Raw genomic sequence first — 288358 nt, 5'->3', positions numbered from 1 at the left:
TGTAGCTGCCCATCATCAGGTTGAAGTTCCATTCTATTCAAAGTTTGTTGAGAATTTTTAGCAGTACGTGTTCAATTTTGTCAAACGCTTTTTTGACATCCATTGCAATGATAATGCAATTTTCCTTTTTTAAATTTGTTAATATGGTAAAGTAAATTGATTGGTTTTAAAACTTTAGACCAACCTTGAATTCTTCAGATAAATCCTGCTTGGTCATGATGTATTATCCATTTAATGTATTGTTGGATTTGATTTGGTAAACTTTTGTTCAGAATTTTTGCATTTATATTTATGAGGCATATTTGTCTGTAATTTTCTTTTCTTATAGAACGTTATATTCTGGTTTTGGTATCAGGATAATGTTGGCCTCATAGAATGCCTTGGAAAGCATTCCTTTTGCTTTAATTTTCTAGGAGTGTTTTTTTGTAGGGTTACTTTTATTCAATCCTTAAATGTTTGATGAAATTCACCAGTGAGGCCATCTGGTCCTAGAGTTTTCTGTGTGGGAGAGTTTTTAACTAAAAATTCAGTTTCTTTAATAGATATAGAGCTATTCAGTTTATCTATTTCTCCAGGAGTCAGCTTTAGTAGTTTATGTCTTTTAATAAATGGGTCCATTTCATCTAAGTTGCCAAATGTATTGTCATAAAGTTGTTTATGATATTATCTTATCCTTTTAATATCTGTAGAATCTGTAGTGATGTCACCTCTCAATTTCTGATATTAGTAATTTGTGTCTTATCTCTTTTTTCCCTGATCAGTGTGGCTAAATGTTTATCAATCTCACTTATAAGATTGGTTGTAATGACTCCTTATTGTTTTTATTTTCTATTCCATTGATTTCTGCTCTGGTCTTTATTATTTCCTTTATTCCACTTACTTTGAGTTTAACCTGCTTCCTTTTTCTCTTTCCTTAAGATAGAAGCTGAGATCATTGATTTGAGATGTTTCTTCTTTTCTAGTATAGGCATTTAGTCCTATAAAATTTCCCCTAAGTACTACTTTAGCAGCACATCCACCAAATTTTTATACGTTGCCTTTTCATTTTTATTCAATTCAAAATTCGTTCTAATTTCCTTTATTTCCTGTTTCATGTGTGGATTATTTAGAACTATATTATTTAATTTCCAAGTAATTGGGAATTTTCCAGAGATCTTTCTGCTATGGATTTTTAATTTAACTCCATTGTGGTCCGAGAACATACTTGATATGGCTTGAATCCTTTTAATTCTATTGGAACTTGTTTTATAGCCCCAAATGTTGTCTATCTTGGTAAATGTTCTATGTAGATTTTAAAAGAATGTGTATTCTTCTCTGATTGGGTGAGATATTCTATAAATGTCAAATAGATCGATTTTGTTTATAGTGTTTTTCAGATCTTCTATATCTTTAATGATTTTTTTGTATACTTGTTCTATCAATTATTGAGAGAAGGGCATTGAAATCTCCAATTTTAATTATGTATCTGTCTATTAATCCTTATGTTGTGTCAGTTTTTGCCTCGTGTAATGTGAAGCTCTCTTATTACGTTTATAAACTCATATTCTTGGGGAATTGACCCCTTTATCATTATGAATGACCTTCTTTATTCCTGATAACATTCTTTATTCTGAAATCTACTTTGATATTAATATTCCTGCTCCAGATTTCTTTTGATTAGTGTTGGCATCATGTTTTTCATCCTTTTATTTTTAATCTACTTTTGTCATTATATTTGAAATGCATTTCTTGCAGGGAGTATACAGTCAGGTTTTGTTTTTTTAATCCTATCTGATGATCTCTGTCTTTTTAATTTAATATGGTGTTTAGACTATTTATACTTAATATGATTATTGGTATTATTAGATTTAAGTCTACTATCGTGCTATTTGCCTTTTATTTGTCCCATATATTATGTGTGTACTCTTTCCTCTATTTTTAAATCTTCTTTGGGATTAATTGAATATTTCCTAGGTTCTGTGTCACCTCCTTTGTTGATTTTTTAGCTATTACTCTTTGTTTTGTTATTTTAGTGGTCGATTTAGGATTTACAGTATACATCATTAACTTACCACAATCTGCCTTTAAGTAATATTAGGTAATAGTATACCATTTCATATGTAATATAAGAATGTCTTTACAGTATACTTCCATTTGTCCCCTCCTGTCTTTTGTACTATTATATAATTTACTTATGTTGTAAACCCTACACTCAGTTGTTATTATTTTTGTTTAAATAGGCAATTATCCTTTTTTTTTTTTTTTTTTTTGCGGTACGCGGGCCTCTCACTGTTGTGGCCTCTCCCATTGCAGAGCACAGACTTCGGATGCACAGGCTCAGCGGCCATGGCTCATGGGCCCAGCCGCTCCGCAGCATGTGGGATCCTCCCAGACCAGGGCACAAATCCGTGTCCCCTGCATTGGCAGGTGGACTCTCAACCACTGCGCCACGAGGAAAGCCCGCAATTATCTTTTAAAAAATATAAATAATAAGAAAAATCTTATATATTTACCCAAGTAGTTACCATTTCCAGTGCTCTCCTTTCCTTTGTATAAATCTAAATTTCCATCTGGTGTACTTTTCTTCTGTCTGAATGACTTCCATTAAAATTTCTTATAGTGCAGGTCTCCTGCTGATGAATTCTTTCAGCTTCAGTTTGCCTGAAAAAGTCTTTATTTCACCTTCATTTTTGAAAGATATTTTCACTGAGTATAGACTCGTATGAGATCTCATATGAGATCAACGAGTTTTTTTGTTTGTTTTTTGATCCAGTACTTTGAAGATGTTGATCCACCATCTTCTTATTTGTATTGTTTCTGACAAGAAATCTGCTTTGATCTGTATCTTTGTTTCTCTGTACATAATATATCTTTTTCCTCTGGTTGTTTTTAAGCTTTTTATAATTACCACTACTTTTGAGCAATTTGATTTTAACATGCCTTGGTATAGTTCCTTCATGTTTCTTGTGCTTGGGGTTCATTGAAATTCTTGAATCTATATGTTTATAATATTCATCAAATATGGGAAAATTTTATCCATTATGTCTTCAAATGTATTTTCTGCCCCTTACTGTTCTTCAGGGACTCCAATTACACATATATTAAGCCTTCCAAATTGTCCCACAGCTCAGTAATGCTTTGTTCTTTTTTATGTACTCTTTTCTTTGTTTCATTTGGATGGTTTCTGTTACTGTGTCTTCAAATTCACTAATCTCTTATCCTACAATGTCCAATCTTCCATTATTCCCATCTAGTGTATTTTTCGTCTCAGATATTATTGTTTTCATCTCTAGAAGCAATTAATTTGGGTCTTAGTATATCTCACATGTTTCTACTTAACTTTTGAACATAATGGAATACTGTTATAATGACTGCTTTAGTGTTCTACTAATTCTAACACCTGTTTCAATTCTGGATTGGTTCCAATTGATTTATTTCCTCATTATGGGTCATATTTTCCTGCTTTTTTGTGTGCTTGATAATTTTCTATTGGATGCCAAACACTGTGCATTTTACCTTATTAGGTGCCAGATATTTTTGTATTCCTATAAATATTCTTGAACTTTCTTATGGGATACAGTTCAGTTGAAAATAATTTGAACTGTTCAGGTTTGCTTTTATGAATTGTTAGGCAGGACTGGAGCAGTTATCAGCCTAGGGCTAACTATCCCCCAATACTGAAATACGAACCACTTGTATGCTCTACCCAAGGCCCTGTAAATCTGAGATTTTTCAGACTGGCAGGTGGGAGCAGGCATAATCCCCATAGTTGCATAAGTGCCAGGCACTGTTTTCTTGTAATTGCTCTGGATGTTCCTTTTCTAGGCCTCAGGTAGTTCCCTCATATGCATGCACCAATCAATACTCTACTGAATACTTTCAATACAGCAGATTTCTGGAGCGCTTTCTATGTTCAGCTCTCTAGCACTCTGTCCTGTGAAATTAAGTTTCCTTGGACTTCCTGGATTCCCCACTCTGTTTTCTCAACTCAGGGAAAACACTGAGTTCCTTGCCTGGGTTTTCCCTCCCTGTTCTACAGCCTGCAATCTCTCTCTAGGCAACAAATTGGGGCACTGTAGCACTCACCTCATTTGCTTCCCATCCCTGTCTTTCATTCCCTGATGTCCAGCATCTTGCAAAGTACTGGTTTTTAAAAAAAATATTTTGTCTATTGATTGTTCCAAGAAGGAGGGTAAATTCATTCCCTGTTACCCCACCTTGACCAGAAGCAGAAGTCTACCACCCTTTTTAAAACTCCTAGGGCTGGGGCTTCCCTGGTGGCACAGTGATTAAGAATCCGCCTGCCAATGCAGGGGACACAGGTTTGAGCCCTGGTCCGGGAAGACCCCACATACCGTGGAGCTACAAAGCCACAACTACTGAGCCTGTGCTCTAGAGCCTGTGAGCCACGATTACTGAAGCCCGCGTGCATAGAGCCTGTGCTCCGCAACAAGAGAAGCCACTGCAATGAGAAGCCCGCGCACCGCAACAAAGACCCAATGCCTCCATAAATAAATAAATAAATACAATTTAAAAAACAAATCCTAGGCCTTATCTTTATATAAACTTGAAATATAAACCTTTTAAAAAAATTTTACTAGGGTATATAATTGATTTACAATATTATGTTAGTTTCAGGTGTACAGCAAAGTGAATCTGTTATACAAATACATATATCCACTCTTTTTAGATTATTTTCCCATATAGGCCATTACAGAATACTGAGTAGAGTTCCCTGTGCTATAGAGTAGGTCCTTATGAAATTTAAACCTTTATTTATTTTTAAAATACCCTTTTTATCCTTGATAAAATATCTTTTAAATACCTCCAAAGGAGCCCACATGAATGGGGGAAAATAGCATCTTGGGAACATTCAGGAAGGGGAAGGGAAGAGGTTTAATTCTACGTGAGTGTTTGTCATCAGGACAAAGTATCAGGTCTGTATATGTTCTTGGTTGCCCCCAGGTTGAGAACAGGAGTGGTGCCTTGCTTGGGTGGGAAGATCACTTCTCTCCCTGGCATATGGCCTGCTGACTCCCTCACTTCAAAATGAATATACAAACAACCTGCCCACCTGCTGCCCCTTCAATGCCAACTCCATATACACATATGGTTGCCAAATAAAATACAGGATGCCTGGTTAAATTTGAATTTTAGATAAAAAAACAAATAATATTTTCATATAACTGTGTATAAGTGTATATATATATTTATATTTATTTTTTCATTATTTATCTAAAATCCAAGTTTAACTTGAGTCTTTTTTAAATGTGTTAATGCTAACAACCTTATGCACACAGCAATATGATCTCCAGCTCTCTGGGACTGATCAGAAAAGGCTCTCATCTCATTTCTGTCACTGAACAGCTGTGTATTAATGGATAAGACAAGTGACTTGGGGTGATTCACATACTATGCCTAACTCAGCACCTGTCCTCCAGTAGCTGCTCCATGAATAGGATTGAGTAGAAAAGTCAGATGCAGATGCTACTTCACAGATTACAGATCACACACTTATACCCGATCACCTCTGAGCCTCCTAACATCCTCTATAGTGTGGTTGATGAGGATGTTATGTCCGCTTTACAGATGAGGAAAGTGAAGCTCAAAAAGGCAACTACAGCTTGGCAGAATATGTAAGTGCTCTTTGAGTGACCCAGAGAAGGAGAGGGTTTGGCTTCTCACCTCAGCTCTTCCCCTGGTAACCTCTCCAGGCCCACTCTCCACACGTGGCCAGGCCAGTGATCTGGGCCCAGGAAATGTACTCTCTAAAGGTCTAGAGCTTAAGTGGCAAAACCATGATGAGAACATTAGTCCCCCATAATCCCGGCAAGCTCTTTGCTTAGAGGGGAGCCCCATGTTCCTGGAGTCTCCAAGGAAGCTCAGGCTGGCTACTTAAGGGGTAATGGACACGTTTGTCACCATCCTCAGAATATGTCACTCCCGATTAATGTGGCCCACACGGTATGGAAAGAACTCAAAGAAGCGTGAAACCATGGCTCTGGCCCTACTTCAACTGCTGACTCACACAGGGATCCTCTTCCTTCTCTGCCTCAGTCACTGCCTTAGTTTCTCCACCTCTAAAATGGGGATCATATTTTTAAAAGTCAGGAAATGACTTTGAAAACATCAAAAGTGCTGTGGAAATGGCTGCCAAAGTCTGAACAGCAGTATGGTTCCAATATCAGAACCCTCATGTTTGCCCTTTTGTAGCAGTAGCTGCTTATCCATCTGTTTGCTCAGACCCTGACTGGGGTGGTGAGTGGGCAAGGGGAAGATGTGGAGAGGCAGGAGGGAAGGGAATAAGACTTCCCTTCTTTTTCTTAAGATCTTTAAGAAGCTCTTCAAAGGGCAGAGAAGACAGTTATTCCCAGCTCTTCCCAGTACTTGTGAGATGCTGAGCTTGGGGACTTCTTGCTGCCTGGGCCTACAGAGGAGTGAGCTACCAATTTGGGCTTGCTGCCTACAGCCTTGAGAGACTTAGAAGTTGGATAAAGGGGGCCAGGGGCAGACTCAGGAAGGGCTAGTCACATATGTCTACTGTCATAAACACTGCAGCTGTATTACTGACTCATTTTGCATCACATGGAGCTAAAAACTAGTGCTTATTAGCAATCTCTCAGCAGGAACAGAAGACATGTTTGTTTCTTATGCTACTGTGTCTGGAAAGTGGGGGGAAAGACAGGAAACTACAAGCATTTTTTGATGCTGAGTAAATGGGTGAGCAGAAGGCTAATAGCCAGACTAACATCAGTAAGATAATGGAGTAAGAAGCTCTGTACCCTCCTTCCCCTCACAAACACACCAATTCAGCAACAATTCATGGGCAAATTCCCTTTGTGAGAAACCAATTTAAATACTCTTGCAGTCCAGGTGAACACAATACAAGACTCACCAAGAAAGGCATATGCTGAGAACTATAAAACATTAATAAAGGAAACTGAAGATGATTCAAAGAAATGGAAAGATATCCCATGCTTTTGGATTGGAAGAAGTAATATTGTTAAAATGGCCATACTACCCGAAGCAATCTATAGCTTTAATGCAATCCCTATCAAATTACCCATGACATTTTTCACAAAACTGGAACAAAAAATCCTAAAATGTATATGGAACAAAAAAAGACCCAAAATTGCCAAAACCATCCTAAGGAAAAAGAACAAAGCTGGAGGCGTAACCCTCCCAGACTTCAGGCAATACTGCAAAGCTACAGCAATCAAAACAGCATGGTGTTGGCACAAAAACAGACACATAGATCAATGGAACAGAATAGAGAGCCCAGAAATAAACCCACACACCTATGAACAATTCATCTTTGACAAAGGAGGCAAGAATATACAATGGAGAAAAGACAGTGTCTTCAGCAAGTGGTGTTGGGAAAGCTGGACAGCCACATGTAAATCAATGAACTTAGAACACTCCCTCACACCATACACAAAAATAAACTCAAGATGGCTTAAAGACTTAAATATAATACATGACACTATAAAACTCCTAGAAGAGAACATACACAAAACATTCTCTGACATAAATTGTACCAATGTTTTCTTAGGTCAGTCTCCCAAGACAATAGAAATAAAAGCAAAAATAAACAAATAGAACCTAATCAAACTTATAAGCTTGCACAACAAAGGAAACCCTAAACAAAATGAAAAGACAACCTACAGACTGGGAAACTAACACAACATTGTAAATCAACTACATTTCAATTAAAAAAAAAAGACTCATCAAGGCCAGTAGGGAGATTTGGGACACCCTGCTTGAAATCAGATCCTAGGGTGGTGCTTCCCCTTTCATAAAAGCATTTATAAATACTACAACCAACCCCCTGACAGGGGCTATGGTTTACATCAAGCTGCAAACCTAGTGATGTAGGATGAACCAAACACAAGCTGGCAGCCAGGACCTGGCTCAAGCTGCCTGTAAATTTAGTGGCATTCCCCAAATCACAGAAGAATGGAGGCCTTGAGCCACCAGCTTACGACCTGCTTCTTGACTGGGGGCTCTAGGGTGCTAAGTGGAGACATTAGCAAGACTGCTCAACAGGAAGGGATATGGGCAGAGAAAAGATGAAAATGTACTACTACATGAGATGAGCCAAAATTTCAAAACACATCACGAACACTAATACTAGGAATGTCAGCTTAAAAAATCAGCACTCAGGAGATGAATTTAATTCTGATAAAATGAAAATAATACTGCAATCTGAAAATGACTTAATAAAAGATATGTTTAGCATCCTCAAAGAAATAACATCTATTAAAAAAAAACTAAGAAATCCTGTACCAAACTAGGCATAAATGAAACAAGAACAAGTAGACATGAAAAAGAACCATTTAGACACTATGGATATTTCTGCTTATATTTGCTCCTCCCTGCATTATCAGGTCTCTAGGATGCTAGGTCTAGCTCACCTAATCCAACAACCCTATATGTCACATTCTTACTAGCATTTATCTTTTTCTTGCCTAGATCCACTTCTGCTCTGCAGACTCCTTAATTTGTGGCTAGAGATGGATTAAGGAGCAGGTAAGCAAGCAGCTAATCTATGAGTTTGCCAAACATCACTGGGTACATTGGATATAGGATGTCAATTGATTCACACACAACCAGACCCCCAGTGTCTTGTCCATTAGCCTGCCCTTCCTTCTCTATGCATTCTCCCTCAACCTCCCTGTCCTGTGTGCACTCCTCAAAATCCCATTCTCTACCACATGAGCACCTCCCACTTCCAGCATCCATGTGTATTCCCTACTAACTAATAAGAGTTCTACGGTTCCCATGGTACAGTGACTAATTTCACAAATTCCCTTTTGTATACTCATTCACACTCTTTATAAAGACCAGTATTTCTCAATATGTGGTCCCTGGACCAACAGCATCTCCATCACCTAGGAACTTGTTAGAAATGCAAATTCTTGGGCCCCACCCTAGACTTACTGAATCAGAATCTCTGGGGTTGGCACCCAGCAGTTTGTGTTTTAACAAGCCCTAGGATGATTCTGATGCATGCTCACATTTGAGAACTGCCCGCATAGACATTTGTGTAATATGTTCTTACAACGCACCAGGTGCTGCATTCAGTGTTGGGCATACTCTCTCTTGGTGTTATAGCTGGTTTTCTAAAAGGCTCCATGGGACCACATAAGAGATTCAGGGGCTCCCAGACTGGTGAAAAAATAATCAGTACAGCATGGACTAAGCAAAGAAGAAGAAAGAGCAACATATATGTGGTTGACAGGGCTGAAGCAAAGGATACAAGAGAGGAAAGAGAAGGACTATTAATGGCACTTGTCCAGAGCTGGGTAACAGATGTAATGATTGTAGCCTAAGATCAATAAACAGGGTCACACAGGGGCTGGGAATCTTCTCAGATAAATCCATCAGTCCCTGAAGCCTGGTGCTGGAGAGACAATAGAAGAGACAGAAAGTGTGTGATGCATTTGCTGACGCCAAGTGAAGTTGAATTGTATCAGGACTCAATCCATGCTAAGTAATTTATCTTGATAAACACTAGTTCAGCAGTGGGCCAATGCAGAAGGCATTTGCTGAGCTCCTGCTATAGGGAAGCAGAAATGAAACAGCCACAATCCCTTCCCACCAATAGCTCATGGTCACTTGGGGGCAGACACAGAACCAGTGCCTGTGGTACAATCCAGACCCACTCCAAGAGAGAGTCGTGGGGGCCCCAGGGGAAGGCTTTTATGGGAAGATGAGGTTTGAAGGATGGCTGAGAATGGCCAGGCAGAGAGGATGCAAGAGTTTGCCAACCAGAGAGGACAGCTTGTGTGATGATATGGAGGGTGAAAGGGAAGAGCAAGAGGTTTGGGATGGCTGATGTGTGAGAGTAGGTGTCAGTGAATAGCAACAGAAAAGGCAGAAGAGATAGATGGGGTTGGAATGGGTTGTGGCACTGGGTTTCATCCTATAGGTGATGGGGAGTCACTAAATATTAAAGAGCAGAGGGGTGACATGGCAGACTTGATGTGTTAGAGAGATCATGTTGAGGGCTGTGGAGACAATGGCCCTGAAATTGGAGGCAGTGAGGCCGTGAAGCCCATGAGGAGGCTGTGTGAATAGTCCTGGAGAAAGCTGATATGGGCCTGAGCAGGGTCATTGGCCCCAGCATAGAATGAAGAGAACGGATTGGAGAGCTCCTGTCAGGACCAGGTTCTGTGCAGGGCTCTGGGGCACATAAGATGAACCAAATACAGCCTCTTCCCTCAAGAGCTTAGCATGTGGAAGGAAACCTAAGACAAGGACGTAATGCAAGGGAAATTGACTTCCTTCTCCTTGTATCATGTATGAGTTTCCTGTGGCTGCTGTAACAAATTACCACCAACTTAGTGGCTTAGAACAACACAAATGTATTATCTTACAGTTCTGAAGGGTAGAAGACTGACATGGATTGTCAGGGCTGTGTTCCTTATGGAAGCTCTAGGGGAGAATCCAGTTATTTGCCTTTTCCAGCTTCTAGAGGCTGCCCACATTCTTGGGTCATGGCCCCACATCAATGCTACCTCTGCTTCTTTCATCACATCTCTTTCTCTGACTCTGACTCTCCGGCATCCCTCTTATAAGGACCCCTGGGTGATTTAGGGCCAATCCAGAAAATCCAGGATGACCTCCCCATCTCAAGATCCTTAAGTCAATCACATTTGCAAAGTCCCTTTTGCCATGCCAGGTAACATATTCACAGGTTCTGAGGATTAGGACGTGGACATCATTGGGGAGCCATTACTTAACCAACCACATATGAGAAGGGTTCTTATGTTTTCATGAAAAACTAATGATGAAGACAATAGCACACTCCTTTTGGGTGCTTACCATCTGCCATATATTTTCACATTTAAGTCTTGCAGGGACGCTAAGAGGGCATGTTCCATCCCTATCTTTTCAGTTGCCACATGGCAGGCCTTGAGGGAGCACCTATTCTTGGGGCTATACCTTCCGCCTCCATATCTGTTCCTAAACAGCCAACCACTTTTGTTACAAAGCTCTATGTTAATGTTTCATCTTCTACATTTCTTTTTTTGAAAATAGCTTTATTGTTTTTTTTTCAGAAAAAAAGATACATGCTATTTAAAACCAGCAAACAATACTGAAAGTACAAAGAAGATGAAAATCACACCCAAATCTCATTTTCCAAGGATAACTATTCTTAACATTTGGTGTACATACTCCAGACAGCTGTCTATGAATCATAAATATTGTTCTATAAAGCACTTTATCTCCACTCTACACCATGAGTATCTTCCTATATCAATACTTGTAGATTCCTCAAAATGGGCTTGCTGGGTCAAAGGCTGTGCGCATTATACATGCTGATATGCATTGCCAAACAGCCCTCAAAAATATACTAATTTACACTACCAAAAGTGCAAGAAAATCACCAGTTTAGTCAAGCTTTTAAACCTTTGGCAATTTGATAAGTGAAAAATAAGTTTTTTTTCTTGGCATTGCTTTGATTATTGGTGATAGTATCTTTCCACATATTTATTGGCCATCTGTACTTATTCTCTTGGGGAATGATCTCTTCAGGGCCTACTGCCTATTTTTCTATTGGGATGTTTGTTCTCTTCCTTATGGATTTGTAAGAGCTCATTGTACAGAGGGTTATAAAGCCTGTGTCATATCTGTTAGAAATATTTTTCTCACATTGAGATATAACATATGTATTTAATGTATGTAATATTCTATATAATATATAGCATTGAGGTATAATATATACTTAAGATATAATATGCTTTATATGTAATATATTACATATTGTATATAATATTTATATTTTATATAATACATACCATTTATAATAAATATTATAAACTACAAATATTATAAATATTGTAGATATTATATATTATATATTGTTTATGGCATTTTTCCATCTAAAAGTTTTTCATTTATATGCAGTCAGATTGATAACCTTTTTCTGTATGACTTCAAGTTTTTATGTCCTGTTTGGAAAAACCTTCCCAAACCCCAAATTATAACTTATATAATGAGAAAAACTCCATGTGTTTATTCTTCTTGTACTTTTATGGTTTCATATTTAACATTTAAATCTTTGACATAGCTGGCATTTATTTTAGTGTAGGGAGTGAGGTAGAGATCTGACTCTATTGTTTTCTAAGTAGCCATTTTGAAATAGCCATCACCACGTATGGAATAATTCAACCTCTCAACACTGATTTGAAATATCAACTTCATCATATACTAAATTTGCATATATACTTGGGTATACTGGGGGGCTTTGTGCTTTAACCAGTTGATCTGTTGGGGTTTTTTTTTCCCTGTGCAAGAACTTTACAATATGCTCCTCTATCCAGTAGGGAGAGTTTGCCCTCATTGCTTTTCTTTCTGAATATTCTTGCCATGTGCTTATTCTTCTAGATGATCTTTTGAATAGTTTTATCCAGTTCCAAGAATCCTTTTAGAAGCTTTGAGATTTTCTTGAATTTATAGGTCAATTTACAGACAACTGATGTATTTTTAATATTGAATCTTCATATCTAAGAACAAGGCATGTTTCTCCATTTACCAGGTCTCCCATTATGCCCCCTAATAGACCTCTGTATTTCTTGTGGTTGGTTACTGTAACAAATTATCACAAACTGGGTGCCTTACAACAACAGAAATGTACTCTATCATAGTTCTGGAAGCCAGAAGTCCAAAATTTCTATCACTAGGCCGAAATTAAAGTGTCATCAGGACTGCACTCTCTCCAGGGGAGAATCTGCTCTTTGCCTCTCCTGGTACCTAAGCTTCCAGCATTCCTTGGCTTGTGGCCGTATCACTCCAATCTCTGCTTCCATGGTCACACTGCCTTCTCCTCTGCGTGTCTGTGACAAGTCTCCTGCCACTCTCTTAAAAGGATACATGCAGATTGTATAGGATAATCTCCCCATCTCAAGATCCTTAACTTAATCATACCTGCAAAGATACTTGTTCCATATAAGGTCACATCTACAGGTTCCACACTGAGAGCCATTATTCAGCCTGCAACAGTAGTTTTGGGCACCACTTAAGACTTGCAACTGTGTATTCCCATGGCTGTAACTCTCCTTTAAATACCCCATAATCTCACTTTTATTAGAGTATGGAGGGGCTGCTTGGACTACAGACAGGTGAAAGTAAAGAGTCCTGGAGGGGTACTGTGGAGCAGAGGAAAGTTAAAACCACACCAGGACTCACCATAAAGGTCTGACCCTTTGATTCCTGAATTCATAAACCCAGAAGTTTCATCCTGTGCTGTAATTTTGAGGGCCAGTTTCTTAATTGCCTATGAAAGTGATATGTTAACTGATATGCCTTGAACATAAATTCATGTTTACATATGAAGAGTGAATAGGGAATTGTGGAAACAGATTCCCCAACCTGTGCCCTTGCCCTAAGATAACCTCAGAAAACAATGTTAACTGCCAGCTTGGGTGGCAGCAGGCAGAACCGCCAGGTGGCTGAGCTTGGAGTCAAGAAAGCTGAGTTTTGGGTGTGACCAATCATTTACCTCTCTGGGCCTCAGTTTCTTTGTCTTTGAAATGGGACTAGGGATATCATTGTTGCCTACCTCACAGGGCAGAGGCCACGTGTGCATGCTCTTTATCCACCTGTAGAGGTGAACACTGATGGCCAGCCAAGCATGTACTCCTGGGCAGCAAGTGGTGCCATGGCCTGAAGCCTGGGCTGTCCCTATAGGAGGAATCAGGCCCCTGGGAGCCATCATGTACCACCCCTGCCTCTCAACCGCCCATACCTGGGACCTGGAGGCTAAGAGATTTGCTGCTTACATTGAGCTTTGTAAATGAATAAAGCAGGTAATTTAATATTGCTGTGACAGCTATGGGAGAGATTTTGCACATGTTTGCTTTGTAGCCTGAGATTTCCTTGGTGCCAACTTTAGGACTACATACAATTTCTATCTTCTTTCCCACATTTACCTCCCCAGAGAGGTGATGGTGGTAGATGGAAATTAAGAGAAGCCTAAATTCCTTGGGAAGATTAGTGAGTTTGGTTTGGGGGGAATAAATCTGAGACCTGAATGAACATTTTGTCACTGCAGTGTCTAGGGGAGAGTAGAAAGAGAGAAATTACATACTCAGTATTATCTTCCATCCCAGGGAAGAGAAATCCAGTCTGAGTGCTGAGGCCTCTTGTCTATTGGCTCTCCTACTCCAAGGCATACCTGTGGTTCCCTCCTCTGCCCAATCAAAAGCAGATCTAAAAGCCGTTCCTCATCTGGATAGGTCATCCAGGACCTCCATCCCATCTTTCTCCAACTGGCTCCTGGCTCCATCTTTCCTCCCTCCCATGCTGGCCATTGCACTCACGGCCCAGCCACCACTATGGCTTCAGCATCTTTGGAGTACATCAGTGAGGATCATCGGATCGAGTGCCTGGAGCTGATACTCACAGGCATCAGAACCCACGGGCCATGGAGCATGCAGTATGTCGAGGACCCAGTCTATATTATCCCCAAGCTAAGTTTTCAGAGGTCCCTAAGACTACCCAATAAACCACCCCAGGCCCTTGACTGAGGTACATTCCCAGTTCCCCACCCTACGTTCACCTGCTGCCATCTGCCATCAATAGGTATACCGATCTGCCTTCGGCTCACTGCCCCCATGGGTTCTCTGTCTGTGCACAGAGCAGGAAGATACCCCCTTCCCATTTGGGTGAAGCTTGGGGCTGGCCAGCCTACTCCGTGACATGTGATGACTTCTGTTACCCACCCAGTGTAGAACTGTACCTTTCCTGTCTTATTCAGGTCCACGGGACCAGAGCAAGCCTCTCCAGGGCAAAGTGAATCAGGTAGAATGTCCTCAAGGGCTCAGGACAGTGAATACTCAGTGGTCGTTGCTCCCTAAAATCCAAGAAGCCGGAGCTAGTCCGACCTTGTCATTCTTCAGGTGGGGAACCCAAGGCCCAGGGAGGTCTCCAGTCGTCAGCAGGGTTGAATCCATATCTCCTGATTCCATGCACCCTCCACCCCACCGGCCTTCCTCAGCTTCCCACTCTCAAAATCACTTCGACAAGAACTCAGGTTTCGGGACTTCCCTGGTGGTCCAGTGGTTAAGAATCCTCCTTCCAACGCAGGGAACTTGGGTTCTATCCCTGGTCAGGGAACTAAGATCCCACATGCCTCTGGGCCAAAAAAAACAAAACATAAAACAGAAGCAATATTGTAACAAATTCAATAAATACCTTAAAAATGGTCCACATCATAAAATGAACTCAAGGGGCTTCCCTGGTGGTGCAGTGGTTGAGAGTCCGCCTGCTGATGCAGGGGACACGGGTTCGTGCCCCGGTCCAGGAGGATCCCACATGCCGCGGAGCGGCTGGGCCCGTGAGCCATGGCCGCTGAGCCTGTGTGTCCGGATCCTGTACTCCGCAACGGGAGGGGCCACAACAGTGAGAGGCCCGCGTACCGCAAAAAAAAAAAAAAAAAAAGAACTCAGATTTCAAGTAACAGCCCGGTTAGTGGCGTGAACATGGCAGTGAAGGGGGGCTGACGGGGGGCATCTCTAGCTTGACAGGCGTCAGCCCATAACTGTGAGGCTCAGAGCCAATGGCAGCAGAGACAGATTTACCCCAGGGAGCCCTGCACCGTTGGCATGGACTCCAGTAGGATACCATGTTTCTTTCCTTTGAGAAGAGAAGGGGTGTTGCAGGAGTGGCCATGGGGAGCCACCAGGCATGTTTAAGAGCACCTCTCAAGTTTGAGCCCCTGGGGTCTTTCCAGAACTGGGGGACTGGAGTGTCTTCTGGGGCTGGAGCTAAAATATGGCTCTAGCAGGAAAGCTTAGTGTAAACTTATTTGCTCTTCTAAAGCCCAAGCAGCCTGTGCACAGAGAGCAGCCGAGCCAAGATGAAGGCCCCTGGGGCGCTAGGCAGACTGTGCTGCCATAATCTTGCCCTGTGCTGGGATCAGGTGCCCATCACTCCAACAGTTCTGAGGAAGGACCCAGCCAGAGTGGTGGCCACTGAACTGCACACAGGGTGTGAGAGCCTAGAGGATGGTGTCAGCACTTTCCCATTTCCATCAATGTCGTTGTCATCACTGCAAACCAAAGCCCCCCATGACTGCCTGCCATTGAGTGCCTCCTATGTGCTGAGAATGTTATAAGCATTCACTCCTACACTGATTCTCACAACTACCCTGCAAGATGGGGATTATATTAGTTCCACTTTATACATGAGGAAAGCAATGCTCAGAGAGGTGAAGTTACTCATCAGAGTCTCATGGCTGGTGAGCAAAAATGATACCTGGCTCTCCTTCTTGAGCTATTGCCCGTCACATCTAGAGACAGAGTGTACGGAAATGGAATCAATGCTCCCTCCCAGGGGTTGATGTGAACTCCCGCTTATTGAGTATCTACTATGTTCCAGGAACTTTAAGTTCCTTTTCCCACTGAATGCTCACAACAGCCCCATGAAGATGATACTATTATTATCTCCATTTTAGGGGTCAGGAAAACGAGTCTTCTAGAAATTACCCAACTTGACCAAGGTATCACAGCTAAAAAGCAGAGCTGGGATTTGAAACAGTAAGCTAGTGGCTCTCAGACTACTTGGTCTCAGACCCTTTTATACTCTTAGAACTTATTGAGAGTAAATCCGCAGAGACAGAAAGCAGATTAGTGGTTGCCAGGGGCCAGTGGGAGGGTGAAAAGGCAAGTGAGTGCTTAATGAGTATGGAGTTTCCTTTCGGGGAGAAGAAAATGTTCTGGAACTAGATAGAGGTGATAGTTACACAACACTGTGAATGTACAAAACGCCAGTGAATTGTACGCTTTAAAATAATTAATTTTATGTCACATGAATTTCACCTTAATTTCTTTAAAAAGCAGGGTACAATGAGGTAAATCAGCAACAACAACAAAATTTGTTGAGGACTCCAAAGAGCTTTTTTGTTTATGTGGGTTTTATCTCTTCATGTTAACCAGATTAGAAATAAGATTGTTAAAATATTTATTTATTAATATGAAATTAAAATAATAAACTGATTTCATGTAAATATAAATAATGGAATGAAAATAAGCGTATTTTTCAAAACAAAAAGTTGTGTTGAAAAGAGTTGCATTATTTTACATTTTTTCGAATTTCTCCAATATCTAGCTTGAGAAAAGACAGCCAGAGTCTCACATATACTTCTCTATTCAGTTACGCTGCATTGTTACGGTTGAAGTATATGAAGGAAATCTGGCCTCATGTAGACATGCAACTAGAAAAAGGACGACTAGGGACTTCCCTGGTGGTCCAGTGGTTAAGACTGTGCGCTTCCATTGCACGGGGCACAGGATCCATCCCTGGTCAGGGAACTAAGATCCCGCAGGCTGTGTGGGGTGGCCAAGAAAAAAAAAAGAAAAGAAAAAAGAGGACTATTTCAATCGACTTTTCATGTAATTATGGACATTCTTCTTTGATACGAGACAAAAATTCAGCCATTGGTTGTTTCTTACAGGTTAAGTGCAGTGCGGAGTATGAAACCATATTAATGAATCTTCCATCCTTGACCCCAGTGAACCCCCTTCTTTTATCCTTTGAATGTATCTTTTACTGGTCGTGGTTTGGGAGCATCGTGCACTGGTCCCTGGGAAAATGTTAGTGCCCTGCCTTATGCAGACCTTCCTGGTGTTGACACATTTCATTCTATATCAGAACATCACATGTGTTACTACCACCATCCATCCCATTGGGCAAAGTCTTTATCTATTGGGAAGCTGTCCTGTTCACAGTGCTGGTTTTTCAAAATTCTTAATGTTGCTTGAAATCTTAAATTTTATCATTGGCAAAAATACTGTCAGTTGTTTTCCTTGAATTGATGGGCTCACTTTGTTCATTTACAAGAAAATGTCTGCCAGATCTCCAAATCAGAATAACATTAGTTAGTCATTATTTCAAGTAAATATGATGTTCTGTGAAAAATCAGCCAGCTCAACTCACAACTCAGAACCATCACATGAGTGTTCTGCCTTGACTCGAACTTGTACTTGGGTTGCTAGCAGAAGGGCTCTAAGCATATTTCTCATTTGTCACACAGAATTTTTAAAATATGGGTACTCAAGGGTCAATATTTAATAAAGTTAATTATTACTGCTTCGCTAACAACATTCTAAGGAGAGGACAGCTTTTTGTTTTTTAACTGCAAGCTCATTATGATGAAGAATCCAATGATGGCTAGGACGATCTGATGCCAGCGCTGTGATTCGTACTCAGGCCCCTGCTGTTTCACCCACCACTGCTTTTGCACCATCGGCTCCAATGTCAAGCTGGTGGGAAAGTCAAAGAACATTTTAGCGTTGCTGTGAAAATCGGTTTGACGTCATGGATCTCCTAAGAGAGTGTTAGGGACCTCCAGGATTCCTCAGATCTCACCCTGAGAACAGCTGTAAGAGGCTCTGCGTACATCTTCTTGTGCCACCTCCCTTAATCAGGACTTTTGATGGCTTCCGGTTGTCTGCAGAATCAGGCCTGACCTCAGCCCAGGCTGATGGCCCAGGACACGGGGTTCCAGCCAAGTGGGTCACTCACCATTTTCCAAGGATGTCCTTCCATGCCCTTGCCCATGCTCTCTCCTCATCGACAGTGCCCTCCTCGTCAGCTCAGACCACTGAGACACTCTTTATTCTCCGAGGTCCAGATCAACTACTGCCTCTTCTAGGAAGACTTCCCAGGTTTGTAAGTGGAAACCACCCTGTTTTCCTCTGAGCTTCCTGAGCCCACTCTTGGAACATCTTCTTTAGCACTTAGCAGGCTGGGTGTTCTATTAGAAGGAGGTGTTTCCTTGCCTGTGAGCTCCCCAAAGGTAGGCACCGAGTCTTTCCTCTCCATTTCCCTGCAGTGCAACCTTGTTCATCCCCGGGGTTGGGGGGCGTTTGTTGAATTGCACTGGATCGCGAGGCCAGCGCCCGCAACGTCAAACTGGAAAATGCCAGGTGGCTGCAGCTTCACCTGCTCTGAGCTCAAGGAGCATCTTCTGACTTTTGTGAGTCTCCAAGAAACGTCTCCATTGGTATCGATATTTGTCCGTGCTTCTTACAAATGATCTTATTTCAGGGATAAGGAAAGGGGATAACACTTGTGAACCACTCGGACCCCAGGAATCTCAGCTCGTAGGGCTGGAAGCATTCTCGAGAGGGAGGAAACCCCCTGGCACCAGGCTCCACTGAAAGTGCTATGTCTCTTGCCGTCCATTTTTCAGATGACACAGTCCACGCCCCTGCAGGAAGGTTGGGTGCTGTGCCACAGGGAAGACCTGAGGCCCTGATGCTTCCGTAGATCACCCAGCCCTCTGCACCCACGTGCCCAGTCCAACCTGAGCTGGAAGACTTTATCTCATTTAAGGACTCATTTTGGAAACTTGCAGAATCATAGCTGATGCCTGCGGAGATGCACTTGTTTCAAAGGCCGATTTAATTTTGGTGCCTTTGGCCTCAATAGCTGTTTCCTGATTTCCAGGAATTGTTCTCAATTTAGTGGTTGCCAGCTCACAGCTCTGTGCACAGGCCTCGGCCCACCTGCTGTGCTCTAACTTTACTCAGTGATCACGTTAGCTGGCAGGGGCGTGGAGCGGGGAGACAGAGGGACCTGCACAGGCTGGAGCAGGGCTCAGGTGGAGGAGGGGACGTGGGCAGTGGAGACCGGGGAACTCTGCACCAGGGCCCAGAGAACACAGGGCAAGGCATGGAGATGGGCGAGAAGACTCAACACTCAGCATGAGTTGGTGCCACAATGGAGGGGCCAGATAAGCAATCAGGGCCCTGGGCTGTATCAACAAAGGCAAAGTATTCAGAGCAAGGGAGGTGAGTGTGCTGCTCCCTTCTGCAGTTTAGTGTGTAAGGCATGGGCTCTGGAACCAGGTTGTCTGATTAGACTTTTGACTCTACCACTTACTGTCTCTGTGACTTTGGGCAAATGACTTAACCCCTCTGAGATGCAGATGGTCTTTTTCATCTTTTCAAAGGGTGAAACTACTTAAAAGTGCTCTTAGGAGGATTCAATGAGATACTGGATGTCAAATGTTTGGCAGCGTCTGCTGTACATGGCTTGCCTCGACTCTGCTCTGCCCACACACCAACCAGATATTCTGGCTAGTTCTGGGACTCACACTCAGAAGGACCCTGACAAACTGGAGCATATCTGGAGGAGGGAAGGCTGGGGGCAGGGAGAAGAATGACCATTTGCCCATTGGGAGAGAGGGCATCTCCTGATGTGGCCGGTAGCTTCCTTGAGGACTGGGATGTGGGTGGTGGAAGTGACTGAGATGCAGCTTCCGGTGCAACAGAGGGAATGACTTCTCCAGGTTCCTTCTGACGGAGGCATACCAGGGGGATGAGGCGGCCACAGGTCAGACGAGTTACAGGACAGGGGGGCAGGGAGTGGCAGTCAGGCCAGGCCTCTGGGCTGTCTGAAGCTCAGCTTTGTCCTGTCCCCACCCCGGGCTGCCACTCCAAAGGCTTTCTGCTCTGGCTTGGCTCTCAGTGAGGGGAACGGCCCTTCCTAGGGACCCCCAAGCCCCAGGCCAACCAAAGGCATCCCTGTTGGAATTGCAAAGGGGACTTTCTACTTAATTGCTTTGGAAGGTGAGGTAAGCATATGAAACCTGTGAATAGACAATAATTTGATTAATAAAAACAAACCTGCCCAGCACTGGAGCCCGCAGACAAAGGCACATGGGGTTTGGAACTCTCGGCCTCTGCCTGAGCTGCTCCATTCCCTGCTGCTGGACCAGGGCCTTGGGGTCATTTGTGTTTGAGGAGAGGAATTCACCAGGGTTAGGATTAGTAATTTACCTTCGTCTCCACTCTCCCTGGCTGATACTGGTTGAATGTTTGCGTCCCCCCCACAAATTCATATGTTGAAGCCCTCCCCCCCTCCCCCCCATGTGATGGTATTTGGAGGTGGGGCCTTTGGGAAGTGATTAGGGTTAGAAGAGGTCATGAGGGTGGGGTCCCCATGATGGGATTAGTGTCCTTATAAGAAGAGACACCAGAGCTGCCTCTCTCTCCGTGCACACGCACCAAGGAAAAACCATGTGAGGACACAGCAGGGAGGTAGCTGTTACAAGCCAGGAAGCAGCCATCACCTGGAACCAGATCTGTTGACACCTTGATCTTGGACTTCTAGCCTCCAGAACTGTGAGAAATAAATGTCTATTGTTTAAGCCAGCAGGGCAAGCCCAGTGGACCAAGGCACTGGCCCAGTGGCTGCTGCGAGACAGCCAACTGAATCTGAAAACGAGGCATTGCAATCACTGGGTAGCCATTCAGGGTCCCCAGGAGCAGAAAGCAAGCTGGCCTGGGCTGGGGGTGGGGGTGGGATTGACAAGGTTGTACTCTATGGTCTTGGGTTCTCAGAGTGGCCCTTCTCCTATCTGGGCCTCAGTTTCCTCCTTTTCAAATGGGATGATGATCCTTCTCCAGGGTGGTTGGAGTTCAAGCATGTGCACACATTCTATAAGCCCGAATACTCTGGACAGGGCAGGGCTCTTGGCCTGGAGGGAGGGGTGCTGAGGAGGAGGAGACAGAAGGAGGATGATTGCCCTCCTGAGCCTTTGGGAACAAAGTGATTCTCTCCTGAGAGGGGAAATTCCAGCAGTCCAGGGAATTTTGATTTGGGTGAAGATTCCCTGGATCCCAGGGCACCTCCCAAGAAGCCATTGACAGCAGTGGCATGTCCCAGCAAGACAAAGTATAGCTCAGGTGCCACACCAGCTCATTGGTGATGGCTGGCAGCAGCCCATGTTCACACCTCCAGCTTTGCACCTCAGCGTCCTGGCTTCTGCTTTGCTTTGCCAAAGTGCCAGCCCAAGGCATAGTGATACCAGAGAGGTGCTATCCAGGGACCCTTGCCTGACCCCACTGATGTCCTCTGCTTGAGACCAGCTACCCAGCGTGTAGCAGGGAGTACCCAGCAGGTGAGACCAGGCCTTGGCTGAGAGAGCCACACCCACTGCCATGGTGTCCATGGGCCACTGATGTCCTGGGTGTCCCTTGTAGCGGGGAAGAAAGCCAGGGAGGGCCAGACCACAGGCAGCAGGTGGCAAGCCAGAGCTGCCAAAGAGCCAGGGACTCCTGGGACGCCTCTGTACCAGCTGGGCTCTGAAAATGACAGCTCTGATCCCTGTTGGCCCAGACACACTGGTGCCTGGGATTCCATTTGAGAGCCTACCCATAACAAAACCACTGGCACTTGGTGGTGTACCCCTGTGGTCAGGGAATGCAAAAACCACAAGGGCTTCCCTTGACCTTCAGAGTGAGCTCTTACCACCTCTTCTCATATACTTTTGGAATTCTGATTATATTATTTACAGTTCTTCATCTGCTCTTTATTCCTGAGCCTTCAGAGGCTCCTGCAGAGGCAGAGGTGGCAGAAAGGTGCATGCGGGGAGGTTATTCTTTGTGTTAGACGAATAACATCCTGCATAGGGTCACCTTGAGTGAGGCCCAGGTAAGAATCACATTTTGACTACGTTCACCAGTTCCTTACGTGTTGTCTAGACACATTCTGGGAAGGGTCTTCGTTTACTCGAGGGTGGAGGGAGAAGGAGGCCAAAGCCACCTTTCTGATCTCTCAGGTCAGCTGCCTCTGGCCTTTGGGGGGCTCAAGACTGACATATGCGGGTCCCCAGGAGAGCTGACAGGTTATCTAGAACATGAGCAGCATCGAGCTCCCGGACCACAAGGATCCCCAGGGACAGGAAGTCATCTTGTAAAGCTGCTGGGCGTCTGGGCTCCTAGCCTTCGAGTGGGCCCATCAGGTGGTGGAGTGCGACCTTAGACCAGGGACACCTTTTCCAGCCCACTCACCAAAGAGCAGGGCCCGAGTGTGAGGACAGGGAGGAGGACTCCAGCTGCCACTTGCCCCAGGAGACAGGGCTGCATTTTCCTGCCTCATATGTGATCTCTCTGGCCTCCAGCCTCTAAATATCTTTGTCACATAACGAGACCCTGGGGTTCAAAGGGAGCTCTGAAAGGAGCTTTTGTCCGTCAGTTTTAGACTTTTATGAGTCACAAGCAGTAATGAGCTTCCCTCCACCAGCCCAGACGCACATCAAACGAGGCAAGGCTCCAGGGGAGATGGTTCACCCCGAAAGCGTGGTGAGTACAGCCCGCAGGTGTCCAGCAGGCAGGGGCGGCCAGACTTTGGGGGTCAAAGTCCAAAGTTAAGGCAGGAGTGAGGCGCGGATGCAGGCGAGCTCTCCGCAGCTCCCTCACTCCACAGAAGTTGGGGAAGCCCTATTTGGACAGCTTGACAAGTTGACCTACTGTATACGATTCCCTTCGGCACAAAGCAATCTGCTGCTGTAAAACATTTACAAGCAACTACTTTCATCCGGCTCTGCTGTTGAGCAATGGGAACACTGAGGCCCAGGGAGGGGAAGGACCTTGCCCAGGGTCGGAACACAGCCCTCCTCACCAGAGGCCAGTGGCCTCTGCAGACCATGCCTGTGAGGCCTGCACCAGCTGGGTGCGGAAGAGGCTTGAGTCCATGGGGGGTGGGGGAGGGATTGGGTGCAGGCTGGGAACGTGGTCCACAGGTGTGGGGTCCCCAAGGGTGTTCACATTCCCCATGCATGGCACTGGCTGCCACATGCCAGTCCAGCCGACTCACTTCTCTCTCTTGTCCACCGTATTCAGGAAGAAGAGGCAGAAACGGACCCAGAGAGGGGCAGAGGGAGATTGATTTTAAGGAAGCAGCTTGTGCTATTCTGGGGACTGGCCAGTCTAAACTCCGCAGGGCAGGACAGCGGGCTGCAGTCTTGACTCTGACAGCTGGAAATTCAAGTGGGGCTTGTAGGCTACAGTCTGGGGGCGGAATTCCTCCTTAGGGGAACCTCAGTCTTTGCTGTTAAAACCTTCAACTGATTGGGTGAGGCCCACCCACGTTATGGAGGATAATCTGCTTTCCTCAGAGTCTACTGATTATAAACGTTAATCACATCTAAAAAATACTTTCACAGCCACATCTAGACTGGTGTTTGACCAAACAATTGGGCAACCGTGGCCTGACCAAATTGACAACATAGAATTCACCATCATGTCCACCATCCCCTCTGCACCAGCTCAGGTTGGCTTTGGCCCAGCAGATTGTGAGCCACGGCCGGGAGTGGGGAGAGGGTGGCAGTGCCGGGAGGGCTGGGGAGCAGAAGGTCAGCTGATGGGCACCAGGAGGCTCAGCAAGAGGACGGGCCCCCTGGGGTGGCAAGAAGAAGTAGGTGCCCTGTGTTCAGGGGACAGGGCCCGCTGGCAGTGGATCTAGCCAGTTCTCAGCAGCGTGACATGGGGGAGGAGTCCTGAAGCCTGGGACCGGGGGAGGCGGGGAAGAGGCATTGCAGATCCTGACAGCAGATGACTTGTTCCCCACTTAGTTTAGAGGGATTCGCTGGAGGACGTCCAGGAGGCATAGAGACAAGGGCCTGGAGCCGCCGAAGGCCCTGGGTGTAGCTCATAAATCAGAGACCCAGAAAAGTAAAAGGTGCCGCTGGGTGGTAGCCTGTCGGGGAGGGGAGGGGAGGGGAGATGGCCTTAACCAGGGCCTGGGCAGCCTAAGACCCTGTGGCGGCTGCTTCCCCACCTCCCGCAGCTGCCCTTGGCCTAAGAGGCTGGCCTCCGTCCAGGGCTCAGCCTCCCATGAGCCGTGCTAGGTGTCGGCAAATTCTCCGTTGGAGTCTGGGCCTGGCTCGAGGCTTGGCCTAACTCTGCCCCCCTGGGGACACCCATCTTTGCATCTCTCCTCCCCGACCCAGCCCATAGTGGTCACACCCTTGGATTCCAGCTCCCAGCCCAACCTTGCATGAAAAGGACAGAGCAGGCCAAGGCCAGGCACGAGGAGCCCAGATTTGTGCAAACGCACCCTCTCCCCCGCCTGCTGGCAGCCCGGTCAGCCCCGCCCCCCCATCTGCCCCCTTCTAGCTGTCCCCTGGTTTTCTGCCCCAAGCAATGACACTCTCTTTGGTGTCCCCTGCCCCTCTGCGTGTCCTCTCAGCATGAGCTGAGAATGGTTCTCCGCAAGCTGCTGCTCTGGCCACCTCATGCCTGTGCCTGGGAATGTGCGTTCTCTCCAGCCTTTCTCTGGGCTCCTCTAGGTGGAGTTCTCTTCCCCGGGGCCTGGCCGCAGGCCGGCAGGTCTAGTGGGGTTTCTCCGCCGCGAAGGACGGGAGGAGGGCTACAGGGTCTCCTTGGAAGAGGCCCGGCACCCAGGATCTCTGTGCAGCTTCCCATTTAAGGTCATGGAAATCCTAAGGCAGGTGCCAATCATATCCCCATTTCACGGAGGAGAAGACTGAGCCTTAGAGAGGGTGAGCGGCTTGCCGGAGGTGGTGAGAGGGTAGAGATGGGCTGTTCCCTGCCCTGAACAGAAAGCCAGCAGAGGGGGAAGCAGCCTCCCGGAAACCCCAGCTCAGGCCTCAAGCCACTGAGACCATCCCCGATGGGGAGGCAGTGTCTTTGGGTGCAGACTGCTGACTGGGGGCAACGCAAAGAAGAGAGACCCCAGACCATCCCCAGTGCCGCAGCCTCGAAGTCCCAGAGCTCGGCTCCTGGTAGCCCATGCTCCTGGGCCCATGGCTCCCCAGGGACAACAGGGTCTAGGGTCGGCTCCTTAGCTGCTCCAGTACTTGAGGTCCTCCAGGATATGGCCGTGACCACCTCCCCCCACCTCATATTCTAGAACCTTCCTTTTCCCTCCACAGTGCAACTTCTACCAGGCTTTTCACACTTCCCTGTACCTCCTGCCCCTACCCTCCCCAAAGCAGGGCCATAAGTCGCCACCTTCTCCCCAGTAACTTTCCCAGGGTATTGCTCAAAGCCCAGCAGTGCCGCCATCCAGGCCTCCCCCATGTACCTGTCTGGAGGGGTTTTGCCACGTCCCCCTGCCTGCCGGACACCCTGGGTTTGCGCTTCGGGATTCCAGCCCTTGTCACAGAGCGTGTGTGGCTTAGAAGGGAAGTGTCGCAGGTGGCGGAGTGTATCAGGCAGCAACGAAGTAGGCCTGGGTCATTGTGTCCCCCACTGCTGCCTACCCCGGGGGCCTGGAATAAGTGCTCAAGGAAAAGAAAGTGAGCTGGCCCTTCCTTCAAGGAACTTCTTAGAATATGTGATGAAAAGATATTCTAGAATACTAGAACCAAAAGACTGGGACAGTGGACAGGGCCCCCAAAGCGGCTCTAGTGGAGCCTCCAAGCCAGGTTGGGCATCCTGGGCACGGGGGCTGCTGATAAGAATGCAGATTTCCCAGGCCCTGTGCCAGAATCCCTGTGTGGGTGGGAGAGGGGGACAGCCAGCTGCATTTTTAAAGGGCTCTTCAGGTGCTTCTGACGAATTCTACAGACTGGGGAGGCCAGGGCCAGCTCACACAGCGAGTCATCTTAGACTGGGCCCGGAACTGTGGCTCATGCCTCGCACGGCGGGCCTCTCTCCCCTGTGTCATCAGGCCCCGCCGCTGCCAAGGCTGAGGAGCTGCATCCGTGACATCTTCAGAGTTGCCCATCATCAGCTGTGGTCTGTTATGACTCATGCCCTCAGGCAGGATGGCCTTTGCCTGCCAGTGACTCACAGATGCAGCTCCTCAGTCTGTGAGTGGGATGTACTGTCTGTGCCCCTGGGGTGGGAGTGCCCGTCTGTTGGCAAGAAGCCTGAACATCCTTCAGTCCTTTAGTCCAGTCTTCTGTGCGCTGCTTCAGACCCAAATGTACTGCTTGTCCAGCACTCAGCTGGGAGCTAGAGCTGTGGTGGTGAACACACAGTGGTGAACAGGAAAGTGCAAGGAGCCAGAAGCCCATCACCTGGCTAAGTTGCGATGAGGGAGGGGCTGTGCGCAGGGTCCACGGAAGTCACAGTGCAGCCTTGGGGGCCCCAGTAGTACGATGCCTCCTATGGACGGATGTGCTGTCCTCTCCCAAGGCTCTTTCCCACTTGTCGTCTCTTTCCCAATTCTTTTTTTTTTTTTTTAACATCTTTATTGGAGTATAATTGCTTTACGGTGGTGTGTTAGTTTCTGCTTTATAACAAAGTGAATCAGCTATACATATGCATATGTTCCCATATCCCCTCCCTCTTGCGTCTCCCTTCCACCCTCCCTACCCCACCCCTCTAGGTGGTCACAAAACACCGAGCTGATCTCCCTGTGCTACTCCGCTGCTTCCCACTAGCTATCTATTTTACATTTGGTAGTGTATATATGCCCATGCCTCTTTTCCAATTCTGATCGCAAAAGTAACCAGTATGGTGAATTTTGTCGCATTTTCCACACCAAAGGGCCAAGGTTTGGAAATAAGAAGTGCCTTAGGAATGCTCACAGAGTAATCTCCTGGCTCAGTCAGGGTTCTCCAGAGAAACAGACCAATAGAAGATGAGATAGATGGCTGGCTGGCTGGATGGATGGATAGATAGATAGATAGATGATAGAGTCATCAATACATAGATGATAGATAGATAATGACAAATAGATAGATGATGGATGGATAGATAGATAGGTGGATAGATAGTACATGGATGGATAGATACATAGATAGATTGATTGATTTTTAAGGAACGGACTCCCTCAACTGTGGGCCCTGGCAAGTCCAAAATCTATACGCAGGCCAGCAAACTATAAACTCTGGCAGGGGTTTATAATGCAGTCTGGAGGCAGATTTTCTTCTTCTCTGGGAAACCTCAATCTTTGCTCTTAAGGCCTTCAACTGATTGGATGAGACCCACCCACATTATCAAGTCTTAGTAGTCTTCTTTATTTAGAGTCAACTGACTGTAGATGTTAATCACAACTACAAAATACCTTCACAGCAACATTCAGATGAGTGTTTGATTGAAAAACTGGGGACTATAGCCCATGCCACACTGGCCAAGGTCAGGCCTTGGTAGCTTATTTGGCCACTTGAATCCTCTATAATTACCCTCTTGCCCCCCTGACCAGGAAGGCCTAAGTCAGGTTCTCAGCTAGGAAGGACCTTGAACACCCAGAGCTCAGTATCTGGCTCTTTAGCTGGGTCAGAGTGAAAAACAGGGGGAAAGCACAGCCCCTTCAAGGGTCCATAGTCAGAGGAAGCCACTTTGAGGCAGGCTACCAGCACAAGCCCCTTAAAACCCCCTTGGTGTCCTGGAGCTGAGGAGCTGGCTGGATACCCTGGAAGCATCTAGAACTGTTCAAACTGCAACTTGTAACCCATATGTGGTCGTCATAAAATCAAGTTAGCAAGTCTCAACCAGCATATATTTGGAAACATGAAACAGAATAAAAAGAAGATAATACAAAACATCCAAGTACACTGCCTTTCTTGTAACAGAAATAACATAGATTGGGTGGCTTAAACAACAAAGTCTCAGGTCTCGAAGCTAAGAAATCCAAGATCAAGGCACCAACAGATTTGGTGTCTGGCGAGGTTCACAGATATCCTCCTGGTTGATAGATGGCCATGTTCTAGCTGTGTCCTCAAGTGGCAGAAATGTTGAGGGAGCTCTGTGGAGTCTCATTATAAGGGCATCACTCTTATTCACGAGGGCTCCACCCCCATGACCTAATCACCTCTCAAAGGCCTCACTCCTAACACCATCACATTGGGGATTAAATTTCAACATATGGGCTTCCCTGGTGGCACAGTGGTTGAGAGACCTCCTGCCGATGCAGGGGACATGGGTTCGTGACCTGGTCCGGGAAGATCCCACATGCCGTGGAGCGGCTGGGTCCGTGAGCCATGGCCGCTGAGCCTGCGTGTCCGGAGCCTGTGCTCCACAACGGGAGAGGCCACAACAGTGAGAGGCCCGCGTACTGCGAAAAAAAAAAAAAAAAAAATTTCAACATATGAACTTGAGGGGAGACACAAACATTTAGTCTATAGAATTCTGTCCCTGGACCCTCAAAATTCATGTCCCTCTCGCACACAAAATACAATCCACCCAATAGCCCCAAAAGTCTTAACTCTTTCTGGCATTAACTCTAAAGTCTTAGTTCTTAGTCCAAAGTCTCATCTAAATATCATCTAAGTCTAAATCAGATGTGGGTGAGACTCAAGGTACAATTCATCTGGAGGCAAAATTCCCCAGCTGTGAACTGTGAAACCAAACAAGTTATAGGCTTCCAAAATCCAGCAGTGGGGCAGGCACGGGATAGACATTCCTATTCCAAAAGGGAGAAATAGGAAAGAAGAAAGGGTTAAATAGGTCCTAAGTAAGTCCAAAACCTAACAGGGCAAACAACATTAAACCTTAAGGCTCAAGAATAATCCTCTTTGGCACCATGCTTTGCCTTTCAGACCCACTGGGATGGCCAGGGCACCTCCACAGCTCAGCGGGATGGCCTGCAGTAGTGCTTTTGCAGGCCTTGCCCCATGACAGCTCTTTGCTGGTGCCCTGAAGCTCTCGTGGGCTGGAATCCCAAGCTCATGGCTCTGCTTGGCCACCCTGTCCTTTGGAACCTAGGTGGAAGCAGCCATGCCCCCCAGGCCAGTACATTCTGAGCCTATGGTTAGAGTAGCAGCCCTGATGATCTCTCCATCACCTCTGGGGTCCTTCTTTCCTTGGTTTGAATAATAGTCCATATTCACGGCTGAATAGCTCTATGGTCCCATCCTGTAGGGTCTAAGAAGTTAATATTTTCCCTTCATTTTGTCCCATTTTCTCTGTTTCCTTTAGTACCAGCTGGCAGTGTTTCAGCTGGCATAATCCCATCTCTATTCCTAGCTTTTGTGGAGAAGGTCGATTACATCTGGAGTTTACATCCACACTAATTTCCTTATGAAAGAGTCATCTGGCCACGCCCTTAGTATTCTCATTTTTTTGCAATATGAAGAGGCTGAGAATTTTCCAAATCTTCTTCTGCTCCCTTTTTGCTTAACAATTCCATCTTTAAGTCATTTCTCTCTTCTCACATTTTACTATAAGCAGTCAGGAAGAGTCAAGCCATACCTTCAACACTGCTTAGAAATTGCTTCAACCAGTTTTATCACTTGCAAGTTCTTCCTTCTACAAAACACTGGGACGTGAACACAATTCAGTCAGCTTCTTTGCCATTTAATATCAGCGATCTCCTTTCCTCTAGTCTCTAATGACATGCTCCTCATTTCCACCTGAGACCTCATCAGAATGGCCTTTACCGTCCATATTTCTGCCAGCATTCTGTTCATGCATACCAGGTATTCTCTAAGAAGACTGAGGCTCTCTGTTTGTAGATATTTGTTATAGCTGCACCCCAACTTCACAGTACCAATTTCTTAGTCTATTCAGGGTGCTGTAATACAATACCACAGACTGGGTGGCTTAAACAGCAAACATTTATTTCTCACAGTTCTGGAGGCTGGGAAGTGCAAGATCAGGGCACCAACAGATTCAGTGTCTGGTGACGGCCGTCTTCTTGGTCCACAGATGGCCATCTTTTCACTGTGACCTCACATCATGGCAGAAGGGACAAAGAGCTCTGTGGGGGTCTCTTTTATAAGGGCACTAATCTCATTCATAAGGGTACCACCCTCATGACCTAATCCCCTCCCAAAGTCCAAATACCATCACACTGAGGATTAGGTTTTAACACACGAATTTTAGAAGGATACAGACATTCAGTGCATAGGAGTATCTTATGTAGTAATGGTTAGGTATTCGTTCATAAAGCTTTTGTTACAGTGTATGTGTATTTGTATTGAGTCTTGATACAAAATATATGTCTTACTATAAATATGTCTGAAAGTCACCATTGTATCCAAACAAGCCATTGGGCAGATGAAGAGACTGGGGTCTAAATTAGGGATGGGACATGTTTAAGGTGTTGTAATGAGGAAAAACAGAGAAGGATGGGAATTCAAGTGGTCTCCTGACCTGAGCCCATGTGCTCCATGCAGGCTGCCGGGCAGTGGCAATAGCCACCCGGGGCTCCAGGACTTGACACTACCAGGGAAGCTCAGGATCCGCAAACAATCCTAAGCACATCTTGGAGAAGCAAACAGAAAAGGCTTTCTAAAGTGCATTCAAATAAACAGCACAGCACTGGTGATCATTTTACAATGTATACATGTATCAAAACATCAAGTTGTGCACCTTAAGTATATACAATTTTTATTTGTCAATTAAACCTCAATAAAGCTGAAGAAAAAAACATCACAAAAGAAAAAAGTGCGTTCACCTTTGGGTTGCAGCTGCATATGCAAAGTGATTTTACTCCTTAGAGGATGCTGGCTTTTTGTATGTTTCTGCCTGCTCACCATCCACTCCCCTGGTTTCTAACTTTTCTTTCTTTTGAGATATCTCTGCACCAGTCAGGGTTCAGTTAGAAAAGCAGAGTGGTCAAGGTGATGTAGAATGAGAGGGTTACCATGGGGATGGGACCCGCTGGCCGTGGGAGCCGGTGGGAGGGCCTGCGCATCAGGTATTGAGCCTGAAGTCGCCCAGACCAACAGTCAGGAGGGAAAATGGGCCGCAGGCAAGAGCAAGAACAAACCGGCACCCCATCTGTCTCTGACCACCTCCAACCTCGATACAGTGGGCGACCTGCAAGGGAAGCTGCCCCCCTCACCAAGAGCTGCACACACACGTGACCCGGCTGAAGGAGGAGATCTGGCATGAGCTAAGGCAGCGGGGCATGGGGGGGCCAGGGCTGCCCCATGATGACAAGAGAAATCAGCGTGTGAGGGACACTGCCCTAGCTGCCACGGCACTGGCTTCTTGCTTTGCTTCTGTCTTCCAAAGTCATCCTATTCTCACGTGGCTCCCACTAACCCAAAATTGAACAGGGAAGGGAATTCCAGGCACTGAAGCTCCAGTTTCACTCCAAAGCCACAGTTTTTAGCCATTTTTAGCTCTCTGAATAAATATAGTGCCTAAGAGAAGAAACAGCAGGGGCTGGAAATCTAGATAACCCCGACATCCTGAGACTGGTTGAGTGTCCTTCTGTACAGGGCCTGATGGGAGGGGGGCATGTCATCTGCAGGTTCAGGGCCTCACCTGCCTGTTCAGGATCCCCAGAACACTAACAAGCCCAGTTCTTGCCCCTGCCTGTTCACTTAGGCTCCTGCCTCACCCCTGGTTATGAATTGAGTGTTTGTGTCCCCCCAAAATCATACTAGCTCCCAACGTGATGGTATTTGGAGGTAAGGCCTTCGGGAGGTAATTGGGTTTAGATGAGGTCATGAGAGTGGAGCACCTGTGATGGGATTAGTGCCCTTATAAGAAGAGTAAGGGACCAGAGCTTTCTCTCTACCATTGAGGACACAGCAAGATGGCAGCTGTCTGTCAACCAAGAAGGGGTTCTCCCCAGGAACTGAATCTGCCAAAGAAATGTTTATTGTTTAAGCCACCCAGTCTGTGATATTTTGTTATAGCACCCCCATTGACTAATACACCCCTCAAGCATTTCTGGCAATCCCCAAAGAAACTCTCGTTAGTGTTCACAATCATGTCTGTCCACTTCTTACTTTCTTCCTTTCCAGAATCCGTTCCCATTTGCCGACATCTGCTGCCCAGGAAGCCCCTTACAGAAACCACAATGCTAGTTGGCCAAAGGCCTTGCCAAGAGTCTGGCCCTGATACTGCCCCAACTGCCCAAGCCTCCTCATGACACATCAGAGGGAGGTTCTAGTGGGGAAAGGAAAAACAGCCTTGACTCTCTATCTTGGGCATATTTTGTGCTCTGAGCTCTGAGAAGCAAGACACTTTGGCCCCAGAGGCTGCAGGTCTCTCAACAGACCTGTAACTCAGGCTGCTTTGGATGAAGTGGTTGCTCTGGGATTCCCAGTCCAAGCCACCTAACTCCTATACCTTCTTCCACCACCTGCGACTCAGGCCTCCAGGATGCCTCCAAGCATGTCTGGAAAGCTCTGTGGGCTGTTTGTAAGTCCCCAGGCTGAGTCCCTCAGCAATTAACTGGGAGTTTGAGTGTTAACCTACCCACTTATCCCCCTTTCCTGGTCTCAACCCCCACTAGATAAAATGTCTCTGTGCTCCATCCTCGAAAGGAAAGTGGTCCTGATTCCCTCCCAGCATCTTCTCAGTTAAGATAGAAGCTCAGTGCAGGCTCTCAAGAGGACCACACCCCTCCTAACACTGTTCATTCTTTACCAGATTAGGGAACATAGACGTTCCAGCTAGGTCTTTATGTCCCAACCATGGGCCTGGCTGTCCTTATAACCTTCCGAAAACTTCCATTTAGAAGAAGAAAAATCTGCCAGGATAATGCAAACTTTGTTGAGTGGTGAACACAATTTGGCCCAATTTGAGCATCCCATGTATAGCAAGATGAGGGTCGTTCAGCTTACTTTGGGGCCCTGGTATCAGGGCCTCACGAGAGATCATCGATAGGAGAGTGGAGCAGTTCACAAAACAGCAGCCCTTCTTGGAATAGCGTTTCCTTAGAGTTTAGGGAAATGAGGATGCCTCTTTCCATCACAAGTAAATGTTACCGAGACACATACTTATCAATGCAGCCCATCTCTTGTGCCCTCTGCATCCCATTGCACATTGCCATTGGCCGTCATGGTCATCCCTTTTAAACTTGACCTCAGTTCAGAAGGGAGAAGGGACCTGGTTTCAGGCCCCCACTAGAAACTTCAGCAAGATCCCTTCCTTCATTGCCAAATGCTCTCTTGGGCCCCTTCTGGCCCAGCAGGCTGAGGACTGAGAACACTAATGGTGGTCATTGTAACAGTAGCCCAAGTTGCTTACGTATATGGGTGTGGCCAGGGGCCACGTGGGTAAGCCGTAGATGGTGCCAGGGTAGGCTGCGGCCCCGGCCTGCAGCCACAGCGTGTCCTCTCCTGGAGGACTCAGTGGTGGAAGCAGTGGCACTACCACATACATATAAACTTCTCCAGGGCTGCTCTGTCCACACAACTCTAGCCAGCGACACCCACATTGTACTCTAGGCCTAGCTGTGGGCAGCAATTACCCTGAGACCAACCAGGGCCAAGCTGTACTCCCAGCAGGGTCCCCAGAGGTACTGTCTGAGGCTTGGGGGCTACATAGCCACCACAAGCTGCAAATGGCAGCCCCTAAAACACAACACTTGGGGTCAGATGACAAAATGGCTCCGGAACCAACAGTCCCGGTTTTCGTGCCCTGCTTGCTTTGCCCTCTAAAGCGGATTAAGGGCAACGCTTCTTGAGAGAGTCCCTCTAATTCCAGCAACCAGACCTCCCCTGAGTGCCTGCGCTGAGGTGGGCCTTATGCTAGGGTTTTTTCCCCAGTTTTATTGGAGCATAATTGACAAATAAAATTGTAATATGTTTAAAGTATACAATTTGATGTTTTGATATACATGTGCATTGTGAAAGGATTCTCTCAATGGAGTTAATTAACACAGCCATCACCTGACATATTTACTTTTTTTCTATGAGAACACAATTTCTACTCCCCTAGCAATTTTCAATTCTACCATACAGTGTTATCAACTATAGTCACCATGTTATACATTAGATCCTCAGACCGCATTCATCTTATAACTGAAAGTTTGTACCCTTTTACCAACCTCTTCCTATTTCTCCTACCCCTCAGCTCCTGGCAACCATCTTTCTCTCTGTTTCAATGAGTCTGACTTTTTTTTTTTTCAGATTCCACATGTAAGTGAGATCTGGCTTCTTTCACTTAGCATAATGCCCCCCAAGTCTGTCCGAGTTGTCTCAAATGGCAGGATTTCCTTCCTTTTTAAGGCTTTATAATGTGTGTGTGTGTGTATCACATTTTCTTCATCCCTTCATCCATCAGCTGAAACTTAGGTTGTTTCCATGTTGACTATTGTGAATAATGCTGCAATGAACATGGGAGTACAGATATCTCTTCAAGATCCTGATTACATTTATTTTGGATATCTGTATACCCAGAAGTGAGATTGCTGGATCATACGGTAGTTCTATTTTTAATTTCTTGAGGAAACTCCATACTGTTTTCCACAGTGACTGCACCAATTTACATTCCCACCAACAGTGTAGGGGGGCTCCCTTTTCTCCACACCCTCGCCAGCACTTGTTATCTCTTGTCTTTTTGATGATAGCCATATCCTAACAGGTGTGAGATGATGTCTCATTGTGGTTTTGGTTTGCATTTCCCTGATGATTACTGATGTTGAGCATCTATTCATGTGCCCCTTGGCCATCTGTATATCTTCTTCAGAAAAATGAATATTCAGAGCCTTTGTCCATTTTTTAATCGGGTGGGGTTTTTTTTGATGTTGACTTGTATGAGTTCCTTTTATATTTGTATATTAACCCCTTGTTGGATATGCTATTTGCAAATATTCTTTCCCATTCCATAGGTTGCCTTTTCATTTTGTTAATGGTTTTCTCAGCTGTGCAGAAGCTTTTTAGCTTTATGCCATTCCACTTCTTAATTTTTGCTTTTGTTGCCTTTGCTTTTGGCGTTAAATCCAAAAACTCCTTACCAAGACCGATGTCAAGGCGCTTATCCCCTACGTTTTCTTCCAGAATTTTTATGGTTTCAGGTCTTACGTTCAAGTCTTTAATCCATTTTGAGTTGGTTTTTGTGAATGGTGTAAGGTGGGGTCAGTCTCATTGTTTTTCATGTGGATATCCAGTTTTCCCAACACCATTTATTGAAGAGACTATCCTTTTCCTTAATGGGAATACTTTTAACGGTTCAAAATGATCCTTAAGGAGTCCTCACATAGATGGCTGTAATTGAACTTTTTTATTGTGTAATATAGCACACAAAGAAAAGTGCTTAACACATAAGCGTACAGCTTAACAAATTGTTGTCAACTCTTGTGTAACCATCACCCGGATCAAAACATATAACTTTGCCAGCTCCCCGGAAGCCCCACATGCCCTTCCACTCACAATCACAACCCCCAGTCATATCCCTGACTTCTGTGGTGAGTACATCTTTATACATTATCCTCTAAGGGTGCATTGTAGAACCCCATGGATTACTTTTGCCTATTTTGAAGTTTATAGAAATGGAATAATGCCATACATAATTTTTAACTCAAATTGTTAAACTTTTTGTTTTGAAATCATTATAAATTTACAGTAAGTTGCAAAAACAGTACATGGAGGTCCTCTGCACCCTTCACCTAGTTTCTCCCAGTGGTACCGTCCTGCAACACTAGAGCACAGTATCACACAGGACATTGACACTGGTACAGTCCACTGACCTTATTCAGGGTTCAGCACTCATTTGTGTGTATATATATGTGTATACTTTTCTGCCCCATCCACATTCTTTTTTATCTGACCTCTTTCACGTAACATTGTACTCTTGAGTTTCCTCAATATTTATTTTCATAGCCTACTTTTCCTATGAATGCACCACACTCTATTTACGAATTCTACTGCAGTGGACTGTTGGGTGGCTCCAGGGTTTGGATACTGCGAGCATTGTCGTCGTGTCTCCTGATGCACATGTGTACTCATTTCCCTTGTGTATATAACTAGGAATGGAATCACTGGGGCATTGCCTGTGGCTATCTTCAATTTTGCTAGATAATACAAACTTTTCCAAAGTGCCTGTCCCATTGTACACTCCCCCCAGCGATGCACGCATGTTCCAGGGCTCCACATCCTCACTGACACTTGTTAATTTTAGCCGTTCAGGTGGGTAAGCAGTGGGTCTCATTGTGGGTTTCATTTGCATTTCCCTTGTTACTAGGAAATCAAGCAGCATTTCACACATGTATTGGCCATTTGGATTTCCTGATTTGTAAATGACTCAAGTCGTTTGCCAGTTTTTCTATTGGGTCATCTGCCTTTTTGTTAATAACCTGTAGGACTTGTAAAAAAAAAATTCTGGCTACAAGCCCTGTGTCAGTTTTATATGTTCCAGATACTTTTTCCCAATTTGAGGTTTGTTTCTTCACTCTGTTCATTGGTCTGTTTATCCAGCCTTATACCAAAACCACAGCAGGCAGATGTCTCGCAACAATTACTGACCCAGGCTGTGCTCATTAGGGATTAGAAGGCTAAAAGTTAGGTATAGCCAGATTAGTAAGGATCTTGAAAATCAGCTGGAAAGGCTTGGACCTGACCCACGGAGCAAAGGAGTTCCCCAGCATGTCAGGGAGCATAAGAGCATAAGAGAGAGATTATGAATAAGCGTCTTAGGAAGATAACTCTGGGAGTCGAGTCTCAGTACGAGAGCACAGAGCCTAGAAAAGAATGTGGAGGTTATTGGAGGGGCTGAAGGTTGAGATCACAGGGGCCCGGATGAAGGAGGTGTCAGTGGAAAGAGAAAGGAAGGGATGCATCCAAGAGACATTTAGAAGAGAAAGCTGAAAGAATGGCACTTTGTTATGAGTCAGTGGAAGAGGGAGCTGGAGACTGAAAAATGATGCCAAGCTTTCCAGCCCAGAAACTGAGGGATGCTTCTGGTTAGATGAAAGAGGCTCATAAAGTAGTCGGGGGAGTGCGTTTTCCACCACTCAATCCTGAAAGTTCGATTCATGTTCCAGAGAATCAGGCAGAGGAGTCCTGCCTGTACACAGATTCGTTCAGCCGGGCTGTTGAGAGGTCACCCATGGCTTTGGACTTTGGGGAGTTGAAGCAGGACTTTGAGCCCTATTCAGTCCCCCTTGCGCCTTGTTGATTGGATCTGCTTTGCAGTCTAAACCCAGTTGAATCATAAGAACATCTTCATGCACACTATTTGATCATTCTGATGGCAAAAGTCACCCAGACTAAAACCATAGCAGCAGCAAAAATAGAGACCAAAACTCAAGGGAAAACTCACTTAAAAAAAAACAACAGGTAGCTCTAGGCTATTTCATGGGAGACTATGAAACATGTGTAAAAGGTACATTGAATCCTTGTCAGTCCTTGTACATGTGCTCTTTGCTGTTGGCCTTGTATGTTTAAATGCATGTAGCAACATCCCTCTCAATCTCCTTCCCCTGCCGAAGCTTTCGGGTCTAATATTATTACTGAAAAGCCAAAAGTATATTTACAGAGACTGAATGTGTCTAAAGAGAAGATAAGTCAAATCTCTTGAGAAAATAAAGTCCCAGAGCAGCTTATGTGGTGAAAAGACGAAAAGAGTGTCTGCAACTCCATAACGCCATCAGTTGGGTTTTTAAAAGGAAGCCATTCACATTTTAGGTCATAAAATCATTCCCTTAATCCTTTAAACATCAAATAAAATTAAGATTTAAGATAAATTCACTTGATTAGAAATTATATGAAAATCTTCAGCAAATAATTAAAAGGGATTTGGTAACATAATAACAGCTAATTCTAGCACATATTTAATAAAGAATGGATTATGGGAGGAGTTGGTGTTTACAGCTTTCTTTGGCTATCAGAAAAGAGCAAAGCCTCTCCTTTGTAGTACTACTAATGTTTGCAGATGAAATCAGAGGTGCTGGGAAAGCATGCCCTGGGCGCGAGGGCCCGAGTCAGGAAGGCTAGGCCCCTGGAGGTGCCTTCCCCTGAAAGACAGCCAGATGAGGCTGAAACGTGCTGTGAGAGCCAGTGCTGACTCTTCTCCTGGGTCTCTGAAAACTTATGCTCAAGCCACTCAACACTCTTCAAACGTAGAAGACTTGTTTCAGAAAAGCCAAAACGCACAAGTCACTCACTCCCTCATCCATCTACTCAGTCAGTCATTCATTTACTCACTTCACAAGCATTTCTCTTTTTTTTTAAATTAATTTATTTATTTTATTTATGTATTTTTGGCTGTGTTGTGTCTTCGTTGCTGTACGCAGGCTTCCTCTAGTTGCAGTGAGCGGGGGCTGCTCTTCGTTGCGGTGCGCAGGCTTTTCAGTGCGGTGGCTTCTCTTGTTGTGGAGCACGAGCTCTAGGCGCACAGGCTCAGTAGTTGGGGCTCGCGGGCTCTACAGCTCAGGCTCAGTAGTTGTGGCGCACGGGCTTAGTTACTCCATGTGGGATCTTCCTGGACCAGGGCTCGACCCCGTGTCCCCTGCATTGGCAGGCAGAATCTTAACCACTGCGCCACCAGGGAAGTCCCTACAAGCATTTCTTGAGTGTTTGCTGTATGCCTGGTGCTGAGGGGCCTGCAGAACAGGCCAGGCCTCGGCCCCTACTCTCAAGGAGCTCACCTTCTAGTGGGCGACAGAAGTACAGACAAAGTCACCACAGCAAAGGAAAACAAGGGCAACATGGAGACAAGAGGATCCAGGCAGTGCAGAAGAAGTTCTACTGCTAAATTCTGCATCGTTTACTTGTCTTATTTTTTGTCTCTCTTCCCCACTAGAAGGTCAGCTCCGTGAGGGCAGAAGTTTTTATGTGTCTTGTTCACTCCTGGATTCCCCGGTGCCTAGAACAGTGCCTGGTACTCGGTGGGTGCCCATTAAAATATCGGTTGAATAAATGAGTGAATCATGGGAGAAGGAGGGAGCAACTTGATGGAGCTCTCTTTGGAAAAGCTTCACAGAGGAGAGGATCCTGGAGACGGGCTTTGCCAAAATAGAAGGCTCCTGGAGAACAGCCAGGATTTAATTGTATCTTGGTTGGAGGGAACAGCTGGAGTACGAGCCTGGGGGTGGGAAGTTGCCTGGTGTGTTCAAGGAACAGAGTTGTCCAGCGGAGACGAATATAGGACACCAGGTGAGAAGGATGACAGATAAGCTTGGGACCAGACCTCCGAGAGCACTGAAAGCCAGGTGGAAGTGCTCTGTGTTCTCCTGCAAGTGCTGGGGACTCTAGAGAAAGAAATAGGACCTGCATTTACTGAAATGGCTGACAGCCTGGCTTGCACCCTAAAAGAAAACAGAAGAGCTCCAATTCCCTCTACCCAGGACCTAGTGGGCACCCCCTGGGTCTGCAAGAAAAGACTAACACTGTGGAAGGAATTAGCAGCAGAAGGTGTAGCAGGGAGGGCCCTGGCAGGGAGAGAGGTAAGGGGTAGGGCTCAAGCTGGGCCTCCCGTCCTGGCTGTCAGTCCCGTGACGGGGACAGGCCAGCTGATCCCAAGGGCCCCTGCAGCCCTGACATTCTGGCACTCTAATTATAGAAGTGAAAGCTTCATTTCAGTTAGCTGGGGAAATCCTTGGGTTCCATGTCACCTCCCAGGGCTGGTAGTACAGCTGGCACTGAGGCAGTTAAAAAGGAACGGAATGGAAATCCGGAGAGCCTGCATCAGCCTAATGGTCGCTCAGCAGACTTTTTGCTTCTAGATGTCAGCAGCTCTTTCAGGAATGCAAAACAGCAGTCTCTGCACAGGCCAGGGTCTGGGGGTTGGTTTCTGATCTTTTCTTTTTGCTTCGTGAAGAGGATGGCTCCTCTAGGCCAAGAAGAAATCAAAGACCAGGTTCCTTCCAAACTTTGCTTCCAAAAAGAGGCAGTAAGAGAGGTAGAGCTGTAGTCTAAAGGACCACAGGGACATTCTTGCCATAAACAAGTCTCAGTTTTCACAAAAGTCCATCCCACAGGCAGCTGGGAGGGAAGCCCCCATTCCAAAATGCTCAGCTGGGCTGCCCTGCTTAGGTCTGTGCAAGTGGGGCCCATGGGAGGCCAGCAGCGTTGGGCGTCATTCCTGACACAGAAGCTGGGCCTCCGCAAGGAAACCAGCTTAGGGAAAAGAGCTATGACCCATCAAACAACTGCTTACTACACAATCACCAGAACCAGTCATGAAAAACAAAATAAACACACACCTCAAATAAGCTCTAATTGGTTATTTCTCTGGTTTGACTGAATTCCACTGTCTGGAAAGTGTGAGTGTAGCATGATCTGAGCTGGACCCCAACCCCACGAAGCCCAGCAAAGCCACTCAATGTATTTAAGGTTGAAAAGCAAAGGTTTCCTATCAGTGCAGAGGGATAGGATGTGAGTGGGTCGGGAGGCCAAGACCCAAGAGGGGTTTGGCCTTGGCACCTGGCTCCGGTGGTATCGTTGCTAGATGGGGAGCAGCAGTGGGGCCTGGGGTGAAAGATGAAAGGTCCAGCTGGAGCCCAGTAAGATCCAGGAGCCCACGGGTCATCCTGGAGGAGGGGCAGGGAAGGAGGTGGGAATCCAGATGGAGATTGGGGAACTCCCTTCAGGCGTCTCCTCAGTGGACTGGAGCCCGGGGGGAGCGCGCTGAACTTCAAGTTTGGACACAGTCGGTTAGAGGAGCTTAAGGAATCTGCAGGGGGACAAGTCCAGCAATCTTTTGGATACACAACCCCGTCACGGAGGGGAGAGGGAGGGCAGGGGAGCCCGACGGAGTGACGGTCCCCTCGTCCACCCTCACCTTCTCCCTTGTCACCATGGCCAACAGGTTCTCACAGCGGGGTTTCTGGTTCAATCCAACCTCTCTGGATCCCTGGACCCCCGTGCCTGGTCCTTCGGGTCCCTCGCTGCCCGGGTGGGGCTTCTCTGGGGGCCTCAGCTGCCGGCCCCGGGGGGCCCAGGGCTCCTGCCCGGCTGGCCTCTCTCCGCTCTCACGCCTCCATACTCATGCTTGTCCTGGGGGTGTCTCACGCCCCCAAGCCTGTCCTCTGCCCTGTGGCTGCCACTCCTGCTGGCCCTCTGTGGATGGCCAGGTGGGAGCCCGTGGGGAGGAGAGGCCGCCTCTGCAGGCTGTGTCACTGTGTCTTGCTCCGCCTTGCGGGGACAGGAACCCAGCCGTCTCTGTGCCGTGGGGCAGGCACCCCTGGGAAAGCCCATTAGCCAGCACCAGGACCAAAGTGGGGCCAGGGCGCTGCTTCTGAGACGCATCCTGTCCCTTTAGGGACTGTGTGCTCGGCAGATGCCACCTGCAGCAGGTGACCAGAGTTGCCCAGACCCGGCTGACAGAGTCTCTGAGGAGAAAAACCCCACCGGGCCCCAGTGTTAGACCAGCTACTGCTGGGGATAAGGCTGCCTACCGAAGCTTCCGGAGCCCACGGGCACCTGGGGAGGCCCTGCCAAGGCCCTGGCCCGGGACACGTGGTGGCCCTGACTTGCATGTGACCTTGGTCACAGCCCTGGCCACTGTGGGCCCGGTCTTCCCACCTGTCAGCAGCTTTCGGGGGCGGGGTGGCTGGCCAACCGGAAGGGCCCTGCCTGTCCATCCCATAGGCCCCTGGGGACTGAGACCAACCCGCTCAGGGCTCCAGGTGTGCCAGGGCCTGTCCCCTGGGCCACCCTGGGTCGGCTCTGGCTGCCTGCTGCCCCGGGACAGGAGGCCATGCCAGCCTTGCGCCCCTCTGTGTCCCCCTGCCCCAGTCCCATCACAGCTCTAGGGACAGGGTGCTCCCTCCCACCGTGGTGGTGATCAAGAGTACTACCCCCAGTTTCTCCCCCCACCAGGTGACACCAGTCTGGGTGTCAGACTGGTGTCAGAGAGCCCAGGGAGACCAAGGCCCTTCCAGACCACGCCACGTGGGCTCCTGGGGCTGAGGGTTGGTCCTCGGGCAGACGGCGTCCTTGGCTTGGGTGGTGGCTGCTTGCTTTCTGCCTCTTGTTCATTTTATAAAATATTTCTATTTTAACCCTCCAGGGACAGCTGTGGTTCTCTGGATAAAAAAAAAAAAAGTTGGTGTGTGTCCAGCCCTGAAAGTAAGAAATACTCAGTAGTCACAGACCTCACCAAGACTGCCAGGGGTCAGAGGCTGTGAGGTTGCAGCCCTGAGATGCCCTGGGAGTAGCTGCCAGGGATGCGGACATCAGCATCACCACGCCCACACCCCTCCGCGTGCAGGGTCCAGGGTCCGCGTTCTCAGATGTGAATTGGGGCTGTAGGTGGTAAGGGTCAATACAAGCAAAGGACAGAAAAAGCCTGCAGAAAATGTGGCAGACAATTGAGCAAGGGTTTCACACCTGGGAAAAGGGAGACTCCTCTCCCGCCGCTACCCTGCAGCTGCGGAAGTTGCTGGATACCCCACAAGGAGCGCAGTGGCCAGGTTGGGGCCAGAGCTGGGGCCCAGGGTTCCTTCCCACTATTCAGGAAGGTGGCATTCGAGGTTTGCAAGCCCCCTCCCCCTTTGCCCAGGCCCTGTAAGCATCCGACGGGAACCCTGCACCCCGCCTCTGAGCAGGTGCAGACCGCCCCGGCCCAGCTGCGTCTGCGCAGCTGCCAAGCCAAGGCCGGCTGGGTCTCTGGGCCTTAGAGGCCCCTGTGGTGCAGGCATGGGAAGGGGGATTGAAAGGGCCTCTCTTTGAGGGAGGACCATTGCAGCTCAGATCCACCCTGATTCTGCCACTACCTGGCAGAGGGGCTGACAGGTGGGAGTGAGCCTCCCGAGGGGCAGGCTGCGGACGGGTGGTAGGCTCGGGGCTGTCATCAAATGTCTGAACAAGCGAACGGAGAAACTTCCTCATATAATATTAAAGCTGTTTCCACTGTGAGCTGTTTGCATCTCAGGTGCCCTTGTATGTAGTCTGCTATAATGGCGAGGTGTGGAGACGCTTATCAATAAGCATTTTAGCAATCTGCCTCGCCTCCTTGTGGTTTTTGGAGCAAGGGTTGCCATCTGGGCCACTTCCTAATGGGAGACAGTTTCAGGACAGGTGTAGACACCTCACAACTTCGCCAGAGAAAAGTCCCCCAGATCTGGAGCTCCTCCCAGGAGATCTCTTTGCCTTGCTAATGGGACCCAGCAATAGCAAATTTCAATTCCTGACAGAGTTGGGGGCCGGGGAGTCAGTTTCTGTGGAGTCCACACAGAGGTGGCAGAGCCTCCGAAAAGCCGCCCCAGCCCTGGGTTACCCTGGCCCGTCAGGCCCTGGCGCTTGTCTGAGAGCGCTCAGTTTAGCTCAATTAACATCTCAAACGCACAGTTTAGGGCTAAATCTATATACAACATAATCTAAAAGCAAACATTTGCCTTTGATAACTCTAATTTATGCACACAATTTGTTTACTGTTCGCGTCTAAATTATTATTTTTTCGAATTGCTTCGCGGCAGAAAATCAAAGCCTGCTGAATTTTGGGTTTTTTTTTTAATCACACTCGACAACTTATTTTCTTGTGTGTGTGTGTGTGTGTGTGTGTGTGTTTACATAAAACATCTAATTAATCCATGCAATCTGGAAACTTTATGTTGAAACCTTTCATGCTCAGAAAACAAACTGAATGAAAGTGTAGCTAATTTGTATAGAAGCTTCTTTTTTCTCGTCTCCTCAGATACATCAGCAAACACGTGGTGAGAACAGGAAGACTGCTGCGAGACAAGAAAATGAATGAAACTCCAATCCACAATGTATTCAAGGAGCTTTACTGCTCTAGGAAAAGGTTCATATTCCAAGAAAGAAGTTCAGGAAGGGCACGTTTCCTCCTGCAGCCTTAATTTCAGAAAACGTTTCTCTGAGAGGCCCCTTCGGCCCAGCATGGTTGGGTGAGAGCCCTGCAGCCAGGCGGCCCCAGTCCCAGGTCCCAGGCGCCGCAGAACAAGTGCCTCCTGCCCCAAGCATCCCTTCTCCTTGCTGGAGCCTCCTGCCAACCTTTCTCCTTAGCATCCCTGCCTTGACAGACCAGACCACTGAGCCAAGACAGGGCTTGTCTGTGCCCCTCGGTTGGCCCCGTGAAGAAGCCAGGAGACAATCTGAGAGGTGCCTGACTCCAGATCCTTGGCTTTTGGCTTCTGTGGCCCAAGGAAAACCCCTCAGACCTCAGTCTTTTGTTTTTTTTAAGGCTTGAGTTTAAAACTCCTTGAGGTGCCTCAGAGGGCGCATCTTCGTCTTTACAGACACATCTCAATTTGGCAAACTTTGCCGCCCTTGCCTCCCTCCTGAGCCCCAGCTCTGTCATTTCCCACTCCCAGCCTTGGCCCGGGACCCAAATCCCAAGAGACAAAGAGGCTATTTAGGTGCAAATATCCCTAATGAATAAAGAAAGGAGACTCATTGGTCTAAGCCACTTCTCCTCCGCCAGCACAGCAGCCCAGGGGCCTGCAAGGGATGCATGTGCTCAAAAGCCTGTCTTTGGAATCCCTCCTGGAACCCGTATCTGTAAGGAAGAACTGACAAGTAAATTACAAATTATTACCCTGGGCAGACCGCAAAGACGCCTCCAGACAGGATATGGGGAAAGGTCCGGGGAACAGGCTTATTTGACTAGACTCTTCTCAACAGACAGATTATAAATCAGCCTTGTCACCAGGGGACTGAGGGTGAGAAAGTGGCGGAATGGGACTGGAGGCTCCTTGGACATTTCCTGACTGCCTGTTCTCTGCTGGCGGGTGTCCGCAGAAGGGCCGCTTGCAAAGCCCTGTCACCACCATGGCTACCACTGCCGGCCCCATGCTCCACCTTTAGCTAAGAGTGGCTGGTCAGGGTCCAGGTTGATGAGAAGCTGCACTGGACTTGAAGTCTTGGTACTTTTCCAGTCTGGCTTAGAAGAAGGCTGTGGTGGAAAGGAAGAATCCCAGGGCTGGGCTTCAATTGCTCATCTGCCGTTCTCACCGCTTCTCCAGTATCAAAACGTTTTGCAGAGTCCACATGACAGCAGCTAGCAATACTTTTATCATCTATCAAGGAACAGAAAAGGACAGTCTTACAGATATGGAAGACACATCTGTCTGTAGACAGCGCTTGGTGTACACATGGGTCTGTGAACTCCCAGCGATCACGCCTCCACTCATTCACTCAGCCAACGATGACCGAGGACTCAGGCACGGTCTTTGAGAAAGTTAGTATCACTGGCCTGAAATCAAGGTGTCAGCAGGGTCTCGCTCCCGCTTAAGGCTCTAGGGGAGGAGACTCCCTTGCCTCCTCCAGCTTCTGGGGGCTCTAGGTGTTTCTTGGTTCTTGGCCGTGTCACTCCAATCTCTGCTTCTGTCTTCATGTGGCCTTCTCTGCATTTCTCCTCTTCTTAGGACACTTGTCGTTGGATTTAGGGCCCACCCAGATGAATCAGGATGATCTGATCTTGAAATCCTTAAGTTGATGACATCCGCAAAGACCCTGGTTCCTAATAAGGCCACATTCGCAAGTTCCAGAGGGACACATCTTTGGGGGTCACCATGCAACACCCTACAGTATGAACATTGGGAATATCGGGAGGCACGCATGGTCTTTAAGACCTTTTCCAGTGCTAAGTCTCCCCAGAGCTTGCTGCCACTGCTGTGGCGTTCGACCAGGCCCTCCTGCTTCTGGACTGGTGTGTAGCCGGCAATCTGTATGTCACCGGAATTCTAGTGTGTTAGATTCTGGAACCTGCATTTCCTCTGAGTTGGTTATTTTTCTCTCCCAGCCAGAAAACTTCTCTGGGGGAAAAAAAAAAAAAAAGGAGAAGAGAGAGAAGGAAAAGAAAAACGTCCCATGCAAAGGGAATATATATATATATATATATATATATTCTTCCATTTGGCCATTAGAGTTGTTTTCTCCAAGGCCAGCTTGGCTCCAGCCTTGCTCAAAAGCCTTTGATGGCTCCCTGGTGCCTGTGAGATGCTATCTGAGCTGCTCAGTCTGGCCCTCAATGTTCCCCACGTGGACCCCAGCCTACGTCTGCAGCCAGTCTCTCCCCACTACCTCCCATCCTCACACACATCCCTAACCCAGCCTGGCCCCTTTTCCCCCAGAATCTCCTGCCCTCTTCTGCTCCCAGGACGTATCCTACTTCTTCGCCTAGGATACTTTTCCACACCTGCCCACCTTCTTTCCATCTTGCCAGGCTCAGTTCCAACCCCACCACTTCCTAGAAGTCTTCCTGGCCTCGAAGAGCTGACAATGACTCTCTCTCTCTCTCTCTCTCTCTCTCTCTCTCTCTCTCTCTCTCTGCTCTAGTCCATTCCCGAGGGTCCATATCAAGATTATGATCCGCCTTGTGGCTCACTCACCTAACCAGGAATCTCTTTCTTCCTCTAGGGGATGGAGTTGAACTTGCCCTTGGGTCCCTGACACCTCGCACATGGTAGGCTATGCAATGGATTCTTGTTGAATGGAATTGAAGGTGATGTATGCATCTTATTGCTTCCTCCAGTGCTTAGCTGGCAAGGAAATTAACCAATTCCAAGAGGGGGAAAAAAGGTAGGAAAACCAGCTGAGAGAGAGACAGGATCCAGAGACATCCAGGATAGCAGATGGCGTCCACAGAGCCTGAGTCCTGCCCGGGCCTCTCCTGTCACCCCCAGTCCAGAGTCCCTCAGGCGCCCCCATTGCCTACTCTTTGAAGGCCTGCAGGTGTCTTGGCCCAGGGACTTGAGGTTCATTCTGCTGACACCTCAGGTGAATGCGGAGGTTGCTGAGATTGCCTCAGCCTTTGGCAGTGTCCCCAAAGTCCTCTTCCTGTGCCCTCTGCTTAGAGCCAAGGTCAAACCTCTTCCTTCTAGCTCTTCTGGCTTTGGGGAAAGTAAGGCCCCCAGGCCCATGGCTAGATGTCCTACCCAAACCCCAACTGAACAGCACCCCTGGAGTCTGTGCCTAGAACTTCCCTTCTCAGGATGCACTGCCCCTTGGGCAGCCATCATGAGCTGCTCCCGCACACACCCGCCAGCTCAGGGACCTGCCATTTGTGTCCACAGCTTCCTCTCTGTGCCTCAGGCTCTGCACACCTGCTCCCTTGGGGACATCAGCTCAAGGACTCCATGCTGCCATCACTATGGTGTGGGGGGAAGATGGACCATGAGCTCTGATGTCAGCCCTGGGTTTGCATCCCAGATCTGCACTTTCCTAGTCTGTGACCTGCTCTGAGCCTCAGTTCCCAGGAATTCATTCATTCACCTACCCAGTAAAACAACAACAACAAACTGTCGTGGTCCTAACGTGGGTTGGAAAAGAATTTCCAGACACAAGGCAGAATGTAAAGAAGATAGAAATTATTAGAGGAAAGGGTCGCTGCCAGAACCGTGGGCTGACTTCCTAGTAGTCTAGGGGAGTCAGGCCCGAACATGTGCTATTGATCAGTTTTTATAGCCAGGAAACAAAGGAATGGTCCGAGGTGAAAATTTCATTTACTGATTGGTCGAGGCACATATACCTTCCTTCTATAGGGTGGGAGTGGGGCAGGGCAGATGCCTTTCCTCAACTGGAACAGGTCCCGTTGCCCAGGTGGGCTCAGGAATTTTGTAACCGTCACAACATGGCAGGGAGGGCGATTGAGAGTCTGGTAGGGGGTGTAACACTGAAACTTTTTCAGGCAGGGTTGTCCTTTGTCCTTGAAGCACCACTGTTTCCACCACAAAACCCACTTTGTGGAGCACGTACTGGGTGCCAGGCCTACTATGTGCTAACCATTGGGGTACAGTGGTGAAAAGGACAGATCCCTGCCCTCAAGGAGCTCACCATCCTGATCTCGTGAGGCACTAGCCACGTGAATAATCATAATAGAAGGAGACCAAGGTTATAATGTTGGGGTCCCATTCTGTGACTACTGAGCTCCTAGCAATGTCCCCCTCTGAAGCATTATATTATAAAACACAGCAAAGGGCTAGGGGCTAGAGAATTCTGGACTTGTGATTAAAATCCATTTTTCTTGCAAGAATTTCAATCAGAGAGTTTTTTTTTTTGCTTTTGAGAGAGATGTTTTTTACATTGCTGTGGGTGTATCTGGCTATCGCACGCTAAGGTAATCAGCTGCTCCAAATGGACGGAACAGACGTGAACACCACGGAGCCCTTTCTGAACAGCACAGAAAGGCAAAGTCAGGCTTCTCAAACACCCAAGAACGGTGCATCCTCAGTTTTAAGATGGTGTGAGTGATAAGATGCAAATAATTGAATAACAGTTTTGCAGGAAAAAGCAACACTGCATTGAGTTGCCCATGGATAATGACAGCATGGCAACATTGATATGTGAGAAAGCAGAAAGTTCGAGCTTCCGGAAACTCGCTCAGCAGCCTACTCCCAGCCGCCCGAGGCCCGCTTCACCCATCTGTCACAGGTGACACTTCCTCCCCCCTCCCCCTCCCCCTCCCCCCATAGCCCTAGCTTCCAACTCTGATCCTGTCATTACCAAAAGCCAGCTGCAGATTCTAGTGATTCTTTTCTGTCCCACAGGAGTCCTGGCAGGAGGAGTCCTAGGCCTGGACCGCAGTGGTACCTGACACGTGGCGGCGGGAAAGTGATAGTAAGAGAGAAATATTTAGGCAGTGGATAGATGGGATTGGCTGTTGAGAGGCTGTGGAGAGAAAAGGGGCTGGGGGAGTCAGGGGAGGGCCCAGGTTTCTGGCCAATGACTGAGACGTGGGCCCCAGGAGAGAAAAACAGGTGTCAGGTGGACCCCAGGGCTGGATCCACCAGAGGGTCCCGCTTTCCGATTTCTCGTGAGGCCATCTCTGTACTGCTTGGGGAGGGACCAGGGAGACTGACTCAGGGTCGCTTTCCCAGGTCAGAAATGCATCCTTCCTCTCCTGAACGCACGGTTCAAGGTCCGTAGCGGGCAGTTCACGCAGGCTGCAGGCTGGGCCATCAGCAGCCTTGCAAACGGCCCCCCAACCTCGCCCTTCACGTGGGCAGGTCTGCAGTCCCACTGCTGCGGTGCCCACCTTGGTCCCCCCCTCCCTGTGCACTGGGGCCAAGGGTAGTGCCTGCTTTGTAAGGTTGCGGTAGCGATAAAATGGGATCATGCTCTGAGCCGCGCCTGCCGGGGCCCTGATAGATGCTACACATGTGTTAGCTTCGCTGCTGCTGGTGGGCTGTCTCCCTCCTCCTTCTCGCTCATTCCTCTCCCTGATACTGTTGCTATGATCCGTCTGCTGCTTTCCTGTGGCTGCTCTGACAAAATCACCACAAACTTGGTGGCTTTAAACAACAGAAATGTATTCATTTATAGAGAAATTTATGTATAGATGTACGTGTTTCTTCTCTCATAGTTCTGGAGGCCAGAGTCCGGAATCAAGTTGCCAGCAGGGTCACGCCACCTCTGAAACCTCCAGCAGCTGCCTCTCCCAGCTTCTGGGGACCCAGGTGTTCCTTGGCTTGTGGTTGCATCACACTCCTCTCTGCCTCTGTATTCACACGGCCTCCTTCCCTGTGTGTCTCGAAACTTCCTCTGCCTCTGTCGTATAAGAACCCTTGTTACTGGATGTAGTGCCCACTCAGATAATCCAGAATATCCCATCTCGAGATTCTTAACTTCATGCATCTGCAAAGACCCTTTTTCAAATAAAGTCGCATTCATAGGTTCCCAGTGGACCCATCTTTTGGTGAGGGAGCACTGTTTAACACACTACAGGCTGAACATTAAGATTTCTCATCATGGGCTTCCCTGGTGGTGTAGTGGTTGAGAGTCCGCCTGCCGATGCAGGGGACACAGGTTCATGCCCCAGTCCGGGAAGATCCCACATGCCGTGGAGCGGCTGGGCCCATGAGCCACGGCCGCTGAGCCTGCGCATCTGGAGCCTGTGCTCCGCAACGGGAGAGGCCACAGCAGTGGGAGGCCCACGTACAGCAAAAACAACAACAACAACAACAAAAAACTGCGCATCTGGAGCCTGTGCTCCGCAACGGGAGAGGCCACAGCAGTGGGAGGCCCACGTACAGCAAAAAAAACAACAACAACAACAAAAAACATTTCTCATCATTCCCAAGATCACAGGCCACACCACTCGCATTTTCCCTGGGCTGGGCCCCTGGAGGACGCTCACAGAGCTAAGTGCCCACAGCCACGGGAGGCAAGGCCGCAGTTTGTATCAGCTCTCCAGAGCTCAAGGAGAAAGGGGCCCTGGAGATCAGATCACCCAAGCCGTCACTAGCCTGGCAGAGGAAAGGGAGGCCCCCAGAGGACGCTCTGTGCTTGCTGCTGGGACAGTGTTAAGTAAAGCCCGAGGTATGGCCCAGACTTTGCTCAGGGATGCAAATGGGCTCTCCCATTGCCCCAAGGACTGCAGACACACCCCAGCTGGGTTCCAGCCTTAACTACCACGTCTGTCACTTTAGGCCACTTCAAAGAGGTAAAATGGCAGCAGTGAGCCTGATGTGAAGCCAACACAGCGAAGGCAGTGGAAGCTTTTAGCAACCTGCAAAGGGCCCTGCAGGAGGCCTTGATGGAGATACCGGCTGCCCTACCACTGCGTGGCCTGGGGGCTGGTGGGGCTGATCTGAGTGCCACGTTAGATGGGAAGCACTGAGGCCTCCACGCTGGGAAAAGCAAGGACTAGCGAGGAAAAGAGGGTGGGGAGGGCGGAGGTGGAGGGGCTGCTGAGGCAGAACTCAGTCCCCTTGCACATTTCTAAGAACGCAGTGATGGAACAGAACCAGAGAAAGACCATGTCTTTCACCAAAGTGGGGAGGGGACAACCCAGTGACCAATTTCGGTGATTAGCTGCAAGAAGAGGGCCCTTTATTCCAGGCGTGTGTATGCCTTTTAATTTCCTCTTGTGGGCTCCTGAGGGGGCCCGGTAACCGAGCAATTGGTATTCCTGGCCAGCCTCGGCAGATGCGGGCACTCACTCCGAGAAGGCTCCAGGTGTCGCGGGGTGCCACCTGCGCTGCCGGCTTCCCGATTAACTGCGTCGTACAACCTCCCAGGGGCGGGCGGGCAGCAGCGGGGCCGTGTCGCACCGGGGCCCAGGCTGGTCTCCTCTGGTCGGTGAGAGGCGGTAGCGGCCATGGCACCTTCCCTGCTTTGTGCAAAACATAATAAAACCTTACTGTTGGTGACGAGGGGACTTGGCTCCCTCAGGCAATTGAAGGCACAGAAGTTACAAAGCAGCCAACTGGGGCGGGGGTTGGGGGGGATGATTTGTATCACAACAAGACCCTTGGCTTCATAAGAGGAGTTCTCCTGCAGCTGCTATCGATGGTGCCCCAGGGGCGTTAAGGATTCAATTTAGAAAACAGTGACTCGCCCCCAACTCTTGCACAGCAGACTCCGCCTTGTAAAACCAGCACTTCTGGACTGACTTTGGACCAGCCTCCCAGCCCCGAGATGTGTGGTGTTGCCAAAGACCCCAGCTGTCCTTGTACTAGCTCACACACGGAGCCCTGGCAATTTCTCAGAAACAGAAGATGTGGCTCCTTCCCAGGCTGGCACCTGGCTTTGGAGGTGAATGCAGTGGCCAAGTGCCGGGGCCCAGGAAGGGAGGGACGTTGCGGGGAGTGGTGTGTGCAAGACCCGAGTTTCCGTCCTGCTGGGCCCCCAGCAAGCTGCCAGGGCCTGTTCCCTCTTTGGGCCTTAGTGTCCACGTGCAGAGAACAAGGGAGTCTTGACACACTTCCGGTTTCACCATTCCAGGAGCTCCACACGTGGGCTGGCGGAGTGACCCTGGAGATGCCCCTGACCTACCTATGAAGTGGGATAGGGACATTGCCCTGAATCATGCCCAGAATGATGGCGACGGTAAAAAGGAAATATGTTTGTGAAAGTACTTTAGAAATCGTGCCTTTTACAGAGCGGCGGTGGCCCACGTCCCTGTAAAAAGAGCATCTTAAAAGTCACCTCTTTCTCATCTGAGGGCTCAGGTGGTCTGAAACCTGTTCAGTGGGCGCGTGTGCTCCAGGTGGGGAGTTATTCCAGGGATCGGCTTCCAATGAACGCTTGATGCAAGTAAACTCTTTTCCCTACATTGTGACATTTCAAGAAAAGTAGGTTCCCAAAAGGCAAAGTTGGCGCTTCACAAAATTTAACTGGCCCGAAGCTTGGAATACAGTAGGAGCTTATGTAAATGACTAGGAAGTGCCCATTAGATATAGGGTTTTGAAATTAAAACTAATTTTTCGAACTTGCCCAAGGTCCATGAAGGGAGAGGGGTGCGGGCTGGGAGCAGTCCCTGCGTAACTTGGTGGTGGAAGCCGAGATCTTTGCCCCCATCCCACCTCCCACCCCAGCCATTGCTCAAATTGAGAAGAAGTTTGTAGACTTCGTAAGGATCCAAAGTGGTTTCTAAACGTTCTGAAATCCAAGCTCCAAGCAGAGAATTGTTCTAAGAGCTAAGAAGTTTGAGGGACTTAAAATGAACCAGGAAAAAAGGCAGCAGGGGTAGGAGAGAGAAAGAGAGAGAGAGAGGGAGGGAGGGAGGGAGAGAGAGAGAGGCTGAGAGGAAGGGAGATGGGAGGGGAGAGAAGAGAACGAATGCCAGCGTTTCCTGGTGCGTTTAATTTTCACATCACAAAGCACCCGGAGGCAGGCAACCATTATACCACCTACTGGGGCCACAGGGAGGGACCTCTGGGTGGGGAGGATGTGGAACTCATTCCTTCCTGTCCCAGCCAGATCTGCCTGCTGCTGTTTGGATGCAAAGGACAATGGAAGAGCCCGTGAAAGTTGCCAAGGTTCTCCTCTCTCCAACGGAGATGAGCTCTGACCCACCCTCCCCTCCCCGGACAGTACTCACCTCAGTGCCAGGAGCCTGGAGTCACACAGAGGCTGTCTCGGGTCCACAGGGGCACAGAGGAGTCAGGGAAGGAGGCAGTGACAGAATCTAGACATCACCGGTCCAGGCTCAGTCAGCAGGATCCTCATCTGGTCAGCGATGGACTGACTGTCCTAGCCTCTCCAGCCAAGGACAGGCCGCAGCCTCCATGCGCCTAGTCAACGAGCCTCAAGTAAGGGACTTCGAGCCGGTGGCTTCCAGCAGCTTCCTGCTACTAAAGCATCTTCTTTTCCTGAAGTCTTCCCATCCTCCAGCCCTCACCCATGCAGGCCCTGGGGAGGCTTCTGCCTCTGTCTAGGCGACAAGAAGACTGGTTTCTGTCCCAGTTTTGCCACTAGTCAATTCTATTAGTTTCCTATGGCTGCTGTAACAAATCACCACCAAGTTAGTGGCTTAAAACAACTCTCTTATAGTTAAATCTCTCAATTTTCTCGCTTATACTTTTGGAAGGCAGAAGCCCAAAGTCACTTTCACGTGGCTAAAGTCAAGGTGTCAGCAGAGCTGGTTGCTTTTGGAAGCTCTGAGGGGAGAATCTCTTTCCTGGCACTTTCCAGCTTCCACTGGACGCCTGCATTCCTTGGCTTGTGACCCCTTCCTCCATCTTCAAAGGGCATCCCTCCAGTCTCTGCTTCTGGCATGACCTTGCCTGGTCCTCTTTTGTCTGTGTCAGGTCTCCCTCTGCCTCTCTCTTATACTGACACTTGTGATTGCATTTAGGGCCCATCCAGAAAATCCAGGCTAATCTCTCCTTCTTGAGATCCCTAATTTAATCACATCTGTGAGGTCCCTTTGCACAGGTTCTAGGCACTAGGGCATGAACATCTTTGGGGCCAGGATTCAGTCTCCCACACCAGGTATCCTTCTTTGGACGACTAAGTCGCCTCACTTCTCTGAAACTTAATTTCCTGATTTGTACAGAAGATATGAGGCTCCTCCTCTTCACCACTTGGGCTTAATGGGAGTTTCCAGGGAGACAATAGATGTCGTGGCATTTTGTAAACTGTCGAGTGAAAACCAGCATAAGTGCTTAGGCTAGTTCTTGTTTCCTTTCCTAAAAAGCTGAGGTCCCCTCAGTTTAGTCACCCACAGCCCAGGCACTCTGCCTTCATAACCCTCTCCAGGCATGTCTTGATAAATGTTCTTGAAGTTGAACTTGTTCCTAAGCCGGCTTTGATCCCAGGCACTGGCAAGTGATCATTTCAATTGGCCAAAATTTCCCTTCCCACCCTGCTTCATGCCAGTTCCAATGAGATCCACGGGTGCAGAAATAGGATCCTGAGTGTGCAGCCCTAAGCACACTGCTTGGCACACAGGAAGGGGTACATGGTCATTGTTCTCCAAGTAGCAGCTAAGGCAGTCTGTGCCTGTCAGCTTTTTGCTGCCCCAGGAACCGTCCTTTACTGCTTCCTCTGCAGGATACCATGAGGTCATGGCCAGCAGCTGCAGCAGCAGAAGCGCGCACCCCACGGCACTGGAGCCATCCCCGTCCTCTGCCAGTGGCTATCCACAGTCACTGTGGGGCATCAGGTCCTGTGGTCAGGCTCAGCTGGCCAGCCTGCCTGAGGACAGGTCACAGTTTGTCCAGCAGCTGATAGGAGGTCGGCAAGGGACAGCAAAGGCTCCGAATGTAGAGACGGGCAAAACCTCCTGGGTGCATGGCCACAGCTGGCTCCTGGGCGGGGCAGAGAGCATGGAGAGTACCAGCAACCTTTCAAAGGGGAACAGTTGTCTCTCTACCCTAAACCCAGGAAAGTCACATCTGATACCACCTTGAGAGGGAGTAGGGAGTGGGGTTTCAGATAAGTCAGTGAGAAACTGAGACCAGAAAGACCCTTTCTGAACATGGCCCTCCCTTCCCCCCACATCGTGCCGGTGTGGAGACGGGATTCACGGGGACTGGTGGTTGGTCGGGTAGGAAACTGCTGGGGGTACCTTGGCCATTATTCCCAGAGACAGCCTCTTCCCAAGGGCTCTGACAACTTCAGAGCACGTCACCTTTTCCCGGGGCATTCTCCAGACATTTCCACTTGCTGGGATGCCCTACAGCCCCGAAAAGGTACGGGGCACTGACACTCTTTCCATTTTACAGACTGAGGGAAGGAGCCAGGGGAAATTAACTCTCCCAGATCATACACACGTGGACCTGGCAGCAGACTGCCTGCTGCCCAAACCCAAGTCTTTGTGTTATACTCCAGCGCTTATCAGTGCATTCTGAGAGCAAGTCCACAGCGTACTCATTTCCACTCGAAAGCAGGCCCACTGCACACAGTGTGCCAAATGACCCTGATGTATGAATTAGCAGTGGTGGTTCTCTTACAGGAAATTAAATATACTTTTGCACACTTGTTTGCTTGTTTCTCTTGGTTTTTGGTTGGTTTGGTGGTGTGGACTGTATAAGGCAACGTGGCACCAGTTACTGACCCCAGGTTGATCGGTGGACACAGTCATCTCTGTGGCCAGACCCCAATGCAGGTAAGGATTCTGGAAACAAAAGGACTCACTTCTCTCAGGATTTCGGGGTGGAGATGTTGCCCCCTCCTGATAAAAGCTGTAGCATCAATGCGTAGACACCTTCTGGAGAACGGGACACCTGGTACTGGATTTGATCTGGAGCATGTAGGGGGCATGCTTCACACAGCGTGGTCCAGGGGCCCTCGAGGGTCCTGGAAACCCTTTCTGGGGCGCACAAGATCAAAACCTTTTTCACAATAATATCAAGATGTGTTTGCCTTTTCTGCTCTCCTCTCGCAGCTTGCACAGTGAATTTTTCTAGAGACAACACGACACGTGATATCACAACAGATTGAACTCAGAAGCATATACCAGAATCCAGCTGTCTTCTATTAAGCCTGATGTTAAAGAGATTTGCAAAACTGTAAAACAATGTCACTCTTCTTTTTTTTTTTTTTTTTATGGTACGCAGGCCTCTCACTGTTGTGGCCTCTCCCGTGGTAGAACACAGGCTCCAGATGCGCAGGCTCAGTGGCCAGGGCTCACGGGCCCAGCCGCTCCGCGGCATGTGGCATCTTCCCGGACCGGGGCACGAACCCGTGTCCCCTGCATCGGCAGGTGGACTCTCAACCACTGCGCCACCAGGGAAGCCCTAGTGTTATTTTTAAATGAATTAATAAATAAATGGCTTAAAGTTTTCTTAGTTTAAATTCCTAAAAATGTAAATATCAGTAGATAGGGAATGCCTATAGAACCAAAAACTCTTTTGGGGTCTTTGATAACTTGTTTGGTCCCATCCAACTGGGGGACCCTCCCATTGGACATTTGGGAACACTGTGTGGGGCAGGAAATAGCCCAACGTCATCCAGTGATTTATTGGCAGAAACAGGGCTTCAACCCGGGTCTTCTGAGTGTCGAAGCCTTGATTTCCAGAGTATTTTTGTTAAAAGCTTCAGTGACTGGGCTCTGGGGCAAAGACCAAAATGAACCCACAGTGTCATACTTCGCCCAGCTACCAAATCCTGGCACCTCCAATGAGTCTCAGCTCTTTACCCACCAGGGGATTTTACCCACCTACCGCCTTGAAGAATTATGGTAAAGGAGAGAAACTCATCCGGACCAGGCAACAAGCCAGTGGCCCAGTAGAACCAGTATCTGGGCTTCCAAACCCCCTGTCAGTTGCTGTTGTACTGGGGACCCTGGCCAGGAGAAAAGCCCGCCCTGGGCCAATCAAAAGTATTAAAACTGGCCAGGGCTTGCCAACTCTTGAAAAGGCTGAGTGCCCCTCCATCAGCCCTCTCCCCAACTCTGTCCACAGGAGATTCCCATCCCATCTTACCTCACTGCTCTGACACCCTCCTGCATCCTAGGAGTGGGAGTTTTTCAAAGGTCTGCAGCTACACAGATTACCTCATGGCGCTGAGAGTGTCTGAAATCTGTAGACACCAGGCAGTTCCCTTAAATGCCTTTGTTCTTTCATCAATTTCCACACCACCACCAGGTACCTGTGTGTACAAATTGTTCATAAGTGCTGTCTCCGGCTCTGTGGGCCCTTCCATCAAACCCCATTTGATTTTAATAGCACCGGTGCCCTTGTGTTATTCCAGACATCAGACTGTCTGAGCTGCAGAGTTGACATGCACTTTTGAATTGTTACCGAAAGATGAGAGGGGAGGGATTGTGACTTGGGTACCACTGACGTTTCGTGTTAGTAATGAGACCCCAGCCGCGTACTCATTTAACACTGTGGCTTTTAAACAAGCTTGACACTGCAGCATCCTTGCTGGCTCTCTTCCAGCCCATTTGCAAGTTGAGAAAGGAGCTGTTGAATCTTGCTTTGCAATAGACTTCTGTGGCCTCCCGGCCTGGAGTTTTCAATTTCCCAGTCTTGGCGGTGGGTCAGGTAGAGCTCAGCATTGCTGGGAGGGTTGCACAGAAGGGAAAAGGGAGAGCTCGCTCTGGAGGAGGAGAAACCCAACACCTCTACGCCCCCTGACATGTATCATTAACTATTAACCGAGAATCATTCTTCTTGTGGATTTGTCACAATTGCCTTCTACAACTGGCTTCTTCAGTGCTGTGCTAATTATCCATATGTGCTCAGAGGCAATTTGTGAATGCCAGCCATTTATTTCCAATCTACATAATCACGGAGGGCTGTTGATAACATGGAAATGCTTCAGAGTCAATGCATCAGCATTTGCCTCCAGATCACTTTATGCTCTGATTTGACAAGTCCATTCCTATCATAAATAAAGTTAACCTTTTGCAGCCCTGGACCCGGCAGGGAAACTGGCTGCATCTCTGCAAGGGTCATTTATCTCACATGATAGCTCAAGTTAGGTGCTCTCTTGTGCTTAGAGGTTTCTTTTTCTTATATCTAAAAAACAAAATAGATACAGCTTCCAAAGCTGACCGAAGAAGAAACAGAAATTTTTAGTAGTCCAATATCTATCAAAGAAATTGAATATTAGTTAAAAATCATCCCACAAAGAACCCCCAGGCCCAGATTGATTCATTTGTGAATCCTTCCAAACATTTAAGCAAGAAATAACATTGACCTTACATAAGTTCTTGCAGAGAGTAGAGAAAGTGGGAACACTTCTCTTTGTGACGAGCCCACTATAGCCTTGATTCCCAAACCTAACAAGGACATTGCATGAAAGGAACATTATAGGCCAGTTTCTCTCATGAACGTAGGTTCACAAATCCTTAGCAAAATGTAACCAATCAAATCTTATATATATATATATACACATATAATACTTATTGATACATTTATTTATATAGGCATCATATATAAATATACACATATAGACATATCCCTGTTCAAATTCCATTCATATATATGCCCATTAATATATATATATATATATATATATATATATATATATATATATATATATATATATATATATATATATATATATATATATTTGTGTGTGTGTTTAGAAAGAGATGGAAAAGAAGCTCTTCATATTTCCTCTGGTGGTTTCACGAATCACCTCCTTGTACTTCAATTCTTGACCCAGTATCTGCTTTAGGGGGAAACACAACCTAATTCAACAACTAACTGAGGTTAATTCCAGGCATGCAAGGGTGGTTTAATATTAGAAAATCAATTAATGTGATTAATCATATCAACAGAGAAAAAGGAGAAAATTATACAGTTATTTAAATAGTTGCAGAAAAGCATCTGACAACATTCAACAGCCACCCATGATACAACAAACAAACAAGAATCCCTTAGCACACTAGGAATAGAAGGTAAGTTTCTGCTCCAATAAAGGAAAGCTACAAAAAACTATAGCAGCCATCATAATCAACACTAAAATATTAGAATCTTTCCCCATAGAATGGGAATGAGAACAAGTTGCCCACTATCACCACTTCTGTTCCACATTGTCCCAGAGGTCCAACCTAGTTCAATAGAAAGTAAATAAATCCTTTATTCAAAAACCACATGATTGGGTACATAATAAATCCAAAAGAATCTACAAACTATAAGGATTCATAAAGTAGCAAGATACAAAGTCGATATATAAGAACCAGTTATATTTTTATATATCAGCAACAAATAAATAGAAAATAAAGTTAGAAAATATACAATTTATGGTATCAGAAAACATGAAATAACTAGAAATAAATGAAAGATGTAAGGCCCGACTGGAAGGGGCCATAAATATACCCATCTTCCTCATACTAATCCATAGATTCACCACAATCCCAATAAAAATCCAAGCAGGCTTTAAAAATGTTTTTTTACACTGGTAGATAGCTAGGTATCACGAATGCTATAATAAATAAGACAATGTGATATTGGTGCAAGGACAGTAAAAGTCAATTTGACAGTGTAACAGCGTATAAAGTCCAGAAACAAAGCCACACATATATCATTACCTGATTTATGAAAAACATTACCTCATCAATAAATTACTATGGAACTTCCCTGGTGGCGTGGTGGTTAGGATTCTGCCTGCCAATGTAGGGGACACAGGCTCGATTCCTGGTCTGGGAAGATCCCACATGCCACGGAGCAACTAAGCCCGTGAGCCACAACTACTGAGCCTGCGCTCTAGAGCCCTCGAGCCACAAGTACTGAAGCCCATGCGCCTAGAGCCTGTGCTCCACAACAAGAGAAGCCACCACAATGAGAAGCCCGTGCACTGCCACGAAGAGTAGCCCCCACTCGCCGCAACTAGAGAAAGCCCGCGAGCAGCAATGAAGACCCAACACAGCCAAAAAAAAAATAAATAAATGAATAAAATAAATTTAAATAAATAAATAAATTACTATGGGTCAATTGAATATAATATGGAAAAAGATACACTGAGACTCCCACCTCATGTCATAGGTCAAGTTTAAAATGTTGAATATATATATAAAATATATATATTATAGGGGAACATAGGAGAACATCTTCATGATTTTAGAGTAGGCAAAGATAGCTTAGATGAGACACTAAATGCACTAACCATATTAAAAATATAATTAGACTACATTAAAATAAACAACTTTTGTTTATCAAAAAATAGTAAGGCTAACACAACATTGTAAAGCAACTATACTCCAATAAAACTTAAATAAATAAACAAACAGGAAGAGTGTAAAAAGGCCAACCTCAGAGAGTGGAGAAGATATTTGCAATATATAATCTATTCAGATCCGTTGTCACATTTTCTATTGATGTATCTGTCTTTTTCCTATTGATTTGTAGGAATTCTTTATATGTTGTATATTCTGGATGGTTCTTTGAGATTTATGTCCAGAATATAAATCCAAAGAACTATCTTGAATATATGAAGAATTCTTACCAATCAACAAGAAAAAGACAATAGAAAACTTGACAGAGGACCTGAATAAACATTTCATCAAAGAGGCTATCCAAATGGCCAAAGGATGTGCAACCTCAGGTGTCATCAGAAAAATGCACATGACAACTCCCATGCGGTACCACTACTGTAGTGGACTCTGTCGTGTGTTTCCCAGATTCCCCCTTCAGGACTGAAGCACCCATCTCCCCCCTTGCTGAGAGTGCTAGCTGACAGCCCACAGCTGAGTTCCCTCTCCTGGTGATCACCCTTAGCTAGAAAGAACCACCTAGCCTGAAGTCACCTCCTCTCCCCGGGGGAAGCCTGCATCCAATGACTGGTTGAAAGGAGGTGCAAAAGCTCAGTCCCCAGCCTTAATTTGGAACAATTCTGAAGGGTCATTCCAGCTCCAGAGTTCTCCACGGGATTGCCTGAGGTCTTTGGTGTGACTGCATCTCAACCCAACCTCTCCCCTGCCTAATCCTGTTTCCTCCACTCCCTCAAAGATATTGTTCCTGAGAGCACACCTCAATATACTTCCTGCACAGTAACATGTATCTTAGAGTCTGCTTCCCAAGGAAGTGAACGTGGGACAACTACACACCCACCAGAATGGCTAAAATGGAAAAGACAGATAATGTGGTGTGTTGATGAGACTGTGGACCAACCAAAACTCTCGTAGACGGATGTAGGCCAATCAAATTGCTCATATACTGCTGGTGGGAGGGTAAATTGTGCAGCCACCTTGGAGAATGGCAATCTGGCAGTATCTACTACAGCAAAACATACACGCATGACCCAACTATTCCACTACTAAGTATTCTAACCGACAGAAATGCACGTATATGTTCACCAGTAGACATGAACATAAATGGTCATAACGGCATTGTTCATACTATCCCAACTGGAAACAACCCAAATATTCACCAAGTGTAGAGTGGGTAAATAAATTGTGGCATATTCACATACAAATCTTACAAACATAATGTTGAGTAAAAGAGAAAAACTGGACACGAAAAGAGCAAGTTCTGTATGATTCCATTTAAGTAAAGTACATAAATAAGCAAACACTGGTAGAACTCAGGACTCTGATTACCACTGGCTGGGAGATTAGTGACCATCAGGGTAATATGGTGGTTTGGGACCCCTAATGTTCTGTTTCTTGACTTGGGTTCTGATTACACAAGTGCGTTCACATTGTGAAATGTATCTAGTTGTACACACATGACCTGGGTGCTTTTCTGTATATACTACTTCAATAAAAGTCTTGAAAAACTGAAAGGACACATGTACACACACATACATCCAGAAACTAGCGAACGTTCAGGCTCCCTGCTCTATGTACCCTGACTCCTGAGGCTTGGACTGGGATTTGGTAGAGGGGCGGCCTCACCGGTTGAGGGTTGGGAGAGACACTGGAACCAAATCAGATTTCATACTCACCTGCCTTGGCCTATTGATGGGCAATATGGGGACGGGCATGGTTATGTCATTACTATGTGGGTGGCAGCTTGGGAGGGGTGACAATTCTCCCTGATGAGTCAATGGAGATGCTGTACAAGCAGGGCACTTGGTGCTGATGAAAATAAAAAGCCTTCTTCCCTGTCTGTTGCAAAGGTTCAGCAGGTACGCTCTTTGATAAATGGTCACAGTAATGAAATTTACACTCTTTAATCACAAGGGCTATAACTTAATTAAAACCACATCGAGGATTGATTTGGGTTGGAGAGCTCTCCTGGTTTCTGGGCTTTATTAAATTTTGTGTTTCTTTGCTCAGCTTCATCTGATAGGCTCAAGTGTGGAAGTTGGTGGCCGAGGAGCTGTCACTGTCCTGATGGGATGAACCTAGTTTGGGGCTCCGGGCAGACCAGGGTGAAGGGAGATGGGGGCCACGGTACCCAGAAAAGGGGGCCCAGGCCTGCAGCCTCTCACTGACTTTGCCTGCAGCGTTTTCCAGGTAGCCTATAAGAAGTCAGAGTCTTCATGATTCTGAGTCGGAGGCAGGGATCTCTTTGAGCCCACTGACTGGGGTCCCTCAGGAGAGATCTGATGTTGGGGAAGCCGATTTAATGCTCAAAGCCAACTTGTGCGATTGGAACTGTAGCTGTTCCCATTTTCTACACGTGGAAACCTCAGAAGAAAGAGGGGTGATGACTTGCCCAGATGGCTGTGGAACATAAGTGCCCGGGCAGGTACCATCCATACAGCCCTTCCAAACAAACACACCTCCTCCACACACACACACACACGAACTGCCTTCACATCTACACCTGTGCAGATAGAGCTAGATACAGATACACATCCACACACCCATTTGCACTCTCAATGTACACTTACATACACACAAACACACACACACCCCTCTGCAGATACACCCAGGTATAGACACACATCTGCACACTCAACTGTACTCCCAACACACATGGGTGCACACAAACATATTGATACACATATACCTACACACAAATATGCATACACACGCCTATGACAAACATATTGTGCAGATACACCTGGATTTGGAGACACACCTGTACACTGAACTACACTCCCAACACACATGCACACATACATGAACAGAAAAGCATACACTTAGTCAAAAATACATACACATACCTGTACCTATAGACCTAGATACAGGCACACACCCACGCACCCAAACATATGCCCTACAGCCACACATGCAGATGCACCCAGTCACAGGCATACATCTACACACCCATCCACACTCACACCCCCCACACACAGAGGGACACAAACATCAACACTTGTGCAGATAGACTCAGATACATGAATATACATACACATCTGCATCCAACACATACATGATGTGTGCTCCATACCCACATCCAGGAAGACATACTTGATATAGACACACATTCATATACCCGTACACATCCACATCACACACACATCCAAACCTGGACACATAGATACGTCTCCTCCACACATCCACACCAGTGCAGGTACACCCAGATAGAGGGTCATACACATGCATAGCCATACACGTCCACACGCCCCACACTCATATACATGTACCTACACACACACACACACACACACACACACTCACTCACACCTGTGCAGACACGCCCTGATACAGACACATACCCATCGAACCGAAGCCATCTGCACCCCCAAACACACACTCATGTGTAGCTACACACACCTAAACGCATACACACACATACATACGCACCTGTGCGCATACACTGTTTATATAGATACACACTCAGAGACATCCACAATATACACACCCACCCACACACATCCATATATGTACATATGCACATGCCTATACACACATGAATATGCACACACATTTCTACACACATACACACCCATGGGTATACACTATGCATACATTTACATCCACACCCAGACATGAACACACACATACATAAACAAAGACACATATACATGCACATACACCCATACATGTCAATGCACTCAAAGATAAACATATACACACACCTACACATGTACATGAACACACAACAAATATACGTGCATGTGGAGGGTGTATGTACATATCCAAGCGTTGAATACACATAGTCACACTCACACACCCGGACACACACGGAGAGTGAACACTACATACTCGTGAGCATGTACACACTCACACCCATTGGCTCCCACAGGCCGTCTGTTAATGCCAGGCACAGGAAGCACTTTCTGGAATCCGGGGCTGAAGGACAGCGCTGAGAAGCCAGGTCTGAGTAGCGTGATCCATGCTCCCCACCCTGACCTCAGCCCTGGAGACCCTGGTGCTGGCCTGGCGGGGCCTCCCCGAGAAAGTAGCAGCGTCAGAGGCCCCTTGGCTACCCAGGCCCCTGCCACACCAGCACACCTCTGCTACCCCGGAAGAACCCAGGCCACCGTTGCAGGGGACCCTGGGGGCTCTCCTAGATCAACGACAGCAAGTGGCAGGAGACTAGAAAACGACGCCGTACGGGATGACAGGGCTGTAGTCAGATAGTGCCCTGCGGCCTTGCCAGGGAGCTGGGCCTTCGTGCTCGGTGCCACCCATGTTAGAAGTAGCGGCGGATGCAGAGGATCCCTCTGGTGCCCCATAGAGAACGGCGAGGGGCGTGCAGTCTGGCAGCAGTGCGGCCAGCGTGGAAGCCAGCAGAGCCATCCAGGCAGGGACGGGGGAGCTGAGGCCGGAGTGGGCGGCCGCGGGCGGTGAGCTGGCTGGAAGAGAGTCTGGCCACACTTGGTCGTGGGTTGCGTAGGGGCGTGGGGGAGAGGGAGGGAGGGAGGGAGGATGACATCCAGATTCCCGGGGCCTTACGGCTGTCGAGGGGGGCAGGGCCCCGGCCAGGCAGGCTCCGCTGGCATGCGGGAGGGCTGGGGCTGGGGCTTTGTCTGGGGGCCGTGAGGAGCCATCGAAGGGTTGGCAGCTGAGGGGGGACTTGGTTGCATTCATGAGCATCAGAAGGTTACCAGGAGGGACCACATGAATGAAACAGAAAGGCAGGCAGGGCCCTCAGGAACAATGCGCGCCAGCTTCAGGGCGGTATCGCGGTGTCAGACCAGAGCCAGCAGAGCGGGTCCCTACCAGCACCTCAAGGTGGCTCACCAGGAGGGCACAGGCGAGATGGTCCTGCAAGGCTCCACCTGGAGGCCAGAAGCCCGAAATCAAAGTGTCTGTAGGGCCCACTCTAAACACCTCCTCTTAACTTGTTACCTCTGTAAAGACCTTATGTCTAAATGAGGTCACATTCCCAGGCTCTGGAGATTAGGACTTCAGCATCTTTGCGGGGGACAAACCATAACACTCATCTAGGCTCAGATGTGAACAGGAGCAAATGGGGCCCCTCCTGGGTCGGGGCAGCAGGAGAGGAAGGGAAGCTAGCTGCCGGATCCGGACTGGGCCTGGGAAAGAGAGGAGCCCGGGTTCAGGGAGCACCGTGCTGCCTGGGACAGACCTCAACCCAAGGCCTGGGGCCCCAGTGCACGGCAGGCCTCCCACGGGAGAGAGTGAGCGGGGAGCAGAGGCAGCAGGCGGCCTGGGTGGAAGTCCGCAGGGGCTGGCTTCCTGGGGAGGGGGACCCAGCAGCAGGGAGGGCTGAATGAGTGGCGGCAGGGGTGTTGTGAGAGGCAGGAGAGAGGAAGCCTTTCGGACTCCCAGCTCTGGGGCCTGGGTGATGCACTGACACCCCCTCCCTGGGTCTTTCCACAAGGGGATTGGGGCACTTGTGCTAGGAATGGGCATTTCTAGGCCAGTGGGCTAAGTGCTGAAGCAGAGGGAGGCCGAAGTTGTAAGGGAACAGAGGAGAAGCGCCTGGCACGGCTAGCCTGTGGGAGTGTGCGCATTGGTCTGTGTGTCCCTGTACGTGTGCGTGTGAAAGGGGCATCTCTGGGCGCCTGCGTCTGCACGTGCATCACCACGTACAGAACCGCGCATGCCTGCGAGCGTGTCTGTGCGCGCATGCGTGCAGAGGGTGGTGGTAGGGGCGCAGGTGGTCAGGGAAAGTCTACCGTGTAGCCGCTACCCGATCTGCAGCTAAGCTTGGCTTTAAACCCTCAGAAAATATCAGGTAGCCTCCTGTGCTGCCCCTCAGCCACCTTAATCCCTCTGCACCTGTCCCAGGCCCCTGCTCTCATCCCCCAGATGCATCTGCCCTGCAGGGTCCCCTGACTGCCCGTGGGCGCGGTTTCTAAGCCTTCATAGGCCACATTTCAGTTGGGCACATGCTAGAAGCTTATTTGTTGTTTTCTCACAATCCAGAAAGAGTCTGGCTGTTCAACTGTACATTCTCATTGGGAAAAGAGGTTATCTGGGTCCAGCACGCCTGGGGTCCAGGTGAGAAATGGCCAGTGATGGAGGACTGCCAGAGCGGGCTGCAGGGCACCCCCAGTCCTCTAGCAGTGGGGGGCTGGCTGTCTCAGTGAAGTGAAGAAGATCCAGACCTGGGTGCAGACAGACAGCAGGAGTCTGTGAGACAGGCCTCTCTCCTCTGCTCACCCGGTCCCTGGAATAGGAGGGACGATGGGCTCCACCCCTCAGTAAAAGTCCTGTGTTAGTGGTGAGGGCACGAGTGTCACAGGGGCTAAGAGGGGGCAGCCTGGGGGTAAATCCTTTCTCAGGGGCCTCCCTCCAGTCCTGGGACCTGGCTGTGCCTCTTTCCCCATCCACAGATGGGGATGTAAGAGCTGAGCCATCAAAGCCCCACGGTTGTTGGGAGGGCCAGACGCCACAGAGGCTGGAGAGCACTTTTGGAGCCAACCGCTGAGCTCTGTGCAGCTGTGAGGGGTTTGTATCATTTGTAAAGGAAACAGCCAGGTTGTAAAAGTAAGCATGAAGCCCAGAGAAGCAAATATTCCTACGTCTACAGCACCGCTTATATATGCCCAGGCACGGGGCCCCTTATGCCGATTCCGTCTTTCAAGCAAATGAATGCCCAGGTACCATCTGCCTGCCTTAACCTCCTAAAGAGTGGGCTCCATTGTCAATTCCCATCTCCAAAGTCTTTACACTTCAGGGCTTCCCTGGTGGTGCAGTGGTTGAGAGTCCGCCTGCCGATGCAGGGGACACGGGTTCGTGCCCTGGTCCGGGAAGGTCCCACATGCCGCCGAGTGGGTGGGCCCGTGAGCCATGGCCGCTGAGCCTGCACGTTCGGAGCCTGTGCTCCGCAACGGGAGAGGCCACAACAGTGAGAGGCCCGCGTACCGCAAAAAAATAAAAATAAAAAATAAAATTGATCTACAAAGTCTTTACACTTCAGTGACATCTCCCTTTGTCCAGTGACACCGGAAAGCCCATTGAGGCGCTTGCTTTTTTGTCCATGTTGCATTTGGTGCAATCATTTACCAGTTTGCTAACAAACTTGTGACCCCCGCTGCACCACTGCAAATGATCACATCGCTATCTCCGCTTGAAACAGATTATCCTCCTTCAAACTGTGTATATGCTTCATTGAAATGCTTCACTTGGTTCTGGATTCTGCCTGTGTATGTTTAAGTATGTATTTGTATATATATATATATATATATACGGATACATATATACAATATACAATATATATATTGAAAGAGAGAGTGAGAGAGTTGAGGAGATTGCTGGTAGAAACGATCATGACCCATTAGCAAGTAGAGCTCCCTTGGGCTGGAGTGTCTTGGGAGTGTCTTTTAAGTGCCCATGCTTTTCCCCCCACTCTTCTCATTCCTCCTCCTATCTTGCCATCAAAAGTGTTAAGACAGAGCTATCTGCTCACAGAGAATCAGGGTGTGTCTCTACAGGTGAGATTGATGGGGAAGAAGCAAACATCATATTTAATATGTCACAATTAAAACTGAGACCGTTTAAAAATATTAATCAATTCATTAACAAATTTTTTAAAAATCTATTTGTTAATTCGTTGAGTGCCCACACATTTGGTCAAACATTATTCTGAGTGTTTCTGTGAGGGTACTTTTGGATGAGATTAACATTTAAATTGACAGACTGAGTAAAGCAGATTGCTCTCTCCAATGTGGGTGGGCCTCACCCACTCAGTTGAAGGCCTGAAGAGAACAAAAGGCTGACCCTTTCCCAAGTAAGAGAATTCCTCCTGCCTGATGTCTTCCCACTGGGACAGAGGCTTTTTCCTGCCTTCAAACTTGAACTGAAACATTGGTAACCACTACTAACAATCTAGAGAGATATAACCACCAATTGACAAGGATGGAGGAGAGAGAAAGGAATAGCAAAAACAATTCGTCTAAAAGAAGGCAAGAAAGACAGAGAGGACTTGTGAGACTTCTATATATATTTTAGATATGAATTCCTTATCAGACAAAGGATTTGCAAATATTTTCTCCCAGTTTGTGACTTGTCTTTGCTTCTCTTAGCAGTGTCTTCTGAAAAACAGAACTTTTCATTTTGAGCCTGCTGGCCTTCAGACTAGAACCACACCATCATTTGTCCTATTTCTCAAGCCTTCAGACTCAGACTGGAACTACACCTGGGTCTCCAGCTTGCCTACTCCCCCTGTGGACTTTGGGACTTGTTGGCCTCCATAATCGGAAGATCATGTGAGCCAATTCCTTATAATAAGTCTCTCTGTCTCTGTCTCTCTGTCTCTGTCCTCTCTCTCTGTCTCTCTCTCTCTCTCTCTCTCTCTCTCTCTCTCCCTCTCTCTCTCTCTCTCTCTATATATATATCCTATTGGTTCTGTTTCTCTGGAGAACCCTGACTAATACATGATTGCATGTCAACACAACATTTGTCTTATGAAAAATAACTGTATTCTTCTAAGCAAAAAATGTAATGAGGAGAGTGGTATTGTTTTACATTTTTGCAAATCTCTTTAATGTCTGGCTGTTGTGTATTGGTTTGATATGATTTCAAATCCACTTGTTTATGACCTAAGTGAAGTTTTTTATTGAAGTATAGCTGATTTACAATATTATGTTCATTTCAGGTGTACAGCATAGTGATTCAGCATTTTTGCAGATTATACTTCATTATGGGTTATTACAAGGTAATAGGTATAATTTCCTGTGCTATACAGTACATTCTTGTTGCTTATCTGGTTTATATAAGGTAGTTTGTATCTGTTAATCCCATATCCCTAATTTTCCCTCTCCTTTCCCTCTCCCCTTTGGTAACAAGTTTGTTTTCTATGTCTGTGAGTCTGTTTCTGTTTTGCACATATATCCATGTGCATTATTTTTTAGATTCCACATATAAGTGATATTATGCAGTATTTGTCTTTCTCTGTCTGACTTATTTCACTTCGTATAATACTCTCCAAGTTCATCCATGTTGCTGCAAATGGCAAAATTTCATTTTTTGTTTTATGGTTAATATTCTATTATATATATGTGCCCCATCTTAATCCAATCATCTGTTGATGGGAACTTGAGTTGCTTCCGTGTCTTGGCTATTGTATGGCCAACCAGGCACATGAAGAAAATGCTCAACATCGCTAATTATTAGAGAAATGCAAATCAAAACTACAATGAGATATTACCTCACACCTGTCAGAATGGCCATCATCAAAAAATCTACAAATAACCAGTGTTAGTGGATATGGAGAAAAGGGAACCCTGGTACACTGTTGGTTGGAGTGTAAGTTGGTGCAGCCACTATGGAAAAGCATATGGAGGGTCCTCAAAAAACTAAACATAGAACTACACTGTGATCCAGCAATTTGACTCCTGAGTATATACCCGAAAAACACAAAAACTCTAATTTGAAAAGATACATGCACCCCAATGTTCACAGCAGCACTGTTTACAATAGTCAAGACATGGAAGCAAGCTAAGTGAAGTTGTTTTAATTCACTTGTTTATAACAAAGACCCCCCCAAAAAAGTTGTTTTTAGAAGTAGAGTTGTTTTGATATCAGAAGGAAGTAAGCCGTGTCAGGATGTCATCATGTCATCTGTTGCTGTTGATAAGCACTCAGGAGCTCAGCTGCTGAGGGGCCCCGCTGGGGGCTCATCCCTAAGAACAGATGAACTGGCAACTATGGCTGGGGGCATGTAGACTCTAAATACAAGAGTTTGTGAGGACAAGCCAGAATTTCAGTCTGGGCAATGCTACCCTTTGGTAATCTACCTCTCCGAAGACCTTGGGACATTAGCTCCTGCCCTGGTAAAGGCAACTACTTTCCTGAAGTGGTTACAAACCAAGCAGCGCCCCTGGAAAGAGATCAGCCCACTGGGCAACACCACAACGTTGTTCCCTAGCAACATGCTCTAGCAACGAGCAACTTTTATTTTTGTGCTGGCTGCTGGATGTCAGCTCTGTTGGCAAAGCCACTCCTCCCAAGAAACCAATACTCATAGAAAAGGTACACCTCAACTGGCTTTTTTTTTTTCATCTTTATTTTTTATTTTATTTTTTTTGCTTTATAACAAATTTAATCAGTTATACATATACATATGTTCCCATATCCCCTCCCTTTTGCGTCTCCCTCCTCAACTGGCTTTTGACATTCTTCCTTTCACCTCCCCTTGCCTGGAACAATGGTGTGATTAATCTATCATTGGATTGGAGTATGTTATTTCTTTTTTGGCTTATTAGGAGACATTATCCTGCATGTTACTGGCTTTTGAGATTGCAGTTCTCGCAGTGCATCTGTGTTGGCAAAGACAGTCTCAGTCCCTGGGCATAATTTGCTGTCCCCAAAACGAAACACTGGCTTGATAGTAGAAAGCTGTATTCTCCTATCTGCTCCTGAATTCAATCTGTTGTGATCTCACTCATCACGTAGCCTCTGGAAAACTCCACTGTACAGGTGTGAGAGTAGAGTGGAAAAGGCAACTAACATCTTAGTATCATTATGAGAATAGTTTCAATCTTTCAGACCCACTGAAATGTACTTGGAGACCCAGGGGTCCCCAGACCACATTTGGAAAACCATTGCCCTAGAGATTATAACACTCATCCTTGACTTATGAAAGTTTAATGTTCATTTGTACCTTTACTCTCTTCGCAGACAATGCAAGGACCTTAAAATGCTTTAATTCTACTTGCCCTCTTCCATTTCCTATGCTGGACTGCTTGTGTTCATTTACATTTGCCCATAAATTTACCCTTTTACCCACCTTTTCTAGTTGTTCTCATTGAGAAGAATGATCCAAATTACCTAGTCCACCATTATCAGAAATAGAAACCAAATAAAACTTTTGTTATATCATGCCTTCCACCTGGAATGATGTTTGCTCCATTGACTCTGTAGCAAAGTCAGAGCCTTAATTCTTAATTCTTAATTTTGTTTAATTTCAATGAATTTAGATCCAGTAGCTACTGGATTGAGCAGCACAGTTTTAGATACTAAAGAGTGAAAATGAACAAAACTGGCAAAGACACCTGTGGTCCTGGGGCTTATATTCTAGTGGAGGAAGACTACCACGAAGAAGTCCTAGTCTGAGGCTGCGCCCCCAGACATCTGCCTGAACAGCAGCAGCTCAGGAAATGCAGCTTGACTTGAAGGTGTTAAATGGGTGCAGACTCCCAGAGGAACTTTGATAGGGAGGATCTGAATTATCCACCCAGGAGTATTGGGTAGAGCAGTGGGAAGAGCACAGGCTTTTGAAGTTAATGGTCTGCGTTAGAATCCAGCCAATGGCCACTTACTAGCTCTGTGACTTTGGGCAAGTGGCTCAACCTTGGTGAGCTTCAGAAATTCCATTTGGGAAGAGGTGTTAACGATGCCCACCTCTCAGAGTGGGTGTGAGAACTGAATGCAGTGCTGGGCACTCCAAAGTGGTTCGAATGTCCATAGACCTTCCCCTCCCCCAAGCCCGTTCTGTTACTTGTGGCCCCTAGACTGACCAGGCCACTGATCCCCCAAGGCCTTAAACCTGCAGGTCATTAACACCCCCAGGGAAACTCACATTCCCCCAGGGAAACCCACATTAACTGCTTCAAAGGCGCAGGGACAAGTCAGAGAGGAGATGGGGCCACTTCGGGACAAAGGGTGCAAATGACAATCAGAGGAATGTGAGGACTCTACTGGTGGTGCAGTGGTTAAGAATCCACCTGCTACTGCAGGGGACACGGGGTTTGATTCCTGGTCCAGGAAGATCCCACATGCCGCGGAGCAACTAAGCCGGTGCACCACAACTACTGAGCCTGCGCTCTAGAGCCCACGAGCCACAACTACAGAGCCCGTGCCCGTGCGCCACAACTACTGAAGCCCACGCGCCTAGAGCCCATGCTCAGCAACGAAGAGTAGCCCCCGCTCACCGCAACTAGAGAGAAAGCCCACGCGCGGCAACGAAGACCCAAAGAAAAGATAAGTAAATAAATAATTTTAAAAAAAAGAATGTGTCTTTTTTCTGGCCTGAACTCTTGCCCTGGGCATTGGTGCCCTGACCCAGTCTCCCGACGCAATGTGGAGACCCCAGAGCAAGCCAGGAGGCAGCCAGGGAAGAGGCTAGCTCCTCCCTGCATTGTCGATGTGGAGGGCACGCGGGACGGCCAGACCTTGGGATGGACACTCCTTTCCTCATATCTACAAAGTAGGATTTCCAGGGAAAGAAAAGTGTCAGCCTTTCTTGTGGGTGCAGCTTTGGGCCCAGGAACTTGCCTGTGATCTGGGGGTGCAGCTCCAGGTTAGTCCCACAGGCTGGGGCAGCTGCCCCTGCTCCTGCCTGAGGCCTTCCTTGGACTGGGGACTTGCTATCCCAAAGGATTCCCTGTGATAGTCAGGCCAGGCCCAGGGTAAGGCAGTGAGCCAGGCCTTCCCCAGCTGCTGGAGGCAGAGCAGCTGCTAAGCATGCTGGGAAGGGGATCAGCCAGGCGCTGGTAGAAATACCCAGCAAACAAAACAGCAGAGCTGGCTTCAAAATCTGTCAGTCCCAAGAACGAGAAGAATAGCTTGCATTTTGTGTGGGCCTGTGACTGTGACCTCCTCCTACCTCTGGGTCCCCCTCCTCCCTGTGAAACTCAGAACATCTGGATCACCCGCCCACCCCGGCCCCCAGGGCCCCCACCCCCTGCCACTGCCTCGATGGCCCTGCGTTGGTGCCTGCTAGCTTGCCACCCAGGTGCAGACAAGGCTTGGGTGCTGGCTGTGTTTTCCATCTCTGGAAAACATCTGGAGCCCACATCTGGTGCCCAGCCCCAAATCTGCCAAGAGCAAGTGCTCAGTGGCTGCCTTCAAGGGCATCTGGTGTGTTCTGCCTCTCTACACGGGAGTAGGTACCACTTCCCTCCAATTCCCCGGGGCAGTCAGAGCCCTGGGAGGACCCAGCAAGTGCCAAACAAATAGGCAAAGAGCTTGGCAATGCCTAGGGAAGGGGTGTGCAGTGAGATGGGTGGAGACGTTTGAGGGGGCCTAGCACCCACTCCTTCTTACTGCTCATCATCAGAGCTAGCTTTCTAGTTGCTTCCTCAGTTAAGAAGCAAAGTAACCCCAAGCCTCTCCTCTCCTGGTGAATAATGAGGTTATGTGACCCCCTGGACTGCATTTTATTCATGAAGTCCAGGGCGATGTCCAGTTTGGAGCCAAGCATCACAGGGTCACATACTGGGCAAAACAGGGAAGATGAAATCGTTGGGGAACAGAAAGCTGGGGTGTAAGTCCGGCTCCTCCTCCTCGACTATGACCTTGAGCAAAAGCTGCTCTGAACTTCAGATATTCCTAGTCCTAACTTTGTCCATGACCCTGCTCCGTTGGAGATGAGGGAGTTTTGGGATGAGTTCTTGAGTTCTTGAAGAACAGAAACTAGATCCTGCTTCCCACTATGCCATGGAGAGGGCCTAGTAGCTCTGGGTCCCCTCTGCCAGCTCATCTGAGGGCTGCTGTGACTTGAATGTCCACATCTACAGACAAACTAGCCCACTCACCACACCCGAAGCCACTGTCACCCACCGGCTCTGTAGTGAAGCCCAGGCAGCTTTGGGTGTCTGAGGTACCGGCCCTCTGGCAAGGGCAGGTCCAGATGACTGCCGTGCCCAGGACAAGGATGCTTCCGGCTGGCAGAACTTCCTCTGGGCGGAGTCTCTCCCCCACCCCAGGGGTGCCCAGTGCACAGGGCTTTCAAGAGGAGCAGAACTGGCACCCCAAAATATGCCTCCTTGGCATAAGGATTCTCTTGAGCAGGTTATTTTTAAGAAACTGTGGACCTAGGAGAAACTCTGAAAATGAAGTAGAGGTTACCCCTTTGTAAGACACATTTACATTTATAAGAGAAATGTCCATTTGTAAGGGCATCTCCCTCTCCATACTGGGAAGAGAAGGAAGACTCTCAAACCCTAAAAACTCTTATCAGTGGATTTAAGACTGAAATCTGCTTAACAATCATACCCTTGTTTACTGAACTTTGCCTGATGACCTCCCATAACTGGCTCCCTCCCACCCCCACCCCCGACATCTTCTTTTGTCTTTAGCTGGAGATGATATTTAGGGTGGCAGCTTGAGCCCTTTCTGGGAGTTACTCAGTTTTCCTGGGTCTCTCCCATGTATACAGGAGGAACAGAAGATATTAAACTTCTTTTTGTTTTTCTTTTGTTACGGGGGCGTCTCAGCCAAGAACCTAGAAGGGTAGAGGGAAAATTATTTCCTCTCCCATGGCGGGCACGAGAAGCACTGGGACCTCTGGTGTGAGGACCAAGGCCTTCCCCAAGAGGCCCATCTCCTCTCCTCTCTCATCTCCGGCTTCCATGGTGCTTCCCCTGCGCTCAGAGCAAAACCTTGACGAAAATCAAATTCTCCTGTCTGGTGTTGGGGCAACCTGGCTTTCCGGCCACTCATTTTATTTGTATTGCAAATGTTTCTTTTATGGGACCTGATATGTGGAGTTGGGATTGATGAGGGTGCAAGCTGACATTTGATGTATAGACAGGGAACAGAACACACTGGATAAATAACTAACTGAAGCCACAGGGAACCGCTGGCTTAGGGTCCTGGGCTAGCTGTAGGGGGACAGCGGTCAGAGTGGGTTGCTTGTAGCCCAACGTCTCTAAGCAATGGTTTTGTTTGTTTGTTTGTTTGTTTTTAATGAAGTATAGTTGATTTACAATGTTATGTTAGTTTCAGGTATACAGCAAAGTGATTATGTATATATTCCTTTTCAGATTCTTTTCCATTATAGGTTATCACAAGATATTGAATGCAGTTCCCTGTGCTATGCAGTAAGTCCTTGTTGATTATTTTATATACAGTAGTGTGTATCTGTTAATCCCAAACTCCTAATTTATCTCCCTCCCCCCACCTTCCCCTTTGGTAACCATAAATTTGTCTTCTGTGTCTGTGAGCCTGTTTTTGTTTTGTAAATAAGTTCATTTGTATCATGTTTTAGATTCCACATATAAGTGATATCATTTGGTATTTGTCTTTCTCTGTCTGACTTACTTCACTTAGTTTGATCATCTCTAGGTTCATCCATGTTGCTGCAAATGGCCTTATTTCATTCTTTTTTATGACTGAGTGATACTCCATTGTATATATACACCACATCTTCTTTATCCATTCATCTGTCGATGGACCTTAAGGGGCTGTTTTTTAAAAAGTGTCTAACGTATTGCACTTTCACGAGGCTTCTTCCTTCTGACTGTGGGATGATGAGTGTGTTTGTGCAGGAATTCAGCAAGCTGGGGGCCACTTCCACTGCCTTGTGTCTCATTACAGAAGGTCTACAGCGTGGACCAATGGGAATTTCTCCAAGCAGGGCAGTGCACTTCTTTGCTACCCTTGACTTTAATCAGTAAAGGGAAAACTATTGTAAAACAATGAAAGTTAATTTACTGATGTGCATTGATTTCATGATCAGAATCTCCTGCTTCTGCAAGTAAGGGTTAACTCTACAGGTCAGATGGGTTGGTCTGCAGTTCAGTGGTGCCTGGTGATAATCCAGAGTGTGCTTCACCCATCTCTGATCTGCACACATCGCCTTTGCTGTCTCTACAATTTGGACACGCAGCTGACCGGCCCAGAAACCACAAGGCCGAAACTCATCTCATCAGTTCAGGAGATGAGCTGACGAGATGCCAAATACTTTTCACTTTTCGAAGGTCAGTGAAATGACTTATACAGAACACAATTGTTGGGGACTTCCCTGGTGGCACAGTGGATAAGACTCCACACTCTCAGTGCAGGGAGCCCAGGTTTGATTCCTGGTCAGGGAACTAGATCCCACATGCATGCCACAACTAAGAGTTTGCATGCCACAACTAAGGAGTCCACCTGCCACAACTAAGACCTGGTGCAACCAAATAAATAAATATTAAAAAACACACACACACAATTGTTGCTTCTTTTGCTTGTCCCCAAGTTGCTTCACATAGCAAGTTAGTGCTCTTTATTGGCCTGGGATAAATGGCAACCACAGGTATCTTGCAGATCCCCTCTCATTGTGGGCTGGGTGCAGAGGCAAAGTAGGGTGGTGGCTCATGGACCTTCCCGACTGTTAACCGCAAATTGGACCTCGACCAAACCTTCCCTTGGGGTGTCCACGCAAAGTAAGGAGGCATAGGGCTGCTCTTTGCTGTGGGATTCCCAGGAAGGTAGAGGCAGAGACAGGGTGGAACCAAAACCAGCCCAAATTGGAGCAGGCAGCGGACTGCCAGTGCCCAGTACACATGCCCAGATGCCAGGGCCAACCAGGAGAAACCAAAGATGGGCTTTCAACACAATGAGGAAAGCCAAGAGGTGCAGCCTTGCGACCTCAGGTGCCAGGGGCATAGGGAGCATTGGAAGAAGGAGAGAAATGGCTGCTTCAGAAGGGATCTAAGGTGAAGAAGTAAAGTGTAGTCAAGAACTAGAGTGCTTTATTCTGTCTGAGGGATCCATGCTCTCCTTTGGATGTTTGACTCCAAGGCCCCCCAAGATTTCTCATGTTACTTTGGTGGAAGTTGTGGAGCCAATTTGTGTGGGGACCTCATGGCTGGGAGCCAGAGTGATGCCACTTCTAGAGCCACCCATATTTCTGGGCATCCAAATGGTGTGTTCTGTTGGGGAGACAGGTTTGGGGGATGAGGGGCCACATGCATGTGAGTAGTGCTAGAATTTTCTGAAGGAAATAAGAATGCCTTTCACATTATGAGTGTGTGTGGTTCTGAAATCCATTTTCCCCACTTTCAATATAAACTTCGACAGAAAGATTTGTTTATGCTTCCACAAGACTCAGTCTCAGTGAATTCCACCTGTCAAAGTGACTTTTTCAGCACAATAGAGTTTGCTGTAGGGGGACTGTCATATGTAAATTGCTGGAAAAGCCAGTTAATAAAACAACATGATCATTGCTGTCTTTAAGGTGGCATTTGACCTTGTGGGCAGAGGGTTTCCTGTGAGGGCTGGAGACTGGATTCTCCCTACACCTTCTGCTGCCAGCCCCTCACTAGCCCTTGCCTCTCCAGTGCTCCAGCCTCCTTGCTGGTCTCCGTGGGTCCAGACTGGCACTCAGCGAGCAAGCTTCCTTGAGCCCACATCTGCCTGTGATGCTTCCCTGCCTGTAGCCCTTCCATTGCGTCCCACTGTTTGGGAGAAAGGCCAAACCTGCCACAAAGGCTCCTCCATGCCCCAGTCTGGCCACACCTCGCTGCTTCCTCAAGTTAATGGCAACGGAGGAGGGTCTTATAGGTGCCTTGGTCACACCCACTCTCAGAGCTGGCCCACTGAGCATCACCTGTCACCATGCACCCCACAGGGGCATCGGGACCAGGACCATTCCTTCATCCCCGCCCCCCCAGGTAGGCCTGAGGCCAGGAGCAAAGCTGCATGGTCCCTCTCAGCTTTTCAGGATAGCCCCTCTATTTGCCACTGCAATTTTGTTTAGAAGCATGTGATGGTCCCGAAGCAATTGGTATAGAGAAAAGAACTGTGGTGTAGAAGTCAGAAGTCCTGGGTTCTAAACCCCTCTCAGCAAGTAACTCCCGGGGAGTCAGGGTAGGGGGTGACACTGGTCAGGTTAATTCCCTTCCCTGTGCCTCTGTTTCATCATCTGTGAAATCGGAATACAGTAACAGTACTTAACCTACAGGGGTAGTTGACCTCTCCTCTTCCCGGACCGATTGGGCGAATAAGCACTGAGACTCAGGGCTTCTCTTTCTCACTCACTTTATACTCAATTTTTAATTCAGTTTCTGCCTGTGCACATAGTCAGACCTTCTTGTTTCACTGCAAATCCTTTTAATTCATCACACTCTGCACTGGACCCTACAGCATCACGGGCAGGAGAACTGGCTCTCTCTCATGACCCAGCAACCTCTGGGCCACTAAGGAAGGTGCTTTCTTCAGGAGGTAACTGATGGCCTGCTCCATGGGCGGGTGGCTGGGGGGTGTGAGGTCTCCTGGGACAATGCAGGCACATGTGTGAATACGGCTTGCTCCCTTCCTTTTCCAAGTCCTCTGGCACCACTGACAGGGAATTGTCTAGAAGACACTGAACTGAACTGGTGAGACGGACCCAGCCTGCTTGGTGGAACCTTCCCAAACCAGGCTCACGGTCAATTGCTGCTGGGACCGTGGACTCTGGGCCATTCCCGTTCCTGTCTTGCATCCTGCCTCCTTGCTGCCCACTTCCTCTGCCCTCCTCAGGGGCCCCCCACTACCTTCTAGTATCTCCCTTGGTCCAGTGGTGGGAAGCCAGGTCAGGTGGAAACTGAAGCATTGGAAAGAGGAACCCAGGGAACCCAGGGAAGCCTTCACTGGTGGAATATATATGATGACACACACACACACACGTGCATATACATGCACACACATGCTCACACACACAACCAGCCTTGTCTTTGCATCTCTGGTCCCCGCGGGCTGGCAGCGGCCGCCCTCCCCGCCTCCAGTCCACCATCCCCCGCTGCAGCCCTGCAATCTGCAGGCAAGACTGCTGTGGTGGTCTCCTCCGCCTCTTGGCATGTCCACTGCACAAGACCCTGACCTTGGGCTTGACTCCTCCCTGCTTTCCCTTTGATAGTTTGTGTTGTTCTCCTTCTGCCATCAAGTGGGGCCCCACTGGGCAAGATCAGGGGCGGCTTGGATGGGCTGACATCATCCCACAGCCTCACTGGCCACTTGACCCTGTCAGTTCATCATTTAGGGCCCCCTTGGAGCCTGGGCCCTGGTGGTTGCTACAGGAAAGCCTCAGGCCGCACCCCCAGCCTTGTCGCCTGTTGTCCAGGCAAATGGCTGGACATGGCGGCTGCTTCCCCCTCACTGCTGGCCACCCAGGGAAGCCAAAAAGAGGAAAACAATTCAGCCATTCCGAAACCATTGTGTCACTCTTGGAAACGTAGTCAACATGCCCATTTGAACCCTCCACTCTTGGGCTTTTCCTTTTCGTAGCTTGGAAAAACATTTCCGTTTCCAAGCCAAACATTTCTCCCCCAGCCCTCTTTGCAAAGCATATGTGGCGTTCGGTTTTGGGGTTTTGTTTTGATTACTTTGTTCTAGTTTGTTTTCCAATCTCACAGCAACATCCTCCACTTTTCTGCAGCTTTGGGGGCAATGTCACCGGGGTCCTGAGTGCCATGAGGAGGACTGAGTTTGAGTCCTGGCTCTGCCACATGGTGTACACTCTTCGGCAAGCCAATGACCAGACAGTGGCCACCCGCAAGTCGCCTGGAGGCCTGGGCCGCACAGTCCAGGTGCAAGGGGGCTGCAGAATGTAAGGCACACCCAGGCTTTGGTGGTTGTAATTGCCCATCATAACGCTCACTGTGTGTGGGGTCTGGCCTGCTGGGATCCATCATGATAAGGATCCTCGTGCAGACAGGTCACGTTTTGGGTTGGGGGGCAACTCATCCTGGGCTACTGCCCAGGCACCCTGACTTGGCTCTGAGGAACGTCCTGTCATCCCAAACTTGAGGCCGTTTTTTCAGGGTGCAGTGAGACAGTGAGTCTGCCGTACCAGTGGGTGCTTAACTGGTTCCCATCCACATACCGTGATCCTCATAGGGTTTTCAGAGGGATCTGGGACGCCCACCCTGAAGCCCCAGGCCAACCCAGCAGCCATCTGAGAAGACTGGCTTTGCCCAGAGCGGCTCTGACTCTAGAGGCTGAGCCCCTATCATGAGTTTTGTTTTATTCTCAGGCTCCTGTGCTAGTTTCCCCTAATCCTCAGCCCCAAATGCTCAGAGCCAGCAGGGCCCTGGCCAGGAGTGCTAGTGTCAGGCTCGTCACCCACAGAGGGGCGGTACCCATTCCTTGCTGGCCTCGGCCTTCAGTCCGGCTTGCCGTGTACCTCGATGGATACACAGCTCTCGTTTTTCCTTATTTCTTTTTTGAAAAAAGTGGCAAGTGGTTTCAGATGTCTTTTAAAAGAGAATACCGCAGGAGAATTGGGTTTTACTATATTATGTATTTGAGAGGCATTTTGACATTTATTCCAGAAGAATCCTTTGGATGTTTAGTACCCATCGTCTGGCTATCATAGCAAGGTGGCTGTATTGGTTTTGCCGGGGCTGTTGTAACAAAGTCCCACAAGCTGGGAGGCTTAGAACAACAGAAATGTATCGTCTTACAGTTCTGGAGGCCAGAAGTCCAGGATCAAGGTGTCAGCAGGGTTGGTTCCTTCTATGGGCTGTGAGGATAGGACCAATTTCAGGCCTCTCTCCATGGCATGTAGACGGCCGCCTTCTCCCTGTGTCTTCACGTGGTTGTTCCTCTGTGTGTGTCCCAAACTCCTCTTCTCATAAGGACCCCAGTCGTGTTGGATTAGGCCCACCCTAATGACCTTACTTTGGATTTCCTCTGTAAAGACAGTATCTCCAAGTAAGGTCACATTCTGAGGTACTGAGGGTTAGGACTCCAACAAATCTGTTTGGGGGAAGAGGGGACACAACTGAGCCCCTAACGGTGGCACTCAGAGCCTGGGCACCCTTTGCATGGGTCGAGTCTTCCTGTGGGCTCAGAAGCAAGAGGCTCACTCCATCCCCGGAGCTACTGTGCTGCCGATTTGAGCGCTCACTCCAGAAAAGAGAAGGACATTACTGCCCTCTAGGTCCAAGGAGGTAGCCCTGAGGAAAGCGCAGAAGTTCAACAAGGGGCTGATGCCTCAGACGGCACGGGCCTCTGTCTCTCCTCACGTACCCAGGAGCAGCTCTGAGCGAGGACACGGGGCAGGAACTCAGTCTGTGGGCAGCGCAAGAGGGGGCCTGGGACCAGGAGAAAGATGGGGGATAGTGGTTCAAACGTGGGAATTGTGGAAAATCAAAACTGGGGACTCCACTGTTTTTCATGGCACTGACTTCCCCAAGGTGAGACCACAAAGCGAGTTTCCATGTGATCCCTTCAGATCGAAATGCTTTGCACACATGGGAAGGAAAGCTCTGAACAGTTTGCGGGGCTTCTGTGCTCTGCGGCCATGGTGGATGGATTTGGCTTGAGTGAGAAATAGTCGGGCTGAGAGAGCTGCTAGTGCAGTGTCTGCCTATTGGCAGGGCTGCTCCCCCTGTTAGCACATGTGGTCTCCAGCCTGCTTGAGGAGAAGTAGTTGGCCAGAGCCTCCGAATGGTCCAGAGAAACGAGGAAACACATGCTCTCCACGACGGGCCCCAGCACAGTTAGCCCTACTTCCTTGGAGAAAATGGCCTCTTTCTGGGACTTGAGCTCTTCTGAGTTAAGTTTATAGTGTTGCTAGATCCTTCTGCCCATATGATAGGACCCAAACCCCAGAGGTAGCAACAGTGAAATGGGTTTTTTATTTACTGCAAACAAATTTGGAAATAAATTGAAAATGCTTTTTCCGAACCACTCCACAGTGGTCGAGGTGACAGTGCTTTGTTTTTTCCCTTCACCAATAACAGTGCTGAGGTCTCCTCGCTGGTGAGGATTTGATCTAAATTCAGAAGAGAACCAGCCTCGGTAACAGCTTAGCTCTCATGTTCCTGTGTCTCGTGTTTTTGGTGCTTCTCCTACTGGGAGGGAGGCGCGTGAGGAAGCGCTCCTTGTCCTCTCAGGGATGGGGCTGAATTTGCTCTGTCCCGCTCACTCCTGACCAGTTCTGGCCATTCGTCATGGCACGGGGTGTGCAAGGCCCCTCCATCACGTGTCCAAGCCAGACCAGTGAGTGTAGCCTCAAGGTGGCAAAGGGATGGCTCTGGAAGGCGGATCAACGGCACATCTTGGGCGCCACCCCAGCTGCATTGTGTCTTCACATCTGGCTGAGATGGGGTGGCCCGACAATACCTTCTGACCACAAACACTCCAGGGGCGGAGCCAGGTCACAGCAGGGTCTGTGGCGGCCAAAGGCCCAAGTCCCTGACTGATGTGAATTCTGGCTTCAAAATCTTATCCTTAGGCAGGGAGCTCTGGCTAAAGGCAAGTGTGGGCAAGAAGCCGCAGTGCCCGAGGTAGATAGGGATGTCCCAGGTACAGACTGCAGCATGAGAATGAGAGAGGTGTGCTCATTCTACCAGTATGTAGTACCATTTGCTAGCTAACCTTGACACTGACCAAAGCCTGGGCTTGGGGCACAGCCAGGTGGGATCTTCTTGTTCTCCTCAGTGTACCACTGTGGGTTCTCAACTCAGGGGCTGGTGTGGTGCCTCATTGTCAAAGCAGCTGCTTCTGTTTTCCAGCAGGCTCCATCACAGCCTGGCCATTTTCCTACCAAGCAACCAAATCACCCTGTCCAGAGCCGTTCCCTACCACGGGGCCTATTGGAATGAACTCTGGGTAGACATCCACCCAGCTGGAGCCCACACTCTGTTTAAAGGGACTAAGCTAATTTGTTGGGGCTTTGCTGTGATTGGACATGTGTGTTTTGCATGAGATTTGATTTAAATTTAAATCTCATTTGTAATGCCTCACGGGTAAGGCTTTCCCAACTAAGGAGAAAAACAAGGCAGTTCTTACCCCTTGGGAGGAATGGAATTGCTGCTTTGAGTGCCGCAGACCTGGGTAGGTTGTTGGTTTGTTTGTTGAAGGTGGCTGTCTCTGGATGGTTCATGTGTCTTGTTTTAATCTATTTTACTTAGCAGATTGGGGAGAGGTTACTTTTTGAGTTTTACAATTTTTTTTAAAGAACAAATTACTTTGGCCATCAGTCTGCGCCCTGCTTCCACCTGGTTGCCATGACAGCAGCTGGGATTCTTGAAGGGCCATTCAGGTCCAGGGGGATCCAGAGACCAAGGGACCCCAAAGAATCCTCCCGGCTCTGATGTTTCTGAACTGTATGAACCAAAGGTCAGTTAGTGGAGAAAATGTTTGCAAATCATATATTTGATAGGGTCTTATATCTAGAATATATAAAGAACTCAACAATGAAAAGGCAAATGACCCAATTAGAAACGGGCAAAAGACCTAAATAGACGTCTCTCCAAAGATGATACGCATGTGGCCAATGAGCACGTGAAAATATGTTCCACACCATTAGTCATGAGGAAAAAGCAAGTGCAAATCAAAATCACAACGAGAGGATACTTCACACCCACTAGGAAGGCTATAATTTTTTCAAAAGGAAAATAAGTGGTATGAGGATGTGGAGAAATGGAACCTTCACACACACCGTTGGTGGGAATGTAAAATGCTGCAGCCACTTTGGAAAACAGTTTGGCAGCTCCTCAAAAAGTTAAACACAGAGCTCCCATCTGACCTGGCAATTCCACTCCTAGGTGCATACCCCAAATAATTGAAAACCCGCGGAACCAAGGGGGGCCGACTATATCTGCGAATTTCTTCTTAGGGTGACAGAGATATTCTGAAATTAGATAGTGGTGATGATTGCACAACCTTGAGAATACACTAAACACTGTACAATTTCAAAGGGTGAATTTTATGGTATGTGAATTATTTCACAAATTTTTTAAATGCAATAAACAAAGTAAAAACTAAATCAGTTAGGGGTCTTCACTGCCTATCAAAGAAATGCGTGTTTGGTATTAACTTCAGTGAGATCTGGAATCGGTACCTTTTGGCATCTGTTCTTTTCCAGCTTCTAAAACTGCCTAACTTCATTGTTAAGAATATATGTTCTGGAGCTGAACAGTCTGTGGTTGGAATTTCAGCATCCCACTTTATGGCTGTGTGACTTGGGCATGTCAGTTAACCTCTCTGAGCCACCATATCCTCTTGTGTAAAATCAGGGTAATCCTAGCACCCACCTCCCCAGTATTGTTGTGAGGATTAAATACATATAAAAAACCTTCACACAGTGCCTGCTGTATGATTAATATTTAATAAATGGTCACTTCCACATGACCGGGTTCTGGGGAGGGTACCACAGTGGGCAGTAAACCGGAGCCCTTGATTTGGGGGGGTTCCGATCCTTTCTCTGTCACTTACTAGCTATGACCTTGGGCAATCACCTCCCTTCACTGATCCTCAGTTTCTTCATTTGTAAAAATAGGTCAACTCATCCTGCTTTCCCACCTATAATCAGCCTGCTTCTGGGACCTTTTTAATGAGGAAAAAGTGTCTGTCTAGACTGTCTAGTCCGGGATTTCTGTTTCAGAGATCTTGGTTCAACATGTCTCAAAACGGCACCTCCTGGGCCAGCATCTGCCCTCTGTTCTAGCTCACCTCTGGTCCACTGGAGCCTAGCATGGCCCACGTGCCCAAGGAAGGGCTCTCTACCCAAGCAAGGCTGCCATCCTGGGGTGTAGACCAGGGTCCCGGTCCTGACTCTGCCATGGACCCTGTGGGGTGGGGCATGGTCCCGACTCTCCTTTCTGGCCAGACAGGAGCCCGGGCTGGCCGCTGTCTCGGGCCCTTGCGGCTCCCCACCCCTGGCCTTGTTGCTTGTTTTGATCCCCAGTCCGTGCTGACGAGCCCACTTATGCAGCTCTCATCCGAGCGCTCACCATTTCACCCGGCTCCCCAAGTGCTGAAACCTCTGCACCGCCATCAAAGAGTGTTTTTTGGCCTGGCTCAAAATGCTTTCAGAAAACCGTGGTCCCTGGCAGAAGCGAGTGTGAATGGGGGGGTTGACCTAAATGTGACTGGATTTGCGAGTCCCTCCTTGTTGCCTACAAACCAATCCAAGTGGGTCTCTTGCTTTAAAATTGTTTATTGTGATAAAATTACATAACATCACATTTAGCATTTTAACCATTGTCCAGACATCACCACCATCTTTCTCCAGAATTCTTTTCATCTTGCGCAACAAAACTCTGTCCCCCTGAAACATTAACTCCCCTTTCCCCCTCCCTCAGCCCCTGGCAACCACACTTCTACTTTCTGTATCTATGAATTTGACTACTTTAGGGACCTCATAGAAGTGGAATTATACAGTATTTGTGTTTTTGTGACTGACTTCTGTCACTTAACAGAATGTCTTCAAGGTTCATGCATGTTGTAGCAGGTGTCAGAATTTCCTTCCTTTTTTAAGGCTGAATAATATTCTGCTATAGGCATGGAGCACATTTGGTTTATCCATTCGTCCATCAATGGACATTTGGGTTGTTTCCCAAGTGGGGCTCTTTTATATAAGGAGTCCAATGGTGCGAGGAGAGAGGGCAAGGGAAAGGGCAGGAAATAGGGTGTCAGCCTATCCCAGGCCTCATCTCTCTTCTATGCCTCTTGGTCACCTGGCAAAGGTTGGCCCTGGCTGAGGAGGAAAGAAGGCAAAGGAGCCCCTGTGAGAGAAAGATGCTGTGCTAAGAGGCGAGGGGCCCTGTCCCATCTCTCCTCAGCCAGACAGCAGTGACTGACATGAGCATCCTTCTAGGATCCTTACTGAAAGAGGGCTGCTGTGATCTTCCCTGTTCTGGAAGCAATTCCACCAACACCCACCCTTCAACCCTTGATCTAGAAGCTTCCAGGGGAGTGGCCTGCCTGCCAATCAGAGAGCAACTTTGTAGGACAGGAAGACTTGCATCTGTCCACAAAGGTCTTTAATGCTTAGCATCTGCCAGGCTGATGCTGAGGCTAAAAAGATAAGAACAATGGTCCCCGGGTTGGTGCATGTTAAATACGTCACAGCCACGACAAAATTTGCAACGGACTTTGAGAGCCCATTGGCCAAATCTGAAATTTCTGCTTATATCCAGTATCTTGACTGTACACATATTTGTGGAGTCACAGAACGTCCCCTCCTTTCTTGTATCCCTGTCCATCTCCAGCATAAGACCCTGACCCCCACGTCCACGTTGACAATTGATGGGTTTTCTGAAGCCTTGTCTGATGATTCCTGAACTAAAGGAGTATGTCCTCAGCGGTCTGTCCACGGTCCTATGGCCCACGTCCCCATATTCAAGACAGATGGGGAAGTGATGGCCCAAATGTCCCAGAGTTACAGCCCATGTTTCACAAAGCACGATCATTCCCCCTTGGGTATCTCAGTTGGTCTGGGAAGCCTTTCCATCATGGACTGTGAGTGGCACGAGCATTCTGCCTGATGCACCCAAATCCAGACACAAACTGCTAATCTTCTGATGAAACTGACCACGTGGAGAGCTCTCTCAGCTCTCAGAGTCCCCACCTGGAGTTCTTCAAGTTAATCACGTTTGAAAAAGAGGGTTCAAGACACAAACTTGACCAATTGAGGCTGGGCTGGGCCTCTGGGTATAAAAAGCAAAATGCTGCTCTTTTTCAGAGAAAATGTTTGATGGATGTGCCCATACACTTCTCCCATGACTAGCAGGTCAGAGAGCAGGGAGCCAGGTCTCCGGCTGTGTTCCATAAGGAGTGGGCCCTGGGATTCAGTAACATTTCCTGAGATCCTCCTGCAGGCCCAGTGCTGTGATGGAACTGTGGGGGGCAAGGTCACCATGACGAGTTGGGTGAAGATTGGGCAACAGACCGGGGCTGAGCAAGTGAGGCAGGCCCCGGGGGCTGTAACAGGCCAGGGACTCTGAAGATGGCCCCAGCCGGCCCAAAGGTGGGACCAGGACGCCTGGAGATTTGATTCCAGCTTTCCTTTGAGGTCAGCCACTTTTATTTTTCCTGGCCCAGGGCCAGCCCAGGGACAACAATGGGTGTCATGACTGTGCCCTCACCTTTTCCCTCCCCACCTCTTGCCTAGGGCCCATTCTATAGGCGCCTGAGAGGCAAGTCTACAAAGTGGCTTTTTCAGCTGGCCACCCTCCGGGGAGGCTGATGGGGTGAGGCAACAGGAAATACAATTTCTATGGCTGCACAGAGTCTTTTAAGACATTTTAAAAACTATTGAGAAGTGCTGTGTGGGGGCTAGTGGTTCAATGGGCCAGGCAGATAAGGGGACACCTAAAAGGAGTAAAAAACACCCTGTTGGAGCTTCCCTGGTGGCACAGTGGTTGAGAATCTGCCTGCTAATGCAGGGGACACGGGTTCGAGCCCTGGGCTGGGAGGATCCCACATGCCGCGGAGCAACTAGGCCCGTGAGCCACAACTACTGAGCCTGCGCGTCTGGAGCCTATGCTCTGCAACAAGAGAGGCCACAATAGTGAGAGGCCCGCACACTGGGATGAAGAGTGGCCCCCGCTTGCCACAACTAGAGAAAGCCCTCGCACAGAAACGAAGACCCAACACAACAAAAATAAATAAATTAATTAATTAATAAACTCCTACCCCCAACATCTTAAAAAAAAACAAAAAACACCCTGTTAGGTTAAAATGTAAATACAAACTTTTGCATGAATAAAGCACTCAATTAAATGAATAATTTACTTTAGCTGTGCCTTTTGTTTTGATCCTAAGTGGGAAGACGGTTGCAACTCTTAACAAATGGCACCCGGTGACTTCCTCAGAGGCCAGGACGTGCCCAAGTGGTGAACTCAGCCCCCACCCGAGCTTACTGCATTCCCAATTAACACTTTTCAAAATGAAATTTAGGCTGCTTTTTTCCCCTTCTTCCTAATGAGGTTTCTTCCTTCCCCGCTGCCTTGCTACAAAGCTTGATGCTGTCTGAGTGTGTTCATATGGTGCTAGAGTGTGTTATCTGACCTTGATTGGTGTTTGGGGAGCCGGTTAAATAGATTACATGGGGGTTACCTTGGCAACTGTCTTCGCTGATTTAGCAATGCAGTTCATTCTTGGACACGGGACTCTCGGCAACTCTGTGATCCCACCGGGGCGCGTTAATCATTAACACCAAGTTGGACATCGGCTCTGCCAGGCAGCAGCCAGGAGGAGGCTGGGGAAGGGCTGGACAGTCTTTTTAGCTACGACTGAGGTGGTCACCTCTGGGGGCCCTAAATATGGTGCCACCGGGAAGAGGGTGGCCAGGAACCATCCTGGGATCTGTCTGTCCCTTTGCCCACGGTCCTCAAGGGGGTTGACAAAGATCACATAGTTTGGTTCATTGGGCTACAGATGGGTTTGTCGTGGAGATGCTGCCCACACCCACTTCCACCCTAAGCTGGCAGGGCAGCCATGCTGGTGGTGACCGGTGGCCAGTTTGCCCCTCCGTCATCCCCACAGTACAGCAGGAAAGCAGAGACTGAGGCTCTGTGGTGTGGAAGTTCTGGTCCCGCTCTGCCACTTCATTCATGGTGTGACTTTGGGCAAGTGTTCTCACCTCTCTCCTAGCACTAGTGTGGGCACAGAAAGTGCCTGGCAGCCAACCAATGCTAGTGATGATTATTACCTGGCTCCGTGGCTAGCAGAGCACGTGCCTGTCATTGTATGTTGAGATCATTTTAATTACTTACACTGAAGCCAAAACTCACTCTGGACCAAAATAATTCTTGTCTATTCGATGGGTGTGGCTGAGGCTCTGAGTGGCTAACGAGTCCGGGTGGCACAACGGGTAAGTGACAGAGCTAGGAGCAGAACTCAGGATAGGCTGATCCCCATCTTGGGCTCTGGAGTGGTGTGTGCCCGGGAGCAGACAGTTGGCAGGGTCAGAGGGTACTACCCACTGCTCCCCTGTCGTGGATCAGAGAAGTGGCCCCTCCCTGATCTGGTGGTTTGAGGCCCGGGGCAGAGAGCAACCAGAGAAGTAGCCCACCAGTCTCATAGCCTACCTAAGCTGATAAATGTCAGATGACAAGGGACCATGCCACACAGCCAGCTTTCTGGCTCCAGGGGACCACTGCTGTCTACTCAGCAGCAACAGGAAAACAAGAGGATTCTGCCAAAAATCTAGGAAACCCACACACCCATGAAGCACTTCAGGGTTTGCAAAGCATGTTCATGTCCACCTTTATCCTTGACTGATGCAACAACCCAGGCAGGGAGTGGAGCAGGGAATCATCTTTCCATTTCATTCCTGAGGAGGCTGAGGGCAAGAGAAGTTACTTCCTAGACTGTGGACTTTCCGTACGTGCACTCATGTTTCATTTTGAAGAGCTGATGCCTCAGTATTAGTGGAGCTGAAAATGGGCCTCAAGAAGGACAAAGTGCCAGACAAATGGCTCCCAAGTCTTGGAGTTTGTGACTGCCAAAGCTGGGATCACCCTTGGAGCCCCCATCTAAGCCCCGGGTTCTCTTCCTTGTTTACCTGCCCCCCAGTCCATGTGGAATGGGGAAAGAGCATGGGTTTTATTTTCATTCATTTATTTATTTATTTGGCCACGCCTCTCAGCTTGCGGGATCTTAGTTCCCTGACCAGTGACTGAACCCAGGCCCTAGCAGTGAGAATGCCGAGTCCTAGCCACCGGACCGCCAGGGAATTCCCAAGAGTGTGGGCTTTAGAGTCAACCAAAGTTGAATTTAAACCCTGACTTCACTGGGCACTCACTTTATTGTTTCCTCCCTGGGAATCAGTTTCCTGGGCTAACAGCTATTTTCATGGGTTGCTATAACGGCTGGAGATAATATATGCAAATTATTTTATCATGTAGGTAATGGAATACTCTGGAACTTTTTTTAAGCAAAAGTATTCAATAGCATGAGATCTGTGTTTTGAGAGCACGTGAACTTCTACGAAGAGGATAGAATGGGGGGAGGGCGGAGTTTAGAATAATCCAGGCAAAAATGATGATGGATTGGACCAGGAGAGTATCAGTGGAGATGGAGGGAACTGGGTGTATTCTGGACATTTTTAGGTTAGAGAATGGAAAAGACCAGATGAAGGAGGGATAGAACTCAACAATGACTTCGCTTTCTGACTTGAGCCACTGGGGGTTGGTAGCGTGATGGTATCACTTGCTGAGATGGGCAGCGCTGGGGAAGAGGCAGGTTTGAGGAAAGGGAGAGGCGATGATGCGTTCCGTTTGGGGCAAGTTGGCTTGAAGAATCTGTAGCACGTTTAGGGAAGACGTCTAGGGGACCACTGGTTCTACAGCCTCTGAGGCTCAGAGCTGGAGATAAAGATGTGGGGACTGTCAGTGAGCAGAGAAATGTAAATTAAAATCATGGAACTGGATGAACATGCTCAGGGAGATGAGAGCAGCTGGGAGCCCCAGAAGAGTTGCAGGCCAGGGAGTAACACGACTGTATGTGCAATTTAGAAAGGTCATGTCATGAGATGTGGAGGATGAATTGGAGGGAGACAGACCAGAGGCAGGGGACCACTCCAGAGTTTATTGCCAGTAGAACTGGTCCCAGAGCCAGAACTCCTGCCTCCCGGTCTGATTCAGGTGCCACTTTATAATTTGGCCACAGGCAGTGGTGTGCTGGAAATGGTTTGTACTGGTTCTCAAAGATGATCAATCCATTTTCTGAAAATTTGGAGCCAGCTGACAGATGACATCACGTTGGTAGTTTGAATCAGCCATGATGGGAGTATTTACACCACGGACATTAAATGTTATGAGCAACCACAAGCCCCAGGTCACTGCAGACACATCTTCCAGGACCTAAGGCTCTGCCCACCACCGGGGGCTGTGACTTATGGTTTGGTAGCTGCATGTGAAGAACGTCCACTTTGGAATTAGACGTTAAAGGGATTTCAGGGTCAGCACTCAGGCCTGAGCCTTAAAGAAGTGTTTATAGCACCTGCCCCAGGGATACCCAACTGATTATGTTGATTTACTGCTGAGATCAATAACCCAAAGAGAATTTCCACTTCCCCCACTTGCCACACCAAGTCTTAAATTATGAGCTAGGGCAAAGGGGGACTCTGGGACATGGGGTCTCATTTCACCTCCACTGTATTATTTTGGATATGGAAGATATCTGTCTTGGCCTTTTAACCTGGATTAGATCATCATGGAAAAGGAGAAACTCTTCAACACACATCCCAAGGAGGAAGATTCAGGGATGTGAGAATTCCAAGCAGTGAAAGACACCATTTAAGGAGAGCAGGGGGAATTCCCTGGCGGTCCAGTGGTTAGGATTCCACGCTTCCACTGCAGGGGGTGCGGGGTCGATCCCTGGTCGGGGAACTAAGATCCCACATGTCTCGTGGAGGGGCAGGAGGAAAAAAAAAAGAGAGAGAGAGAGAGCAGAGCTCCACAAAAAAAAGGTAGATTATTTGCCATACATCATCTTATTTTGTATGTGAAAGCAAAATGAATTGGGAGGTTTGCAGCCTCTTGGAGTGAAAGGAGTTACAGAGAAGACAGTTTCTGCTGTTCACCCTTAAATAAATAGCTGCTGTTCTTGCTTGTTAAAATGTAAAATTTCCAGATCTAAATGTCAGAGAATTCTAGGAAAAATTGCAAAACCATTACTTCATAAACATGTAATTGTGCTATTACTGCTAAATGTGATGACATTCTATAAATATCACAGTTCAGCCCTCATAGTCTATAAATAGACCCAGTTAATCACCGGAAATACATTTTATTTTTTGAATTATAATGGAGTCAATAACAGTCTCCATTTTCCAATGGCAGAGTCCACTCCTAGTCTTGGCAGTATCTTTCTCTCTGCTCAGGCTCCTCCGTGAGATATAAATATTCTCCAGTGAGTATTAGGACAAGGACGATGGGGGGAAGGGAATCAGTTCCACGGGCCAGAGCCTCAACCTAGAATGCTGGGAAGTGTTTAGACTACGCCACTGAGGCCTGTCGCCCAACACTGGGATAGACGGGTGTTGGCGCGGCTGACCGCCCTGCTCAGGGTGCCATTGTTAGGGGTGCGTGGACAGCTGATTAGATAAGCATGGGATGCTGCAGACTCAGAAGTGGATGGAAGGGCCATCTGGAATGCCTTCTATTCAGCACCAAGCCAGGCCATTGAAACTGAGGGTCCTCAGTGTGTTGCTGATGCTTTCCCAGAATCCCCTGCTATAAACACCTCACTAGGCCACAGACTTGGCTATTTTGTAGCTTCAGCCATGTCCCCACTTACACAGTGAAGAACGGTGCATGGCTCACTGGAGAAAAGCATGATTCTCTCCTTCTCCCCTTGCAATACACACATCAGTCCCATCGTGTGGTTAGATCGAGAAGTTGGATTGGGAATTCCCTGGTGGTCCAGTGGTTAAGACTCCATGCTTTCACTGCCATGGCCCAGGTTCGATCCCTGGTCGGGGAACTAAGATCCCACAAGTCGTGCGGTGCACCCCTGCCCCAAGAAAAGAAGTTGGGCATCTTTGGGGGGTCTCAGGGATTCTGTGACCAAAGAGAGTTATCAGCTACTTGTTTTCTGAGCCTCAGTTTCCCCATTTGTAACGCTGGAGGGCAGGAGGGCCATGGTAAGACAGCAGTAACTGAGACAGGAGAGTTTCGTTCCAATTCTGACATCACCTTGGGCCATGACCTTGGGCAAGTGTTCTCCTTTCTCTTGGGCTCAGTTTCCCCAACGAGGCTGGAGAAAGGAAGAGGGAGACTCTCAGCCCTTTGACTAATGCTTCTGGCCTCTTGGGTGGCTCAGTCAGTCAGCCACCTTTGCTAAGGGAGTCCCTGGAATCTATTACATTCTGAACACACAGATGAGTTATGATTATTGTTCTAGAAAGACTTTCCTTTGTATATCCCTACCCTTGACTCTATAAAGGATTGGGGGTAGGGCAGGCATTGTGCTATATTAATAAAATAGGAATATTGAGAAAAAGTAAAGAATTAGAGGGAAAGGGAGAAGCAAACCTGATCATTCCAAGAAGTAACATAATTTGGGGACTAAACATAAGATTTAGCCAGGAGCTTACTGGCAGCCAGAGTAAAAAAGAGAGAAAACATGGAGAATTCCAGAATTTTCATTACCCGAAAAAAAAAGAAAGCATATTTTTCCCTTCAAAGGGACATCTTTTTCCCCAATAGCCCCAAACTCAGAAATAAAAGCTTTTTTTTTTTTTTTTTTTTTGCGGTACACGGGCCTCTCACTGCTGTGGCCTCTCCCGTTGCAGAGCTCAGGCTCCGGACGCGCAGGCTCAGCAGCCATGGCTCATGGGCCCAGCCGCTCTGTGGCATGTGGGATCTTCCCGGACCAGGGCACGAACCCGTGTCCCCTGCATTGGCAGGCGGACTCTCAACCATTGTGCCACCAGGGAAACCCAGAAAAGCATTTTTTTTGTTGTTGTTGTTGTGGGTAGGAGTTTATTAATTAATTTATTTATTTTTGCTGTGTTGGGTCTTCGTTTCTGTGCGAGGGCTTTCTCTAGTTGTGGCAAGTGGGGGCCACTCTTCATCGCAGTGTGCGGGCCTCTCACCATCACGGCCTCTCTTGTTGCGGAGCAGAGGCTCCAGACGCGCAGGCTCAGTAGCTGTGGTGCACGGGCCTAGTTGCTCCGCAGCATGTGGGATCCTCCCAGCCCAGGGCTCGAACCCGTGTCCCCTGCATTAGCAGGCAGATTCTCAACCACTGCGCCACCAGGGAAGCCCCAGAAAAGCATTTTTTAAAGACCCAGGATTTAGGGTAAAGATACTGAGTGGAACACTAGTCAAGAGTTTCATAACAAATACAGAAGACGTTCACCAGGCTGCTTTGGAGACCAATTTTTTGCCCAGCCTAGGGCTCCATATTCAAGCAGACCTTCATGGGTGCAGTCGCAGCGGGGGTGGAGTTTGTGGGGTCCCCTGCCTTTTTGGCTCAGGGTCAAAGGTGTTGACATATAATTGTCTTTTCATGGTGCGCCCCAAGTAAGGTAATTAGTTCCCCTTGACAAATATATCTCCTTCACTTTGGGTTGGTAATTGGAAGCAATTTGTTTCAATGACTGGAGTTAGTCTGCATTCAGAGGCCTCAGCCTTCAGCTAGGTCCTATGGGTTGAGACGGGTAGGAGACACGGGGTCAGGTCGCAAGGGACTGTACTCAAGTAGAGAGAGAGAGGACTTCTTCCACAGAGCTGCCACATGGTGTCCCAGAGGCACCAGCCCTCTTGGAAGAAGGTCCTGCTCTCACTACCCAACGCTGACCAAAGTCAGAGGGGAAAGGAAAGGCTGGTGGAGGCGTCAACAGCGCTCAGCACTCCACCCAGTATGTTGGTGAGTAAGGACTAGGCAGAGGCTCCCATCTCAGTGTGGACACAGCTTCACTCGTGCCTTCAGGACTGGCGCCATCCCACAGGCCATGAGAGTCGGCCTCTTCCACGGGATACTCACAGGGGCCGGGGAGTCCAGGCTCCAGGGGTCTGAATTTCATGTGTCTCAATGAGGTCCTGAGCCCATTGGGTCGGGAAGTGGTGGGAATGGCAGGCTCTTGGTGACACGGGCCTGTAATGGGTTTTTTGCCTGTGTCACTCAACCTGTGTCCACACAGAAACATGGTCCCTGAGATCTCTTCCACAAAGCTATTCTGAGTCCTTACTGCATTTCTGTGCCAGGCAGAGAGGGGCCCGGCTAGAAATGAAGCCAGTTGTCACCGTGAGTCCACAGCCTAATGGGGGGAACAGATCATTCCAACAGGGTGCTGGGCAACAGAGAAGAATCCTAAAGAAAGAGTGCGAACCAGAAGACAAGGGGAGCTTGGTAGCCCATGAGGGCCAAGTTGGTGCAGCGCCTTTCAGGCCATTCTAAGGGACTTGGAATTTACCTTGAGGACAATGGGAACCCAAGGAAAGGTTTGGAGCAGAGAAGGGCTAGGTGGAGTTCAAAGCAGAGGTCAAGGACCCGACCAAAGTCACATGGCTAGTCAGGACAGGGGAAGGGATGGAGGGGCCAGGGCTCACCTCCAGGTCCTTACACCCCAGCCAGGTCTCTGGACCACTTTGCCCTGACACTAGCTGCCTGTGCCAGTGAACCTAGAAAAGCTGGGAAGGAATTATTTAGAAGATATTTAGGACATACATAGTTCTTAAAGGCAAGGAGCAAGGCACACATATTACTGACAACGGCCTCCCCACCCCGCCGGTCCCCCGCCTCGCACCTCGCTCATGGACGGTGATGCTACGGCGTGGTTCTGTTTACTCTCATCCAACCTGATGCACTTTTCAGTTAGAAAATATTAGTGTCCATGGAGGCCCAGCTGGCTCTTTGCTCTCTTTGCTTGGAAATTAGAGATATCAGCTAGCAGACTGAAAAGCCCAGATCAGATCTACTAAAATCTCTTCCCTTCCAGATTTCATTATTGCTCCTCAGGAAATTTCTGCTGTTCTTTTAGAATGATGGATTTTCTTCCTTTTCGACTCTGGGAGAAGGTGGTTCTTCTTACAGAGGCACCTGGTGGGCTCTGTGCTGGGGGACGCTGAGGGGTGCTGGCAGGACTCACCTTGCCCTCCAGGACTGGGGCACCGCAGGTCACATCTCTGAGGGACCGCGGTCCCTCCCACCCTCCACCGCCCTCCCAGTTTGCTCTGCTTCCCAGCAAGGCTGTCTCCTCCCATCCTCCCTACCTGTGCCTACCCCTACCAAGCCCTCCAGGCATGGCACAGGATCTCAGTGCCTTTCCCCTGGGAGATCTGGGAGACAATCTGGACCTCTCCTGGGATCCTCACCCACGGTGCCTGAAGCGGAAAGGATGAACGGGATGCAGGGGGCTGTCGATGCCTTTGAGCAAACGCACTTCATGATGCCCCAGCACACACTGGAGTGTCCCCGCCTCGGCTGATTTCTGGGGATGGCGGTGGAACAAGGCCTCAGCGGCCACAGCTGCTTCTCCCATCAGCCACTCCCCTACCAAGTGCCTCCGCTGAGGTATGGAGTTCGTAGTGGAGGCATGTCAATGCCTTCCAGTTTGCGACCCTCTCTGAGAACCACACACAGAGGGCATAGTGATTGACTCAATGGTGAGGAGCACCCTAATGCTGAGGAACAGAAAGGAGCTGCAGGTGAGTTTCCCTCAAGGACCACAGGCAGGAATCACCTGGGAGACCAGCAAGTATAGCACCAAACAGTTCAGGGGGCAGTGGGGAGGCTGGGCACCCAGAGGTGGTAAGTTCACCAAGGAAACTCTCTTCCAAGGAGGGTTGGAGGAGAGAACAGCAGAAGCTGGGAATCTTGTGGGCCAGCGAAGCGAGGTGCCTAATGGAGAGCGCGTCAGAGATGGGCAGGAAGTCCCATTGGGCGAGCACATAAGCTACGAGTCAGGGGCTCAGCTGCACCCAGTCCAGCTCCTTTCTTCATGCTGAGCAGTTTGGCTTCCTCATCTGTGGAGTGGGCCTCGAAACCCTGCCTGTCAGGCTGCAGAGAGGATTCAAATTCTGGAGAAATATGCCGTCCGTGGGGATGCATGCTGCCACTTTGAAGGGCTATTAGCCAACCAGTCACTCAACGAGTCTATTTTGAGCCCCTGCTACACACACTAGGCTGGGCTTTGGGGAGATTGGACACACCCAACCTCACTGCCCTTCATTCTCTCTGCAAAAGAAGATATATCCCTTGGCCAGAGAGGGAGAAGATTCTAAGCAGAGGTGAGAGCAGCTCATTCACTCTTTCTGAACTGAAAAAAAGCCTTTGTGTGGCACAGGGACTTTTGGGTCTTTGGAGGCTCTTTCTTCCTCTCCCTTGGAGTGACAGCATGTGATGGATTGGAGCCGAGGTGGTGCTGAGGCTGAGCCTGCTCATGGGTGGGCTCTGAGTCGAGTAACCCAGATGTCCAGCCCACCAGCTGGCTTTGCAGTCCCTTTCACCATTCCTCCCTTGGGAACCGTACCTTTCCCCATGTTTGGACCTGCTCTTTCATTAATCTGAAATTATCCGATCTGGTCAGAGGTTTAATATTATGTATTCAGGAACTACATCCTTCAGCTTAAACAAAATTGTACTTTTCTGAAGCCACAGGCAAGAGGAGAGACATGCGGCTGCACACTGGACCATCTTGACCTTGCATCTGACCAGGACACATTGTTCTCTGCCTATATGGGAATCCCACCTATCTCTTAAGGCCTAATGTAGTGCCAACTCCTCTGGAAAGCCTTCCTTGATGGCATGACATGTAAACGATTGATATGGTGCTTGAGCGAGAGTGGATGCTCAAGAAATATTTGTGCCCATTCCCCTTGCTGAATGCTGCTTTTTCCCCAGGAATTATTCATCTCACCTTCCTCTCTGTTCCCACTGCAGTTTGCTTGTTCTTAGATCTAAGAAACCTTTCATCACTGAAGTTTATGACGGGGCTCAGGACTCAGATAGCTCCAGGGTAACTTCTAGCTGTGTGACCTCAGGCAAGTCATTTCAACCCTGAGACTCAGTTTTCTCATCTGTCAAATAAGAGTGCCAATACCTGCTTCACAGCCTTGTTGGATGGATAGAACCAGATGACAGACAGAAATCTTTTAGAAGACAGAGTGCCTGGTCTATAGTAAGCATTTAATATGGGTTTGTGGTTCTTCTGGTTTTTCTTATTACTTTAATAAAATATAGGGACTTCTAGGTCTGGTCAGGATAGAATAGCCCCATTCCTCCCAGGTTCTCTCTGCTCGGGCTGCTATAACAGAATACCATAGATTGGGTGGCTTAAAGGACACAAATTTATTTCTCATAGTTCTGGAGGCTGGGAAGTCCGAGATCAGGGTGCCAGCACTGTTGGGTTCTGGTAAGAGCCCTCTTCCTAGTTTGCAAATGGCTGTCTTCTGTCTTCTGTCTTCTCACGTGGTGAAGAGAGAGAGGATCTCTCTCGTGTCTCTTCTTATAAGGGCACTGATCCCATTCATGAAGGTTCCAACCTCATGACATAATTACATCCCAAAGGCCCTGCCTCCAAATAACATCACATTGGGGATTAGGATTTCAACATATGAATCTGGGGGGTGGAGCACACAAACATTCAGCCTGTAGCAAGATTCAATAATCTGAATGACAGTGTATTTCTCTTCAGAAACCATAGAGGTGAGAAGGAGGTGGCATAACATTTTTCAAATGCTAAAAGAAAAGAACTGTCCACCTAGAATTCCATACTCTGAGAAAATAACCTTAAGGAATAAAGGTGAAATGAACAAATTCTCACATAAAAGAAAACTAAGAGACTATATCACCAGCACACTTACCCTATTAAAAAATGGCTAAAGGAAGTTCTCAAAACAGGAAGTAAATGATAAAATAAGAAAGCCTGGAACATCAGGAATGAAGAACAACAGAAAGAATAACAATACAGGTAATAATAATAATCTATTCCCCTCTTAAGTTTTCAAAATCATGTTAGATGATTGAATCAAAAGTTATGACACTGTCTGATGGGATTCTAAACACATGTAGAGAAAATATCTAAGACAATTATGCTATAAAGTGAGGGAAGGCAAAGGGACATAAACAGAGGTAGGGTTTCTACATTTTACTTAAGACAGGTAAAGTGTTGGCACCCTTTGTTGACAACCACTAAGAAAACTATATAAATAGATACTCTCAAAAACACTATAGAAAAATCAGAATAGAATTCTAAAAAGACAGATATTGACAGAGTGGATTGAAACTCATGACCCAACTATATGATGTCTATAAGAAACTCATTTCAATATAACAATATAGGCAGGTTGAAAACAAAAGGATGGAGAAACAATCTCGTACAAACATTTATCAAAGGAAAGCAGGACTATGTTAATATCAGATAAAGTAGACTTCAGAGCAAAGAAAATTACCAAAGACAGAGAGGAAGATTATATAATAATAAAAGGGTCAATCCACCAGGAAGACATTTCGATCCTAAATGTGTACACACCAAACAACAGCACTGCAAAATATGTGAAGTAAAAACTGATAAAACTGAGAAGAGAAATAGATACATCCACAATTATAGTTGGAGATGTCAACAGCCCTCTCTCAGTAATTGATAGAACAACTAGACAGAACATCAGCAAGGATGTAGAAGAACTCAACAGCACCATCACCCAACAAGATCTAATTGATGGTTATAGAACACTTCACCCAACAACAGCAGAATTCTTTTCTAGTGCCTACAGAATATTCACCAAGATAGACCATATTCTGGGCTATAAAACAAATCTAAACAAATTTAAAAGAATTGAAAATATGCATAATATATATCAAAGTAGAAATCAAAATACAACATATCAAAATTTGTGACACACAGCTAAGTCAGTGCACAGAAGGAAATTTATAGCACTAAATGCATATATTAGAGAAAAGGGAGAGTCTCAAATAAATAGTCTAAGTTGCTACTTGAAGAACCTAAAAAGGAAGAGCAAAATAAACCCAAATAACAGAAATTAATGAAATTGGAAACAGAAAACAAGATAAAATCAATGAAACAAAAAGCTAGTTTTCTGAAAAGATCAAAGGTTAACAAATGTCTAGCAATACTGACAAAGAAAAGACAAGACACAATTTACCAGTATCATGAATGAAACAGGGGCTATCACTACAGACCCTGTGGTTGTCAAAAGAATAACAAGGGAATACTATGAACAACTTACATACATAAATTTGACAACTTAGATATAAAGGACCAAGTCTTTGAAAAGCAGAAATTACCAAAAGTTACCCAGTATGAAAAAATAATATGAATAGCCATAAGACCATTGAAGAAATTGAATCCATAGTTTATAAAAAGACTTCTAAGAAAGAAATCTCCAGACCCAGATGGCTTAATTGGCATATTCTACCCAAGATTTAAAGAAGAATTAACACCAATTTTACAGTTTCTTCTAGAAAATAGAAGAGGAAAGAAACTGTAAACTTATTTAATGAGGCCAGTCTTAACCTTGATACTAAAGCTAGACAAAGACAGTACAAAAAAAAAAAGGAAACTATATACCAATATCCCTCATAAATATAGAAATAAACACTTTGAAAATATGTTAGCAATAGAATTCAGCAATATATGAACATATTTATGCACCAAGTGGGGTTGATTCCAGATATACAAAGCTGGTTCAGTATTTGCAATCGAGGTAATCCATTATATCAACAGGCTAAAGAAGAAAAATCGCATTGATCAATGCAAAAAAGCATGTGGCAAAATCCAACAGCCTTCCTGATTAAAAAAAGATCTCATTCATTTAAGAATAGAGGGTGTTATGGACTGAATTATGTCTCCCTAAAATTTATATATTGAAGCCCTAACCCCCAATGTGACTGTATTTGGAGAGAGGGCCTTTAAGGAGATAATGAAGTTTTAATGAAGTCATAAGGATGGGACCCCACTCCAATAGGACTGGTGTCCTTATAAAAAGAGAGACACCAGAAATTCATCTCTCTCCCTCTCTCTGTCTCTCTCTCTGTGTCTCTCTCTGTCTCTCACTCTTCCTCTCTGTCTCCTCTGTATATGCACAGAAGAAAGTGTATGTGAGGACACAGCAAGAAGGTGGCATCTACAACCCAAGAAGAGAGAGCTCTCACCAGACACCAGTCCTGCTGGCACTTTAGTCTTGGACTTCTAGTCTCCAGAACTGTGAGAAATAAATTTCTGTTGTTAAACTCACCAAGTCTGTGGTATTCTGTTAGGGCAGCCCAAGCAGATTACGACAAAGGGGAACTTCCTCAACTTGACAAAGAGCATCTCCAAAAACTTATAGCTAATATTATACTTAATGGTAAAAAAATGAATATTTTCCCTCTAAGATCAGAAAAAGGCTCTTATTCACCATAGGCCTGAAGTTCTAGCCATCTCAATAAGGCAAGAAAAGGAGGTACCAGGAATATAGATTGCAAAGGAAGAAATAAAACTGTCTCTATTTGAAGATGGCATGATTGTCCATGTAAAAAAATTCGAAGGCATCTACAAAATGAGTAATGAGTTCAGCAATGTTGCAGAATACAAGACCAACAAATAAAAATCAATCCTAGTTTTATATACTAACAACAAGCACGTGGAAACCATAATTAAACACACACACAAAACAAAAACACAATAACCTTTACAATCACTCCTAAAAAAATACTTAGCTATAAATATAACAACACAAGTACAGTACTTTTATGCTGAAAACTACATTATGCTGATGACAGAAATCAAAGAGGATCTAAAATCAAAGAGGATCTAAATAAATGGAGGAATATACCATGTTCAGAGATTGAAAGACCTTACATAGTAAAGATGTCAATCCTTCCCAAATTCATTCACAGGTTAAATGCAATTCCTAACAAAATCCCAGCAGTAATTTTTTGATAAAAGAAAAAATAAAGTAGGAGTAATTACTCTGTTCAGTATTAAGGCCTGTTGTATAACCGCAGTAATCAGGGGAGTGTGGCTTGGGCAGAGGGATAGACACATAGAACAATGGAAAAGAAAGGGAACCCAGAAATAGGCCCACACAAATACATCCAACAGATTTTTTGACAAAGTTGCCAAAGCAGTTCAATGGAGGAAGGATTGTCTTTTCAAGAAATGGTGCTGGAACATCCCTAGGCTAAAAGAAAAAGAGAAAAAAGAAATCTAGACCTAATCTCCATACCTTATCCAAAAATGAACTCCAATAGACATCAATGTAAAGCATACAACTAAAAAACTTTCAGAAGAGAACATAGGAGAAAATCTTCAGGACCCAGGGCTTGGTGAATAATTCTTAGTCTTGATACCAAAACCACAATCAATACAGAAAAAAATAGATTAATTGAATTGCATCAAAACTAAATATGTTGTTTGTGAAAGACCCAGCTAAGAGGATGAAAAGACAATTTACAGACTTGGAGAAAATATTTACAAACCACATGCTTAACAAAAGGCATGTATCAAGAATATGTAAAGATTGATGACTAATAAGAACCTGCTGTATAAAAAATAAAATAAAATAAAATAAAAAGAATATGTAAAGAGCTCTCAAATACAAACAATGGGGGAAAAAGCACTCCCATTAGAAAATAGTCAAAAGATATGAAAAGACATTTCAGGGAAGATAATCCACAGACAGTAAATGAAAAGATGCTCGATACCATTAGTCATCAGGGAATGCAAATTAAAACCCAAATAAGATATCACTGCAAACCTATTAAAATGGCTAAAATAAAAGCAGTGGCAACCCCAAATGCTGGAGTGAATTTTGAGAAATTAGATCACTCAGACATTATTGGTGAGAATTTAACATTGTATAGCCCCTCTGGAAAACAGTTTTGACAGTTTTTTATAAAAGTAAACATGGAACTACGACAGAACCCAGCAGTTGCTCTTTGGGGCATTTATCCCAGAGAAATGAAAACATTTTTCGCACACACACAAAAAACCTATACACAGATTTATTTGTAATAGTTCCAAACTGGAAACAGCCCAGCTATCCTTCATTGGGTGAATAGATAAACAAATTGTGGTCCATCCACATCACAGAATACTGCTCAGCAATCACCAGAAATGAACTAATGATACGAGCAACAACTTGGATGGATCTCAAGGGCATTATTCTGAGTGAAAAATAAAACTATTTACATAGTATTCTCAAAATGAAAAAATTATGGAGATGGAGAAGAGATTAGTTGTTGCCAGGGGTTAGGGATGGTGGGAGGGAAGGAGGGAGGGAGGGAGAGAGAGAAGGTATAGCACAAGGAAGATCTTTGTAAGGTGAAATAGTTCTGCATCTGGACTGTAGTGGTGGTTACTGGAGTCTACACATGTGATAAAATGACACAGAACTACACACAAGTTGTACCAATATCAATTTCCTGATTTTGTTATTGTACTGTAGTTACATGAAACTTAACAATTGGGGGAAACTGGGTGAAGGGTACACAGGATCTCTGTGTAGTATCTTTGCAACTTCCTGTGAGTTTATAATAATTTCAAAATTCAAAGTTAAAAAGAAGAAAGTAGGCTCTAAGTTATGCTATCTTGGAAAGAGAAACCATGGACTTTGAAGTTAACCAGGCCTGAGTTTGGAGCCTGTCTTAATTTCTTCCTAGTAGGGTGTGAACTTGAGCAAGTTACTTCATTTCTCGGAGCCTTGGCTTCCTGCTTTGGAAAATGGGGCTAATAATAAGGCCCACTCCACAGGATTTGGGGGGAGATCCCGATGGATACAAAACAAAAGTGCTTGGCTCAGGGTCTGGCCCATAACGAACTCTCAATGCAACGAGCTACCTAATGGTAGCCTGATTTACTGTGACTTGTCGCTTGTATCGTTTGTCCTGGCGTGAAAGAGGTTGGATGGCTGGGCCATCTCGCCACTAGACGAAAGACACCTTACAGTGCACACTGCCCGGGACAGCTCCCCCAGCAGGTAGGCCCTGTTCCTGTGGCCTGGTCCCCACGTCCATGTGCCAGGGGCCCTGTAGCAGGGAGGCCTGGCGTGCTGTGAGATCTGGGCAACCTAGCATGAAAGGTCTGCTGTCTCAAGCTCCCTTGGAATCGGCGCCCCACGACTTGGTTGGGCCCATTAATCATGGCAGGGTTTCAAATTGCTTGTCTGGAAATGCACAGTGATAACAGATGTTATCGAAGTGCTGTCATGAAGGGTGGTCGGGAGTAGAAAGTAATCCCACTGTTTGATTAACTCTGGTGATGTTCCGCTCCCCTCCCTGCTTTTGCGCACAAATGCCACTTTTCCTTTAAGAGCGGTTCCCCAAGCCTTGTCGGTCTTCTCCACTGAGGCTCCAGGCTCCCTCCCTCCCTCCGTATGCCACCACTTCCCTTCTGACATGCCTACTCTCTACTCTGGACAGAAGCAACCGCTCGTTTTCCCACAATGGGGCCCTCCTGGCCTTGGCCTGGGCTGTGGCCTTGGCCCGGGCTGTTCCCTTGCCCCAGTTGGCTTCCCCCACTCCCATAATGCTCTGCTGCTCCTTCTAAGCCCTCCCTGGCCAGCTGTCCTCCTCTCCCCCAGCATCTGGCTGGGCTCTGTCCCTCCCCAAGTCGTACTGACAGATCCCCAGGCTTCCCTCAGCCCTGCACCCTGAGCTGGTGAGCTCCTGGGCACCTAGTGGCTTCTCAATAAATGTTTGTGAAACGAGAGCCCAATGCCCCCGGCTCGCATACAATGAAGAGTGGCCCAAGCCCTGCCAGCGGGCAACTGTGCTTGCAGTGTCCCCACTGACGCCGTGGAAGATGGAGACTTTCCAGTCAACGTGAAGGGGGAGCGAAGGCCAGAGAGTGTGAACTCTGTCATTGGCTTGGCAGTTACCCAGCATGCCCCGGGCCAGGAGGTGGCTGGGCAACTCTGGGCTCACAGACGGCCATTGAGCAAGCCTCATAAAGGGCGTCTGTGTCTCTAGGTCTGACACATCTGGGCCGGGTGCGTGCAAAGCCAGTTGATATGCTGCATGGCACAGGCAGTTTCCTGTGAGTTGTTGTAGCCAAAGACCTCTCCCTACCCCCAGCCCTTTAAGCTTCAGGCGGACTCACAGATATTCTATTGGGCTTCTGTGGGCTGAGAGGCAGCAGATGGGGAAAGAGCACTAGACAGGGAGTCCAAAGATCTAGATGCAGTATGCAACTCTAACTGATAAAGACATTTGAGAAAGCATACATAGTTCACATACGCAAGTGTGGTACAACAATTGTACACTGGGACATTTATCCCAGAGGAATGAAAATGTATGTTCATGAAGGCTCATAGCAACTTTCTCTGTAATAGTCCCAAACTGGAGCATCACCCGATGGGAATGGTTAAACACGCTGCGGTACATCCATCCATCCACATCACAGTATACAACTCGGCAATAAGAAACAAACCTTTGATACAACAATTTGGATGCATCTTCAGAGAATTATGCTGAGTGGAAAGGTTAATCTGTAAAGGTAACATACTATATGATTCCACTTATATAACATTTTTGAAATGACAAAATTTTAGAAATGGAGGATACCTTGGTGGTCGCCAGAGGTTGAAGACAGGTGCGGGTGTGGGAAGAGGGAGTGCTTAGGTGAGGAATCCTTGTGGTGCTAGAATAGTTCAGTATGTTGACTGTGGTGGTGGATATACCAACCTATACACATGGGATACATTTGAATGCTATACAAATAAATACAAATATACTCACAAATGAATACAGGTAACACTGGAGAGATGGAAATAAGATCTGTGGGCTTTTATCGGTGTCCAGCATTTCGTTGGGAGTTGCTAAATGGGGATACTCGACTTCTTCCATTCCTTCTTCATTTATTAGCTGGAGTACTTTTATAAAAAGAAACTTCCCCTCACCAGCTCTTTGGTTATCCTGAAGTACAGTTTATGTAAGAAAGGCCGGAGAAATGTTTCCCTCTCTCCCTTTATTTACCACTTTTCCAAAGCAGGAGTTGGTTCCCTAGCATCTTCCAGAGATGAGGACCAAGGAAACCAATGTCTTTAAAAATTTTTTTTTGGTATCATGAGGATCTTGTAGATTTCAACATAGTTGGTGTGTTCCTTGTTGATGTGCAAATGTTCCTAGCTTTGGCCAGTGTGAGATTATGCAGACTGGTTCCTGGGTCCTTTTGCCATAACCCTTGACAGCTTCCTTGCTTTCTGGTGTGACGAGATGTTCTGGGATTGTCTGGTACATTTCCTGCCCCAGACCTGGAATCAGCTATTTCTCCAAGAAGTTCTGGCTCCTTTCAGTGGCGAGTGGTATTTAAAAATCAAGATCTGGGCACTTGAGGTAATATTGCCAGTGGGTTTGCCATTTGTTTCTAGGCCGTTTCAGAGACAAGTAGAACATATTTTTGAGAAAAAATGTTATAAATCCATATTAACACTTCCAATCCAGATTCAGGACTACAGGGTTTTTATTTAACTTTGTCCCTCCAGTAAAACCTGCATACTTGGTTGATTTATCCCACAACTCATGCAACCACAGTCTCAGAATAACAAAACTAACACTACCACCACCCAGATGATTTCAGAAAACACTTTAAGATTTTTTTGGTTTTTTTCCCCCTTAGGTTAAATCCAATTAGGGATGCTCAGTGAAATCACTGCATTTTAAAGTCACTTGGAATCATTTTTCTACCCAGTTTCATGTTACTTTCAATTTTTGTCTTTTCATTTTACTTTTGATATTTAAGGACTGCTTTTTAGGTAGTTAAAGTTGTTTTCAAATAATGGAAAAGATTTACCTGGCTCCAAAGTCAGTCTTTGGGAGTTTGGCCTCTTTGTGGTTATGGCCACAGCCCCATCGTGAAGTCTGATTCTTTGGGTTTATTATAATTTCTTGCTCACTCATCAGTCTCTCACCTGCTTTTGCACCCTGCCACCTGACATACAGCCTGGCATGTGGAATGGTGCTCAGTGAAGAACCTTGGAGTGAATGTCCCAGCATTTGAAAGAGAGATCTTCTCAGTGACACCGCCTCGGGTCTCCTTGCCAATATCCCAGAAAAGGCACATGGCCCTCAGCCCTCTCTTCACTGAGGGAGCATTTCAGCCCACTCTGCTTAATCCTCCCAACCTCCAACCAGGTTCTCAATGCTTCTAAATGCCCGTGTAACAGGAACCCAAATGTCGGTCTTGGTGTTTCTCTCAAGAGACTAGAAGTTGTTGTTTCCATAGAGAACATGTTCTAGAGATGGCTGAAGTTTGTCCCACACAGTTTCCATGTTGATACACAGCATTACGTTGGGATATGGAATGAAGACCGTCTTGATTTTCCAGCTGTGTGGATTTTAGATTTATTTTGTTTCACATACTAAAGTAAGAAGCCATGAATAGATGTCCCCGAGCTGGAGCATGGAGCCAAGGTTCTGATTCTGTTCCCAGGATAGAAGCAGCATGATCCCGTCCCGTGGGAAGACTGAAGGATTAGCAGCCAGGAGCCCTGGGGTTCGGGGCTGCCCCTGGTTCAGTGGTCCCATCTATGCCCCATGGAGGGAGAATGCGGTGGTTTCCAGGGAGTCTTTAGCTGGGCATGGCTTGGGCAGCCTGGCATGGGGCTAAGCCATCTCTAAGTTTCTCAAGATCCACACGCTACCTCCAATGCCTTGAATTACTAAATTCAACTGCTATCCCCCCCACCCCCAAAAGTGATATTATTTATCCTGAAAAGTATTCTCTTTCCTCCCATAGGGACTGCCCACAAGGTATGGAGCTGTAGTCAGGGAAATTAAAATATGCAAATGCAAATGAAAATGAAAAAAGCACGGCATTGCTCACCATGGTGTTCCCAGGGTTTTCTTGAATAGCAACAAATTGAAGAAATGCTATGTGATCAAAGCTTATATCAAGCCTTAAGAAAGAAAAACTCCATTATCTCTAAATATAGTGACACAGTTCAATGTGTGCCTTTGCCATGTTGAAATTGTGTATGGCTGGGTGAGCCAGTGCACACGCAGAGCATCGGGTTTCCTTGGAATATGGGGGTGAGAGCGTCTCCTTTTTCTACCTCTTTTTCCGAATGTAATTAACAGATTACAATTAGCAGAGAAATGTAATTTTCACTACAAACCCTTTTGGCCCAGATTTGGTCCCAGTTTTTGTCCTGTGCAACTTGGCTTGCCAATTCCCAGTTTAAGTTCCAATCTGAGGGAGGGGCTGGGGCAAGAGCAGGGGGAGAGGGTGTTCACAAACCAGCCCCCTTTACTTGGTCCTTGCTTGGCAGGAGTGGGTTTAAATGCCACCCTCCCGAGACCACCCAGGCTGCTTAGACTTCCCTGGGATTTGCTCATCGTCACATGGGGTTTGGAATCGGCAGGTGTTGCACTGAATAAGTCTCGCAGTTCACCTCACACCATGGAGTCAAGTTAGCCAAGATCTTCACCTCCAGTATCTTGATAAGAGATGGAGTGCTTATCGAGGAACCTGGGCCCTGAAGGCTGAGAGGCAGCATAGCTTACCAATGAGTTCACCAGCTTCCCTTGAGGTAAGTGTTTGCTTTGGGCATTTGGTAACTCCTGATACAAACAAGACTGATGTTTTGACCAGGGCTTGAAACGCCAGCAGCATAGCAGAGGACTTTCAATGCTGCCCTGTTAGGGGTAGCTTTGGACACCAGGGGATGGAGAGGGACCCCGTGCTTAGGAGGCAGGAAAAGAGCTGGCAACAACATTCCCGCTTCTAAACCAAAGGAAGTCTGAAAAACAGGGACAGTTTACAAGTGTCTTTCCATTTGCCCTAAATGGACAACACAACCTCTCTGAAAGGGTTTATACAGCTTTCTGGTTTTCAGACCCAACTCAGGTGATCTGTCTGCTAATCAGGAAGGCAAATATTTTTGCTACTTCTACAAATCCAACGTAGAATCCTCAACCCATGCATCTATATTTTACTTAACCAACACGTATATAGCATTTAGTGCATGTACAGTACTGCTCTCAGACCTTTCCAAATATTAACTCATTTGATCCTCACAACAATCCTAGGAAGAAAGTGAGATTATTAGCTAGATCTGGAGGAGAAAACTGAAGCACTGGGGGACTAAGTGGATGGATACAATTGTGGTACATCCATCCCATGGAATACTACTCAGTAATTAAAAAACCACAAACATTTGATACTCACGACCTGCATGGATTTCCAGAAAATTATGCTGAATGAAAAAAGCCAATCCTTACATGTTACCTGCTGTATGAGTCCATTTATATAATCTTGAGATGGGAAAATTATAGAAATGGAGAACAGACTAGTGGCTGCCAGGGGTTAAGGGTAGGGTGAGGGAGGAAGGGGAAGTAAGTGGGGCTCTGGCAGGGCAACAAGACGATCCTTGTGGTGATGGGACTGTTGTGTGTCTTGACTGTATCAGCGTTGATATCCTGATGGTGGTGTTGCACTCTAGCTTTGTGAGATGTTACCATTATAGCAAACTGGGTAAAGAGACGGCAGGATCTCTCTTACAATTGCATGTGAATCTATAATGATTTCAAAATAAAAAGCTTAATTAAAAAAAATCATCTCATGTGTTGTCTCTTCCACAAACCTATCCACGAATGTTTGCCCCACCTTCACCCCTTTTTTAAGCTTTACTTAACTCCTCTGTGCCTCAGTGGCCATATCTGCAAAATGGGTATATTACTAGGATCCACCTCCGAGGGATGGCTGTGGAGCCTCCGTAGGATATGGGTGCTTCCGTGAGTGCCAAGAGATTGTGACGGGGCTGTGGTCACAAAGAGGTTGAGAGCAAAGGCTAGAAAGCCAGCCGAGCAGATTCCATCCTGGCTCTGCCATGCTCACAATGGGACCATGGATAAGCCATTTCCTTTCTCTAGGGCACAGATTCTTTCCCTGTAACAGGAACACAAGGGGATCGGGTGACCCAATACCATGGAAAAGAAACTGCTTTGCACAGAGCCGAAGTCTGTCCAGTACCCATACAAGTTACTTTGTTATTCTATCATCTTGCCCCTGACATTCAAGGGTCAGCTAAGTCTATGCACTTGAATTGCTCATCTTGCTAAAGCGACTCTTGTTGAGATTACTTATCAAAGTAATACTTGTAAATAGTTTAAAAAGTCAAATAAACTACCAGACACATATAAAAAATGGCATCCGTTGCACCGGCCCCATCCCCAATGCCTGCTCCATAGAGGCAGCCACTTTCAGCTCTTGTAGCTCTTAATATTCTAGAATGTACTTCCTACCATGGAAAATAAGGCTTTCTCTCTTGGATCATCCCTCTTCTACCCCAAACTCCCAGTAAAACCATATCACCATTTTTACTTAAATCAGGATTCACTGTTTCCATTATTGGGCTGGCCAGCTCCCCCACAGAGGTGTCCTTCCATCTTTTGCCTGCAACAGTGTAAAGCTGGCTGTTGGCATTCTGGAGGCCAAGCAGAGGAGAAGGCCAAGGGTCTTCTCACCATCAGTTATGAGGCTTCCAAATAACCTCTGTTTTCAGGAAGCTGCTTCATCCATGCGCTCACCTGGGTACCTCTCCCGCCAGTCAACCTCCTGTCTTCTGTGAGGGTGGTGGTGCCCTTGTTCAGGGAAGAGATTAGAGGGCGACTACTCTGGACACACATCTCACCCCAGTTTTCAGACCCCACTGCTTCCATTTCCTGCATCTGCCCAGTTGCTGTCTTCTAGTTTGCTGTGTTTCTTCCATTGACTTTCCAGAGGCATCTCTTTCTTGTAGTTGCCTCCTTTCCCCTTTTTTTTTGTCCCATTTTTTTGTGGGTATAGGCTTTTCTTTATTTCTTTACCATCACCTGAGTGGGGTTTGGGGCGGGAGCAGAGAGAAACTTGGGCATTCAAATCACTGTGTTTACCCCGCAATCCTCAGGAGTCTCTCGAGGCCAGGAGTTTTCCTAAAAGGGAGAAAAATGTACCTTTTGGTCTCAACAGCTGGGGCAGTCCCCACAGAGCACTGCTTCCAGGCCGGCATCTTCTCTCGGTTGAATGCAGCACATCCGGGCCAGGTTGGTCAGTGAAGGGTGTCCAGGGCCTTTGGGGCCTTCTAGACCACATATCTGACTGATCACAGCAGAATCACCAGACCAGGGAGTCACCAGCAGTGGCAGCCACTGAGAGGTTTTCGATTAGGAAAAACAATGGTTTCCCTCAAGGGATACTGATTCTCTTTCAATTCTAAGAAATAACTTTGACCTCAGTGGCTATGGAAGACAGAGGCCACAGGGGGATACAGGAAGAGGTATCACATTGTGGTAACTCAGTTTTCTTCCCCGCAGAAAAATGCCAGCCCTCTTGTCTGGTGTCACGGCACCTTTGGGGACCAGAGCCACCGCTACCATAGCAATGAAAACACAGACCCATCTGGCATTTTTGGAAACAAAGAGATTGCTGGTAAACACCTGTCTCCCTCTTTCCTCCACCGCAGAATGAATATGGCTTAGGAAGTGGCACCAGGGGCCAAGGTGACCAGGTCTTAGAAAGCTTTGACATGCTCTGCACATCTCTGTGAGCTCCCTGACCAAGTATGGCCAGAGCCCTAAACAATTGCCATCACCCCCTTCCTGCTGGCCCAGCAAGCCTGGTATCACTAAGCAATCATGGTGTTCATCCCACTGAGCCTGGACTCAGCCACTTCCAGTCTGTCAATGTTGGAGCCTAAGGAGAGACCCACGTGCCCTCCTTGTCCTGGAGTCTGAAGGTCTTAGTTATCGAGAGGATGCACTCCTATCGGCAGGCAGAAGTGCCTCCAAGATGTGTGGGGCCTGCAGGTGTTTGCCATGTGGTCCATCTGTTCCATGCTCCTTGAAGGGTGAGCCACATTAGAGCCTGATCACCGCCAAGGTCAATGGGAGTGGAATCCTCTCCCATCTCAGCCGCCTGGGCATCATGGGCCATGAACCCCCAAATCTGGGTGGGGTGGAGTAACAGAGCACACTCTCTGAGACCCAAGCTGGGAATCAGACCTTCTCTGTGCCCTCAAGAAGCTAAGAGGTAAGTTGGGGATACACACCCTGTCCAGAAGCCTTGGCCTCCCGGATGAAAAGACCCAACTCCCAGATGGCTTCAAGGCCCCCATCACTCTCACGAGTGATGGGGCCATCCGTCCCCTGGCCAAGCTTGTCAGTCTCTGGATGCCATTCTTTGCCAAGAATATGGTCAATATGTCACTTTGTGGCCCAAGGAGGGTCACCAGCAATTCCCCAGGCTGGTGTGGTAGGTTCCCTCTGCAACAAAAGTCTGCCCCTGAGCCCCAGGTGGCATTCCCGCCTGGCTGGGACTTTTGTTGCTTCTCTTCTGATAGAGGAACAAGGGCAGCCAAGGATAGAAAGCGCTCCAGCTGGGGCATCAGGGCTCAAAACGAGCAAGAAGAGCTGTATCTGCTTCTCATCTTACCTTCTCCACTTCCCAGACCGCCCTGAAGGCAGGTACACAGAGGCGCACAGAGCCTGCTCAGCTGGCCAGTCTGGGGCCTCGCTTCTACAACACTGGGCTCCAGCAGGCGGGGACCCTGGGGGCCAGGCAGCCCGGCCTGTGTCACAGCTGCAGGCACCAATCCAGAAACACAAAATTGCGAGCCGGTGAGTCGGCCCCATGCCACGGGGCAGAAGCATTGCTGGCCAGCCAGGCCACCCAAGCGCCCCCTTGCCTTGGGAACCAGGGACGTGGCCGGAGAGAGCACAGGGCTGGCAAATGGAGCTCCAAAGTCCCGACAGAGCCCAAGAGCCTTCCCAGAGCCCAGAGGCTTCATTGGAGGACGGCTTCCCAGCAGAATGCCTGTGGGGTTCTGGTCCCCAGCTCCTCACAAGCACCCACTCCTGACCTGAGGACCCAGCCAAGAACCACTAGCGGGTCTGTGGCCCAGGTCCCAGTGGGAGCTTGTGCTCAGCCCAGGGCCGGGCCCAGGAGAAGCCCCACGGACCTCTGCCGCTCGGGGCTCCATGCCCTCAGGAATCCTGTCAGTTCAGCCTCTTTGAGAGGAGTCAGACCCGAAGAGGAAAGAAATTGTCAGCTGGTCAGGCAGGACTCCAGCTTGGGGAAAGTGAGGAGGGCAGAGGGCTCCAGTTTCTTCTCCATTTCCAGTATATTCTGCACTGCTTTCAATGTTTTAATTGATTACCTCAACCATGCTCATTTCCCTGGACAAATTGGTCTTTACACAGAAGAAGCAATTACCTGAGCCTGTTCCCATCCCAGTCAGCAGAGCGGGCAGGAGCCTCTCTGGGGCCACACAAGATTATATTATCTAAAAAGACTCTGAGATTCAAAATGAGGGCAATTATTTCAGCCTTAAAACCTTTTTTGTTTCCCTAAAAATATCTGGCACTGGTGTGGGTCCTACAGGACAAGAGGAACAGTGGCCTAAGTCTACCTGAAGGCCTGAGCTCAAGAGGCTTTGCCTGGTGGCTGTGGGCAAACAGCAGATTGGGGGAGGAGAGGGATGGAGAAGGAAGAAATACAGCAGAGTGAAGGGCTGGGTTTACTTTGCAGCTCTGCCACCTGTAGGCTGTGTGGCCTCGGACAAGCTGCTAACCCTCTCTGAGAGTCAGCTGACCAATCCAGGACAAGTTGCTTAGATTATCTGCGTTGCCTCCCTTAAAGGAAGGCTGTAGGACCCCACAAGATCATGGATGTCAATGAATTTTGTCAACTCTCAATGCTCTGCCCTTGAGACGACAGCTTAAGTGCTCAGAGGCATCTGCGGGAGCAGGAGGCCCCAGGTTTGATGGAGGAACCCTCAGGACCAATGTGGAAGCCACTGAAATTTGGGTGTGGGATGGGGACTAGGGTGAGGCCAATGAGACATCTAAGGAGACCTCACTTCAGGGTTGCACAGTGCCAGGTCAGCACCTGAGAGTGAGTGCCTCAAGACAGTTTGTACCCTTCACACCTCACCCGGTGGCCTAAACAGCAGACGTTTATTTCCCACAGTTCTGGAGGCTAGAAGTCTGAGAACCCAGCATGGTTGGGTTCTGGTGAGAGCCCACTTCCAGGCTTGTAGATGACTTTCTTGTGTCCTCACATGGTGAAGAGCAGAAAGGGAGCAAGCTCTCATGTCTCTTCTTACAAGGGCACTAATCCCATTCATGGGGGCTCCACCCTCACAACCTAATCACCTCCCAAAGGCCCCACCTCCAATACCATCCCATTGAGGGGTAGCATTCAAAATACAAAATTGGAGGAGATACAAACATTCAGCCCATAAGAGTCACACAGCAAGTTAAGAGGTCTCACCTCGTGCCCACACTGTGAGGTTCACACCTCTCACCCAGGGTTTCCCAATCGGCCCAGAGGCATGGGATGCTGTGAGACCACTCATATGGGAAATGAGGGGAGATTAAGCACCCTGTGAGGTGAGCCCTTGACCAATGGGAGATGGGGGCCTGTAGATACATTCTTCCCCTTTCTCCCCTGAGACACAGTTTATGCAGGGTCGAGCAGTCAGTCAGAAACAGCAGCAACCAACTCGGTAGGGCATCTTGCATGGGCCTTCCCTCCATCCCTTCACTCCCGCTCCCTGGGATCACTCTGCTTCCAGGAAACCCAGACGGAGGCACTCTGGCATCTGGCACAGAGCCTGGCACATGGTAGGTGCTCACTAAACATCAGGAGGAGGTCAGGTGCACTAGAAAGAAGACCTTCTGGAAATCCCAGCCTGGCGTCCCCGTGCAGGCTTGGCTGGGGGCTCAGCCAGAGATCTGGGCACTGTTTATACACGGACGCTGGGACTCTCCCCTGCTGCTCTCCCATGTGGGAGTTCCCGTCACTTTGCAGCAGCTGTGAGTGCCCTGGCCTCGGTCCTCTTGTTGTTCAGACCAGAAAGACTGTGGGGTTTCCCTCAGAGTCTTGCACCCTGAAAAGTGCAGAGTGGGGCAGTCCCAGGCTGAAAGTGGTGTGAATAGGGAGGTCACCCAGAGCTTGTCCCTTCTTCCAAGGGTGGACTCCCTCCAAGGCTGCCAGCTTCGGGAGGCCCTCCAGGGCCTTCAGGTATGAGTTTGGTTTGGTTTGGATTTGTCCAGAGTCTGTAGTTGTTGTCTGTAGGAGGGTTGGTCCCAAAGGAGCTTACTCACCACTGCCAGAAGAGGAACGTGTCCTGCAGGAATTGAAGCCCATCCTCTCAGGGCCCAGGCCCAAGGCAAGCTAGGGGGGTGTCACCAGGAGGAAGGCACGGCCAGGAGCGGCTCTTTGCCAGGGGCTCCATCTGAGACGCTGCCCTGGGCCCTCTCCTCCTGATCGGCTGCTCCACGGCAGACAATGCCCCCATGCCCTGCACTGGCCCAGCCAGGACTACAAAGCCAGCCAAGCCTCCCTGGCTTCCAGCCCCTTCTTGGTGAGAGCTGATGGCCACGGGCTGGCTGAGCACTAGCTCCGTGCAGTTCTCTGAGGTGTGGAGAGCACCCTTGTGATGCCTGCTGAGTGGCCTCAACTTGCCTTCCTTTGGGGACAGTAGGCACTGATCAGCATCTGTCCTCATCCGGTTTCTAGAAATCCTCCTACGGGTGCTCTGCTCCCTTCTTCCCCTGGGTGCTGCACCCCTTCTTGGGAGGATGTTCTTCTCTGCCAAGGTCCTTGGCTTGTCAGCAGAGTGGGGTGTGAGGGTCGGTGGCTGGGACCTTCCCCCCCACCCCTGGCCTTTGGAGCAGAGGAAGGCCAGGGTCACAGGGTAGAGACAGAGCTGGAAGACTTCCCTGCACCAGCTGGGGGGAGAGCTTGGGGCAAAGCTGAGGCAAGTGCTGGGCACGCGACAGAGTGTGATGCTATCTCAGGAAGAAGGGGCAGGTCAGGCCAGTGCCAGAGGCCAGGACAGACATGGGGCTGTGTATTAGTTTCCTACAGCTGGTGTAATAAATTACCGCAACTGGATGCAAAAACAATGCAAATTTCTTCCCTTACAGTTCTGGAGGTCAGAAGTCTAAAATCAAGATGTCAGCAGGGCTGATTTCTCCTGGAGGCTCTCAGGGAGGATCTGTTTCTTCGTGTTTTCCAGCTTCTAGAGGCGCCCACATTCCTTGGCTCATGGCCCCTTCCTTCACCTTGAAAGCCAGCAGCATAGTGTCTTCAAATCTTTCTTTCCTACCTCTCTCTTCTGCTTATAATGACCTTTGTGATTATTTTGAGCCCATTCAGTTAATTTAGGATAATCTTCCCCTGTCAGGATCCTTAATCACATCTGCAAAGTCCCTTTTGCCATATTAGGTAGAATCCACAGATTTCAGGGATTAGGACATGGACATCATTGGGGGAAAGGGGTATTATTCAGCCTATCGTAGGCTGGGAAAGGCTGGGGCCATAGAATGGATAGGCTCCCTCTCTTAGTCTTCTTGGGCTACCATAACAAAACACCATAGACTGGGTGGTTTAAGTAACAGAACTTTATTTTTCACAGTTCTGGAGGATAGGAGTCTGAGATCAAGGTGCCAGTATTGTCAGGTTCTGGTGAGAGCCCTCTTCCTGGGGCAGACAGACAACTTCTCCCTGTAACCTCACATGGCAGAGAGCAAGAGTAAGCTCTCTGGTGTCTCTCCTTATAAGAGCACTAATCCCATCATGAGGGCCCCACCCTCATCACCTTATCTAACCCTAATTACTTCCCGAAGGCCTCATCTTCAAATACCATCTCATTGAGAGTTAGGGCTTCAACATATGAATTTTAGGAGGCATAATTCAGTCCATAGCAACCCCCAAGCAAGCCAGAAGCAGCTCCAGGGAGGACCAGTAGGGTAGGAGCAAAAGCCGAGCCCATTGCAATAGGCAGGTAAACAGAGGCCAGCAGCAGCTCATAAGCAGGCCACACACCAGGATATGGAGATCAGTCAGCAGGGGCCAGAGCTCCAATGCCTAGGCTGAGATGGAATGAACTGGGTTGGGCTTTAAGGAAGGCTCCCGGCCCCACGGAGGCTCTCGGGTTCCTGGGGCTGAGCCTGTAAGTTGGGGGCAAACTGCCGCAGAAGTGGGGAGAGGAGGGAAGCAGGGGCTGGGAGCCAGGAAGAGCCTGACCCCGAGCCTTGTCCTCATTCCAAGCGAGCTACAGCTGTGTTTAATTCAGGCATGATTAGATTTGAGAAAGGTCACTCTATCCCTCAGTCAAGTCCATTTTGCCATCACTTATTGAATACCTCTGCCTTCCAGGCCCTGAGCTGGCTGGAGGGGGCTGCAGTGAAGAGCGAGACTTGGTCTCTGCCCTTCATGCTTGCTGGAGAATCAACACAAACACACACACAGTAACTAAATAAACACGGAAGGGGCAAAATGAATTAAAACAGGTTCTAAAGTAATCAGGAAAGGCTTCCTGGACAGGGCAGCTCCCAGAAAGACTGGGAAAAGATTTGACTTGGCAGAGGATGACCTGTGTGAGAGGACAAGAGGCACGAGGGCTCAGGGCTGGGCCATGTACGGAGTTGTTGAAAGGACTTCCAACTGCCAGTCTGGCCAGTGTGGAAGACTGGGGTGTCGACGAATCAAGGAAAGTCAGATGGATTAGCTGAAGCAGGCAGGGCTTGCAATTCCCCCGTGAGAATTCCAGACTTCATCCTTCACCCAGTGCCTCCCCACCAGGTCCCCTGAGTGTCTGCAGACAGACTCGGTAGCCAACTGGTCTACCCACACGGCCTTGCCAGCCAGCGTCCTGTTCAACTGATGGGTCAGGCCATCCCAGTTTGAGTAGCCTCATGTGCTGGACAGCTGCAATCACTTTCAAGGTGATCCACAACATATAAGAGGATGGGAAGGACCACTTTTCACAGCAAAGAAATAGGCTATGTTTTCCTTAGTCTGCTGACAGTGAGGAGGGATGAGGAAACCTGACAGAAGGGTCTTCTACTGATCCAGGGCGAGGTATATGCGTGAAGGTTCAGAGTAACTGGCTTGGCAACGGAGGGAAAGACAAGACCAGAGCCTTGTTTCCTTGCCTGTCTAATGGGAGAGTCCAACAGGAAGCAACCCCCTGTAGGCCAAGCTCAGTGCCATATCTATCTGAAGAGTTACATGACTTCATGTGCTGTGTGGACTCTTATTATCACCCCCAGTTCTGGGGTCTGACGCTTTGGGGCAACACATAGAATGTATTGTCTGTTCTGCTGCTGTATCACTTTTCAGCACCCTAGGGCATTTTTCTCTTTCTTTCAGGGTTTACGTGTCCATTAATAAACCCATGTTGTTTTCCAGCCCTAGGTCCGTTGTCATTTAAAGATGGACAGTCGCTAATGCACACCTTTCCTCGGACAGGCATCCTCCCCTTGACTGCAGGGACCTACACCCCAACTCCTTCTGGCGCATCCACCTGGCTGCCCGGCAGTTGCCCACCCACCCATGGCAGTGTCATGCTATAGCCTCAGTTTGTAAAGCAGATGGGGAGCTTTGAACATGGAAAGTGGAATCAGGGCCTTCCCAGCATGGCGGCCAGAATCTGGAGCTACTGGGAGATCCTAGAGGTATGTCGTGGGTTGAATGGTGGCCCCCCAAATATGTCCATGTACTTGTCACCAGAACTTGTAAATATTGCCTTATATGGCAAAATATGTGATTTAGTTAAGGATTTTGAGATGAAGAGACTATCCTGGATTATCTGGAGAGGACCTAAATGTCATCACATGTATCCTTATCAAACAGACACACAAGGGAAGACAGCCATGTGGAGACGGAGGCAGAGGCTGGAGTGATGTGGCCATAAGCCAAGGAATGCCTGGGGCCACCAGAAACTGGAAGAGGCCAGGAAGCATTTCTCCCTAAGGGCCTCCAGAAGGAATATGGCCATGTTGACACCTTGATTTCAGACTTCTGGCCTCCAGAACTGTAAAAGACATTTCTGTTATTCTAAGCTATGCAGTTTATGGTACTTTGCTCCAGGAGCTGCAGAAAAATAATAAAAAACGTAGGAAGTTCATGCCAAGGGGACACGACTCTGGCCCTGGTCCCAGCACAAGATTCCGCCTGGGACAAGGCCCCACCATAACCCCATCCTGACCAAAAGGCTTTAACTCAGACAACTAGAAAGTATCTTTTCTCCTATAGAAAACCTAATGGCAATCCATGAAAGAGTGAACCCTGCTCCACAGAGATGCCCTTGGCAGCCTCCTTTGCTGGAATAGATCCATTCCTCGTGGTGGGTGGGGACGGCCGCATCCCTTCAGTGTTCTCACGTAGCAGGTATGCTTGGGGGGCTTGGGACTCCCATAATTGTTTAGGGGAGGGGCACCTGACTCCAGAAGACGAGAGAGGAAATATGAGCATCAAATGTGGGTGATGCTGAGATAAGGGGGGCAACCAAGGTATCCAACCCCAGCCCCAGGGACCCCAAAGGGTCTGGGCCAAACAGAACACAGTCAGAGGGAGGGATATGAGATTCTGAAATGAGACGCCCTAGGGCAGGTGCCTCAGAACTTGGCAATGGAAGTGGGCCTTGGCACCAGGGACCCCTGGCAGCAGGACAAGCGTTAATAGAGATGGAGCTCCCAGAACCAAGGAGGTGAAAGTCCTGCTACCCTTCTGTCCCTTGATGGCTCAGCTCACTCTGGGTCCCATGCAGTAAGAGGCCTGGTGACAAACCATAGTGTTCTGGGGGAACAGGCCCCAGATGGGAAGGGGACATGGGCCCACAGCATCTGAGGAGGGCATGAGGGCTGTGAATGATGTCCTCAGCTCTCCAGGAGGCTGGCCTGGGACTGAGAACAAGGTTGTACTCTGAGGCTTCTGCTGTGGAAGCATCCAGAAACATATCGGCATTCCCCACAAGGAAGGGCTTGATGGCAGCAGAGCTACCAAAAGGTGAAATGTTCTGCCATAGCACATGTCATCATTTTCAAGGCCAAGTTGAGCATGGGTTTAATCATAATTTGATGCTTTAAGAGGTGGAAAGCAACACCTCGGGAGACCAACGTCGCCTCTCTAGAGCAGTGAGTGGGTCCCCCCTGACAGCTGCTCTGTCACCTGCAGAGGCCTCCTCAAGGAGGCTGGGTGTCGGGCGACAGTGTGTGTTTTGAACATTTAGGAGCCTCATCTGAAGATTTCAAAGTGGATTTGTGAGAGTCAGTTTGTGCATGAAGACAAGGTGAAGGTCATCTTCGTAATCCAGAGTCTGGGCTTTGTTTTCTTAGGGATTTACAAATAAAATTGTGATGCTTCGGGCTTCCCTGGTGGCGCAGTGGTTGAGAGTCCGCCTGCCAATGCAGGGGACACGGGTTCGTGCCCCAGTCCGGGAAGATCCCACATGCCGCGGAGCAGCTGGGACCATGAGCCATGGCCGCTGAGCCTGCGTGTCCAGAGCCTGTGCTCCACAACGGGAGAGGCCACAACAGTGAGAGGTCCATGTACCACAAAAAAAAAAAATTGTGATGCTTGAAAAAACTAAAATAAAATAAAATCCAGAGAGACAGAATACCCATCCTGAACAGGACAGTTGGTATCTTCCTTGGGAAATGGCATTTATTTTTAAATGAGCAGCAGTACCCTTTCCATCTATTCCCAGGGATAAATATAGCAAGGCTGGCTGACACGGTGCTGGTTGTGGTGGCAGCCGCGGGGGCAGCGCTCAGGACCAGGCGGCCAGACCGTGGTGTAGGTGAAGCAGGGGGCTGGCGGGGTCCGGCCCAGGATGCCCAGCAGCCACTGTCTGCTGAGTGCCCACCACGTGGCGTGCTGCATGCGAACTAGGTAGGCTGCCACACAGTGAGGGGGCAGAGAGAGTGCCAGCCAGCCTGCCTGCCTGCCAGCCTGCTCTCTCAGCATTTGAGCTGGGCAATCCTAGAAAGACTGAAGCCTACAAAACGGGATGGGGGGAGCCTGGCCCGAGTATCAGCTGGCTAAGGAGAACACACCCCTTGAAGCTGCAGACAGGAAGTACCTTTTGTACATTTGGTGTTAATGCAATGTTATTTAAGTGTGTTCTGGTGGCAGGTGAGAGATTGCCTTGAGACAGCACACAGCTAGCTAGAAGACAGATTGTCTGCGGCCAGGAGGGCTGGCCAGGGGAGCCGAGCCACAGAGTCTGAGGGAGCAAGCCCTGCCCACGGGAAGCTGGAGGCCCAAACGAGACGCCAGGAGAGCCTGGGGATCTGAGACCCAGGAAGACCAGAGCCCAGGAGGCGGCAGAGTGGAGTTGGTCTCAGCCAGCCACCCTCTCCCTCGGTGAGGCCCTTTCCCTCTCTGGGTCTCAGTTTCCCCATCATCAAGTAGCCTGATCCAGATTGTTCCAGACCATTCCAGCATAGCCAATTCATGATCTTCCCTCCTTTTCTCAGAGGAGGACAATTACATCAGCCCACCTGTGTTAGTGTCATAGGGCAACTGTAACAAAGTGCCATCAGCTGGGGAGCTGAAAACAAAAGAAACTTATTCTTTTATGGTTCTGGAAGCCAGAAGTCCAAAATCAGTGTCACTGGGCTGAAATCAAGGTGTCGGCAAGTTCACACTCCCTCCAGAGGCTCCAGAGTAGATTCGGGGCCTTGCCTCTTCCCGTCTCTGGCGGCTACTGATACTCCTTGGGTTGTGGCCACATCCCTCCAATCTCTGCCACCATCTTCACTTGGCTGTCTCCTCTATGTGGTTGTGTCTCTGCCTCTCTCTTCTAAGGAAAATTGTGACTACATTTAGGGCCCATTCAGATAATTTAGAGTAATCTCTTATCTCATGATTCTTAATCCCATCTGCAAAGTCTTTTTTTTTTTTCATATAAGGTAACATTCACAGTTTCAAGGGATTACAACTTGGATATCTTTGGGGAACATTTTTCAGCCTACCATACCACCATTTGGGCTTTCCTTGGTTACTTCTATAGCTTTCTCATGTTGAGTCAAATCTTTCCACAGGATTCACTTGTTCTCAGCTGTCAAAACTTGGTGGAAAAACACCCAGAGGTCCTTCTCTGTATCCAACATAGCCACATCCTAGTAGATTAAGACAAAACTCCCCTGCAGACCACTCGAAACGTCACCCGGTGGAGTCTATCCTTCAACTGGAACCCAGCTGCATCTGTCACAGAATCCAAGCCCAAATACTCTGAAGGCCTCAGAACATTCTTTATAGCATTTGGCAAGGCTACTATGTGTGTGGTGTGTGTGCTTGTCTGGGCTGGGTAGGGGGCAGTGACCTGCAGAGAACGTTTTGATAACCCTGAGGTTCTGGATGTCAACTGACCTCTTGACCTGTGAGGAGCCCTTCACATCCGAGATCTGGAACTAAGGCTGACACGTTTGGAAGCCGAGCAAGGCCACATCACAAGGCTGGAGTTCTAATGGTCTGTGGTAAAGAGCTGCACCAAAGGGGATGGATGAACACAACGTGTGTTAGCAAGGGCAGGAGGCTAAGAGATGTGGGACTGACTGTGTCTACGGGTTAGGGGGCAAAAGGGGGTTGCCAGAGGGGAAAATACAGAGAGCCTCAGAACCCAACTCCCTTGTCTGCCTGTCCTGTGCCCCACATCCCACCATGTAGAGAAAACACACTCAGGAAGATGGATTTTAAAATGTGAGCAGGAATTCAGTCTCCAGCTTCTGCCTACCTTGTGTTGATGTGACTTGAAGGCCACCAAAGATGCTGTCACCATCTCAGTTCTGAAGAGCAGAACCTAGGCTCCTGGGATTGGCTTCTCCGATCACAGAGCTGGTACCGACTGAAGACTGAGGGCAGCTGGGGACGTTGTAAAGTGGCCAAAGTCAGGAAGAATGTGATGGTTACTTATATGTGACAACATGGCTAGGCCACAGTGTCCAGATATTTGGTCCAACACCAGACTGGATGTTGCTGTGAAGGTATTTCTTAGATGTGATTAAAATTTAAATCAACTGACTTTGAGCAAAGCAGATTATCCTCCATAATGTGGGTGGGCCTCTTCCAATCAGTCGATGGCCGGAAGAGCAAAGACTGAGAAAGGAATTTGGTCTCCAGACTGTGGAGTAGAAACCCTGCCTGAGTGTCCAGCCTTCAGCCCCAAGACTATGACATCAACTTTCACCTGAGTGTCCAGCCTGCTGGTCTGTCCTGCAAATTCAGACTAGCTAGCCCCCAGAAAGCAAGTGAGCCAATTTCTTAAGATGATAGATAGATAGATAGATAGATAGATAGATGGATGATCTCCTTTGGGGTCTGTTCCTTGGGAGAATCCTGACTAAGGCAAGGCCTAGGTGGTCTTGGAGGGCTTCTGAGTTCTGAGGAGGGAGTGAGTGGGCAATGGACACAGTCCACCCTTCAGAGCCCTCATCTCTCTCAGCCCTCCAAACTGCCCACCTGCTCCCAGACTCAGCCCTACCCTGTGAACACATCTGTCCTCCCTTCCAAGCCCTCCTCCCCGTGCATGCTCACATCTGCATTGGGACTTGTCCTCCACAGCCGCTCCCAACTCTCCCTGGTGGGCCCAGCCCTGAAGAGGTCACCGTCCTGGCTCACTTTGAAGAGCTGGGGTTCAAGTTCTAGCCACATCCCCATCACCTCCCACAGAGGAGGACAGAGGAGGACCCTGCATTTCCTGATGGGCATTAACCCATTCAGTTCCCACAATAACCCTAGAAGGTTGGGACCACTGCACCCTCACTTTCAGACGAGGAATACGGGAGCTCAGAAAGTTTCTGTGGCTGCCTAAAGTCACACAGCGTGGCACTGAGCCAAACGCCTATCTGTGACTCAAGAGCCCATGTTCTTTCTACTATATCCACCACCCAAGATCACTCTTCTTTGTAGAGTGGCTTAAAAATAAGGTGTAACTGATCGGCAGTGGTCACCTATGTTTGGCCAAAGGATGTGGCTGTCAGGAGCTTGAGGCTCTCAAAAGGCAGAAATCGCTTTGGAAGCAGATTCTGCTAGCAGCAGTAACAAACTCCCAGACTCATCTGACCAAGCAGGGGAGGAGTCTAAAGAGAACGGAGCATCTGGGAAAGAGAGAGACTTTCTTCCAATGACAGTGTTGTCATTGAGCTTGGATTCAATAGAGGTGGTGAGGACTCCATGGAGACTGGGACACTCTCTCTGGGGGAAGAAAAGCCTGAATTCAGCTCCAGCCAGGACAGCATCCACGCTCGAAGGAAATTCAAGAGAGGCACGGAGAGGTCTCCTGCCAGGGTTCCAGCCATCCCTTCAGGGCCTGGCCAGGGAAGGGGAGAGGAGGGCCTGTGAAGCTGGTCCTGGGGCTGTATGGAGAGAGGCTCGCAGCCACCCAGCTGGCACCTGATCTCTGTGTTGCTGGGCCAGTGAGCTTCACCAAAGAGACTATTGGTTGTACTTCCAAAGGCATTTCAGCTCTGAATCAGAATCAACAAGCAGAGCAAGTGAGAAACATTGGATGGAGGGGAAGAATGACCTTGGCTGGGGAAGAAAACACACTCCAGGGAGACATGCAGAGATCCTGATGATGGGGAAATGCAGACAGATAGGATGAGGGGCTCAGGGCATGCTGGCGGGTCCAGCTGTCCCACCATTGTCCATGTATCCACTCATCCTCTGGTCTATGCACTCATGCTTCTGTCCTCCATTCGATGCCTCCCTCCAAGCCTGTCTGAGCCCTGATTCTGGGTGTGGCCCTGGGCTGAGCTCTTTGGTGAGAGGCACAGCGAGGAATCTGACATAGACCCACTGTCTCCCTGCACCTTTGTCCTGACCCGGCAAGTGCTCACAGCCCCATCATGCCTCTGCCGGGGAGGCCAGATGAGGGGACCTCATCTCCCTGGAGAACTGACAATAATACCCCTGTGTGGCAGGTGGAAACATTGCCCAAAGATATCAGGCGCTAATCCCCAGAATCTGGGAACATTCCTTTATATGGCCAAAAACTGAGATTAGTTTGAGGATCTTGAGATGGGAAAATGATCCTGGATTACCCAGAGGAACCATAAATGGAATCCCAAGTGTCCTTCTAAGAGGGAGATCTGACACACAAAGAAATGTATTTCTTTCACAGTCTGGTGTACAGAAGTCCAAACTCAGTTATCACTGGGCTAAGTCAACGTGTCAGTGAGGTCACAGTCCCTCGGGAAGCTCCAGGGAAGAAATGCGTTCCTCGCTCCCACCAGCTGCTGGTGGCTCCCGGCGTTCCTTGACTTGTGGCCACATCATACCCCTTGGCCTGGCACTTTCTCTTGATGCTCATCTGAGTCACCCTTTGCTGAGCACATGCCTGCATATCGAGATAGGCTCTTCCTGAATCTTGACAGCCCACCTGCCGGGGTGTATTAGTTTCCTGTGACAAATGACCACAACTTGGTGGCATTATTGTTAAGAATTGCAAACTCTCTGGCCTCACATGCCTGGTTAGATGAAAAGCCTCATTGATCTCTGAGGAGAAATAAGAAACATTAAGTTGATTTGACTCATCAGTAGAAGACTTTCTTCTTTCTGAGCAGACCTTTGCCACACCAAAGCCACCCTGAGCCCCGTCACCCCACAGTCACCCTCCAATGCTGCAAAATAACTCCCCTCCTGCCTGAGGGAGAAAAACAACAGCAGAGAATTGCTGCATGTGCATGTGTGTGTGTGTGCGCGTGCGTGCATGTGCGTGTGTGTGTTTGTGGGGGCATGCACAACAAATTGCTGGGTTTATTAGATGCTACCAAGAGCCTCACTGTGGATGAATCCTCTTCGCCCGTCTCCTGAGCCACTCCCCACTCTGAGCAAGAAGCAGTTTATTATGAATCTTATCCGATAGCAATATTTCTATTTAGCAGCACATATATAAGCTCGGCTTGCTCCAAAAAGATGTAACGTGAGATACGTTTGCCTTAGCCACTGTCTGGGGCCCTGTAATTGAAGCCTTGTAATTAGCATGAAGTCACCAGCTCCATCCCGCTGGAAGGGCCCTGGGTGGGGTGCAAAGGAGGGGTGGCAAAGGGCCCAGCCACAAGGACCATTTCCCAAACACTGGGGAGAAGGCAGCCAAGGAGCCCCCCATTGCCTGGGGACCCCACTGCTATGCCACTGTGCCCCTTTTGGCTAATGCCAAGCCTTGGGCCATCCATCCCCTGGTCCCTCTGCAACGGGAGACCATGTGTCAACAAGTCCCAAGGTCAGATGGGCTGGAGTATTTGCCCCTCATTTTTGCCCTCTACCCACACCCAGGCCTGGCTTTTTGCACATGAGTGAGAGTTGGTCTAGTGAGTGCCAGCCCCCCTGACCCCATCCACAAATGAGCCAGGGTAGGAGGCAAACACAAAGCAAATTCTCCTTCACTTCTATGCCAGGCACTGAACTAGATGCTGGTGACTCATCTGAATCAGGTAGAGTACCTCCCACCCATGGGTCTTCTCAATCACTGGGGGCGCCAGATGCACAAGCATTTAAAACCTGCAGAACTTTTAGCAAGTCACTTCACCTCTCTGGGCCTCAATGTCCTCACCTGTAAACTGGGGCTAACAAGAATACCAGAAGGTGAGTTTCTAATAAGATAAGACACACGCAAGAGCTTCCAAGAACATAAAGAGGCAGCGAGTGTCATAGGTGAGCCCTGCCATCCTCCACCACACCCACCAGTGCCCAAGGAGCAAGAGAAGGGCCCAGGAATGCTGCCACATACCTGGTCCTTAGAAAGTGCCTGCAGAACTTTGGCTTGGGTCTCAACCTGATGTTTTCGTGGCCTGCCCACACCTGTCCTTCAGTTTGTGAACCAGGACCCTCTGCTGAGAAATACGGATAGGAGCCACACTGTCCGGGAAGGTGGGCCTGGGAGAGGTTCCCATTCCATTCCCTGAGAGGGCGTGGAAAGCAGAGCCACTGACTACTCCAAATTGGCCCCGGAAACCACCATGTCTGGGACAAACCTTCTCTGATTTGAAACTCTACACCCACTGCCCACCCTGTGCCCAGTCTCTGATACCAAGCCCTTGAGTTACCTGCTGATAAGCTGAACTCCTCTTGCTATGTCCTGCCTGAGTGTTATTGGGTATCAAGAAAACACGGAACACACAGCAATGTGCCTCGTGTCACAGGACACATTCTACACCAGGAGGTAAGAGCCCTGGGTTCTAGCCTGGCTCTAGTACATGGTATTTGAGTGACTTCCTTTGGTCTCAGTTGCCTCATCTTTAAAATGGACATAACGTTAATACCTGCCTTACAAGCTCATTATGAGGCTCAAAAAAGATCATTTTCAGCTGGGATGAGATGGATACTTCTTCCTATCCCTCTCACTAAATACGACAACAACCCCTAGACATTACATATAAAACAAATATATGAAGACTCTGAAAGGTGGAGGGAAGAAGTAGACCAGCTAGAAACTGGGGGACTTGGGGAACAACACGGTGGTGAGTTCCCTGGGTTTTGGGGGTGTTTTTTTGCTTCATAAGTCCCAGACTTGGAGTTGAAGAAACCAGCAACCCAGAAATATCAATGGGAGCAGATTTTTAAAAAGCCCCAACAAAAGCCTGCTCTCTCTGGCCAAAGGACCAGGAAGGGGAGAGAATAAAAAGACAGAAAACTTTTAGGAAATAGCTGCTCTAATCTAACCACACATCACAGAAAAACTGTGACCCTCACCACCCCAAACTCCCTGATCTGCAAAGGCTGAGTGGAAAGCCTATACTTCCACCCTCAAGGGTGGTATCAGAGAAGGCCAAGTAGGGAGGTGGGGTCTTACTTTCCCCCCATCACTAAAGAGACCTCCACCCATCATGTCATGGAGGCCACAGGGGGAGCAGTAAGGAGGAGTCCCTGCCCCTTTCAGCCAGGAAGGAATCTTTGGAGGCCTAATGGAGAACCTGAGTTCCCATTCACACGCAGCAGTGACAAGGTGTCCATCCTCACCCACCCACCCCCCGGGGTGTCAAAGGAAATTGAGTGGAAAACCTGAACTTCTAACCCCCTGGCAATAATAAGTTAGCACTCCCCTTCACCCAATGAGCAGTGACAGATAAGGCCTGCTATAAGAGAAGGTTTAAATAAAACCCAGAGCCTCACAACATAATACCTTAAATGTTCAGGATAGAATCAAAATCAATTGTTGCGCCAAGAACTAGGAAAATCACAACTTGAATGAGAAAAGAAAATCAACAGACATCAACACTGAGAAAAGCAGATGTTGGAATTATCTGACAAGAATGTGAAAGCAGCTGTCATAAAAAGGCTTCAACAATGACAAACATGCTTGAAACAAATAACAATATGAAAAGCTTAGCCAAGAAACAGAAGATATCAAAAAGAACTAGATGCAATTTTAGATCTGAAAACTGTGATAAGTGAAATGAACATCTCTCTGGATGGACTCAATAGTAGGTTTGAGATAACAGAGGATTTTCAGTGAACTTGAAGATAGAACAATAGAATTTATAGAAAATTGACTGGAAGAAGATGAACAGAGCCCTCGGGGACCTGCAGGACTATAATGAAAGATCGTTAAAAATTCATGTCGTTAAAGTCCCAGGAGGAGAGGAAAAAGAATGTGGGTATGAAAAAGTATTAAAAAATAATGACTGAAAAATTTTCAAATTTGTCCAAAGATACAAACCAACAGATTCAAGAAGCTGAGTGAACCCCAAATAGGATAAATTCAAAGAAATATATGCCAAGACACACCACAGTCCTGAAAAATAAAGACAAAGGACAATTCTTGAAAGGAGTGAAGGAGAATACTTTCCTTATTGGGGAAAAACAATCTGAATGACACCGGATTTCTCATTGGAAACCACGAAGGCCAGAGCGAAGGGACACAAGCTTTTTCAAGAACTGTCGGTCTAGAAATCTAAATCCAGAATACACATCTTTTGAGGGAAAACTAAGAGAATTTGTCACCAATAGACCTACCTTAAAAGAATGGCTAAAGAAAGGTCTCTAAATAGAAAAGAAATGATAAAAGAAGGAATCTTGGAGAATTAGGAGGAAAAAAGTACAACAGAAAGAGTAAAAATATGGGTAAATACATTAGATTTTCCTCCTCTTGAGTTTTCTGAATTATGCTGATGGCTGCAGCAGAAAATTATAACACAATAGTACTCTGCTTCAGGATACCAATTTGTATATACAGCAAGGAATCTGTGTATGGAAATAAAACTGGAAAGAAATATGGCAAAATCTTAACAGTAGTTGTTTCTAGGAGAGGGAATTATGGGTGGTTTTCTCCCTTGGCTTTTTTGTTGATGATTTTTGGTTTTGCCTGATGGTCTCCATAAGCATGCTTGGGTAATTAGAAAATATGAAACACACAGTAGAACAATGAAGAGTTAAATTAGATAAAAGCAAATTGCTCCTGGAGAATAGAGAGGGAAGCAATTCATTACCCTCAGGGGAATTTAGGAGGACTTCATGGAACAGGTGGCATTTGATTTACCACCCAGAAGGATCGATGGATGGAGAGGGCTGGGGGAGAAATTCCAAGCTGGCAAAATGACAGGGATGAGAAAGTAGAGGACACTTCACCAAGGATGTGAGGCTAGCCTGGAGGGGTTATGAAGGACATAGGTGAGTCGCTATAACTACTGGAAGGGCCCCCAAAGGGACTTCTGTCCTTGGCAAGCCCCAGACTAAAAGGCAAATCATGTGTGAGGTTTATGGACTGAGAGACCTTCTGGTAAATATGGCGCCTCCTGCTTGGGCCCAAGCTTGAAGTGAATGGATGCTAAGCAAAAGCACCCTCACCTAGCCACCTTCTTTCACAAAGGAAACCCAGAGGCTTAGTCCCGGCCCAAGCTAGGTTCCACCCTTACCTTCTTGGACTTCCTCCTTCCTCCTTTCCTCTTCTGCTGAGAGTGTAGCTTCCTCTGGGGGAACATGACAAACAACTCCATCGTTCTCCCCATCTGCTCTGCCCACCACAGCCAAACACCCATTTCCCCTTCTCTCCCCCAGCTCTCTCAGACATCACATTCTTCTTCACACTAAGACCTGTTCTGACTAGCCTGTCCTTCACGCAGGTTCACTCTCTCTCCTAAAATCTCTCTCTCTCCCATACTGTGTCTCTCAGTCTGTGCGAGTATGTCTCTCACTGTATGTCTCTGTCTCTCTCTCTGCCTCTGTCTCTCTCTCATCCTCTTTCTCAGAGGAGGCAGTTACCAGAGTGAGTCTAAAGAATGTGAAAAAGAGTGAGATTGGAGAAAAAACATTAGAGATGCCCATCCGGCCAGTAAGAAGGTAGAAAGAGTTGGGACTTTGGGACCAAAATCAAAGTGAAGGTGGCGGTCTGTCCTTGCCCTTGGAAGAAAGCGGGAAGTGTCTTTGCTGGAGGTTTGTTTTGTGACAGGATCTCTGACAGCACATGACAAAGAGAGGTTTCTGCGAAGCTGGGCTAGTTCACACCTGGCAAAAAGCTGCTCTGTTCTGCCCTGAAACAGAAAGCAGACACCCAGACAAGCCAGCCAAATGAGCTGGATTTGCAGGGAATCAAGCCCAGCCTCCTCTGTGGAGAGGATGTGAGTAGTGGCCCAGAGACCAGGATAGGAGCTGAAGTTCTCAGTCAACCCAGGAGGTGAGCTGTGACATCAGAGCCACGGGAAAGCTGGGGGAGAGAGGTGAGCAGAAGGGAGCCTGTGGTAGCCGTGAGAATGCACTTCACAGCCCCCCCCCGCCCCAGCAAGGGCATCCTTGGCCTGGGCTCGGCCTTGCCCTCTGCACTGCGTGAGGCGGTCCCAGTGGAGGCTGAGCAGGAGTGCTCAGTCAGGCTCGTTCCTGGGAGACACGGCCTCCTCTGGCGGTTGACTTTTGCTTGAGGGCTCCCCGATGGCTTTGCCGAGACCTCCTTAGACTGTAGGCCAGTCTCGACGTTTCCACACCACCCTCCTTCCCAATCTCCTTCACTCAGGGTCAGACCTGCTCTGTGCTCTGACGGCTCTTCAGACCTCTCCGGCCCCCTCCCCATGTTCTCTCACAGGCGTTTCCTCTGATAAAATCCTCACACGATGATGCCATCTTGGCCTCTGCTTCTTGAAGGATCACAGCTAACACAGCATGACGATTTCTGTGGTGATACTCCCATCAGCTGGACTCAGGGCAGGGGCCAGGCTGTGGTCCTTCCCTGCTCCGGCTTGGTCTGTCTGTCCAGGATGGACTTTTAGGAGAAACAGGCCAGTGATGGATGGGAACCATGGGGAAGCCTGAACCCTCAGGTTGGCACGAGTTCCCCAGTCCAGGGTGATCACCAGTGCCAGATGCCTCTCCATCCTACCTGAGATCTCCAGAGCTTGCCTCAAAAGCTAGTCTCTCCCACTCTCCTTTCTTCCCACTTACTTTCCCCTTCCTCCTGCCTTCTCCCCCTCGTAACCTCAGCCCCTCACCACGGGACCTAGGGCACACAAGGACATGGTGCAGAGACTGGCTTACAGAGTAAGGCCAACCTGGGCTCAATTCCAGGATCTCCCCCTTACAGGCTGTGTGACCTAGACCAGATTTGCCTGAAAGTGGTAAACATGTTTCCCAATTTGTAGACTGTGGATAATAATAAGATTGTTGGAAGATCATCCACACAAAAGGCTCCAAATGAGTTGCCATTATTACCACTAGAAACATCAACATCATCATTCTCACTCAGCAGACACAGAAAGTGCAACTCCGAGAAGTTGAGACTTGCTGAGGCGGGCAGAACGCTTCATTCATTCATTCATTCATTCATTCAGCATTCACTGAGCACCACCTCTGGCCAGACCCCAGACTCAATGCCGGGCATTCAACATCACAAAAGGAAGAGCTCTGGCCGTATGGTTTAAGGTCTATGGGGGCAAACAGCACGCGATCACACAATGGCGGCAAGGGCTCCTCTCCATCCACAATACTTTTCAAAGCATCTCCACCACCATTAGCTGATGGGACCCTTGCAACAGTGCTATGGGGTGAGAATGTTTACTGTCCCCATTTTAGAGTTAAGGCCACTGAGGCTCACAGAGAGTTAGTGACTAGCCTACAGTCGCACAGCTAACAAGTGGCAAAGCAGAGACTGGCATCCAGGCTGCTGATGCCAGTCTGGTGTCCTCTCCTGGGCACTAGGCTGCCTTCTGTGTGGTCAGGGCTGGCTTCATCAATGCTCTCCTAATAGCCAGAAATGCTCTAGGGAGCTTTTATCCTTGCCACCCTCTGAAGGGTTGTTTGTTTGTTTGTTTTTTCCAGTAGAATCTCTCTCTCTCTCTCTCTCTCTCTCTCTCTCTCTCTCTCTCTCTGTGTGTGTGTGTGTGTGTGTGTGTGTGTGTGTCTCAATTCTTAGATCAACAACTAAATCTGGTCCAGGGCAGTACAGCATAGTGAAGGCCGTTTTTCTTTAGGTGCTGGGATTTCCAGTGTCGTCACCCCTGACTAACCCTTCACCGCAGGCAGGATTCTGGCCCAGAAGCCAGGTTGAGGCTGTGCATGGTGGTGATAGTGGGTGAGGCTCCTTGGGGGGCGGTGGGGGGTGGCCTGAAGCCCAGCCCCCTTCCAGGGCAGCTCCAGAGCTGGCCTCTCCTATAAGCTTTGGAAAAACCAGCTTCCCTGGCCATCAGTCTTCCCAAACTTGCAAGTGCAGTTGTCATCTAGGGGATCTGGGCAGGGCTTCCTGTTTGCAGCCATTGTCAGGGGCACACGAGGCTGCATGGAAGGGGGAGCTCCTCTCGTGTCCCAGATCCAAGGTCCTCAGCCGCACAGGCACCCAGTTCCTGAGGACCTGGGAGGAGCAGCCGATCCTTCCCCACCCTCCTCCAGCCCGTTATCAGCCTGGCAGTTTGTATACTTAATAGTATGACTAAGTGACAATTACATAACTCTCCCGCCTGAAGTTGAGATGGAAAGTGTTGTGGCTGAGAGGTTTTTGTTTCTTACTTTCCAAGCTTTGCCAGGACAGCCGCATGTTAGAGCTCTCACTTTGCTTCGTGAATAAAACAGGATACTTTGCCAAATTCAGAGCACACCTTCTGTCACGTACTTGGACGTCAGGTGGACTTGCCCATCCCTTCCCCCGCCCCCCCCCGAAGTCATCAGCACACCAGCCCTGACCCAGGGTGAGAGGAAGACCCTGAACTCAGCAACAGGCTTCATGGCTCCTGAATTCCCCTGCAGTGAGGGCAGAGAACACACTTCCTTCGATGACAGGCAACCTGAATGCTGATAACAGGGTCTTCCTGCCCATTTGGCTTCCAGCCGTCTCCTTGGGCGCCGAGCAGGCAGTGGAGCCTGGGCTGTTGGGTGGTGCCCACAGCCCCCAGCTGGCTCCGCCCCCTCTCCTGCCAGCCAGGGTGTCAGGGGGCCAAGTCAGAGGGTCCTCTGCCCGCTGACAAGCATATTTCTAAGAGCCTGGGGGAGCTCTGTCACGAGATAGTTGGGTGGCTTTGGACAAAATCCTTCACCCCTCTTGCCCCCATCTGCTGTCTGTTAAAGGGAGGAAGCATGGAGCTCGCAGGCTCCTATAGAATAACAAGGAGACCCAATGGCCAGATGGACGCCAGTCTGCATCTGCTGGCTCCAAGCTGTAATGCTCCGTATTGCTTAGTTCCATCTCCGTAAACCCGGAGCTGAGACGTGAGTGTTCTTGTATGCTAAGGTCAACCCTCGTTGTGATTCTCTGTTGTGTGTCTCTGCCTCTATAGGTTGGGGGTCATTGCCCACATCCATCTGGCTTTGCCAAGTTTGGGCTCCAGCAAAAGTCCTCTGCCAAACACTCTCCCTCAGTTTGGGAAACAAGTTACGTTGGAGGGGACATTTCATCTCCGTGCATTTGCCTTATTGACTCTGAAATCCTCGACGTTGGGCCTCAGGGTGAAGCCCTTTCAGTGAAGTGCTGGAGAGGACCTTTCCCTTTCTGCACCCTCAGCCCCTCTTTGCAAAGGGTCCAGCACACAGATCAGCCACCCAGCCCTGGGGGCAGGTTGCAGGTGTGGAGCCTCCTCCCAGAGGTGACAATGGAGACCAGCACAGTCTTCCCGTGGGACAGGGCACTCACAGCTCCAACCCAGATCCCCTTTCCTTGCTGCTGGAAGGTCTCAGGCTCCCTCTGGAAACACTGAGCTCTGTCATGAGGATGGAAATTGGCGTGAGGAGTGTGCTGTATTTTTCTTGGCTGCAGGCGAAGGGTGCAAGGTACTGTTAAAGGCTAGGGTAGGTGTGGGTGAGAAAAGAAAAGAAGACGACATGATTCTGTAGAGAGGTGGACATGTCTATGAAACCTCAGCACAGATAAACTAGGGGTTCATTAAGGGGTGCTGTCAAGATGAGGTTTGACCAATTCTTATGGGGGCCAGAGATGGTTTCAGTTCCTGAGTCCACAGAAGGCAGACCTGGGCCTGCAAACCACTGCCCCCGCCAGGTCCACACTGTTCTGTTTCCTTCAGAGAGACCTCGAGGTGCCCATGGCCTTCAGAGCCCCATCCCCCGGGTCTAGAGAAAAGTCAACAGGGGTTCACGGATGAAGGAGTTCTGAAGTCCAAGCAGTTGAAAACCGTGCCTGTGCTATCCTCATCTTGGAGAATCCCAATGCATGGAGCACAGAAAAGGCCCTGAGAAGTCCTGCAGTTGAACTTTGAAGAATGTAGCATTTCTCACGAGTAACTGAGTCGGAACATTTTGGTGGGTCACCCCTACTAACGAGGTGTCCATGGAGTGTGATGTGGGAAACGGGTGGACACCAGTTGCACGGGAGCCAGGAAGAGCCTTGAGCTCGGAGTCAAGAGACTTGCTGGGCGGCCTGGAGCGAGTCCTTCTCCCGCCTGGGCCTCGGTTGGAGCTCACAGCTCTGAGAGTCTCAGCTAAAGAGGGAAAGGAAGGAGACAGTCGGCTGTGGAGCGGGCCTGGGAGTCCAGAGTAGCTGGTCCCAGGCCTGACTGCCACTTCCTTGTTCTGTGGCCCCCGGACAGACCCTTTGTCTTCTCTGGGCCTCAGCCTCCTCTCTGAGAAATGAGGGATGAGCTGGCTGGGTGCTATCTGTGGGTCCTCTGATCTTGCTGGGGGTCATGCATTGGAGAGGACTTGTGCTGGCCTGGTGGTTGGAGGACCTTGGCTCAGGGCATTGTGTGTGGTTTGGGACAAGCTCCACTCCACATCCACTTCCAGACGGCAACCATGGCTCTCTCGACCTATAACTTCCCAAGTGCTTCTGGGGCTGTGGTTTGAAGGAGGGCCCTTGCCTGGTTCCCGTCGATTCCCATGGAGGTGCAGAGCCCCAGGTAGGGCCTCTTGTGTGGGCTATGAGCACATTGTTTTGTCCCCTGAAAATTCACATGTGCTAACCCCTAGTACCTCAGAATGTGACCTTATTTAGAAATAGGGTCATTGCAGATGTAATTAGTTAAGATGAGGTCATACAGGAATACAGTGGGTCCATAATCCAATATGAATGGTGTTCTTATATAAAGGGGAAATTTGGAGACATCATACTACAGAAGAATGTCATGTGAACATGAAGGTGGGCATTGGGGTGATGTTTCTACAAGCCAAGGAAAGCCACAGATAGCTAGAAAACCATGAGAAGCTAAGAGAAAATCATGGAACAGATTCTCCCTCACAGCCTTCAGAGGAATCAACTCTGCCAACATCTTAATCTCAGACTTCCAGCTTCTAGAAGTGCGAGACACTAAATTTCTGCTGTTTAAGCCATTCGGTCTGTGGTACTTTCTTATGGCAGCCACAGCAAAGTAATACACCTATGTTCCCATCTCCTGCCTCTGACTTCTCCCTGCCACTTAGGCTCAGTGGATGGTGTGAGAACTGTGTCCAGGCCATACTTCCCACACCTTCAGGCCAGGAAAGTTTGGCTAAGAGGCTTTCTATCAGTCAAGTGCAGCTGGCCCGACCAGCCGGAGGCTGGCTTGTTCTCCTTTAGATAGTGCAGGATTGAGAGCCTAAACAATACTCAACATTTTGACCCATGAATTCTATCTCTTGGATTCTGTCCTGGGAAATTCACTTGTGTACAGGAAAGTTTCACACCCAGAGAGATCCACCTTGGTATAAAATCGAGAAGAACCGGAAACCAACCAAGTACCTACAACTGAGAGTGGGTAAGACAGTAAAGCTCTTGGGACTTCCCTGGTGGCAGAGTGGTTAAGACTCTGCGCTCCCAATGCAGGGGGCCCGGATTCGATCCCTGGTAGGGGAACTAGATCCCACATGCATGCCGCGTGCCGCAACTAAGACCCAGCACCACCAAATAAATAAATAAATAAATATTTTTAAAAAAGACAAGAAAGCTCTACCCACTTAATTGGAAGAATATTATCTTAGCTTGCATTCCCCCCAGAAAGAGAGACTGACACAACTTTCTTTTGAGAAGTGGTCCCAGGGGATAGGAGGGAGGGACTGGAAGGAATGAAACAAGGTGTGTTATTGCATTGGTCACCGCTGGGGGCAACTGGGGCTCAGACCAGCTGGGGACATTCCGAAGACCCAATAGAATGTGTCTTGAATTGTCTTCCCAAGACATGGAAGAGAAGAATATTTATCTGTTTATCAAAGAATGCCCCAGTGAGTGTTGGCTCGTTTCCAGATTTGTACACATGCTGAGCGTGGTTAAGCAGACTGCTATGGTACATTAGCTCTGGGACAGAAAGTAGGGGATGTCTGGTGCAGCTGAGGTGAACGCAGGCCACCACAAAGGAGCAAAAACGTGGGAGGAGAGGACACGAGGGTAATAGATGGCCAACACAGGTACGTAGGCACTGTAAGTGATTTTTACAACAAAGACGTGATGACACAGAAAATGCTTCTGACAGCGTGTTAGTGAAAAGGGTATGCCCTTGAAAGTTCAGTGGGATCACATGTGCATATAAAAATCCAAAACCTGTGCTTAGAAAAAAGACAGGAAGGAAATATGATGAGAAGTTTACAGTTGATTGTCTCTGGGGTATGAGATCATTTCTGGTTCTTACTTTTTAATTTTCTTCTTTGCATCTTTCTGTATTTCCTAAATTTTCTTTAATGGGTATTACTTTTCAAATGAAAAAATCACTACAGCAGCAGTCCTCACTCATGAGCGGGCACCAGGATGACTTAAAGGGCTTGGGAAAACACCCTGGGCCGAAGGCAGCTTCATTGGCGTGGACCTGTGCTTGGTTGAATGCTCTGCTGGCACCTTCCTGAAATTCTTACGGATCTTTGAAGTAGGGGTCCAGCATTTACATTTTGCACTCAGCCCCACCAATGATGTAGCCAGTCCTGGCTGGGCCCTAATCCTAGGATCTCTGCTTCAGTCAGTTTGGGGCTGGAGCAGGGCCTAAGAACTTGCATTTCTAAGGAGCTCTAGGTAATGCTATTACTACTGGTTTGCCAACCACACTTTGAGGACCACTGTATTAGAATAATAAAAAAGATTGCATTGACTAAATAGCCCCCAGGTGCATTTAAGAATGTGTTTACCGACCATTAACCACTTTGGAATAGAGAAAATATATTGAAGATCAATCAGAAATGAAGATACAGCAGCTCCCAGATGAGAATGCACGTCAATGAGAAATCCCAGCCTGTGGTGAAAGGACAATGGGGGCCCCGGAGGGCCTGCCTGGCACATGGCTTACCATTGGCCCAGGGAGGCGGGAGACCGGGGGTACAGATCTACTTTCTGCAATACCAGTTAGAAACTGCAGGAGAGACCGTGGCATCCCCAGTGAGCTGGAGCCCAGAAAAGGGAACCCTGCCCATCTTTTGGTTTTACTGTCCCAGGTGCTGCTAGAAGTCTATCTCTGGCATTGCCCAAAAGGAGGGTCCTAGCAGCAAGAGGAAAGTGCAGGACACAGATGTGGGAGGGCCTGTCCCCACCCCACTCCGTGGCCCTCTCTCCCCTCACCCATCCCTCCCAGACTTGAGTCTGGTGAGATGGAAGCCTGCGCAAATCTCGTCTGCTCTGGCTGCTTTTCCCATGGAGGGATCATGCAAAGGTGAAGGTGACACCGTCAGTAACGTGAGCCAGGCTGCCTCCCAGCCAGTGCCGCTGCCACTGTCACAAGCTGGACAATCGTCAGTGCTAATCCAAGCAGCTGGGAAGTGAGCCCTCCCAGATCAATGCTAATACCTTCTTGTGTTATTCAAACAGGTCTTGTAAGGGCCAGTGAAGAAATTCACTTTGCCATGCTGGCCACCACGCCAGTGGGCTAATTGGGTGTTGCTTGTGCCTGCTATTGAATCAGGCCTCTTGGGCCAATAAATCAGAGTCAATGATCTCAGCCAACAAAAAAGAGTGAGGTGCTGGCAGTCCGGAGCCTCAGGCCCTGCGGTGATGTGACATTGACCCAACTGGGTGAACTTTGGCAAAGGCCCTTGCCCTCTCTGAGGCTCAGTGTTCGGTGTGCCAGGCCTCAGAGAACAGGTGTACAAGACCCCCTTGGTCGAGGCAGAACGAGGCTGCCCCTGGAGACATTCTGGCTGAAGATGGAGGCCAATGCCCAGACATGGTACTAGAGAGGGCATCACTGCTGGGGCAGGGGGCTGCAAGAGGACCCTGAGGCCTGACCAGCCCCAGGCTTCTGGGGGAGCTGGTGACGGAACTCGAGTCCAGCCAGATCCAGAGCAGCCCCTTCCTGCCCCGGTGCTGGATGACCCGGGAATCTACCCTCCAGTCTTTGTGGTCCCTTCCCCCTGCAGCTCAGAGAGCAGAGGGCCCAGAGCCCAGCAGGCCCGGGGCCGGTCCTCGTGCTACCACATCTTTGCTGGGTGACCACGGACAAGCCGTTCCCCCATGAGCCCCCTCTGTCACATAGGTATTGGAATGGGAGTCCCCCATACCCACAGGGACCATTCTATGAGTCAAATGAGACCATCGGTGTGAACCCCTGTGCAGACTGCCTGGCTCATGGTAAGGCTTTAAGAGCCCACTCCTTTCTCTATGAGTTTCCTGTGACTGCTGTAACGAATTGCCCCCAACTTGGTGGCTTAAAACAGCGCACATTTATGCTCTTACTGTGCCAGAGGTCAGGAGACTGAAATGGGTGTCAGCGGGCTAAAATCAGGGTGTCAGCGGGCTGCGTGCCTCTTGGAGGCTCTACGGGAGTCCGTTTCCTGCCGCTTCCAGCCTCCTGGCCCTTCCTCGCTGCACTCCAGCCTCTTGCTTCCTTTGTCACATGTCTTAATTCTTCCTCTGACCCTCTTATAAGGACCCTTATGATTACATTTGGGGTCCACCCAGATAATCCAGGAAATCTCCCCACATCTCAAGATCCTTGATTTCATCGCATCTGCAAAGTCCCTTTTGCCGTGGAAGGTAACATATTCCCAGGTTCTGGAAATTAGGGTGCTGACATCTTTGGGAGACCATTGTTCTGCTGAGCACGTCTTCTCTTCTGCTGTCCAGGGCCCTGAGAATTACAGTGGGACTCCCATTCCTGGCCAGGCCAGTCAGTCAGAAGCCAACTCAGGGGCCTCAGAGCCAGGAGGGCCCTTAGAAACCACCCATTGCCTCCAGCTCTGTCTATTCCGCCTCCATGAAGGCAGAGACACGGGCTGGTCAAGTTCACTGCCAAACATGACCCCGAACACGTTCCCTGCCCAAGCACGGAGCCTACACAGAGTTGGCCCTTGGTCCATCTGTGTTGGTTGTATGTTGTGGGATGAACTTGTAGACACTACAGGTAGATGCCTCGTGATCCCCCAAATTCACTTTTCCCCTTTTAACAAGGGGGGCAACTGTTTTACTTATTTCTTTTTAACAAGTTCCTAAGATGTGTTGACTGAGGCCAGAGGAGGGAATGGATTTGCTCACAAGCACACAGGGACGGAGCTGGCATTCAACCTGAGCGAGCAGTGTCCCAGGTCAAGTTGTGCTTCCCATTGGCCCTTTGGGAGCAGGTCTGGGAACTGACCAAGGGGACTTGGAAACCGCTCTGGAGAAGGCCCTGCCCCCTGAGGAAAAGGGCTCAGGGCAGCTTGCCAGGGAGCCCCCTCTACCCCCCAACAGCCCCTGCCTACTGGCTGCGAGCCCCTGCCCCAACTCCAGCCCCTCTAATGGGTTCTGAGGTCCCAGAACAAGTTCATTTCTCCCCTGGGGCTGCTCACACCCAGCCTGTCCTGCTCACGTTAGCCTGAACCCAGGGGGCAGGTTTTGGTGACTCGGCATTTCCAGGGGGGCCCAGCAAGGGCTGCTGCCTGCAGTTCACACACACTCTCACACCTGTGCACATTTACACACACGAACACATGCATATCATATATACTCACGCTCACATAGTCTCACACACTTGCACACGCACAGACACACATGCACACAAGGCCACAGGCCTCTCGCATGGGCCAGAGTCACGGCTGCCTGCCCTCCCCTCACCCAAGAGCTGCAGTCGCTGCCTCATCTGGCTCCACCCTGGGCCCCGTTCCTGGCATCCAGGCCAGTGGCAGTGGGACTGAGGCAGTGTGAGCAACGATGAAAGCCTGGACTTCGATGCCTTCCCGTTAGGAACACCGTCCCATCTAGGAGTCCCAGGACAGGACTTTCCATGTCTTTCTGAAAGGGCAACTCAGAGTGTCGGCCTGTGGGATGAATGGGACACTGCGGGTCTGTTCAGACTTGGCTTCTGTTCCCAGAGGGGAGTCTTTTGACTGGATGCCCAGGAGCAGAGAGGTCTGGGGTACCTGAGAGGGAAGGGGGGTTGACGTGCACATGCTGTGTGCATGCATTTGTGTGGGCGTACCTTGAGCCTGCTTCTGGGTGCGGGTGCATCTGTGTGTGGGCACATAAATGCTTCTCTGGTGTGCAAGTGTGTGCATGTGCACCTGTAGGTTTCATGCAGTGCGTGTGTATGTGTGCACACGCGTGCACCTGTTCACATGCGTGCATGTGCCCATGTGCACATGTGTCTGCGTGTGTGCCCGTGTAACTCAGCTCAGTCAGGCTGCTTATAACGAAATACCATAGACAGGGGCTTAAACAAAAGACATTTATTTCTCACAGTTCTGGAGGCTGGAAGTCCAAGATCAAGGCACTGGCAGATTTGGTTCCTGGTCATCACCTCTCTTCCTGGCTTATAGATAGACGCCTTCCCACTGGGACCTTACACAGCAGAGAGGGCACGCTTGTCTCTCTTCTTCCTATGAGGACACTAATCCTATCAGGGAAGCTCGGCCTTCACGACCTCATTTAAACCTAATCACCTCCCAAAGTCCCCACGTCCTAATGCCATCGCACTGGGGGTTCGGACTTCAATGTAAACACCTGAGGGGGGCCACGAACATTCAGTCCACAGTGGTGCCTGTGTGCACATGTGTGTGCCTGCCTGATGTCCATGTCTGCCTATGTCGGCGTGTGTGTACACGTGTGCATGTGTATGTGCCAGACAGTTGGCAGCTCTGCTGGGCAGCCTCCACCGCTGCCCCCTCTAGCTTTCCTGAGTGAGATCGCCTCCTGCCTTCTCCAGATAGGGATCTGGAGCTGTGTGCTCGTCCAGCACTAATCACAAGCCTACAATCTCTCCCCTCGTGTGGCTGTGGGCATGGTGAACACAGGCAAGGCCAAAGGCGCCCCAGAGCCCACTGGGGGTTTCCATGCCCTTTCCGTCTCCACGCTCATCACCCTCTCTGCCTCTCCTCCTGGTAAATCTCTATTTCTCCTTTCAAGCCCAGTCCCATGCCCCCTCCCGGGGAGCCTTGCTTGTCTGGCAGCTTGCACCCCAGAAGGCTTAGTCACTCCCTCGCCTGAGTTCCCACAGTGCTTTTCAAGCATCACTCTTACAGCTCTAGCCAAGTGGTACTTTAGATATTTCTGTCTCCACAGCTACCAAGGCAGGGCCTGACGCCGAGTTGCTTCATCATGCTCAGCACCCATTTGCTGAGTAACTGAGAGAATTATTGCCCCAGGGAGACCCGGGGGCCATGCCCAGGGGGACACACTTACAAGCCCCTGAGGACACAGAGTCATGGGAGGCGGGGCCGGGGCGACACACTGAGCCACGGTCTCTCCATCAAAACCGTTGCCCCACCCTGGACTGATGGGGACACCAAGGCCCAGAGGGACAGCACCTGACCAGAGTCTCTCCAATTCAGGGTGAACCCATGTCCCATGTGGCATAAGAAAGGCCGTCCCACAAGCCCTGTCCCACAGCCAGGGAGCCGAGGCTCGGGGAGCTGACTTTCCTGCCAGACACGTGGGCAGCCAATGGACAGGGCAGCCAGGTCTGAGGTTCTGGAAATACCGCCACAGCTCAGGGCGCCACGGCCGCCCAGGAGATGAGGCTAAGGGGTTACCCTGGCCATGAGCGCTGGTTTCTCCAAAGGGAATCGTAAAGAAAGAGCCACATAGCATATTGCTTGTGCCGGGCAGTAGCCTCCCTGCCCATCCCTGGCTGCAGGCCCTGTGAACTTGGTGAGCCTTCAAACTGCTCATTTCAGCGGACACAGGGTCTTCTAAATCCCCACAGCTGGACAGGGACCCGAGACAGAGCCTGGCCAGAAATGGCAAGGCGGGGGTGAGGGCGGGGGAAGGAGTCTTTGGAGGTTTTATTACTTTTTGCTTTGTGATGAGTGGCTCTGAGCCCACACATTTCTTGAATACATAATAGGGAGCTGGGCAAGACCGCAGAAATAAATTGTATTAACACACAATCACTGCAGTCTCAGACAGGGCCTTCTTTCCCTGGGTAGGGTCAATTAGCAGAATAATGCCGGGCAGGTTTTCGTTTTAAAGGGCTTAATTAAAGTTTGGGTACAAGGAACATGCAAGCCACCAATCTGTCTTTCAAGGCATGTATTATCTGGAAATTGATTGTAACTTAGGCGTATTTCTAGAAGTGTAATTCCTTGGAAGAAATAGAAGGCATCCCTCCCCACCTCTCCCTACTGGCCCCGCCCTGCCCCTCCCGCCAGAATTTAGTCAGCAGGGCCTTGCAGTTCAGGGGATGCTGGAGTTCCTTTGGGAGAGACCGTAGCCCTTGGGATCTAATATGCACTCAGACTGATGCTGGGAGCCCACCTGGCCTTCTTCCTTCACTCAGAAAGCTGGAGGCCACGGAGGCTGCTCTCCACACCCTGCAACCAGCCCATGCTGTCTGGGGTGGCAAGGGACAGCCCCTCTGCAGAAACAGGCCAGCCCGCCGCGGACCCTGTGGGTCAGGACAGGCCTAGACAGGGCAATGCTCCCGATCTAGCTGGCTGGGAGTCTCCTGTAGCCAGACGATCCGTCAAGAAGTGCCAGCTGGATGTCTGCCACATGCTGGGCGCTGGGTGGGCTGGGTGTCCAGCCAGGGTCAGCTCCCAAGGACCTTAGAGTACAACCTGGGTTGGAACACTGGCTCCTGGTGCCAACCCCTGCTGGGCACTGTGTGGCCTTGGGTCACTGTTTTCTTACCTGTACAGTGGCAACAGCAAGAAACTGCCTCCAGGGCTGCTGTGGGATTCCAAAAGTGGTGACCGGGGGGAGTTTCAGCCCCGGCCTGAGGGAGGCCGGCCAGCTTTTGTCCTGCTGCACCCTTTGCATCTGCGGCTTCTGGTCATCATCCCCTGCAGAACGCTGGTTGCCCCGGGATGCCCCCCAGGACCAGCACTGTCCACAGTGGGGAGGATGGCTCTGCAGAGTGGGAGGGGGCACCCCATCCCTAGAGCTGTGATGGGACCGGGGCAGGGGGACACAGAGGGGCGCAAGGCTGGCATGGCCTCCTGTCCCGGGGCAGCAGGCAGCCAGAGCCGACCCAGGGTGGCCCAGGGGACAGGCCCTGACACACCTGGAGCCCTGAGCAGGTTGGTCCCAGTCCCTGGGGGCCTATGGGAGGAACAGGCAGGGCCCTTCCAGCCGGCCAGCCATCCCGCCCCCACAAGCTGCTGACAGGTGGGAAGACCAGGCCCACAGGGGCCAGGGCTGTGACCAAGGTCACATGCAAGTCAGGGCCACCACGTGGTCCCTGTGTCCCGGGCCAGGGCCTTGGCAGGGCCTCCCCAGGTGCCCGTGGGCTCCAGAAGCTTCAGCAGGTAGCCCCATCCCCAGCAGTAGCTGGTCTAACACTGGGGCCCGGTGGGGTTTTTCTCTTCAGAGGCTCTGTCAGCCGGGTCTGAGCAACTCTGGTCACCTGCTGCAGGTGGCATCTGCCGAGCACACAGTCCCTAAAGGGACAGGATGCGTCTCAGAAGCAGCGCCCTGGCCCCGCTTTGGTCCTGGTGCTGGCTAATGGGCTTTCCCAAGGGTGCCCGCCCCATGGCACAGAGACGGCTGGGTTCCTGTCCCCACAAGGCGGAGCAGGACACAGTGACACAGCCTGCAGAGGCGGCCTCTCCTCCCCACGGGCTCCCACCTGGCCATCCACAGAGGGCCAGCAGGAGTGGCAGCTACAGGGCAGAGGACAGGCTTGGGGGCGTGAGACGCCCTCAGGACAAGCATGAGGATGGAGGCGTGAGAGCGGAGAGAGGCCAGCCGGGCAGGAGCCCTGGGCCCCCCGGGGCCGGCAGCTGAGGCCCCCAGAGAAGCCCCACCCGGGGCAGCGAGGGACCCAAAGGACCAGGCACGGGGCTCCAGGGATCCAGAGAGGTTGGACTGAACCAGAAACCCTGCTGTGAGAACCTGGTGGCCATGGTGACAAGGGAGAAGGTGAGGGTGGGCGAGGGGACCGTCACTCCGTCGGGCTCCCAGCGCGGGCTCCCCGCCCTCCCTCTCCTCTCTGCACCAGGGTTGGGGCTGAGGATACAGTTTCATAGTTTCCACCCCTTCTTTCCTCAACCCCAAAATAAAAAGGTGGAATCTGAGAGCCTAAAGAATTCCTTGGATTCCTCCCCTGCCAAATTTAGCCCTGGAATGGGCTGAACTCCTCATGATGGAGCTGCTGAGATTGTCTGGGTAATGACAGCGGGCCATCATTTCCGGGAGGGAATGGCTTTCTGGCCCCAAACCGTAGGATTTAGCAGAGCAAAAGTAGACCTGAGTGTCGGGGTCTGGGGTCTGCCTGTTAGCTGCCCCCTGAGTGGGGAGGAAGGCTGATGGGTCTGGTCATAGGGCTAGGGGCAGGGCTTCGTGCTCCTGGTGGACCTTGGACAGCAGGGCAAGCTGCTGGGAGAATGAAATCCATGCAGCAGCAAAGGGAACTAGTACTTTAGAGGGAGGGGGCTGTCCCATAGTTCCAGATTCCTCTGGGAAATTCTGGGAAAACTGGCTCAGCAAGCCCCCACTCTTCAGAAAGGCAGAGAGGCACAGACACCTCAGTACAGGGCAGAGACGCACGAGAAGGTGGTGGGGAGCCAGTTGGCCTTGAGGATGTCCTTTCCACTCTGTGCCATGGGGTCTCTATTCAAATGGGACTGCCAACCGGACCTTCCTCACAGGGCAGTCGTCAGGATGACCTCAGACAGCCTGGCAAGTGTGAAGCAAGAGAAGACGACAGTGGCTGTGATCCCTACAGGCACGAGCAGCAGCAGCGGGCACCCCCTCTCTGCAGAGCCATCTAAGCCAGGGCTGGAAGCCCACCCTGCCGCCCAGACAGCCTCGCCCTCCCGCCCCTTTTTGACACTCTTTGATGCCCTCCGAGCTCCCTTACACTGGGGACAGTCAACACCAGGTCCTCTTCCCTTCAAAACCCTCCGAAGCAGTATGGCACGGTGCAAATAAAAATGACCATGGGGGGCTTCCCTGGTGGTGCAGTGATTAGGAATCTGCCTGCCAATGCAGGGGACATGGGTTCGAGCCCTGGTCCGGGAAGATCCCACATGCTGCGGAGCAATGAAGCCCGTGCGCCACAACTACTGAGCCTGCGCTCTAGAGCCCACGAGCCACAACTACTGAGCTGCGAGCCACAACCACTGAGCCCGCATGCCACAACTACTGAAGCCCACATGCCTAGAGCCCGTGATCTGCAACAAGAGAAGCCACCGCAGTGAGAAGCCCATGCACTGCAACGAAGAGTAGCCCCTGCTCGCCGCAACTAGAGAAAGCCCATGTGCAGCAACGAAGACCGAACACAGCCAAAAATAAATAAATAAATATATATTTTTAAAAAGTGACCATGGGGGCCCAATGAAGTGGAGTCTGCTCCCAGCTTGGTCACTTACTAGCCAAGTGACATTGGGCAAGTCACATTCCTACCCATTCTAAGTCTCAGCTTTCTTACCTGTAGCATGCAAGCTTCTTGCTCATGGGAGGGGCCCAGAGTTGGTTGTTTCCCCCTACATGCTAAACACACCCACATCCACAGCATCCGCCACTGAGGCAGGTCACTCTCTCCCCAGCCCCAGCCCAAAAGGCCCGCCCTTCGGGTCCCTGTAACCCTGTCCCACTCCCAAGTGTCAGGAGTTCCGGGGCTGAACCTGGCCCTGCTGGCAAGCACGGATGCCAAGGGAAGGTTGATAAGCAGTCTTGGTTGCCCATGGCTTGGCCTTCTCTCGACCTCGCCAAAGGGAGGTCAGCTTTGTCACCTGGTTTGCCAAGAGGAAGCCAATGCAGGACCTTGTCATTGGCCAAGTTCATTGGATGAATGAGGTAGGACATGAGGGATGCAATGCTCCAGCCTACCTCATTCTAACGACACCGTCTTGACTGTGGCGATCCCCAACCCTTTCAGAACTGCTGTAGAACTTCATAGTCTTTGAAACATGTAACCCTCTTGGAATTCTTTTTTCCTCTTCTTTCTTCCCTGCAGTATGGAAAGCATCAGGAGGGCAATGATGAGGCGGATCTTGTCATCACTTCACCTCCGATGCCCAGCGCCCAAGTTAAGAGTCAACAGATGAATGGAATGGGTGAGAACGTGTCTGGTAATCTGTCAAGAGCTGTGCACACCTGAGGGAGCCCAGTGGGCCGAAGGCCTGAACAAGAACTCAGGCTTCTCAACTGTTCTTCCTGAGACAGCCCAGCGGAGGATGCGCCCCTGGAGTGCCTTGGCTGGGCCAGCTCTTCCTTCTAAATTTGGTGTTGGTCAGGGCTGCCTGCCAGGGTGTCTCCTGAATTCCCCGTGATCAGAGTTGAGGCCCGAGGATCCGCCGCCCTGGGGCCCAGAAGCAAAGAGTAAGGGCACACGGCAGCAGCACACTGGAGGCTTCTGGGGAAAAGCTGCTACCATGGCTCTGGGGCTCCAAGGTCAACACACATTTGTACTGCTTCCTGGAATCCTGGCATTTTTCTTCCAGAATAATGGGGGAGTCTGTGCTCCTTGTGAGGGGAAGGTAAGGGAACAATGTTGCTGTTCAGCCCCCTCCCCAGACAATCCAAGAGGACATGCCTGCTATCCTTGTTCAGCTGTTCGAGTTGACCTGTGCCTGGGGTCAGATAACAGAAGGCAAGGGAGGGAGGGAAGGGAGAAGGAAGAGAGGGAGGACAGGATAGAGGAATCTTCGAGGCTGCGTCTCCTGAAGTTCTTGATTCCTCCCAAGTTTGATTGGTCTCAGCACTACCATCCCTTGCCTCTAGAACGGCGAGCCCTACTTTGGGGTTTTGTTTGTCTGTTTGTTTTCCACAAGTGTGCAAACAAGCCGCGCTTAGCCACTAGCCATCTACAGCCAGCTCCTGAGACCCAGCTCCAGAAAGAATCCTCAATAGAGCTCTCAGGAACGCCTCTCTCCATACCCGGGAAAGAGAGGGCTTCGAACTGCCGTTAAGACCAGTTTTAAGACGGAGAGCACCCTAAGCATCATTCTAGTCTTCCCCTCTCATCATACAGATGGGATCGCTGAGGCCAGAGAGTGGGCAGGCCGCTTCTGAGGTTGCCAGGACAGGCCCAATCCAAGGGACGTCCCCTCATCAGCCCCCAGCCCAAGCCTGAGCTGAACTCAGATCCTCGTCAGAGCCCGAGGCCTGCATTCCAGCCCAAGGGCCAGCATGGAAGGCACTTTGGGGCATTTCCCTGAAACATGCCCATTTGGGATATGTGTAGCCCACAGTCCTAGCTTGAGGTTCAGGCTCAAGGCCGTTGGAATGGCTCATGAGCACTGCTGGATGCAGGGGGATATTGCCGCTCCACAGCCCAACCAGGCAGGAGATCTGCACGTGCCCCACCACGGGCCTGAGCACACCTGGCCAGGAAATACCACCTGGAGACACTTCCAAAGAAATAAGGCCCTGGAGGCCGGGCCCAGGCACATGCCAAGTTTCTGCTGCCTTTGTAGGAGCATCTCCTGTCGGTGGAGAAATCTTGGGGAAGGGGTGCATAACAGCCCCGTTGGGCAGAGACTATGGCTGGCCTTGAGCTTTGACCCCAAAGCCTGACCTGAGAGCCAGAGGGCTGCTGCCCTGAGACCCATTAATTTCGGTCAGCGGGCTGCTTTGAGCGGTTACTGCGCCCCATGAACTTGGCTAGCCCACCTTGGTCACTGGCTAGCCGCCTGTCCTAATCAGTTGAAATTCCACCTCAAGACTTCAGCATCAACCCTGTCTGCGTTTCCAGCCTGTTGGCCTGTCCTGCAAATCTGGGGCTTGCCAGCCCCCAGAATCCCATGAGCCAGTTCCTTGATATAGCCCTTATATACTTAGAGCCTACAGGCTCGGTTTCTCTGGAGAGCCCGGCCAGCTACAGTGAGCAACTGTAGAGTGCTTGGGATGGTGTCTGGGACAGAAGTCAGCCTACACTAGGGCTGGTTGGATAGATACCAGCAGCTGGGCCAGGACAGGAGTTGGAGAGTGACGGTGCATGGTCCCCAAGCCCCACACATCTGCCCACAACCCTCCACTCATCCCCAAGGAAGCTCACGTGCCCAGCAGAGTTCTCCAATTAAGTAGGGAGTGAACGGAACTTCCCGAATCTCAGGAAATGGTTTCCGAAGCAAACCTGGTCAACAGAAGACTGTGATTCTGCCAGATACTCTTCAAAGGCATTTCACAGTACTTTACATTTGGGAAACACTCTATCTCCCTCCTGCAATTCAAAGCCTCCATTACCTGATGACGACTCTGAGAAGTCGTACTGGAAAGAGAGCCATTTAACATTGTTTAAACCAGTATCTCCTGCACTTTTTTGATTTCAGAATCCTTTTCTCTTAGAACAGCTATTCTATTCACATCTGGTAAAACTCGTGTCCCATAGAGCACGTTGCTAAAAATATTGAACTTGGTGTCCTTTAACAGCCTTTTAGTTCCAACAGGTTAGTATTTTTAAAATTTCTATTAGACTCATAAACCTGATTGGGTCTCTATTATAGTAATTGTCATTCATTCATTGGGATATGGGGGGATGTTATGACTGGCTTCTGGCTGAGTGCAAATATCTGTGGCCACAACACCCTTGGCAGTGGCCCAGGGACTTGGGAACAGCAACCATTTGACTGTCTGGATTTTACATTCTGACAGCCGATGAGTTGTGTAGTGAGGTATAGGCTCACTGCAGGCTGTGTCCTCCAGGAAAGGTTTACAGCAGTGATTCTGGGCTGTTTGGGGATGGTAGATTTTTTCAAAGAGCTGAGAAAAGTTTTGGAACTTCTCCCCAGAAAAACACACAGAAGCACACATGCATGCATACATATGCACACAAAATATCCTGCATCCAAATCCAAGGGTCTCATGAATAAACTGAAGCCCTTCCTGGTCTTGCCAGGGGCGTCTGGGCTTGGCTTGAGAACACCTGGAATAGTCTTGGCCTCCTGGATGGGGCTCATCTCCAAAAACTTTTGACTGCCTTCCCCCCAACAGAAGTCTGGAGACTTCTTTCTTGTCTAGGTGGGAGATGGGGGGCAGGAGACTCAACCCCTGCCCTTCAGAGCTGACATTCTAACATGGGCCCAGAGATGGGCCCTGGCTAAATTCAGAAAGCAATGGGAATTATACGAGTGCATGGGACAAGAGGGCCGGTCTGGGGCTTCTGCTGAGGGGTTTGAGAATGGTCGGTATTAATCACAAAGATAGCTTCTTAGAGGTGGGGCTTTGAGCTGCGATTTGAAGAATGTGGGTTGTGGCTTAGGGAGATCTAAGACCAGTTGTTGCCTGCACGAGGAACAACTCAGTCAAAGGCTGGGGGGATGGGAAAAGGGGGACATTTGGGAGAGCGGTAGGGTCAGGAAGAAGGAGGACCCGATAGGGGTCAAGAGGAGGGTAAGCGAGAACTCACAGCAACTCAGGCTGCAAATGGTGAGCCCTCTACGTTCAGCAGACATCCCGTGGCCCTACTCTACACAAAGTCCCCACCGGCCTGGCAGGCAGGTAGAGCAGGGCGTGCCCCCCATCCACTGGATCCCTCTGGAATCTCCCACGGCAGCTGCCCTGAACCTTCACCACCAGCCTCTCCTGGCCCGCCCGGACTCCGCCAGCAGCGGCTCGGCTTGGACTTTGCAGAGAAGACCGGAGTAGGCCTACTCGAGGCTTCCATGCCCTCGCTGCTTCACAGTCACCGCACCCTCCCTCGCCTCCCTTCCTTCTTTCTCTTCAACCTCAGAAGGAAAAGGGCTGCTCCTGCCCCTGTGGATGGGGACCCATTCCTCTGGCTCCTGAACCCCATCCTGCCCTGTCTCCTCCAGGGCTTCACTTCTTCTAGAAAGAATGCATGGCTCCAGCTGCCCCGCTTCTCACCCAAACCACCCTTGCTTCTGAGGCTGAAACATCCAGCAACCTTGGATGCATCCCCAACCCCTCTACCCCTCAAAAAACACTCCCCTCAAAGCAGCAGCCCTTTCTCCTGATGAAACTTCTACTCATGCTGCAGGTATCACAATTTAAGGAAGCCCCCTAAGCCTCCCTGCCAGATTACTTAAGGCTGCTGTGGTCTCCTGCACTCCCGCTGTACTGGGTACGGCCCCTGCATGGGACACGTGACACCAGGTACATAAATGTCCTGTGTTTGTTTCCCAGCCAGTCTGGAAGCGCAGTGAGGGCAGGCATGTGCTTGCTCTTAGCCTGCACTCCTCAGAAAGTCGAAACTGAGACAAAGCCTTATGTGCGAGTATTCTGGGGAGAGAGTGATCCCAGGCAACAGAAGTGAAGGGCAGGGGAGCCACGCAGGGATGGAAGGAAAGTCCATACTGGAGCGTGTTGATCGAGTTGGCCGCCGTGAAAGGTGACTGGCTTCTTGAATTTATGGCAGTCTAAGCACCGTATGAAATGCATCTCGAGATCATCCACAGTGGAAGCAAAAGGGAAGCAGTTATTTCAGGGGGTGTGAACTCCCCAAACCCCAGGGTGTGCATGCGTGGGCACTGAGTTCCCACAGTGACTCATCCCTTGGCACCGGAGAAGCCCAAGGAAGGAGGGGAGAAGCAGGCATCACAGGCATCATGGGGCGCCGGCAGGTTGCACCAGTGTGAAGGTGGTCAGAAGCTTCACAGACCCAGTCACCACAGCAGTGGCTGAAATAAGAGATGGGCGAGGCCAAGAGAATCGAAGTGGGGCATGAAAGGCGTCTGATGCAGCCTTCTCCTTGAACCACTCGGATCGCCTCGTATCCTCCGTTACACCCAGCTCCCACATTACCAGATGGGGCTTCCATTTTTTCGAAACATTCAAAATCCGAGACCACTCTACTCAAAGGCCCCTTCAGGGTGCTGGTCAGCTGCAATCTCGGCAGAGATTTAATGCGAGAGGGTTTGTGGAAAACTGACAGTCCCCAGTGCCACAGGTGATGCCTGGGCCATAATTGCTAGTCCTCATCGCCCTCCTCCACTCTCTGTTCCTTTGACTGCTCTGTGTTGCTTGCTTTGTGAGGCAACTCAGACCTGTACCCCCCCAGGAGTCTACCCCGTAGCTGCCTTGACCTTAGTGGGCCATGATTCCTGCAATTGCCTGTTCACACCTTTATTACTGGACACAGAAGCACCAAGCAAACACTTCCATCGAATTCCTTGGGCTGTAAACACATTCCTCCCCGCCACCACTGTATGACAGCAGCCCTAACCCCTCCTTTCTTTTCCTGCTGGTTTGCTGGCACGAGAAACACACACTGACAAGATGGTCAATGAAGCTTCAAGTTCAATGGAATCCTTACTGTGACCCCTGGGGGAAACATTCTGTCCCATCAAACCAGAACTTCTAATCTGCCTGAGACTAAGGCTTCAGGAACAGGAAGCACAAATTCCACAGATGGGTCACCGGGAGTGATGGTGAGAAGGCCCTCTCCTCTGTCTGTCCAGCCCTTGGTTTCCAGATCTGTGGGTTCTAGCTATTGGGGACCATATATCAGCCATTGGATCCATGTACTTACTGTGTCCTGGAGGACAGCGCCTCGACCCCCGTGTGCTGTCCCCACGCTGGCATCTTAGATAAGCCTTTAACAGGCTATTCTATCAGACACGCTACTATGAGTGATTGGCTACACGGTCATCCCAGTGAGCCCATTGCTGCACCTTCTTTGCCATGAACATGATTTTCCAAGCATGTTCCCTCCAGACCCCTAGCCAACTAGTATGTTAATTCGCCAAGGCTGCCATAACAAAGTGGCTTAAAGGGCAGATATGTATTGTCTCCAGGTTCTGGAGGCTTGAAGTCCAAAATCAGGGAGTGAGTAGGGTTGGTTCTTCCTGAGGGCCCTGAAGGAAGGATCTGTCCCAGGTCTCTTTCCTTGGCTTGCAGATGGCCGTCTCTCTCCGTGTCTCTTCATCCCATCTTCCCTCTATGTGTGCCTCTGTGTCCAGATTTCCCCTTTTTATAAGGACACCAGTCATATTGGATTAGGGCCCATCCTACTCCAGTGTGACCTCATCTTAACTAATTACATCTGCAATGACCCTATTTCCAAATAATGTCATAATCTGAGGTACCAGGGTTAGGACTTCAACATATGAATTTGGAAAGTGGATAAAATTCAATCCATGACCACAAGCTATGTCAATAGCTACCGTCCAGGGGTCTGACCTTTATTAACTACTTCTCCCTCCATATCACGTTGATGACCAACTCTGCCACTTGCACCTCCACCCACTAGGAGTATTTCCCTTTACCACTCCTCTTTATGTCATCACTGGGTAGGGTTGGAATGGAGCAACAGTCTACTTCTTTTTCAGCTTTCATGAATACCTTGTGCCAAGCCATCTGACAACCAGGCCCAAATTATTTTATCCTCCATCAGCAGGTCATTGGGAAACTCCATAAAGCTGTAGGTCCGAGCTGATGGAAAGGTGTGGTCAACACAACAGATGTAGATGGCACAGGAATCTGGACCACCTGTCTGTGCCATTTTCTTGAGTCTGTAGACCTTCTTGGATCCAAAGTCCAATTATAATAGTTTTCATCATACAAAGGATGTACTTGCCTGACCTTACAACTTATTGGATCTAAAAATACCGAGCTCATGAAGGGCAACTGCAGATTTATAGTTACTTGGGGTTCCATGGTCAAACACTAAGTCTCAACCAAGGCCCAATAGCACTCGAAGAGCCCTCTTATAAAAGGAGAAAAATCCTTTGCCACAGAAAGCATGACCTTTCTCCAAAACCTTAGGAGTCTGCACTTAGGTGCCTCTGCTATTAGAGCTTGCCAAGGACTCCACCCAGCATTCTCATCCACCCCAGATTCCTCTAGCACCATCAGACCTGAGTCATTAGGCCCAAGAGGTAGAGTAGTTCAAACTTCAGCCTCAGCCCACTGCAGAGCCCTCCCTCGTTCTAAATTCCACTCAAAACTGGCAACCTCTGAACAACCCAATAAATATCTTAGAGCAAAATTCCCAACTGCATTCTCTGCAGCTTCCAAAATCCAAAAAGACCCATTAAGTGCTGTGACTCTTTTTTAGTGTGGGTGATTCAAGGTAAAAATTATTTGTCCTTTGTCTTTTTCATGGCATGTTTTAGATGATTAGAACCCTAAAAATTTCCCTGACATGGCAGGCCCATGCATCTTCTTGGGTTCTACCTCCCACCCTCTTATTTGCATGTGTCTTACAAGGACATCTGAGGTACTTGTCACTTGATGCTCACCAGCTCCAATTAGCCTGATGTCAGCAATTTCATCAATATGGTGGACCAGTATGATGCTCTGTGAAATGTCAAGAAGGTCAAGGCCCCTACAGACTATGCTGGGACAGAGCTGAGAGCAGAGATTCACCTAACTGTGGGGTAAAATAGTGAATATGTACTGCTGGCCTTCTTGTATAAGGGCAATCTGCTTTTAATCCCACTTACAGATGGGGATTAAAATACAGTAAGTCCCCTACATAAGAACCTTCAAGTTGCGAACTTTCAAAGATATGCATGTGCGTTCCATCAACATCCGGTGTGAGTGAAATTGCAGCTCGTCCTCCATCTCCTATTGCTGATGACCCTTCAGCTCTATCATCTCCCACCTCCTCTCCCTCCTCCAGTCAGTAACTCTTCTTGCCTGTTCACCCGATGCCAGCCCCTGGATGCCAGCTGTTGTACTGGACTACTATACTTTTCAAGGTACTATACTGTAAGATTAAAATTGTTTTCTTTATTTTTTGTGTTCACTGTTTTTTATGTATTATTTGTGTGAAAAGTATTATAAACCTATTACAGTACAGTACTATATAGCCGATTGTGTCAGTGGGATACCCAGGCTAACTTTGTTGGACTGACAAACAAATTGGACTTACGAATGCACTCTTGGAACGGAACTCATTCATATGTAGGGGACTTACTGTAATGCATTTTCCAGACCAATAGCCGCACACCAAGTGCCAAAGGATGTTCTGGTCTGCTTTAGTAAAGATGGCACATCCAGCAGTTCAGCCACATCTAGAATGACCACCTAGTTAAGTTTACAGTAAGCAGTCCACAATCGTCTTCCACAATTCATCTGGTTTTTGCTGGAGCCACACAGGTGAATTGAACAAGGATGTGATGGGGACCACCACCCTTGCATCCTTTAAGTCTTTGATAGTGGAATTAATTTTGGCAATTCCTCCTCTGTTGCTTCTGATTTACTATCTTGGTTGAGGGAGCAGACAGTTTCAGCATTTTCTACTTGATTTTTTTCTATCAAAATAATTCTTACTCCACAAGTCAGGTACCCATGTGAGGGTTCTTCTAGCTGCTAAAGGTATCTATCCCGATTATGTACTTGGGAGCCAGGGAAATGACACGGGATGGGTCCACAGACCCATTAGACAATTGGGTCAGAATTCCACTTATCATCTGACTTCAGTAAGTCCCCACTCTAACAAGAAAACCATGATGGCATTTTGGGTTTCCTGATGTTGATGTAAGTTCATACCCTGTATTCAACGGTTCTCAAAAAGTGTAAGTAGTTCCTTTTTCCTAGCACAGTTACCATCACAAATGTCCTTAGGTCCCTTTGGGGAAGGATTGGGAGAATATTTATCCTAAGGAACTGTGGTGGCACCGTAGAGTTCTTCCACAAGGAAACTAGACTCCCGTTCAATCTGGGCTCTGGGTTTGGAAAGTGACGTAGATCTGGAAACTGAATAAGAAACTGAGGTTTTCACTGTGGTGGCTGACACCCACCTTCTGCTCATAAGCTTTAGATTTTGTTTAAAATTACACTAATCAAGTGACACCCTAGTTATCGATCCACCTATCTGTCCTAGGAACACATGGTCTGTTGGTCATTGTACAGATCCCAGCAGGTATGGCACCCCAGTTGCTAGTTTGACCTTGCTTCCCATTACAATAATGGCTAAGTGTTGCCACCTGGCCTCTGCCATTCTATCAATAGAATCTCATCATCTCCACTGATACAAAGGAACTCAGTTCCATGGTGGTATCTCCTACTGTAACACTGAACCTAGAGAAGACAGCTACCTACAAAGATTCTCCAATATGCCAGTGCCCCTCTCATATATTGCCTTGATGACAGAAGCATTCTTTGCCCTACGCAAGGAACACAGTCAAATGGTAGGTTTTCTGGTATCACATAATGTATCTGTTCTAACACGTCTCTGAACGTTGTGCTACCACGCCAAGAACGTTAGGGCAACTCCATCTCATTTATTATAGGCTATTGTCTTGTCCAAGTTTCAAGGAGCATCCCAGGAAAGTATTAGGACCCTTTCCCAATGTTTTTGTCTGAACATTGAATCCCTGGGCACAAGTGAGTGCCACTAGTGTCAACAAATTCTCCCCTGTCAATTCCCTGGGTCCACCGTCTTCAATAGCCAACTCCCATCAGCACTGTCACAATTCTTGCTCACATGTATTAGCCAGTTTCTGCAATTCTCATGCAAGCTACTTTCTTTCAGAACAAGAACTGTACTTCCAAGCTTAGGCTACACTGAGAGCTAACCCTGGTTAGCACCCTGAAGGCAATGAGAGGTAGTGGAGGTTTCCAGAGAGTATAGGGGTTCAACAGTCTCAGGCTTATCCACCCAAATGTCCCCATTCAAGGTCTTCAAGTCACACTGTTTTCCCATTGAGACCTTGATACAGAAAACTATTGAGGCTCTATTTAATCTCCTTTGCTATATTGTATTTTTACAATTTGACATTGGGTCAGATTTTCATCATGGTCTGCTCTACTGCTGAAGGACACAAGGATCCCTTTAAATGCTTCCCTCTAGTTTTCACAGGCTGTTTTGAATTGATGGTTGGCTGACCCACGTCTGCCATTTTCTTTACGGCAAGTTTCTCAAAGTAACCAAAGCCAGACAGCCCCCAGATCCTTCTGGTTCCTGTTGTGCCCGTGCTTTCGAGGGCAGAACCACATGCTTCACAGGTGAGAATCTGAATTACTGTGATGCCACTGCACGTCAGAAGTTACCACACCCCTTTTTCCACCAGAAAGGGGGTCCTTATTACCACTTACTAGTTAGAGGTCCAGCTCCCAAATCCCATCCTCAGGATGTCTAAGGCCCTTCACAGTACCAGCTACCCGGGTCCCCAGAAAGCAGAACCTAAGACAAAGGGTTATATGCATGTATCTTTATCGGGAAATGGGAGCCCAGAGAGCAGGGGTTGGGGTGAGCAGGGGGGCAAACTAGGGAAGGAGGAAGAGCCAGAACAAGGATATGATATCTAATTATGCACCATGGTGGATGACTGGTTGTCTGATGCCATAAAACCCTCTGAGAAGCCAAATGAAATATGTCTTGGAACTAGGGGGAGGAAGGGGAGCAGTTACCTCTCATCTCCTCTCCCCATTGCCCAGTTTTCCTCCGTGGGAGCCTAACCGGCCATCATGCGGCGCGTGCGCATGGCAAACAAGCTGCCCTGGACCTCCATGCCATAGCGGCAAAGGAGGCCAGGATAGAGGCGTGCAGCTAAGCACCTGGGGTAAGGCACTCTTGAGCTGTACCCGCATGAAGTCTAATGAACCTCCACACAGAAAGAACTAGAGTAAGAGACAGGTGAGTCTAAGCACATCTGAAATAGCCCTCCCTTTTTCTTCTTTTTCATTCTTTAAAAAAAAAAACAGAAAACAAAAAAAACAGATCTTTGTTCCACGTCTCGTATGGTGCTGGGGCAAGGTGCTCAGGACATGTGCGGGAGGGCTTGCTCTTTCTCAGGCTGGAAGCTGGAGCCGGGAATCAGGGACTGGGTTGGGGAAGGAGTTGAACCACCTCGCTTAGGATCCTTTCCAGACCCAGGAAGCTGCTGGTAGGAAGGACCAAGGCCACGAGCAATACAGACTACTGGCCCAGGGGCTTCTGCTTGCTTCCTGCCACAGGACAGAGGCCACCACTTTCCAAGCCCGGGAAGAAAGCGACAGTCAGAAGAAGTAAGAATCCTTTAAGGGAGAATAAAGGAGGGAGGCCTCTGGGGAAAAAGGGGGCAGAGCGGGTCCTGAGAGGTGGGAACTGGATCCAGTCAGGGCCATGGAAAGAAATCATCAGAGCCGCCACTTAAAGTCCTGTCCGCTCCCATCTGTAGCTAGGGCTGTGGAGGAAGAGGGAGGGAGGGGTCTTCGGAAGACAGTGAGTGGAAGGAAATTGCGCAACAGCAAGCGGCCCTTTGGACCATGGATGAGCTGCTCGCATCTGAGCCCATGGCCTCAAGCAAATGGATGGAGAGCCACAGGCAGGATGCCTTAGATTTGCTGCATCCCACAGTCCCAAGAAACCACAATTGAAAATCAATAATCAGGGACTTCCCTGGTGGTGCAGTGGTTAAGAATCCGCCTGCCAATGAAGGGGACACGGGTTGGACCCTTGGTCCGGGAAGATCCCACATGCCGCGGAGCAACTAAGCCCGTGTGCCACAACTACTGAGCCTGCGCTCTAGAGCCCACGAGCCACAACTACTGAAGCCCACGTGCCTAGAGCCCATGCTCCGCAACAAGAGAAGCCACCACAATGAGAAGCCCGTGCACCACAACAAAGAGTAGCCCCCGCTCACCGCAACTAGAGAAAGCCCGCACTCAGCAACAAAGACCCAAAGCAGCCAAAAATAAATAAATAAATAAATAAACAAATTATTATTATTATTATTTTTTTCTTTTTCTTTTTGCGGTATGCGGGCCTCTCACTGTTGTGGCCTCTCCCGTTGCGGAGCACAGGCTCCGGACGCGCAGGCCCAGCGGCCATGGCTCACGGGCCCAGCCGCTCCGCGGCATATGGGATCCTCCCAGATCGGGGCATGAACCCGTATCCCCTGCATCGGCAGGCGGACTCTCAACCACTGCGCCACCAGGGAGGCCCACAAATTATTAAAAAAAAGAAAACCAATAATCACTAATAAATCACTAATGTTACACAGGCAAAATGGCCATTTCATTATCAGGAACAAGCCCTGAGCAGAGAGCAAGAGAGGTTGGCATGGAGTTTGGTTGGCACTGCGGGTTCTATGCCTCCATCGGGGGCAGGAAATGTTCTGCTTGCTGTTGATCCTACTATAGAGAAACGCGGTCCCTCATGGCCACACTACAGAATTTACAGTCCAGAACTTTCTTGAGGGTTCTGCTCTGATTCCACCAGCCTCACTGAGCCCACAGAGTGGCATGGTGCGTGGTGCCCGTGATGTGGCACACTGCTCTTCATGAATGAGGAACCGGTGTGTGGCTATGGCTTCACAGACAGGGCCAGGACCCTGGAATGGACATGACACCTACTGGGAAGGAGGGCTTCTGTGGGACAGGCCTGAGGACAGGGGCAGGACGGGAAAGAAGCTGAGCCGTCCTCAAGGCTCAGTGTGGCACCATGTCTCGCTTGCTTAGAACCCCACATATCTAAAGTGATCACTGTGGCCCTCCCAGCCAGCCAGGCATCTGCCACTGCATCCAGGGGACTTGATTACTAAAGCTGTTTGTTTTACTGCTGATGCAACGTGACACCAGCCTGTGTGATCTGGCTCTGGGCATCACGTTGCCGGCACACAGCAATGAGATGGAAATTTGGCTGCTGCAAAAGGCACTGATTTTGCCTTCTTCTCTGAATCTCCTTTCTCTGAACAGCAGGGACATTTCAGTCCCATGTAAAGCACACACTCTCTTCCTCCTGGCAAATGCCCAGTACCGTAATTCCCCATATAGTGCCACCTTGGAAGAGCCTCGGGCAGCATGTCAGGGGCAAGAAGACTGCACTGCATCTTAGGTCCTGAGGTGCTGGGGTAGTGATGTGCCCGGAGAGAATGCACTTGGGTACTGAAGCATCTTCTTAGCCTTGCTTGCCTCTGTGCTCAGGAGGAAGGGCTGGGGAGATGAATGGCCCAGCTCACAGGAAGAGTGGCAAGCCACTGCCTTGCCCTTTGGTTTCATTACTCGAATTGCACCAGGTGGCATCTATACTCATTCCGCAAGGCAGCAGTGCTTCCCTGCTGGCAGACACACTGTGCAGCCAGGGGGCAGGATGGGAAGGCATAGCTACAGCTACAGCACAATTGGTGGCCGCCTGCAACCCAGGATTGGTCTCTCAACCACCAAAGCAAGTGGGGGGACTTTCTGGAAAATGCTGCAGATGGGAGGTCCAAGCCTGTGGAGAGCCAGAAGTGAAGCCCAGAGACGGAAGGGAGCTTGTCCGGTGTCCCACACTGGGTCAGGTGCAAGACTGAGCTGGGAACACGGGGTCTTGCCTCCCAGGCCAGGCCTCTTATCATTTGAAGGAGCTGCCACCAACAGACATCCAGTGTCACTGTCCCCCTCCCCACATACACACATTTATTTGTCCATGTTGCCTGTTCGTGCACTATAGTCATTTCATGTACAGGACTCGCGTTTCCCAACCCTGTCCCTGGGTGTATGAGCATGCTTTGCACTGGCAAGCATTTTGCAACAGCAGCTAGAAACTGGCTGTAGCTGAGTGACAGCTGACACCTGACAGATATGAAGTCACTGAATCCTCACTCCAACCCCGTGAGGTCGGTACCCCAATTAGCCCCATTTTACAGGAGAGGAAACGGAGGCACAGAGAGGGAGGCACAAACTGCCCAAAGTCACACAGCTTCTAAGTGGCAAAGCCTGGATTGAAAGCAGGCTGGCCCCTGGTTGCTTGCCTTTACACTGTGCTACATAATCTCTCACAGGGTCGCAGGGTCGCATGGTTGGTTTGAGGATCTGATGAGTTAATATGTGTCAGGTGCCAGCACCTGCTGCCAAGGGCCCCTCCACTTCTGCAGGGCGATACATCTGTTGTCTTTAATGATGAGTGTGAGATGGTCCCTCCTCGCCCTCTCAAGAGTGTCCAGCCCAAGTCCAACGCTCTGCACACAGTAGGCGTTCAGAAAAGGCTCCTTTCTGCAGTTCGTCACTCAGACACACAGGCATTCACATATCGCACAGCAGCTCTGCGCCCGGCCCTGGGCTAAAATCTGATACACAACAGCTGGTGCCTGAAACCCAGAGGCACCCAGTCTAGTGGGGAGGTGGGCGGATCCGCAGTTACAGGCCAGGGCTGTAAGGACCCACAGGAGCGGCAGCTCACCCGCCGGAGGTGCTTTCTGTAAAAAGGCAGCCCCTGGGCCTCCCTGGTGGCGCAGTGGTTTGAGAGTTCGCCTGCCGATGCAGGGGATACGGGTTCGTGCCCCGGTCTGGGAGGATCCCATATGCCGCGGAGCGGCTGGGCCCGTGAGCCATGGCCGCTGGGCCTGCGCATCCAGAGCCTGTGCTCCGCAACGGGAGAGGCCACAACAGTGAGAGGCCCGCATACCGCAAAAAGAAAAAAAAAAAAAAAAAAAGGCAGCCCCTTCTCCTGACCTTGGGGAGGAGGGGCCGTGGTCCATGAAGGTGACACAGGCGAGAACGAAGGCTTCAGCCGAGGCCTGATGGCTGAGAGGAGTGGCCCAAGTGAGCAGGGAAAGGAGGGCCCTCTGGTCCGCGGGGAACACGGAGCGCGTGGCATGGAGGTGTGAAAGAACAATGTGTTTTGGAACAGCCAGCTGATGGCTGTGTCCACTGCCTGAGTTGTTTTTGCGGGGGCTGAGGGACAAACCCGGAGGGCATACCGTTGAGCCAGAGGATTATTCGCAAGCCTTAAAATCGAAAGGAATTTTCCCTGCTAGGTTTCAGACTTTCCTGGGACCCGTGGTCCCTATTTTCCTTCCAATCTCTCCCTTTTGGAATGGGAACGGCTATCCTCTGCCTGTCCCGCTGTATTAGTCAGGGTTCTCCAGAGAAACAGAACCAAGAAGAGATGATAGATAGATACACAGATAGGAGAAAGAAGAGGAGATTTATGATAGAAATTGGCTCACACAAGATGGAGGCCAAGAAGTCCCATCCCCCAGATCTGCCATCTGCAAGCTGGAGACCCAGGAAAACCAGCAGTACAATTCAGTCCAAGTCTGGAGGCCTGAGAACCCAGGAAGCCAATGGGGTAAGTCCCAGAGTCTGAAGGTGGGAGAACCAAGAGCTCTGAAGTTCTAGGGCAGGAAAAGATGGACATCTGAGCTCAAGAGGAGAGAGGGAATCCGCCCTTTCTTCACCTGTTTCATTTGGGCTCTCTATGGATTGCATGATGCCCACGCACACTGCTGAGGGCAGATCTCTTTGCTTAGTCTACTAATTCAAATGCAAATATCTTCCACAAATACCCTCGCAGACACACCCAGAAATAAGGCTTTACCAGCTCTCTGGACCTCCCTTAACCCAGTCAAGTTAGCACATAAAAATAACGTTGGCCAGTGTCCTTGTCCCCACGGTGAGCCACAGCCGCCCCCCCCACCTCTGTGGGAGACCCTCCAACACTAGCAGATTCCAGGTATATACAACTCACTGTTCAGAAAAGATCCTGATCCATGGGAGCTGTGGTTACAGAAGGCAAAGCCTTTAACGCACTGAAGACCTAAAGTGAAGCCGCAGCACTCTGTCAGCCTTGGCAGCTGGCTGGCTTGCCGAGGGCCAGGTCCTTTCCTCCGTTCGGAATTCTGCCACCCATTGATAGGAAACGATGTCAGGGACCCTTCTGCGATGTCTCCTAAGTATGGGAACAGCGCTACAAGCCTCTGGAACCGACGCTGCGAGTGGCAGAACCAATCGATGGGCTAAATGGGGCCAGAGCACAGCTCCAGAGACAGGAATGGACTTGAAATGTGAATGACAATATGTTTTTGCCATTTTCTTTCTACCATAAAAATAAAAAGTATGTCCCAACAATGCATTTATCAAGTAAGTATGGTCCTAATGCTTATGGAAGTCAACATTTCTGAGATGAAAATCCTAAGAAATGGATCTGTGACAAGGATTTCCAAACTGTATTGCCATCATTTGATCTCTTTTGAAAGTATGGAAAATTGTATTCAAAAGCTGGACAAATTGTATAACGGTATGCATTTTTGCTAAAAGGTACTTCAAAAAATGCTATAGTAACTAACATAAAAAATCAAATGAGATTGACTTAACTATCAAGCATTTTTAAAAAACCATGCTATAATAATATTTATATGTAATACAGCTCCATATATTTCTTTCATTCTAGTCTAATGGTTTTCAACATTCAAAAATCATGGATTTTGGGGCTTCCCTGGTGGTGAAGTGGTTGAGAACCCACCTACCAATGCAGGGGACACGGGTTCGAGCCCTGGTCCGGGAAGATCCCACATGCCGCAGAGCAACTGAGCCCGTGCACCACAACTACTGAGCCTGTGCTCTAGAGCCCGCGAGCCACAACTACTGAGCCCGCGTGCCTAGAGCCCATGCTCCGCAACAAGAGAAGCCACCACAATGAGAAGCTCATGCACCGCCATGAAGAGTAGCCCCTGCTTGCCACAACTAGAGAAAAGCCCGTGCACAGCAACGAAAACGCAACGCAGCCAAAAGAAAATTAAAAAACAAAAAATCCAAATCATGGATTTTGTATTTCAAATCGCTTCTCCAAAATGAACTCAAAGTAGAACTGAAAACTACCTGAAGTACCCTCTCTCTTTAAATTAATTAATACAGTAAATAAATAGTTTTACATAATATAATGAGAAAGTATTGATGGTGTCCAAAAGCTAAAATATTTCTCATTGCTGTATAGACACAGTATAGTTTAAAATACTATATTCAATATGTGTGTTATTTAAAGTGCGAGGTGCCTTTAGGGGATTCCAAATAAATAGCATCTTGGGTCTCTGATGACCAGTTTACAGACTAGAGAAGAACAGAGATACCCACATAAACTTCAAGATTACAAAATAAACTCTCAATGAATGCTGTATTTAATTGCAAAGGCACTTTAGAACAGAGAAGTGATTACAATCAACGGGGGACTAATAGGAGGTATTCTGACATCAGCCAAGTTTAAAGGAGATATTGGATGAAGACAGAAAAGATCACTACAGTTGAAGGAAAAGAGACAGGAATGAGAAATCAGGCTAGTTAATTCCCCAGGGATCCTCCCACACCAAGAACCAGGGGAAAGCTCCGGTCCATTGGAAAGAACACAAAGTAGATGCAAGCAACTATGTTCCTTAGATTTTGTTAGTATTGCCTCTCCCACGTTTATAACTTTGGATGCTTCAACTGGAACTCAGTATGTTAAATGTAGATAGAAATGACCACCTTTTAACTCCTCTAAAGGAATACGTGAGGGGAAATGTGAAATATTCTGAGCTAATGGAGAAACATACATATAATGCCGAGTGGAATTACAGTTTCAAATGTTTATAAAATAAGTACCATTACCCACTGGAGCATTTATCTAGTATTTGTGACTCACAGCATGAAGTAGTCTAAAATTTTTCATATTTGTGTGTGATTGCAGATTTTAATTCAAAGATACATCCTGTTCATAATGGCCAAAGGTTGAAAACAACTTGAATACTTATTAGTATATGTTAAGTTAAATAAATGCTAAGACACATGAAATGCAATACTATGAAGACATTACAAATGTTAACATAGATCTTTACCTCTTTATTTGAAAAAATGTCTCCAATATATTTCTAAGAAAAAAAAAGCTGGATTCAAAGGAAAAACAAAATAACCTTTACACCCATCTTGGAAGCAGATAACTTGTTGCTTGGTTTCACAAGTTCACAAATGAAGAGGAATTTTGGCCCAGGATGAATGATACCCTGAGTCTCACCCATACCTGATTTAGATGACATGTGGATGAGATTTTGGACTGACAGTTGATGCTGAATTGGGTTAAGACTTTTGCGGATGTTGGGATGGGATGTTGGATGTATTTTTCATGTGAGAAAGACACAAACTTTGGGGGAGGCCAGAGGGCAGACTGTGATGGGTTGAATTGTGTCCCATAAAAATTCATATGTTGATGTTCTAACTGCCAGTACTTCAGAATGTGACTTTATTTGGAACTAGGACCACCACAGATGTAATTAATTAAGTTGAGGTGAGGTGATGCTGCTGTAGGGTGGGACCCTAATCCAGCACTGCCCGTGTCCTTATAAAAATGGGGAAATTTGGACACAGGGCATGCAGTGAAAGAAGAAAATGTAAAGAGACACAGGGAGATGATAGCCATCTACAAGCCAAGGAGAGATGCCTGGAGCAAAGCCTTCCCTTACAGCCTTCAGAAAGAACCAAGCCTGCCCACACCTTGATCTCAGACATCTGGCCTCCAGAACTGGGAGATAATGCATTTCTGTTGTTTAAGCCCCCAGACTGTGGTACTTTGTTATGGCAGCCCGAGCAGACTAAGAGATTTTGGTATTTTGGAGCAGCGACTTTTCCCTGAGGGTAATAGGGAGCCATAGAAATATTTTGAGCAAAAGGGAGGAATGACATAAAATCTGTATTCTAGAAATTTACCCTAGCTACTGTGAGGAGGATGCACTGGAGTGTACGAGACCAGAGGCAGGGAGAATATTTACGACATGTTGCTGGACTCTAGATGAAAGTGGATGGCTGCCTAATATAATAATAGTAGTAATAGTAATAATTAGTAGTTGCAGTACACTTATTTTTACAACTAACACTAGCCCATCACTTCTATTGTGCCAGGTGCTTTTACATGGATTATTATGTTTAACTCTTGCAACAAGCCGATGAGACACGCACTGTGGTATCTCCATGTTGCAGACTAGGAAACTTGCCCCAGGCCACATGGTAAGCAGTGGGCCCAGGATTTGAACCGGGCAGTCTGGCTCTAATGCCCGCATGCAATGGAATGTTGGTAAGTGTTTACAACCAGCCTTGATTTGCAGCATTTGCCCATTTCTGTCGTGTAGCTACTTCCACCACAGCCAATTTCAAGCTACCGAAGAGTCATCAACAAGTCCACAAAATTGCTAAAGATGTAGCAGTCCTTTCTCATGAGCTGGTGCAAGCCAGCCAACTAGCAAAGCACCAAAGCACTGGGCTCAGAGCTGGTAACATGTGAAGAAGTGCGTGTTCCTTCCCAATCCCCTGGTGAGCTTTGTCTTAATGGGATTTTGTGGAGGCTGCTGGGTCCCAGGCCACCTAGGACATTCGAATCTCGGTTTCACCAGTGAGTAGCTGTGTGATCTCAGACAAGTTGCTGAATGTCTCTGAGCCTCAGTTTGCTCAACTCTGAAATTAGTTCTTATGAGGCTTCATTGAGCTCACGATGTGAAGCACAGGGACTGGTGTACCCAGAGTTTGGGCTGCTTTTATTGTTAAGATGATTGTGTTTCCAAATGTAGAAGAGCGGGAGCACGTTGTCCGTTTTTTGTCCCCCCCCCCCCCGCTCCCGCTGACGTCTGCCTGGATAGCATGCCTGCTCGATGCTGGGCTCTGGCTGGTTCCCTGGTGTTACGTCATATTAACCTTCTGAATGGTTGTAGTGATGGTGCAGCAGTAGCCTAGCTGGTTGCTAGGACAGCCACAGGCCTGGGTTTTGTTGTGTGTGTGTGTTTTTTTCCTAATCACAAAATTGCAAATGGTCTGAAGGGTCCTAGAATAGTCGATGGAGCCTCTTCCCATGTGGGGCCTGAGTCGTGCCTGTGCTATTGGAAAAAAATGTCATTGCATAAAGAGTAATAATTAGCAAGCCATCTGCATACTTTTTTCTATATAAAAGCTCTGACAGTGTCTTTCAGTTGTATGTAGGGTGCAAGAGGAAAACTGGCAGCCATCTGGATTTACGTTAATTCCCTAAATTATTTATCCATCTCTGTTCCAATAACCATTTCCCGTCCTTATCTATGCTTTGATGATATTACCTGTGGCATTCTGGAAGTGGCATTTATGGTAAGCAAGGAGCTGCAGGGGAAAAATTGACTTGTAGCCACGGCTTTCTGGTTTCATGGTGAAATCAATGCAAGCCATTCTACAGCCCTTTAATTAACTGCTCGCTTGCTAATGAGGGCTTTTTTTCTTAAAGGTTCCTATTTTTTAAACAGTGAAGTCACCAGGAAATTACAATCAATATTTTAACAATTTCCCATTTGTTTCTATTGTGAGTCTTAAAAATTCCTACCACCACCAACGTCCCTGAGAAAATTAAAATTGTTTCAGAGCATGGTGAAGAGAAATAATTCAACTCAAAATAATACTTCAAATCAAAATGATTTCCCAGTGGCTCTCGTCCACCCCACCAGGGAGAAATGCCACGTGTGCTCTGCGAGTGCCCCAATCTGGTTCCTCACCTGGCACAGAATCACCTTTTGCCAGACATATCAAAACACTCACCATTTGCCCGGTGTCGTACAGGGTTCCGACACACATACAGCACCGGGCTTTCATCCTAACATGTTTCACCTTAAAGCCAACATCTCTCATTCAATACCTGCCTCCTGTCTTTGGGGGTGTTTGGGGTACATAACAGTAGCCTCTTCTCTGAGGACAAACAACCTATGGGCCAGGTGCCCTGCCAAGGGGTGTCCCCTACAGAGAGGGTTGCAACTCTGACTACACCCCAGTACGGCAGGTCCCACTATGACCCCATTTGACAAAGGAGACACCCGAGGCTCAGGAGCTTCTACAGCTGGGAGGTGGCAGATCCTTACAGCACGGCCGCCAGCCTCCCAGGTCAAGGTGTACTTCCTCTGCGTGGGCCAGTCACCACCCTGGGCCTCCCCACGGGCATTTGTCTGTCCAGGTGACTGTTGCTTGTGGCCTCCAGTCCACTGGGATCAGAAAACGCTGGTCATCGGGCTTAGGACTCTACGCAGCGGAGGAGTTAAGAAGCCCTGAGCGGATGCTCCAGGAGCCTAGGGCTCAGAGCCTGGGCTGTGGGCTGTGGCCTCTGGCCTCTGCATGGCGGGAAGGGCGGGGGGGGTGCACAGAGCTGCAGGGGGCCAGGAGCCAGGGGAGAGGCCGGAGGAGCAGGTGGAGGGGTGACCTCCAGGTGGGCACAGCCAACAGCCTCTGCACATGCGCAGCAGCTGGGGGATGGGTGGGAAACGTCAGGTGTTGTGGTGAGCCCTGCGACGTGCATCACCCCATTTCTTCCCTCTGGGTCCAGATTCCATCATTTGCAGGGCACCCTGAACCCCCCTTTGCCCCAGCCATGGGTCAGCAGTGAGTTCATCAGGGAAGCTTTGAGGGAACCCCAAACGTCTCTGGTAAAATAGTGAAATGGGAAGAGCTTAGGGCAAAGGCCTGCAGAGTCAGAGAGGTACAGTCAGGCTCGTGGCTGGCGGAGCGAGGGAGGGAGGGCACCAGTGCTGTGCTGCAACTTGGGCCAGGCTTCACGGAGGATGAGCCTTTTGAGATGAGCCCTGAAAGTCAGGTGGGATTTTGACAGGAGAGCTGGCATTCTAGGCATGGGAAATACATAAGCAAAGGTAGAGAGGCCGGAAGAACCAGAGTTGTTTGATGTCCAATCAACAGTCCAGCCGGGCAGGAGGCCCAGAAGCATGTGTGAAAACACCAGAAGATGAATCTGGACATGGAGGCTGGGGCCACCTGTGGAACACCAGGCTGAGGAGTTGACATTTAGAGCTGTGGGCAGTAGGGAGCCACAGGAGGCTTTGGAACAAGGGTGTAACGATGAACAGTGCAACTGGATGTGTGTTTCTTACTGGCACTCAGCATGCCTGTTCTCCATGGGCCCCTACCTGTGCAGGCCACACACAGAATTCCAGAAGCTGCCCAGTTAAGGTCCCAACATCTGTCACATAAACTTGGGAAAACTTCGTGTATGTTCACAGGACTATGCCTGTGAATGACAGGTGGCTGCTGATTGTTTTCATATCTCTTGAGCTCCAGGTTTGGGTCAGACCAAAGGCAGGGCCCACACTGGCCTTGGCAGGGTACTCCTGGACCCCCATAGCCCAAGCCCAACCCTTTGCTTGGCAGCTTTGCAGCAACAGGGCCAGGAGATTCCCCCAGGAGAAGGGCAGCCCCTGGAGAACCTGTGGGATTCCTTTCCTTGCCTGGACCCGCTGGCCAGGGCTGCACAGGCTAAACATGAGTGGCCACGTGGCAGGTGGAAGCAGCCCAAGTTTTGAGGCCCAGTTGCTTACTGCTCGGCCACTCTCCAGCTGCTTGACCCGGGACATGCCCCTTAGCCTCTCCGAGCCTCCCACTTCCTCATCGAGAACACGGAGATGACAATGGCTAGCACCACAATGGGTACATGGACTCATGCAGGTAAAGTACATGGTACACCTTGATACATGGAGGAAGCTGTTAGCTCCAGACCTGGTCCCCATCTGGAGTGACAAAAGGGTCTCCCAGCCAGTCTACTCAATGAGAACAAAGCCCTCACCCTCACTGTCCCTGGTCTCCCCTCCCATTTCTCCATCAAACTTGGAATACCCAAGGTGACAGCTAGAAGGGAACCTCTGTTTCCAGCAGTAACTGAAAGAATCACAACACATCTGGGCCACAGTGCCCCTTGGTGACATGACCTGGGACTGGTTTCATCACGTGAATGCAAAGCTCTTTGCCTGACCTCCATCCTTCTTAAGGACGTCACGAACCTCCTGAAAATGTAATGACAGCTCTGGGTCCCTTCCCCAGCATATGTGTACAATCCTGTGGCCCCCAGAGTTTCCTGAAAAGTTCCAGGAAAATAGAATTCTACTAACATTCAGTCAGCAGATATTCCCTGCCAGGTACAGTGCCAGGAGCTAGGAATACAGCAGTGAGCAAAACAGACACTGATCGTGGCCCTCTTGGGATCTAACCTATAGAGGAGGTCAGCTAGCATTAAGTACTAAAGAGAAAACAAAGCAGGGAAGGGGAGAGGAAGTGCCAGAGATGGGTGTGGGGCTTTGAATTGTTACATAGGTTGTCCAGGTGACATTTGTGTCAAGATGAAAGGAAATGAGGGAGCTGGCCCAGTGGATATCTGGGGAAGTGCATTCCAACAGAGGGAACAGCCAGTGCAAAGGCCTAAGGAGGGATGTGCCTGGTGTGTTGAGGAAGAGTCAGGAGGCCTGGGGCAGGGCGAGAGCAAGGGCAAGAAGGAAGATGATGTCATCCAGGTGGGGGGATGGGGGCATGTCTGCTAGGCCACCAGAAGCACTTTAGTTTACAGAGGAGCTGCTGCAGGTGCTCAGAGAACAGAGACCACACTGGGGTGGGGAGGGGAGGATGAGGGAGGTAGGAAATGGCAACCTGTTAGGTGGCTACTGGAATAATCCAGGTGGGAGATGCTGGTGGCTGAGCCCAGAGGGTAGCAGTGGACGGGGGGAGAAGGCTGGGAGTGTGGATGCATCTTGAAGATGGAGACAACAGAACTGTCTGCTTCTCTGGATGTGGGGTGTGAGCAAAAGAGAAAACAAATTTAGAGAATTCAGCCTGGGCAATTTGCAGGATGGAGCCATCATGAACTCGGGTGGCAGACCATGGGAGAAGCCAGTTTCAGAGATGATCAGGAGCTCAGCTCAGGCGGCGTGGAGCTCAAGATATCCAGCAGCCATCCAGCTGGTGGTGCGAAACGGGTCGTTGATCCTCTGGCACAGGTGCGTCTGTGATCTCACAGGCTCCCGGGACCCACGGGGGGAGTGGGCATCACCCGCTCCACTGGGGAAGCAGACGGGAAGGGACATGAGGATGGAGTGAAGGTTTCTGGGAACAGATCCCCATTTTCCACCTCTGGGACCAGTGCACTTTAAGGCGGGCGGGAATCAAATTTTAAAAGCACTGGGTCATGCTCGGTAATAGATACAGTTATCCCTGGTTCCGTTTTGTTTAATCCGATTTCCTTCAAGACACGAACTCGCCCTCGGCCCGCGGGAAGCCGGCCGACACGAACTCGCTCTAGGCTGACCACCCCTCTCCCCGCAGTAGCCCAACAGGCCAGGGACGGGGACTCCATCGCGGCCTTGTCGGGAGTGAAGGTGAGGGCTGCGATCAGTTCAGTCACCGGAAAGCAATACCCTCTCCTGGCCGCTGGCCTTCTCCAGGGCAGCTCAGGCTGAGCCCGGCCAAGGTGGATTCCTTCCCAGTACCCCGGCTGAGCCGCGCCTGCTGGGCTGCGCTCGCCCCGCTACCCAGACCGGACCGCGGAGGAGGAGTCCGACACCTGTGCCCGGCAGTGGGGCCCGGACGCTGCTCCTCAGTCAGGAAACTTGGGCAAACGCTCAGAGGCAAGCGCCCGGCTCCGTCGCGCCTACGCAGCCCACGAAAGGACTTCGCTCGGTTCTGGGAGGGGGCCCCGCGCTTCCCGCGGGCCGAGGGCGTGGGCGTGGAGGGAAGGAGGGGCCGCGTGGGCGGTTGGCCCACCCCTTTATTCCAGGCCCGCAGCTCGGCCGAGTGTGACCAGATGTGCTGGTGACAGGTCGCTCCTCAGAGGTGCAGGCAGGAGCCCGGAGCCCGCTCTGGGGCTGCGCTCGGCGCTGCTGCTGTCGGACCGGACACGGCGTCCCCGAGCTGAGCTCCTCCCTGCCGCCACCCGGGAAGTGCAGGTTAGGAAACGCAGCCCGGTTAGAGACCCCGGAGGAGGGGCGCGGGCCAGCCCCCGGGGAGACGGGGAGAGGAGCAACCGGCCTCGGCGCCCGGGCAGAGGGAGGACGGCGCGCTCCTGCTCGCCGCCGGGCAGCTCACGAGGAACCCGTGTTCCTGCAGAAGCCGCAGGTGTCTGCCCTGGGATAACCCCGCGCTGCGAGAGGCCAGGCCGGCCCAGCTCCCGCTGGGGCTCCGCCGGCCCGAGGCCAGAGAGGCGGGAGACTGGCTGGCGCGCCCGGGCTCCTCGGCGGGCGGCACAGACAGGGTCCGCACCTGGGCGGCGGCGGGGGCGGGGAGTGCACGGAGGAGGAGGGGGCGGGGGCTTGCCGGGGGGAGGGGGGCCGCTAGGCCAGGAGCGGGGCGGGTGCAGTTCGGCAGTCGCCACCTGAGAGCCCTGGTCCCCACTGCCGTCACAGCGGGTCGCCTTGGCCGTCTGGGCGGGAGCCAGCGGGCAGACGCGGCGGCCGTGAGACCGGCGCTCCTCTGCCCGCAGCCGTCCGCGGAAGGTGAGCACCCTTCCGGGGCGAGGGGGAGGAGGCCCGGCCGCTGCTCGAGGTCGGTCTCCGCCGAGGACGGAAAAAGGGGGAGGCGGATGGAACTGGCTACTTGACGCTGACACCCCGGTCCGGGTGACGATCGGGGGTCCTTCGGGGAGCTGCCATCTCTCTCATTCTCTTTCTCTCTCTCGCCAGGGCTTCTCGGGGATTCGGTCTCTCCCTGTCTGCCGTCTCCCTCGGTCTCGGTCCGTCTGGAGCGCTCTCTGGCCCTGTCGCCGGTGAGTGCTGGCTCTCCCGCTCTCCCTGCTCGTTCCGCGTCCGTCAGGGGCGCGCGCCGCTCACCAGCTCGCTCGGCCCAGAAGCGGGAAGTCTACCTGCCGTGAGCCGGCTTCCCGAGCGCGCGGGGCTCCGCCTGCCGCCCTCGGGCGAGCTCCATCCGCTCGTGCCCGGGGGCGCACGGTCACCCCACTGTCGCCTCTCGCCAGCAGCGCACCGTCTAGGAGGGCCACCTGCCACCTAAGGCACCGGCCGCCTCCCGCTGCGTGCGGAGCCACCGAGGTGAGTGCGCCCGTGCCCCTTCCTTCCCTCCCGCTGCTTCCCGGCTGCCCTGGCTCGAGTTGAGTGGAGAAACGAGGCAACCGCGGCGAAGCCAGCCTGCGGCCGCTTTCCCTTCTAAAGAGTGGCCGGAGGGCCCGGTAGGCCCCTCGGGCAGCCGCCGCGCTTCTGCTAACCCCGGCCCCCTTCGGGCCTGGAAACTCGGCGTTTCGGAGCTCGGGGCCGACGGGGTCGCGGGCGGGGCGGCGTGGCTTCCCCTTTAAGGCCAGAGCCGCTCGTCGCCGCGAGTGTGAGGGTGTGTGAGTGTGCGGCGTGCGTGTCTCCTCCTCCCCGAGTGACACAGCAGTGAGAAATGCCTATCAGTAACTTAAACCCCCGAAACTCCACCTTCCGGGCGCGCGGCGCGGAGCCGGGCGGTGGGAATGGAGCGAGCAGATTGAGGCCGCCGCTGCAGCGCCGCCGGCATGAACTTGGCTGCGAGCTGAAGCGGCCGGAGGCGGGCGGGCGCGGGGGCACCGGCCGCTAGCCAGAGGTGATCTGCAATCGGGCCGGGCCGCTCGGCGGGCGCCGGAGGCCAGGCTGCCCGTGCCGGTGGCCGCCCGCCCCTCGGGCACTGCCCCCGCCGCCGCCGCGGGAGCTCCGCAGCACGGTAAGGCTGAGGGCGGGCGCGGGAGGTCCGAGTGCTCTGGGGGGCGCCGGGCTGCACTTGTGGCCCACACTTGTGGTCCCCGTCGCGGAGAAGTGGGGGCCCGGGGATACTGAGAGCCGAGGGACCCCGAAGTTTGCTCCGAGCACACGGCCCACCTGGCGCTGCGCGTGGTCGCCCCCTTCTCGGACTGGCTGGGCCGAGCTGAGCGCAGCTCGCATCGCCCGGGACTGTGGCCTGTGCCTGAACCCCGGCGCCCGCCGGGCGTCTGGAATCGGGCAGGGACAGTCGAGTACCGAGGAGGGAAGGCAGAGGGGCGCGGGCCACGAGGGATCCCCCGGCCGCGCCGGGCTACCGGGAGGCTCCCGCTCCGACCCGGCGCACCCCGGGCCGCTTGCAGCCCGGATGCCACCGGCGACGCTGCCTTCGCATACCGGCTCCCAGAGCTCGGGCCAGTCGGCAGTGGGCGCTGGGCGCAGGATTTCCCCCAACCCCACCCGTACCCAGTTTGCCGCCACCGAGCGGGAGTGTGGAGTGTGCGCGCGCCGAGCCCGCCGCCTTTCGCTCCCTCCCCTGCCAAATTCTCCTCTGGAGAGCAGCCCCGAGCAGAGCTGGCGGCTCGAGGCAGCCCCGACTGGGCTCCTGCCCGGAGCTCCCAGCGCCCCCGCGCCCCGAGCTTCCAGGCCTCGGAGCGGCAGCACAGCCCGGCGCCCGGCGCCAGCGAGGGCGGGCGGGAAGCACCCCGGAGCGCCGCCAAATACTTTTCACGGCCAGTTGGCTCGGCCAGGCTCCGTCCCGATGCAGCGTGTCCGAAGCCGCTTGGAAAGCTGGCCGGCCATACGGTCTGATTTTGATCCGTGATTAAATTCGGACTGAGCAGACACTAATAGGATTAGCTTGCAGAAAACTGCCCTGAAGTCGTCGGAACCTGAGCAAACAGACGCACTTCGGGCCGGGGGCTTCGCCCCGCCGCGCTTCTGCAGCTGGGTGCGGCCGAGCGGGACACCCCGAGTGTGGGTGGGTGTGCGCGGGCGGGAGCACAGGATGGCTGAGGGAGGTGGAGAGAAGCGACTCCACTTGCTGGGGTGGCTTGTCGTTTTTTGGCAGCAGGAGGAATCCCCCCCCCGCCCCAGGGCGCCGTCCCCATGGCGAACGTGCCCTTTGCGGGTAGCCAACCAAGGCCAGCTCCGGGACACTGTGAGGGCGAGCGAGCCGGGCGTACGAGAGGCGGCCGCGCTGGAACAAAGACGCAAAGTCTCCCCGAGCCTGAGCAATTTCGAAAGAGTTGGTTGGGAAGAGGGCCCGAGTCTCCCGGGGGAGACCCCCGCGAGGATCGCGCCGCCCCCGCCGGCCCGGGCCCCGCGGCCGGGCGATCCCGTTCCCAGGCTGCGGCAAGCCGGAGGGCAGCATCGCAGCGGGGCAGCCCAGCCCTCCGCAGGCGCGGGCCGCCTCCCGGGTGCCCACGGGCGGGTGGTGTCGGCCTCGCTCCCGCTGGGGCTTCCCGGCCGCCGCCGCCGCTTGGGGCTCCCGGAGGCCGCGCAGCTTCTTCCCTCACTCCACCTCTTCTTGTCTTTATAGATTCCCCCCTCCCTCCCACCCCCGCCGCCGTTGCTGCCGCCGACAATCCGCTTTATAAAAAGCCCCTTTGTTTCCCTGGAGGCTGGAGAGAGGGAAGGGGAAAGGGACGCAGAGGCAGGGGGCGGGGGCGAGCCGCCCGGGACAGGAGGGCAAGTGTAGGTGGTGGGGAGGAGACTGGGTCTCGAAGCCCCTCCGCAGGAACCCCAGAAGGCGTGGGGAGCCCCCGGCTCCTGGCGCCTGCAGCGCGCCCGGCAGCCGGGCGGTGGACAGCCGGGGCCCCCGCGGCCCGGACGGCTGGGCTGGCGGCTCGGCTAGCGGGTCGGCGCGGAGGCCAGAGGCGGCGCACGCTCGGCGGGTTGGGCAGACGACGCTCGCCGCTGCGCCCGCCGGGCGCGGACATAGGGGGCGCTCTTTCCTCGGTTTCGCTTTGCAGCCCGCGCCCCTCGCCGCCTAGACTCTGGGCGGCTGTCGCACCTGCCGGTGGCCAAGACGACGGCTAAGACGACGGCGGCGACTCTGAGGCTAACGCCACCCCGCGGCTGCGTTCCTCCCTCCTCCCGCGCCCGCGCTCCTCCCTCCTCCCGCGCCCTCCTGCCACCCCCAGCCCCCTACACAGGAGCTCAAACGCTCCGCGGGGCCTCTTTGTTTGCACGGAGGGGGGGCGTTGGAACTGCCACCTCCGAGGTTCGTGTAGCTCGGGCAGGCGGTAGGGACGAGGATGCACCTCCGGAACGTGCGTCAGCCTACCGCCTCTGACGGAGCCAAGGCCCTGCACTTAGGGGTGTCCAGGACCCACGGGTTCCCGGCATTAGCTGGAGTGAGGATTCAGTCGGCCCCTATCCCTTACACCTGCCCTGCCCCCCAAACTTGCGGGAACTCGGACTTGCGCGGAGGAATGTTAAACATAGTGTTTGGAGTAACCTTTAGCCAGCCTGTCGGCCTGGCCGGCCCCGCCCCCGACCCCCGGACCGGTCCGCCTCTCTACTTGTAAAGTTTGTTCGGAAGGGGAATACTGACAATAAGAAAAATTGACAAATAAGGAGGAGTGGGCGGGGCCCAAACTCGACTGGTAGGTCTCCTGAGCGAAGTCAAATTCCTCCCGATCTCTCGCCAGCTCCACCCCCTCTTCCCATTTAATCTCCCGGCGACGCAGTGTGTGTGCCTTTTCACATATCTTTCCCCTGCTCCGCTCTCCTCCGATCTCTGGAGGGTATTCGTAAGTGCTGGTCGAACATTTGTTCTCTGGTCTTTGGAACAGAAGGGGAAGCGTTAACTCCCCCCCACCCTCGAAGCACACACATCCCAACTGCATCTAAAACCACAAGAAAGTACTCAAAGGGTAAACTGTGGGCTCTACCTTCTCCTCCCCCTTTGTGCTTCCCTTCTGGAACAAGATCATTGGAAAATAAAGCTGCTGATGTGCGAGATGGAACATATGGTGCCTCCATAAGAGAGAAGCTGAAATGGCCTTGAACCTGCCGGACAGACCAGCTGTTTGCTGCCAGCCAGAGCAGCTAATCAGCGTCTTCCCCTTAAAGTAACAGCCCTCTCTTCTCTTGATGACCAGTTTGCATATTAAATAGGATATTCTCCAGAGGAGAAACGTGATGGGCTCCTATATTGCTTTGTGCTTTGGTAGTTCTCCAAAGCTGGTTCCCTGCCCTGAGGGCTGCCTTGGCCTCACCCCACTCGTGCCTCCCGCGTTTGAGTGTGTTTCCTTCCACATTGATGTACGAATGTTGCCCAAAGTGGAACTTGGGAAGGAGGCGGGAAAAGGGAAAGAGAGCCAGGCTGAGAGATTCCCAGATGCCCAGGAGGAAGTCTCTGTTTTGTTGGTACTGGCTTTAGAAAAACTAGCAGTTCTCTCCCCACCCCTTAAAAATATCACAAAGAGCTGCAGCTCTTCCTTATAAGATCTCCTTAAAAATCATCCTCTTCCGGCTGTGACCATTTTCAGTTTTCCTTCAGTACAGTGTGTTTGAGAAGGGGGAAAAAAAAACAGTTTGGCATTGGAAGAAGAAAGGCTTGAGGAGATACGAGGAAATTCCATGTTAGGAAATCATTAGCAAAGGGTGACTTCGTCTGTTTTCCTGCCACTGACGCTGACAGTGACACAGATGTGTGGGTTGAAACAGGAACGTCATTGAATTTTTAAACTCAACCAGAAAATAGCCTGTTGCTTGGGTGGGAGCGGGGCCATACATTCACTGCATCTTAAGGTAGGAGATTTACTGTTGTTGATTCTTTTCACTAAGGAAAGGGATTTTGTCAAGCTTGGCCAGCACATTTAATATCATTTTTTTCCCTTTTAAGTGGATCACCTAAAGGCTTAAAATGCACCTGTTAATAGATCATCCCTAGGAAACTCAGTTGCTGTTTCGGCTTCTCAAATGGGCAGAAACTGATCTTAGGCAAGTGGTCCTTCTGACAGTAGAACCACTCTCCTCCTTTAAGGGGGCTTCCTACCTGCAGTAGACTTTTTTACGATTCTGATGTTTTCTTTCTGCAGCGCTGCATTGGAGAGATAATTAGCCTAGGAGCTGGGAAACTTGTGTTCTAGAACAGTCTCCCAACTAATTAGCACAGTGGTCTTGGGCAAGTCAGTCCTCCCTCCTTGTCCCCCTACCACCGCGACGTCGGAGTCCGAGTCCCTTCCAGCTCTAACATATACTGTGATTTGTGAATGAAATAGTCATTTTCTGGGAAACTGAAATGCTGTCGGGGAAAGCAGCTACATAGATAAAGAAATGGGACTGAGATTTTGAGGGGCAGCGAGAAGAGGGAGGAGGACAAAAGGACAGAAGGCCCAAATCCAGACAACATAGAAGTCGGAATTGTTCCCTCTCTGTATCTTTCACCCATGTGAACATCTAACCCAGAAGCCTGGATGGTGGAGGCTGGGAAGCAACCCTGAGGGCTTCCTGTCCGGTACCCTTAATCCTGTGGTCTCAGGACCTACTGACGGCAGGCCTTCTCATCATTGGGTTGGTTTCCAGATAACGGGATCCAAACTCTCTGAAATTAGACTGGCATGTTTCCAAAGGACTCATCTAATATAGAACAGATTTGCTGCTTTGCAGTTATTCAGCAAAGGTTTCAAGGACAAAAAGGCCTTCCCTCTCCACACATGTGCCCCACTGGAGTATATGGGCTCTGAACTCACTGCTGAACCTTCCTAGTCCACCTGCGTATTTTTTAAAAACCACATTACCAACTTGGAGGACACAGCAGCCATGCAAGAATCTGCCACTGTCCTGCTTGATGTTAATATTGATTTTTTTTAACGGATGGGGGGGTAGACATTATGAAGGAGGACCTTTTATCCTCTGAGCTCTTTAGCAATTATCTTGCTGCCATAAATGTTGATACACATATAATGGATGTAACTAAAAAATCTCCTTATCCAAGCAGAAAAGGCTGAGTGTTTGTTGGAGCAGATAGAATGCTGAGAGTGTGAATAGACCGACCCAGATGTGCTGGGGAGGGAGATAAATGATGGGGGAACAGGAGTCAGTTACTATGGATCAGCACAATAAACCAATTCCCATCATACACCTCTCACAACGCCAGCCACCGAGGTAACCTAGGCAGCAGCAGTCAACTGTACGGCAGGAAAGCAGCGTCACGAAGCTCAGTTGGAACAGTCTGATTTTTCAGACACTGAGTCCTGAAACATCTTCCAGACTTTGAGGAGACAAACTTCATAAATCTGTATGAACCTGATGGGGTTTTATGACAGTGCTTATTACTTGTTTCTGTCATCACTGTGTCATCATTTCATCTGCAAATGTAGCAAAGGAGGAACAGCGGAGAGCCCTCGGGCAGGGAGTCTGGGGCGGGTCCCTGTGGGGATGAGGGGCGTGGCTTGTGTTAACACTGTTAACCTGGGAGGATTTTGATGCACAGTCCCAGTGGGGCGGGTCCCTGTGGGGATGAGGGGCGTGGCTTGTGTTAACACTGTTTACCTGGGAGGATTTCGATGCACAGTCCCAGTGGGGTCCTGCTCACAAATGACCAGCCTGGGCAACTGAAGCCGCAGGAGCATTTTCTGCAGGGGGAGAGGATGGAAGCAAAAAGAGTTGGGTTCCCTCCCTCCCCCACCCCATTGCTTTCTTTTTTCTCCCCATTCACAGAACCTCTCCAGTTTCCTTAGGGCCTCAATTCCCCCCACCTAAAATCTGACCTCTTCATAATTTCCAAAGCAATCAGATTTGTCACAGCCCAGAAAGTTCCCCCGGAGTGAGGCATAGCAAGGGGCTTTGCTGACTGTGGGCTCTGCAGAGTGAAGCCTTCCAGAGACAGGGCTTAAGTCCCGCCCCAGCTGCCCTCTGGCCCTGGCGCACACAGTGCCCCTTTACATACAGCCCAGTCCCAGCCTCAAAGTGGGGTCCCAGCCACCTTCCCCTCCCGGTGTGCCCTGCTGCTGGCTCTGCCCAGTAAATAACCATTAAGTGCGGTTTGGGAAATGCCACTTTCTTAAGGCTGAGAATTGTTCCACGAGGCCCAGAGGAGGATGGGGCCGATCGTGGGATTTCATCACGTGCTTCCCCCTTTCCTCCACCTGTGGAAGTACCTGGACTCGAGGCCACAGGGACACATTTCTGCTGATTCTAGAAGAAGCCACTGGACGCCGCGGGGCCTGAGACAGTGAATGGCATCTGTGTCAGAAGGGCCTGGTGGCCCTGGCTGGTGCCTTCCCTCTTTGGAGGGGAAGTGTGGGCCTCTGGGAATTGAAGACAGGACAAAAACCAAGTCAAGTCACCCTGAATGCTTCGGACAATCTCAGGTCCTCTGTCCAGTTGTCCCGAGTCCCCCTCCCCCATCCTTAACAGTGCTTTTCTGTTTTGCCCAGCGTTTGAACCTGAAACCCCCATGTGACATGGAAGGCGAGGGGGAGAGGATCCAGCTTTGACTTCCTTTTTGCGGGCCCAGTAGCCAGCAGACCCGAGTTCCTGCACATAGTGGGCACAGATGAACCACGGCACCTACATACTCAGATGCTGAAAGAATTTTCAAGCTGCAGGAGTAAAGCCCTGTGACTTTACAAGAGAAAAAAGTAGGGCCCAGAGAGGGGGCCTGACTTCCCTGAGGAGACACAGTGAGGGGAGCCCTAAGCAGATAGAACTCCAGTCTCCTGCCCTCAGTCAAGTACTTGGGTCCGGAATGCCCACTTGGCACCCATGCTGTGGGCACACGGGCTTCCCTTTTTGAGGAAGAGCAGATATGACAGGAGATGCAGTGCATGGAGAAGGACCATGTTTAATTGTGGGGTAACGTGATTTGCCCTGGATCAGTGTGTGCTTTGCTTCGCATTGTTAGGATGGCGGAGGGGCATGCTGGCATCAGAAGCCAAAGCTTAGAACCAGTCGAAATCGGAGGTTGTAAATGAAGGATCAGACTGGGGCCCAGGCTTTGGTGCCTCCGAAAGGCGTGTGTCATGTCTTGTTTTCAAGTTGCTGACAGAGAGTTGGGCCGCCAGCCCCTTGGAGGGCTTGGCTGGGTGGGCTCTGTTGGCAGTGGCGGCGGTTGTTTGGGTTTTGCTCTTAATGAGATCTCAGTGTCAAGATCTGTCTCTGGAAGTTGCAGCGCCGACCTCGGAATTTTAAGTGGGAGAGTAGTTTCGGTGCAGTTGCCAGCGTCACATGCTTTGCGTGTCTAATTCTCAAAGACTGGCGTGCGTTCTGCTGGGTTTGGGGCGGAGGGAGTTTCTAAGCCGCTTGTCTGTCAAGGATTAATTTAACCTCTAATTACTACATTTTCTTCGCAGTTTGCTGCACAAACATGTTGTAACAAAAGCTCAAAGAAGTATGCCATTTCGTTTTGCCGCCGCTCTCAGATTCGTCTGGGGGGATACGGAGTCAAATCGGACACACTTGGTGTTAAAATAATGGTGCTGACATTCAAATGAAAGTGAACAATCTGGTTGTTTCTAGTGATCCCCCAGCGATGGGGTACAGAGTATTATGGTTATATGCTATGATTGTATATTATTATCGTGGTCCTCGCAGCCCTCAACATGAGCCCTGAAAATATGGGAGAGTGTCACCACATCAATCCCCCTGGGGCGGCCAGTGCTCCCGACACATGGCCCGTGTGTTGCCTTTGGAGCGTGACTAATGCCCTGCACGGGAGGGCAGCCTGGAAGCGCTTCCTGCCCGCTAATAGGGCAAGGTGGCGAGGTCTGGACCCTCGGTAGAGGTGAGGCCATTATCAAATTGGAGCCTCCCAAGGGCCTGCTCCCGAGGCAGAACCTGTTCAGAGCGCAGCGACAGTGAACTTGCAAGATTAAGCTACAGGGATTCTCCAAGCAGGCTGCTCTCCCTCCTCCTCCCTGCGCCCCACCCCCGCCGGAGCAGCAGCCCTCCCCAAACAGCGGCAGCGACTGTGGCAGTCAGAGGCCCGTTCCCCACCCCGGGGTGGCTGGAAAGTCTGGCTTTGAAGACCCGGGGCAGGAGGCCTTCGCGCATCCTTTGCTTCCTCTTTCCAAGTGCATGGAAATAGACTTGTGGGATGAGAGTGCCGAGCGGGTGAGCCAGTTGTGGGGCTTTGCCTCCCGGCCCGGCAGTCATGGAGAGCCAGACTCGTACACTCTCACACACACACCCCTATCTCAGGAGCCGAGAAGCATGATCGCTCTTCATTTCCTCCCAGAAAGGAGAGGCACTTTGCCTTTTAGAGCGCGTTTTGTCCCAGGAGTGGAGAACAAGATGCTGACATTGTTTCTCTTAGTATCCTCAGCCCATCCTTTCTGGAAGGCGGGACCCAGATAGAAAGGGCTAGGTCTGCAGCCCTTGTTCCCCCCCATGGCTGAGGACAGGCTGCCTGGCCTTTTCAGTCATGCCTTGGGGTTGGCCCTTTGCAAAATTGTGAGCAAACTCGTTTGGGTTCAGTCCCCCCATTTTTCCCTTCCTGGGTCCTAGACCTGTCCCCTCGCCCTTAGCTACAAAGGCACCATCCTCAGCCCTGTGTGCCTTAACGTGACTCCCTTACTTGGGAGAATCTGGAACCTCTGACTTGAATTATGGTATGTAAGGGTTGCCATGCCTTGGAGAGCATGTACTCTTCAGTGCTCAGGTAGGAGGGGTTCAAGGGTTAGGGAGGGCCTCTGGGCACCCCCCCCCCCAAGTGGCATCATGCCCACGTCAAGCTGGTTCTGTCCATGAGATTGGAACACAGCCAGGATCACCTGGCTGCCAAGCCTCTTCTGAGCTTGATTTCGGGGAAGCCGACCTTAGCTGGTCTCCTGAGCCCCAGATCATAACAAAACTGATTCCTGTCTCTCTGGAGCAGGGGCAGCTCTTTGCCTTTTGTGGGTCACGGACTTCTTTGCGAATTATATGCAATGTTGTGTCTAATTGCAGGGGCTCATAGACCCTTCTAGAAGCCCATTCATGGTTCCCTCAGGGATCCTTTGAGACAGGTTAAGAACACCTCAGCATGGTGGCTTGGGCTGTGCCAGATTGCGGGGTCACCGCTGGTTACCACACAGGCAGAAACGCTGTGCTGTGGTGGGAAGAACAGTGTGCTTTGCCATTGGTGCCTGGCGTTGACCAGCTGCGGGATTTTAATCAAGTCCATGAATCTGCCCTCAGTGTCCTCACTTGTTGGATGGGAATATGAGGAGGCTGTCCCCGCCCAGTGCAGTGGCATCATGGGAGATTCCAACTAGATGGTGTTGGAGAGACCGTCTTGCAAATGGCAAGCTCGGCCACACTCTTGGGTTGCTGACTTGCCACTTGGCCTGAGAAATTAAACAAAAGAAAGGCAGGTGTCTTTTGACGTGAACAGTCCTTTTGTCCCTTCTTTGACCTTACGTAAGCTACACCCAAGCAAACTAGTATAAAAGAGTTTCTGGCTTGGGAGGGCCCTGCAAGGGCATGTGTGTCTTGGGATCTAGACCGTTACCGAGGCCACACCTGGTTAGGGGTCCTGCTTGCCCAGCCCTCCTTGGCTCTGGAGTGGGGCTAGGGGGTGTGTCCCCGGCCCGGCGCCCTGGAGAAGCTCTGCGTCTGCCTGCCACGGAAGTTAGCAAGTGGGATCTGAGAAGGCAAATGGTTGGGTTCAGTCTTCCACAGTCCAGTACTCTCACACCTGGAGGCCAAAGTGGTTCCTTGACTCTCCCCGCCAAATCACCAAAAAAGTCTGGCCAGCTCCTGGTGAAAGCTAGGTAGTGGGCCTGCCTGGGATCTGTCCAGGGCCATGTCCCGAGGGAGAAGAGCATCGTGTTCTCCTTGGAGAGAAGCCTCAGGAGGAGCCTGCAGGCTCTTAAGCAGGATCTGCCTCGCAAGGCCAGGAAGGCCCGTAAATCACAGATGGCAAAACTGAGGCCCTGGGAGGGCTCAGTGCTTGCCCAAGGTCACATGACAAGTCAGGGGCCAGCCAAGAAGACATGTCGTTCATGGGGTGCTTATTACAAAAGCTGCCCAGCTCAACCCCACACGGCCACCAGCTCTGGGAGTTTTCCTCTTGGTCCCGGCCCAACCACCTCTTGTCTGGGCCAGGCCACCACCCCCTCTGTCCTGGAATAGGACCAGTGTGGGGATGCAGAGTCCGGGAGACCCTGGTCTGGGAGGGAGGCAGCCTGGGTGCCAGGCTCAGCTCTGCTGCCTCACTGTGTGGCCTTAGATGAGTCCCTTTCCCTCTCTGGGCCCCGTGGTTCCCTTGGCTACAATGAGGGGCTGGCTAGAGGGATAGTGGGCTCTCTGAGATTTTCCTCTTATTGGATTGGATTGTTCTATTTGGAGAATGTGATTTGACCAGTGGAGTATATGACCTTTAAATCTTTTCTAGTGGTAAAATTCAGTGATTGTCTGAAAGAGGAAGGGAGACAAGTCCAAAAAAAAAAAGGAAATGCTCTGGCACTTTTAAGTATATGTGCTTTTCTGCCCACATAGTTCCTGATGGCTGTCTGCCTTTTGGAAAAATGTATCTATTCCCTCCCCCTCACACAGATTAAAGAGTTTTGGCCTTGAAATCAAAGCAAAAAGGGAGGTCGGAAAGGAGGGCAGTACCCAAGACCCTTCTCTCTCCTGTGGACCTTCTCAGGTGGGCGGGGGGGAGGGCGTATGGGGCTGCCTCTCCTCTGCCACTTGAACAGCAGGAAAGGTGGGGTCAGGATGAAACTGGAACTTGGATGCTGGTCAATTCAGGAACTGGTCAGAAGTCATTCTGAAAAATTGATTCAGCAAAGATTGTGTGTGTGTGTCTACTATGTGCCAGGCACTGTTGGAAAATGGATGGATGGGGATAGATGGGTGGACAGATGGATGGAAGGAAGAATAAGCAGATACATGAGAGTTAAGATGTAAAAGGCTACTAAATACCCAAGGTGGGGCTTCCCTGGTGGCACAGTAGTTGGGAGTCCGCCTGCCGACGCAGGGGACACGGGTTCGATCCCTGGCCCGGGAAGATCCCACATGCTGCGAAGCAGCTAAGCCCGTGCACCACAGCTACCGAGCCTGCGCTCTAGAGCCCGTGAACCACAACAGCTGAAGCCTGTGCACCTGGAGCCCGTGCTCTGCGGCAGGAGAGGCCACGACAATGAGAAGCCCGTGCACTGCTTGCTGCAACTAGAGAAGGCCTGTGCACAGCAGCGAAGACCCAACACAGCCAAAAATAAAAACAAATAAATAAATAAGTTGAAAAAAAATACCCAAGGTGAAAGAACTTATGCCAATTAATGATGTGTCATGGATACAAAAGTGAACAAAACAGAAAAAAAACCCTCAAGGATGATAGTCTAGTGAGGGAGACCAACAATAGGCAAGATTAATAAGTAAAGACTATAGTATGTTTGAGGTGATGTGTCTTGAAGCAAAGTAAATCAGGGAAGGGAGTTGGGGAATGTCATGTAAGGGCGCACATTTTTTTTTTCTCCTTAGAAGGTACTTTATTTTTTTTCTATTAAAGTATAGTTGATTTACAATGTTGTGTTAGTTTCTGGTGTACAGCAACTGTTCTTTTTCCGAGTCTTTTCCACTGTAGTTTATTACAAGATATTGAAGATAGTTCTCTGCGCTATACAGTAGAACCTTGTTGCTTGTCTATTTTATATATGTTAGTTTATCTGCTAATCCCATACTCCTAATTTATCCTTCCCCCACCCTTTTCCCATTTGGTAACCATAAGTTTGTTTTCTATGTCTGTGAGTCTGTTTCTGCTTTGCAAATAAGTTCATCTGTATCATTTTTCTAGATTCCACATATAAGTGATATCACATGATATTTGTCTTTCTGTCTGACTTATTTAGTATGATAAGCTCTAGGTCCACGCATGTTGCTACAAATGGCAATATTTCATTCTTTTTTCAATGGCTGAGTAATATTCCATTGTGTATATATACCACATCTTTATTTATTCATCTGTCAGTGGGCACTTAGGTTCTTTCCATGTCTTGACTATTGTAAACAGTGCTGCTGTGAACATTGGGGTGCATGTATCTTTTCAATTAGAGTTCTTGTCTTTTCCGGATATATGCCCAGGAGTGAGATTGCTGGATCCTATGGCAACTCTATTTTTAGTTTTTTAATGAACCTCCATAGTGTTCTCCATAGTGGCTACACCAATTTACATTCCCACCAACAGTATAGGAGGGTTCCCTTTTCTCCACACCTTCTCCAACATTTATTATTTGTAGATTTTTTGATCATGGCTATTCTAGCCGGTGTGAGGTGATACCCCATTGTACTCTTGATTTGCATTTCTCCAGTAATTAGCAATAGTGAGCATCTTTTCATGTGCCTGTTTGCCATCTGTGTGTCTTCTTTGGAGAGATGCCTATTTAGGTCTTCTGTCCATTTTTTGATTGGGTTTTTTTTTGATACTGAGCTGTATGAGCTGTTTGTATATTTTGGAGATTAATCCCTTGTTGGTCACATTGCTTGCAAATATTTTCTCCCATTCCAATTCATTTTGTTTGTAGTTTGCTGTGCAAAAGCTTCTAAGTTTAATTAAGTCCCATTTGTTTATTTTTGCTTTTATTTCCATTACTCTAGGAGACAGATCCAAAAAAATATTGTTGCGATTTATGTCAGAGAGTGTTCTGCCTATGTTCTCTTCTAGGAGTTTTATAGTGTCATGTCTTATATTTAAGTTTTTAAGCTATTTTGAGAGTTTCTTTTAGTGTATGGTGTGAGGGTGTGTTCTAACTTCATTGATTTACATGCAGCTATCCAGTTTTCCCAACACCACTTGCTGAAAAGACTGTCTTTTCTCCATTGCATAGTCTTGCCTCCTTTGTCTAAAATTAATTGACCATAGGTGTGTGGGTTTATTTCTGGGCTCTATTCTGTTCCATTGATCTATGTGTTTGTTTTTGTGCCAATACCACACTGTTTTGATTACTGTAGCTTTGTAGTATTGTCTGAAGTCTGGGAGGGTTATGCCTCCAGCTTTGTTCTTTTTCCTCATGATTGATTTGTCAATTCTGGGTCTTTTGCAGTTCCATATAAATTTTAGGATTGTGTGTTCCAGTTCTGTGAGAAATGTCATGGGTAATTTGATAGGGATGGCATTAAGTCTGTAGATTGCTTTGGGTAGTATGGCCATTTTAACAATGTTAATTCTTCTAATCCAGGAGCACAGGATATCTTTCAATTTCTTTGAATCATCTTCAATTTCATTTATCAATGTTCTATAGTTCTCAGAGTATAATTCTTTTACCTCAAGCGTACACTTTTAAAAAATAGGGTGGCCAGCAAGGACATTGAAGAGAAGGTAAGATCTGAGCAAAAACTTGCAAAACCATTTATCAACTAGGCCAGTTCTGCCCACTAGAAATATAATGCAAGCCATAAATACGAGCCACACATATACAATTTTAAATTTTCTAGTGGCCACATTAAAAAAGTAAAAAAGAAACATGAAATTAACTTGAATAATATGTTTTATTTAACCCAATCTATCTAAAATTATGATTTCAGCACGTAATCAGTCCAAAAATTACTGAGATATTGTACACAGTTTTTGTTTTATGATGCTAAGTCCTCACATTCCAGTGTATAGTTTGCACTTACGGCACATCTCAGTTCAGACTAACCACATTGCAAGTGCTCAGCAGCCACATGTGGTTAGTGGCTACCATATTGGTAAGCACACAACTAGACTATTCAAGTTAAACGTTCTCATTTTAGCAGGTCACTGATGAACTGTACTTTATAGAGTGCTTTCTTTGCTGACTGGGATGAAACTATTTAAAACAACTAATATTGCTAATCATCATTAACTTACATAAGTTTTTTCACCATGGGTATTTAGTAGCCTTTTATATCTTAAGTCTCATATGTCTACTGTCCATCCATCCATCCATCCATTCTCCAAATTGGCTCTACCGGAAAGGAGCCCTCCGATTCTCAGTTTCTCTGCCTCATGGTCTGGGTTCTGAATGCGGACCTAGAGGGAGTTCAGTGGACCAGCTGGTGTCCGCCACACTAAGCCGGGTTTGAGGGTCATTGGAGACAGGTCGTTTGTCGGGAAGAGGCTCCAGTTTTGACCTGAAATTTATCAAAAGATCAGTTAGCATTCCCGGAATGTCTGTGTGTACCTGAGACTCCTGTCCCATTGCCTCTTGTAAACCCATGCATCAACTGTGAATGTTTTCTAACGGTTGGCCCTCAGGCCTCTAGTCTACACCATCTCTCTGGTGGGTTAATTGATCACTTCTAAGCTTTTTAAATTTAAGTTTTAGCTTGACATAAATTCAGTCTTCAAGAAAAGTTGGGACTTCCCTGGTGGTGCAGTGGTTAAGAATCCACCTGCCAATGCAGGGGACACGGGTTCGAGCCCTGGTCTGGGAAGATCCCACATGCCGCAGAGCAACTAAGCCCGCATGCCACAACTACAGAAGCCCACGTGCCACAACTACTGAAGCCCATGCACCTAGAGCCCATGCTCCGCAACAAGAAAAGCCACCTCGATGAGAAGCCCGTGCACTGCAACGAAGAGTAGCCCCCGCTCACCGCAACTAGAGAAAGCCTGCACAGAGCAGCGAAGACCCAATGCAGACAAAAATAAATAAATAAATAAGTAAATTTAAAAAAACAACAACAAAAAAGAAACGCTGTAAGAATAATACAAATAATTTCTTTTTTTCTTATTTTTTGAATTTTATTTTTTTATACAGCAGGTTCTTATTAGTTATCTACTTTATACATATTAGTGTATATATGTCAACCCCAATCTCCCAATTCATCCCACCACCACCACCCACACCCCTGCTTTCCCCCACTTGGTGTCCATACATTTGTTCTCTACATCTGTGTCTCTATTTCTGTCTTGCATACCGGTTGATCTGTACCATTTTTCTAGATGAGTTCAAATAATTTCTGAATATCTTTCTACTCAATTCCACAAATATTAACATTTTACCACATTTTCTCTGTTTATCTACTCCCCCCTCTACACATACACACACGCATGCACACACACACACACGCACATACATTTCTTTTTCTAAATTGTGTGATAATACATTGCAGACACAATGCACTTTTTTTTTTTTTTTTGCGGTACGCGGGCCTCTCACTGTTGTGGCCTCTCCCGTTGTGGAGCACAGGCTCCGGATGCGCAGGCTCAGCGGCCATGGCTCATGGGCCCGCCGCTCCGCAGCATGTGGGATCATCCCAGACCGGGGCACGAACCCGCATCCCCTGCATTGGCAGGCGGACTCTCAACCACTGTGCCACCAGGGAAGCCCCCACAATGCACTTTTATCTCAAAACACTTGAATGTATATTTCCTAAGAATAAGACATTCTCTTGCATAAGTACAGAACGTTGATCAAAATCAGGAAGCTAACATTGGTACCAATCTATTCTAAAGACCTTCGGATTTTAGTGATTGTCACAATAATGTCCTTTATCACAAAAGAAAATTCAGGATCATATGGTGCATTTGGTCATTATGTCTCTTACGTCTTCTTTAAACTGGGACAGTTCTTCAGTTTATCTTTGTATCATTGATATTTGTGAAGAGTACAGGCCAGTCATTTTGCAGAATGTCCCTTATTTGGGGTTTGTCTGATGTTTTCTCATGATGACATTCAGGTTCTGCACTTGCTTAATGTGGTCGTCGACCATGTTTCTCCACGATCATATTACTATTTTTTCCTTGGGAATTAATAAGGATCTTATGGGAATATATTTTGAAAATATGTTGATAAATTGTTACTCTGCAAAGTTTCACTCCCTAGCTTAGCATCCATCAATGATCCTTGCCTGAGGCAAGTTTATCATTCTGGTTGCCAAATAATGAATTTCTAATTCCATTATCCCTTCTATATTTGGCTTTCTACTGGAAGAGAGTGTTCTTTCTGCCATCATTTATTTACTTATGTCTTTATTTATATCAGGTGAACTCATGGATTATGATTTTATTCAGTGAGTTATAATCCTTGACTATTGTTATTTATTTTGATATTCAAATTGTCCCAGGTTTGGCCAGTGGGAGCCCCTTTATGTTAACTCTTAGGTCTTTTTGACATGTCCCTAATCATTCTCTGAGCATGGTGTTAATTTCTGGCACAACAAGATGCTCCAGGCTCATCTGTACATTTTCTGCTCCAGCCCTAAAAATCAGCCATTTTCCCAAGGAGCCTTAGTTTCTTTTGGTGGAGAATAGTATTTAGAAATCAAAGTGTGGGAACTAAATGTGTGCTCACTTCTACAGGAGTGCTATTGCTAGTAGACCCTCTCAGTCCACAAAGCTGGGAAATTAAGTAATTAATTATCTCCATCAACATTTCATTTTATTTTATTATTTTATTCATTTTTATTATTGTGGTAATCTATCACTTACCTACCTATCTATAAACCATGAGTTCACACTGTTACCTCAAAATTCCAGTCCAACACCAGAGTTCATTCTGTCTTTCCCCTTTCCATATTTGTAAACCCTTCCATGACAGAAATCTCTCAGTTATTATCCCTCATAGATTTACTTACTTACTGAATTCTAGAATACACAGAAAGGAGTTTCAGAATTGCTAATCCATAAGTCTATGAAAAGAAGCCTACTAACTAGAGTAAAATATTTGTTTAGAATTCTTTTTGTGTTTAGCTTAAGGGTGTGTCGCCCGAAGACTGTTACCAAAATCACCTGGGCTATTTCTTCATCACCCCCCCTTGCCTCCATGTGCTCATTTGAATATGGTTCAGTTCACCTGTTTCTGTTTCGATTCCTTTGAGGATTTTTATTTCCCCATCTTTGTTCATTTTAATTTTTTTAGCATGTGAAATAACATAATTCCAAAGGTTAAAACCGTGCCTTCCATTCGTGCCCTCTAAATAACCAACCTCGTTCTTTTTCCTGGGTTTCTTTTTGCACAAATGAGCAGGTATCTGTGTATTTTCCTATACCCCTTTCATTCTTACATGAAGGTAGTGTACTATAGATACTCTTTTGGGCTTTGCTTAATGTGACAGTACGTCCTAGCAATCACTCCATATCAATTCATAGAGATCTTCCTCATGCATTTATTACAGCTGCATAGTGTGGCATTGTGTTGATGGACTATAGCTAATTTGACCATGTTTGAGCATGTATGTTGTTTGAGCATGTATGTTGTTTCCAGTATTTAGTGATTACATGCTGTAAGGCAACCGCATGCAGATGTATTTTTCATTTTGTTAGAGGTGCATCTTCAGGGTAGATTCCTAGAAGTGAAATTTGTGTGTCAAAAAGTAAACACGTAGGTAGTTTTCTTAGGTATTGCCTAATTCCCCTTCTGAAAGGTTGTATCAGTTTGTATCCCTATCAGCAATGCATGAGAGTGCCTTTTCCCCTAAAGCTTCGCCAACAAAATGTTTGCTATACTTTTTAATTTTTTGTAAATCTGATAGGTGAGAAATGATATCTCAGTAATTTTAATTAGCATTTTTCTAATTATGAGTGACTTGGAACATCTTTTTTTTTTTTTACATACTTGTCCATTGTCTGATATGTTATTTGAAAATATTTTCTTCCAGTCCGTAGCTTGTCCTTTCATTCTTTTAACAGGTTCTTTCGCAGGGAACTTGTTTTATGGACCATACTTTTGTTGTTGAGTCTCAGAATTCTTCATAAAGCCCTACATCACCAAGATTTTCTCATTTTTGAAAAAGTTTTATAGCCGTACATTTTACATTTAAGACTGTGATCTATTTCAAGTTAATTTTTGTATAAGGTGTGAGATTTAGATTGAGGTTCATTTTTTTTTTGCCCATGGATGGCCAGTTGTTCCAACACCATTTGTTGAAAAGGCTGTCCCTCTATTGAATTACTTTTGCATCTTTGTCAAAAATTAATGGGGCACATCTGCGCGGGTCTATTTCTGCTCCATTAATCTATGTGCCTATTCTTCTGCCAATATCACAAACTCTTTTTTTTTTTTTTTTTTAGATCTTTTCTTTTTTTTTTTTTATTTTACAAATTTAATCAGTTATACATATACATATGTTCCCATATCCCCTCCCTTTTGCGTCTCCCTCCCACCCTCCCTATCCCACCCCTCCAGGCAGTCACAAAGAACTGAGCTGATCTCCCTGTGCTATGCGGCTGCTTCCCACTAGCCATCTACCTTACGTTTGGTAGTGTATATATGTCCATGCCGCTCTTTTACTTTGTCACAGCTTACCCTTCCCCCTCCCCATATCCTCAAGTCAATGCTCTAGTAGGTCTGTGTCTTTATTCCTGTCTTACCCCTATGTTCTTGATGACATTTTTTTCTTAAATTCCATATATATGTGTCAGCATACAGTATTTGTCTTTCTCTTTCTGACTTACTTCACTCTGTATGACAGACTCTAGGTCCATCCACCTCATTACAAATAGCTCAATTTCATTTCTTTTTATGGCTGAGTAAAATTCCATTGTATATATGTGCCACATCTTCTTTATCCATTCATCCGATGATGGACACTTAGGTTGTTTCCATCTCCGGGCTATTGTAAATAGGGCTGCTATGAACATTTTGGTACATGTCTCTTTTTGAATTATGGTTTTCTCAGGGTATATGCCCAGTAGTGGGATTGCTGGGTCATATGGTAGTTCTATTTGTAGTTTTTTAAGGAACCTCCATACCGTTCTCCATAGTGGCTGTACCAATTCACATTCCCACCAGCAGTGCAAGAGTGTTCCCTTTTTTCCACACCCTCTCCAGCATTTATTGTTTCTAGATTTTTTGATGATGGCCATTCTGACTGGTGTGAGATGATATCTCATTGTAGTTTTGATTTGCATTTCTCTAATGAGTAAAGATGTTGAGCATCCTTTCATGTGTTTGTTGGCAGTCTGTATATCTTCTGTGGAGAAATGCCTATTTAAGTCTTCTGCCCATTTTTGGATTGGGTTGTTTGTTTTTTTGCTATTGAGCTGCATGAGCTGCTTATAAATTTTGGAGATTAATCCTTTGTCAGTTGCTTCATTTGCAAATATTTTCTCCCATTCTGAGGGTTGTCTTTTGGTCTTCTTTATGGTTTCCTTTGCTGTGCAAAAGCTTTGAAGTTTCATTAGGTCCCATGTGTTTATTTTTGTCTTTATTTCCATTTCTCTAGGAGGTGGGTCAAAAAGGATCTTGCTGTGATTTATGTCATAGAGTGTTCTGCCTATGTTTTCCTCTAGGAGTTTGATAGTGTCTGGCCTTACATTTAGGTCTTTAATCCATTTTGAGCTAATTTTTGTGTATGGTGTTAGGGACTGATCTAATCTCATACTTTTACATGTCCCTGTCCAGTTTTCCCAGCACCACTTATTGAAGAGACTGTCCTTTCTCCACTGTACATTCCTGCCTCCTTTATCAAAGATAAGGTGACCATATGTCCGTGGGTTTATCTCTGGGCTTTCTATCCTGTTCCATTGATCTATCTTTCTGTTTTTGTGCCAGTACCATACTGTCTTGATTACTGTAGCTTTGTAGTATAGTCTGAAGTCAGGGAGCCTGATTCCTCCAGCTCCGTTTTTCGTTCTCAAGATTGCTTTGGCTATTCGGGGTCTTTTGTGTTTCCATACAAATTGTGAAATTTTTTGTTCTAGTTCTGTGAAAAATGCCATTGGTAGTTTGATAGGTATTGCATTGAATCTGTAGATTGCTTTGGGTAGTAGAGTCATTTTCACAATGTTGATTCTTCCGATCCAAGAACATGGTACATCTCTCCATCTATTTGTATCATCTTTAATTTCTTTCATCAGTGTCTTATAATTTTCTGCATACAGGTCTTTTGTCTCCTTAGGTAGGTTTATTCCTAGATATTTTATTCTTTTTGTTGCAATGGTAAATGGGAGTGTTTCCTTGATTTCACTTTCAGATTTTTCATCATTAGTATATAGGAATGCCAGAGATTTCTGTGCATTAATTTTGTATCCTGCAACTTTACCAAATTCATTGATTAGCTCTAGTAGTTTTCTGGTGGCATCTTTAGGATTCTCTATGTATAGTATCATGTCATCTGCAAACAGTGACAGCTTTACTTCTTCTTTTCCCATTTGGATTCCTTTTATTTCCTTTTCTTCTCTGATTGCTGTGGCTAAAACTTCCAAAACTATGTTGAATAAGAGTGGTGAGAGTGGGCAACCTTGTCTTGTTCCTGATCTTAGTGGAAATGGTTTCAGTTTTTCACCATTGAGGACGATGCTGGCTGTGGGTTTGTCATATATGGCCTTTATTATGTTGAGGAAAGTTCCCTCTATGCCTACTTTCTGCAGGGTTTTTATCATAAATGGGTGTTGAATTTTGTCAAAAGCTTTCTCTGCATCTATTGAGATGATCATATGGTTTTTCTCCTTCAGTTTGTTAATATGGTGTATCACATTGATTGATTTCCGTATATTGAAGAATCCTTGCATTCCTGGAATAAACCCCACTTGATCATGGTGTATGATCCTTTTAATGTGCTGTTGGATTCTGTTTGCTAGTATTTTGTTGAGGATTTTTGCATCTATGTTCATCAGTGATATTGGCCTGTGGTTTTCTTTCTTTGTGACATCCTTGTCTGGTTTTGGTATCAAGGTGATGGTGGCCTCATAGAATGAGTTTGGGAGTGTTCCTCCCTCTGCTATATTTTGGAAGAGTTTGAGAAGGATAGGTGTTAGCTCTTCTCTAAATGCTTGATAGAATTCGCCTGTGAAGCCATCTGGTCCTGGGCTTTTGTTTGTTGGAAGATTTTTAATCACAGTTTCAATTTCAGTGCTTGTGATTGGTCTGTTCATATTTTCTATTTCTTCCTGATTCAGTCTTGGCAGGTTGTGCATTTCTAAGAATTTGTCCATTTCTTCCAGGTTGTCCATTTTATTGGCATAGAGTTGCTTATAGTAATCTCTCATGATCTTTTGTATTTCTGCAGTGTCAGTTGTTACTTCTCCTTTTTCATTTCTAATTCTATTGATTTGAGTCTTCTCCCTTTTTTTCTTGATGAGTCTGGCTAATGGTTTATCAATTTTGTTTATCTTCTCAAAGAACCAGCTTTTAGTTTTATTGATCTTTGCTATCGTTTCCTTCATTTCTTTTTCATTTATTTCTGATCTGATTTTTATGATTTCTTTCCTTCTGCTAACTTTGGGATGTTTTTGTTCTTCTTTCTCTAATTGCTTTAGGTGCAAGGTTAGGTTGTTTATTCGTGATATTTCCTGTTTCTTAAGGTGGGATTGTATTGCCATAAACTTCCCTCTTAGAACTGCTTTTGCTGCATCCCATAGGTTTTGGGTCGTCATGTCTCCATTGTCATTTGTTTCTAGGTATTTTTTAATTTCCTCTTTGATTTCTTCAGTGATCACTTCGTTATTAAGTAGTGTATTGTTTAGCCTCCATGTGTTTGTATGTTTTACAGCTCTTTTCCTGTAATTGATATCTAGTCTCATAGCATTGTGGTCGGAAAAGATACTTGATACAATTTCAATTTTCTTAAATTTACCAAGGCTTGATTTGTGACCCAAGATATGATCTATCCTGGAGAATGTTCCATGAGCACTTGAGAAAAATGTGTATTCTGTTGTTTTTGGATGGAATGTCCTATAAATATCAATTAAGTCCATCTTGTTTAATGTATCATTTAAAGCTTGTGTTTCCTTATTTATTTTCATTTTGGATGACCTGTCCATTGGTGAAAGTGGGGTGTTAAAGTCCCCTACTATGATTGTGTTACTGTCGATTTCTCCTTTTATGGCTGTTAATATTTCCCTTATGTATTGAGGTGCTCCTATGTTTGGTGCATAAATATTTATAATTGTTATATCTTCTTCTTGGATTGATCCCTTGATCATTATGTAGTGTCCTTCTTTGTCTCTTCTAGTAGTCTTTATTTTAAAGTCTATTTTGTCTGATATGAGAATTGCTACACCAGCTTTCTTTTGGTTTCCATTTGCATGGAATATCTTTTTCCATCCCCTTACTTTCAGTCTGTATGTGTCTCTAGGTCTGAAGTGGGTCTCTTGTAGACAGCATATATATGGGTCTTGTTTTTGTATCCATTCAGCCAGTCTGTGTCTTTTGGTGGGAGCATTTAGTCCATTTACATTTAAGGTAATTATTGATATGTATGTTCCTATTCCATTTTCTTAATTGTTTTGGGTTCGTTATTGTAGTTCTTTTCCTTCTGTTGTGTTTCTTGCCTAGAGAAGTTCCTTTAGCATTTGTTGTAAAGCTGGTTTGGTGGTGCTGAACTCTCTCAGCTTTTGCTTGTCTGTAAACGTTTTAATTTCTCCATCAAATCTGAATGAGATCCTTGCTGGGTAGAGTAATCTTGGTTGCAGGTTTTTCTCCTTCATCACTTTAAGTATGTCCTGCCACTCCCTTCTGGCTTGTAGAGTTTCTGCTGAGAGATCAGCTGTTATCCTGATGGGGATTCCCTTGTGTGTTATTTGTTGTTTTTGCCTTGCTGCTTTTAATATGATTTCTTTGTGTTTAATTTTTGACAGTTTGATTAATATGTGTCTTGGTGTATTTCTCCTTGGATTTATTCTGTATGGGACTCTCTGTGCCTCCTGGACTTGATTCACTATTTCCTTTCCCATATTAGGGAAGTTTTCAACTATAATCTCTTCAAATATTTTCTCAGTCCCTTTCTTTTTCTCTTCTTCTTCTGGAACCCCTATAATTCGATGTTGATGCGTTTAATGTTGTCCCAGAGGTCTCTGAGACTGTCCTCTGTTCTTTTCATTCTTTTTTCTTTATTTTGCTGTGCAGCAGTTATTTCCACTATTTTATCTTCCACCTCACTTATCCGTTCTTCTGCCTCAGTTATTCTGCTATTGATCCCATCTAGAGTATTTTTTATTTCATTTATTGTGTTTTTAATCGATGCTTGATTCGTCTTTAGTTCTTCTAGGTCCTTGTTAACTGTTTCTTGCATTTTGTCTATTCTATTTCCAAGATTTTGGATCATCTTTACCATCATTATTCTGAATTCTTTTTCAGATAGACTGCCTATTACCTCTTCATTTGTTAGGTCTGGTGGGTTTTTATCTTGCTCCTTCTCCTGCTGTGTGTTTTTCTGTCTTCTCATTTTGCTTATGTTACTGTGTTTGGGGTCTCCTTTTTGCAGGCTGCAGGTTCGTAGTTCCCGTTGTTTTTGGTGTCTGTCCCCAGTGGCTAAGGTTGGTTTAGTGGGTTGTGTAGGCTTCTTGGTGGAGGGGACTACTGCCTGTGTTCTGGTGGATGAGGCTGGATCTTGTCTTTCTGGTGGGCAGGTCCACGTCTGGTGGTGTGTTTTGGGGTGTTTGCGGACTTTTTATGATTTGAGGCAGCCTCTCTGCTAATGGGTGGCGTTGTGTTCCTGTCTTGCTAGTTGTTTGGCATAGGGTGACCAGCACTGTAGCTTGCTGGTCGTTGAGTGAAGCTGGGTGCTGGTGTTGAGATGGAGATCTCTGGAAGATTTTCACCGTTTGATATTATGTGGAGCTGGGAGGTCTCTTGTGGACCAGTGTCCTGAAGTTGGCTCTCCCACCTCAGAGGCACAGCACTGACTCCTGGCTCCTCAATTTGGGATGATTTGTTGTCTATTCATGTATTCCACAGATTCAGGGTACATGAAGTTGATTGTGGAGCTTTAATCCGCTGCTTCTGAGGCTGCTGGGAGAGGTTTCCCTTTCTCTTCTTTGTTCTCACAGCTCCTGGGTCTCAGCTTTGGATTTGGCCCCGCCTCTGCGTGTAGGTCGCCGGAGGGCGTCTGTTCTTCGCTCAGACAGGACAGGGTTAAAGGAGCAGCCTCTTCGGGGACTCTGGCTCACTCAGGCCGGGCGGGAGCGAGGGGCACGGAGTGCCGGGCGAGCCTGCAGCGGCAGAGGTCGGCGTGACGTTGCACCAGCCCGAGGCGCGCCGTGCGTTCTCCCAGGGAAGCCGCCCCTGGATCCCGGGACCCCAGCAGTGGCAGGCTGCACAGGCTCCCGGAAGGGCGGTGTGGACAGTGACCTGCGCTCGCACACAGGCTTCTTGGCGGCGGCAGCAGCAGCCCCAGCGTCCCACGCCCGTCTCTGGGCTCCGCGCTTTCAGCCGCGACTCGCGCCCTTCTCTGGAGCTCCTTTACGCAGCGCTCTTAATCCCCTCTCCTCGCGCACCAGGAAACCAAGAGGGAAGAAAAAGTCTCCTGCCTCTTCGGCAGCTCCAGAGTTTTCCCGGACTCCCTCCCGGCTAGCTGTGGCACATTAGCCCCCTTTAGGCTGAGTTCTCGCCGCCAGCCCCAGTCCTCTCCCTGTGCTCTGACCGAAGCCCGAGCCTCAGCTCCAGCGCCGCCCGCCCCGGCGGGGGAGCAGACAAGCCTCTCGGGCTGGTGAGTGCCGCTCGGCACCGCTCCTCTGTGTGGGAATCTCTCTGCTTTGCCCTACCCAGGTATGTGGGGAGTTTCTTGCCTTTTGGGAGGTCTGGGGTCTTCTGCCAGCGTTCAGTAGGTGTTCTGTAGGACAAACTCTTGATTAATGTTTTTTATATCATAAACATTGATGTCAGGTACAGTGACTCCTATTTTATTCTTGTTTTTCAAAATTGTTTTATTCTGGGACCTGAACCCTTCTGTATAAGTTTTAGAATAAGCTTGTCTTGGCTACAAAAAAAAAAAAAAAATCTTGCTGAGATTTTTATGGGAATTGCATTAAAATTGTAGATCAATTTGAGGACAATTGAAATATTTACTATGTTGAGTCTTCTAATCAATAAACACAGTGTGTCTCTTCATTATTTAGATCTTCATTTCTTTCATAAGCAGTTGGTAATATTCTGGATACAGATTCTGTGCACATTTTCTTAGATTTACTTTGCATTTTCTTTGGAGCAATTGTAAATGGTATTGTGTTTTTTGAACACAGCTTTATTGATATAGTTCACATACCACAAAATTCATTTAAAGTGTTCAATTCAGTGCTTTGTAGTATATTCACAGAGTTGTGCAACCATCACCACCACCTAATTTCAGAACATTTTAGTTACCCCCAAAAGAAACCACATCCCCATTAGCAGCCATTCCCCATTTCTCCTCACCCTCAGCCCTTAGCAACCAGTAATCTGTTTTAGATGTCTATGGGTCTGACTTTTCTGTACATTCCTATAAATGGAGCCATACAATAGGCAGCCTTTTGTGACTGATTCCTTTCCCTTAGCAAAATATTTTCAAGTTTCACCCATGTTTTAGCATGGATTACTACTTCGTTCTTTTTCATTGCCAAATAATCCATTGTATCATTCGCCAGTTGATTGAAGTGTGGATTGTTACCACTTTTTGACTATTATGAATAAAGGTGCTGTGAACATCTGTGTACAACTTTTTTGTGTAGGGATAGCTTTCATTTCTCTTGTGTAGATACCTAGGAGTGGAATTTCTGGATCATATGGTGGTACTATGTTTAACATTTTGAGGAACTGCCAGACTGTTTTGCAAAGTAGTTGTACCATTTTACAATCTCACCAACAATATATAAGGGTTTCAATTTTTCCACATCCTCACCAACACTTGTAATTTCCTGTCTTTTTCATTATAGCCACTGATGTCAATCCACTGTTCATGTGTTTTCTTGACCATTTGTATACCTTCTTTGGAGAAATATTTGTTCAGATCCTTTGCTCATTTTAAAATTGGAGTGTTTGTCTTTCTATTGTTGATTTTTAAGGGTTCTTTATATATCCCAAATACTAAACCTATAACTATTATACGTTATACGAATTGCAAATCTTCTCTTCCACTCTCTGAGTCATTTTTCCACTTTCTTGATGGCATTATTTGTAGCACAAAAGTTTTAATTTTGACATAGTCTAATTTATCTATTTTTTTCTTTTATCACTTGTGCTTTTGATGCCAATATCCAAAAAAACCATTGCCTAATTCAAGATCACAAAGATTTACTCCTATGTTTCTTCTATGACTTTGATAGTTTTAGTTATTACATTTAGGTCTGTCTTCCATTTTGAGTTAATATTTGTGTATAGTGAAAAAAGGGTCTAACATCATTCTTTTGCGTGTGGATATTGAGTTGTCACAGCACCATTTATTGCAAAGACTATTATTTTGTCTCTGCACTCCTGTCAAAAATCAATTGAACATAAATGTAAGATTTGTTTCTTGACCCTCATTTCTTTTATCTATTTTTTAAATTTAACTATAGTTGATTTACAATATTGTGTTATTTCAGGTTACAGGTTATTACAAGATAATGAATATAGCTCCCTGTGCTATACAGTAAATCTTTGTTGTCTATCTATTTTATATATAGTGGTATGAGTCTGTTAATCCCATGCTCCTAATTTATCCCCCCTCCCCTTTCCCCTTTGGTAACCGTAAGTTCATTTTCTATGTTTGTGAGTCTGTTTCTGTTTTGTAAATAAGTTGATTTGTGTCATTTTTTTTAGATTCTACATGTAAATGATATCACAGAATATTTGTCTTTCTCTGCCTGACTTAGTAAGATAATCTCTAGGTCTGTCCATGTTGCTGCAAATGGCAATATTTCATTCTTTTTTATGGCTGAGTAATATTCCATCATATATATATATATATATATATATATATATATATATATATATATATATATATGAACACACACGCATACCACATCTATCCATCTGTAGGTGGACACTTAGGTTGCTTCCATGTCTTGGCTATTGTGAATAGTGCTGATGTGAACATTGGGTTGCATGTATCTTTTTGAACTAAGAGTTTTCTCTGAATACATGCCCACGAGTGGGATTGCTAGATCATATGGTAACTCTGTTTTTAGTTTTTCAAGGAACCTTCATTCTGTTTTCCATAGAGGCTGCACCAATTACATTCCCACCAACAGTGTAGGAGGGTTCCTTTTTCTTCACACCCTCTCCAGCATTTATTACTTGTAGACTTTTTGATGATGGCCATTCTGACAGGTATGAGGTGATAACCTCATTGTAGTTTTGACTTGCATTTCTCTAATAATTAGGGATGTTGCGCATCTTTTCATGTGCCCATTGGCCATCTGTATGTCTTCTTTGGAGAAATGTCTATTAAGGTCTTCTGCCCATTTTTTGATTAGGTTGTTTTTTTGATACTGAGTTGTATGAGCTTTCTGTATATTTTGGAAATTAACCCCTTGTTGGTTGCATCATTTGCAAAATATTTTCTCCCAGTCTGTAGATAGCCTCTTCATTTTGTTTATGGTTTCCTTTGCTGTGCAGAAGCTTATAAATTTGATTAGGTCTTGGCCCTCATTTCTATGTCATTGATCTATATACATCTATCCTTATGCCAGTAGAGTATTGTGTTTTTAATTTAAAAATTTTTAATTTGGAATCAAACATTTCCAAATGTTTGTTGTTAGAATATAAACATGTGATTGGGGCTCCCCTGGTGGCGCAGTGGTTGAGAGTCCGCCTACCGATGCAGGGGACACGAGTTCGTGCCCTGGTCCGGGAAGATCCCATATGCCACAGAGCGGCTGGGCCCGTAAGCCATGGCCGCTGAGCCTGTGCGTCTGGAGCCTGTGCTCCACAACGGGAGAGGCCACAACAGTGAGAGGCCCATGTACCACACAAAAAAAAATAAAAAATGTGATTGGTTTTTGTTTGTGGATCTTATATCCTGCAACCTTGCTGAACTCACGTATTAGTTCTAGGAGTTATTTTGTCAAGTCTTCGGAATTTTCCATATGGACAATCATGTCATCTGCAGATAGAGACATATGTAGTTCCTCCTTTCTGATTTGTATGGATTTTACTTCATTCTCGTAGCTTATTACTAGCTAGAACTACAGGTACTTTGTTGAATAGCAGTGGTGAGAGCAGACATCCTTGCCTTGTTTCTGATCATGGGGATAAAGCATCCGGTCTGTCTCCGTTAAGTATAATGTTAGCTGTAGAGTTTGTAGATGCTTTACATCAAGTTGACGAAGGTTCTTCTTTATTTAGTCTTACTTTTATGAGAGTTCTTTTTTTATTGTGACTGGGCGTTGAATTTGTCAAATACTTTTTCCACATCATTGATATAATCATGTGGTTTTTCTTTTTTAGCCTGTTGATATTGTGGATAACATGGATTAATTTTTTTCTTATTTCATTGTTATTTTTAAACTAAAGTATAGTTGATTTACAATATTGTGTTAGTTTCAGATGTACAGCAAAGTGACTTGATGTATATTTATATATTCTTTTTTTCAGTTCTTTTCCATTATAGGTTCTTATAAGATATTGAATATAGTTCCCTGTGCTATACAGTAAATCCTTGTTGTTTATCTAACTTATATATAGTAGTGTGTATCTGTTAATCTCATACTCCTAATTTATCCCTTCCCCTTTCCCTGTTGGTAACCATAAGTCTTTTCTATGTCTGTGAGTCTGTTTCTGTATTATAAATAAGTTCATTTGTACTATTTTTTTAGATTCCACATACAAGTGATATCACATATTTGTCTTTCTCTGGATTAGTTTTTTTTAAGTGAAACAGCCTTGGAATCCTGGGATAGACCTCACTTAGTCACTGTGTATTATTCCTTTTATATATTCCTGGATTTGATTTGCTAATTTTTTTAAATTCAAGTCTTTTAAATTGGCTTGTAATTTTCTTTTTCTGTGCTGTGATTGACTGGTTTTGGTATCAAAGTCATAAAATGAAATGGGGAGTTTTCCTGCCTTTTCTATTTTCTGAAAGAGATTGTGTAAAAGCAGTACTGATTCTTCTTTAAACATCTGGTAAAATTCTCCCATGAAACCACCTAGGTTTGGAGATTTCCTTTCTGAGGATTTTTAAACTACAAATTAATCTCCTTAATAGTTATAGGGTGACTTGGGTTCTATAATTCATATTGTGTGAATTGTGGTAGTTTGCTAATAATTTCTTGAGGATTTTTGCATCTATGTTCATAATGGGCCTTGGCCTCTAGTTTTCTTTTTTTGTACTGTCTTTATCTGGTTTTTATATCAGGGTAATACTAATCTCATGAAATGAATTGGAAAGTCTTCCCTTTAGTTTCTGGAAGAGAATGTATAGAATTGGTATTAATTTATCTTTAATGTTTGGTAGAATTCTATAATGAAACCATCTGGATCTGGTGTCTTGGGGGAAAGTTTTTAAACTATGAATTCATTTTCCTTAAGAGTGATAGTGATGGGGCTATTCAAATAATCTAGTTTGGTAGTTTGTGGTTTGCAAGGAATTGGTCCATTTCATCTAAGTTGTGAAATTTATGTGTATAGAGTTTTTTGTAATATTCCCTTATTATCCTTTTGATGTCTGCCAGGTCTTGTAAATGTTATCCCCTTAATTTCTGATACTGGTCATTTTTCTCTTCTTTATTTTCAGTCTTGCTAGAGGTCAATTTTACTGATCTTTTCAAAGAACTGGCTTTTTGTACATGGATTTTTCTCTATTGTTTTTCTGTTTCCAGTTTCATTGTTTGTTTTTTTTTTTATCCTATCTTTATTTCTTACCTTCTGCTGCTTTGGGTTTACTTTGCACTTCTTTTCCAAGGTTCTTGAGGTGTAAGCTTAGATTATTGATTTAGGTTAGTTACTAAATGTTATGCTACTTCCTTCTACACCCCATGGTTCCTGAAAAGAAATCCCCTGTCATTTGACTTGATAGCTCTCCATGCATAATGTGTCATTACTGGCTGGTCGTTCTCCAGATTTTTTCTTTGTCTTTTAGTTTTCAGAAGTTTCATTCTGAAGTGTTTTGGCATGGATTTCTTTGGATTTTTCCTGTTTGGGATTATCTTGGATTCTGGAGTCTGTGGGTTTATGGTTTTGTCAAATTTTGAAAATTTTCAGCCGTTATTTCTTTGACTAATTTTTCAGTCTTTCTCCTCTTCTTCTGGGCCTCCAATGATGCAAATGTTTGAACTTTTGTCACCCCATTTCCCTGAGGGCTACCTCCTCCTCCTTCTCCCTTTTTAGTTTATTTTCTCTCTGTCGTTCAGATTGGCCAAATTCTATTGCTATGTCCTCAAGTTCACCAGTTCTGTCTTCTCTCATCTCCACTCTAAGTCCATTCAGTGGGTTACTTTATTTTTTTATTTTATTTTTCAGTTCTATAATTTCCACTTGGTTCTTTTTTATAACTTTTATTTATTTGCTGAGATTTTCTATTTTGTTAATTTGACTCAAGAGTATTTGTAATTTCTTGTTGAGCATTTTTATGATAATTGCTTTAAAATTCTTGGTGAATAATTCCAAAATTTGAATAATGTTGGTGTTGGCATTTGTTGATCATCGTTTGTCATTCACACTGTGATTGTTCTGGTTCTTGTTATGATGAGTGATTTTTTAAAAAATCATATCCTAGACATTTTGCATACTATATTATGAGACCTTGGATGGTATTCCATCTCACTTTTAGGCAGGCAGTCCCCCTGTTGAGGTGTAATGTGAGGGCTTACTGGGTATGTATGTTTAATTTCTTGCTGGGCCCCGCTAACACCACCCTGGCAAAAGTAGAGAGCTGAACTGACAAAGCCTTATTGCTGATGGCTGGAGTAGATGTTTAGTTACCCCTGGGCTGTGCCGATACCTTCCTTGGCAAAGTGGAGTGTGGACTTGCCTTGCCTTGCCTCACCTAGCCTCTGAGTGGGGTGTAAGCTCAGCTCCCCACTAGTTCCTGCTGGGGAGGGGGGACGTGGAGGCCTGACCCACACTGTCATTTTGCTGCAAGGTGAGAGCAGAATCTCAGATCCCTGCTGGGTCCAGCTGACATCAGGCCAGGACAGGGGACAAGAGGGCAGTGTCGGCCTGCCTCACTCTGCTTTATTCAGTCTTGTTGTTGCAGGTGAGGGTGTGGAGGTTCAGTTCCTCACTGGTCCTTTTTAGCTCACACCAGTGGTCAGGTGGAAAGTGGAGTCCTGTCCAGCCCCGACTTGCAAGACCTTGTTTAGTTTCATCAGTGCTGGGGGTGGACGTTAAGCTTCCCATATGATCTCACTGACACCTGGGGAGGGGAGGACTTGGTCAAGTCTAGTGCTGATGAGCTGCAACTCACAACACCTCCTTCAGCCTGCCAGGTGGATGTGGAGGCTCAGCTCCCCTCTGGACCTTGCTGACACTACCCGGGTGAGGGATTGGGAGCATGCTTAGACCCCTGACACCTGTGGGTGGAGGAATCAGAGTGGCACAACCTGCTTACATGAGGGTGGGGCTGGGGTGTGGTGGAACCCACTTTGCCTGGCGGAAACCACAGGATGGGGATGGCTTTTCTGTTGGTATTGGCTAGAGCAGTGTGAGTATGTTCAAGAAAGTTTCTGTCATGTAGGCTACCTTCTTCACAGTCCTTTGACTGAGGGGAAAGGCTTTTACTAGAGAGAGAGAGAGTGTGTGTGTGCGTGTGTGTGTGTGTGTGTGTGCGTGCGCGCGCGCACCCACGTGCACGTGTGCCTGTACCCGTTGGTGGTTCCACGTTGGAGGCTTCTGCAGCAATTTGTCCAGGATGTGTGACAGTCAACGGGGCAACCCAGGAAACTCCCTGCTGTCCTGTTCCTCAAGTCTCTAGGTCCTTCGATTGACTGCCTTTTCTTTTTACCTCCTGGAATCTGCCTATGCTTGTTTGTTATATTATGTCCAGGTTTTGCTTGTTTGTCTCTGCAATTTGCTTTTGAAAACATTTCTAATTGTGGTAAAATACACATAACATGAAATTTATCATCTTAACCATTTGCAAGTGTACAGTTCAATATTATTAAGTATATTCATGTTGTTAGACAATGTGCAAGGTTTTTTTTTAATTATAGAGGGAGGATCTGGGAGGAACAGGGCTACTCCATCTTGGTCAGAACCAGAAGAGTCCTATAGTATGTTTCCTGGCTATTCTTGTATGTTTGCTTTTTTCGTATGAAATTTAGTATCAACTTGTCTAGCAGCGTTAAAAAGCGTGTTGGTATTTTTATTGGGATTGCATTTGATATTTATAAACTAAGTAAGTGAGAACTGACATCTTTATGATGTTGAGTCACCCTATTCAAAAGCAAAAAGTGTCTTTCCATTTGTTCAGGTCTCCTTTCAAGTCTTTCCAGAGTGTTTTAGCATTTCCTTCAGAGAGGTTTTGTACATGCTTGTTATGTTTCTTCCTGAGGGTGCCATTTTCTTTGTTGTTTTTGTAAATGGGGTTTCCTTTCCTATCATGTGTGTCTCCTCCCTAAGGTTAGTTGGGTATAGGAAGTAAGCCTGTAACTCTCACGTCTGGATCTTCAGCCTGTCGTGTGAGCTCAAGACCCAGATTTGTCACAGTCCATTCCACTTGCTTACCTGGTGGCTCTGTTACACCCTCAGCTCCCTGTGTGCAAGGATCAACTTCTCTTCCTCCCTGCTCACCCTCACCCTCACTCCAGTAATAGTATACACTCACCAGAAACTGGGGCATTACTTCCAACTCATCGTTTTACACCCCCTCACTAGCTAATTGGTCACGAAGTCCTGATTCTCTAGCATTTTAGAATCTGTGATCATGTAATCTCCGAGCCAGACAGGATCATAAAGTTTTCTAGCCTAACCACACTTCTGATGCCTAAATTCTCTATTCAGTGTCTCCATTCAGTGGTTTCCTGGCATACGCTTGAACATACATTTCAAGGGGCAGGAATGTCACTCCTTTATGTGGCAGTCCATTTTATTTCTGGCCGTGTCTGACTCCACATACATATATATTTCAAATTCATCACCTTCTTTCTAAAATCATCCCCCGTGTGCTTGTTCAGCACCCTCCCCATGCCCATGCCCCTTGCCTGACCTGCTGCTCTGGCACACAGTGGTTCTCCTACCAAATGGTTCTGGCCATGGCTCTGCCAGGCCCCAGGACACACAGACTGAAGGGCGAATTTCCTTAGCTATCATCCAGACCGCTTTCTGACCCCAGCCTTCCTCTCCCACATCATTTCCAACTACTCTGAGGTTGCGGGAAGGGAGAGGGAGAGGAAGAGAAGAAAGAGGAGAAGGAGGAAGGATCGAGAAAACATTAGCCTTCCAAAGGCCCTTATCGACAGTGGTTGCGGATATTCCTTGTTTCTTCCTCTATCCGTGGAGCTGGAGAGAATGGGCAGCATCGGCCTCTTTAGTAGCAAGACAGTCAGTGATAGTTACACCGCGGCATTCATTTTATTGATGTATAGTTGATTTACAAGGTTGTGTTAGTTTCTGCTGTACAGCAAAGTGATTCGGTTATACATATACATGCATTCTTTTTCGTATTCTTTTCCATGATGGTTTATCCCAGGATACTGAATAGAGTTCCCTGCACTGTACAGTAGGACCTTGTTGTTTATCCATCCTCTATATGTAATAGTTTGAATCTGCTAATCCCAAACTCCCACTCCCTCCCTCCCCACCCCCTCCCCTTTGGTGACCACAAGTCTGTTCTCTGTGTCTGTGAGTCTGTTTCTGTTTCATAGATAAGTTCATTTGTGTCATATTTTAGGTTCCACATATAAGTGACATCATATGGTATTTGTCTTTCTCTGCCTGGCTTACTTCACTTCTTAGTATGATGATCTCTAGTTGCATCCATGTTGCTGCAAATACACTGGGGCATTTTCGACGTGGACTCAATAATGGATGTTCAGCAGCCATTTCCTACTCCCTTGACACAGTTGGAGTGTGCAACACACATATGCTGCCATCAGGAAGCTTCCAAGCTAGTGGAAGAGACAGGCCAATAAATAAATGTATCAGTTGCCATAGTACAAACCAAACTATAGAAGTCGGCCTCCTCTGTGGACCCCAATAGCATAGTTCTTTCTTCGGAAGGCATTGGTTATTTGCAGGCTTGTAGTGGAATTATTTCTAGAAGGTTAGTTCCTTTAGGGCAGGGACTGTCTTGGCTCCACCTCTGGATCTTCCACTGTCTCTTTCTCCAGCAGAATCCCATTCACTCGTTAGGGTCTCACTCATACGTCACTTCTTCTGGAAAGCTCTCTGTCACCTCCTTTGTCAGAATTCATTCCACAGCATTTCCTGAGCATGTGCTCTGGACCCCCCTGAATATGAGATGCTGGGGATGGATGCTTTCTGCCATGGAGGAGCTTACCATCAGGCCGGGTTTTGTCACCCTCATGGCCTTCAATTTTGGTTTCCAGCACCATCTGATGTGTGTCATAGGTCAACCTCTCCCACTGAGCCCAATGCCCAGCCCAGAGTAAGCTCTCAGGGGGTCAGATGGATGGATGCTAGAAAGGCCCAAACCAAGTATTCACATTCAGGGAAAGGAGGGGGACATACGGCTCAGAGGCCATGCGCAATGAGTAGCAGGTCATGCCGGGCAGAAGGCATCCCCCAAGCAGGTTGGCCTTTGCTTAGGCTCTCAGGTGGCAAATTCGGGACCAGCAGGGGGTCCAGAGGCCCGAAGGCAGGCCAGGGAGGGGCCGTGCTTTGGAATTTTCCCCAGAGGGAGTGTGGAGCCACCCAGATTTTTGAGCCGGGAAGGTGGTCAGATCAGTGTTTGGGAAAGATTGCTCTGACTGCAGCGTAGACGACAAAGCGGGAAGCAGAGACTGGAGGCAGGAGAGATTCCCTGGGAGGAGTGTGGCAGGGTTCCAGGGGAAAGATGATGAGGCTAACCCAGGACAGTGGAAGCAGAGAGACCAGACAGATGCTTAAGAGGGACAATCAACAGATGGCTATCACTCCAAAGACAGGCTTCACGGATGTTTCACCCGTACAGAGATGTGGGCTAGAATCTGCGATAGAACTACCATTGTCAACAACTCAGAGACTTGAATGGTGTCATGGGTTGAATTGTGTTCCCCCCAAAAGATATGTTCTGAAGTCCTAACCTCCACAACCTAAGCATGGGAAATAAGGTCTTTGAAGATGTAATCAAGTCAAGATAAGGTCATTAGAATGGGCCCTAAGCCAGTATGACTGGTGTCCTTCTAAGAAGAGGGAAAGTTGGACACGGACACACAGAGAGAAGAAGGCCCCGTGAAGACGGAGACAGACATACAGTGATGTATCTAGAAGCCAAGGAACACCAAAGGCTGCTGGCAGCACCAGAAGCTGGAAGAGAGACCTGGACCAGACTCTCCCTCATCACCTCCAGAAGGAACCAACCCTGTTGACACACTGATTTCTGACTTCTGGCTTCCCAAACTGTGAAAGGATCAATTTCTGTTGTTTTCAAGCCACCTGGTTTGTGGTGATTTGTTATGGCAGCCACAGAAAACTAATATGAATGGTATGAAAGAACAATTGAATGGGCTCTCAGGGACTCTTGAGGGGGTTTAGGAGGAGATATTCATGGTGTAGAAATCTGGCAGCGATTATATTGGCGGCTTGGGAGGAGATCGTCTTATATTTGTAACCCAGCTTTCCCCATTGCTCTCTAAAGAGATGCTCATTAGAACAAAAAAATACTGGGTGTTGCTTAGAACTTGTCCAGTGCTATTGTCAGAGACACAGAATGGTAACCTAAGAGATCTACAAATTCCTTCTGCCCTGTTGCTTAAGTGGTAACCTCCTGGGCACAGACCGGAAGTTCCCTGAGAAGGTTAGTAATCACAGTCCATACACTGGAACATAACTCAGAAAAGGAGTGACATACTGAGCCATGCTACGTGGATGGGCCTCCACAACATGATGCCAAGGACCAGAAGCCAGACACTGATGATCACATATTGTATGACCCCATTATAGGAAATGTCCAAGAGAGCCAGAAAGCAAATTAATGGCTGCCAGGGGTGAGGACTGGGGGATGGGGAGCAACAGCTCATGGGTACAGGGTTTCCTTTTGGGCTCAGGAAGATACCTGGGGACCAGATAGACGTGATGGCTGTGCAGCATTGTGAATGCCACTGAATTGTACACTTTAAAATGGCTAACTTGACAGGGAGATCAGCTCTGTGCTTTGTGACCACCTAGAGGGGTGAGATAGGGAGGGTGGGAGGGAGGGAGATGCAAGAGGGAGGGGATATGGGGATATATGTATATGTATAACTGATTCACTTTGTCATACAGCAGAAACTAATACACCATTGTAAAGCAACTATACTCCAATAAATATGTTAAAAAATAAATAAATAAATGGCCAACTTGGTTTTGTGATTTTTACCCCAATAAACAAAATTATTGCAGTCTTGAAACCAACCATATTTTATTATTTGATTTCTGAAAATTTGGAGATCAGTAATCCTGTCTGTGGCCCTGAGGAGGGCCGGGCAGCCCAGAGGGCCCGAGTCAGCGGACACTGGCTCTCATTTGGAATGAAGGGCAAGGTCACCCGAGCCTCCTGGGCATCACTTCTGGGTGGATAGAGTGCCCCCTGTGGTGGACAGGGGTTAGAATGGCAGTGGAAAGAGGCCAGGCCCAACGCATTCGTGCGATCGCTTGCTGGGAGCCCTCCACAAAGTCCAAGTGAAATTCTACAGGAGACTCACCCAGAAAGCTGGGGAAGCACAGGCTGAGCAAAGTGCATTGACACACCCTATGAAAGGCCAGACATCGCGCACACTCCCATACTCTGAGGCTCTGGAAATTGAGCTGCTGGTGGGATGGTGTCAGCGCTTTGTTGAGGTGTAATTGACAAACAATTACTTTACATATTTGAAGCACCATTGGATTAGTTCTGTCACATGTATACATCACCACAGTCGATAATGAAGATACTCATCACCTCCCACGGTTTCCTTATGCCCGTTGGTAAGCCCTCCCTCTTGCGCCTCTCCACCACCTCCAGGCAACCAGTGATCTGTTTTCTGTCAATCCTGAGTAGCTTGCATTTTCTGGAGTTTTGTATAAATGGAATCAGAGAATAGGGATTCTTTTTTGGGGTCTGGCTTCTTTCATTCAGCTTAATGACTGAGATCCAACTCATGTTGTGATGTTGTGTGTATCCACTGTTCATTCTTTTTTTTTTTTTTTTTTTTTTTTGCTGAGGATTCTTCTGTTGTATGGATTGTGCCACGGTTTATTTATCCATTCACCTGTTGATGGGTATTTGGGTTTTTTCCAGTTTGGGGCGACCATCAATACAGTGGCTGTCAACATAAGCATACAAGTGTTTGCATGGACATACTCTTTCGTTTCTCTTAGGTTAAATACCCAGTAGTAGGATGCTTGGGTCATAAGGTGTATTTCTTAACTTTTGAGGACATTCCCAGGTTTTTTCGAAGTAGTTGTACCATATCACATTCCACGCTGGTGTGATTTTTTAAATCCATGGCTTTCTGTGGGGTTGGCAGAAGTCCGTGGCTTTTCACAGGTTCTGCAGCAAATTAGACATTGGGTTTGATCCAGAAATAACCTTTGGTCTATATTATGAAACAAGATGGGAAGGAGGGGCAAGTGGTAAAGGGAAAACTGGATGAGGGAGTCAGAGGTTTCGGGAATGGAGGGGCCTGCGAAGTGCTCAGAGCCTTGCTCTAGCTGCCTGCTGAAGAAACGGAAAGTTTCTGGAGAATGAATGGACAGTTTTCCTGGGCGCCCACTTCTAGGCCCTGGAGCCCATCTGTATGGCCATGTTATTGCCTGCTTTTGGGAACCCATTGCAACGGGGCGGCATACACTTGCCCTCTAACTTGGAATGAGTTCCTTAGAAAGAGGACAGTTGTGCCGTTACCTGTTTTCCACCCTTGGAGCGTTGACTGTTTTGTAAACCCTTCTTTTTCCTGTTATCTCTTTAAAGGCTGACTGGAGAGAGGCAAGGTGGAGAGGGGGCTTGGGTGACCCCACGCCTTCTCCTAGAAGTCCCCTTCTGGAGGGACAGAGACCTTTGTGCCAGGCATTGCTCTGTGGCTCTCATGGGTTGCATTCGGTACTTGACTCCAAGGAGTAGAACTTGAGTCCAGTTCCAGGGCCCCATCCTAGCCCTTGACTTGCAGAAAGGAGTGTGTTGCAGACATTTCATATCAAAGCTCGCATCTCTGCATCTCTGAAATTTACACGACCAGCACCTACCGGGGTCTTTCCCACCCTGGCGTAGTACCGTCTCCTCTGGCCACCCTCGGGTTGAAAGTGATGGGATGAGGAGGAAGAGAAAGGTCTGAACATGTACTGGGCCTGCCCTTTAGCCAAGCATGTGTGCTGGGTGCCTTTCCCATCATGCTAAGAAGAGCAATGACAGCAGTTGATCCTCTGGAGCAGACCTGCTCCTAGGGTGGCTTTAAAAGAGCACCTGATGGGTAGATTCTATTATTATTGCCGTTTACAAAGGAGGGCGCTGAGGCACGGAAAGGGTCAAGTCTTTGATCCCTGTCACATGGCCAGGGAGTGGCAGAGCTGTTCAGAAGAAAAAGAATTCGTGCAAGGACCTCCTTTTCCAGCAAGATGAAATCCAAACATGCAAGTCAGGAAGGAAAGGCACGCTGCCCTCGGACCTCCATTACCTCGCAGAGCCTGGGGAAAAATGAGCAAAAACAAGCACCGCCCAAACTGAACTGCTCCAAAAATCCCAAACTGCAGCTTTGCTTCCTTAGTCTGTTAAAATACAGGTGCCCCGGGGTCCTCTGGGTGCCGATGGGATCCCTTGATCCTCAGCCAAGAGGAGCTGTGTCCCATTATTGCCGGGATGACCCACCCTGTTCATATTTTTCCACTAAAATAGTAACACACTCGTTCTAGAATTTCTCTGTGGCAGACATTGGCTGGGTTTGGGCCCCCACCAAGGGGATGCAGGCAGAGGAGCAGGGCTTGCCTCAGCCTCTCCCCGGCCTCTCCCTCAGCGCCCTCTCCACTCCAGTTTTCATCTCGGAAAGCTGCTTCTCAGCTATTTCCCAGGAAGGACTGACTCATGATCCCAAGCTGTCTCACTCGGGAAGAATGTTGGAGTGCCCGTCGATGATCCCAGGCCATGGGCACAGCCTGTGTCCGAATGGGCTCAGCCATTCTAAATAAACAAGTAGGCCTGTTTCTGGAAACCAGACATGGAGCTCTCAGGAGAACCTCTAACTAGCCATCAAAAGGCTCATTATACCTGGGCATGGGGCACGGAGGGCTGTAGGTCATAGGATCCTTACAGGAATTGTGATGGGTGGTTTCTGAGCTCACTGGGGCCAAGCTGGTTCTCAAACCTGGAAGGGAAGATGCTTAGTACTGGGTGCTGCTGAAATTCCTCTCAAAGGCTGGGATTCTTAACTCTTTTTGTGCTATGGTTGCCCTTGGCTTTCCGGTGAAACTTATGGACCTTTGTCAAAAATAAATAAATAAATGTCTTTAAGTGCACGAAAGAAAACAATGCTGTCACAAAGGATAGCAGTCAGGTCAAAATAGTATCAAAATAGTTATTAACAAAACAAATTTGCGACATTTATAGACGTGTTTCTTAACACAGTAAATAAGATCTAGCAGTAGGTCTCATAATTACTGTGACTTCAAATTGTGATATTTGGAGATCCCTGCTATGACTGTAATGTGAAATAAAAATATCTGTGATTTCTCTTGGCGACACAGTCACAGGTTCTGTAAATATTACTGTGGTTTGTTGCCAGCATTCATAATGGAAGGAAATGCTAAATTTCTGTTAGAAGTTAATGAAAATAGAAATGTAATTTTTTTCCTCATTCGAGTTAGAGACTTGCTGGATTCTGTTCATGAGCCCTAGGTTAAGAGTCCCCTGCTAAGGCAACACTGAAACCTCTTTAATTAGGTGGGATTTTTTTCCCCCTGATTCCTCAGCTGAGTGAAACTGTCGACCTTACACCTTTCTCTTGTACTGCCCTTTCCTCTTAACTGCCAAAGCACAAGCAGGGAACTTAGATTCCAGTCCTAGCTCCCCCACTTATGAGCTGTGTGACTTTGGGTGGGTTGCTGAACCTCTCTGAACATCAGTCTTCTCCTCTGCAAAACAGGGATGATAACAGGACCTATCTCCTAGTGTTGACACAAGAATTAAATGAGATAATACTTGTCAAACGTCCTGGCACTGTGTTGGTCCTTCATAAAGGTCAGCTATAATAATTATTTTTATGGAAAGAATTTATCAACCAAAAGGCAGCACGTGTGGACCATTATAGCAATCTGCCTTATTCTTTGGTGATTTATGTCTGCTGTCTCCATGATCCCAGAATAGAATGCATAGGATACACAGACAGCGGAGGGAGCAGTGGTACAGTGGAGTTGGCTCCTACTGGCTCCCCAAAGCCAATTGTTTTCAGGAAATTTACCAGCTGGTTGATATCATGTTGGTAGCTCGAAATCAGCCACAGTAAGAATATGAGAATAGTTTCAATAGAAGTCATCAAGTGCTGTGATAGAGCTCTGGTTTTTCTTTGTTTTTTTTTTAATTGGGGTATCCTTGTTTTACAATGTTGTGTTAGTTTCTATGTACAGCGAAGTGGAGTTCCCTGTGCTATACAGCAGATTCTTACTAGTTATCTATTTTATACATATTAGTGTATATATGTGTGACAGAGCTTTTAATCAGAGCTTTTTTTCCCCTGGAAAGCTACTTGTTCAACATTTACCCGCACGCCGCTTGGTGGTGGTGGGGGCGATGGGAGGCCACTCTTATCACAGTGATGGTGGGACAACCTCTACTGTGTCTGGGAAAAACGTAAAACATCAGCTGGGTTTGGGGGGAGAAAACTAAATGTTTCTTGTGGTCCAAGCTAATTTCATTTTCAGTCTATTGCTTCTTCCATCTACACAGTTTTAGATCAAGGAAAGAACAGGTTTTTCTCAACGAATGTTCTCAGTTCTTGATAATTACTTCCATTTCAGCAATTCTGTAAAAGGATCTGTTCTCAGATGAGGAAAAAAGAAATCTCTGTTGTCTTTATCTGCAGAGTGCAATTTTTTTTTTAACTTACAATCCAGTATTTCCAGGTACTGGTCAACTCTTATATGTAAGATTCCAGTGCGTCCTTCCCAGAGAGTTTTGTAAAGGCACACAGCAGAAAAGTGACTTGGCTGATTATGCAGCCCTGTTAGCGTTCCTTGAGTTCAAATGTTGGCTTAGACGGTGTTTTCGGAACTCGTAAGTGGATGTTTATGTCTGCGAATGGCAGCGCAGCATGAGCTGTTTTCAGATGCTTCTCTGCTAGCTTGCCGCGGTCTATAAGCCACTTGTATATGCTGCTCTCCACTTGTGAAATGTGCTAACACATGATGGAGAAAGGAAATACGATGGGGATGGCAAGCAAGAGAACTTAAAACTATGGAGCCGTAGAATCCGGCAGAGGAGGAGGGTGATAGAGTCGTCAGCTCCCTCCCGTCCTGGCAAAGACCAGGCAGCCTCTCTTGTGGGGATGCCATGGGGTGCTCCAAAAGGGAAGGTGTACCCGTTTTCCAAAATGTCTTTTTTAAGTGTAAGTTTTACATTTAGGAATCGGGGGGAAGGGAAATGAGCATTTTATAAAGTAAGCCAGAGAAATTGGCTGCTAGAGTTGACATAGAAATGGTGCGTGGATGTGGCTGTCAGAAATTGAGCCTGACCTTGAACTTGACAGGAGTGAGCCTGAGCCTCGGAACTGGGTGTGTCCCTTCCCCTCTTGTTTGGCTAGTGCCCTGTGTGTTCTGGGCCCTGATGGGAAAGGAACTTCCTGGAGGGCGCAGAGCAGGGGCCCAGCTTACATTGTTTGTCATCCAGAGACGACACTGAGGCCCAGAAAGGGCCAGGGACTGCCGAAGCCCCACAGCGAGGGAGCAGCAAAACGTTTCAAAGCCCGGCCTCCTGACTCCTAGGCCGGCTCGTAGTCCTGTCCCAGTAGATTGTCTACAGCCTGCATTGGTCTCTTTTGCTCTCTGTCACCCAAAAGTGTTTGCAGCCGAGTAATTTTTGAATGTTGAGACCCTTTTCAGGGTCATCCGCTGCAAGGGGGGATTCCCGGCCCCTGCTCATCACTGGTCACTGTGTACCTGCCCCATGCCCGGCTCTCTTCTAGGGACTGGCAGATAGCATGGGCTCGTATTCTAGTCAGGAGAGACTGGACAGAAAAAGAATCAATGTGGCTGTCTGCGCCATGACAACATTTCACCCCACCCAACAGCTATGGCCACTGTGGCCAGGTTCCCCTCTGCCAGGACCTGGAGGGGGGTCTAGAGGAAGAAAGTGCTACTAGTTAATGTTTGGTGGGGCTTACCACACGTCAGCAACTGTTTAAAGCACATTACAGATACCGTGCCTTTGATCTTCACCACAACCTTACCGGGCATATGCTATTACTATCATCTCTTTTACTGATAAGGAAACAGACGCACAGAGAGTTTGAGTAATTTCCCCAAAGCCACACAGCTAATGAGCAGCAGAGCTGAGATTCAAACCCAGGCCATTGGGCGCCAGAGTCCATGCTTTAACTGCTCGGCTACTACACTCTCAGGATGGGACAGAATCTGAAGTCACCACGTTCAAGGAAGGCCCAGGCCAGGGTCCAGCCCTAGGTCCTCCCTACTAAGGGTGAGTACCTTCACCCTGGAAGGAGCTCTGAGACAGCCAGGTGCTAGCTGGGTGTCACCAGGCCTGGCCAGTGCCCCGTTCCCCTTTCTCAGCCCAAACACCTCCTCCGGGGAAGGAAGCCCAGCCCTGTTTGCTTCACAGAATCACGATGAGGCTCTGAGACGCCAGCCCTGATCACACCAGCTCCCCACCCAAACGTGTATTAGCACTGACTACCCTCCACCATCACTCTGGGTTCCAAGCTGGGACACCAGGTTTTGTAGAGAGTGGGAGACCGTTGCCATGCCAGGCGACCTGCTTACCACCACTGCCTGTACCAAGGAGCAGTCTTGCCAGCTGCAAGGCCATTTCAGCCTTTGGTGTGCATGGTGCCTCTTGGGTTTGGCCTCCAAGCCAGGTGGGGAGGCTCTAGCCAAGGCCGCTGTGGCATCGTGAGCAACAAGTTGGACCAGAGGCTTCCTAGAGGCAGTTTGTCACTGTGTCTGGGAGGCTGTCACCACTTCCCACACTGCCCTGATCTCAAGCTTGCCCTACAGACCTGCCCAGTGGGACCCTTTGCTGCCAAGGTGGCTTTCTCTGGCCCATTTCCTTCTTTCCTGGGTCCCAGGAAGCCAGCTGTCACAAGCTGTCAGAGCTCTGGAAGCAGAAACTGCACTTCCTGACGGGAGAAGCAGGCGGGCCACAAGTGAACTGAGTCCACTTTGTATGACTGGCCTGTTTGCTTTGCACGTCACATTATTTCGAGTCAGATTTAGGAAATCAAAATGTAGTCATTAAAACCATATGATCGGGCTTCCCTGGTGGCACAGTGGTTAAGAATCCACCTGCCGGGCTTCCCTGGTAGTGCAGTGGTTGAGAGTCCACCTGCCAATGCGGGGGATACGGGTTCGTGCCCCAGTCCGGGAAGATCCCACATGCTGCGGAGCAGCTGGGCCCGTGAGCCATGGCAGCTGAGCCTGTGCATCCGGAGCCTGTGCTCCACAATGGTAGAGGCCACAACAGTGAGAGGCCCGCGTACCAAAAAAAAAAAAAAAAAAAAAAAAAAGAATCCAACTGGCAATGCAGGGGACACAGGTTCAAGCCCTGGTCCAGGAAGATCCCACATGCCACAGAGCAACTAAGCCCATGCGGCACAACTACTGAGCCTGTGCTCTAGAGCCCACGAGCCATAGCTACTGAGCCCATGTACCACAACTACTGAAGCCTGTGCACCTGGAGCCCGTGCTGCGCAACAAGAGAAGCCACCGCAAGGAGAAGCCCACGCACCGCAAGGAAGAGTAGCCCCCGCTCGCCACAGCTAGAGAAAGCCTGTGCGCAGCAACGAAGACCCAACACAGCCAAAAATAAATAAATAAAGTTAATCAATTAAAAAAACAAAAACATAAGATCTAGAACCATATTAAAAGTCAAGGATTGAAAATGACCACACAGAATGTTCAAAAGCTAATACGGTGTTAATGTGGTCATACCGATTTTCATAGAAGGAAATATAGTCACTCATAAGGAGGAGAAATTAGCAAATCAGCAGCCCTGGGATGCTATTTTGTGCGACCCTGAGGCCCATGACCCGACATCAGAACACCTCAGAACAATCCTGACTGTGAAGGAAAGAAAATCCTGTTATTCACTGGGGACCAGCATGTGAAGCTCTCCCCTATCCTAACACTGTGCCCTCAGCCGGCGCCCTGCCTCTTCCAGCCTCTGGCTGACTCAACCATCCCCCAGGACAGGGACCCGCTCCCCGCCTCGCAGGGCCACTTCCAGACTCAGCCTCTCCCCTTCCTGCATGCCTCAAGGTGTCCTGTCCTTCACAGCCAGCTCCCTGCCATTCTGCAGCCCTTTGTGTCCTGTGGCCAGTCCCTCCCCTGGTCCAACTATGCATCTTGTTGGCAACTAGAGCCCAGCCCAGTGGATGCAGCCTGGGTGGATGGGCTTTGCCTCTGGTCCATATGGAGCTGTGACAACCTCCACCACTAATTTGATCTCTCTGTCTCTCATAAATAGCCTGACAAGTTTGTTTTTAATCGAACTGAATACTATTCATTTTATTCCAATTGCTATACTCCTTTCACTACCTCAGGCATCACAAACCCAACTTTGGAATTTTTGAGGTATGCAGTTGCTGGTCCCTATCTTTCTTTCTTTTTAAATTCTTTTATTGAAGTATAGTTAATTCACAATGTTGTTTTAGTTTCTGGTGTATAGCAAAGTGACTGTTATACATATATATATATATATATATATATATATATTCTTTTTCATATTCTTTTACATTACACATTATTACAATATACTGAGTAGAGTTCCCTGTGTTATACAGTAGGTCCTTGTTGTTTATCTATTTTATATATAGTAGTGTGTATGTTAATCCCAGACTCCTAATTTATCCCTCCCACCACCTTTCCCCTTTGGTAACCATGTTTGTTTTCTATGTCTGTGAGTCTGTTTCTGTTTCATAGATAAGTTCATTTGTGTCATATTTTAGATTCCACATATAAGTGATATCATCTGATATTTGTCTTTCTCTGTCTGACTTGCTTCACTTAGTATGGTCATCTCTAGGTCCATCCATGTTGCTGTGAATGGCATTATTTCATTCTTTTTTATGGCTGAGTAATATTCCAGTGTATATATAGACCACATCTTCTTTCTAGTTACTGCAGATGATCAGATCACCTCTCCTACTTATTCAGGGATCTTGAGAAATCATCTGAGATGTCTTTTTGTTCCCTTGCTCCCGCTTGGCTTCTCTTGCACAGTATTTCTCAGATTCCCTCCCTTCTGTGTAAGCATCACGTGCTTCCTGTTTTGGAAATGCAGCGATTGACACTCACTGGGCGGCTTTGAGCCCAGGGCAAGTCATCATAAGGCTGCGCTGACCACTTTGGAGTTCGTTATGGAGGTGTGGCTCTCCTGTCCCCTGGTTACCCAAGAACACTGTCCTGAAGACAGAAGATAAAGTCAGGAAAGTGAAGAGAGGCATGAAACAGGGAAGACGAGAAGAAACCCTGTTCCATGAGCAAGAAACAACCAGTTGTAAGCTCAAAGCTCCAGACCATCTGGAGAGGCAGCAGCATCAGACAGAAGCAGCCGAGATGCATCTGAGTCAGAGGTGGAGCACAGGGCGAGTGTGACCTGAGACAGAGTAGAAGGTAAAGAGACCCCATACCCAGGGAGTCCCGGGCTGGTGAAGAGACTCATTCCCACAGAAGGAGAACCCAGGCTCTTGGGAGAAAAAACTTCAGGCTTCTTTGTAGAAGAGAATGCCCTTCAACCTGGCAGTGATAGATCAGCTGGTGAGATGGTTCAGCTAGACTAGAAGATGGTGATGGATGAAGGGGTTTGGGAGGCTGCCTGCTCACTGAGGGCCCGGGTGAATGACAGGCCTGGGCACAGAGGGAGGGAGAGCATTCTGGAATCATGCAGAACTGCCAAAAAGAACCATAAACCACCAGATGGACAGCTACTTCCGAATTTCCAGAAAAGAAATTCCTTAAACTGGATAGCTTATGTGGTTCTAGTTAGCTTGATGTGGCTCCCCAGGAAAATTGTAGAACACACTCCTAGAGCAATCATGAGGGAGTAGATAGTTAGACAAGAAGCCAGCCAAAAGTGGGTCCGAAATGAAAGCAGAAGGAGCAGGTCTCCCTCAGAGCCGCCACTGGCTCACGGGAGCAGTGCGTCAGGTTTGAATCTTCTTTTCTGTTGGAGGAGCCCCCTGGACAGGTAGGGCAGAGAAAAGCAGGCAAGTGTTTTTGGACCTCAGCAAAGCATTTGGCAGCGGCGGTTGTGAAATCCTCATTTACAGCCCAGTTATGTGATTGTGTAACCAATGAAAGGAATGAATCCAAAGGCCGTGGATCATGGATTCGTGTCCCCCCCTTAGAGAGGGAAGTCTCAAGGCAAGTGCCTCCTGGCCTGCTTCGCTTTTTCTCATTGCTCTTACCAGGTTTGGCCCTGACATAGTGCCAGAGGGTGATGAATTCTCTGTAGCAGGAAGTTAGAATCCAAAGAGATCTTGACGAGCTCAAGATTGACATGCGAGATTGAACATGGACAAGTGGCAAAAGGTCCTATATTGGGGTCCTGCATCCATCTGCCCAAGAATAGGATGGAGGAACTGGGGTTTGAGAACAAAACAGGGAGCTTCTAGTTGACCGTGATTGTGATTCAGCAGTGAGCTGGGCCTGCCGTCAGGGTGACCATGGCCTCAGGCTGCAGCGTCTGCCATGGCCCACTGGGTGTGAAGGTGCAGTAGCTGCCGTGGCCACCCCTGGAGCCTGGCGCTCTCCACTTCCCATCCAGCGATATACACAAGCAGAGGTCATCAAGCAGGGGAAAGACAGGGTGATGAGCAGGTTCCAAATTACAGGCAGTGTAACCAGTGACCTCCCCGAGCTGGGACTGGAACCCAGGGCTCCTGATTACAACTTCAGAGCTTTGTAGTGAGCGTCTGAGTACAACTCCGCGTCTGTCGCGTACCGAATAGCAAGCCTTGGGCTCATTTCGTTCTGATTCTTCTGAGTATATTGACAAATGTTTTGAGAGTTGGAAAACACTTTCATGGAAAGCAGAGACCCTCTCGGCCTCTAACTTCCAGTGCCCAAGGGAAACTCAGCAGAGATCCTCTCTCATAAAAAGCAATTTCTTATATGACTATGAAATGAATTTCATGAACCACCATAGGCTTCTTAACCATTAAAAAAAAAGCGTTATTACAGCGGTACCTTTTGGATGCACCAAGGTTATAGAGGTAACAGGGCTTTACTGAGCCTTAACTTCGCTGCAGTACAAAATGAAAAGTTTGTCTCTTTTCTTATACCTTCTCTACAACTCTCTCATACTTGCTTAGTATAAGGAAAAAGAGGAAGGATGAATCAGTATGACACAGGCAGCTTGACTGGATGAATAAATGGATGGCTGACGGGGTGAAAGAACTGCAAAGTCTTGGCACAGAAGTGTTTATTTGGAGCGTTTCTGAATTCCAAATCAACTCTGTGCACATTTGAGCATCAGGAATGGGTGATACTCCATCTGAGTCTTGAGCTCTGTGGGTCTGTAATGGTCTTAGGAATATGCCTTTTAAGCTTTAGCTGTTGGAACCCTTAAACCACAGAAATATACATTTGTATTTGACCCACAATGGAATTAGGTGGTCCTGATTTGGGTTTCGAAGAAATCAGTTTAGAAGAATACTGTGGATAAAATCAAGGAGAAACCAGAACTTCATGTTTCCTGGCTGCCTCCTCAGGTGCACAGAGCCTGAAGCAGGACTTGGTTCGTTTTCCCGAACCTTCTTCCTCCTGGTAAACTAGCACACTGCACAGGGCCCCTCCCCCCACCCCACCACACCCCCAGTTTTAAGCTCCAGCCAAGGGTATTGTTTTTTTTCTGACTCAGGGAAGACACTTTTGATCAAGCAAAAATGTCCTATTTGCCCTGGTATTAGCACTTGGGCTTCTGGGTTGGAACAGTTTTTGCTTGATAAATAGGCTAACTTTGCAAAGGCTGGCCAGAGACATCAACTTGTGTAGTTTGAACTGGGGAGATCCGTTCTTGCTCTCAACCCAAGTAGCCTACCAAAAGCGTTCCCGTCAGTGTTCCCCTCCAGCTCTTCTAGAAGCCAGAATCGGGCCGTGTGTTCAACATAGCTCTTGCCTATTTAATTGCATTTGTCTTTAATGCCTGCTTCTATGCATTTTGTTACCTGTGTTCTCGAAGGGAAGTGTCTGGGGACCATTACTGAAACGCACAGCCATTTCCCCACCTTCTTTAGTAACTGGACCCATTGTTGCCAACTTGCAATAGATAAATATCTTTGAAATTAGATTGTTTCCTCCAAAGCTGATGGTAGCAGCCTTGACTGTTTTCTTTCATTTATGAAATAATATCTAAAATATTTGCAGAGAAGGATTTCCAAGAATGGAGAGAATTTATTGCATCAGAGTAAGTACTGAAGGCACATTTCCTCCCATCAAATGGGATTTCACATGAAGTCTCTAAGTGCAACAGTAAGGTTTTTCTTATTATTGGAAATCCATCAGGAGAGTGGAATGTATTCAGGAAGGCAATTTTTAAATGTTTTTTGGCTGCGTTGGATCTTCGTTGCTGCACGCGGGCTTTTCTCTAGTTGCGGCGAGCGGGGGCTACTCTTCGTTGCACTGCGCGGGCTTCTCATTGCAGTGGCTTCTCTTGTTGTGGAGCACGGGCTCTAGGCACGTGGGCTTCGGTAGTTGTGGCACGTAGGCTCAGTAGTTGTGGCTCACGGGCTCTAGGGTGCAGGCTCAGGAGCTGTGGCTCACGGGCTTCATTGCTCCGCAGCATGCGGGATCCTCCCAGACCAGGGCTCAAACCCGTGTCTGCTGCATTGGCAGGCAGATTCTTAATCACTGCACCACCAGGGAAGTCCCCAGGAAGGCAATTTAAACATGAACTCTTCACAAATCTTTTCTAGCCTAATGCTGTTTTATCTCACTGCTCCTTAGGCCACTTGTTACGTACCCTCCCCTCCCCCGATACGCCTTCTTAGGTAATTTTCTCAGTTGGACCCGTCACAGTGTAGATGGAGACAGAAGGCTGGACCGTGGGTGCAGACCTCGGGGACACCTCCGTGCAATGCCCGGTGACAAGTGCCACATTTCGTAGCTGTGGCCTTCCTTGTTTCCTCCCACTTTCTTTTTAGAGTGCTCTGGACTCTGAGGTTGCTGAATTCTTGAGCCATGTCCTAATTCATGGGGCAGGGCTCTGATCCCCAGATGGCCTTGTTTAGAATCTGGGGGCGGGGGTCACACGAGTGTTTGGTTGAATGTGGAAAGAGGGGACCCCAAACTCTGCCCGGCCCCACTAGGAATCCGAAGGTAGCTGAGGGTCTTTCCAACAGCCGCTGAAAGGGAAGTCTGTACACTCTGCCTGGGGACTCATAGTAGGTGGATGTCCATTGAGGTGGCGCCAGCTGGCAGGGCTCATAGGGTCACCCAGGCCAGACTCTTTCGTCTGTTGAAGGAAAGTGAACCCCGGAGAGGTGAAGCGGCACACTCGTCGGCCTTGGCAGGGGGAGGCAGCAACCTCAGTGCTGCCGACACTTTGAAGAGAGGCGGGGTCACTGGACGGCCTGGGAGGCGGCCTCGGATATTTATTAGGCTTCTTGGGGCAGTACCTTTTGGAATGTGGACCAGAGGGAGCGTTAGATGGGGCGTCTGTGTCCAGCCCAGCGCACCGCAATCTCGGGAGTCAGTGAACCTGACATGTGGCGTCAACTCTCTCCCTGCCCATCGTTCCTCGCGATCCTCATCCAAGGATCTGCCTCATTCCAGTCTCTGCCTTGATTTCCCTCTCTGCTCAAGAAGAGGGTTACCTTACAATCTCTAGTTTGCCTCCCAAAGCTAAGATTCTAGGACTCTAACCAAGCGTCACTATAAAGGGACGGGGGGCAAAAGGGACTGCTCCCTTTTGTTCAGTTCATTTGCTCAGAGGTGCAGAAAGGGGCTGCCTTCCCCCAGAGCCTCTGTCACAGGGACTTTCAGGTTCAAGTTATCATCTGACCCTCACACGGTACACGTGAAAGGCTAAGAGCAGGGCATCAGCCCTGCTTTGCAGATGAGGAATCTGAGGGTCAGAGAGTCAATCATTTGTTTAAGATATAAGTGCAAGCCAGATCTCCTGGCTCTGGTGTTCTGCCCACAATTTCTCCTAGGTCACCAGCTACAAACATTTTGCAAACCTTCACTTGCCTGCTTCGGCCTGCTGTGATGGCTGGCATCAGGGCCCAAGTGGCACACGTTGATAAGTTGTTTCTACGTGCTGAAGCTATTGCGTGCCAAAATTGCCACAAAACCAAGCCACTTCCTCCCTAGCCCAGCATCTCCAGTTATTGTACGATAGGTCTAGGGACAGCATTGTTTAAAAAATCATTTCGAGGGGAAAAGAATCTTGCTTGCATATCTGCCTTCAGGGCCACAACTGAGGGGAGAGCAGGGGCGGGAAGGGAGGCGAACAACTTAGGTTCTCTCCCCTTTGCTGGTGGTGGCGGAGCCGCCTGAGGGCTGCTGAGCAGAAGCCCAGCTGGATGGCAAGGAAGAGGGGCCAGGCACCCACTGGGACTGATGGGGACATCCCCCACTTAGAAAGGGAGCCTTTCCCCCTGGGCCTCTAGTGCTTGGGTACTTTCTAGGACAGAGAGAGAGAGAGAGAAAGAGACAGAGAGAGAGAGAGAGAGAGAGAGAGAGAGAGAGTCTCTGTCTGTTTGTGCCTGTCTTTGTGCGTCTCTGTGTGTGTGTGCCCGTGTGTATCTGTCTGCATGCGTGTGTGTCTGTGTGTGCCTCTGTATTTGTATGTCTTTGTCTCTGTGTGCATGTCTATATCTGTGTGCACGTGTGTGTCTATTTGTATGTGCGTTTGTGTGTACTGTGTGACTGTGTGCATCTGTGTCTGTGTGCGTACCACCGTATGAGTGGCATGGTATGGCCCTGCAGAGGACACCGGGACAGTTTCCTGACGCCCACCCCCCTCAGGCCAACCGCAATCTTGGTGATCAGCTGTGGGGAAGCTTAGGGGAACTCAGCTTGTGGGCATTCAGCACACAGGAAAGCCAGCACCCAGAAGGGCCGTCTGGACTGTCACTTTAAATCCCAGGGCTCTTTCAATTTTCAAAGCACATGATGTCCGGAACAGAAAAAGATGATGCTGAACAAGTTCAGGGAGAAATGAGGTCTTGACGAAACTTGGCCTCACATCACCTTGAGGCTGTTTCTGCTGCAGTCGATCACGTGACAAGATCAACATTGTTATCCCTGCTGTAAGACTGTCTCGGTCTGCCCTCATTTCTGGGTGTCCGCAAGTTCCAGAAAACTCTGTTCTCTGCTTATTGTCATGGATGGACACTGTGTGCCACTCGGTCTTAGAGTTGAATCCGTTTCCAGGCAGGGCCAGCTGGAGACACAGTGATCCCAGCTGACTTGTTGGTTTGGGCAAGTCTTGTCTCCTTAAAGCAGGATTCTGCAGTCTGAGCCGACTGTATGGGATCGTAGAACGTTTGTACTTGCCAGGAAGCCCCGGCCCCAAGCTGATTCATCGCTGAGTGGCACGGGACGGTCAGGGGTGTGTGTGGTGGACAGGCATTTGTAACCTCAGTGGCATGACATCCCAAATCCAAAAGGAGGGGGACTTGGGAGGTCCCTGGCAGTGGCAGCAGCGATGTCAAAATTCAAGTCAACCAGATCTTGAGGTATTATTTCCAAACCAACTTTGTAAGTTGTTTATCTATGACGTGGGTCACTAGGGAAAGGTCGTGGCACCACGGTGTCATTAAGGGAAGAAAAGGCCTGTTGACACCCCATTTCAAAAGGAGCTAGTCCTGCTAAGAGTGCAGGATACAAACATTTTTTTTTCTCCCCAAACTTAAAAGATGTGGCTTCATCGTTTCTCTAAAAGGAACAACTTTCTAAAACCCCAAGTTAAGGAGTGATAATAATATGGGCTTTATTTAAAAAGTTTAATTAGTATCTAATTTACATACCATATAATTCACTCTTTAAAAGTATACAATTCAATGTGTTTCACTGTTTTGACTTGTCTATTCTGGACATTTCATATAAATGGAAGCATACATTGTGTGGTCTTTTGTGCCTGGCATCTTTAACTTGGCCTCATGTTGTCAGGGCTCATCCATGCTGTAACGTGTACCAGTACTTCATGACTTTTTATGGCTGCATAATACTCCACTGTATGAAGAGACCACATTTTGCTTATCCAGTCACCAGTTGATGGACATTTGGGTTGTTTCCACCTCTTGGCTATGATGAATAGTGCTTCTGTGAACAGTCATGTACAAGCTTTGGTGTAGACATGTTTTCATTTCTCTTGGATATACACCCAAGAGTGGAATTGCTGGGCCATATGGCTATTCTATGTTTAACTTATTCTGGAACTGCCAAACTGTTTTCCAGAATGGCTGCGCCATTTACATTCCCACCAGCAATATGTGACGGTTCCAATTTCTCCACGTCACTCTGGGCTTTTTCAAGTCAACTTTTACAAATGAAAAGTGCTGTATTTTAGAATATTGTTGTATTTATTAATACGAGGCTCTAATTATATGCCTTGTGGCTCTTAAATACTGTCAAGGCAGTCCTTTCAAACGCACAGAAATATTGAACAATGTGTTATGCCTTCCTAAGGACACATGGGCTCCAACCCAACGAGTCACCAAGGCTCTAGGCTGAGAGACTCCTTCAAATGGTTCTAGGGTAGCCACCACCCAAGCTTGAATCTGTTCACATGCAGTGGTAGCCGTTAGAGTTCTGTACAGAACTTAGTGTTTTACACATAAAGAAACTCACTCTTCAAGGTTAAGCAGCTTTCCCAGAGCCCCATAACTCATGACCTACAAGCCAGCCTTCCTGCTTCACGGCCTCTCCTTGGGCTCCGAGGCCCTGACTCTTCTAACATCTAGAAGCCCGGCCTTCTTCACTCTCAACCCGCCTGTCTCCAGCCTGGGCTCTGCCTGCCTCTCCCAGGACTGGCTCCCGCTGGACCGGGGCGTCTCACTTGACTCGTTACACCTTCACACCAAGATTGCTCATGGCAGATCGGAATTAGCAGCATCCAGTTCCTTTCGAGCGGGGTCAGGTGCTGCGATTACAGCCCAAAGTGCCCATGACTGACAGCAGTGAGTTTCTGGATCTGTTCCCCACGAGGCGTTCTCTGCTGGAGGTCTGGACGGTAGGAGTGGCCTTAGCCTCCTGGCCTGTATTCAGCCTGCCATCAAGCCGTGTGACCCTTCACTAGAGGTCCCTCCTTCCCATTGCTTCCTCTCGCTTTCCACATGGCCCTGCACCCCAGTTTTGTCTACAAAAGTTTGTGAGGCGTTTGCCATGAGCAGAGCTCTGTGCTGGGGGCTCCACTTCAGAGCTGCCTGGGATCAGATGATTCCTGGCTGCAGGTTCATGGGGCAGGCAGAGTTATAAGGGTCCAGAACAGGGCGTTCTCTAAGTGCCGAGAGCCAAAGACAGCCCTGGGCTCAGAACGCTCTAGCTCCTAGTCACCCAAACAAGAGAGGATCCTTCACACCAGAAGAGTAAAGAAGCCCCAAAGCTCCCGGAGGAGCTGGCACAGGCCAGCCCTCAGTGGCATCCACGCCTTTGCTATAGAAAGATTTTTATCCCCAGTGTATGAGTTTGCTAGGGCTGCCATGGGAAAGTTCCACAGACTGGGTGGCTTAAACCATAGACAAGAATTTTCTCACAGTCTTGGAAGGTAAAGTCTGAGATCAAGGTGTCAGGAGGACTGCACTCCCTCTGAAGGTGCCGAAGAAGGATCCAGTCCAGCTTTCTTTTAGTGCGTGCTAGTTCCTTGGCTTATGACAGCATAACTCCAGTCTTCACGTGGCCTTTGCCTGTGTGCGTGCCTCTGTGTCCAAATTTCCCCTTTTTATAAGGACACCCATCATACCGAATTAGGGGCCCACCCTACTCCAGTATGACCTCATCTTAACCAGTCACATCTGCAATGACCCTATTTCCAAATAAGGTCTAATTATGAAATACTGAAGGTTATGACGTCAACACATGAATGGGGAGGGGGAGAAACAATTCAACGTTAACACCAATGTACATGTCTGAAGACAGATTTGAATTATTTTGCCATTGACATTACCTTCACCCGACCAGATGTCTTCCATTCCTCTGTAAGCCCATTTGAAGTCCAGAGATCTTTTGGCTTTTTCTTTGGTTTGGAAGCTAAATTCCACCCTTGAAAAAATGAGGACTCTAATATCCAATGTCTTCCATCCTGACCAAAAATATGCCCAACAAGCCAGAGACCCAGGATGGGACATCATGGTCTCAGAGATTCCTTTGGGAGTGGCTGAGCAGAACCTGTCTCGTCACCTCATCCAGGGAGCGCAGAGGAAGAAGCAACTAAGATGGGGGATGCACTCGGGGATGTGGGGTGCACCCAACTTGGCTTCACAATGCAGCTCACCTTTATACCTTCCAGTCTGAAGCCTGAGGCTCTTTCTGCTGCTTAGTTCCTGGGGGGCAGGGGACTGGGACTCTTTTGCACTTGGAAAGGTTTCAGTCCTTCAGGGTTGCTCCATCCTCATGCTCGGCTTGCCTCCTTGCCAAGTGCCTCTGATTTGATTCTTTGTTTCCTTCCTCTGTCATGTCCAGACTCAGGGGGCAACAATGTAGATGTGACCCCAACTGGCACTTTGACGTGGACATCAGGCATCTGACAGAGTCCACAGGTCTGGGCAGCAAGAGGTCCAGTAGTAGAGGCCTTGGCTAAGATGGAGAGGGGTGAGCCAGTGATAACCCTGGGGGCCCTCGGGTGCCTTCAGAGCCCAGGCTGACGGGGAAAGAGAGACTGCCCTCAGACCTCTGCTCCGAACCTGAAGTGTGAGTACAGCCCTCACCCACATGAACAGGCTCCAGAGCCCCAGAGCAAAGCCTCTTCCTGGAGCATCAACTTACTTGATGATGGGTTGGGGGGGACATTATCTTTCTGTATTAAACCCGACACGGATATAGAAAACTGAATTCACATGGATTTCTGAGGGTGAAATCCAAAGTGTGTTTGGCAGATGATTTGGGGGTTCATCCACAGTCCTGGATTGTGCTTGGGGGAGAAACATTGCTGAGGATTGGTTTCTTTTTATGGGGGACATAGGCTTCCTGTACAGGTGTTCGTGGATGCTGCTGGGGGTGGGGGTGGGTAGGTAGCATACCCCTGCTGTGGCAGGAAGGTCTGCCCAAGGGCTGCTTCCCAGGCCCAGATTCATCTCCAGGGAAAGAGGAAACGATATCATGGCCACAGAGGCTGGCGTGCCGACGGCAGGAGACGCCTTCTGACTTGGACCAAACAAAGTCAATTTCCAGGCAAGGAACTCTCACCTGCGTTTCCTCTGTTGGCCACGCTCTCCAGCCCTGGTCCCAGCCGGTACCCAAACTCGGTGATGCGGTGCTGAGTCAGTAGGCTGCTCCTGCAGACCAGAGCATCAGGCCTTTATCCTCGGAGCTCTGGCCGCTACCTCTGCCTGTCCTCTCTACATTGGCTGCTGGGAACCACAAAGGGGTGGGTCAAGAAATCAGTAGAGTGGAGTCTTTAAGAACCACAGCGGCGTTTTCTTTTTTTAATTTTGCCTTTTTTTCCTTAGAGCTAAATGGGTAGCTTGTTTGGTATTGGTAGGTTTTGTGTTGCCAGTGCTAAAATGAGATCTGGGCCTCCATCCCTCACACAGGCTCGAGATGCTGGGCCAGGGAGTTAGTGATGCTTCAGCAGTAAATGAGATCTCCTTTTTCCATTTTTATTTGGGCGCACTGTATATTATATGACATTTTGTCCTCGTTAGGGTGTCTCTAGACCCTAGTATTTGAGTGTGGTCACAGCTGAGGCCTTGGGCTTGGCCCCTGAAACACTCAACAAAGATTTGAGTGGGACTTGTATTTTCAAGAATAAAAAGGTCTGCGCAAACTTCTGTACATTGCTTGAGAAAAGAATGCCACTTAGGGGCTTCCCTGGTGGCGCAGTGCTTAAGAATCCGCCTGCCAATGCAGGGGACACGGGTTCGAGCCCTGGTCCGGGAAGATCCCACATGCCGTGGAGCAACTAAGCCCATGCGTCACAACTACTGAGCCTATGCTTTAGAGCCCGAGAGCCACAACTACTGAAGCCCATGCACCTAGAACCCGTGCTCTGCCACAAAAGAAGACACCACAACAAGAAGCCCGTGCACCGCAACGAAGAGTACCCGCCACCCCTCTCCCCGCAACTAGGGAAAACCCACGCATCAACAAAGACCCAAGGCAGCCAAAAATAAATACATAAGTAACTTTAAAAAAAATGCTACCTTGGACGTGCCCCAGAAGCAATAAGAAGAATGTATCCCTGTGGGTCTGGACACTGAAATCCTTTTTGAATAGAAGTTAGCTTCTTTTATGAAATAATTATAGATTCACTGGAAGTTGCAAACAGGGTATAGAGAGGCCCTGGATGGTTACATCTTATAGAATAGTTGTACAGTATCAAAACCAGAAAATTGATATTGCTGCAGGTTTTTCTGAGGACATAAATTTTCATTTCTCTGGAATAAAGGCCCTAGAGTGCAAGTGCTGTGTCATCCTACAGCTGCATGGCTAGTTTTACATTTCCCACCAGCAGTGAGTGGTCCAGTTTCTCCACTTTCTGACCAGCTTTTGGTGTTCCCACTGCTGTTTATTTTAGCCATTCTGATAGGTAAGTAGTGGTATCTCATTGTGGCTTTAATTTGCAATCCTCTAATGGTTAATGATATTGGACATCTTTGTATGTGCTTATTTGCCTTCCGTAGAAACTCTTCAGTGGAATGTCTTTTCATGTCTTTCTCCCATTTTCTAATTGGGTAGTTTGTTTCCCTACTGTTGAGTTTTTGAGATTCTTTATATATTCTAGATACTAGTCCTTTATCAGATAGGAGGTTTGCAGATATTTTCTCCTAGTCGTGTTTTTCATCCTATTCACAGGGTCTTTCACAGAGCAAAAGATTTTACTTTTGATAAGGTCTAATTTATCAATATTTCCTTTTACGAGTCACGCTTTTGCTGTCAAGTCTAAGAAAGAACTTTTTGCCTAGCTCTACATCCTGAAGATTTTCTCCTACCTTTTTCTAAAACTTGTGTAATTTTATATCTTACATTTAACTATATGGTCCATTTAGAGTTAACTTTTGTGTAAGGTATGAGGTTGAGTTTGAAGTTCATTTTTTGCCTATAGATGTTCAGTTGTTCCAGAACCATATGTTGAAAATGCTACCATTCCTGTGCTGAATTGCTTTTGCATTTTTGTCAAAAATCAGTTGGGCATATTTGTGTGGGTCTATTTCTGGAATCTCTGTTCTGTTCCAGTAATCTATGTGTCTGTCCCTCTGCCAACACCACACTATCTTCTCTAATGCAGTCATATGATAAGTCTTGAAACCGGGTAGGTTGATTCCTTCCACTCGATTCTTCTTTGTCAAAATTGTTTCAGCTCTTCTACTTCCTTTGCAACTTCCATAAAAATTTTAGAATAATTTTGTCTATATCTGCAAAAAATTGTGCTGGGATTTTGATAGGAATTGGTTACAGCTCTATATCAATTTGAGAAAAATTGACACCTTTAGAATGTTGAGCCTTTCATTCTGTGAACATGGAGTATCCCTCCCTTCGTTTAGATCATCTTTGATCTTTCATGAGTGTTGCATAGATTTTAGCATGCAAGTTCTATGCATGTTTTGCTTGGTTTTCACCTAAGAAGTTTTTGAGCAATAGTAAGCGGCATTGTATTTTTAATTCCAGCGCCCATGCGTTAGTTACTGGTATTTATAAGTGCAATTGATTTTTTAAATTTATTTTGGCTGCACGCAGGTTTTCTCTAATTGCAGCAAGTGGGGGCTACTCTTCGTTGCAGTGCGCGGCTTCCCACTGCAGTGGCTTCTGTTGTTGTGGAGCACGGGCTCTAGGTGTGTGGGCTTCAGTAGTTGTGGCACACGGGCTTAGTTGCTCCACAGCATGTGGGATCTTCCTGGACCGGGGCACGAACCCGTGTCCCCTGCATCGGCAGGCGGACTCTCAACCACTGATCCACCAGGGAAGCCCGCAATTGATTTTTATATGTTGATCTTGTATCCTGAGAACTTCCTGGACTTAATTGTTAGTTCTAGGAGTTACTTTGTAAATTTGGTAAGATTTCCATGTAGACAATCATATCACCTATAAATATAGTTTTGCTTCTAATATGTATGCCTTTTGTTAGTTCTCTTGCCTTAATGAACTAGCTAGAACTTCCAGTACTGTGTTTTTGTTTTATTGAGATATATTTGACACACAACATGGTGTAAGTTTAAGATGTACAACATACCGATTTGATACAAGCAGTGAAGAGAGCAGATATCCTTGCCTTGTTACCAATCGTGGAGGGAAAGCATTCAGTCTTTAATCATTAAGTGTGGTGTTAGCTGTAGATATATTGTAGATGTTCTTTATCAGGTTGAGGAAGTTCCCCTCTAGTTCTGGTTTTCTGAGAGTTTTCATCATGAATGGGTGTCGAATTTTGTGAAGTCCGTTTTCTGCAGCACATAATACGGTCATATGATTTTTTGAATTTGTGGTTTTGCGATAATTGTAGATTCACATGCAGGTGTAAGAAATAATGCAAATAGGGCTTCCCTGGTGGTGCAGTGGTTGAGAATCTGCCTGCTAATGCAGGGAGCATGGGTTTGAGCCCTGGTCTGGGAGGATCCCACATGCCGTGGAGCAACTAGGCCCGTTAGCCACAACTACTGAGCTTGCGTGTCTGGAGCCTGTGCTCCGCAACAAGAGAGGCTGTGATAGTGAGAGGCCCGCGCACCACGATGAAGAGTGGCCCCCGCTTGCCACAACTAGAGAGCCCTCGCACAGAAACGAAGACCCAACACAGCAAAAATAAATACATTAATAAACTCCTACCCCCAACATATTCTTAAAAAAAAGAAATAATGCAAATAGATCCCATGTACCCTTTAGCCAGCTTCACCTAATGATAACATCTTGCAAAACTGTAGTATAATATCACAAGCAGGATGCTGACATGGGTACAGTCAAGGTACAGAACATTTCCATCTCTACATGAATCCCTCATTTTGCCCGTTTATGGACACATCCACTTCCTTCCCACACCAACCTCCTCCTTACCCTTTGGCAATGTCTAATCAGTCCATTTCTATAGTTTTGTCATTTTAAGAATTATATAAATGGAATCACACAGTATGTAAGTTTGGGGGTTGCCTTTTTTTTTCACTCAGCATAATTCTCTGCAGATTCATCCAAGTCATTATATATATATATATATATATATATATATATATATATCAACAGTCGTGTCCTTCTTTTGCTGAGGAGTGTACCATGGTATACAGGTACCAGTTTGTTTAATCCTTTGTTCATTGAAAGATTTCTGGGTTGTTTCCAGTTTGGGGCTATCTACTATAAACACTTGTTTACAAATTTTTGTATGACTACCAAGTTTTCATTCCTGTGGGATAAATATCCAGTAGTGCAATTGCTGGGTCATGTAGGAGCTGCATGTTCAGTTTTTAAGAAAGTGCCAGTTTTCATTCCCTCCAACAATGTATGAGTAATCCAGTTTCTCCCATTGTTGCCAGTATTTGCTGGTATTGATTTTTTTAAATAAAGGTGAAATTCACGTAACAATTCAGTGGCATCAGTACATTCACAATATACTAAGCCATCATGTATTACTTCAACTTTTTAAAAATTTTGTGGATTGTTTTATAGTCCAAAATATGTCTATCTTGGTATATATTTCTTGGATGCTTGAAAAGAATGTAAATTTTCCTGTTTCTTGGTGGAGTGGTCTATAAATGTCAATTAGATCCTATTAGATGGTGGTGGTGTTGAGTTCTTCTACATCTTGCTGATATTCTGTCTAATTGTTCTATCAACTATTGGGAGAGGACATTGAAGTCTCCACTATAAATGTAAATTTCTCCTTTCAGTTATGTTAATTTTTGCTCCATATATCATGTAGCTCTGTGGTTTGGTGCATACACATTTAGGATTACTTTTTCTTCTTGGTAGATTGACCCTTTTTCCATAATGTAATGCCCCTCTCTGTGCCTGGTAATTTTCTTTGTTCTGAAGTTACTTTATCTGGTATTACTAGAGCCACCCCTGCTCCTTTTTTAAAAAAAATTAACATTTGCATGTTTTCCATCCTTTTACTTTCTACTTGCCCATATCATTATATTTGCGGTGAGCATCTTGCAGACATCATATAGTTGGCTTATTTTTTTTATTGACTCTGTCAATTTATGTCTTTTAATAGGTGTATTTAGATCATTTCCACTTAATGTACTTATTGATGTTAGTGCTTAATTCTGCCAATTTATTTTTAATTTCTGTTTGCTCTCTATTTTTGTTTCTCTATTTTCTTTTTCCTGTCTTCCTGTGGGTGACTTGAATATTTTTTAGAATTCCATTTGATCATTCACGTACAGTGTTTTGCATGTTTCTTTTCATATACCATTTTTCTTGCTGGCTCTAGGTATTATATCATATATACATAACTTATAAGCGTCTACTGTTGTCAACATTTTACCAGTTCAAGTGAAGTATAGAAACCTTACCTCTCTTTCCACTGCTTTACCAACCTCCTCTGTTTATAAGGTAATCGTTAAATATTTCTCCCACATACATTTAGAACCACAGCATGCACTGTTATAATTGGTGCTTCAACCACCAAATATAATTTAGAAAACTTGAAAGGGAAAGGAAAGTCTATTCTATTTACCCATATTTTTTTCTCTTTCCATTGTTCTTTCTTCCTTGGTGATGTCCAAAATTTCTTCTTTTATCATTTCCTTTCCGTTCAGAGAACTTCCTTTAACCATTCTCTTAGGAGAGGTCTGTTGTTAACAAATTCTTTTAGTTTTCCTTTTTAGTTTTCCTTCATCTAAGAAGGTCTTGATTCCCCTTCCATACCTGAAGCATATTTTTCAGCACTTATTTAGATCTTCTGTTTTAGCTGACTTCCTCTGACAATGCTCTGGCAGGGAAAGGGGAGCACTCTCTCATTTCTGCCAGGTAGCTATAGAAATCCAGGCTCCCCACTTAGCCTTCATTGACACCGGGGAGGTCAGGGCTTCTCATTACTGCTGGGCAGTGGTGACAGTTCCAGCTCCCCACTGGGCTTCCACTAATGCCACCCTGGCTGGGATAGGTAGGAGTGCCTCATTACTGTTCCCCATGTGATCTCCCCTGACACTGGAAGGGATGGGATGTGGACCTGTTACCACTGTGCCAGGGGCAAAGGTCCTGGCTCTCTGTGAGGTCTCTTCTAACACCACCCTAGCAGGGACAGGGAGAGATGACTCATTACTGCTCTGTGGGAGTGGATTCTAGGCCCCCAGTTGGCCTTTACTGATGGGGCTGGGTGGGACCACCGTTTTTTCTATTAGCTGAATTAGAGTGGTTCTTGTATAAAAGTTTTCGGTCTTGGGAGGCTGCCCCTTTCCTGGTCCTTTGACTTTTGCTGGAGGCGTTTTGTCTGTGTTCATTGGCACTTTGGATTGTTGGCTTCTTCAGGCCCTGATCTGGGATCTATGAGGCAGAATGAAAACCCAGGGAGCTCGCCACTGCGTTGTTCCTTAGGTCCCAAGGTCCCTATCCAGCCTGTTTTCTTCTCTCCACCTCTCAGGGTCTTCTTATGTTTGTTTTATATGTAATGTCCAGAGGTTTCAGCTGTGCTCAGTGGGAGAATGGGGAAAGTACTTCTCCATTTTTCTAGAGCCAGGCATCTGGACATGGAAATTTTAGACCTGGTTTTGTACTGCCAAGTAGATCTATGGGAAGGAGAGCTTCCCTCTCATATGAATGTCTTAGCAGAGCTCTTATTCCACATCTACATTGCGAGAACAAAAAGAAATGAAACAAAACAAAACGAAAAAAATCCGCTGTACCTGTGTTTGCACGTGTCCACTCACCTGTCATGGAGGGCATAAATTGGGGCAGCCGTGATGGCAGCCAGCTCGGTTAGTTTTTTGTAAACCAGTTCACCAGGGTTTCATGAGCCCCTTCCAACATCCATTGCTTCTTTCCATTGACTGTCAGGTTATGACCTGTTAGTCAGCTCACTTGGCTGGGTGCTAACGGGCAGAGTGGGGAGTTGCTCCTTCTATGGGCCAAAGGCTTCAGTAGAGCTGAAGGGGCAATAAGCCATCACGTGATCCAACCACCATGGTTTTCATATTAAAAAAAAAAAAAACCCTGTGTCAGAAAACAGAAAAGCCTTTCCCCAGATCTCACTGCGAACCACACAAGCAAAGCCAGACCCAGGAGCCCCATTCCCTGCCTTTAAGCCCGCTGTTATTTAAGGTACATTGGGCTGCTTCTCCACCCATCCCTCAGCTCTCCAGTGAACTTCACTCTACCCCATGGCCAGGGACTGCGGTCTCATCCCAGCCAAGTGCCTCCCAGAGGTGCCCTTCTTCCCTGGAGGTGGGAGGGGCTCCATGAGGGTGGTGGGGTGGGAAGAGAGACAGGAAAACGAACGTGGCTGACTCCACCTAAACCTGTCCTCAGAATGCAAGTCTGTGATTCACGGGGTCAATGGTCTCATCTTCATATCTGAAAGACAGTGTACTTTTTGTCTCCCTAAGCCCTGTGTCTAGGTCGTTTGGGAAGCGCCTTGGAGAGTCAAGAATAAAATTGCAGGTCAAACAATGGATGACTGGAAAAGTCGGCTTGTAATCAAGAGCATGCTTCCCCATTTCGCCATGGTGGGAAATCGTCAGGAGCCCAGAAAGCTCCAGGAATCGGTCAGACAATGGGCTATCGGGGGGGAGGGGGGTTTTGAATGCTTCTAATCTTAAACTTGAACGTAAGATGTGTTATTGAAATTCTCTGTGCGAACTTGGTGGCGATCAACCAACCCAAAATGTAAGGAACTGAAATCTGACCTAGAAGGGATCTAGGAGATGAGCTGACCTTGCCCCTTGTGAGTTTTTGGAAGAACAGGAAATAGAGTCCAAGGTTCCATGTGGATTCCCAGTCCAGCTCTCTCTGCACTGCACCCGTTCAACTGGAAAGAGACGAAGGGTGAAAAGGGAAAAAGACCTACTTTTTCCCTTAATAGAAACCAGGAATGTGGGAATGACAGGCACTAGATATATTATATTAGCTTCCTAGTACCACTGAGAACAGGAAGCCGGTGAGTAGGGCACAGAAAGATATTCCCATTCGATCCTCTGGCCCTGATGTCCTTTCAAAAACTCATTTGACACATTTCTGCTTTCTTCCCTTGGAACTCAGATGGCATCCATGGGTCCGAAACTCAGGGTTAGGGATTCCAGAGAGCCATTGGTTGGTTGAATCTGACAATAAAAACCTGCAACCTCGCCAGTCTACCAGGGTTAGCTCAGTTAGTAGGAGGTGCCGCAAACACAATGGCTGTTATCTCAGTGTATTAGGTCCACAAAGGAGTGGCTCACTTAATCTCTGCAATTAATAGAGCAGAGAGGAAATGGCTCTTCTAGACCCGTGGGTCTGCTTCCTTCCTGTTCAGAGAACTGGGAGCTGGGGGCTCTGAGGTAATGTCATTTCACATAACTAGAGGGCCTGGCTTCTCCAATTTCAAGGGCAATCCACTTTCAGTAAGTCAGTTTTCTATTTAGTTGAGGATTCTGATCTGTGCACAAGTGTGCGGGTACATTGTTGAAATCCTGTTGCTCTTTTTTGCCCTGGTTGTCTACCACCAACAATGTACTGAAAATGTGGTATCCAGTTGAGACATTTACAAAACTTTGTTTACTGGAGTTCCAGCTCTCACAGAGATGGCAGAAAGATGGGATGGCAGAGAGGGAGCAATTACTTTGGCCTGTCCTCCAAATTGCCAGCCCTCCCATCAGGCATCTTTCCATGGCAATCTCTACCCTCCATCCTAATTACCCTTTTTAGTTCTTGCTTCTCTTTTATGGTCAAGAAATAAGTCAGTGAAGGAAAGCCTCTTGGTAATGTATCCAGAGTTCATGGTCAGCTTCAACGGGACTTGCAGTTTCTCCTTTGTTTCACGCTTGTTTCCATCCCTAGGGGAAAAAGTGGGTGAGTTGTAGGTGCAGGATCCTCTTCCCCTTCCCCCCATGTGCCCCACCAACACCCTTTTAAAAAGTAGTCGTAAGAAAGCACAGCACCCTCTCAGCATTTGTTCATTCATTCAGCAGCCTGATTGCTTAATGACTCGTGATCTGGAGTTTTACCTTTTGAACACTTGGGCATCCACCCAAGCTTAATAAGGCATCCAGTCTCTGCAGTGAGTGTATGGAGTTTTAACAGGAGGCAGAATGTTTGCTTCCTCCTTTTGAAGTTAAGATCTCCACTCCTCCCCCAGAACGGTGAGTGGATTGATTACTAGTGCACAAATCTCTAAAATACTAGCACTCCAGATGGGAGCGCTTCAGAGCCCACATGAAATTGGAACCCAGTCGTCTCCTTCTCAGTCTACACCCAAAGTTGCGAAGATTCCCCAGCTCTGAGCAGCCGCCTATTCCGTTCATAAGGCAGCTCCAGAGAACATGGAGGCATTGAGGGCATTAGACGTACAGTCGGAGAAGGAACGGGATGCTGCGCTCACGACACACCTTCTGTGTGTCGTCATGTGATGATAATGAATGGCTGACTCTATAGTTACCATGAGTTGGCATGCCCAGTCTTCCTTCCGACCTTCCCAGCCATTGCCCCTCTTTATGGATGAGGACGCCAAGATCCAAGAAATCCAGTGACTTGTAGTAAGATGCTCATGGCGAAGGTGGGGAGCTCTATCAAAGGTCCCCATCTGGGTGGCCCCAAGTGCAGCCTGCTTTCCACCTGCAGTATAACCTAAACCAACGGCTCACCCCTTCTTCTCCTTCTTGTCACCTCAAATGCAAATGGAGCTGAGGAGTCCTGTCTGTCCCTCTGCTTTAGGCTGGTGACCTTACATATGCCCAGTAGGAGGAGGGCCATTCACCAGCTGCCATGGCGTCTGATCAAGTTGGGGGTTTGTGCCCCTCATCCTCGGAAGCACACACTTTTCTTTGCAAAAAGTGCAGGGGACTCAGTAAGGAGACCTCAGATTTCATCCCAGGGCTCTAACTAGCACTTTGTGAGCCCTTGGGTAAGTCCCTTTGCTCCTGAGGTCAGAGGGCCTGCATATCTCAGGCCTCCTGCCACATTTCCAGGGTCCCTCCTGTGTGCCCAGCCCTGTGCTAGACCATGGGCTACAGCAGCTCCCAGTCAAGGGGTAGGTAGACTCCTCCCAGGCTTCCTGCACTGGGAACAGATATGTCCTACTCTGTAGTTCTGCCTGTCCTCCTCGGAAGCTGGGAGGAGAGGATGGCCAAGTGGCTCTCTTGTGCATGTTCCTTTGTAGACAATAACTCGTCAACTCCTATGACACAGGGACTAATATTTCCACTTCACCGGGGAGGAGACCGAGGGACTTTCCCAGTGTTGCGCGGGCAGTAGGTTGGAAATTCCGATCTCAAACCCAGGTGCCCTGACCAGCATCATCCAGCCTGTGAGCCGAGAGCCAGGCTAATTAAAACCCCACAGGGAGTAGGGACAGCCAGCCAGGACCTGGGCTGTGTTGTGTAAACAGCTCTCTTGGAAGCCTGGAGAGGCAGCCCAGTGTCCCCTGCTTTATGCCGGCTGTGGGCAGGGTGCACTGGCCCCAGGAGAGGGGAGAAGGGTGTATGGCCCCGGCTTCCAGGAGCCGGGGGGTCCAGGAATCAGCTCACTGGGGAGGTGGCTGTCCCCGGCAGTTACTGGGATCCTGCATGAGGCTGTGCCCTCTGCCCACGTCAGATGATGATGTACAAGGTGTGGATATGAACGCAGTGTAAACCACACAGGGTATTACCGCTGTGAGCACTTTTTTTTTTTTAATGATCAGAGATTGGCATTGGCTCAGAAAGGCGATGAGAGACAAGTGTCCTTGGAGCTCAGGTAGAGACACAGGGCCCCTGAGGATATCTCAGGCTCATCAACAGCCCCGCTGCCTGAGGAGCACTGGATTTATGGTGTAGCTCTGAGCATTCTGGGTCAAAGCCTGCAGTGCGTATGTGACTTTCTATTTGGGGATCCTCCCCACGGAGCACGCAGCTGTTCGCTCCTTTTCCTCCCGCCCCCTCCTCCTGCAGTGAGGGCCCGGCCCTGTTCCAGACACCCCGCCAGGCTGGGCCACCAGGCAGAGGCCTTGCCTTCAGCTCGGCTCTTCTGCGAAGGCTGCACGCTGCTCGGCTGGCCAGTCACCACTGGGCTCTGCATCCGGGTCCCACCTGGGTAGCCCCATCCAGCAAAGCGGTGACCTGAAAATCGCAGTCTGTTTGCAGGGGGGGCTGCCGGGAGGGGAGGTCTGTTTGGCAGCTGGCACCCACTGGCATCTGGGCGCTCGGCACTGCCTATTTCTGAACTTCTAGGAGCCCACGTTAGCTGTGTCTGCGTTCCTGCCTGGCCTCTACCCACAGCTTCCTTGACATCAGGCCCGAGGTGACAGGTGTCTGGAGCTTGAGCTGCCCGGGGGAGGGGGAGGGTGGACACTCTTGGACCCCAGATCAGGGTGTCAGGAGAGTCTGGCTGAGCTGACACTCAGGCACGACCCCCATCTAGGGTGTGTGCAAACCAGAGGGCGGCAGCCCTGGGGCGCAGACCCAGGGCTCCTCAAACTCTGGCTTGGCCTGTGTAGGCTGAGGCCCCTTGCTTTTGCTGAAAATCCCCAGCTGGAGAACTCAACGTGGCTCTGATTGCAGACAGATATTTGGGTCATAAGCTGCCCCTGGGGTACCCAGTTCTAGACCTCAGGTTGGGGAGGGGACAGGAAGCATGCACTTCTAAAGATTAGGCTACAGATGCTGATGTCTGCAGTTGACATAGAAGAATTGGTCGAAACCCTGCCTGCTGCCCCTTGGCCTTTCCTTTCTCCTCATCTACCACCTCCCCTGTCTCACCAGATCTCCAGCCCCGAAGTACCAAAGTTAGAAAGACGGGCAGGAGCCCAGGCCGGACTCGACCCCTGAGGGCCCAGACCCAAGGCCCAGGTGTGGCTGCTGCCACCCCTCCCTCCCTGCCCCCTCACCCCTCTCCCCCCAACCCCGTCCTTCCTCAGAAACCCCCTTTGTGTGCCTCCTTCTGGTGCTGCAGGGAGCGGCCCCTCTTCTGACTCCATCCAGAGCTGTTTCTCCAGGCTGGTCGCCCCCCTCCAAGGCTGTCAGCTGGCACACAGGCACTCTCGTGACCCAGAGTAAATGCTCGGTGGACAGTGGTTGCCTTTCCTCTTGGCCAGAAGGTCCCTTAGAAATCGTTCAGGTCACCTCCGTTGTTGACCACAAGAGGCCCAGACACACGAAGGAGAAGGCGTGTCCTTCATGGGGCCAGTTAGTGAATTCATCACAATTTCTGAAAAGCGATTGCCTCTGGGCCTTGTGCTGGGAATGGAAGAGAACAGGATCGTTTGTAGGAAACCTTCTGCTCCAGGGCTTAATTCACATCTGCAGATGCCAGCTGAGCCCTGTCACGACACTAGGTGCTCTGGGGGTACAGAGATGAGGAGGAAACAGCCCCAGTCTTCTGAGAGCTACGTTGTGGAGGCCTGGGGTGGAAGGGGTGGGACTCGAGGCCGAGTTATCCTAGAGACCCTTGAAGGCCCGAGGGAGGAGGGTGTGCTTTCATATGCTGGACAAGGTGCAAATTGTTGACGAGGATACAAAGGCTGGAAGAGCAAGCAGACGGCCAGGCATTCTGGAGGAGGCGGTGTTCTCTTTCATGCAACCCGTGGAGCACCCAACAGATGGGCAGTAATAATAACCATTGTTAGTGCAGGTTAAACGTGGCCTTTGAGGCTGCTACATGCCTCACCCATTCAGGAATGCTCACCTAACTTGTACGATGGTAGAAATCTTGAAGCTTTTCAGCTCCGAAATGCTGGCTGCCACTGTCTTGTGAACAGTAGGCCTACATGGCCCCCTGCAGTGTGAGGAGGGCAATTTGGAAGTAACCTCTGTGCCTTGGGGAAGATGCTCAGCCTGTGCTGTAGGTCAGGGCTTGGCACACTCCCACCCGCGGGCTAAATCCAGCCTGCAGCCTGTTCTTGTAAATAAAGTTTTATTAGCACAAGCCACACCTAGTCATTAACATATCGTCTGGAGTTGCAACAGGGACCACTTGGTCTGCAAAGCCTAAGATAGTTACTCTTTGGGCCTTTACAGAAAGTTTACGAGGCCCCGATCTAGGTCACTGGGTTTCTTATCATATTTTCTGAGGCCGTAGTTTCCTCCCATAAGTGGGTGCTCAGCTCTGTGCCACTTAAGGGACAATCACATATCCTGGCACCTCTCCAGGCATTCTGCTTCCTCTCCTGTGCCACAGCTGGCCTGACCGCCCTCTGGACCTATCCCTTTCTCTCTCCCATCAGCATCCAGGCAGACCTTTTACAAACAGATGGAGCCGACCACTCCTCGGTATAACCCCCGGCCCGGTGGTTTCCCACCACAGACACCTGACAGTCCACCCGCTTCCCCGGGCTGCAGGTCCCTCTGTGAGCCATGGCTGTCCCCCTGGCTCGCTGTGCACCAAGCACAGTGGCCACGGCCACCTGCCCGTCCTTGGAGCGCGCCGAGAGCTTTTCCCCAGGGCCTCTCCCTTCTGCCATCCTGCCTGGAGCGCTCTGCCCCCAGTCCTTCTCCTGGCCACTGTCACATCACTGCTCCTTCACTCTGTTCTTATTCTTGCTGTCTTCATACCGTCTGTTCCGCTAGAACTCCAGCTCCGTCTCATTCTGGTTCCCCACTCCTCCCCCGGCATGTGCTCATTCTGAGGGGATCTCTGTTCTGGGCCCCGTAGACAGCCCTGCTTTGTACAGTTAGAGGCCTCCATCTGAACAGGTGCTCAGTGCCACTCGCTAGCTGCCTCTTTTTCTAAAATAAACTTGAGGCAATAAGGTTGTCTAGTGTTAGGGCTGTCTGTGTGACGCTGTCAGAAAATCTCAACATTTTCTTGCCTCTTTTTCTCCTTTAAGTCAAGCCTTTGGGCTTTAGAACAATGAACTTGGCTGATATAAAATACCTCCAGGAAGTCAGCCCCCAAACACCAACATCCAACATCTGCTTGCTGAATATATGGCTTCAAAGAGCTAAGTGTACGGTAGCTAAGTGCTGTCCATCCTATGTTTTTAAGCCACATGACAGCCAAGGAACTTAGAAATGCCTTGCCCTTTCCTGTAGTTAAATCTGACATAAAATTACTTTATTGGCAGCATTTTAACAAACAAAAATCTCCTGTGTTTTCACCGGTAATTCAGCTTCAATTTTCCAAGTGAGAAAAAAGTAATTACGAATGATGGCAAGGAGACAGTTTTGAGGTCTCTGTTAATAACACATTCAGGGCAAGCTTCTTTCTCCGGCCCACTCAGGGCAGCTTCCTACAGTGAGGTGGAGCAAGAAGGAATCACTCTGTAGGAATAGCCCCTTGACTGTCAGCACTCCGGCCACTACCAATACCAGCATCACTACCCCTCCACGTCCACCACCAACCACCTCCACCACCAGCATCACCACCTCCACCACCAACCCCATCTCCTACACCAACATCATCTCCACCATCACCACCTCCACCACCAACACCATCACCACCAACCACCTCCCCCACCAGCATCATCACCTCCACCATCAACACCATCTCCTACACCAGCACCATCTCCACCAGCACCATCTCCACCACCTCCACCACCAACACCATCTTCTATAGCAACACCATCTCCACCACTAACACCTCCACCACCAACACCATCACCACCGACCACCTCCCCCACCAGCATCATCACCTCCACCATCAACACCATCTCCTACACCAGCACCATCTCCACCAGCACCATCTCCACCACCTCCACCACCAACACCATCACCACCATCTCCACCACCAACACCTCCACCACCAACACCATCACCACCGACCACCTCCACCACCAGCATCACCACCTCCACCACCAACGCCACCTCCTACACCAACACCATCTCTACCACCACCACCTCCACCACCAACACCATCTCCTACACCACCACCATCTCCACCACCACCATCACCACCAACACCATCACACACACACAGACACACACACACGGGAAATTTTTCAGGTTCTATGACATGCTCCCTGGTGTAATCGCAGACACCTTCAACACACAATGAAAGAAAGAAATATTTTAAGGTTTTCATTATTTTCATTATGTAATCTACTCTTGTTGCTGTGGGATTTGGGACTATGGAACATCAGCATGTGTTTGTGGCCAAAATTAAACTAGGATTCATTACAAGAAAGGCTAATATCTCCGAGTACTACACCTTTAAGACAGATAAGTTTGGATGAGAGATCTTAACTTCATAAAAGGATTTACTGAGGATTTCCTTTCAATGGCAGATTCTTGTTGCATTTTATTATGATTTGGTTGACAAAAGTTAGCCTTGCACACAGCTGTTCAGGAATGCAGCCAATGAGTAAAGGCAGATCTGCCTTGAATGGCAAATGCTGCTGAGTAACTATGTTACAGGCTATTTTAGGACCACCAAGAATGTGTTTGCATTTTCAAGAGTGGAAAGAGACTATTTGGTATGAACACCATGCCAGGCACTACGCTCACTTTCCACCTCTAAGCTCATGTGATTCTGATAACAAATTTGTGAGGTGGCCTCAACTCTCCCCATCTTGGTTGCACAGCACTGTGAATGTACCAAAGGCCACTGAATTGTACACTTGCAAAAGCTTAATTTCATGCTCTGCGAATTTTGCCTCCATTTCAAAAAAAGAGGACCTAAGTCATTTCACAGTGTATACACATGTTAAATCATCACGTTGCACACTTTTCAAAAAATCACATTGTACAACTTCAATACGTATAATTTTTAGCTGTCGATCATACCTCAGTCAGGCTGGAAAAAAGAGAGGACCTAGACCATGGGAGGGTCTCTGCACTGACCTGAAGCTCCTTAGCCCATGTCCCCTCCCAGCCTCTGCTTCTGTGGCATCAGAGCTCAAACAGCCTGACTCAAAGATCTACTAACTAGGGTGTGTACATTTGCAGGCCATTAGTATATTTTAGAGCCAGAAGTTGGCACCTAGCCACTAAAATGTGCTTATTCAGTAAGCATGTGACCTCCAGAATACACCGGCCTAACCAAGTGTCTCTGGATTCTTCCCCCACCTACACAGCTGTTGGGTTTCTCATGCAGGGAACTTCCTGCCATGGTCTAAAGCCTGTCGCCATTTTATTTAGCCCGTTGTTGGGACACAGGCAGAAGCAAAGTCCCCTTCTGCTTAAGCTTCAGGACTGGCCTCTGAACCTTACAAAGCCTGGGACGTAATTTTGTTCTCTGAACCTTATATCCCCTTTCATAAAGCTGGTGCCTTGCATTGTATAAGCTTCAATCCCCACGAAGCAGAGGGCATGGAGAGCTATTTGGGGAAGATCATAATTTGACCCCAGCTGGTCTGGGGCAAGCTGTGCTTTCTTTAACATGGTCTGGAATTGGAGGTGATGTACACCTCCTGCACATGGCATGGACACTTGTGAACCACGAGGCTCTCCTTGGCCTATCTGCACCCCAGGGAGAGAGGCCCTCTTAGGTGGGGGAGAAGAGCATTCATCTTTTCTCTGCAGGAGCAGTCCAGAAAGAAAGTCATAGCATCAGCTTACCAAAGCTGGGACCCATTCACTTTGTGGGTGGGGAAACTGAGGCTCAGAGTGGGGTAGGGACCTATGAGAGGTCACACCACAAGGTATCAATACTTAGAAGCAGAGCCCTGGGAGAAGTGAGAAAGTTGGGCTTAAATGAACTCCGAGGGCCCTTCTGCCCTCTTCACATATAGAAACCCAGGTCTGCCCAGTGGCCCTGGTGGTCTCCAACCTCGGCTCTGCCTTCGCTTTTCCTCTTCCCTGCATGTTTCCGGGTGCATTAGCCTAAATCAGGTGAAACACAGATGACGCTTGTTAACCTGAGTCCTGCACAGACAGACCCATCTGGGCTGAGACAATGCCCTTGCCTTTGACCTTCAGCTTCTAGTCTGGCTCCACAGGCAGTACCTGCTTGACCTCTAGGTCAACCTCATCAAATCCAGGTGCTTGAAACCAACTCCATCTTTCTCTTCTCCCCCCAAGTGGTCATGTTTATCCAACTAATGATGCTACATGGGAAGGTCTTTGGAGGAAACCGGGGCAGGGTTTCTTCCAGTGGAAAGAGGCCAACCTGGCAGTCAGAGAAACTGGCCCACGGGCACATCTCTTCCTGGCTCTCAGCCTCATGAGCCCTCATGTGAATGGGAGGGACCGGCCTGTCACTAAGGGCCTGGCAGTTCTGACAGCCTAGGAGTGCAAGGCTCGCACTCAAGAAACGCCTGGTCAATGACGCAATACTTGGAGGCGTCTCAGGGGACGGTAGCGCTGAATTATGAGCCCATTAAATCCACACGCATCTATCTGTTTGGGGCCATTCTTAGAGTTGCCAGTTCTTCCAGCTGCTATGTCTACACTATGGAAAGGGAGAACACAGTTCTCAAAAAACCCCAGGTCTGATCGTTTCTATATTTGTTGGGGCCGCTCTGGTTGAAGCTTGTTGAAGCCACAGCCCTCATGTTGGGAAGCCTGAAGGTGCAGACAGTGTGGTGGAGCCCAGAGCGGTGGGCGACGGCGAGCAGCAGAAGGTGGAATTTTACAGGCAGCGCCGCTGGCCGTCAGGTCGGTGCCATCAGTGCCAGGCTGCTCGTCTCCCTCCACTCTCACCCCATGTCCCGATTCTAGAGCATGTGTCCTTATTTGCCAGAGAGCAAGCCGAGGCCCACACTGGAGGGCCCTGGGGCAGCCTGGGGACCCAGGGCCTGGAGAGTGACATCAGTGACAGTGACTGCTTCTGATGTGCACTCCTCAAAGATGCTGTGAGGCACCCAGGGCAGGCCGAGGACTCATTTTACAGAAGAAAAATTGAGGCTCAGAGAGGGGGAGTGACCTGCCCACAGTCACACAGCAAATGGAGGAGCTAGGACTTCCATCAGGTCTTTTGGTGCCTACTCCAATGCTCCTCCCTCCAGCCCAGCCCGCCTCTGCCTGCAGAGCGTGCAGCCTCTGTCACTTCGGGGCAAGCCCAGGGCGCCAATATATCCCCTCTTTCTAGGGTGAGATTCTTGCTCCAAACCACCTGTTAGCAGAGAGTCATTCCTGAGACAAACCGACTCCTCTTGAAGCTAGTCAGGATTCCCTGCAGTTCCCATCCACCCTGGGATTCTCCAGAGCCTCGGGTCTTGCAATTCTGGACATGCTGAAAGTCCTGTTTGCTCTACAGAAAGATCAGTTTGTGGGGACATCGTTCTGAAAAACAACCATGCAAATGATACACCAGCTCAAGTACAGGCAGTTATGGGTGCTCATCTGATCCCATGTCTCCACGCAGGCAGATTCCCTCTCTCTCCCTCCTTCCCTCCTTGTCTCTCTTCCTGCAAACCCAGTCCTGCTGCCTCATGTCTTATCTATTCTCCTTTCTTCTGAGCAAGTCTACTGGGGAACACTCCTGTCTCAGAGGGCTTGAGATCCAAGCTAGCTGGCCAGCGTGAGGTTCTTGGAAACTCCCAGGGAGCATGTGTAGCAGTACTGAGGAAAGGTGTTGATGGAGCAGGGGTGGACTCGCGTGAGAGACACTGAGAGAAGCAGAAGCAGGAGCAGATTGGCCGGGGCTGCACCGCAGGAGGCGCTACTGACAGAGGAAGGGAGACTAAATACACCACAGGCGATTTCCAGCTTTTTGACAATCTTGCCCCGGGCTCCCTGGAGGGAAAAACAAGGAGCCCTGAGCCAGTCTCTCCTGCACACCTTGGGCTTCCTGCATTCTTACCCAGGAGGGACTGTGCATATTTTTGCTGGCCTTTTGTAGATGTCTGTGTTAAACCTCCAGCTAGAGTGTTCAAAATCAAGTGTTTATAGCAACCTGCCAGACTTCTTTGGAAAGAGTTTTATATATATTATATATATTGTATATATTGTATATATATTATATATGTATAATATATATATTATATATATAATATATTTATATATATAATATATATATTATATATATAATATATTTATATATATATTATATATATATATATATATGTTCTTCTCCTTATGCCCATTTTCTGAGCCTGGACTGTACTCTTATAATCTAGACCCTTTCCCAAGAAATCTTTGCCCTTTTTGCCATTCTGGACTAAAAAAATGTAGAAAGGGAAGAATTGCCATATGTCATTGTTCAGACAGAACCAGAAATAATGTTGACTTCAGAGCTGAACTTGGCCTCTATCAGAAGGGTTGCCTTTGTTTTCTCATTATTTAGGGGGTGGGGAAGGCATCACATGCTTTGAAATGCATTTTAATGAATGTTTATAAGGTCGTGGGGATCACATTGGTGGCTTTGTCTGCCCGATTATGAAATGGGACTCCGCCGGCACTGGTGGATGGAGATAAAGTCATTCCTCTCTAAAAGACACCAGGACACCGTCCCTCACTCCCCTTCCCCGCCCTACCACTGCCCGGACCTGTGAGGGCTGGGCCTCCTGGGGTCTAGTGTTGGTGTTGGCCCCTAACTAACCGTGGGACCACAAGCAAATCACCACCCATTCTGTTTTCTGTAAAAAGTGAAGGTTGACATGTATTGTCTAGCAATCCTGCTAGTGGCTACTGATTCACTTATGGTAAAAAAATTTTTTTAAAAAGTTCTCCCAGTGAGTGGGCAGGGTCGCGTGCAGTACAAGGCCTGAAGGAAGTAGGGGCTGGCTGGGAGCTGGGACCCATAGCTTGCTGTACAGAGTCCACAGAGACTGGAAAATGGCACATAGGTAAAGCTGTTTAGAAGGGTCTGGAAGTTTGGTGGGGACCTGCCACCCCCAACGTGACGCTGAGAGGGGAAGTCATTCTGGGGTAGCAAGCTCTCTGCTGCACTTGATCTAGAAGGGTGGCCACGGGGTTCAGTCAAGCCCAACAGCCCAGACAGGCTGACCTCGGTGGTGGCAGCAGCCTGGGTCTAGGGGCGAAATTAACTCGTAGTAGATGTCAACACAGCCGCCTCCCCTCAGCTTGTTTAGGCTTGGCTGGGGATCTGGCCATCCGGCCAAGGTGCTTTAGGCAATCTGTTGAAAGCTCTCCCCGTAAAATCCGAAATGCAGAGCTGCAGCCTCTAGCAAAGTGGAGTCTCGTTTAGTCCATTGAGAAAGGAAAGCTGGGAAGAGGCTCCTGCCTGTCCCACCGCTGAGACTGCGGCGTCAACCAGCGCCCCCCATTGCACCCCCAGGGACAGCAAGGCCAGCCTGCCCGCCGACTAGGGAGCCTCCCAAAGCATTCAGGAAAGCTAGCACCAGTGGCGTCCGGCTTCAGGTTTGGCACAACAGGGGCATCCTGGGGTCCCGCTGTGGGGTTGAGGGCCTGAAAAGTGGGGGGCACACACACTCTCACTTCAGAGAGCTGGAGACTCCTTTCCTTCGCCAGTGGTTCCCAGTATTGACTTTAGCATCTGGTGGTCATGTCCCACCTTCCCCACCTCCTGCCACCTTAGTCCCAACAGGATAATGGCAGACCAACAATTAAATGAAAGCCCTAGTATCTGCCAGGGAGTCCAGGCCGTTCCAACTCACAGCTCTTGCCCTCCCTCCTTTCCCTCCCATCCCCCAAGCCCATCCTTCCCCCGCCTGGTCCTATGCAGACTTCACTGGCATTAAACTCGCCTTGAGTCCAAGACATCATGAACAGTGCATTGGGCACAGCCATCGCCCGCTCGGACTCCCAGCAGGGGATCCTATGTAAAACCCACACTGAGTCGTTCCTTACTGATCCAGTTTAGACATTTCTGTTTTCAATATATTGGATTTGTTTTAAGTCTTTGGGAAAATGTAGAGGAGACCGAATTTCAGCCTGAAATGCAGTGACTTCTCTGTGGCCCATAATTGATTGACTGAACGGCCAGGAAAACACGGGGCGGAGCTCGCTGGGTGCTGAGTCATTTGTGTTCATTGGTCCATGGATTCATTCAGCTTCTGTTTACTGAGCACCAGCCGTGGGCCAAATACTTAGTGAGCACTCCTGGGTGGGAGAGTGGAGCGGATGACTGGAGAGGCCTCTTCCTGTGCCTACTCTGCCTCACCCCCCAGCCCCTTCCTGCCTGCCCCGTGGTACTCAGGCCTCAGATGAATCTGGTGGCAGACCTGCCCCTCAACGTGCCCTTGGCCGGGTGGTGGACATCTCAAAAGGAACGGCAGAGAAGTAGGCAAGTCCCCTCGCTAAGAGAGGGGGAGCCCTTTCTGCGGGGATGGGGCGGTCAGTGTCCAGCCATCGGTGGGGGAGGATGGAGGCTACGGGTCGGGGAACAGCTGAGTGATGGTGGCAGGCCCCTGTATCTGCCCCCGGGCCCTGGGGCCCTCTAGCTGAGCCGCTCGGGGCAAGTCTTGCCCATCCCAGGGTCTCAGGGTCCCTCCCTGTCTTTAAAGGCCAGGGTTGGACTCCCAGAGCACTTCCAGATCTGCCCTCCGTAATGCCAGCTACTAGTTAATGAGGGTCCACTAGGTGCCATGGAATCTGTTCCATTTCACATAATAGTCCAAGCAGCATCATGAGATGAGAACTAAAATGACGCTCATTTTACAAATGAAGATACAACTCAAGAGATTCTGTGTGGAGGCCAATACGTAGTGGTTGTGTGTGCCTTGGGACCAGGGCCCTAGGCCATCCTACCTCCACCCATGCTCTCAACCTGGCAGTCCGCTGAGAGCCAGCCAGGGAGCTGTAACAAACCTTGGGGTCCTGGGCCCTGCCCCGAAGGAGACTGAAGCAGTTCAGCTGTGGTAGGAGAGCCTGGGAATCTGGGGGTTTCTAAGCACATCTGATGGGTGCCAGGGCTCCAGATGTGCAGCCCTAGGGGATCTCTTTTGACGTTCACTCTGCTTTAAGAGTCATGACCACTGTCGTGCTAGTAGGTGGCCCTCACGCCCGCCTTGACCCTCCAGTGAGCCAAACGTAAGGGGACGTCAGAGGATCAAAACTGGGTGTCCCAGTAAGACTTCAAAGCTGGAAAGAGGCTTCTTCGTGCAAAAGTGCTTCAGGGGAAATGTATCTGGTAGAGCGTTGGCCTTTAGGTGATTTCCAAGCCCATCTCTTCCCACACATAATCCTCTGATCCACTCCCTTCCCCTTCACTGCAGGTCATGGTCATTTACGAGACAGCCACGGATGACTGTATGAAGCCTTGAAAGAGTAGGAAATACGGCATTAGTAACTTCTTTGATTTGTTCCCAAAGGCTAGGCTTTTATAAATGGCGGGCAGTTCCCCCAAGTGCAGATCACAGATCGGGGCCTTTTCCTGTTGTTTCCTATCTCCCCAACCTGAGGATGCATCTGCACAGAGGCATTTCTTAATTAGATAGCTTTATACTTTTTTGGTGGAGGATTGTAAGTCATTCCATTAAAAACAAGCAATAGAAAAATACAGAGAATAGAAAGTGAGTTTCCAGTCACCCCCAAAAGATGACTACTCCAAAGAGTTGCATATACTTTCTTCCAAGGCGTTTTCATGCACTCATAGCAATGTGTATGTATGTGCATGTGCACGTGTGTGTCTGTGTGTGTACAGATAAATGGAACCATGCTATAGCGACTGTTATGCAGTTGTGTTACACTCCAAACAGTGTCTCTCAGACAGCTGCCCAAAAGAACACGCCAGATCTACTTCACTCCTCCAAAGCCTCTGCTTCATCCCATTTTCTCACTAGAGCCTGATGCATTTAACCAAGACATGGAAGCAACCTAAAAGTTCAATGTCTACGTCACGCTTTTCCTTTTTAAAAATCAGGTTACCAGTAGACAGGTGGGAATTGCAAGTTTCTTAGCGATTCTCCTTTGCCCTCCAATGTCTGCCCGCAGCCCAGGGCACTCCGTGCCTCCTGCACAGTTTCGCTGAAAGCTCCTTTAAGTGGGCAGAGAATATCCTTCGCGTGACTTTCTGTAGTGTTTGGTGTAGAGACAGCATAATGCTTTATTTGAACTGTAACACGACAGTCTAAATGAAAGACAGCAACAAAAAAACAAGCATCATGGTTCTAAAAATAGGCTGTATTGTATAGTTTTGACAACTCTTTCTAAGTCTTGAAACTGAGAGATCTGTTTTATCTTGCAAGTTTCCTGTTCAATAGCTTTAATGTGCCAAGCCTTTATAAACATTCCTCTGCCTCCCCCCTTCCCTCTCCCTCCCTCCCTCTCTCCCCCCTCCCTCCCTCCCTCCCTCCCCACCCCTCTTTTCTCTTCCAGCCACAGGGAACCATTAAGAGGAGACAGGAAGAAGAAACTTTCCAGCTTTCAGGCATGGCCGAAGGAGGTTACCCTAATAAAATTAAGAGACCATGCCTTGAAGATGTCACCCTTTCGATGGGCCCCGGCGCCCATCCCAGCACAGCCTGTGCAGAGCTGCAGGTTCCTGCGTTACCCATGAACCCTAGCCCTGCAGCGATGGGAGCAGCTGGCCATTCATTACTACTCGAAAATAACCCCATGAACGGCAGCGTAATGGGCTCACCGTTTGGGGTGCCACCAACTGCGGAAATGGGACTGAAAGGCCCCCCTCTTTCTTACTATGACAAGACCAACACTGTGCCTGCTGTGGACCAGGAACTTCAAGATCTGCTGGAGGAGCTAACAAAAATCCAAGAACCTTCTCCGAGTGAGCTCGACCTGGAAAAAATCCTGGGGAGCAAGCCAGAAGAACCGCTGGTCTTAGATCACCCCCCGGCAACCCTAGGCGTGACTCCCAAGCCTGCGGTTCAGATGCCACACTTGGAGAGCCTTGGTTCCAGCAAGGACTTCGCTTCCAGTTGCAGCCAGGCCCCTGGGGTGTCGCTTCAAATCCCGCCCTCCTCCGCAGGGATCAGCTACGTCATTCCCTCCACCAGTAAGCAGATGGTCTCCCCCAGTTCTTCAACAGCGCAGGCCAAGAGCCAGGTCCAGGCGCCGCTCCCCGCGGCTGCCTTGCCACCGCTCCCAGTGCCTCAGTGGCATCACGCCCACCAGCTGAAGGCGCTGGCGGCCAGCAAGCAGGGCTCTAGCACGAAGCAGCAGGGCCCCGCTCCCAGTTGGTCTGGCCTGCCTCTTCCCGGCCTCTCCCCGCCTTACCGCCCACTGCCCTCACCACAGCCGCTGCAGCCGTTCAGCCCTCAGGGCCTCATGGTGTCCTGCATGTCATCGAGCAGCCTGCCGGCGAGCGCTCTGCAGGGCTCTCCCAATGCCTTATTGTCCAGCGCGGCGCCCAGCAGCGGCGCTGCCCTGGGGCCGGCCATGACCTATGCCCCCGAGAAACTCCCCAGCCCCGCGCTCCAGCAGCAGCCGCAGTTCAGCCCGCAGCCCTCCATCCTTGCCAACCTGGTGTCCTCCACCATCAAACAGCCTCAAGGGCACCTGATATCCACTCTGCCCACCAGCAACCCGGGGCCCTCCACTCCCTACCGCCCAGAGAAGCTGTCCAGCCCCGGCCTGCCACAGCAGTCCTTCACCCCACAGTGCCCCCTGATCCGGAGCCTCACTCCCACCAGCAATCCGCTCGGCCCGCAGCAGCCGCAGCTGCAGCTGCCGCCGCCTCCGCCTCCGCCAGCCAGTGCCATCCTCAAGCCCATGGCCACCAGCTCACCCAGAACCCTGAGCCTGATCATGCAGCAGGGGCTGGCCGCCCCCAGCCCGGGAGCCCCGGAGCCTTTTACTTTCGGCCACACCAAGCCCTTGTCACATTTTGTCTCTGAGCCGGGCCCCCCGAAGATGCCCTCGGTGCCCGCTGCGTCTCGGCAACCTGCCCTGCTCCACTACCTGCAGCAGCCGACGCTGACGCCGGCCTCTTCTGCCACGGCCTCGTCCACGGCCACAACCAGCTTGCAGCTGCAGCAGCAGCCGGACGCTGCTTCGTTCCTTCTGCAGCACGTGACGCAGCAGCCGCAGCGTGTTCAGCGGTCGGTGGCCTCGGATTCCATGCCTTCTCTGCCCAGACAGGTAAGCCGATCTCATCTCTGGTTGAGTCCCTTGGTTTTGGAAATAAGAACCATGTTTCATGGTATTGAGAGCCGCCTTTGGAGGCAGATCCAGGCGGTAGTCCTCTTTGAGAGTGGACTTCACTCTGGAAAAGTCTGTTGAAGCCAATTTATTCTGCGCAGTCAAAGCGCAGTATCCATGAGGTCAAGGTTGTGGTTTCAGTTCCTGTGCAGGTTGCTTAGCTTCCCTGGAAGAAAAGTTCACCCACAAGGTGCCGCCAGGGGAAGGAACCAGGGCAGACGAGTCAGAATCACACAGAACTGGGCCGTGAGGCACGTTCCCTCACCCAGGACCAGTGAAGCCTTCATAGGATACAAGGAAATTGCACTGAAGCATTTAAATTTTCTCCCTGCTGGCATAAGGCTGCACACGGAGCCTTCTAGAAGTGTCACAGCAAACGTCTGGTGGGCAGCGGCAGCGTGCCATTCACCCCTGCACCAGGTGCTGAGGCAGGTCCTAAATGAAAATGTCAGAGACGTGTCAGGTAGTTACTCTTACCATCCCCATTTTACAGACGAAGTAACTGAGGCTCAGAGTGTTGAAATGACTCGCCCAGAGTCACACAGTTAGTGAGAGGCCCAGCAGCAACTTGAAGGCAGGCGGGCTTGCTCCAGAGCCCGTGCTCTTCTCAAAATCCCCATGATGTCTCTCTCATCTCCTACAGTCTTGTCAATCACTCAGTTCAGCTACTTCTCCCTGGGCAGTGTCTATCATAGTTCCCACTTTTCATTTGTTCTGACCCCTGCCTGTATTAGTTACCTATGGCCGCGTAACAAATTAGCCCGTAACTACTGCTTAAAACAAGATACATACATAACTTCACAGTTTCTGGAGGCTGGGAATCCTGGCACAGCTTAGCAGGGCCTTCTCGGCCCAGGTCTCTCACAAGGTTGCAGTCATCTTAAGGCTCAACTGGGAAGGACTGGCTTCCAGACTCACTGCTGTGGTTGTTGGCAGGAAGCAGTTCCTTGTGGGTTGTTGGACTGAGGTCTCGGTCCCTCATGAGCTGTTGGCCAGAGGCCTCCCTTGGTTCCTTGCCACGTGGATCTCTTCATAGAGCCTCTCACAACATGACAGCCAGCTTCATCAGAGCAAGCAAGAGAGAATGTGCCAGCAAGAGAGGCAGGGGGAGTGCCAGCAAGTCAGAAGTCACAGTCTGTATAACCTAGTTTGGGAAGTGACATTGCATCACGTGTGCGGTATTCTGTTCATTAGACGCGAGCATGAAGATGTGAATACCAGCAGGGGATTACAGGCTGGGGAGGGTACCAGGAGGCAGGAATCCCTGGGAACCACGTCAGATGTCTCCCTGCCCCGAATACCGTCTTTCGTGCTTCCTCTTTTCCATTGCTGTCAGGCCTGCCCAAGTTCAGGCCCTCTTGATTCTTCATCCGAACTCATACAGTTGACTCTTAAACTGGTTGCTCCAATAAACCATCCGTTTCTCTGAGAATTACCTTGCTATAACACAGACCTGATCGTGTTCACACTTGCTCGGAAGATTCTGGAGGCCCAAAAGCTCCATCTACCTCCTTAGACTCAGTGTCCATCGGGCCCCAAAGTGCTTGCCACTCCCGGCCCACTCTGTGTTCTTGGCCTTGACTCCCACTGTTGCCTGTGTCTGACCTTCCCTGCCCACCTTTGCTCTCCTGTCCCACTCTTACAGGTCCTAAGGCTCAGTCACTATCCCCCCCCTGCCCCCCAGGAAGCTTTTCCCCAACTGTCCTCTGGACTTCCGTCTCCGACTCTGCCTCCTTCTTCTGTAGAGAAGCCAAGGAGTAGGTGGCCGTAAAGTGCTTGTCTGGGAATGTGTCCCAAGGGAAGCTCCTGGTGGGGGCTGACCTCTTTGATGAGGGCCCTGGATGACCATGGCTGTGGCAGTCCCTAGAGGAGAGAGACCGTGTCTTTTTCATCCAGGTCTCATGAAGCCTCACCAAGCAGAGTGCTCCACACAAGGGATCGGTCCTTCAATGGGAGCACCCGTGGGGGTGGCCAGGGTGAGCGGCCAGCCCTTGTCCACAGTTCAGGAGCACTTTGGTTTGATTTTGTTATAGGCCTGTTGCCAGCTGTTTTCGTGGACTTCTGCAGCTGGCTTGGGGGAGTGCCAGCATCCGCACTGGAGCCCTTATCCTAGCAGGCAAGATCCTCAGCCTGGAGCCGTGTCACCATCTAACACTGTGAGCCTTTTTGGTTTCTTTTGTGTTCAGTGGGGAACATGTGTAGCCTGACTGTGTTGCCTCGGAGCCAGACCAGCTGGCTCACAGAGAGAATCCTTAATGATGAGGGTCGTAAAAATCACATCCGACTGATTCCCTAGGTGGGGCTGGAGGAAGTGTCCGGGAGAAAGCGCATGCAGCCAAGCTCCCCAGGCCAGGAGGGGCTCAGGTGACCTCTGCCAACAGAGGCAAGAGGCTGGGCTCCCCGATGGGATGCTTCTTGCTGCCAAGAGCTACCTTCCCAGCCAGCACTGGCCAGTGCCCAGGGGCTGAGCGTGCTACCTGGTACTTCACCTGCCTTTTCTCGTCTTAGTCCTCAGAGGTAGGGGCTGTTATCATTCTCTTTAAAGCTGAGAAGTCCCCAGAGTTGCCCACAGTCACACAGCAAGTCGGGGCCAGAGCAGGGAGTCTGGCTAGAGAGCTCACACTTGTAACCCCACACACGGGGCCCTGCCTCCAGAGCCCTCTGTTCCTGCCTTGACCTCCTAACTGTTGCCTCTTCTACAAAGTGGGTGTGATGGTAGGTTGTTTGAGGATTAGAAGCGTCGATTCTGTGCATCTGAAGCACTCCAAACAGAGCCTGGCGCAAAACCTGCCAACGAAAGCCTGACTCCTCGTCCTGAGTCTCCAGATCTGTTTCCCGGGGGCTAAGGTGGTTCTCAAACCTGGGGCTGTGTCGGGACAGCATATGAGCAGTGCTCTCTCCAGACCCCATGCCTGCCAGTGAGATGGACAGCAGTGGTGGGGCTCACTAGCTTCGTGGGCTCTTCTTGTCCTAGGCCCCGCCCTGCCTAGACCACCGCAGGCCCGCTGGGTGAGGGGAAGGAGCCGCCTTCGTGCTTTCACGCTGGCTCCGCCCCACTTCCCAGCACCCTGCTCTGTGCACGGCATTCTTTTAGCCAAAATGCACTGACGAGGCCTCCAAACGGGCACATCAGCAGCTCCGCTGTTCCTTCTCATGGCCTTTCCACATTCAGTTTAAGGCCTAAGAACCGAGCTCTGGTCACCTGGCCAGGAGAAGGTGGAAGAAAGGAAGAGGCGAGTGTTTGAGGCCCCCGTGGTGAGGAAGTACATGCTTCTTGCTCCCAGCAGGGAGAACTTGCCGTGTTTTACTGATGGCCAAGTTGAGCCTCAGGAAACACTCGTTACCCCCTGGATGGCGTTGACTAGCTCGTTGCACCTCTGTGGATGGTAGTGGTTACCACAGAAGGACTGGGCATTCATCTTAAAGCAGAAATGCCAAATCCAGGTGTCGCAAGGAGCTCATTCTTATTTTCAGGCTAATCTTTCTCAGCTTGGGGGATTTCACTTTACCAGTTACGTGAGCGATCCAATTTCAGTGACCCGCTTGCTTGCACTGAAGGTAAAAGGTAAATGCCATCTGGCATCAGGGCAGCAGTTCAGCATGGCAAGGGCACTGGAGGCAGACAGACTGGGGTTCAAGTCCGGACACCAACTCTAATTGGGCATTGTGCCAGGAGCAGTGTCACTTAAGCCCCCTGAGCCTCAGCTGTACCTGGGGAAAGGGGTGGGCCCCACCTCGTAGGGCCTTGAAAGACAGGAGATGCTGAACCAATACCGCTCAGACCCCTGCCCGGCCCACACTCCACGCCCAGGTATGGCACGTGTGGGCTCCCGGACTTGGATCTGGAACCCCTGAGGTCAGACGCGTTTCCAAATTCAGAACTTTGGGGACTTTAGAAAACTAATATGGTGCATATACCAAATATGACACAACCCTCTGGTGGAATCTGGGGCACATTTTATTATTTTTGCAGAGAAATATGAATATTTAACTAAGCCCAGGTCGAGTTTTGTTCCCAAATAAATTTTGGCACCAAATTTATAAAAATAAAATAGGCTCTCAGAGCTTTTGGCCTTGAAATTACAGATAAGGGATGTGGACCTAGAATTATTAAGGAAGGGACTATGGAGTTGTGACACCCAGCCCTGGCGTGTTGACTTTCAAGGCCCCCAAATCTCCTCACGGTATTCCCCACCCTACTCCCAAGGCTGGGTGACTTCTCTCTGTTTTTAATTGAAGTGAGGCAAAATGAATTTTGTTTCCATAATGGTCGCTGAAAACCATTGAGGATACCTTAAGGTATTGTGAACATCAGGGTTAGGACTTCAATTTGACTGTCAGCCACTGGCAGAGGAACTGACATTTACTCAAAGGCAGAAGCAGTTCTGTCCAGGAGATGAGACTTGTGCTCTGGAAGAGTCGGGGAAGCAAGAGGCAGCACGAGCGCCCTGGGTGCACGTGCGATTGCAGAGCTGGGAGTGTAGCATGGCGGGGAGGAGGAACGAGGACGGTGGCCAGTTGGAATAAGAACAAAAAAGCCTGAAATCTGATCCTTGAGGCAGGCTGGAGGGGGGTGGGTGGCGGGTGGGCAGCTGCAGAGAAATAGACCAAAGAGGCGCGTGATATGGTTTGGAGAGATTTTGAGAGGGGCGAGAGAGGGGACCTGCCTCTGGGAAGGCTGGATGAGCCCTCGCCTGCGTCTGCCCCGTTTTCTGCCTTTAATGCCAGCCGCCCGTCTCCCATGCTTAGGCAGCAGTGAGCACCCAGCAATGGCGGAGGCATGGGCTCATTAGGAGAACTTGCCATCCACCCTCCTGGAGGGCTGGGCCTAGGAGGGGGATCTGGGCACCTCAGTCTGAAGTGGGACCGTGAGGAAGCCCTCTTGTCACCCTCACCCGTGGGTGCCTCTTGTCCCTGGGGACTGAGCCTCTGAAGCACAGCACTCCCAGCACCCAGGGCCTGGAGGGAGACGGCACAGAGCCAGGGGCAGCGGGGCCTTGGCCCTTGGTTCCTGGCAGGGTGCGGGCCCCGGGACTGGGCTTGAGGCTTGGATCACTGAGGTCTAAATCCCGGCTCTGCCACTTTTTCATTTGGCACGCTCCTTCCTCTCTCTGTGCCTCAGTCTCTCCATCTGCAAAATGGAGATGCTAGTATACCTATCAAATGGGGCTGCTGAGAGGATTCAACGAGATGAGGTAAAAGTGCCTGGCCCAGGGCCTGGCACACAATCATGCTGCACCGATGTTAGCTCTGCTGTTTCGAGAAAGCTCTTGAAACTCGGTGCTCAGTGAAATGCGTTTAGACTGCCAGGCTCGTCTCTGGCTCCCAGAGTTGGATGGTGGCTTGCAGAGGAGGGGTGGGGGAGTGCCCTCCAGCCTTGGGGTGTCAGGGAGGCCAAGTGGCAGACACAGACTGGGGACCCCCAAAGGGAGCAGAGCAGCCAGGCCTGGCTGCAGCTTCCCGAGCGCCCTGGCCAGTGGGGAGGGAACAGTGCTGGCCATTCTCCCTCCAAGCACAGACGGCAGAGGTGCTGGGAGCCATGCAGGGGGCTGCACCATCCCACGTGTGTGCTGAGTAAGAAACGGCAGTAACAAATGCTGCCTGCATTCAGCTGGGCCCCAACCCCGCCGCTTGCAACTGGCCGAGGGCTGCCTGGGTTTCTAGATCCAGAGGGACTTCTGCTGATGGGCGGAGAGAAAGGATGGAGGGCAAGTGAGGGCCAGCCTTGCCGGCCACCCGGCGCCAACGCCACCAGGAACACTGGTTCATCGTGGTCACTTGGTTTGGACTTCCAAGGTTGGACTCGACTGCTCGGTAGAGCAGAACCTTGAATTACTGCTGTCTTGATTAACACTGCAAATTAAAATCTTTCCCTTCACACCGTGACCTCCCATTGAAAACCAAAATGATAAAACCAGGTTAGTTAGACCGAGAGAATTCCCTATTCTTGTCGAAGTTACGCCGGCTCCATTTTCCACTGGAGGAAGAGAGTCGGGAGAAACGGTAGCGTGTAAGTCTGCTCCTAGCCTCAACATCGTTCATGACCCTTTAAAAGCAAGTGACCACTATCTTGCCAGAATACTAGACCCCCTTGGAATCAGATATACCACACATTGTCAAGAAAGGGCCTGTGACCTTGGACTTGAAACTCCTTTCACCAGCTTCCCTTAATTCTTCTGCTGTTTTGAGGCTAAGAGGCAGGGCAGGGCGGCACTGCTCCCCGTGTAATGAGGAAAGTTTCTTCGCCTCTGTCTTTTACAAATTCTGGTGAGAAGCATCACAGATTTCATTTCAAAGGGTAGTACTGCTGAAATGCAAGAGCAGAGGCGTCTGGGGGAAGCTCTGGGCTGCACTAAGGAAGAAGCGGGGCAGGAAAGTCCGATTTCAAAGAGCCCATGTGTCCAAGCTCCAGCCTCGCCTTGTACACGTCTTCTCTACCAGACACGAGGACATTTTCCTGAATAAGCATCTTTATTTTGTTTTTTGTTTTTAAATTATTATTGTTTTTAAATTTTATTTATTTATTCATTTTTGGCTGTGTTGGGTCTTAGTTGTGGCACACGGGCTTCTCTCTAGTTGTGGCGCTCAGGCTCAGTAGTTGTGGTGCGTGGGCTTAGCTGCCCTGCGGCACGTTGGGATCCCTAACCAGGGATCGAACCGGTGTCCCCTGCATTGCAAGATGGATTCTCAACCACTGGACCACCAAGGAAGTCCCTAAGCATCTTTATTTTGTATTTAAGCACGATTGTACATACAAGCTTAGTTTTTCCTTTCTTTTTTTAAATTGGGCAGCAAAGAACTATTTAGTTTGGGGAAACATTTTTTAGCTGCTTTGGGAGGAAATATAATTAGACAAAGTTTACAATAAGTCCCCTACATACTAACCTCCAAGTTGTGAGCTTTCAAACATGCGCACGTGCCCCTGTATGCCAGCTGTTGTACTGTACTACAGTACTGTTCAGCGTACTGTACTGTAAGATTAAAAATGTTTTCTTGGGACTTGCCTGGTGGCACATTGGTTAAGAATCCGCCTGCCAGGACTTCCCTGGTAGTTCTGTGGTTAAGAATCCGCCTGCCAATGTGGAGGATATGGGTTGGAGCTCTGGTCCAGGGAGATCCCACATGCCACGGAGCAATTAAGCCCGCATGCCACAACTACTGAGCCTGCGCCCTAGAGCCCGTGCTCCGCACAAGAGAAGCCACTGCAATGAGAAGCCTGCGCATCTCAACGAAGAGTAGCCCCTGCTCGCCACAACTAGAAAAAGCCCACATGCAGCAACGAAAACCCAACGCAGCCAAAAATAAATAAATTAATTAATTTAAAAAAATCCGCCTGCCAATGCAGGGGACACAGGTTCGATCCCTGGTCCGAGAAGATCCCACATGCCACGGAGCAACTAAGCCCGTGCTCCACAACTACTGAGCCTGCACTCTAGAGCCCGTGAGCCACAACTACTGAAGCCTTAATGGTGATCACTAGCTTTAATTTTTAATTGCTTGACAATTGACTCATGAAAGCTGGAAAGGCAACCATTTTCAGAAACCTCCTGTGAAGTTTTTGTTTGGTTTTTTGTTTGTTCCTTTTGTCTTTACATACCTGAAAAGGAACACGAAACTTTGCTGAAGTTGGGGTGCCCCAAATGAGACTTTTAAAAATGAAGTATGTAAATTATTTTATACTAAGGTCATTGAAACAAGCTGCATATTTGTCACTGTAAAGCAAGGAAAGGAATCTGATTTCAGTTTTCAAAGAGTCAAAGAGGACAGAAATAAATCATTGTGTTATGTTCCTTTAAACTTAACTGCTTATGAATATCTACAAACCCAAAATGTAGACTACCTCAAGGAGAGGCCGTCCACTTCCACATGTAAAACAGGTTTGAAAGTGAAGTGGTCAGCTACTGTTGTGACCCCAAGTGAAAAGTTAGCAAAATAGAAAAAATGTCTAGGGCTGATGGAGGGTCACAGTGGATTTGTACCGTTCCGCTGTGACCCTAACACCTACAGCCAGCATTGTCGCTGAGTGCAGGATGGTGCCAGAGGAGCAATGCAGGTCAGAGATGTGACCCTTGGGGTAAGCAAGGGATGTGTCCTAAGGGGGCTCCACTGCATCCTTGCCCCTCCTTCCTGCACCCTCCCCAGCTTCCCTCTCTCAAATCCATTCATGGTCCCATAGCACAAATTTATGGAAACCTCTCCTGAGCCCGTTTGTACTTTCAGCCTCTTCTGTCCCTTGGGGGTTGTCAAATCCCACAAGCTGGGCCTGCTGGGCAAAGCAACAGTGTGCGTATGCTCTGAACTGGTGGCTTGTGAGCTTGAAGGGGGCAGCGAATGAAAGCAGCCCACCCCACCCCACCCCCAGAGAAAGAGTTTCTGCTTCTTCCTAAGGAGTTGAAAAAGTTTAGGTTTTGATTTGATCTCGTGAATTTTGCCCACAATGACAGGCGCTGCTTTGTCTGATTGTGCTTTGTTGTTGTTGGATGAGGGCTTATCATGTTAGCTTCTCCCAGCAAAATCAGTGAGGTTGTTGAGAGCTAAAATGTCCAAAGAGATCACACCTCCACCCCAGGCCCGCGTGCGTGCATGGTGGTCCTGAGAGCCCATGCAGTGCCCCGAGCTGAGCCTTCCCTGGGTCCTGACTCCCAGCAGAATAACAGGTTCTAAGACAGAGAGTGGAAGAAAGGGGCAGCATTTCTCCATTTCTTTCATCCTTCAGTCCTTCGCCCCATGTGAACCGAGTTTCATGTTGGATTAGAAATTGGGCAGCATGGACTCGCACAGAGCCCGTAGACCTTGACTCAGTGGTGGAGAGCTAGGTGCATGGGAAAAGGGGAAGTGGGCAGTCCAGGAAATGATCACAAAGTCCTGGCCTAAATGTGACCTTCAAAGCCTGAAAGATGCATAGCCCTACTTCATCAGAAATTACTCCAACTCTTGCTTTGCTTTTGGGAGCTTTGGATTTGAAGCTATATGCAGAGGTTCTATCTGGCCTTACCCCCTGCAGCATGCTACCATGTTTGGCCATTTTTGAGCAGAGGAAGTGAGCAGAATTGTGGAGACCCAGACTTTTCTACAGGCCCATGTGTGGGTGGCACGTGAAAAGAATTTGCCAAGCCAGCTGACTCAGGAGGCCAGTAGATGAAGGTGGACTCCTTATTTACAGTTTTGCATAATGATCATTTATTTCCACATGACAAAGCTTTGAAAGATGTGGGAGTCCTCCAACCACCCTTGAGTGGCAGTAAGTGGGAACAATTCCATGACCTTTCCCTCTATTGGCAACACTTTCAAAGATGAGCTCTAGAAAATGTGAACAGGCAAAGCTCTCAAATATGGCTTTCTAGTCTCATGTTGTCAAAAAAACAAAATCTTGACACCCATTAAGGATGGCTATTATTTTTTAAAAATTAGAAAAAAACTAGTGTTGGTGAGATGTGGAGAAACTGGAAACCATATGCACTGTTAGTAGGAATGTAAAATGGTACAGCTGCCGTGGAAAACAGTAGGGTGGTTCCTCAAAAAATTAAACATGCAATTACCGAATGACCTAACAATTCCATTCTTGGGTATATACCCAAAAGAATTGAAAGCAGGTTCACCAGTGTTCATAGCAGCATTTTCACAATGTCCAAAAGGTAGACGCAAGCAAAATGTCCACAGAGAGAAGAATGTTGAACAAAATGTGATCCATCCACACAGTGGAATATTATTGAGCCTTTAAAGGAAGGAAATTCCGATACCTGTTACAACATGGATGAACTTTGAAGACATTATGCTAAGTGAAATCAGCCAGTCACAAAAGGACAAATACCATATTATTCTACTTATAACAGGGACCTAGGAGTCAGATTCATAGAGACAGAAAGCAGAGTAGTCCTTGCTTGGGGCCGGGGCACTGGGGGTTAATGTCTAATGGGGACAGAGTTTCAGTTTGGGAAGATGAAAACGTCCTGGAGATGGACGGTGGTGATGGCTGCACGACACTGCGAATGTACTTAATGCCACAGAACTAGGCACTTAAAACGGTCAGTTTAACAGCAAGAAAAAAAGAAAAGGAAAAACAAATTTTAAAACGTGAGCTAATCCTCTCCTAGTCAAGGCAGTATTTAATTTTGATAATATTAATATGTGATGTCGAGGTGGCAGCAGCTGAGCTGCCTGTCTTCCTTCATGGAGAGGAGAGTACTGACTGCACGGGTACCATACCCATGTTTCTGTGCAGGCCTACTGCACTTAGATGCCTTAGTGACATGCATGCACTTAGGGAATGCGTGCACTTCCCCTTTTCACTTAGTGCATGTGTGTTAACACGCACGGTGTAGGGTTCCTGGGCATAGCCAATGCTTAGAAAGAACTTTCCTGATAAATCGATCACGACTTCTGTCCTTTTCTGGGCATTTTAGAGAAATGACAACATGTGGATGGGGGAACAAAGAAGTGATATAGACAGAATGGGGTCTCTGCTCCGGAATGGGGTAAGAAAGCCCACTGGCTCATGGATTCTCTGGTGCATCTGCAAGCCTAGAAACGCTAGGATGGCTCACAGTTTGCTGATTAATACAAGAGCCAAAAGAACAATGCTAGGGACTCACTTTCTGTGCACAGTGTCCCTTTGGAGCAAGTGCTAGGCCCTGAGGTAGAGTTCTGGAGAAAGTTAAGGGTCTCGGCTACAGTGAGAACCAGGCTTGACACTGACACACAAAGTAGGAAACAAGAGCCTCTAGTCATTGTCCAAATGACTTTTGGGAAGTTGACACACCTGGTCACTGTGTCCCCACTCACACCCCAGCTCTCAAGACCTTCGGTTTCTGCCTTTCAGGGCCTGGCAGTGTCCACTTTTTAATCAGAGTCATTTGTGTCTTGCCTGTGCCCCCATTTGCTAGCAAATTCCTCAGGCACATGATGTCTTATCTAGGTCTGTAAACGTGAGCTCAAGGAGCCTTTGAACAAATGACTGGAAGAAGGCAGGAAGGAATCAACCTATAAATCAGTTGCATCTGCTGGCCTCTGAGAATTAAGCTCCTGAGATTATTTTGAGTGTTTCAGAGTAATTATTGGTAGAAATCCCCAATCTTTGAAGCCCAGGAGGCTGATGAACTCAGATTCTTGTGTTGGACTGAAGGGTGAGCTCTGCCTCTTCACGCAGGGTCCCTACCCCCTGACTGTGACTGTGAGATATTTTCTGGTCCAGTTGGGACTCTTGTCTGCCAACAGCATGAGGACAGGCACTTGCCTACAATTCTACAAGTGCACTATCTGAATACATTTGATTTCTTCAAACTCTAACAAATAACACAGTTTTGGACCTCCGGGGTAATTAGCACTGGTTGTTCTGTTGCAGTGGTAGCGGTTGTTTCATGCATTTTAGAAGGACAAACAAGACCTCTGGCTGCTATTTCACATACCACAATGATAGCAGCACATGATATAAGAAAAGAAAAAAACAGCTGGCTTAGAAATTCAGGCCACTCATTCCATTGCTTTTTTCCCCAGTTCAGATTCGCTTATGCTGCTCTGGGGCGGCACTGTTATTCCTAATGTAACCCAATCAATTTCAGTTTTGAAGGCTGCTCAGCGTATGTTCTTGTCCTGTCAGACTTTAAATGTTAACTTATAAGAACAGTTGGTTGTATTTGAATAAGCTTTCCCCATTGGTTTAAAAGAATTAAAGGGTTTTTTTTTTACTAGTTCATGAGCACAGATTTTTATATCCTTTGTGGAAATGATCTTTCAGGGTTTCGTTTTGATTTGTTTGTTTTTGTCATTTTGACAGCTGTATTGTTAGCTTCTTCTATTTGCTTGATTCACTTTTCATTTGGAAGTGTCTTCTTTAGCAGAATAATTACATCACAGAGATTCCTTCCTGGCACCCTCCAGAAAGATCTCCTGATGTCCCCTATTGCTATGTCAGCTGTTATAGTTCGAGATTGGTACAGATCAGAGTAGCAGAATGGGGTTGAAAAGGGCAGCCTCTGGCAATGGCCTTGACCCTGTCGATTCCCTCTGAACTCATAGAGCTCCAGCATCATATAGATCTGTTCTGCCTGGCCCTTTCCTCAGCAGCCGGTGGGCAGTACTGCTCTTCCAAGCGCTGTAGTTACCCCATCCTCACTGCAAAAGGCAGGATTGTAACAGAGGACCCATCCTTTGATGAAACTATGTCAGCCGACTATCAGAATGACCTCATGGCCTCAGGAACTGACCAGACTCCGCTGCAAGCAACAGATATGCTTGTGACTTGTCAGAGCTAGATTGACATCCAGTTTAGAGTTTAGAATCCTTCTCCATATGCCCCATTTTTGGAAACAAATGACAAAATCGTGAGGTTGATTAACATTGTAGTCCAGATTGACATATATACATTGATGTGTAAAAAATGGATAACTAATAAGAACTTGCTGTATAGAAAAATAAATAAAATTTTAAAAATTAAAAAAAACAAAAGACATTGTTGTCCAATATGCTTCCTGAGAATTCAGAGCCCTTTAGAGGTTTGAAGACAACTGGGATGTTCCCACTGAATCTTCCCTGCCACCCCCAATTCTTTGCCCGTTTCCTGGCTATTTCTCTCTGAACTGAGCACAGGGCATTGGTGTGAGGCCCTATGGGTGGGTAAGGCTTTACTGGACTGACCGAAATGCTCCAGGTGCGTGAGCCCTGCACAGGGGAGAGCAGGAGGGTCATTCCCACTCTTCAGTAGATAAAGGGTGTTTTATTTGGCACTCTTTTTTTTATTGTAGTATAGTTGATTTACAATGTTGTGTTAGTTTCAGGTGTACAGCAAAGTGATTCATTTATATATTTTTTCAGATTCTTTTCCATTATAGGTTATTACAGGATATTGAGTATAGTTCCCTGTGATATACAGTAGCCCCTTGTTGTTTATCTATTTTATATACCTTAGTGTATATCTGCTAATCAATAAAGTTTTGATATAATATTGGACTAGGGTTTGAGAAAGAGAATGAACCCTCCTAGAGCCATCAGCACCTGAGTCACCAACACCTCTTACAGGCTTTTAATTTTTTGTTTACAGTTATTACCTCTGAAATCAAATCTCGACTTTCTGGTATGGTCTTGGACTTTTCAAGGGATTTAAAAATTTAGGAGTTTGGTGCCAGTAATTGCTTTTAGGAGCTAGCACTGCTAATTTGCTATAGATGAATTCCAGTTTGGATTGTCAATTATTTTCTTCACAGAAAGCCACAAAGTACATATTCGAGTTAGCGTCGGAATTGAATTTGATCCAGGAATTCATAATGTTGTTAAGCTAGATTATTGCTGCTAAAACGTGGATCACATTCAACTAATGCAAAATAGAGTATTTAAGAGCTTGAGTACCACACTTGAGATCTGAGCGAAGAGCCCAAGATTGCAATCTGGGATCCGCACTCGATGCGTTTGCTTGATCATGTTGTACAGACAGCTTAGGCGTGCTAGTATTCTCTTTAGATGAACTGGTCTGTGGGTAGAGGAAGATGACTCAAGGCTGAGCAGTGTCCCACGGGCCCCCGGCTTCATCGTCAGAGATGAGCTGTCCTCCAGCGTGAGGCTGGAGGTGTGACGCAGACGTCGTGAAGGTCTGAGGGGCCAGGCTAGAGTCTTTGGCAGTTAGGATGTATTGAGTTGCAAATAGCAGGAAATAATAAAGGGAACTGACTTTAGCAATAAAGGGAACTGACTAAGTCCTGTAAGTGGAAGTCCGGTTCTTGGGCAAACTTCAGGTAGTGTCACCGAAGATGCTGTTTCCTTCCTGCTGTCTATCCGGCCTTCCGGAGCACTGGCTTCATCCTCAGGCCGGCTCCCCCTTGTGGACACATGACAGCCCTCAGCAACTCCAGGGGCTGCAGGCCTCCTCCTGCCCTCATCCAGGGGAGCAGAAGAGAGAGTTGCTTCGAGAAGCTCTGTCAGAAGAGCAAGGAAGCATCTTTCCCAGAAAGCCTCTGGCACTTTGGGCACAGTGGCCTGAATTGATCACATGCCTACTCTTCTGCTTCGTGTAAACGGAGCTCGGTGCCTGGCCACTGCAAGCCCAGGTGGAGCCAGGTTTCCCCAAAGCACATGGGCACGTGGGGCAAGTGAGGCCGCCTGAACGGAAACCGTGGAAGGCAATGAGAGCAGGAGGGCTAGGCGCCAGCTTAGCCACCAACTGTCTTTGCTGTGATCGACCTCTTTGGCCACCCACAGCCATACCCTCCCTCTTTGCCATGCGTGTGCCTCCCGAAATGCTCACTCCTCCAGAAAACCTATGTACTCCCTCCCCAGAGGGGTTCAGTTCCAATCCAGAAACTGCAGATGTCGTGCCACCCCCTCAGTTTGGTCAGAGCATAGCCCCTCCTGTTCCCGGGACCCCTGGCCATCGCGCTTACCTTGGCAGAGAAAAAGCAGAAGTACAGGACAGGAGGAAAAAAAAAAAAGAAGCTCCCGTTTGGAAAGGAGGAATTGGAAAGCAACACACGGTGGTCACTAGCCCAGCATCCACGGGCTTAGGGGTTCCTTGCTTCTCCGGGCCTCAGTCTCCTCTTCTGTATAACAAGAAGGTTGGATTAAAGCAGTGGTTCTCTCTGGAGTGTGTCCTGGAGGGTTTGTGAAAGTGCAGAGTACTGGGCTCCACCTGCAGAGTTTCTGATTCAGTAGGTCTGGGTGGGACCCAGACATGTGCATTTCTAACAGCTGCTGCTGGCCCAATGACTCCCACTTTGAGAACCTCTGGTGTAGCTGAGTCCCACAGGCCCTGCTGATTCTGACTTTTGGGAGTCAGCTTTTTCTTAGCTATCTCTTCTGTTCTACATTGATTTACAACGGATTGTTTTATAAATGGGACACAGCCTACTCTACCATGTGAATAGCTAAAAACATCTCAGACCCCCAGCTTTGGTTTCTTATCTGATTTTCAGCAAGTGGGCTTAGGGCTTCAGGAAAGCCAACAACTTTCTTGAATTTAATTAGTTAGGAATAGAAATACGAAGATTGTTCACCCGTCTTCCCCGCCCCCATCCACTGCAGCACGATGTTCTTTGGGTTGACTCTGTGTGACTCCAGAAAGCAGCCCTTTTTCCAGGGAGAACCCAGATCCTCAGGCCTCATTTTGAAAGCCTTCTCCCTACATAATCTGCGTATCCATCAGGTCTTGGGATAGGAATGGCACTGGGTGAAGCTGTGATGTAGCTAAAGTTGATTTGAGAACTTTGCCAATTTTCTGCCCAGGACCCCCTCACCTGGACAACGTCTCTTTGTCCTTCAGGTCACAGCTTAAAGTTCAGTTGCCCCAAGAAGCCTCCTCTAACTAACCCCTCACGCCAGCCAGGCTGGGTTCTCCTGTTGTTTGTTGTATGCAGTGTTCCCCTATAGCACTTACCACCTTTGTTACAAATCCCGTTTAAGTGATCTCCATTACATGAACGTGCCTGCTCTAAAAGGGCAACACCATCCCTGCTTTGTCCACCAGTGTTATCACAGCACAGGGCCTGGATCCTGGTGGGTGCTTAGTAAATATGTGTTGCACGAATGCTATAAAAGGCAGGCTATGAGCAGATTCCAGCCACCATATTTTATTACAAGGAAAGCTATCGAACAGTCTATACTATACGTTCTACTATGTGCAGTGATGGTTGCTCCAAAGGAACGACACAGACAAGCCCTCAGAAGAAACAAACACACTGATAGAGAGCCTCAGAGTCCCTGGCAACTGCAGCCAAATCTTTCATACCCCTCCTGCCTTCTCTCTGGGAACCTGGCACCTGGGGACTAGGTATCTCCCTACCAGGCACCCTGGACCTCCTCCCTCCAGACAGCAGCTTCCTGAACGCCCAGCTTCACCCCTCCCACACCCATAGTTTGGAGATAGGCATTTGGGTGAAGTCAGTGGAAGCCCCCGCAGCTCACAGCATGCCCCACCCAACAAGGCCTAGAGAGCTGGTCTGGGCGAAGCCTGCATTTTCCCCGTGGGGTGGTGTGAGTGTAGCGCGACCCTGAAATGCCTGGCCCCAAGCAACAGCCCGAATCTCCTGACTCCTGGCTCAGACTCTGGGCTCACAAATTCTGCATCTTGAAGCAGACAGGTGGCTTCAGATATAGGAATGAGATATGAACTTCGTACACTTTTTATCCCCAATGCTGTAATTCCCTACTATTGAATATAATTTTATAATGAAATTCAACCAAACCTGAAAATTCTTTATTTAGAGAAGGCAGATTATTTATTACAGGTGGAGTCTACAAACTGACCAGAAGTATACCCTGCAGATGTTGACTTTGAAGACTGTGCCTACATTTAATGGATGGATCCATTTTCACTGAATGAGCACACATCAAAAAGGATATCTGTCTGCCCAGGCACAGTAGTAGGTTATGCTTGTGCTTACCTTTTTGGTTCCCAGAGCTAACCCTTCTTCCTTTTAAACAGTCCTATAATCCACCCATTTGCTGAATTGCAAGGCCCTTATGAAGGAGAGACAGCAGTATGGTGGAGACCAGAACCTTCGCCACAGGACAAAGTGTGCTGTGTTTACTGAGAGTTGCTGGACGTGGGCAGGTGGAGACAGTCTAGAGCCCAACTAAAGCCCAAGTTAGCCAGGAACCCTGGAAAGCAGATTAGTCTGGGGTTTCCCCATTGTCTTTTTCAAAACAAGCAATTCATAAGTGGGGCAAGGAAGGAAAGTCACCAAAAAAGATATGTAGCCCAAAAAATCTACAGAAACTATAATAAAGCTCCCACAAAAATTAACCCTCTGAGCTGTGAGCCAGGTGCTTGAGGAAGGAGACAGGTGAGCACTTCTCATTTTGCTCACTGCTCACCGTGATCATTCACTGGGGCAGTGTGGGGGGGTCAGAGGGTGAGGAAAAAGGCTTTCCTCTTATGTCTGGCAGAGAGAAGAACTAAGTAACCAAGTGCTCCTTTGTGTCTGTTCGGATCTACCAAAAGGCAGACACCAGTATGACACTAGACATGCAAGAAATGTATGCGGCAGGGAGAGCCTGTGAAGGCTAAAGGGAGAGAGAGCAAGAGAAGGTGGAAAGAGCCTCAAACCACAATGCAGGTGGCCTGTGACGACTGTGGGACAGAGGAGGATTGGGTATGAGGAGTCTCAGACAGCAACTCCAAGAAAGGTTCAGCCAGGCCAGTGGAGAATTCTTACATCATTTTATAGATGGAGACACTGAGGCCTTAAAAGGAGAATGTAGACAAACAAATTTTATGAACAGAGATGGAAAAATTCTCAACAAGACCCTAGCAAACCGAACCCAGTAACATATGAAAAGCATTATGCACCATAACCAAGTGGGATTTATCCCAGGAATGCAAGGCTGGTTCAACCTATGACAATCAATCAATGTGATAAACAATATGAACAGAACAAAGGACTAAAAACCACATAATCATCTCAGTAGACACAAAAGGGAAAAGGACTTTCTTAAGCTCATAAAATGAATAGCAAAGCCCAGACTAAACTCAGGTCACCTGACTTCCAGGCCAGAGCTCTTAATAGTAGTCGGGGTGGGGATGGAGGGTGGAACTGGCCCTCGCAACTGCATACACTGCACTGAGCCCCATATTGAGGACTTGCTCCTTGTCCTTTCATCCAGTCCTCACAACAGCCCCTGGCAGTGGGCACTATGTCATCCCTACTTACTGCATAAGGAGCCTGAGGCTTAGAGAGATAATATGACTTACCTGAGGCCACCCAGCTGCCAAGCACATGAAGGAGCTAAGCCTAGACCTCAGGTTTCCTGCCTCCTGCTCTGGAACTTTCCCTTGCCCTTCACTGCTCTCCTCGTTGATTGGTGCTGCTGGACCGGTTCCATTAGTTCTCAGCTCACCTACTGCCAAGTCAAGTAGATGGGTTTTTTGCTGTAAGCGGATGAGAATGTCCTCCAAATTCTCTGGGGATAGAGCCCCCTCTCCTATGCCAGTACGTGACAACTCTCAGAGCCCAGGCTGTTGACCTACATCCGTGTAATCTGGGTTAAGCAGCCATTTACATATGTTAATGACTCAAACATCTTTATGAGGACTGCAGAACTGTAAAGAAGCAAGCGGCACTGGGGAGGCCAGGGGCCAAATGGTTGGAAGGTGGAGGGCAGCACGGAGAAGAGGGGAATGAGACTGTCCTTTGCTCCTGGACATGCTGAGGACCAGGCTGGCTGGCCTCTGGTGGAGGCCGTCCCAGTGAGAGCTCTTGCTTCCGGATGAAGCAAGAAAAAGAAGGCAGAGATTTCAGAGAGTCAGGTAGAGAGAGCGAGGCAGTTGGGTCAGAACTCAGAAGGCACCTTGGACTGGGAATCTGGAGTGGTGAGTTCTGGTCTTCTCTGATTTGGGGCAAGGCTCTTCCCTACCATGAGCCTCAGGGTCCATACCTACCAGGGTCCTCAGAGGGTGGCATTGCAGGGCTCCACGCTCAGAGACTGAGTCCCTGCAAAACAGTGCAGATAGATGCTCTCTGTATGTCTCTCTGACTCTCGGCCTCTCTGTCTTTAACTTGCTTGGCGATCTCTTTTCCCCCAATATTTTAATTGTGGTAAAATACGCATAATGTCAAATTTACCATCTTAGCTAGTTTTAAGAGTACGGTTCAGCGGTATTAAGTACATTCAAACTGTTGTGCCTTCATCACCATCAGCCATCCCTAGACCTCTTTTCATCATGTACAACTGAAACTCTGTCCCTATGAAACAATAACGCCCCATGATCCACTCCCCTCAGTCCCCGGCAACCACCAATACTCACCTGGCAGGGGAGAGAACATGATCAGGAAGATGGTTTTCCTAGGGTGAGGCTTAGCCATTGTTTGGTAAGCTTGAGCAAACCATGGGCCCTCTCCTTCTTCTCTTGAGAATGATGACTTGAGTAGGTGATCTCTCATTTCTCCTCAAGTTATGTTAGGGTCGTAGGGAGAGGAGTTAGCCCCAGGGAGACAGAATGGGTCAGAAGAAGACAAAAGGTGAGGCCTTCAGTAAAAGGAAAGCAGAGAATGATGCCCCACTCCCATACCAGTGGGGAAGGAAGAAAACCCAGGTTGCTGTGTGAGAGAGGCATAGCAGGAAAGCACAGGCTTATTTGTCATTGGAATACCTGCTTGTGTATCTATATGGACAAAATCTTGCAGGGAAGAAGGCAGACGCCAAATCCTGAGCCTTGGAATGGTTGGCATTCCTGACAAGAATTCAGAGTGTCAACACCAAGCCACCCGAAACCCCATGAAGAGTGTGCTGAGCTGGGTCCTTACAGCCTTGATCCCACCCTCTTTCCCAGCGACTGGAGCATCTCCAGAAAGATCTGGGATCAGCAACAGAAAAGAAAAGAAGATCTAAATTCCAAAGTGACCTTTTTAACCTAAATGATGATGATTTTACATGAACTTGAGTTGTTCCTTTGACACACCATCATATTTTCTACTTACATGAGACCTGGGTTTTTTTTTTTTTAATCCATATGATACCTACAGAGGAGCATATAAAACGTAAAATAATAAAACCAACACCCATGTACCCGCCAGGACAGATTAAGAAATAGAACACTCAAAATATCTTAGAAGGGCCTCCCTGGTGGCGCAGTGGTTGAGAGTCCGCCTGCCGATGCAGGGGATACGGGTTCGTGCCCCGGTCCGGGAGGATCCCATATGCCACAGAGCGGCTGGGCCCGTGAGCCATGGCCGCTGAGCCTGCACGTCCGGAGCCTGTGCTCCTCAACGGGGGAGGCCACAACAGTGAGAGGCCCGCGTACCACAAAAAAAAAAAAAAAAAAAAAATCTTAGAAGCCCTCCCTCTTCCCAGAGAGAGATAGCAGCTCTCCTGACTTCTGAGTGCCAACTCTAGGAACCCACCCGCGGCTCCTTGGTGACCTTCGAGCTCATTCTAGTTAGATTAGGTGCATCACCAGCCTCCTTAGGTAGTTATTTTCTGCATAGATTCCCACAGATGGATCGTCCCATCTCTTTTGTGTTGATCCTTACCAGTTTCAATCTTAAATGGAGACCTTGTCTTTTTTCAATATGTTTTAAGATCTTCTGATTAACAAGAATAATATATGCTCTTTGTAGTAAACTTTGAAAATGCAGAAAAGTGTAGTGAAAACACAAATCCCATGAGATAATGAAATACATAAATATACAATGTATAAATTAGCCAGGGATAACTGCTGTTAACGTGCTGGAATACACATTATTTTTTTTTCTGTGCCAAAATATGTATTTCACATGACTGGCATTAAGCTGTGTATATAGCTTTTTCCTTTTATTGTGAAACGTGACATAGATACAGGAAAGTATTCAAGGCCTATATGAACAGTTTAAAGAAGTATAAAGTGAAAACCTGTGTCACTACTGGTTAGGTTGAGAAATAGAAAATGGTCGACCCCCGAGTAGACCCCGCACCCCTGCTGCCATGTACCCCTTCTGGTAGAATTAACCACTATCTTGATTCCAACGTTCTCTTGCTTTTCTATATACTTCCACTACTTATTCATGAGCTCTTCAACAAGCAATCGATTTGTTTTGAAGAACCAAGTGGCAGGCGCCATCTAGGTGCTTAGGCAGCAAAGGGTCACGGTGCCACTATTCAGTGGAGGCTTCCAGAAGAGAAGCTGCTCCCCTCTTAGGGAAGTCAGTGACTAAAGGTACGATGGATCCGGCCATGTGTAGAGCCCACCACCGTCAGGACTCCTGGCGGAGTCATGGGCATGGTACCGGACAGGCAGAAGAAATCTGGCCCGAGGGCTTTTTCTCACCACAGCCTGCCTCCAGGCCCTCCAGCTTCCAGGTGGAGGTCAACAGAGAACACCTCTGTGGGGTGAAGCAAATCCGGGCAGCAGGATATGGAAGGCAGAGCAGGAAATTCAGCAGCAAATGGTCAAGCCAGATCTCTGCCAGAGTGGAGGAGAGGCAGATACCCAGGGGTGTGGAGGCGGGGTGGCCATCCAGGCATCTGCCTCACTGTGTTGGCCACCCACGTGCACTTCACCTGCCAGTGCCAGAGACCACCTGGGGCTGCTTTTCCTGAGCCTGCCACGTAGACCAAGCTGCCTTTCCACTTTCCCCTCTGCCATTCTGTGATTCAGCTTCCCTGGGGCCGTGGAGTCAGTTAACCCTGGTCTAGCTGCCTTTGAGCTTGGGGTAATGCATTCGCCTTATCCTTGCAGGATTGTGTCTTTAAAAACCAAACCAGACCAACCCCTCACAGGACTTTTAGTGGGGCTTTGCGAGGGAGTGAATTTAGGTGCATGTATTAGGTCTGCGGTCTCGATCCGGAAGTCTCCAAAGGAAATCCTGCCGCGCCCTTCCTCAGTTGTCTGAATGTGATGGGTTAGTCGGATGGCTTCTTTGGAGCCCCGGGGCCTGTCAGCAGTGCTTACTGCACGCAGCGGGGAGATACTGGACGGAATGGGGGGAGGATTCGGTGCGCATAAACAGAAGCGTTATGCTTTGGACGTGGTAGCTGTTCATCGTCGTCACCCTCATCATCATGAGATGATAGGAGCCTTCCAGAAGCTGTCAGAGCCTGGCTCCAGAGGCTCTGGCCTCTCGAGAGCTTTGGTATCCTTTGACCCAGTCCCTGACGCTCCTTGCAGCAGTGCTCTTGACCTCACCTTGCTTGTAGGGTGATTCCCAGTGGCCCACGAAGCCTGACCAGACATGCAGTCTTCCTCCTCTTATAACCCAGCGTTACCAATGATGGGCACAGCCCTGGCCACTCTGCAAAAATGCCCCACGGAAGACAGCTCCAGACATTTAAACTTGGAAATACTAACATTCAGTTATATACATTTATAGAGGAAAAATCCAGAAAAGCTGAAAGGAAACTTTTACAAAATGCAAATTTACAGAAGAGATCCAGCAAATGATAGGATTGGTGCTACCTTAGAGGGTTTTTTGCAGAATCTCTCTAATGACCCTCCCACTCCCTGTACCACATGTATCAGAACAGAAATCCCTCAACTTGGAGTTATCCTCATTTTAGGATACAGTTGTTATGAAAGGAAAACAGCACCTGGGTCACACAGTAGCCCACCCAGCAGCCCTTGCACAGCTATGAGACCCTAGCAGCACCCCAGAATCTTTTTGCTGCTGGTCTGCTTATATATCACATTAGCAAAAGTTTCAGTTGGGCAATTGGATCAAGCCAAACTCGGGGCCTGGGCTTTGTAGTCAGACAATGTCTGGGTTCTAGTCTAGGCCCTGGCACTTACTAACGAGTGACCTCCATCAAGCCATTTGCTTAACCTTTCTCTTTGCGCCTCAGTTTCCTTATCTTTACAATGGGATCATAACAGTGCCTCCCTCTTCAGATTGTTCTAAGAATTAATTAATTGAAATGACTCCAGGGAAGGGCTGAACCTAGTGCCTTAGATTAAGTTCTCAATAAATGTTTCTAATATTATCATCGTCCTTTATTATTATTATTAGTCTATTTTACAAAGAGATAGGAAAAGTGATAGCTCCACTGAGCTATGTTGGCCAGACCACGCCTTAGAGCATGTTCAGTTCTAGGAGGAGTGGATCAAGATGGTGGAATAGAAGGACGTGCAGCTCACCTCCACCCACAGGACAGTGCCTGGAACGTTGTAAAAGTGCTTGATACACGGCAGAGGTATTATTGTTAATTAAGACTACCACTGACTAACCTTCAGAGAATACAGCATGCAGGCACTACACGTGTGTTAGTTAATTCGGTGAATCCTCATAACCTCTGCCACTCTATGAATGACGCACTTCTATTACTTCCCCTTTACAGATGAGGATATTAAGGCACAGAAAGGTTAAGTAGCTTCCCCTAATTACATAGCTAAGAAGTGGCAAATCCATGATTCAAGCCCAGACCCTCTCTCTCCAGAGCCTGCACTCTTAGCCAGTATGGTGAAGAGCTGTGCTCTCCGTTAAACGGTCACCAGCATTCACAGGTGGCTATTTAAATTCATTAAAAGTGAATACAATTAAGAACTCAGTTCTTCATTTGCGCTAGACACATTTCAGGTGCTCTATTGTCGCGTGTGGTCAGTGGCTACCATATTGGACAGCGCACGTATAGAGCATTCTGTTCTTTCTGGGAGGATGATTCAGCATCATCTCAAAGTTCTGTGGGACTATGCTGCTTTGTTGAGCTTCTACGATTCTATTTCTTACAAAATCTCAGGCTTGAGTTGTATAGCTTTCTCCTAGTGTTATTAATAGATGCATGCTTGTGATATATTGAAATCCCATTTGCATTTGGCCAAGTAGTGTAATGGCAAGGAAGAGGCCAAGAAGTCTGACTCACATTACATTTTCCTGGTTTCCCAAAGCATTAGTTCACATTTACAAAGTTGTCTCCTGTCACCTCTGTTTGACAAGTCAGCACATTCATCCATTTGCCCAGAGATCCAGCTTCTTCCATAGCTCTGCCTTGCCCTCTTTGAGCTCTCTGGATAGCATTTAGTACCCTAGCTGTTCATCTCACTCGTGACTTGAACAGCTGGGGCTGCCTTCTGAAGTCAGCCCAGCCGTGAGTGACCTTGGCCTCTGAGAGTCTCTGGCACACGCACCAAGTCTCCAGTTCCTCCTTCTGGGCTCTCTCTGCTCGCCTCTGTTACACGGTTAGTAAAGAAAAGGAGGAGTTAAACAGGATTTGTTGCCTGAACTTTCAGGATGAGTAAGTCTAGAAATCAACAAGCTCCCAGAAGTTAGTGGAATTACAGTACACAACTGTAACCTTGTGAATGCACATATATTTCCTTCTGACCTCCATGGCGAAGACTGGACCAAGATCTAATCCAGTCAATAATCGATAAAGCCAGAGCAGTCATCTGCTTCTTGCAAAGCGTCTGAGTATCTGTGGAGGTTAGTCATAATCTGAGCTCCTTACACCAGAGCCCATTTGTTCTACGGTGAGGTCACAGAATAGCCAACAGCGTGGAATTACTCCAATGTGGATAAAGGACACCCGACTGCTTCTCTCCGTGTGCAGAGAAGGAGCCCTCTTCTCCCAAACCCAGCAGTTGCTTGGGTTTTAGTCACTCTATAGATCAGGTCCAGGTCTGTACCCACCTTCCTGCTGTGCGTCCTGGGTAAACCTATCTCCACTTCCTTGTCTTGTAAACTGGGGACAGTCTCAAATATATGTGTGTGTGCACAGTTAGTGCAGTAAATGTTAGCCGATGTTATTTCCACGGTGTGATGATGATCTCTGTTCTACTGATGGGTTTTATTAACCCAACAGCGTTGACAAGAGATGAGTAAATGTGCTTCAAATGAGGGTCAAGGCTCACTTTTATCATTAACATTCATCCCCAAGAGAAGCCAGCACAGTGCTCACAGGACTGTCATATCCCGAGTGCCTGGGATATCATGCCAAGCTCATAACAGATACAGTCAGTTGAATTTTCCAAATATTTGCTGAACCCTTTGCCTGTGCCAGGCACTGTCTGGGCACCAGAGGGATTTAAAGATGATTAAGACTTGGCCCGACAAGGATGTTCAGTCAGCCAGAGGAGCTGGACCAAAGGAGAGGCAGAATTCCCAGGGTGGATCTCCAAGGACATGCAGGGTTCCAGACGGGAAACTTGGAGAAAGGGCTGTCTGGGCTGGCGAAGCAAGGAACGTGAGCACAGGGGACTGAACACGGGCGGCAGCCTGTCTGGGGAACTCCAAGGACATGGGTATGACTGCGGGGTAGTGTACCTGACACCATGGGACAGGAAACCTGCCTGCCAAGAAGGCAGGAGGCCAAGGGACAAAGCGCCCTAATTGCAAAGTTTAGCAGGATGTGCTTGGGGCTCTAAGTGGCTGCAAGCCATTAGAGGGACCCAGGGACAACCTCGTTCCAGCAAGTTCTCTAGCAATCACAGGAAGCCCAGTGGGTGTGAGCTCTGTGAAATCGGGCACCAGCATCAGGCACTATCCATCCCAGGGTCTGATTCTCTGAAATTTGGAATCATGCGGAGCCAGCCAGTCCGAGAGGTAGTAATCATGCCCACCAATTATGTATGGATTGACTTGCTTTTCTGAGATTTTCAGTGATGCCAAAGAGAGAGGTGGGTTTACCTTATGTGTGGAAACCTCTAGGCGTTGAAAAGTCCCAACCACTTTTTCTTTGGAAGCTGGACCTCCCACTTACAGGGCGTGTGACAGCAGTTTCTTTTCCAAAGTAAATAAAACGGAGAAGACACACAAGCATCAGCTACAAAGCTCCTTGTCAGTCAGAGTCAAGACTGAATCTCATCTAGTTTATTTCTTTTCTTTTTTTAACCAAGGATTACACCGGTCCGCGAAGTGCCTGCTCCCATTCTGCTCCACTTGAATGGGTGGCTGCAGCCCCGTTCCCAACTGCTGCCGAAACAGAACTGCCCACACCGTCGGGGCATCTTCTGCTGCTGGTAATTTCCATGTGCCATCTGCAGGGTTTTTTCTGCCTGATGAACTACCGAGGCACTGTGAGCGTATGTTCATGCTGATGGGGGTTCTTGCTTCTTGACCCGTCACTAATATCCTACAAGTCACATGAAGCTACCAGGGATTCCTGAGCAAAAGCTTAAAATGCTTCAGTTCCCTACAAATAAGCCCCACTCATTGCTTTCGGACTGTGTCGTCATGGGGTGGGCAAGGAATCAGACCTCTAGGAATAGTTGCATATCGGGATTGTAAAAACTCCTACGTGGCTATAAAATAGTGTTTTGAATTATCAGGGCACTAGGTATGCAGGCACAAGGAATAGTCCATTGTAGAGAGCAACGTTTCTGCTCATGTCCCAGATGACCTTGGTCCAAGGACAAATTGGAGCTTGACGAAGTGAAGCTTCAGGTGGCCAGTGAGCTCAGCTCTGCACTAATGCACCAGCCCAAGGGGAGGGGCGCCGGGCCCTCTGTAGTTGGCTTATCGTCAGAATGGCAAAGAAGTTTTCTTTCCCACGTGCAGTGAGTTCACTTGCTAAGCGTATTTCACGTGGTTTTTTGGTTTTGTTTTTCTTTGGGGAGAGGGGTGTCATCTCTAAAACTCTCCAAGTAGTTAGGTTTTCTTCCTAATCCCATCTTTAAATATTTATAATGTGTTCTTAAAATTTTGCCTGGGGCTCCCTTGTAAAATCTGGCCTGTACTTTTCTTAATGACACACTTGAACAGTTTCTACATTTCAAAGCTTGTTTTCCATATGCCAAGCTAATCACACACATGCACACACCATGCCAAACTTCATGTGGACCTGGGAACCAGGCAAACCTGGATTTGAATCCTCCCCTGCTACTAACTAGCTGTGTGACTTTGGGCAACTTCGTTAACCTCTCTGGGCCTCAGTGTCCTCATCTGTAAAATAAGGACAATAGTCGTTCCTGCCTCATATACAGCTGTTTCAAGGATTGAGTGAGACTGAGTATTGAAAGCACTTGGGTTAGTGCCTGGTATGTAGCAAATGCTCGATAAATTCAGTGGTGGCAGTTTTTATCGTTAATTCAAATATGGCATCCAAATATCTACTGGCCTGTCATCCATCACAGAGGCTTGCCCACAGTAGGCGCTTAGTCGCGTTTATTGTCATGAATTGAATTGACTCCAACTGTTAAGCTTAGACTCGGAGGATAAATATTTCCCTTTCTACTGGGCTGTTTGATAGACACAGGTGATCACTCAAAGCTCAGGTGTTAAAAGCACGAGAGTGAAGAGGCTGCTTCACGTAGAAAGACCTTCTTCTCAAGGCAGGCTCCCCCTGGTCCTCTTGGGCACCCCTGTGGCCAAGCGCTCCGTGCGCTCGGCAGGATGTCAGAGCTGTCTCGGCAGCTCCTTGGAGTCTTGAGGCTTCCTGTGACGTGGATATCAAGCGTGAGGGTTTTTAATTACCTTTGGCTGAATCATTTGGGTCAGATGTTCAATTCGGGTGAAACCTCTGCCTTCTAAAATATGACGGAAAGGGGAGGTGCCACTCACACGCAAGTCCCGAAACGTGGGGGCCCCAGCAAGGTGAAGTGCAGTGAGGGCTGCCACTCAGGGCTGGGCTGCTGTGTGGTTTCCACTTGACTGCTTGGTTTTGCACTCACCATTTGGTTTTGCAGATTCCTCACCATGTGTCTACACACACGTACCTACAAACCAGTTTAGAATGGTGTGCTCTGTTGCGGGGGAGGGGCGTGGGGAGGGATCGGGATTGGTCAAGGTCATTGCTGATGACCTAGCTTGACTCCCACTTCCAACAAGACAGTGACTGATGGAGGCAGAGGCTCCTTAACTGAGACCCACGGATGAGTAGTAAGTGGTCCAGAAAACCTCTGAGATTATATGTAAGATGTCGGTGGGCTTGGAAGGGGGAAACACCAGCGTAAGTGCTTTTTCTGTGGAGAGAGACCATAGCTTTTAACCGATTCTCAAAGGAGTCTGTGACCCAGGACACCTAAGACCACAAAGCTGTTGGGTTTGGTTGGCCCAGACCACTTGGTGTGTCTAACCAAGCACCCAGACGACCCCGCTAGGCGGTCAGGGCAGTGACAAGAGCAGTCAGAGGCATGTCGTGGTCATGCCGCTGATGGACTCTTCAATGGTTGTTGTAGACTCATGTAGACAAAGCCTGCAAGCTTGGGGAAGCCAGGCCCCCCCAGGTCAGCCTCGGGCGACAGCCCCCATCCTGCCAGGCCCTGGGGAGTGAGTCCTTCCTGCCCGGCAGCTCCTTTGCTCAGGAGCTGGCCCGAGTCACCTCCTCGTACAGCACCTCAGAGGCAGCGCCCTGGGGCGGCTGGGATCCGAAGGCCTGGAGGCAGGTGCCCGCTCCACTACTGCCTAGCTGCGACGCTGTCGGTAAGTCACTTCCCCCAGCCTCGCTTTCCTCATCTGTCAGCTGGGCACGGTCCCCTGCTCAGCCTGCCTGCCTGCCACACAGGGTTGTTGGGAGGCACAGAGGAGGTGACAGCCCGGCCCGTAAAGCTCTGTTCACCCAGGAGGGATTTCTAGCAGAGAGACCACCCAAGCAAGCAGAGTGCTTCCGGCACCTCAGCCTCATCTCCGGGGCATTGAGTGGGGATCGCCCTGGGCACAGTTGCTCCCTCCCTGCTGTTGGCCTTCCAGCACCCCAGTTCATTCCCTGCCTGTCTGTCCCTGCGGCCAGGCTGTGAGTCCGTGAGGCACAGGGGCTGCGCTTCTGCACCTCCGAATCCCCACCCACCCGCCCCGACCCCGTGCCTGCCTGCTCCATAGCTGGTGGGCGCTCGGGAACTGCCTCTCCCTCCAGCGGTCTGCTGTGGACTCTGCACCCCGAGGTGTTCTTTGACCCCACCTGGGACTCACACACCCCAAGAAGTGGGAAGTTGGATCGCCCCACTGGAGGACTGGTAGCCCTGGGGGAGGGCAGGCAGAAGGAAGCCGAGCCAAGCCTGTCCAAGATGGCTGTGAGTTTGCATCATCCTGCAGATTCTAAAAGAAATGGCTTGACTTGCCCTAAGGAGTCACGTTAGTGGTCATGAGAGCAAGATGGTGGACGCCAGCCAGAGCGGGCCTTTGCAGAGAATTTCGTTTGGCTCGTGGAGTTGTTGTTCTGGTGCATGAAATATCAGTGTGTACGGGATGTCAGACCTCTCTGCAGAGAAAGCTAGAGAAATGAGCATTGGCTGAGTGATAGTGATCTGAAGATGCTCATCCAGCTGAAAGGACCTCCGGGATTCTGGCCTTTAATGGAAATGCTGCTTCGGTACGTGAGGCCTTGCTCTCCCCATCCCACCTGCCTCGGCCCGCAAGAACAAGCAGTGCTTTCCATTCAAGGGCTATCGATTTTTCTCTCTCTTTTTTTTCCCCCCTTTTCTCTGTGTGCTCTCAGAGTCACAGTGCTCTTTGGCTTGTCCAGCACAGAGCTGCCAGGGAAACAGAATTAACAAAATGGATGGGGACATCGTCCACTCAGGATGTCTCTGAGTTCCACCCTGGTCTGACCTGTTTTTCCCTGTCCCCAAAAGGCAAAAAATGAGGGATCCAAGCTAGCTTGCCTCGAGAGAATTCATTTCCCACCTTATTATCTCTCTTCAAAGCCAAGCCAGGCCTTCCACCCTGCACTGGAGGGGGGGGGGTGGGCGGAGGCTTGGCCTTCAGATCTTCCCTACGAAGCTTTGGAAGTTGGGCCCACCTCGGGGGGCTTTGAGGGACAGGACCTCCAGCTCAGCCATGACTCAGGAAGACCAGACACAGTGTGAGACGGAGGATGCAGGCACCCCAGGGGAAGAAGAAAGGCGAGCTGCAAAGACATTTGTTTCCTTTGCGGCCAGATCAATCCCAGCATGTAGACCCAGCCCTTCCGGGACCAGGCAGCCCTGAAACCACCGAGATGGAGGTGGAGTCAGGAGAGAGTTCGTATAGTTGGAGGTCAACTGCAAAGGCAGAAAATGGAAAAGAAAAAAGCTGAACTACAGCTCTGGTCATTTTCGATGGCGTTGATTTTGTGAAGTCCCCAGTGGCAGCTTCAGATCGGTTCAAACCCAAGGGCAGCATCATGACCGTGGGGGTGGTCCGTGTCTCCTGCTCCAGAGGCCCCAAGGGTCAAAGAAAGACCCCAGCAGGCCACTGGTGCCCCGGCCTCCGAGTGTGGCAGGTTCCCATGTACCCTGAGGGCCCCATGGCCTGAGCCTGGGTTTCTGCTGTGCCCGCCCACTCCCCATCCCTTCACTCTGTATTCTCTTTAGTAGATGTGCCACCATTGGCAATGATTTTCTTTGATTGATTTGCTTGCGTCTTGTCAGTTGCCCCCTCGTTGTAAGCTTCATGAGAGCAGAGACACACAGTGCCACCCCCATGCCTGGGACAGAGCCTGGCCCATGGTAGACCCGTGAGAAATGTCCATCAGCTGACTGACAGAGGGGCTCACCAGGCTGCCAGGTAAACCCTATGTCTTCCCACCCGGAGTCAGGGAGGCTGCCCTCCGGGCAGGGAAAGGCGTTGAGCAGAGACCCGGGGAAAGGGCAGGTGTGCGGCCGCCCCTCTCCCCACCCTGGCCTTGGCCTCTGAGGTCCGCAGGGAAGAGTGGTGGCCTGATGGCCCACTCAGCACTCCTGTGTGGAGGCACTCTGGAGAAACTGAGTCACGGGCTCAGAGAGTTAGGAGCGGGGGTTAGGAAGCACTGAAGCTGGCCTGCCATTCGCTGTGGGCAGCCCGTTTCTGAAGGACACCTGAGGAGAGTTTTAGCCTAAGAGCATCCACACCCCCTCAAACAGGGCTTTGGGTCTGAGGAGGCCCCATCCACGGGCGTGTGGGAGTCCCTAGAGTTCAGATCTCCATGCAGAACGCTGTCTTCCTGTCATTTCAAAGGAAAAGTCACAAGAGTGGGTGAGTTGTTTCCAAATTTGGCTTCCCAAAACCACAAAAGAAGGTGCTTTTCCTATTGGAGGAAGAAACAAACCAACCAACCCACACACTAGAGCTCGCTAACCTTTGAACCTTTAACACAGAGGCGAGTGGCTTCTGCTGTGGCAGGCTGGCTCTGCGTGGGGCACCCAGGGCCTTGTCTACTGGGAAAGGAGAAGGAGCTGCCTGGTGCTGGAAAAAGAAAGCCCCTCCCTCTGCCCCTTTCCCCCTCCCCCTCCTCCCCCTCCCCCTCTTCCCCCTTTCTCCTCCTCTTCCTCCTCTCTATCTCCCTCTCCCCCCTCCCCTCCCTCTCTCCCTCCTCTGTCCTCCTGTCTCTCTCCCTCCCCCGTCCTTCCCTCTCTTAACTGTGCTGCACAATATAAGGCTTCAGATCCGTCCCTGCATTCCCCCAGAGCTATTCCCTTGGAGTCCCCTTCCCAGTCAGAATGCTCTCCTCTTGGGGATCGTGGGGCAAGTAACTTCAGGCCGAATCTGCCCGAAACGCAGGAACCCTGTGTGCGCATCCGTGTGGAAGGCTTGCTGATATTCTGCCTCTGCCTCATCCCCCATCCAGTTAGAGCATCCCTGGGTCTTATGAAGTGGTTGAATCAGTCATGAGACCGTTCTTGGCCTGCAGTGGGGAGAGGACGCATCAGGTGTGTGCTCTGGGGATCACAGGAGACATCCTCCTGTGGTGGCCAAAGGGTGAGGCCCATAGGGCGGCCTGGCCTCCCGGGGGGCCCAGTGTTGCGCTCTGCTGTATTGGGGTTCGGGCCGGCCCTTTGCCTGTCTCTCCTGCCTGTGCCTATAGCACCCGCAGGTGAACACTAGCCCTCAAGCGAGCCCCCAGAGCTTCCTGGGCATCAGCATGAAGCTCCTAGAAAGGCAGCCCCAGGACTTCCTGGATCACCATCCTGGCCGAGGCCTGTCTGTGAAGGTGGCCCCTTGGGCAGGTGGGAGGAGGAGCCAGGGCCCTCGTTCCTGGGGAGACTTCCTTCCGGGGACCGCGTGGGGAAGCACACCTAGGCTCACACAGGGCCCACCTGACGCTGCCCCGCTGGCGTCACCTGGTACAGCAGCACCCAGCTCCATGACAACCGACCGCAGCCCTAGGAAAAGCAGTCCTTGGATGAGCCCCTCCATAACCATGCTGGTGAAAAGCCACAGGTTGCCTGGGCCATCCTTCAGAGTGTCCATCACTAAGCAGCCACTTTCAGCCACTGCTTCCTCCTGGTCACTGAAAACATTTGTCATTTCCTGTTTTCTCCATTTTCCAACCATTCTAATTGTCAGTGTCAAAAGGCAACAACTGTTTTCTTGGGGCTTATCTTTGGAGCACATTGATTCAGAACAAAGGATGGGGGCCTCCGTCTGCAAAACAAAGGAAACAGCCTCCTCGGGAGGCCTGGAGAGAATGCTCTGGCTGCTCTGCCAGGGACAACAGGACAGGCCGGGAGCAGAGGGCTGGCGGTGCCCCCCGGATGCCCCAGCAGCGTGAAGAGACCCCCGCTTGATGGCGGCACCCCAGGATGGCAGAGTCCCGTCCCCCAGGCCGGCATCGGCCGTGCCCTTTGGACTTGGGAGTTTCTGTAGCCGTGCCACTCACCAGACTTTCGCTTAAACTCTGGATGCTCTGGATTTTTGTGCTTCCTTGGATGAACACTGGCCAACATCCCGTTGTCCCTGTAACTGTGGGCCATTCGAGAAGCACTCCCTTTCATCTGGCAGACACTGCCCACTTCCTCCACTCTGACCTCTGCCCCAGCCTCGCCTTCACTTTGGTTTCCCAGGCCCTGGGGGTGTCTTTCCTCTCTACCTCCTTCCCTTTGGACTCTTCTGCCTGTCCCCTGCTTTGTCTTTGGTCGCACTCTGTAGCCTCCACCTGCCCTTCCCCCACTCTGTACAAGTTTCTGTTATTTGAAGAACCTAACGGAGCAGCTGGTGGGGATGGAGTTAGGGCTGGTGTAGACAGCAGGGCACAGGAGCCAGTTCCTGGGAGCAGCGGGCTGGGGAGGCAGAAGCACTGGATCTGCAGTTAGGAGACAGTGCACTTCCCCAGCTGTGTCGCCTTGAGCAAGTCATTTACCCTCTGTGAGCCTCAGTTGTCATGTCAGTAAGCTGGGACCATAGGTCTTCTGCTCAGATCTCCTAGGGCTGGTGGGAGGTTCGCTGGGAAGAACAGAGGTGAGAGGGCCGCCTTCAGAAACGCCTGAGCAGCTCAGGCAGAGCTCAGGTCTCCCGCAGCTCCCCCAGTTCCCGATGGGGTGGCCCTGGGTGGTCACGTGACCCCTGTGCTCCTGAAGTCCTGTCTCCCCACCCCACGCTTTAGCAGGAAGATGGCAGCTCCAGGGCAGAAGAACAGCATCCCTGACACCCACCTCCCAGCAGCCCCAGGGGAAGGGGGACAAGAGCGCGGACAGGAAGCAGGCTGAGGGCGGGATGCTGAAATCGCTTGCGGTGTGGTCCGCCCACTGCCACGTGTTTGTCCTCTCTGCCTTGGCAGGAACCGAGGCCAAGAACTGCCCGACAGGCCCGGGCGCCGGGCACTCTCGCAAGCGCTGGCCCTCCAAGTGCAGAGAAGCAGGCTCCGGGCAGCCTGTGTTGTCGGGTCAAGTCTTCTGGCATCTGGGGGGCGGGGGATGCAGTTCCGAAAGTAAACTCAGGAAGGTGTGCTCCCCGACAGAGCTGCCTTGGTTGGTGGCGCAAGAGGAAGCAGACTTCTTGAGAAGGGGACAGAGGCGGCAGCGGGTGAGCACTGGACTGGGAAGCAGACCTGGGGCCCAGTCACAACCTGGCACCAAATGGCTGAGGGGCTTGGGGCCAGTTGTGCCTTCTCGCGGCCCTCAGCTGGCTCTGTCGCGGCTGTCCCCTTGAGCGGCTCCCAGCCTCAGGGCTGGGACTGCAGCCCTCAAGCGTGGCTCCTGCCCCTGCCCACCCAGCTTGCAGATGGGAGACCAGGAGCCTGTTCCCATCGCCCAGGTGCGGCCAGTCAGGCAAGCGAAGGGAAGCTGGGACTGAGTGGCTACTCCGGGTGTCGGACAGTGCGTCCATGTGATCGTGTGATCATCCCGCCCTCCGTGCCAGGACCACCCAGAACAAGCCTTGACCCTTCCCCATGCCAGCCCCGACATCCCCGGTTCGCTCAGCCATTCTTTGCCCTCGTGGTTGGGAGTCCAAGCCCTACGTCCATCACTTAGTGTCCTCCGAGTGTGGCCAGTTTGTCTGGGTCTCCCCGAGGCTGGCGTGCCCAAACTCTTGTCAGCACCGTAGACATGGTCTGGCCAAGGCAGAGTAGTGTAGGACTGTCACCTCCCTCCTCTACATACTCTGCTTCTATTAATGCAGCCTAATGTCACATTTGCTCTTTTGGTGACCACATCTCACTGCTGCCCCATCCTGAGCAGAAGGATGTCCAGAATGCCTAAATCTTTTTTCTCCGTGCTCTTGCTGTTAAGCTCTGTGTCTCCCGCCCTACCCTACGCTGTTGCAGTTGGTTTTTTAACCCAGGTGCAGAATCCTACTTTTATTTATACCTGCGGAGTTTTGCTTGGGAGGGTGGGGCATGCATGCGAGTGTGTGTTGGTGTGTTCACTCATGCTTTCTGCTACACCAAAGCCAAGTCCTGAGTCCCCACACAGAGATCCCAAGGCTAGTGTTTCTTGGTAGCCCTAATCTAACACTTCTTTTTCATCTTCTATTTAGCAAGAGAAGCAGAAATCAGGTCTTATGGCAATGACCCCTGAACAGCGGAGTGCATATCTCGCCCAACAGATGAGTCAATTTCAAGGTAAGCACTTACAGTCAATGTTCTCGAAAGGGTGGGCCAGGGGCAGCGTGTGTGAGGTTGGGGGAGAATTCATTCCAGCATAAACAGTTACTGAGATGTTTCTGAACAGCATTGAGGGAAAGAGAGGAGGTCTGCAAGGCACTTCCAGAGCAGCCTGGTTGGATCTGTCACATGGAAAGCTTAAGTAGAGTCCCAATTAAACGCTCAGTCTTAATGACTCTGAAATCACTGTTTGATTCAAGAGATTGATTCAACCGTGGCATCTATGACTGTAATCAACATTGATTGGCCGCAGATACAGCTGTTAGCCAAAAACCAGACATGGTCTCTGCCAGACTAGCAGGGGAGACGTGCGTTAAGCAGTCCTCCCCAGCCAGTAGTGACGTTGGACCAGGCCAAGGGTATTCTTGCCTGGGGTTTGGGGGAAGCTGCTTGCCCTCCAACAGGTGTTCAGCAGCTTCACTGTAGCCCAGTGACCAGCAATGGCCCATTGCTCCTGCGTTCTCTTGCAAAAACCCCTCTTCCTTTGGGCCTGATACCAGCTGAATGTCCCACCTGTCCAGGCTGGAGTGGCATGTCAGGCACACTTCAGCCGCAGGGACAGGACGGACAAGTTCCAGAAAGGCCAGTGTCAAGGAGTGGACATCCTTCAGGGGGTGGGCGGTGCCAGGCCTGTGTACGGATACTGAGTAGAAAAGTAGACCCAGACCCTGGCTTCACGGAGCTTACAACCTACTGGCATTTTCAGTCCAACATGATCTGCTCTTGGGTGGAGGGGGAGCCGTGAGCACAGACCCAGGGGGTCTAGGAGGGCTTCCCCCAAGAACTGCAGTCAGGGCTGAGGGTAGAGGAACCAGGGATGCTCGGGAAAAGCCCAGGGCGGAAGGTGAGAGGTCAGTGCTGGGCCGGAGGCTCCCTGCCAGCAGCTGCGGCCCAAGTTGAAGATGCCTTTGGAACCGACCCCCACTTCTCTCTTTCTGTAGCCGTCCAAGATCAAGTCACCTCCAAGTGTAGCCGGACCAAGGCAAGCTCCCCACCCAGCCAACCCATGATGCCACCCGGAGCTGCGCTCCTCCAGAGCAGTCTGAGTCCAGGAATGGTCCCACCTGCCAGGCACCAGAGCCGGGAGGGCGTGGGCCTGATCTCACCAACTCCAGGCAAGCAGCAAGGGATTTTCAGCTCCAGCCCCCAGTTTCCCACACCCTTGCGCTTGAGCCACAACCCCGCGGGCAGCCTCGGGTCCACCTGCCGGCGCACGCGGATTCCCAAGGCCGCCCCCACGGGAGTGCCCCTGCCCGGCTTCTGTCCCAGCCCCCTGGGCAGCCAGCCCCTGAGTCCCCACCAGCTCAGACAGCCCTGCGTGCCAAGAGTGCCCACCGTGCTCCACAACGCCGCCTGGGTGGCAGCAGCAGCAGCTGTGAGCACCGCGGTGTTGAGGGGGCCACCCCCGAGGCAAGCAGCCCATGGCATCCAGCAGCATTTCCATAGCAACTCCCTCTTTGCCAAGGCCCCCGTGAGAGTCCCCCCGGGAGCCCCAGCGTTTCCATCACAACAGGCAGTTGTGTCCCCCAGTCAGGTGGCCCCGGGAGGCAGACCCGGCCAGAAGGTGGGTGCTGCCCCCGCCAACCCCAACTTCGGTCTGCTGGGCCACCAGAGCCTCAGACAGAGCCCGCTGCGGGGTCCCGTGCCTGTGCTGCACGCCACCAAGTCCCTCCAGCAAGGCATGGCCAGCTTCAGGCCCATGAGTCCCATCCAGGGCATCGAGCCACCAAGCTATGTGGCTGCCACCGCTGCCGCCGCCGCCGCCTCCACCATCGCTGCCAGCCCGTCCCCTGGTCCCTTCAACAGCATGGGGAGCCCCCCTGAGTTGCCACCCTATGCCTTGTTGCCCCAGGCCTCACTGAACGATCTCATTTCACCCCCTGACTGCACTGAGGTGGATTTCATCGAAGCTCTCTTGAAAGGCCCCGGCGTGAGCCCAGATGAAGACTGGGTGTGCAACCTGAGGCTGATCGATGACATTCTAGAACAGCACGCTGCTGCCCAGACTGCCGCAGCCCAGAGTGCCGGCCACGTCCCTGAGCAGGCTGGCCACATCCCCCAGAATGTTGGCGAGCTTTAAACTCCCAGAGAAACCTCCACGTGGCCATCACTCCGGGGAGTGGTGTGAGTCCACAGCAAATTCGCAGCTGGTCCCACGTAGCCACACGCTTGTTGCCTCATTACAATTTGAGGGGCGTCAGCCCACGCCCACCCCTCTCTCTACCTGTGACAAAATGGAAAGCTGGTGATTTTTCAAGCTACCTGTACATATCTGAAAATTTTGTAAATGGTTTTCCTAAACATTCACGACAGAAGTATTTATACTTCGTTTTGTGACTTTGTAAATAAAGTGACGGCTTTTCTTTCAGTAGAGTTGTGTTCATTATGCATTGTCTGTGTTTATTCTACATTGTTGCAAATACGCAGACTGTGTTGCTCACTCCAGCCCTACCTTATCACCAAGGTGGTGGAGTCATGTACGCTTTAGATGCAGCGGTGGATGTGATCAAGAGGTGTTGTGCAAACTGACAAATACCAAATAGAAACTCACTTGGCCATTTATTTCCATTTCCACTAAAACTTCTGTCGCCCTGTGTGGTCCTTAACCTCTTTCGCAAACCTTTCAGTCTCTGCTGCCTCTTTCCTGATGAGCATATTACGGCACAAGCCGTTTTATCGTTAAGTGCCCCTCAGAGGAATTATTTGCCAGGAGGCCGGAGAGTTCTGTAGATTTGGGAGAAGCAAAGAGAGAATGTGTGAGCTGGGCAGTGTCTGAGGATCTTGAGGATCCTCCCTTTATCCCTCAGACGCTTGGCACCTACTCCAGCAGCACCTTGCAGGGTGGAGGTGAGATGTTCCTGGTTTAAAGCCTTTCGCTATTTGTTTTGATATAAG

General features: G+C 48.8%; 1 protein-coding gene and 1 pseudogene across 10 annotated transcripts; both read left to right on the top strand.

Moving 5' to 3' along the window:
* The first annotated feature begins 158050 nt into the window (after positions 1–158050).
* Positions 158051–161247, top strand: LOC132481466 (spermatogenesis-associated protein 17-like; annotated as a pseudogene).
* Positions 161248–171193: 9946 nt separating this feature from the next.
* MAMLD1 (mastermind like domain containing 1) lies at positions 171194–287831 on the top strand. Of its 10 annotated transcripts, none has more exons than XM_060087657.1 (7): positions 171194–171436; positions 233900–234058; positions 249587–251302; positions 253396–253518; positions 276585–276707; positions 285337–285421; positions 286405–287831. In XM_060087657.1, exons 2-7 carry the CDS (start codon positions 233963–233965, stop codon positions 287541–287543), a joined length of 3282 nt encoding a protein of 1093 aa, XP_059943640.1. In that variant the 5' UTR covers positions 171194–171436; positions 233900–233962; the 3' UTR covers positions 287544–287831. The 10 variants fall into 10 exon arrangements, with proteins under 10 accessions (XP_059943640.1, XP_059943638.1, XP_059943646.1 ...); XM_060087655.1 differs by having other exon boundaries at positions 249581–251302; XM_060087663.1 differs by lacking the exon at positions 276585–276707 and adding an exon at positions 278865–279108 and having other exon boundaries at positions 286405–286487.
* Positions 287832–288358: the final 527 nt, after the last annotated feature.

This window comes from Mesoplodon densirostris, chromosome X (assembly GCF_025265405.1).
Source record: "Mesoplodon densirostris isolate mMesDen1 chromosome X, mMesDen1 primary haplotype, whole genome shotgun sequence".
NCBI classification, from domain to species: Eukaryota; Metazoa; Chordata; class Mammalia; order Artiodactyla; family Ziphiidae; genus Mesoplodon; species Mesoplodon densirostris.
This window is presented reverse-complemented; position numbering and strand designations above follow the sequence as displayed.

Coding starts and splice junctions, on each gene's coding strand:
- MAMLD1 (XM_060087655.1), top strand. CDS start 233,963: ATGGATGACTGGAAAAGTCGGCTTGTAATCAAGAGCATGCTTCCCCAT. Junction 251,303..253,395: donor TGCCTTCTCTGCCCAGACAG/GTAAGCCGATCT, acceptor ATTTTGTTATAG/GCCTGTTGCCAGCTGTTTTC. Junction 285,422..286,404: donor ACAGATGAGTCAATTTCAAG/GTAAGCACTTAC, acceptor CTCTTTCTGTAG/CCGTCCAAGATCAAGTCACC.